The 243,793-nt window shown below is 37.8% G+C and overlaps 4 protein-coding genes across 5 annotated transcripts; all 4 read left to right on the top strand.

Annotated features, from left to right (window-relative positions):
- The first annotated feature begins 15,993 nt into the window (after positions 1-15,993).
- LOC131680737 (uncharacterized) lies at positions 15,994-16,494 on the top strand. The gene has a single exon (XM_058961445.1). The coding sequence runs from the start codon at positions 15,994-15,996 to the stop codon at positions 16,492-16,494; it is 501 nt and encodes a 166-aa protein (XP_058817428.1).
- A 21,257-nt stretch (positions 16,495-37,751) lies between these two features.
- On the top strand, positions 37,752-52,849 carry LOC131680739 (uncharacterized). Its single transcript, XM_058961447.1, has 2 exons — positions 37,752-38,248; positions 52,705-52,849. The coding sequence occupies exons 1-2, from the start codon at positions 37,752-37,754 to the stop codon at positions 52,847-52,849; spliced, it is 642 nt and encodes a 213-aa protein (XP_058817430.1).
- Positions 52,850-56,132: 3,283 nt separating this feature from the next.
- Positions 56,133-56,825, top strand: LOC131680740 (uncharacterized). The gene is made up of 2 exons (XM_058961448.1): positions 56,133-56,611; positions 56,675-56,825. The coding sequence occupies exons 1-2, from the start codon at positions 56,133-56,135 to the stop codon at positions 56,823-56,825; spliced, it is 630 nt and encodes a 209-aa protein (XP_058817431.1).
- Positions 56,826-96,167: 39,342 nt separating this feature from the next.
- Positions 96,168-243,350, top strand: LOC131684470 (glucose dehydrogenase [FAD, quinone]). 2 transcript variants are annotated; one of them, XM_058967381.1, is made up of 6 exons: positions 96,168-96,222; positions 96,477-96,812; positions 196,036-196,231; positions 196,315-196,441; positions 241,109-242,403; positions 242,463-243,350. In XM_058967381.1, the coding sequence occupies exons 3-6, from the start codon at positions 196,082-196,084 to the stop codon at positions 242,712-242,714; spliced, it is 1,824 nt and encodes a 607-aa protein (XP_058823364.1). In that variant the 5' UTR covers positions 96,168-96,222; positions 96,477-96,812; positions 196,036-196,081; the 3' UTR covers positions 242,715-243,350. The 2 variants fall into 2 exon arrangements, with proteins under 2 accessions (XP_058823364.1, XP_058823363.1); XM_058967380.1 differs by having other exon boundaries at positions 96,169-96,388.
- The last annotated feature ends 443 nt before the right edge of the window (positions 243,351-243,793 follow it).

A 243,793-nucleotide genomic window follows, 5' to 3' on the forward strand; every position in this document is an offset into this window, starting at 1 on the left:
GTGGACTGACCAATTCCTGGTCTAGTGATGGGATGGACCCATGATAAGTTACTCCAAAATTTCAACAAAATTGATACTATAGACCCTAGAGCAAGTGGGGTATACACTAATGGATCATTCCAAACGAGTTTCAATAGCATTTCCTTTCTATTCACCTTATTTTCGCCATCGAAATTGTATATCAATATCAAATCAATATAAACACGTCTTCCTTTCAAGACCGAAATTTAGTGCAGGAGTTTCACGTTTCATGTACTCCACGATTATATAAAAAAAACTCAATTATTCGTGATCTACTGCATATTCGACTGTCCGAAAAGAGCAAGCGCAACTCATCATTGCACTACTAGCGACGCCTGCAAACGAACACACAATCATTATTTCCCTACACTGATCCCAACCAGTTCTGAGAACTAATGTAGCAAATGTATTCTTCACTGGATAGAACCACAAATTAGATTACATTGCAAAAGTATTTTGGGATCAATTGATATCTTCATCAGACAACCTTTTCGATGATTTGCTACCATTATTATCAATATTCACTATAAATAATGATTTACTAAATTTCTCATATAAACCAGTACTATCGTGATACCTCATAGGTTAAAAATTGTAATGAAATGAATATCAAATTACTTCGATGCGCAGGCCTAGATCACTGATGGCGAATCAAAGATTTTTGGAATAAATTGTCCACTATCGACATTTCCGGAAATCCCGGGTTCCGGGAATATTCCAGAAATAAAGCCACTTCGGTGATGACTGAACCAATTTTCGCTAACCTAGCCCCAAATGGATAGGTTACTACGCCCTAATTAATCTTAGCACCCCTATTCATCCCATCCATTTGAACACATTAGTTAGAGCAGTGTCTGCTATCTCTATTCAACGCATTAGCTCAAATGGTAGGATGAAAAAGGGTGCGACTTTTCGCTTTGCTCTAACGCGAGTATTTTACATTTTCCAAGCCAGATTTTTTTATTGATCTGTTCCTTAAGAACGAACCAAAAATATTGATACCTATTTAAGCGCAATCCAAGAAGTGTAAGCCGAGTTATCAGCGATATAGAGTGACATCGTGACTAGTGAGATGAATAAGGGCTCGTAACCCTATAACATGAAGTTCGGTGTTGAATCCTCCGTCCGATTTTCCACCTCCTACCTCTCAACCCCCACCCTCTCTATCACCCTCACCCTCTCATACCAACCACCCACCTGCATTTCCTTCATTCATCCAGTATACTAAAATAAGTTAGATGATTCCTGACGTATCCTCCCCCTTCCACTAATTATATCCCTTCCCTTCTCCACCATAAAGTTAACCCTTTCATGCCCAACTTTTTTCTAGTGCGTGTAGGGTTTCAAAACTATTTTTTCTTGAAAACGATGGGGTCAAGAAATTCGAAAAACCTTTTTTCATAAAGATAGGTGCTTCCATGGCAGTGCTAGAAGCTGCTAAATTTTTACCTTCCAATGCTCTCTACAATTCTCCTAGAATATTTACAATAGTTCAACTCCGTGGAAAACGTAGCCAAAAATAGTCTAAATTGATAAGTTTTATCTGTTTTCACTAACATTGCAACATAACAAAGTTATATGAAAAATTCATTTTCCGTCGTCAACGTAAACTGTCCCTGGCAGCACTGCTCCATCGGAGTTCAATCCGACTAATTGCAATAACTTCAGCTCTAGAGCTGATCCTTGTAACTGTTAATACTCAAATGTAAGCCAATAGTCACATTTATTAGCCTTACTTGTTTTTGTGAGCAAGTCTTGCCTCAATCAAAAGTTATAGCTGTTTAAAAACGTTGTTGTCCACGAACAACATGGGCATGAATGGGTTAAAATGAAAGTAACATTGAACTCACGCTGCTTAAGCTATATAAATATTATATTTTTGTTTGTTTCAAGTGTGTCAGTGTCGACATGTTGCTTATCAGGTTCGTGGCAGTTGTGCACTTATATATGCTTATCAAGTGTAATAAGAAGGTAATAGACATTGTTATATTGAACGTAACCAGCTATTAAATTTAAATCAGTTTGGAAAAATGAGAAAGGCACAATTGCACCGCTAGGTGGATTAAAACAGGTTTTCTCCTTTGGGAAAACATTTATGTTGCATTACGGTTCGTCGCGGTGCGGATGTGGGCGGTAAATGGATTGTCCGCACCGCAACCGCAAAAAAATATCAAAACCGCACCGCTTACCGCAACCACACTTTATTTACCGCACCGCACCGCGCGGTAATGCGGTAAATTATTTATAGTTTTAAAAATTGTTTTGAAAAATTGTTACAAATACAAATACAAATACAAATAATAAAATGTTATTCTTATTTACACGAAATTTAACTTTAAGAGACTCCTCAGAATGTAATGTTTAAGAAAAAATCAACTTTTGCATTTTCTATTAATAAAACTCCGTACATTTAAAATGCAAGCATAATACATTCAAAAACATTGTACTGCAGTAATAGGAAAACTTTTATTTTAGCAACCCTTCAGTTAGTTGAAAAAATGTAATGAAAATATAATAAGAAATGAAGTATTTTTTTCTTTAAATTGTCATATTTTCAATGTGTTTGACATATGAAAATGAAATGGATGATTTTCGCATTTACGTAGTAAAAACCACCTTTCATTCTTAATGGAATTTCAACAAAAAAAAGTTAAAGTCGAAATACCAGTACTTATATATAGTAGCGCATATATTCCAATACAGTGAAATAAAAACATTGTATTTCATCAATAAGAACGACGCCATATTTGACGAAAAAAAATTGCTCTACATTACATCTAATCAGGAGTCCGGTCTCAACCGGTACAGAATTATTGAACATTAGAAAAACTGCTAAAAATGTATGATTTGTAACATACAGCAGAAATGTTATTAAAAATAGGGGGTTTTATGGACAAAATATCTTAAAACTCTAACTTCCGTATTTTTCAAGAAACATATGTACTCTCATTCAGAAACTAAGATTGCTCCCTTTAAAAATATATGAAGTGTAATTTTCTAAAGGCTAGTTCTAGAAAGTTCTAGCATTTAATGTATTTTCCTATAATATTTTCCCAAAGAGCCAATGGCAAAAATTTCAATTAAAGTGGACGGTAGTCAAACGATGTGGTATTTGGCAAAAATAGTTTCAAAAAAGCTACAAAATAGTCTTAACCCTCCAGCACACGCGCCGTTGTATTTTGTGAAACACCTTCCGAAACTCTAGCGAAATCTTCTTTCAGCAACAGCAGCTGCTCATTCGGGGAACCATTCGCGTGAGTGCTGGAGGGTTTACTGAAACATTTTAGGACTTAATTTGGTAGAAAACTATCGTAAATTTGAATGGAAGTACGCGAAAAAAGCTATGTAGCATACTTTTTGAGAAAGAGTCCAATAAAGTTGACTGCATTGACTCACATTGAATTTACACAGCAATCAAAGAAGATAGAAATACGATGTTGATGAACGAGTGATAGAATAATCATCCTAATTTGGACCTCTCCTTATTTTGGACGATTTAATACATTTGTATCCTTTACTGCCTGTACTGTGGTAAAAGTTCCTTCCCGCACCGCATCTGCGGGAAAAAATGTCTTACCGCACCGCAGATTTTGCGGTGCGGGTGCGGTAAATGCCATCCGATTGTACACATTGTAGGTATAGCTCTGATATTCAACTCATTTCGTTGTACAGCTATTCTAAAAATGCCTTTCCAAACTAATCGGTAGATTTCTGAACATAAGGCTCGCTAAATTCTTTGATGTGACATGGCATAGTCGATTATTATTATTATGCTGGCGTAGTTACCGAGATCAGTCCGAAAAAGCGTCGCTTCTATCTGCATTTCTATAAGTTCTTGATCAAGAAGCGGGTCGATTGAGCTGCTGTTGCCGGCAGTACAGATCAAGCTTGAGTGTCAGGAGCGAATCCAGAAAAAAATTTCGGAGGGGGTCCAAAATTTCGACTTTAAAATGTTCATTTTACAATACGTAATATGTAATACCCTCATTTAATTAAAATCAGTTTTGGTAATCGAATCTGGTTTGCAAAGATTTTGAACTGAATTTAAAAAAGAAACTTTAAAAATTTCAAAAAAAAAATAATATAAAAATTTTCGGGGGGAGGGGGGGTCCAGACTCCCAAGACCCTCCCCTGGATCCGCCACTGTTGAGTGTAATATACTCCAGTTGCTCTTCAAACATAATTTTTCTGGTAAAAGATTGTCAAAATCCTAACCAAATTTACTAGCTTGCAATGAATTGTATTGCAATTGTCTAACATGTTGTGTTTGTAATGGCTTGTGAGATTTCTGGAGAAAAGGCAAACAACTTAATCGTAATTTGGAGCCTGATCAAAAAGGACTAATTCGCTAATTTAGACCAGTTAAACATTTTTTCTAATTACATTATAATTTTTTTATAAAACGACCAGATCTACTTGGAATTCCGTATGAAACATGTCTTTCTTTTTTATAATCCAAGCTTTACGGAATTGATACCAAATTGCCTAAATGTATGTTCTAAAAGAAACGATTGAGGTAGAAAGTTGCAACCAACATACCACTCAGTTGTATACGATAAAGAAAGCTCATATATCCAGTGCTTCCAGATATACACAGATATTTCGGGAATGCCATTTTATAGATGTTTTCGGTCATAATGACTCATTTATAAACCGAAATTTTATGAAAAACTCCCTTTTATCTATTTCTATCGCCTCTTCACCACAATCATAACAACGAAATCCACAAGAGAATCATAGGGATTTCGTGAAGTGTAATTTCTAGATGAAGAAAAAAAGAAAGAATACATGATCAAGAAATGTGATGCACGATTTTTATCAATTCGAGACAAGCTAACTGCGAGCAATAAGGTGGACTCCATACAGGTGTAGTAATGCTATTGCTGTCTCGTTCGACAATTCCTGACCAAGGAAGCGAGCAACGCGGCAATATGAATAACAAATATATTGTCGTAATACATTATTGTTATGATAAAGTCCTTCGCAACATTATCTTTGCCACTTTATACGTGCAACAAAGATAATCTTGGTAAATATTTTATCACCAACAGAAATTTTGAGATACAACTATGTATTCCAGTGAGAAAGCGATACATAAGGCTATTTCAGTGAGAAAGCGATACATAAAGCAACATCGGTTATATATTAACAAATTATTAGCCTGTGCTGGTTGCCGAAGTCGACTGATAAGTCGACATAAATTAAAAATTACTGTGAGCCGTGTTTATCAACATTGCCATTAAGCTGTGAGGCAATGTTGGTAAACACAACTCACAGTAATTTTTATTTTATGTCGACACATCAGTCGACTTCGTCAGCGTGCACAGGCTAATTGTCGCTTCCCATCCCAGCGAGCGATATGTTCTCTCTCTATTTTCAATTCTCTACCATTTTCATTTTTCTAATTCAGAATTGACTTGACTGGTTTCATGTGTAGTTTACTTGTGCATTTCGAACCTTTGTGGCTAGCTAGAATGCACAATGATCAGAGTGCTTATTTATTTTCAATCTTTACAATATTTACTAAAATCATGATTTACAAAAACACAACTTTGAGCAGCAGCTTAATACGAAGATAAAACGATATATATAAAAAAATCTTGAAAGACATTCATCCGAAATGAGAAATCCTCATGTTACGGAGGTTTACTTTGTAACCCTTATTGAATAAACAAGTATACAGTTGTAAACATTAAATTACATAATTTAGATCTATCGGATCATTGGCCATATATTCAGAAATATTATGATGCGTTTTGCCATTCTACGAAGCATCTTTGAAATCATAACTACTGGAATGTTCGATTAGTGAATTTCACATCGAATTGTTAAAAGCTACTGGAACAGTAGCAGCACTTAAATCAATCCGCTTCCGAAAAATAATTTTAGGTTCCATGGATAAACGACAGAAAAAGCTTATTGCTAATAATGCTTATAGAGCCGCTTTGTACATGGACCCGCGGTTCATCTACAATGGATCGGAACTGTTCAAGCACGACGAGAAAGCGGTAATAGTGGTAAGTTTTTTTTCTATTGATCAGTTCGGCTTTTTGAAGTCGTTTTATTAAATTCGTATCTAGATAACAAGATTGCAGAAAATCAATAAAAGTTGAAGTTAGTTAAAAGTTTCATTGAAAATACGTAGCTCCAACCATAATTAATCCTAGAACGTTACACTTGCGGTGTCCATCCCAGAACGTTGCACTGGGGTACAAATGTACCCCACGCGTTTGATCACAATTTTCGCAGGTAAAAATGCAAACATACAAAAGAAATGTATAATACACCATCTTCGTTTTTTAATTGCGAAAACAGCTGTGTAAGTGAAAATACGGAATTTATTGAATCAATGATACATAAATTGTTTGAACAAAATAAAAAGCGAAAAAATGACGGTTTTAACTTTTTTCACAAAAATTACTATATTTTGCGAATTGTCAACCGATTTGAAAAAAAATCAATAGATTCTAAAAGTTGAAAGAATGACATTGATACGGTATAAAATGGAATTTCGATATTTTTTAAAAACTACAATTATTTTGAAGAGTGAAAATTCAAAAATCGGGTTTTGGAAAATACCACGAAATGGAGTGGAATTTGAAATGAAAAAAATATTTCTGACCAGTAATACATTGGTAACACGCAATGTTACTATTACAGCCGTTTTTGTGCACAAATTATACTAACTAACAATAAAACAACAAAAAGCAGAAAAAATGAGAACGATTTTTTGTTCCGCTTCAAAATTAAATTAAATTAATTAAATAAATGATTAAAAACGATTGTATAATACATACTAATTGTTACTACCGTAATGAAACAACCAGTATTTAAACTGGTATTGTCACGAATCACATTTCCACTGACAGCACGAAATCTGACGAAACACTAACGGCAACCGTAGGGGAATTGTGGGTAAAATGAACAGGGGGGGGGGGGTAAAAATGAACAGGGGGGGGGGGGGGTAAAATGAACAGGTAGCCAAATCAAGTCAATGTTCTATCGCATAGGCCTGCTAAGCCAAGACAAGTTTCGGCTTCACTTGTGTCTCATCGGCATAAACAGAACTTCTGCTCGAACGGGACATCACGTTTGATCAGTCGTTTGATTGAAACACATAGTGTGTTTTAGTTTTAAGGGATTTGCGTCAAGCCGGCGCTAATCTATTCCGACAATGTGTTAGTGTCGGTTTCTGATGAGGCGAAGCCGAAACGCAACATAGTATGAAGTCAATGTTATTTAAATTTAGAACAAACTTTACAGAAACGTGACCTACCAAGTATTCAAAGGATATTGAAATCATTTCTTTTGATAAAAAGCTGTCGAATGTGAAATAAATAAGATGAAAACCAAAATCGGCAGTCATGTTTGTCGCTGCTGTTAAATTCGGCATGTAGAATATAAGGTCTTTTGTAGTGAAATTTTAATTTTATTATGAAAATGGTGTTACATGACAGTAACTGAACCTCTTGCCGATATTTCACAGCAATAAGTAGGGATCAGGACAAATTGGCTCAATCGGAATGGCTGTTTGAAAATAAAACGTCTTAGGGGGTAAAATGAACAGGTTGTAGTGGGGGTAATATGAACCATCTTGCTGCTCCAAGTACCAAGCCTCAAAATTAATCGCTAAGTTGAAGTTGCTATATCTTCACTGTTCTTCAACAGATCCTTAAAGTTTAAACACCTATGAATAATCCGAAGTTTGTAGATGTGTTTCGATGTCACAGAATTGTAAATTGGTTAGTATTACATGAAAATTTAATTTTTCCGTGACAAGTTTTTTTGGCTACAAAATGCCCTGTGTGTATGCAATGCTCATGAGCCGCTGGGACATCAGCATTGCTCGGAAAATGATTTTCAACGTTGGCCTAAACGCAATGGCGACGGAAGCGGAACGGTAACGAAAAGCGGCTGTCAATTATAATTTTGAATACATGCAAGTCAATGCGGTTGTCCGCAATGATGGCGGAACGGTAAACGCGGCGTTGTACTAAAACAACAAAACCGCATTTTTTTTGAAAAAAATCAAAAATAGCGGCAGTCGAAAACGCGGTAAACAGACTGTTTTAATTCAAATTCACCGGATTCCATATTCAGTGGAATCTAACGTATTGTATTGCGGATATTTAGGTTGGGCAGATAGTGAACTGCTATTAAGCAGCTTTTTTGTTTCATTCGATTTTACAGGTTTTAACTTTAGGGTCATTCGTCTTTTTTGCGGTAGAAAAAGCTTTTTTCTAAAAATCTCCAACCATATGTGCGGGTTTGGGAATCGAACCCAAGTAAGCAATTTTCGCGTGCCGTACTAATGGACCAGATGAAATTCAAAGATGGCGGCATGAAAAACATGAACAAAATTCACTGTTGAAACTGTACGCATTAGAAAAGATCTCTATTACTTTTTGTTCTTTTAACGAACAGTTTTGTGAGATAGTGCATACAAAAGATAATAAAAAGCTGGGAAAGATAAGAAACGATTGTTTAACAAGAATAAAAGATAGTTTGTTCGTTCTAGCATATCTGGTACAACGTCAATACACTTTGGATTTTGCGTACTGTTGATTTATCGACGTCTACCACACGAACCATTATACAGATGCCACTAGTGTAACAAAGTATTTTAATTTAAACAATTAGGACAACTGGCGCATTATTTGTTCTCTTTGGCACGTCGGTTCATCGGTGGGCATAGTACGGACCCGTGGTTATTTTATCTACTAGACAGCTACGTTTCTTATTACTCTAGTTTTGCTCACAGTTTACGTTCTGACGAACGCGAAAAATCATTTGGATGCACAGACCAACTTCGTAAGCCACTTTGCAAGCAAGTGTACAAAGCAAGCGTTAGCCAGGATAAACCAATTGACTTTGATTGAAAAGGAGAAACCCGCTACCGGATACGGTACGTAAACCATTTATCTGCAGTATATCAAAGATACCGGTTCATGGTTGGGTCTTTGGTAGAAAGTTTTGAATATAATCAAACCTGCGATTCTAATGTTCTCATGATTCGGTTACAGGTTTGGTCAAATGATCTGAAGTCGGTGCGTTGGATCCTTTCGATTCGATGGCGTTCTTCATTGTTCGTTTCTTTATTGGCGTTCTTCATTATTTTAATCAGTTTAGTTTCGGATTCCCTAAACGCAGCAAAGAAGTTGTATGATCAGCTATTTTGAAAAATGCGATGTGAATGTCTATGTCCTTCGATAGCACCCACTTGGTAGAATTGACAACCGTTTTTCTTTAAAAAACATAGATGTCATGCGAATTGTTCTACCGAATTCCGACATGGCTATACTAATTTCTTGCCATGACCTGAATATTTGGCGTTACGCTATCCATAATTTATATTTTTATCCAAATCTACATTGCGACCCCGCAGCAGACGAAGCTATTGCAATCAATCAGCAGATATCTAATCTATTCCCTAATAAAAAATATTATACACAAACTTTAACCCATATAGTCCATCGATTCCACTTATTGTTTGGATGATACCCTGAACAGGTCGTTAGGTTCTTAAACCATACGATGTTTATTAGGTTTCCCCCTTCAGTGAAAGCATCAAGGACAGTCTAACAAAAATATTTCACATGATTAAACCAGGTTTATATTATTCGAGCATGCAATGATTAAACCAATTTTTGTATTAGAATCCGTGAACAAGATTGTCGCATTGTAGTTCGACTGGATAGTATCGGTAGTCCTGTGCCATTATTTACTACATCTTTGCTGTATTAATCAAGGAATCGAGTGGACCGACCACGATTGGTAAAGCAGACATTCACTGCGATGAGCTTTGTAAAAGAAAAGTCGCTTTGGTTTGGTCCAAATTTGTCAACAAAGAAATGTCAAGCGCTAACCGCGCTCTAACCGCTGATGTTCATTGCGTTTTGAATACGCGGCAATGGTCGCGGTTTTTTTTAGTACAAATCGCGACAATTCCGCGTACCGTTGCCGTTCCGCTTCCGTCGCCATTGCGTTTGGGCCTTAAGCATTGCATACATACAAAACATTTTGCAGGTCACTAGAAGGTGTTCATTTTACCACCAGCACATGTTCATTTTACCCACACGCTATAAACATGTCTATCTTTTGGACATGTTTTGAAATCAAGAATAATGTTTGAAAACTTGTGTTTATGTCGAAGTATTTTCACGAAATATGTACAAAACATGTTTAACAAGAAACGTATAAGGTGATTGTAGTATCTCAATCACTTATTAGTTAGAAAATAATGACTTTGCTTAACGTGTTCATTTTACCACCAGTTCCCCTACACTGGGGTACAAATGTACCCCACGCCAACTTTGACACCTGCTTCCACGAAGGCTATAAGCAACCTGGCTATACCGTCTTTTCCTACTCTTACTAGGAACTCTAAACTGAATTATGGTTAGGGTCCCAGGTCGGCAAATGCCGAATTCTCATCTTCACACGGCTCCATAGAAGGCGTGGGGTACATTAATACCCCAGTGCACCGTCTAGGGTTAAAAAAACAAGCTAGTACAATCACCTTGCGAAGCTATGATCTTGTATTTTATCAGACATGCGACTACTGAGAACTGACATACAAGTAAAGTTTTCAACTTGTGTAAGAAATATAACTGTCGCTTTGAAATGACAACAGCAAGTAGTAACTTGCCACTGGTCGACGCTTCGGTCGGCAAGCAATCGCTGTACAGGACTTGTGTGCAAACTTGGATACAATAGTTACTCACGTATGCGAACCAGTATGCGATGGTGATTTTTAACGTATTTTTATTTTAATGTTTACACAGGTTTTTCGGGAAAGTTTGTTCCAGCTTATATGTCTGTTCTCTGTGATGCAACCTATTTTGACTCGTTCATGAGAATTCTAGGATAAGTGCTACGAGCCTAGTGACACGTGATGGAATAGCGAAATCTTGAAAATTAGAATCTTAACCCTCCGGCACTCGCGCGAATGGCTCCCCGAATGACCAGCCGCTAGTGCTGAAAGAAAATTTCGCTAGATTTTCTGAAGAGGTTGCACAAAATGCAACGGCGCGAGTGCCGGAGGGTTAAGGCGTAATCCCAACATCTCATTAATTAAATCGTATCCACATTTTATTTTTCACATAATAATTTTTTATGTCATAGAATTTTTTTTGGGCATGTAGAGTAAAATAGATGTATATGAACAAGACTGCGAATATGATCGACACTACAACTGGAATGAATAGCTCATTAATGCCGACGAATACTTCACCCAACTATTTGGGCAAGGAAGTTCAACCCGCTCGTACGCTCCGAATTCGCTGAAAAACTTGAACAGATACAATGCGGTTAGAATCGGTTTTGTCACTGGAGCCGGAATACGAATTAGAACCAGCCAGAATTCCGGCTCATTTCCGGCTGTACTGTGGTGGGTAGTTTTATTACATTATTTTTAATTCACACATTTAACGGAAAATCAGACTACTGGGTAGGCTTATACACACTCTTATTCTTGTTTATGACGAATGCGAGATTCGTTCGAAAGCGATTCGAACGAACAGTAAGCCCATTTGCTTTTGCTATACAAGCCACTTTAGATCGAATTTTGTATTCGTCGCTCAATAATAATAACGGTGTTAATTGTTAATTGTTGTTCTCGGTGATTATATTTTACCGTTGCTACGCTGGAGCTTTGATGACGAAATAGGATGCTTTATCCCTAATAATGCATCCTCTGAGCACGAGCTGTTGTTTGTCGAAACTATGATCGCTTCTGGTTTACAACAAGTAAACTAGCTGACGAATGACAATGGAAGATTACTTGATTTAGCCTTTGTAAGTAGTGCCAGTTATTTTGAAATGCTAGAACCACCCGTACCGCTAATGAAATTGGATCGTCATCATCATCCGTTTGTTTTGACCATTGAGACTCTTTACGGTTCACCAGTGATTGACGATGTAGATGTGTGGTATGATTTTAATCAATGCGATTATGACAAGCTAAATGCGAGAATCTCAAACATCAATTGGATTGAAATATTATCACTGGGTACTCTCGACGAGGCTGTGGACAGGTTTTATCGTGAATTGGACTTAATTTTTCAACAACACGTGTCCCTGAGAAGGCGAAAACGCCGTTGCACAAATAAACGCCCCTGGTGGAACGATGAGCTGCGCAATCTGCGAAATCGGTTAGGGAAGGCTCGTAAACGGCAATTTCAATCATTCAATGCATCTTGCTTTCGATCATACGTTTCACGACTTGAGAGTAACATGAAGGACGAGCCGAAGCAATTTTGGGCTTATTTACACCAATCTACGTGGTGTTGACGGTTCAAAGGGACCAGGATCGGACGGAATACAACCATGTTTCATCAAGGAATGCTCTTCATTCTGTACCGATATCCATGCTTTTCAATCGCTCTCTCGGTGAAAGTATTTTTCCCGCCAAGTGGAAGGAGGCTTTAATAACACCAATTCATAAGGCCGGTAACGTCCATGACGTCATAAATTACAGGGGAATTTCAATCCTGAGCTGCCTCCCAAAAGTCTTTGAAAGTATGCTGTTAGATATTATCTACCCTGCAGTAAAACACATCATCACTACAGATCAGCATGGGTTTGTTAGAAAGCGCTCAACAACGACGAACTTAATGAGCTATGTGTCAACGAGGATTGATAAATTAGAGAATCGACAACAAATTGATGCAGTGTATGAAGATTTATCCAAAGCCTTCGATCGCCTTCCTCATCAGCTAGCTGTTGAAAAGTTGAGGCGAATCGGATTTCTGGACTGGCTGACCAATTGGATCTTCTCGTACCTTACAAACCGCAGTGCATCTGTGCGACTTGGAACTGTACTTTCAGAGCCTTTCGACATCACCTCGGGTGTACCTCAAGGGAGTCACCTTGGACCTCTTCTCTTCGTGCTCTTTGTGAATGACATTTGCAGCGAATTGACATCGTGTAAGGTAATGTACGCAGATTATCTGAAAATTTATCGCATCATAACAACTTTGGTAGATTGTTGTGCACTTCAGATGGACATAGATAGGATCATGAGTTGGTGTGATAGAAACGGAATGACTATAAACATTCAGAAATGCAACATAATCACATTCACACGAATACTCTCGCCAATTACGTTTGAGTATGCAGTGAGCGCTGCCCCAGTAAAACGAGTTTCATCAATCAGGGACCTTGGTGTTATACCTAACCGTAAGCTACGTTTCATCGAACACTTCAATGCAGTAACTGCTAAAGCCTATGCAGTACTAGGACTCATCAAACGAAACACCCAAGATTTCAACGGCATCTACTGCCTGAAGGCACTGTACATCAGTCTGGTACGCAGCATTCTAGAGTATGGAGTTATCGTTTGGGCCCCGTATCACACCGTACACATTAATCGCATAGAACGGGTGCAAAAGAGCTTCCTCCGGTATGCCCTTCGACGGCTTCCCTGGCGAAATCGATTTGAACTACCACCGTATGAGCATCGTTGTGCTCTTATCAACCTGCCTACGCTACGAAACAGGAGAGTTTTTCTGCAGCGACTTTTTGTGTTCGATCTTCTCGCTGACAACATTGACTGCCCTCTGCTTCTCGCTAAGCTGGACTTCAACGTTCCTGGTAGGTCTCTGCGGAGAATGGACTTCTTTCGGCGCTCTACTCATCGCACGCAGTACGGCCAGAATAACCCGGTAGATGTTTACTGTCAGCTCTTCAATTGCGTTTTTCATCATTTTGACTTTAACTTAAGTAGAGAAATGTTCAAATTGAAAAAAGGGTTTAAGTTAGTATAGTATTTCAGTCTGTACGAAAATTTATTAATTCGAAGACAATATATAATAATAATAATAATTGGGTCATGAAGCTATAAGCTGTTTTTAATTTTTTCCGATGCAGCTGACGTTAAAGATTCGTATTCGAACTTTTTTTCACTTCTTCGTACGCAAAATAACAAATAATTTTTTTTTTCAAAATTGAATTATCATGAAAGTTCATCTACCTTGATCCCTATCTTTTTGTTGGGAAACCTGTCAAAAATGCTAACCTATGTGGTTAAATTCACTGTCAAGGAAAATCGATAGTTTGAAAATCTTTCAAAAATCATTCTGATGTTTTAAAGGTTGAACATTGTCATATTTAGAAAGATGAGCTTTGTCGGTATAAGTCGGTATAGTCTGTTATAAAAGGAGAATTTTATTCTTCATTTAATAACCCTATTATGATTGGAAGAGAAGTAAAGTAACTTAGACTCAATACTAAGGATCCGAGTGCAAGTGCAATTTGTCTATATTTTGAAAGCTTTTTATTCAAGGCTATCTGACCATTGAATCATATAGAACAAACATTTATGTGTGACCAATTGAAGGAATAGCGCACCGGGTGTGGATATCTGATTTACTTATGAATACACCGTTATTGTTTACGCCCCTTTAACGCACGAGATGGATGTCACTTCTTTGTGATTGAATGGATAGTTAAACGAATTTGTGAAAGCTCATTATATAGCAAAATTTTTACTTACACCTGGAATTTGTTGCTTGTCCTTCAGTGCAAGGAGCTCCTTTCGTATACGAAGGGCATAATCCACGACGCATAATCGTGGGAAGATGCTTTTGCTAACTCAAGATTGTGGATTCTTTTTTCAACGATTTCGGTTGATTTTTCATATGAACATTCACTTCCTTTAACTTTCAATACTACACATGCCAGTAGTTCAATTGCTTTTCTTGGACAACTGTGGGTGCCAGATCATTAATAGCTGGAGTATCAGGTTCCTTCGAATTCTCATCCACATCATATTCAACAATGTATAGCTCCGTGCGATCGAAGTGGTTCACATCATTTAACGGAAGTTGTAGAGAGTACTGCCCTTCAAGGTCAACGCGATCTGAGTGGTATGCCTCATTTACCGCAGGTTCTGTGGTACACGGGACTTCCAGCTGAGCGCATTCTGCATCGTCCATCTCATTTATTGCAGGTTCTGCAGAGCACTGCACTTCAAGCTCTTTTGAATGGTTTTCCAAATATTCAGTGTCTTGCGAATCCATACACTATATTTGTTGATACGCCAGAACAGCCATTTTATCTTCTTCGCCCTCAGCTTCTATGAAATCGATTTCAACATCAACGTTTTCATTTTCCAGGTACTGGTTGTATTGATTCATTGGTTAGGCTCTTCATTGTCAACAGCTTCATTTAAGTTGGTTGAGATGGTGATGTATCCGCTTCATTGACGTTTGAGGGATCTGATACGAACGTCAATCCATGATGGGCTAATTTTTCACCTAGTAACTTCATCAACTGAAATCGAATATAAAATCTATCATTAAATATACAACAAATACAAAAGTTGGGACTTTTGTGGGTATAGATAGAGGAGCCGCCTGTCTAGTGTAGGTAAGATGCCTCCCATGCGGAATGAAACCGACGGAACACACTGGCTTAGGGTGTAAAGTAGTATGACAATGACAGCGATGGGGTCAGTCATAGTGACAGTAAATACTTGGATTCAAAATACAATAAAATAAAAAGAACAAAAGGTACACACACACTGTAGTCAGCAAATTTAGAAACTGATATCTCAGTAAAGTGAGATTTGTTAGCTGATTATCGGTGAAATATTTTCCGAGTATCAGCTATGAAACGTTACTTTTACTGAGATCTCAACCAAAAAATTGTTTACTGAAATATCAGCTGTTGAGATTTCGGCAAAATATGCGATAAACTGAAACTCGGTAGAAAAAATTAAGTGTGTAGTGATTTATTATTTTGTTCCTGTAATCTTGCAACGAAAGCAGTTATTGTGATCAATATTGTAATCCTCTTCATTCAAAATGATTTAAAAATTATAACCTGTCTTACATATAAACTCTTAAAGGGTTATATTTCACAGAGAAATCTCAAATAAACGCATTCATTCAAAAATCCCAGCAAAGTCTATAAAAGCCACTAACGCAAATAAAGTTTGGTCAAATAGAATCGAGCAATTTCGGAATCAAAATGACATCCAACAAATACCGGTATCACCGCTGTTTGCTGTTCATTTTAGTTGTTCTCGCGGTCAGCAGCCTCCGCGTCGATGCATGCAGTTCAAACGATACAGAACCGGGACAAGAAGTGCACCAACGGCAGAAACGTTTTCTCACATTCCTGCCGTGGGGTGGTGTTGTGAAGGCGGTATTTTCTTTTGTGGCGCCCGTCAAATTCCAGCATCGAGTGAAGCGAAGTGTGAATTTGGCGATTAATTGTCAGGCAAATTATCCAGTTCCTGCGAAGATAATTTACCCGATTCCGGAAAGTTATTTTAAAAATCGTGATTTTGGTGATAGTAATTTTATGGACAACAGTCGGGTTCAGCTGTATCAGCTGTTGGAAAAAATGATCGGTTCCTGGAGTCCGAATGGGCGTGCATGTTTGCTACGAACGATCTGCGAAGTGGCGGATACTCCACTGAAGCATAACGGACTGATCGGGGAACTGCTTGACATAATATTCACGTGAGTACCAGTTTGATAGCTTTCGTGCTTTCGTGTAGAATTGGCGCAAATCGTTAAAATTTGCCGAACAAGATTGCATGAAACAATTCTTGTCTAATTGGTAATTCAAATAAACTTTAAAAGTAACTTTGATCGTTTAACGACATGCCTTAAGGTACGATTACATTATACAGTTTATTCGCACAGTTTTGCCTTTTTTGATTGGCTGCTAGTGTAATCGATATACAGTAGGGTGGGACAAACATTAGATTTCTGCTCCGAGCAACTTTTCAGGTTCAATTTGGGTCCTAGAACAACTGTGCAAATTTTGAGCTCGATCCCTGAAACTATATTTTTGCGCCCACTGTTTAAAGTTTACATGGGATTTTGTATGGGAAAATATTAACTTTCACAAAATAATTCCTCCAGAAGTCGCCCATTGCCTCCTAAAAATAAATCGTTGTGTGGCTTTTAGAAGAAATTTAACAAAGAAACAAAGTCTCGAAGACCATGGAACGTTGTGAGGCTTGAGAAAAAAGTTATTAAGCAGAATCCGATTGATGCTCTGACGATTGATAGAATATTAATTTTTTCTAGCACCACTGCTGCTGGTTGTTTAACTATATGCACTTTTGTTTTGATATTCTCTTAATGCGTCTAAATCAATTTTTGGAACTACTTCACAAGAGTTTTGAGGGATAAATTGAGGCTTCTTTTGTACATAATAAAAGTAAGTTAAAATTTTTGTATAAAATTCTACCGTCAGCAGCAGTGATGCTATAAAAATTTAAATTTACATTAAGCTTCAGGGCATCAATCGATTTTTGCTTAATAACTTTTCACACAAGCCCCTGATCGTTGCGCGGTCTTCGAGACGTTGTTTCCTTGACAAATCTATCTATCTATCTATCTATCTATCTATCTATCTATCTATCTATCTATCTATCTATCTATCTATCTATCTATCTATCTATCTATCTATCTATCTATCTATCTATCTATCTATCTATCTATCTATCTATCTATCTATCTATCTATCTATCTATCTATCTATCTATCTATCTATCTATCTATCTATCTATCTATCTATCTATCTATCTATCTATCTATCTATCTATCTATCTATCTATCTATCTATCTATCTATCTATCTATCTATCTATCTATCTATCTATCTATCTATCTATCTATCTATCTATCTATCTATCTATCTATCTATCTATCTATCTATCTATCTATCTATCTATCTATCTATCTATCTATCTATCTATCTATCTATCTATCTATCTATCTATCTATCTATCTATCTATCTATCTATCTATCTATCTATCTATCTATCTATCTATCTATCTATCTATCTATCTATCTATCTATCTATCTATCTATCTATCTATCTATCTATCTATCTATCTATCTATCTATCTATCTATCTATCTATCTATCTATCTATCTATCTATCTATCTATCTATCTATCTATCTATCTATCTATCTATCTATCTATCTATCTATCTATCTATCTATCTATCTATCTATCTATCTATCTATCTATCTATCTATCTATCTATCTATCTATCTATCTATCTATCTATCTATCTATCTATCTATCTATCTATCTATCTATCTATCTATCTATCTATCTATCTATCTATCTATCTATCTATCTATCTATCTATCTATCTATCTATCTATCTATCTATCTATCTATCTATCTATCTATCTATCTATCTATCTATCTATCTATCTATCTATCTATCTATCTATCTATCTATCTATCTATCTATCTATCTATCTATCTATCTATCTATCTATCTATCTATCTATCTATCTATCTATCTATCTATCTATCTATCTATCTATCTATCTATCTATCTATCTATCTATCTATCTATCTATCTATCTATCTATCTATCTATCTATCTATCTATCTATCTATCTATCTATCTATCTATCTATCTATCTATCTATCTATCTATCTATCTATCTATCTATCTATCTATCTATCTATCTATCTATCTATCTATCTATCTATCTATCTATCTATCTATCTATCTATCTATCTATCTATCTATCTATCTATCTATCTATCTATCTATCTATCTATCTATCTATCTATCTATCTATCTATCTATCTATCTATCTATCTATCTATCTATCTATCTATCTATCTATCTATCTATCTATCTATCTATCTATCTATCTATCTATCTATCTATCTATCTATCTATCTATCTATCTATCTATCTATCTATCTATCTATCTATCTATCTATCTATCTATCTATCTATCTATCTATCTATCTATCTATCTATCTATCTATCTATCTATCTATCTATCTATCTATCTATCTATCTATCTATCTATCTATCTATCTATCTATCTATCTATCTATCTATCTATCTATCTATCTATCTATCTATCTATCTATCTATCTATCTATCTATCTATCTATCTATCTATCTATCTATCTATCTATCTATCTATCTATCTATCTATCTATCTATCTATCTATCTATCTATCTATCTATCTATCTATCTATCTATCTATCTATCTATCTATCTATCTATCTATCTATCTATCTATCTATCTATCTATCTATCTATCTATCTATCTATCTATCTATCTATCTATCTATCTATCTATCTATCTATCTATCTATCTATCTATCTATCTATCTATCTATCTATCTATCTATCTATCTATCTATCTATCTATCTATCTATCTATCTATCTATCTATCTATCTATCTATCTATCTATCTATCTATCTATCTATCTATCTATCTATCTATCTATCTATCTATCTATCTATCTATCTATCTATCTATCTATCTATCTATCTATCTATCTATCTATCTATCTATCTATCTATCTATCTATCTATCTATCTATCTATCTATCTATCTATCTATCTATCTATCTATCTATCTATCTATCTATCTATCTATCTATCTATATATATAAAAGTCAATGTTTGTATGTATATGATTTATAGACTCCCAAACGGCTTAACCGATTTCCGTAAAAATTTGCACACAGTAGGTATTTGGTATGGGGCGTGTTTGCGTGCTATTAGTTGGAGATTATTTGCCCGCCAGATGGCGCTTTGGAACAAATTGTGTTTTCCTCCTATTTCGCAGAGTGTCGCAGCAACGCGCGATGGGTATTAGCTAGTTTCCTATAAAAATCAGATATCTATTTATTTTTAGAAGGTACCGGGCGACTCTTCCATACGAAATCCCATGTTAACTTTAAACCATGGGCGCAGTGGCGGATCCAGGGGGAGGGTCCTGGGGGCCCGGACCCCCCCCGAACATTTTTAACGCCTTGAGAGATTTTAAAATTGTTTCTAATTTAAATTCGCTATAAACTGAAAACCAGATTCAACCACCAAAACTGATGTTAATTAAATGAGGGTATTACATATTTCGTATTGTACAATGAAAATTTCAAAATAGAACTTTCGGACCCTCTTCGAAATTTTTTTCTGGATCCGCTCCTGCGTGGGCGCAAAAACTGGAGCACCCATAACTCATAGTTCCCCACATGAGTCCGGTAAACGCTGCGACACCGTACCAGCAGGTATGGGAAAAATACATTCGAAATTCATTCATCTGTATTCATCTTCTGATACATCTCATGCTACCAACCGTTGTGTTTGTCTCACGAAGTAAACGCTAGGAAGTATACACTGAGCTTGTCGCAAAGCTCATTAGCGATAGCAGCTGTGCGGCACTCAATTGACTCCCGTTCGTTCTATGTCGGAGAGCCTCTCATTCTCTCAATATTTTCTAAGAATGTTGTTTGGATGTGAGTGAATCAGATTGGAATATTATTGTTTTGGTTCGCGAGTCACTCGATGAGTCTAATCTTGATTCAATCATCATATCCAATCATTGAATCGTTCAATCGGTTCTCTATCCTTTGTAGAGGTCAAAAAGTGCAGCCAATCGAGCATGAGGGTTTTTGTAGGGGAAGTGCAAGGGGAAGCCCATGCAAAGCTTATGGGAGCTTCCTTGCTGCCAGTTTACATCCATGGTTGCTAGTTTTACTGTTTTTCTCTCCGCTAGTTATATAAAGTGTCTGTATTGGAAACTGTCAGCAAGGTACATAAATCTTATTATAAATTTTACTGGAAGTCGTTGTTTTTTTGTTTTATTGTTGTGTGAAGTGTGTAATCGGTAAATCATTTGTGCTTTTTGCCCGAGAAATATAAATGAAAAGCATTTTGGCCAATAAAAGTAAATCACCAAGCCTAACAATTCGTGAACATATGACATCTTATTTCAAATTAATTAAGAACGTCAAGAATTCTAGAATTTCGTTTGGGAATATAAACGAAATATGTAGGATTTTGTACACAGTTAGCAACATTGGTTTTGGATATAATTTGTGCGCTTTTACCAGAATTCTGGCAGCAAACCGGTAGTGCCCGGTTTTAGCAAGAATACTGCCAGGAATAAACAATTATGTTCGACTCTTGCCAGAGTTTTGTTCGACTTTTTCAATAATTCTTTCCAAAAAATTTTGCGATGGTTTTGGTACTGATCCCTTCAGAATTCATTTCGCATATTACTCAGCTCCAGCCCGACAGAAAACTAATTGAACGGCGTCTACCGGAGGATTTCATGTTGGTTCGATCCCGAAGATTTTCGGAAATTTCAATATAAGTGGAAGTGGCTCGATTTTGAAAGCCATCTTCTTGTATTTCTGAAAATCGATTTATTTTTCTTGGATTTTGTAGATCAAAAATGGAATCTATGTTTCTGTTAAGGTATGGTCAGTTTCTAATTTGAAGAGCGAAATAAATTTGGTGATAGAAATGCCTAAATTGTTAATTTTTTACAGATATAGAAAATAATAGTTGGGGTGCGCCTTTTTTAAATTTTGTTCCATTCGAGTCGCCATGACATCACCAAATCACCACTAAGTTTGCTTAGGAGTTCATTATATGGGAGCTGTCAAGTTGTCCCCGGGCTGATGTTGAAGTACTTTTTACTATTTCAATAGGGGAACCGGGGGCAAGTCCGACACCCTAAGCGCAATCATTTTTCTAAAATACCACGAAGCTCCAAAAATTGTAAATTCTGTGCATAATCCTTGTTTAGATGGTTCTTAACAAGATATATTTTTTTCAGTGTTTCAAAAAATTGGATTCATTAAAAATTATTGGTTTCCAAAAGGAGAAAAATAACATTTTAAAAACGCTGCGGGTAAGACACCCCGAAGTGGCAAGAGCGACACCCTTGTTAGCTTTCTTTTTGTCCAATTTTTTCATTAAAAATGTGTTGTGTATGTGTGATAAAGTGTAATTATGTGTATATGAGTATGTGTGATGCAAATGCATGCTTTCTGGAATATCATCGCGTAGCAAGAGGAAAAGCATACGAATGTGTGGTGTGAATAAATAATGTTCAACACTTGGTTTTCCCCATTAATCTTTTCTAGCTTTATTACCGCTTGTGAAGCCATTCTAAGAAGTAAGATCTGTTCTGCAAGAAGAATATATCCCCTGTTACTAAGACTCATTCACTTAAAAGTAACATACCCTTTTGTAGTGAGCTATCCGGTTCGTGTTATGATTTTTCGGAACTCTGTTGATCAACAATTCGGCAGAATAGATTAGAATGTGCGGCAAAATACTGGTAATTCTCAAAGCTTTTGTGCTGTTAAAACCCTAAAATGTTTCAACTAAAAATAACATCCAAGTGCGCATCAACTTTGTTTTCGCATATTTTGTTTATTTTGTGACGTTGGATGAATCTATATGGCATATATGTGTCTCGAAATACTCAAAATAATCGTACTAATGATATCCTGTTATTATTGTATGATTTAAAATTTGATATCTGGGAAAAGTTATGGGGTGTAGGGCTTACCCACGGTGTCGGACTTGCCCCCGATTCATTATTCTGTCTATCTTTTGTGCAGTTAAAATATTATCGTTACAGTTGAAAACTGGAAAATCCTATCAGAAACAATTTTTTTCTCTTTTGTTCAATGCTAATTCACGACGTCGGGAGTAGTGTGTTCCATTGCTAAAAACAAAAGAAAATACGATTGTGTCTGGTTGGATTTTCCAGTTTTCAACTACAACCACAATATTAAACAATGGCTTTGGATATCATGACGCACATGACATTCAAGGTTATAAAGTTCAAAAATAGTGAACGAGGTGTTATAACGACCAAAGGGTAAATTTGAAAAAAATGCATCAAAACATCTAAAATGATCCCAACGGAATATACCAGTAAATACTAATCAATCCTAGTCAAACCAGCCACAATCAGTTTTAAATGAAGCAATGAGCCGCGATCGGTTGTTTTATTTGATTCGAAATTCTGACAGAAACCTCAAGCCAGCTTAAATTCTGAATGTGCTTTACTGGAACCAGCTTCTTCGGTAACTACCGATCGAGCCAACCCCATATAGTTTAAAAACTCTTTAATCGCGTATAAACACCCTTAATTGCTAAATTGGACAATATCTTTTGACAAACTGAGTTTTATTGGATTCTGAGATGATTATGACTTTCATTGGTTTAGTTTTCGATAAAAATACACTAAAAAATCAGTTTGGACAAGGAAAAGTTTGTTTCAAATAACTTTTTTTGCTTGAAAGTGCTCAACTAATGACTAATTTTGCGAAAATAGCTTCTAAATTTTTTGTAGGATTTATCATTGTTAGAAAGCTTGTCTAGATCATTTTTGGAAAAACAAAGTATGCTAAGTGGCTTTTTGTGACAAATTTCTCATGTACAGAAAGTTTCATTAAAATCTGAGAGGGTGCTGCCAACATTTGTTCGAGTTGGCGCGAAATTCGTCATATTATAAATGGATATGTCATAAAAGATGGATGAACTGACCTGACCATTAAAACGTTTCTGTTGGAAAAGCCTTTGCACTCCGTAACACAATTAAAACTACTCTTAGAAAAATACTAAAACAAGGTAGTCTAATTCTTAAGGCTAAATATCATCAATATCAAGTATATCATGTAGAGCTTTTTTCTCGGCTTGCCTTTTCCATTGTAGGACTTATCGACTCTCCAAAACAAGGTTATTGGATGCGTGGTACGCAGTTTTTGAACACACCCTTTTATTTTTACGAGCACTACATTCATTTGTTTTCACACATAAATAACGAGCATAATCAATAACAATAAATCAAGGAGTTAACATGATTTTGCGAAAAAAAAAAATTTGGCGTAAAGTAGCCCCCTTGTGGGGGTGACTTTACGCCAATTTTAGCTCTTTATATTTCACGTTCAATTTTGATTTTCCAAAAGTTCTTTTCAATGACTTTAGAGGTACTTGTGCCATATGTAAAACATCGAATTTAATTTACTATACTAAACAGCTGTGCGATTGCTACTACGAAGGGTGAGGAAATTACGCTCCTTAGCGGTATAACGAATTTGTTTATATAAACATCGCGTTAGCCTTTTAAAAGAATTAATTTTAAATTTAACAATTTCTATCGCTTTCCGAATGCGACGATACTATCTCAAATCATTCCCAAAAGCGACATCGAGTCCTTGCCTATGAAGCAATGATTATTATAGAAGTCATATGTCACAGACACAGTATTCAAACTGTGCTATATTTTCATGTAATTTCCCGGCTTATAATCACCAAAAGGCTTCCGAGCCGAACAAGAAGTTTAAAGAAAAATCTAATTCCTACAGCTCTACGTAAACGATATATACAGCACCTTATACTTATTATTGGAATTACATACAAGGAACCCTCTGAATGAGTCAACAAATGCATTCGATGAGTGAGCGAATTTTGATTCATCCAGAATTAAAGTCCTGCCTGTTTGCTGACGTTCGGTTCGTTTCAAGTATTTCTTTAACCACTCACTTACATAGTGCGTTCGCTGACCGTTCGGAGTGCACAAACATGGTGGTGGAGAGAGGATTCATCGCATTCTCTCATGGTTCGTTGCTCCATGCTCACTATGATGATTGTGTGCGGCTGAACCAAGGATGAGTGGCTATCAGATGCAATCAAACGAATGAGTGAATTTTCCCATGCCTGCGTACCAGTAGCCGATCCGAATGTTTCTGGTGTTCAACAAGCCGACCGCTCGATGCTGTCCGAAGGAAACGACGGTTATGACGATGTGTCAATCATACATGGCCCGAATGAACATGTGCCAAGTATTGTATCACGTGCTTCTCATGTTAAGATCACTCCGGACATGTTCGATGGAAGCAAACAGTGGTCCGACGCAACGCAGATTTTATTCCGGACTCTGAAAACGAACATATTTTAATCCCAGTGGTGGGAGAAAACGAAACATTGCAGTATATTTTCGACAAAACTGCTAGCATAGGACTAAATCAAATAAATCACGTAAAAAATCGACAGAATTGCTATCTTGATCTTTTATTTACAAACATTCAGGAAGACTTCTGTGTATCTGAATCCCTAACTCCTTTGTGGAAAAATGAAGCATTTCATACTGCTATTGAATTTTCCTTATTCATCCATGAAATTCAAAAACCCAGCGATTGTGACTTTGAGGAAGTCTTTGAATACCATAAAGCCAATTATAACAATATCAGGCGGAAGCTAAGTAGTGTCGACTGGCAAAATAGCCTTAGAAATGAAGGAAATATTGTAACCGCTGTGGACGTATTTTACAAAATTATTTTCAAGATAATTCATGAAGAGGTGCCTATTAAGAAAAAAAAGACGACACGGCAACTCGAAGCACCCCGTTTGGTATAATAGACAAATTAAGAGTTTGAAAAATAGGAAGCAAAAAGCCCATAAGCTATATAAGAAAAACCAAAATAATGAGCACTTGGAAAAATATTTCGACATTTGCGATAAACTGAATATGGCCATAGATTCTGCACTTGCGGATTGTAACTCAAAAACGGAACAGCAGATCAAATCTTGTCCAAAGAATTTTTTCAACTGCGTCAAAACTAAATTAAAATCAGACAATTTCCCATCAACAATGCACTTGGATGACAACGTACGTGATAGCTCGGAAGAAATCTGCAACCTATTTGCAACATTCTTCCAAGAAATATATACGACTTTTTCTGAACAAAACCGTGATCGCGATTACTTCGCTTTTCTTCCCGATTTTCCTTTGGATATTAGTGTCAATCATGTCATAGTGGAAGACATTTTCAATTCTCTAAAATATTTAGATGTATCAAAAGGTTCTGGCCCTGATGGAATCCCACCATTATTTATGAAAAACCTAGCAACCGAGTTAACTGCCCCATTGTTCTGGCTGTTTAATATGTCTTTGCAATCTGGACAGTTCCCTAAAATATGGAAAAAATCTTTTTTAGTGCCTATATATAAATCTGGCAAAAAATCTGACGTACGTAATTATCGTGGGATATCTATAATCTCCTGTATTCCGAAACTTTTCGAATCAATCATTAACGAAAAAATATTTCTTCAAATAAAAAACAGAATTTCCAACCTCCAGCATGGCTTCTTCAAAAGTCGTTCGACCTCAACAAACTTACTAGAATTTATTAATTATACACTGATTGCAATGGATAATGGAAACTACGTGGAGGCACTTTATACAGACTTTAGTAAAGCATTTGATCGCATTGACATCCCAATGTTACTTTATAAATTGACAAAGATCGGCATTGAGCCTGGGCTATTTACTTGGTTAGAATCATATCTCTCCGAACGTCAGCAAATAATTAAATTTAAAGGAAAGCAATCTAATCCAATTAAAGTCACCTCAGGAGTTCCACAAGGCTCTCATTTAGGCCCTCTATTGTTTATTTTATACGTGAACGATATCTCCTTCATTCTCAAAAAACTGAAAATACTAATTTATGCGGACGATATGAAACTTTATTTGGAGATAAGAAATGCCGAGGATATTAATACATTTCAAAACGAAATACAAATTTTCCACATGTGGTGTTAAAAAGCCTCTTACAACTGAACGTGAAAAAGTGTAATTCAATAACCTTTAGTCGAAAACGACAAACACCGAATGTTGAGATTACCTTAGGAAATCAGACTGTAGTAAAATGTGAAAGAATTAGGGATTTAGATGTTATATTAGATTCAAAGTTAAATTTTATTGATCATTATAACACAATTATACACAAAGCTAATAACACGCTCAGTTTTATAAAACGCTTTAGCTATCATTTTAAAGATCCTTATACAATAAAAATATTATATATTTCATATATTAGGTTGATATTGAAATATTGCAGTATTATTTGGTGCCCTTTTTCAAGCAGACATGAAGAACGAATAGAATCGGTACAAAAACAGTTTTTATTATTTGCCCTTCGTAAATTAGGATGGACAGCATTCCCTCTGCCATCTTATGAAGCACGCTGCTTGCTTATCAATATTCAAACATTAAAGGAGCGTCGCGAATTTGCAATGCTCTCATTCATTAATAATATCGTTTCGCATCGTATCGATTCAGCTGAAATTTTATCCAAATTGAACTTTTATGCACCTTCACGACAACTACGAAATCGAAGTATATTTTCAATAACTCCTTTTCGCACAAACTATGCAAAATATAGCCCCATAAATCGAATGATGTCTATTTATAATCACTATTGCGACTCAATTGATTTTACAATGTCTAAACTGAAACTAAAACAATATTTTATACACAAAAGAAATAGACCTTTCTCGTCAAACCCAACCCCCCTTTTTCTTATTTTTTATCGAAAGATTTCATATTTTTATAAACATTTCCGTTTGAATGAGACTTTTAGAGCGATTTCCGAATTTTTAATGATATTTCAAAAATTGCGAATTGCAAGAATGTTGAATATTTTTTTCACCAAAGCAAGAATGGTGAGACGCAAAATATGCGTTTCGGCAGCACTGTTTAGGATATTTTAATTTATTTTATCGGGAACACTGTAAATGAAGTGGTGAATCGCGATACTACATTCATTCATAACTGAGTGAACTTCACCCTGTCAAGTTTGGCTTTTTGTAAACAAAGTTATAGAACTTTGCACGAAAATGTTTAACCTCACTTTTCTGACAGTTCAGAAAGCTTGTTTACTTGGAGTTTTTGATTCCACTCATTAGAAAGAACTTGGTTCGAATAACTTAAATTCTAACACAATTTAAACAAGCTTGCTGAGCTGTAATTTTTTCGAGCATTGTTACTCATGTTTTTCATTAAAATATACCGGGGCAGTGGATTGCACTGGTTTTGCACTTTCTAGCAGAAGTGGGAATGAAACACGTCTAGTGGCCTACTCTTCTGCTAGAAAATGCAACACAAGTGCAATCCACTGCCCTCGAGTTTTTAAATGAAAAACCCCATCAGTTAAGCTCCTTCCGGAACCGGTTCGGATTTCTGAATGGAGTCAGTATGGTTTCCAACTCAAATGCAACAACCGCTTCCGACTCAACCGGTTTCAGAATCGGTTATTGCATTTGAGCTGGAATCCATACTGACTCCATTCAGGATTCCGAATCAAATTCCAAATGGTTTGACCGGGAAGGAGCGGTTATTTGGCGATGGTGCAATGGACCAATTTACGATGAATCCAAGAAACACAATGTTCGATGCAAAGTGGTAGATTGGCCGCAAATTATACAAATTCACCGTTGTCAACAATTGCAGCAAATCAAAGAACGTGGTCAAGTTTAGTTTTTTCACTGCCTATTTCAGGAAAGTTTTTAATTTTTCCTGCATTTCGCCACATACGGTCACTGGCACGGTCAACTATAAAAGCACAGAGAACAGACGTCCATCTTCGGCATTCAACTTGTGTAAAATCTCTAACAGTTTCGAAGGTAGTTGGGATATCCAAATCAGGTGCGCTACTGTCATGTTTTTTTTGTGGCTGAGTTCGACAGAACTGACAGTGGTTATTCCTCTAATCAGTCAAACTAGTCCGGAACCGGTTCGGGCTTCCAGCATCAATTCCAGCTCAAATGCATCAACCGATAGAGACGGAATCGGTTGTTTTCTTTGAGCAAGATTCCATACTGAATCAATTCAGGATTTCGAACCGGTTCCGGAATGGATTTGACGGATAGTTGGGATAGGTTAGTGTGGTGGCGCTAGTGTTTATCGTATAATAATTCAAATGTTTACACACGATTTTTAAATATTTTTGTTCGATCATGGATGTCTGTTCTCTGTGATAAAAGTATTTATTTTTCGATTATTGGGGTTTTAACCTTGAGGGCATTAGCCCGAGAGCGTGACACAAATGGGGTTTTTCATTGAATTGCATTAGTGTTGCATTTTCTAGCAGAAGCGCAGGCCACTAGACGTGCTTCATTCCAGAGATGCCAGATTTGCAGACAAGTCTGCAAATTCGCAAACTTTTAATTTAAGCTGCAGATTTTTTGGATGACGCAGATATTTGCAGATTTTCTAGTTTGGTTGCAGATATTTGCAGATTTTTATGTTTTGTTGCAGATATTTGCAGGTTTTTGAATATAAAGGCTTTTGGTTACACTAGCTTTCCTGACATTTTTTGTACTTCCCAGACTTTTAAAATTATTATTGCAGACATTTGAAAAAAGTACCTGGCATCTCTGCTTCATTCCCATTTCTGCTAGAAAGCGCAAAACCAGTGCAATCCACTGTCCCGGTGTTTTTCAATAAAAACGACATTAATGTAATTTATATATTATTATAAATTTACAATGTTTTTATAAAAATATCGCGCCATATAAAAATATAGACCCTTCGCTTCTTCGAAAAAAACTCGAACTTGACCTTAGTATGCCGGTAATTTATTATTTTTTTTCATTGTTGACATGGTTCAAAATGTACAGTTAAAATTTGTATGTTCCGTTTGGAATCTATTAAGATCTAGAAACAACTACATACAATTATAGTAGAGGAAAGAGCACACGGTCGGAATTAGAATTTTCACAGTGATTTTATCGTTTTCCGCTATGCCATGTACGAGACAGAGTAGGGCCGGACCGGAGCACGTCTGATGAGAATGATGTCTTAGAAAAATATTAAATAAATTGACACGCTGACGACTCCCGGCGTTATACATTCCCGTACAGGACATGTGTAGTGTAGTGTGTAGTGACAATAGTCGTACTGGCGCTTTACTGCCCATATACGCATAAGAGTCCCATATGGAATTTTATCGAAAATGAGATATCTGTTGGATTGTATTCTGTATCACCACTGAATCATAATACACAAATAAGATTACCAGGATTGTTCAGAAAATATCGAAAAAAATACCACAACATGGTTGTCCCATCCATAAGGCTCAATGAAAAATGTAAATCTTGAACAGCGTTTTTCTGGGCTTGCTGTTTTTCAATATGGGACTCTTATGCATATATGGGCAGTTTAGTCATGATATGTGCAACGAATGAATGCTTTAGTTGCTACCTGGGTCCCAGGTTGTTACCATCAGATGGCCCGTAGTCGCAATTCTCCAACTTTGTTTATCTCTTTAAAACTAATAAATAACCAAGCTACACGTTTTTCTGACTTTCCTGCCTCACTAGCTGTAATCAACAAGGTTTATATAAGGGGCAGCAATAGGAACCAGATTTTCTTTGGAGCTTCTCGAAAGAAAAATTTTCCACATCCTTCTGGAGGCCCTTTGCGAGCAAAGCAATAAATTTCAACGCATTATCTTAAGCTAAACGACATCTAAATTTCCATAGCATTCGGATCACAGTTCGAGAATAATTCATAGCTCAGGCGTGAATCATATTTTATTTGTTTTGAAGACACGGTATAACGAGATCGACATTTTACTTGGGTTTACTTACAAATCGTGACACGCTTAGGATCCATAAATAATCGCATTGCAAAACCGGGATACGGAAGTACAAAGCAAATTTTCGGCAGATCAATAGTAAAATCACAAGTGATTGTTAGAATATGATGATCAGTTTCCATACATATTATAATTATGTCCTCAATAGTCGCTAAACCAGAATAGATAGAATGGATGCTGTAAAATAAATGAATGATCTTGGCTCATGATTTTATGAAAAAAGGTAGCATGTTGAGATTTTTTACAGCTGGACATTTGTAATTATTTGATGATTTTGAAAATAATAAATGCTAAGTATTTGTTAAACATTATTTAAAAATAAACTCTGCGAAGGCGATCTTGATTTTTGAGCACGTATCACTTGTTCCGAAACCGACGTAGTCGAATATTTTGCACAGTTCATTCTGCAAATGCTCAATACAAAACAACTACGGAAGCGGTCTTATCGGCAGACTTGTGAAATATTTTTCTTTGGAGGTCAATTAAAACTGCGGACGATAGCCGGCTGGACATTATCTTGCCATGTCATTTACTTTCCCCTTTCATCGTGTTGATTTACGGCCTCCAGTGAACCTACATGTTCTTGTTACTACTAATTGACACGCAAACCATCCAAAACAGTTTCATTCACTACTCCGAACTACTGGACTACTGTCGAAGCTTCCATTATAGTAAAAATCCGGTAGATTGTAAATAGTCGAAAAAGGCTTTCATAAGACTATCTAGTAGTATTACTAACAGTAAGAATGATAGCGGTTTTTCATCCTATACTAATCTCAGCCATGATCAAGTTAACAGAGCCGCTCCGTTTTGGACTCAAAAGGGTACTTTTTCTAAAAGCGGTCGGTGTGCTGTAAACAATAAGTAATATTAGTGTAATGAATTATAACGAAAGATACTTCTTACCGGTAGCAATGTTACCGATGATGGTAAGTTTCACTGCCTTTTAATGAAAAGCTGTATTGCAATTCACAATATACATTGTATTGCAATTGTTTATCCGCTTCGATTTTCAGCGGATTTTCATGAGCCACGATTGGGAGCTAAAGACACTGTACATAGCAAAGAAACGACGATGGAATAGAAATTTCGATTCAAAAAGTGGAAATTCAATTCCAAACAGAACACGGCGTTTCAACGTTATTAAATCATGCGATAGCGAATCACTGGAATATGTGAAAGTAGAGATGTTCTTATTTTGATTTGATACGTGATGTGATGAACAACCACCAGATTAAAACGATTTTATTTTCGGTAAGATTGGCATTAAGTAGTTATAACGAGAAAATATAATCACGAATTTTCTTATGCTTAACATTCGTTGTCACTTTTTTGTTGCTGTATTACAAAATATCTGCAATCTGCAAAAAATCTGCAGTGTAATTAAAAAATCTGCAGATTTTCTGATAAATTTGGAGAGCTGGCATCATTTTTTTATTCACCACTTGAAATTCATCCAAATGGTGTAAAAAAATGGGGAAATGAGTCAAGATGGATTCTCAGAATATGGGGTGAAATGAGCAGTTCGCCGATTTTTTGAATTTTTTAATAGTTAGAGGCACTTAAAACTGGCGACAATATGAAATTTCGACTCAGGTATAAAAAGTGAAGCATTTTAGCAATTAAATTTTTTTTACAAGAAACGTCTATTCTAACGCGTAAGAGGATGATTCTGTAAAGGCCGAAATTGCTTCACTTATACTAAATTCACGAAATATACACATTAGTAATTAAGGAAATCTGTAGTCTACATCGATTGACGAAATAAATAAACAAATAAATAAAAAATTTACTACATTCTTTCTTTCCAAATTGCCGCTTGTATAAATGGGTGGAGTGAAGAGTTACGTGCGAAGTATTTATCCGCGATGCTGAGAGGCCCGGCATTAGAAGTGCTCCGCAATTTGAGTACCAGAAATCGTGCAAATTATGGTGCATTAAAAACTGCTACTAATCAACGTTTTGGCGATGAACTACGGAGAGGATTGCACCATGCGCAGCTCAGAACCAGACAACAACAGCGCAATGAGGATCTCGTTCACTTTTCCGACGATGTAAGGAAACTGGTGTTTACAATGCGTTATGTGTGCAGCTCGAAAGGGTCCTGGTCGCCGCTTGAGAGGAAATCTAGTACCGACATTTGTTAGCGAACCGTTCGAGAGAGTAGGAATTGACGTCTTAGGACCATTGCCGACCACTCCTCGAGGAAATAGGTGGATACTGGTAATTTGCGACTATTTCACGAAATGGTCCGAAGCTGTGGCACTCCCAACCCAAACAGCTGACGTTGTGGCAGAAGCTTTACTTTCAACGGTGGTTTCCAGATTCGGTGTGCCGCAACGAATTCATTCCGATCAAGGGAGAAACTTCGAATCAGAAGTATTCAAAGGATTACTTCACCTTCTTGGTGCAGACAAAACACGAACTACTCCATTACATCCTCAATCGGATGGACTTGTGGAGAGAATTAAGAACTTTGCTGGATTACTTAGCTAAATTTGTGGACAAAGATCAACAAAATTGGGACGCGTTGATGAGCTACAGGGTATCCGTTCATAACAGTACCAAATTCACTCCTGCATTACTCAATTTAGGAAGAGAGATTCGACTTCCTGTCGATCTATGGCTTTCACGAGCACCATAAGACCAAGATCTTCCGCTGCCTGCGTACTTGCAACAAAAACTTGAATTCATGTGCGTCGTACAGGAGGTAGCCAGAAGCAATCTTAACGTAACTGCTGAAAGCATGAAAGTGTGGTATGATGAGCGAGACAATCCAATAAGTTTGGCTGTCGGTCAACAGGTGTGGCTTTATAACCCTCAACGTAGAGTCGGGAAATCCCCGAAACTTCCATGTGATTGGGGTGGCCCGTACAACATCGAGCGAAAACTTAGTGAGTTGATCTACGAAGTCCGTCGTGATAACTGTCGCAGTAAAGTCGTTCACATCGATCGCCTGGCACCATACCAACCGCTGAACTTGGGACTTGTCGGGGCGATCAAGCCTTTAGAGGGGAGCTGTGTTACGGAATCTATGTCTGCGTAGCGACTAGAATATTTGACGGGTATCATCTAGATAAGATTGAAGCAGTGATGATAGGGGCTGTCAAAAAGTATGAGAAAGAAAAAGGCAATTATAAAAGTTAACCAGCTACGATAGCATGCGTTTTACCTCGTTCCGAAATTATCTACTCCTTAAACCAATTTCTGCTCGGGCAGGAATTTCGCGTTTTTCGTGGAACCGACGAATCGACTGTCGAGATAACAGTGTCTGTGCCAAAAACTGTAACAATATTTATGACCGTTCGAATGTGTGCGGATAAAGTTTGGCGGATAAGCTGTTGCAGTGTAATCATAGTGTAATCACATCTCGCAGATAAACTGTCAAGACTGTGCAGTAGGGTGACAAAAAATGACCCCTATCGGCCCACCTCTGCGTCGATTCCTAGTCCCACCAAGAGTACTTGCACCAAAATTGAAGCAAATCGGACAAGTCTAACTACCGGACCAACGGGCCTGAAATTTGTATGGGAATTTTCAACAATTTACATGGAGAAAACCCACCAGCACGCATTTTCGCCGCTAGTAAATTCGACTTTGTTAAAAGAAGTTATTAAACTTTTAACGAAGTGATGTCTGAGTCAGTTTTGCATGGGGCCTAATAGTGCATGGTTGTGTATCAGTACTCGATTCACACGAACTAAACATTTTTGTGAAATAATCGTTAGGTTTAGCTCAATGGTATGTTCAGCACAATTATAGTAAATAATACGTGTCATGCTTTGATTAGAAAATTTTAGTTCCACCTGTTACCGCATAAAGGGCGCCAACACTAACTTTTCAACGGAGAGCGATAGAAATTTGGTGTCTTCTACAAAGTTATAGAACAGGCGTTTTCCAGTATTTCTTCTGAACATCTTGATACTCTATCTCTCTAGGTGGGACTAGGAATCGACTCAGGGGTGAGCCGATTGAGTTTTCAAAAATTCATCATTTTTCTGGGTAGTCTACTGTGCAGTCAAATTAGACTGTTTCTGCAGCTGTACTACTGAACTCGACTGCCACGGATATTTTGTTGTTTTATGGACTTGTCACGTATGAGTAATACTCATTGAGTATAGCTAACCGTCCACACGAAATGTCAAACGGATCGAACGATTAAATAATTGTAATTTGTTTATTGGTGACTTTAACCAACTGGTAATTCGCCCAGAATGATTAAATCTTTTCGCGCGTTGTTCCGTGTTGATTGAAAAAGAATTCAATCGTGACGCCATTGAACTATTAGAACTAAGTAGTATCGGCCGAGTGATTTGTGAACAACTTCAACGGAGAACCTCGATGAAGTATCAGTCGGTAGCGATTCACCAAAAATATCCCGATGGATTCTGACTCAAAAATTTTCATCAGCTTAAAATAAAATGGCAAAACATGCGTTCAGAATTTAGAAAAGAATGCGCAAATATGAAGTATTCAAAATCTAGTCAAGTAGCCGATAGTCGAAAATCAGGCATGCAATATTTCGCATATTTGCGTTAACTTTCATTTCGGCGGCTGAAAACAGTTTGTGAAACGTCTCAATATCCAGCGCATCGGTATTAGTAACGGTAATGAGATCAATAATGTACTAACCACATCAATCTTATTTTATTCAATTACACAGGACAAATCACTAGATACTAACGATTCTGTACCAGTCATCCCCTCGTCCGTGGTTACTAAATCGGAAAATGTTCGCACTTTCCTGGACGTATCGAATGGTAGCGCTATCAGAAAAAACAGCAAGATAGGCTAACGTGTCAGTCTGGCAGAAAAGTTGGAACGTGTAGTTGATATTCTTATGGAACCGGACGATAAACTTCAGAACTTTGGTAACTATATGACAAATTTTCTGCGCAGTGTTCGCGATGTCAATGAAGCGCGTTGAATTTAGCTGAAGTTTACATCTGTTGCCTTTCAATGCATTTATGAGCTAGAAGCCGGACCATCTGAAAGGACGATAGGAGAAGATGGGGTAAAACGCACCCCCTAAGGAAAAATGATCATAACTAAGCTATAGAACTTCAATTGGGAGAATTTAATTAATGATATCGTTTAGCCAACATTTTCCTCTGTTTTCAAAATCATAACGCTTTCTAAAATATTCAAAAATATGAAAATAATTCAATTCTTCAAAATCATTAAAAATCACCTTTTGAAAAATAAGCGGGGCAAAACGCACCTGTGCGGGGGCAAAATGCACCACAACAACGGGGCAAAATGCTCGGCGAACAAGCAAGTAGTTTAGTTTTCTGACGAGATTTCACAAAAGTGTGCCATTAAATAGCCTTAGGTTATGCAATTGATAGGTTTTCAGAACGATTTTTCTATTTTCGTTTTAAAAGCAGCAAAATCAGAGAAGGCATTTTGCCCCCGATGGAGCAGAGATATTAATTTAGCAAAAAGTAAATTATTTAGTAGATTTTTCATATGTAGTGCGACAGAATAATGAACAACGGTACAAATAGAGCTGGAATGCTCTAATATAATAGTAAAACAGTATTTATAAGAGCGAAAAATCCTTGTTGCGCGAGCCACAATAATTACATGAGAAGAGCACGTTATTATCTTTTGTTTATTTCTCGAACTGCTATTGATGTACAGTTATCAAACTTTGACAGTGTATGTTTACTATGGCGCACTTCCGAATGGTGTTACAGTTTTCTAGAAATTTCCAGCTGTTTTCGATATAAGCAAAGGGTGCATTTTTCCCCGGGGGTGCGTTTTACCCCATCTTCCCCTACAGCAGACCATAGCTACACATTCAACTCCTGGAGCAGATACACGCTCGGCGGCTAATACTCACTCTGAACCAGAAGAGATAGCTGCTGCCTCGTTAATGGAATCACCATTTCAAGTTTCAATAAACGACAATGATCCGCAAGAAGGACAAAGTTCGCCAATCGCCCGATACAGAATACAAATTTGATTTTTTAACGAAGACTTATGCTTGGTCAAGATATTCAGAGGCGGGCTTATTTACAACATCGGTGTAGCAGCAGTTGTATCAAGGACAGGGGAGAGAAGGCGTATATGGTGACAGGGAAACAAGGGGACAAAACTTGCAACTTTCGGGCAAACGGGAGATCAGCGATAAAAATTAGCGCCTCAGTCTAGTAGGGGAAAGTCCGCTAATACGGACACGGTGGGTAAGATGGACACTTTGCGTTACTCACAAATAGCAAAATTAAACAAAAATGTAATGAAACAGTAACATACAGTCGAGCTCAAAGTTCAAACACGGTTAACATAGCGTCGTGGTACTAGTTGTCTCTTTCGCTCTACCCATCATCATCAGCGTTCACTCTTTTAGCTTTGTGCGTATCTTCCATTCGTGTACGGACATGTGTGTGAATTGAGTCCCACAGCTGTTTGATTCGAGCAGTGTACAACTGGACACCGTTCGCTTGGGTTCAATGTTTGAGGCGAATGTGTAGGAATATCTAATGTCCGGCATGTTTTTTTAAAGGGCCAATTAGCATGCTGTCAAAATTTACTTTGAGAGAAAAATCCGGACAAACCGTAACTCGCCGACAATGGATATTAAAATTTTATGAAACAGAAAAGTTTTTATCTTTCGTCTGTTACTGTGTTTTATAATGGGCGATCATTGGTTTATCCAGAAATTCCTTTCAAAATAATTTTGACGGCATGCGTATTGGCTCTTCTCAATAAACACGCGAGCTTTGTTAGCGGTTGCATGCGTAGCCTGCATGATAGCAATATGTGTATTCGTTGCACAAAGACGAAAACTTTCATAGCAATAAATTTACGCGAGTCCATGGAAAGCACAACGAAAGTTTATTATTTACGCTCGATCAATTCATTGATTTTACGTGATTGATTTCTACTCAGCCTATCCTACTTTGATTCTGCTAGTAGGTACATACTACAAAGCCTATTTATGAATGAATATACTGCCACTCAAAAAAACGTTGTAAAAACGCATCTATTATATTTGGTTTATTATTACTTTAAATGTACTAAGAAAACAAATATTTTACATTAAGCAATGCAGTCCTACGTCTACAGTTCGTTAGGTTGATTAAAAACTTTTTTTTTCGAAAAAGTTGAAAAATTTGGGTTGTGAATCTGCCGTGATATAACCCGCCTGCATAATGTTAATTTTTAACCCTCAATGGAATGAAAATAAGATCTTCGTAAATACTTGGGTTTCCTTTTTTGAGAAACCAGTTTCTGGATTTAGAAAATAAACAAAATAATGTGCACTCCAATAACTAAATAAAATAACTGTTTTACTATCGAACCCTCGATCAAAAATCTAACTGATAGTGAAGGTTTGATATAACCATTATTGCCTCCCACCCCCCTCCACTAATGAAAAAGGCTGTTCGCGAATATGGTTATATTTCACAGAGAAATCTCAACTAAACACATTAAAACAAAAAACCCAGAGAAGTCTATAAAAGCCACTGACGCAAATTAAATCGGCTCAAATAGTATCGAGCGATTTAGGAATGAAAATGACATCCAATAAATACCGGTACCACCGCTGTTTGCTGTTCGTTTTAGTCGCTCTCGTGGTCTGTAGCCTCCGCGTCGGTGCATGCAGTTCAAACGATACCGAACCGGGACAGGAAATGCACCAACGGCAGAAACGGTTTCTCACTTTCCTGCCGTGGGGCGGTCTGGTGAAGGCGATATTTTCCATTGCGACGCCCGTTAGATTCCAGCATCGAGTGAAGCGAAGTGTGAATATGGCGATTAATTGCCAGGCAAATTATCGGGTGCCGGCGAAAATAATTTACCCGATCCCGGAAAGTTACTTTAAAAATCGTGATTTTGGTGATAGTAATTTTGTGGACAACAGTCGGGTTCAGCTCTATCAGCTGTTGGAAAAAATGATCGGTTCCTGGAGTCCGAATGGGCGTGCTTGTTTGCTGCGAACGATCTGCGAAGTGGCGGATACTCCACTGAGGCACAACGGACTGATCGGGGAACTACTTGATATAATATTCACGTGAGTACTAGGAAAACTAGTGAATTGTTTGTGAAAATTCTTAGTTGCGTGTGGAATTTATAAGTGATATCTCTTCTCAAAAAACTTGACCTGTATATGGTCAAAAATTGTTAATATTGTTAATTTTTGATATTGAAACTGAAAAGGTTATTAGCTCACAAAAACTATGATCGATCAGTGTATCATCAACCTATACCGAAGAAACCGTAAGCTTCATAAGTATGTCGTAATGTGTTTGTAAGGTACCTATCAATAGAATTTTTGTTTTTTCCATTTCTGCTAAACCGTTGTAATGTGCAAAAGTGCATCATTGGTGTTAGTGCCGTCGTTGCACTATCCGCATAAGCCCAAAATTATAGTAGGCTAAGAGCTGTTGAGCCGGACGATACAGTTTTTGAAGAGTTTTTCAAAAGGCGACTGGTTACTTCTTTCTATGAGCTATTATATAGGACTAAATCTTCTGATAAGGCTATTCAATCATATTATCTTGTAACGTAATGACTTTACAAATCCGAACCGACCCAAATAATCAAGAGGAATATATCCCCTAAATGTATGCAATGTTTATCGAACCTGCGGGTGATCGTATGTCGAATACAAGATTGCATGAAACATTTCTCATCTAATAGGTAAGCCAAAGAAGCATGAAAAATAATGTCGATCATCAAATGAGCTTCATTGATTTGATCGATTCTAAAAATAATGCACTTTTAACAAAAGGCAAAACGTACTATTACTTCGATAACTATTTTCTTAATCAAAACGTAATACGATAACTAAATTCCGATCATCGAAGCTGATAGTGACTCACCAAAAGGTTCCATAGTCTGAATTCCACGCATTGTTTTTTGAAAGGTGTTAACTAATTACACATATCGAGATAGCGAGAGAAATGCCTAACGATTTGCTTTTCAACTGTTTTTAACGGAAGAGACAGAGACCCATTTGACACGCAGGAGTACATTCGTTGTATATTTAAATAATTTGTTTTGTTGCCAGAGTAAACATAAATTAATATGGAGAAATTAATGGGACATAAGTTCCATGTGATATTTGGCAGATATTCATTAACATGTGTCAGCTAAAAACTACTAAACAACTTTCGATTGTTAAACGTATTTCTATGGTCAAAATAAGTCAAGTTCATTGGTTTGACTAGCACATAGTTGCGGCGCTCACGAAAAATCCGCATGCATCACACTTTCCATTTCTATTATCGAATAAATACAAATTGGAGTTTCGGTTGAGTAGTTAAACTGTCTGTTAATTCTTGTTATATTTGCTGTATTGTATAACATTTAGTGTTTTTAACTTAAGTATGCACTTTACTCACTTCAGCCCATTTTGTTTTTTGATTTTTTCGAAATTTTATTCTACTCCCTTTATAGTCTCTACTTAATTTCTTCTTCGTGCTATCTTCACTAGCAGCTTTCTTTGCTATTCCAAACCGAAATTTAACCGATCCTATGGTCTTCTAGTAAGATGTGAGTCGCTTAGATTGTATCGAATGGTTACATATGGTGATGAAGAAAAGCGAAGCTCGGGCGTCATATTTGATCTAATTGAAAACCGTAATCCAACGAATATGGGATGTCAATGGAAATCCTGTGTTCCACATGTGACGTAATTGAGAAGCATCTGAAGCAAACTAGCTAGGCTAAAGGTAGAATTTTTCCAAATTTTTAAACTGGCTTTCAATAAATACATTCACTAATACTATATGATGTACTGACGAGAAATAAATAATTTAGAACAATAATGCAATAAATGCGTTTTCTGTTTATATGAGCATAACTACATTGGAAAAGGTACACTCTCCACGTTCAATTTACTTTCTTAACAATTTTTACTTTTTTCTCGTTTAAGAACCCTTACTCTTTTCACTATCTTTACTCCTCTCCTTTTACCTTCTTTACTACTCTTTGCTGCAAATAGCTGCAATAAAATTGATAAGCGAGCTTGTTCATATGGAGCGATGGGATTTTGCGTTACCGTTGCGATACCCATTTCTGCCACAGACGTTTGAAATAATGTGTAATGCTGTCGGTGCAGAGGGTTACATCTAACACCTCTTCCCATCCCGACTCTGCCAATGTTTGTGCAGATTTGTTTTGTGAGAATTCCCTCAATTCAATTCAGTTCAAATTGATATTTGAGTTTCCCCGAATTATGTTATGTGAATATTTCGTTTAGAAATCATCTGAAGGTGATTATTCAATCTGCGGAGTTTTAAATGACTTATTTAACCTATTGAACTTTAACCAGGAGGATTTTACTGAGTAGGGAAAAGACTTCAAGAGAAGCATGGAATAAATTAGAATATTGGAATGCTTTCATAGCTTTTTTATTGTATCAAAGCTTAACCCTCGAGCACTCGCGCTGTTGTACTGTCTACAACATTTAGGGATTTCTCGGTATCATTTTGTTGTAAAGACATTTATCAATGCCAAACCAATACGTATTCCTCCGATAACATGTTCTGGGCAAGATATAATAATTTTTGTGCACTGCCATTCCTCAAGTGCAACAATATATGTAATCCAAAATTGTTTGTTAAAACCAGGTCAATAGAATGCACGATATGGGAAGTTCGATAAAACAACTCGGGATCTCCACCATGTTGAGGTTAATTTAATTCGGCAAACTTGTTCAGATGATCAAGAGCTAGACTATGGAAGATTAAATAGTTTAAAATAAAATTCTGCCGCTGGGTTTCGCCAGTGAGCATGTTATTTTTTCAGTTTATTATATCTCAAGATCCAGATTCTTAGAAAGTGAGTGTCTTCGACGAAGTTGCTAAGCATAACGAATATTTGAGAGCATTGGTATTTGGGCGGCGATAGTGAGTATGTCAGTTGGTTGCGCTAATATATCTCAATTTCCTCATTTTTTAGCGGGCCAGTGCATTCAACAAAGTTGCTCACGCGATTGAAACCTTCGAGGTGGTATATCGAATAGTATAGGTTTCTTCCAAGGACGCCCTAATGAATTTGAACATGTCATTTTTTCGACCTACTTTGTATCTAATTCATGACACTTTGGAAGGTCATCTTTTTCTTCGAACTAAAACCAAAAACGGTACATGTCACTAAGGATAAGAATAAATCGACATGAATTATACTATTATACTGTGTATCGATTTTGTTGGCTATTTTCGGCAAATTTGAGACTAAGAGAAACGAAAGCAATGAAATTGAAAGAATTCTTCACATTTTCCTTTCGATCATGCCTATATGAGCCTGCCTAGTTCTAGTTTTCCGTTCTAAGTTTATAACTGATTCGCTCTAGAATACCTATCCGTCTTTCAATTTCATTGCTTTCGTTTCTCTTAGTCTCAAATTTGCCGAAAATAGCCAACAAAATCGATACAGTAGAACCTTGCGGCAATTAAAACATAGTAACATATAAACTATTGTACTGTGTAGAACAATTGACTGTAGCTATGTTTGGAATAGAATGAAAAAAATTACGTTTTATTCGTGCCTTTTACTTATTTGGATACTAATTACTTTTGAATAAAATGTTCAAAATATTTTCTCAAGACGTTTTGGATGCAGTCCTAGTAGGACTACGTAGTTAATGAAAATTGTCAAGAAAGGCACGGTTCGCGGTGACATTTTCTATTCCACATCGCATCATAACAGTTTTTGCAACCGGCCGAGACGGTTGTGCCTCCAGGTGGAAGGTTTTGTTCTGGAGAGAGTGACGGAGTGCGAGACGCTGTATGCGTTTTTGTGGAAGAGAGAGAGACCAGTTTGTTAAGTGTGAGTCGACAGTTGATACGTCGGAGGCGTGGTCAACGGCATCCTCGACAAGTGGTGTTTTGACAGCAAACCGCGGGTAGACGAATTTGCCTACCACGGTGGCAGAAATCGACAGTGATCGTGTCTGTACACACAGAAAAAATATTTTGTATTGGTGTCGTCGAGCAATTCTAATCGACGAGAGGGGAAGCGTCTGCTCTATTTGTCTACCGCAGAAGTGGTACGACGAATAAGGAAAACAAGTGGCACCGAAAAGTGCCGCATCGACAGTGGGATTTTCGCAGCAAGCCACAGGTAGTAACATTTGTCTACCGCGGTGGTGGAAACGGAGAGAGCGCGCTGGTGGTGGTGATACCGACGAGCAGCTTAACCGGAGAGAGTTTTGAAGTGTTGCAGGTAGGCCTATTTCTCTACTGAAGAAGCAACGCGACGAAGTAGGACAGCAAGTGTCACATTGTCAAACAACGGGCACCGAGTTTACAACGTAACACATGAGGTGTGTTCTACCGGTATAACAGGTATATTTTTCATTCCTTTTTGTGATAGTTTTTCTTGCTAGGTAAAATGGATGAAGAGATGGGAGAACGAGTAACAGACCCTCCCCCTAAGCCTTCTGCTGAAAATTTAAACCCGATTAGAATTAAAATTTACCCAGAGCCGTCAACGGGACCATGGATTGTATTTATTAGGCGTAAAGTAAAGGCGCTAAATATTATTCAAATTTCAAAAGATTTGACTTCGCGATTCTCGGATGTAAAAGAGATCGTCAAAGTCAATAAAGATAAAATACGCATTGTCGTTGGTAGTCTCAAACAAGCCAATGCAATTGCTTCTTGCGAGCTTTTTACGCGTGAGTATAGAGCGTATATTCCTTCAAAGGAAATTGAAATTGATGGGGTCATCACAGAATCGAGTTTGACTGTTGATGACATAATTAAGCATGGGGTTGGTCGTTTCAAAGACACCATACTTAAAGACGTAAAGATACTTGAATGCAAACAATTGCATTCAGTATCACACGAAGGAGATAAAAAAGTTTATCGACTGTCTGACTCGTTTCGAGTGACTTTCGCTGGGTCTGCGCTGCCCAACTATGTCATTATCGATAAGATTCGTCTCCCTGTTCGCCTTTTTATCCCTCGTGTAATGAATTGCCTTAATTGTAAACAGCTTGGCCACACAGCCACTTACTGTTCCAATAAGGCACGGTGTGGCAAATGTGGGGGTTCTCATCAAGAGGATACATGCAATGAAAAATCAGAAAAATGTTTAATGTGCGGAGAAAACTCGCATGAGCTCCCTGCATGCCCCATTTATAAATTGCGCGAGGATAAAATTAAACGATCCTTGAAGGAGAGGTCTAAGCGCTCCTATGCAGAAATGTTGAAAAATGCTACCCCTGAACCCATCTTCTTAGAAAACACTTACACATCTCTATTTTCGGAACAGTCTGACTCCGACGGAGCGTGCGAAGGTACATCCTTTGTTTTACCCGGAAATTCCAGAAAAAGAAAACAGTCTTCTTTTCCCAAGCTGCCAAGCAAGGGCCTTAAAATTTCTCCACCAATAGATAAACTGCGCCCAAAACCGAAAAATTCCGATTCAAAACCGAAATCAATTCCACCCGGTTTTGGGAACGTACAATCCAAACAGAACACCATTACTGGAAATAATAAAATTTCGACTTCCTCTGAGCCTCAGCCGGGGGTAGGATTATTGAAATTTTCTGAAATTGTTGATTGGATTTTTAAAGCATTCAATATTTCTGAACCACTAAAGAGTATACTTTCAGCTTTCCTCCCAACAATTAGAACATTTTTAGAGCAGCTGATTGCTCAATGGCCCATCCTTGCAGCAATTATATCCTTCAATGGTTAATTCAACTCCTAAGGTGAAAGACTCCATCACTGTTTTACAGTGGAATTGCAGAAGTATCATACCAAAAATTGATTCTTTAAAAGTTTTACTGCATAATTTAAAATGCGATGCTTTTGCTCTATGTGAAACATGGCTTACCTCAAACATTAATTTCAACTTAAATGATTTCAACATTATTCGCCTAGACCGAGACACCCCATATGGAGGAGTGCTTCTAGGAATTAAAAAGTGCTATTCTTTCTATAGAATTACCATCCCCATGATTGCTAGCATTGAGGCTGTAGCAGTCCAAACGAATATTAAAGGCAAAGACATGTCTATCGCTTCTATATATATACCTCCAAAAGTTCAAATTGGACAACGTCAAATTTTCGAGGTAGTGGAATCCATGGCTGCTCCGCGGCTGATACTGGGAGACTTCAACTCGCACGGAGTATTGTGGGGTTCCCTCTACAATGATAATCGATCCTCTTTGATATACAATGTTTGTGACGAATTTAATGACAGTTTTAAATACTGGCGAAACAACACGCATCCCCAGACCTCCTGCACGTCCAAGTGCATTAGATCTATCTCTGTGCTCGACATCACTTCGGTTAGATTGCACGTGGAAGGTTGTACCTGATCCTCACGGTTGCGATCATTTGCCAATCGTTGTTTCAATTAACAGTGAATTAGGCCTTACGAATTCAATCAATGTTCCTTATGACTTAACACGAAATATTGATTGGAAAACATACGAAACATTAATTTCCACTTCTCTTGCTTCGACAGAAGAGCTACCCCCTACCGAAGAATATGAATTTCTAGCGGGTTTAATTATTGAAGCAGCAGAACAAGCCCAAACGAAATGCAATCCTGGAATGACAATAAATAGACGGCCCCCTAATCCTTGGTGGGACAAAGAGTGCTCTGATGCATATGAAGCTAAACAAGTTGCCTACAAAGAAATTATGAAACAGAAAGGGGGTATACGTGAGAACTTTGAAAATTATTTCATTTTGCAAAACAAATTTGACAGTCTCCGTCGTGCCAAAAAGTCTAGTTATTGGAGACGCTTCGTTGATGGCTTGTCAAGAGAAACATCAATGAGTACTCTTTGGAACACAGCCAGAAGAATGAGGAATCGTAACGTGACTAATGAAAGCGAAGATTTTTCGAATCGTTGGATATTTAATTTTGCCAAGAAAATTTGTCCAGATTCTGCTCCTGCGCAGAAAATCATTCGCGATGCTCCCACAAGTAACGATTTCATAGATTCGCCTTTGACAATGATGGAATTTTCAATTGCACTCCTCTCATGCAACAATAATGCTCCGGGACTAGACAGAATTAAATTCAACTTGGTGAAGAATCTGCCTGACCTAGCAAAAAGACGCTTGTTGAATTTATTCAACAAGTTTATTGAGCAGAATATTGTCCCGCGTGACTGGAGACAAGTGAGAGTTATCGCCATTCCAAAACCGGGAAAACCAGCCTCCGATCATAACTCGTATCGACCAATTGCAATGCTATCCTGCATCAGGAAATTGTTGGAAAAAATTATCCTACGACGTCTCGACAATTGGGTTGAGGCGAACGGCTTGCTCTCAGATACCCAGTTTGGTTTTCGCAGAGGAAAGGGAACGAATGATTGCCTGGCGCTACTTTCGTCAGAAATCCAACTCGCTTACGCAAAAAAAGAACAAATGGCGTCTGTGTTCTTAGACATAAAAGGAGCATTCGACTCAGTCTCCATTGATGTTCTCTCGGAGAAGCTACATCAATGTGGTCTTTCACCGATATTAAATAATTATCTATACAATTTATTGTCAGAAAAGCACATGCATTTTTCATATGGCGATTTGGCGACACTCAGAATAAGTTACATGGGCCTCCCACAAGGCTCTTGTCTAAGCCCCCTTCTCTATAATTTTTACGTGAATGACATTGATAATTGTATTGTCAGCCCATGCACTCTAAGACAACTTGCAGATGATGGGGTGGTTTCTGCCACAGGACCAAAAGCTATAAATTTACAACAACCATTGCAAGATAGCTTGGATAATTTATCAATTTGGGCTTTAAAACTGGGCATCGATTTCACTACGGAGAAAACAGAGTTGGTCGTTTTCTCAAGGAAACGTGATCCGGCTCAGCTTCAGCTTCAGTTGGTTGGTAGAACGATAGCCCAAGTCCTGGCTTTTAAATACCTTGGAATTTGGTTCGATTCTAAAGGCACATGGGGAGGCCACATTAGATATCTAATAACGAAATGCCAACAAAGGATAAATTTTCTGCGAACAATAACTGGATCATGGTGGGGTTCTCATCCAAGTAACATGATAAGATTGTATCAAACAACAATACTTTCAGTAATGGAATATGGGTGCTTCTGTTTCCGTTCAGCTGCGAACACTCACATTATTAAACTGGAACGGATACAGTATCGTTGTTTACGAATTGCCTTAGGTTGCATGCAGTCGACCCATACGATGAGTCTTGAAGTACTAGCGGGAGTTCTTCCTTTAAAAGACCGATTCTGGGATCTCTCCTCTCGTTTACTTATTCGATGTGAGGTCATGAACCCACTGGTAATTGAAAATTTTGAAAGACTTGTTGAGCTTCAACCCCAAACCAGATTCATGACAGTGTATTTCAATCACATGTCACAAGAAATAACGCCTGCTAGGTATGTTCCCACATACGTCAATATACTAGATACTCCTGAATCCACTTTATTCTTCGACACGTCCATGCAAGCAGAGATTCGTGGAATTCCGGATCATCTACGCTCGCGGGAGATCCCTAAAATATTCACAAGTAAATATCAACACATAGACTGCCTTAAAATGTTTTACACTGATGGGTCACGAATCAGTGAGGCCACTGGTTTCGGTATTTTCAACAATAATTTTTCAATTTCTCTCAAACTTGCAGAACCCGCCTCTGTTTATATAGCGGAACTAGCAGCAGTTCACTATAGTTTGCAAATAATTAATACTTTACCCCCGAACCATTACTTTATCCTCACTGATAGTCTCAGCACAATTGCAGCTCTACGCTCAAAGAGGATTGATAATCAAGATCCATTCTTTTTGGGGAAGATACGAGAATCTCTGAGTAACCTAACAAGAAAATGTTATAAATTTACCCTAGTGTGGCTCCCCGCCCATTGCTCTATTGCGGGAAATGAGAAAGCTGATAATTTAGCCAAGATTGGTGCACTAGATGGTGAAATATATGAAAGACCCATCGCTTACAATGAATTTTATAGCGCTTCTCGACAGAGGACACTTGCTAGTTGGCAAACATCTTGGGACAATGGAGATATGGGACGATGGCTACACTCAATTATCCCTAAAGTATCAACGAAGGCATGGTTCAAAGGATTGGATGTAAGTCGGGACTTCATCCGTGTGATGTCAAGACTCATGTCCAATCATTATACTTTAGATGCGCATCTCCGTCGTATTGGGCTCGCTGAGTTGTTTGGTCCTGCACTGAATATCGTGAAGCCAGATCACAATTAGTAGATTCTTTACAAGTCCGAGGAAAACCAATCCATGTTCCTGTTAGAGACATCCTGGCGTATCGCGATCCTCTATACATGGAACTTATCTATCATTTTCTAAAAACAGCGTCTGTCAACATTTAATTAAATTCATCTCCTCATACCCTCATCCAAGCCTAATCATTCACCAATTAAAGTGTCCTAGAATATTCAGTTTTTAAATTTAGACAATAACAGAAAAAAAAAGTAAATAAATACAAAAAATACTAGATCATTATGAAATATAACAATGTAAGGAAAAAAGCAAACAATAAAGTGATTTCAGTGTTAGTTTTAGAAAAATTACTAGTATAGTTAAAATTAGTCTTAAGGATTTTTGTAACGTGCTATGTAAAAAAAGAAACTGGCGTAAAAAGCTTTTGCAAATGCCGTGTCAAATAAACGTATGGAAAAAAAAAATTCCACATCGCATGTCCTGTCATAGGTTTCACTTGTGCCAGAAAGGTAAATTCTTGAATTAACAACTCTGACAAAAACATTGAACTTCTAATTAGTCATAATATTGAGATTTAAATATTATAGTTGTGCATTAGAGTGGCTCGCGGTTCTACGGAAAAACTTTAAAATCATGGAAACTAGCGGGCACAGGACTTTTTGAGTTCCTTTTGTGATGTCAAATGCCTGCGTAAAATTTGGGAGCAGTTGATTGCTTCCCGGATTTGCGCATTGCGTTCGAAGTTTGTATGGGATTTGATAAGAGGAAATCAAGTATTTTGCATTTTCGTTAATAAAGATTGCTATTTCATTCAATATGAAGAACCATACTTATAAAACTATTCCTTGGTTAACAACTTTGTCGAAGACGGTAACTAGCTACGAGTTTTCAAAAAATAGTTATAACGATTTTAAAACTTATGGTTCAACCCAAATCCAGAAATTCATCATTTCTTCCAACACTGTCAGTACACCACCGACACCGATTCTTTAAACTAAAATAAATGAGTAGGGTTACTGCGCCATAATTCATCTTAGCACCTCTATTCATCCCACCCACTTAAACACATTAGTTAGAGCAGTGTCTGCTATCTCTTTTCAATGCATTAGCTCAAATGGTGAGATGAATAAGGGTGCGTTGTACTGGACTATTCGCTTCGCTCTAACGCGAGTATTTTGCCAGATTTTTTATTGATCTGCTTCTTAAGAACAAAGCAAAAATGTTGATACCTATTTAAGCGCAATCCAATCAGTGTAAGCTGAGTTATCAGCGAAATAGTGTGACATCGTGACTAATGAGATGAATATAACCCTATATAGTCATAGCAGGGACTTGATACCTTCGAATGGAATGTTCAGAATGAATTGTTGAATAACGTAGATGTAGTCAGAAAATGAAAAGCGGGAAAGCCCGCTCCCAAATAAATAAAAAAAATAATAAATAAATAAATAAATAAATAAATAAATAAATAAATAAATAAATAAATAAAAAATAAATAAATAAATAAATAAATAAATAAATAAATAAATAAATAAATAAATAAATAAATAAATAAATAAATAAATAAATAAATAAATAAATAAATAAATAAATAAATAAATAAATAAATAAATAAATAAATAAATAAATAAATAAATAAATAAATAAATAAATAAATAAATAAATAAATAAACAAAAAAATAAATAAATAAATAAATAGTTCACGATCTCGCAATTATGAAATCCTACCGATGATTAAGTCAACGTGTTAGCGCTTACAAATTTAAAAACGCGATTTCAAGCGCCAGCATACAAACGCTTGTTCTCACGAAATCGTCAATCGTACTTATCCGGGGGCTCCCACCCTAAAATATGGAACTTATATACACTAGATAAAAAGTTCCAGGGCGCCATAACTGGAGACTCCGGTGAGAACGGGGTGCTCACTTTCTTAGAACGACGACCAGTGCTAATATGCAAACAGCTACACGGTTATATAAACAAAATCAAACGGGTGACATTATGTACACGCTAAAATCGGCAGCACGAAAGCATCTACGCGATCAAATACGTTAACCTAAAACCGCTTGTGCCTTTCGCGATAACTCAAATCTATTCACGTATGCAAATATGCAATCGCGATCATCCGCACAAACATACGCCCGCAATATAGAATTTTTAAAAAGTTCCGGTGATCAAGTCAATATGTTAGCACATACGAAATCATTCGCGATCTGAAGTGATATGGAGAAACTCACTTCGTTCTATATCTGAACCATACACTAAAAATCGTGGATTTTGCAAATACTCAAACCCACGCGAATATACAAACACACGGTTATGCGAATGAATTTATACAAGCGTAGTTGCATACAGGCTACAAACCAACACATACATACACCCACACGATCAAACTCGTTAATATAGAAACTCTGGAGCTCTGCGCGATAATGCAATATTGGTTAAAAACGCGAGTTTGCAGTTGCGATCATCTACACGAACCAACACCCGTGATCTCGCAAACACCTACCTAGTTTCGATGCTAGCAGCCTAGGTACATGTGTGTTCGGTAGTACCATTCTAAACGAAATCACTCATGTACACTAGACAAAAGTTTCAGGGCGACATGACCTCTAGTGATATGAGCGAACTTACTCTCTTATAGTATCGGAGCCGTACACCGAAATTAAGCATCAAGTTCACGGTCCGCGCGAGTATTTTAGAACACACGCGAATATGCGAATGGCCATACGGTTTTAAAATCTAATTTATACACGGGAAGTTACATACACGCTAGCACACGTGACGTGAAAACACCCAGTAACATACAAACGCTCGAGCCCTTCGCGATAATTAACACAAAGACGAACGTGCAATTGCGATCATCCACGCACATCGTCGCCTAAGTTTTGGCAAACACAAAAATGCCCCAATGATTTGGTGAATACTGTAGCCTTTATAAGCGCATTACTCGATTTTAAATTTTTTGAGTGTTCTGGAAAGAAGAAGAAATGACATTTCTAACGGTATGCTATGTGATGTTCTTTTGTCAAAGATGCTTTGCGGCTGTTGGTCAACAATATGAAAACCAACCATTATTCAGCGATTTTTCCATGAAAAATATGAAAATTACTCAACATTCTTATAAAGAAGGGTCTTTGTTTTAATGAAATTTTAAAGAAACCATTAAATTTCGCATCCAACGACCTATTTATCATCAAAATCGGTTAAAAAATGGCAGAGTTATTTTCCAAATAAGAACTTGCTCGCATGAACTCTTAAGGGGTTAGTGAGGTATTATCTCCGACTATAAGATTATATCTTGCATTATTTTTGTTTTCACTATCAAGCTCAAACTTCACATACATACTTTTGAATGTATACGTAATCGAGACTGTCCCCTTAAAAGTCCATGAGAGCAAATTTCTTATTTGGAAAAAAAACTCTGCCATTTTCAACCGATTTTGATCATAAATAGGTCGTTGAATGCGAAATTGAATGTTCTCCCTAAATTTCTATTTATTTCATATTTTTAAAAGAAAAACTCGCAAAATAATGGGTTCCTACTTTCATATTGTTATCCAAAAACCGCATAGTGCTTTTAAGAAAAGTACATAACATAGCGTACCGTTGGAAAGGTAATTTCTTCTTCTTTCCAAAACAAAAATTTTAAATTTGTTGAAAAATGATAGCGTAGAAGATTTTTTCGTGATGAAAATCTTAAAAAATGGTTTTATTGCTCTAAATCAAGGTTTTGAGGGTATAATAAATTGATCAAACGTGATTTTGTTTTGTATTTGACGAGATCTACAACATTTAACGGACCACTTTAAAAGTACATTCATTTTTTTATTTTGTGGCACCGTTTAAATGCTCATTTCCATGCGATCGTGACGTCCCTACGCCCAAATCTGAACCTTATACTCATTATAACAATCAGATTTATAGCCCGCTGAGATTGGCCTTAAGTAGTGATTTTTTTTTATCTTAAGATTTATTTGAAATGGCCTAATGCGTTGGCACAACTGAGCCGTGGGTCTTTTAATTTTTTTACAATAAGTAAAAATTTAAAAAATGCATAGAATGTCGGACTGCCAGATCTTGTTGACGCAGTTTGCTGCTGCGTGTTGAGATCGTTTTCCTTGGCGGTAAAACCGCTTGGGGTCATTCAGTCTACCTTTTCTCGCGTTATCGTTCCCGCCCATGTCATCATCGGTACTGCTTTCTTGCTGTTCACGATCAGAGGTTCTTGTTTGTCGCTGTTCTAAATCCGTCTTCATCGGTATTTGCTTTTTTATTGGCGATGCTAGTTGTTTGTTTGGGAGCGGTTTTCGTGGTCGTTGTACCTGCATTATTTGTTAATTGGATCCTTTGTTTTTGGTTTATCTGAAGGAGATAAACCAAAAACAAAATTGGCTGTAGTATATGAGTTTTGACTAGTTACAGAACTGGCATGTTGGGGTCTGCTCGGGATATGTGATTAGTGTTGTTTGCTTATAGGTCACGCCTTCCTTCGGTGATTTGCATTCGATAGTCATGTAAGAAGGTATTGGTTTAGTCACTCGCATCCTCACAATACGAACGCCGTTGGGAATTCTGGTGAAAAAATTTCTCCAGGTGTCATTCGTAATAGATTCTACTTCTCCATATTGCGACATGATTCGTTTGATGTAATCTTCCCTAGTGCGCGGGCCAAATCATAGATACGCACATGTTGTTCTTTGCAATAAAGTTCTCTGCCTGTGCTAAACTTCTAAACGTGATCAAAGCACAGTTTTTAACGTGGTGCAGCTGAATGTATGTAATTTCAGCGAGATTAAGCTCCATTTTAATCTTAACTAACTTCTGAACTGTAGGTCTAACATGAGGTTTATTAAAGTCGGTCGATATTGTGTTTTCCCGTAGCACGGGCACTTTTGTTTCATTTGGCAAACTCATTTCACTCCGCAGCCGGGAGCAACGATACAATTTGTTTGTGCACTGATATAGAACAAAAGCTGGCTTGATTCACTGGTGCCTATAGCTCGCTATAGCGTAGCGATTGTTTTGCTTCTGCTTTGTGCGAGCTAAGAAGATAGACTGAAGTAGTGATTTCATAACATCCCGTCTCGTCTGCAATTGTAGTGAGTGATTCTGACAGGGAGCCTTTCCGAAAACCCAGATCTACAATTCCAATACGACAACTTAAAAAAAGAGACGAATATTATTTAGTTATCGTTTAGATATCCTTGATTTTATTTACTAAATTATTCAAAATAAAGTACATTATAATCCTACTAACATGAAACTTCTTCTGCGACGCACATGCAAACATCATATATAAAACTTCTTTTTATTACTTTTTCAGACCCTCGGAGACGGATGAAATGATTGAAGAGTACAAACTAGCAGCAACGTACGGCCGGAACGGACTGGATTGTGAACGACTATACGACAAATGTCCGATTGGGCATGGAATCCTCGAAAAAGTATCTTCAGTAATAAATGTTTGATCGAAAAAAACACAAGTTGAGAACATACTCCCAAGTCTTCGAAAATGTTTTGTTCTTGGTAGGCACACTGATTCATACTGGTTTCGGCGGTTGGAATCAATGGGAACACCTGCATGTATCTCAGGTTTGATAAACGCAATGCTTAGTAACCGTATACTTTGCTCGTCACTGCGACAGGCTGAGATACGGAAGTTGAGTATTTGCGGTTGTCCTCAAGGCGGCGCTCTGTCACCTTTGTTATGGAACTTAGTAGCTGACAGCTTGTTGAAGAAACTCAATGAGCTTGGATTTCCAACCTACGGGTTTGCTGACGATTACCAAATACTAATTACTGGATTTTGCATCGGAACAATCTTTGACTTAATGCAACAGGCATTAAGAGCTATCGAACAGTGGTGTGGACAAGTTAAACTATTAGTTAACCCAGGCAAAACTTCAATGGTTCAACTTTTCACGAAGAAGCGAATAACAACCGGGGTTCGTCCCTTGCAGTTCTTTAATTCTGAGCTACTGTGTGCAGATCAAGTCAAATACGTTGGAGTCATATTGGATTCCAAACTGAATTGGTCTGCTCACATTGAGCTCAGAGTCAAGAAAGCGTGCATGGCCTTCGGGCAGTGCAGACGAACTTTTGGAAAGACCTGGGGTCTCAAACCTAAATACATCTATTGGATTTACACGACAATTGTACGTCCAATACTGTCATACGGATGCCTTGTGTGGTGGCAGAGGGGAGAGGTGGTGACAGTACAGTCAAAGCTAAACCATCTGCAAAGAATGGCGCTCATGGCGTTGACTGGTGCTTTCACCACGACTCCGACTGTTGCTCTTGAGGCACTTCTAAATATCAAACCATTACACATACACCTCAAACAAGAAGCACTATCATGTGCATACAGACTGCAGGTTACTGGGCTTTGGAACAGTAATCATGTTGATCTTGCTACCAGTCATACACGATTGTGGTCACAAATGGTTACATGGGGTGAAGATATTCTTGCTCCCAGCGATATTACACTCACTTGTAGTTTTCCTTACAGGACATTCCATGTGAAGATTCCCTCTCGAGAGGTGTGGTTGTCTGGCTTTATGGAAAGACAACAACAAACGCAAGTGGTTTGTTACACTGACGGTTCTCTGATGGAGGGACGTGCTGGTGCTGGTGTCTACTGTCGTGAAATGAGATTGGAACTATCTCACTCACTAGGTAGATACTGTACTGTATTCCAAGCAGAAATCTTTGCAATTATGTGCGGGGTGCAATCGGCCCTTCAACAGAGCTTGTCCGGCAGAGTTATAAACTACTGCTCCGATAGTCAGGCTGCAATCAAGGCCCTTAGCTCAGACAAATCCCGGTCCAAGTTAGTGATCGCGTGCCGAACCCAAATCGAAGAACTAAGTATTGTCAACACTATCTTCCTACGGTACGGTCCTGGGCTTCGTCCGAGCACCGCAATTATTGGAGAAATCTACAAACGTGTCGCCAAACAAAGGCGTTTCTAGAACAACCATGCCCAGTGGTTTCGAAAAATCTCTTACATTTTTCGAAGCTCCACTGCGGCATACTGACCAGGGCTTTAACCGGCCACTGCAAACTCAATTATCACTTGGCAACTATTCAGCGCGCTGAGTCTTTTTCATGTGATCTTTGTGAATCCGACTTCGGAACCTCATATCATCTGATATGCAACTGTCCAGCGGTAGCGCAATTGCGATTTCGTGTCTTCAGCCGTCCTTATATAGACGAAACCATGTTTGGACGACTGAAACTCAGAGACATACTAAAGTTTCTTATCCAATGTGGTAAAGAGCTTTAGGCTTATTCGCAGGCGAGTTGAACTACTTGTGAGTTTAACTTACCTGTTGTTTATTTTTGTTTTGTGCTGTTATTTTTCCCACCCTTCCAATTCTACTTCCCCACACCGCCTTGTCCTTTCCTTCCGCTCAGGAAATGATGAAAACACACGGCAAGGCACAAATCCCCGACTATGTACGGGGAACGTGCCATTTGAGCCAATATATTCTGATTCCTGATACTCCCAAGTCTTCGAAAATGTTTTGTTCTTGGTAGGCACACTGATTCATACTGGTTTCGGCGGTTGGAATCAACGATCCCTAATGATCGTCATTCTTTTGAGAAAAAAAATCGAATGTCTTCTGGGGATAAAGTATTGAGTTTCTTTGTCTTTTCAAGAGATGCTAAACTTTTCGTGGATTAACAATATTCAGGATAGGTGTTGCAATACTTATGTAATCGACTCCATAACTACTTTTGATTGGGAGTGTATAATCCCTGCAATGGTTCCTTTAATATTTAAAACCAACCTTCGACCTTAGTTCGACCAATGATTTGTAATTTGCGAATGTTGAGAAGACATTTTTTATTTTGATTATAGAGGTTTTAATTTTAGAGTCATTTGCCTCCTTGTCGGGTTAGAGAAATCTCTTTAGAAAAATCTCTAACCCTATGTGCGGGGTTGGGAATTGAACCCAGGTGAGCTGCGTACAAGGCAATCTATTTACCACCAATTACGCTATCATCACGTCCGTGAGAAGACATAATTCCCCAACTGCTCTAATTCCTCAAAGACGAAAATACGCTCTCTGGTAATTCTTCTATGCAGGTTTCGAGCAAAAGTTTCTTGTCAACGAGGGCGTATGCAGACAAACAAATAAAGTTTTGTGAAAAATTTCTCGTGATTCGGAGAAGGTCGAACACGGTTTTTGATATTGTTTGCCCAATTTGGATGAAATTGCTCAAATAAACTCAATGTTTCCAAATTTATCATCTATACTATTTCAGTAAATGCCAGTTTCAAGCAAACTTTTCTTTCGCTAATATATCGGCTTTGAAAATAGCAATTATCTTATTGCTTGACTTACCTGCTGTACTTTGGAACAACGAATCAATTGATCCTCCATCAGTATCTGCAGTCAATGATACTAACGAACGTCAAATGTACACTACCGTTCGACACATAAACGTCCCACGTTCTACGAGATTTCCTATATAAATGGGTCAATTATGCGTCGAACAGCAGCCTACACACGGGGTAAATTCACTAGAACCATTGTGCGAATGAGTAAAGCACACAGAACTACAATTGAACGTTCGCCAGAGAAAGTGAGAAGCGATTGACCAGACACAGGTTGGTACGATTGAAAATTCAGATCAGATATCAAAAAGTAAACAACAGCTTCGTACTAGGTAGGTAGGGTCCGCAATCCATCCACAGAGGCCACTTGTCTACCAGCGTTTCGTTGAACCGTGACAATTCGTAAGATGGTCACCATCAGTTTTCGCAACTGGCTCATTTTCTTCATCGCTGCCGTAGTAATCGTGATTCCACAAGATTGTAACTGTAACTTCACGGAATCATCAAACGCATCACATTCTCGCGTGAAACGCTTCCTAAACTTTGTTATCAATGGTGGCGTAGCAAAAGTCGTAGTAGGCGGAGTGTTTCCGGTTCGATTTCATCACAAGCTGAAGCGCAGTTTGAACTGTGCTGTGAATGTTCAGGCCAACTACGTCATACCACCGACGATTATCTGGCCCGTCCCGGAGGATGTTTTCAAGGAGCGGCTAAACAACGACTTTGTAGATAACAGTAGACCCCAGTTGTATCAACTATTGGAGCATATGATTGACGGATGGGGGCGTAATGGGCGATCGTGCGTACTAAGAACGATTTGCGAGGTAGCCGACACACCGCTCAGTCATAATGGGATGTTTGGAGAAATTTTAGATGTGATATTTACGTGAGTAGTTAATTTCTGTTTCTTGGGTTCATTAAATAAGTATTGAACATAATTGCTTTTCAGACCTAGTGAGACAGACGTGATGGACAGTGAGTACAAACAGGCACGGCAGTACGGTTTGCATGGCGTTAGTTGTTCAAGAGCCTTCAGCGAATGTCCAGACGGGCACGGAATTCTCGACGTAATCTCTACCGTTAATCTTTTCAAGTTTTGACATGTCAAATAAATCCGGATTCCAGACTTTGGAGTGCTTCATTCTATACAGGGAATCAGCTTTAAGAAGAATTAGTTAATGGTGAACCATATACATTTTCGGATCCATATAAATTTTTCCTAGCACCAAGACGAATTGAGTTACGCGGAGTCCCGAGCCTCGAAATTATCTGGAATGCAAATTTCAATTTTTTTATTCAGTTTGTTTATTTAATAGGCACAAATTCGTTAGCATGGCGGTGCAAAATTCTTTTTTTTACATTTTGAATATCTTAAAACTAAGAGGTTACAATGTAGAAATATTTTTTAATGTTGAGGATCATTTTTTTACAACTATCCCAAAATTATAAATATCATTCGATATACAAGATTGGAAACAATATTTTTTTACGAAAAAGTTTACAGCTATCTTCAGAATAGGAATACAGTTTAATATACAAGAAGGAGAACAAACTTTTAAAACTGGGAAAATTTTTAAAACTGGGAATACAACTATTGTATTTGTATACCTACAAGATGGGGAAGAATTGTTTTTAATGACAAGATTCACCGCTATCTTAAAGCTAGGAATACATAATCCAAATTTGATTTTTTAATTGCCGCAGCAATTGTATCAGGGACAGGAAAGATTGCAACTTTCAAGCTAACGGGAGATCAGTGGCATGAGTTAGGGCCTCAGACTACCAAGATGTCAATGAACGGATTGACGGGTGGATTTCTTCGGATCCGCAGGGAATTCTTCAAAAACGATCAGCCCATCTACCTGTTCTCGCTTTAAATTCCTTTTAAGGACGGGTGGTATGGGCGACGGCAGTCACTTAGTAGCACTCTGGTGCTGGTCGGCTCCATAAGGCAGGACAGGGAACTTCTAAAAACGAGAAATAAAGAAGATGGTCTAGATTAGGATATTTATCATTAAAAAAATGTAAATGAGGGACGTAAAAATCGCGACTTACCAGGATATCTCGAATATTGGGTGGTCTACCTCGGGCCCGAAAGGAATCCTTCAACTGAAACCTGGCGTCACAATACCAGGCGCATACCCAGACAATGTGCTCGATGCCGTGATAGCTCTCGTCACAAGTGTTAAAATAAGCAGAGATGTTTACTCGGTTGGATTTTAATAGCGATTGAAAAATGATCTGAAGTTACAGTGTATTATATATAGCTATTTAAGAATATCTATGCCCACTGTCTCGCAATGCGGCCCATACACGATACGATCTGTCGTACAACGTGTTGTACGACCAGTCGGATAGACTGTTGAAACGACATGTCGTACGACCGATTCGCCACACACGGTTGTAACTGCAGTACGATAAGTCGTCCAACCAGTTTGACGTTTTTTTCTTTCTTTGTAAAAAAGTAATGCAATCACTATGAAAATCGACTTCTTAACCAAGGCCCAGCAGAACGAGTCTCATATACCATTCGATTCAGTTCGCCGAGTTCGGCTAATGTCTGTGTGTGCGTGTATTTGAGAGTGTATCCCAAGTAGCACTTGCAACATGTTCTAGAAAAAACAACCAAAGTTATTTATTGCATTACAATCACAACATAATTGCAAAAACGTGACTGTTGCATGTGTGAAACACAGCTGCTACACATTACATCGTAGTTATTTATTTGTATTGCTAATGTTTTCTGAAACAATATAATTTGACACATATTACGGGTTTGCAACGCCTGTGTGACTCTATTACACAGCTAAAACCATTTTGTTGCAAGCATCATCGCGAAAACTGGTGATGACATTAGTAGTCAAATTGTCAGCAAACTTTATTCCGGACATATTTCAATTTTTTATTGCTCTCGAAAAAACCATATTTGAACACAGTGCTTTGCGTATGATAAATAATTAACGAAATAAGTATAAAATTTATTGAGTTTATATCAACGATGTCTAAAGGCCGTTAAAAATATAAAAGTATTTTCAAAAATTACTCGATTCATTTTATTGGTTGTACATTTTTACACACATTAATATTGTCATATTTCAATGTGGACATAATATTTATGCTTTGTATAACAATTTCATGAAACACATTAAGTTTCATTTCATTTCCACACAGTTGTTTTCAAAGCATTCGCTAGCATTATTGCAACAATCTCTGTTGTTAGTATGATTCTTGGTACATTCGTAACAATTGAACATGTTGTCTATAAGCTCCACCTCTTGCGCTTTTTTAATTGCATAACAGTTGAATAACGCTTGCTGCACGAATATTTTCACAAATTAATGGTTGACATTGGTGTTGTAAAAACAGTTTATCAACATACCGTGTTGCTTGGTAGGTGTGCATGTATGACCAACAAGCTAACATCGCACTATGCGGTAACTAGGCCAAAAAGCTTGCTGGATTTTAACAGGGGAGTGACTAGGGCTGTACTGCAAGAGGTTCCCCCAAATATCATCTCCTATTATCCACTTAAACCGATACTCCATGCTACCCCCTCAGGCAGACTTCTCTCTCGCCTCTCATCACCTTCAACCACCAGACACACCAAAATAAACCGGGGGCAAATAGAGTTGTCCAAAACAACCTTCGTAAATTGAAATTTTAATTTCTTCAAAGATCTCGAAAGGCTAATCCAAAGATGATATACTCGCAAGGAACAGGTAAAATACGGAAATCTAAAAAACCTGTCATTCTATTAAAATAATGTTGAGCGTACACATTCAGTGTTCGGGCTCCTTCCTAAAATATTTTGAATATAACTCAAAAACGCTTTTAATCCACCTAACAGTGTGATGAGACATTTCACATAAATATTAGAACTCCCTCTTCGGATATTACATTGATCAAATTAGCATTGGACAATATCATTGCAAGAAATTTCGAAAATCAAATCAAATCAAAGGTAAAGTAAAAAAATGCCTATTAAAATAAGCGGACAATCAACTTATTACTATTACTTTATGAATAAAATGTTTATGTTCTTCATTCAATTCAATATAAATGGAAAACTCAATTCTCTTCAGGGACTATAGGGTAATTTGGGGAGAGATGCCGCACATTTCTTAAAATCGATCCTGCATCGAAGTTAATCATTCAATATTTGATAAAATCATTTTAATCAAATGCGAGTTTCGAAAATACTGTGAAATGGTTTTTTTCATGAAAAAAAATTTATCAAATTTCCATGAACATTTAAAAAAAAGTCATTGCGGGAGAGATGCCGCACCATGGTCACAAACTGAAAAATGGTGAACAAAAATATTTTTAGCTATCATTGATGTTTTTGTGATTAGGGGTCTTCAGCTGAGTTTCATGAAGTTTGATTACCCCTATAACTCGGCCAGCACCTTCATTTTTCTTAAGGGGGTAATACCATTTCTAGAAACATTTTTTATTCAACATTTTAAAAATATTTTATTTTTACAACTTTGTGTAACGGTTTAGTTGGAGTAACTTAATTAAGGGTACTGTTTATTTATATGTTTGTGCGAGCGATATATTGGTTCCTTAAAAGCAGTTTTTGCTTGTAATGTATTTAGATAACTTTGGTTTGTTCATGAAAGATTCATTTTAAAAAGCATCAATTCATCGAAATTTTCATTTTTATGCCAAGATTGACATCACTACAAATCAATTCCGTTTACTTAAATTAGTGCCTGAAACTTTAAAGAATAAACCGAAGTAACTAATACTTAGATACATATCGCCCGTTCAAATATATAAATAAATAGACTCATATTCCTATATGCCGCTGTTTTAGGTCCGTTAATTTGTGGATATACCTTATTAATAATCTATACCTGACGCAAATGATCATTTAATGACATTTCGAGGTGAAAAAAATACATTTTAGCTACGTATCCTCCGCCATCGAGTGCGGCATCTCACCCGTAATTTTGATGCGGCATCTCTCCCAATTGTATGGAAGAGATGCCGCACGACGACATTTTCCTCTGAAATTATGGATGACCGTGCTCATGATCAGAATGCCTTCTAAAAGGTACTCAACCGATACACGATTTACCAAAAAAAAATCGAAAAATTAAAAAAAAAGAAATTTTAATGTGGTAATGAAAAACTTTCGACACTCCGTGATGCAACTGGACGCACATAATCATTATTAAAAAAATTATAAGGTAATAATAAGGATTATTTTACATCTCCAGTGTTGTAATTCTTCAAAAGACAAATTCACAATAACATATTACCGTATAAAAGTGACCCTATATACGAGATATAGAAAGGCCGCACTTTCTATATGTCGTATATAGGGTCATGACGCGGCATCTCTCCCGAAATTACCCTATATATTGTGCTTGGGCAAAAAATCAAAAAAAAAAATATTGCGTATATTTGAAGTACATATCATTAATTGCGTTTATTCAAATGTTCATGCCGATCTGAGAAGTAGAACTAAAATTGCAGCTTTTGATAACACGCTACCTCAGCGCGATTATTTCGATATAGACTTTTTCTAAACGTGACCTAGCAGTGAGCAACATATTTCGGATACCGTTGGACTCACAATAGCTAGTGATTGAACAAAGGATTTTGATTTGCATCATTATTACTAATCCTAATTCCAAAAAACAATTTAGAAAGTTCTCTGGTAACAATTTTAGTTTTATGATAGTTTTATAGCCCCTCAAAAAACATACATTGCACTTGTAGCGTGCTATAAAACTTCAATTGTTACTTGGGTTATCAATAACGGATTTTTTAAGGAAAATCGCCACCATTACTGAGTGTAGCGAAAAATACAACTCGAATAAATGATTTTCTACCGTTCTGAAATATTCAGTGTGTTCCAAATGGCTTGTCAGTATCGCACGTAGGGGTTTTTTTGAGCAATTTTTTTATCGATTTTTATGACATTTTCTAAAAAAAAGGGTGCATTTTGTTGGAAAATATAAATGTCTAAAAAACCCTACGTACGTCGATTTCTATTGTTCTAAGGAATCGAAAAATTCTTTGTTTTTTACTCTAGATCAAAGATTACGGGAGACATATTTCCGGCCATGGACCAAAAGAACTCGCCTGTTGGAAAATACTATCCAACCGATGTTGAAAATAGTTGACAAATTCATTATTTGTACATCAGAACTTGTATTATAAATCGTAATTTACGGGTACTCGATTCCTCGTTACAATGCGTCAAGTGAAATTTCTGAAACATGCCTATTTTTTCGTGCCCTACACTGGTGTAACCCCTTATTAAAATTTTGCAATCTTGGTTAGAGAAAATAACAATTTTTCAGATAGCCTATTGAAGATTCCAACAAACAATATCACCAGAAAACCCGTTTTAACCATTTCTGTAGCACGCTAAAATAAAAAAAGTATACCGAAAACACATTTTTTTTAGAAAACCGCAGAAAAAAGTTACGGAAAATAAAATCTTTATTGTTTCATTAATTTCAACAAGAATTACGAACTGCACTTTTTCCGCCAATTAGGTATTACAGAAACTAAATAGTCTTTGACTTCGCCTTTTTGTGAAGATTTCCAAGGAAAATTTTTATTTTAGCGTTTCCAATGTGATTACAAAAAACACATACATTTTCAAATAACTAGAACTTTTCCTATCCAAAAATCACGAAAACATGTTTTTTTTGTCTGCTAAAGCAGTCCACCCCCTTAATTGTATCTATTAATTTAGGACACTTTTTAACACAAACTACCCAAACAAACGAACGAATGAGAGAAGAATGGTTAACAATCAAAGTGGTTTATGTATTGTCACCAATACAAAGACAAATAAAATTTGTGAGACAATGGTCCTCCAAATGTAACTATAGCCTCCAATCACTAGATTTTCATTTAAGTTAGATCTTAAAGAAATATTAGAAGAAAAACTTCACACTGTCAGGTGGGTTTTTTATGGAAAATGTGCTCAACATCAATTATTTAAGCTTCCAAAATATGTTCTGATCTCATCCTTTTACGTTTCCGAAATAAAATTCGGATGGTGTATTAAAACTATATTGAACAATAAAAAACATGCTGTAACTTTTAAAGCATACAAGACAGACACTTGGTGTCTTCAGTAAAGATGTTGGCAGAAAAGCTATAAATTTGCAGAAGACATCATCTCAATATAATCACAAAGGCATTTTTTTTAATATTTCGCTTATAGGGGGATTAATATGCAAAACACAATACCAAAAGAAAGACCATATTACATCCAACAAATTGTCCGAAGATGCCATTGACCTCAACTTAGCCAACTCCATTTTTACTCATTCAAACAATATCTTAGAAACTAAACATCAGAATCAAAAACAAATCAATAGCGTGCTGTCTGGGTGTTAGGCCTTTTAGTTGAAATTGGTTTGGATAAGATCGGTTCAGCCAATGCTAAGAAACACGAATGAGAGTTTGCCGCCTACTTACTCTTGCACATACACACATACACACAGTCCGAGTAGATGTGGATAAAACTGGGAGTTAAACGGCTCAAGAAAGCGGGTATCAGTGTCGGGAGAAATTCCTCCGTCGAAAAACTCAGTGAGGTAGGGTGAGTTCACCGCTGTGAACTATCCTAGAAGATCGTAATAACGCTGGCAGCTTATTGACAATCGGAAATCAGCAGCTAAACGGCTTACTGAGACAAGAGCAAAATGGTGACGTAATAGATGGAGAAGAAAAGCAAGAGAAGAGTCGAGAGCTAATTGGACTCAAAGGACGAGCCATTTCATGCATCAAGTGAGGTTCCGAGATAGCTGCGGAAAACTCGTGAGCAAAAGAAATAGGTGCGAAGAAAGCACAACGCCCTCTCTCCCACAAAATAATACCTTGATGCAGTTCTAAGGGGAAGAAGGGCGAACAAAGAGTAAGGAGTGTTGTAGTGGTAAGGTACGAAAGAGAGCCTCACACAGCACCAATACACTACAGGCCAAGCTTTTGAATCTTTTTAAACCTTACTATAATAAACACAGAGAGAGCGAAACATTGACCCAAATATTCGAGCTAAGTCGATTTGTATATAAGGAAAAAGTCTTGAAAGTTTGAGCGAGTTTTATGCATTTCTTTTGCCAAACAACATAAATAATAACATGAGGAACGTGCCAATCGAGCCTATATATTTTAATAATAGTAGGCTGGCTGACAAATTACAAGATTTTCTATGCCGAATATTATGATTAGTCAAAGTACAGATCTTCTCAACCGCAACTATTACCGACTTTTCTCTGTCATCGATTTGTTCTGAACTGTTTTACGATTGATGAATTATAATTATCAGCTCTTTAAAAATGTTTTTTCGATTTCTCATAAATTACATGTAGTACAGCAAATTAGCCATTTCATGTTGCTAGTGGTCTTTGAAAAACGTCCAAATAACACTCAAATGGAAACAGTTTTGCGCTTATATTTACACGTTTACACGTAACGATGAAAAATTGAGAACTAATTATAAAGTCTCACTTGTAGAGAAAAATAGATATTAATTATATAAAGCACTATATCAAATCTGTCTAAAATACTATCATCGGGATGTTTACATTGAATCTAGGTGCATCAAGGATCAATGTTATATATAATTTTGAGTATAACCTACCATGATTATAGTAAAAGAAATGCACAATTACATCACTAGGTGAATGAATCTGCACGACAAACGAAACAGATTCTCTGGCGAATTTGGCAGAAAAAACTACAAGGGGCAGCAATATGGGGTTGCACGAACTGTAGACGTAGGACTATACTACTTAATGTAAAATATTTATTTTCTTGGTACTTAGTGTGTGGGAAAAAAACACCCGGACCGGTGAAGAAAAATCAAATTTTAGACAATATAATCACATCTCATGTATAGAACAAGCTTTCTTGTTGCTCTCAAACAGATCCTAAAAGTTCAAACACCCATGGATAACCCAAAGTTTGTAGATGTGTTTCGATGCCACAGGATTGTAAAATGGTTAATATTACGACATGAAAATTCATTTCTTCCGAGATATTTTTTTTGACCTGCAAAATGCTCTGTGAGTATGCAAAGCTCATGATTTGTTGGGATATTAGTATTGATCGGAAAATGCTTTCCTACGCTGCGCATTGCATACATACAGGACATTTTGCAGGTCACCAGAAGCTGTTCATTTTACCACCGCCACATGTTCATTTTACCCACTCGCTATAAACATGTCTCATTTTACCCACTCGCTATAAACATGTCTCATTTTTTGGACATGTTTAGAAATCAAGAATCATGTTTGAAAAAATGTGTTTATGGCGAAGTATTTTTACCAGATATGTACAAAACATGTCTAACAAGAAACATAAGGTGATTGTAATATCTCATTCACTTATTAGTTAGAAAGTAATGACTTTGCTTAACGTGTTCATTTTACCGCCAGTTCCCCTACCTACCAACACATTCGCATACATACCTACCAAACATTGAACCCAAGCGTACAATGCAAAATGAGTCAACGCTGATGATGATGGGTAGAGCGAAAGAGACAACTAGTACCACCACGACACTATTAGCGCATTTCACCAAAATTCCACGCGGCCTTTCCCGATTGAAAGGAACGGCCGCGCTTAGCCCATCTGTCATAATATCGTAATTTTGCATAGCGAAGGGCTAAATGATAACACATTTTGTTCCAAAGCGTTATGCAACACTTTGTGCAGGTTGATTATACCAGTTGCAAGTGGGGCCAAATTCATCAAGTTCCATGAAATTCCTTTTAAATTACAGATTTGATAAAATTGCTTAGATGAGCTAAACTAATTAATCAAATCCTGTTTTAAAAACTGTCCTCGCGTTTAAACCAAAATGGGAAGCTTATTACTACCACTACATTACCTAATTTCAAGCGCAAATAGCAAAGGCATGTGCTAGTTAAACCAAAAATTTACTGGCAACATTACAGCGGCATTTAGGAAGCAGTTGGAGCGGTCGCCTGTTGAACGACACAGGGTAGCGTCCCTCCACAGCCAGTGTAACGGACTTCTAGCTCAGCTACACTGGCTGTAAAAAACACAGCGCAAAGATCTGCTTCGCCAGCCGTTCAACAGGGCACTGAGCGTGTCTGGCCAAGTCCGTTCTTTAAATAGTCGATGATGACATCATTCATAGAAGCGTTGCGTGCTAGGTACACCAATCTGCCGTACAGGGCTTGGGAAGCGCTATCTTCTGTGTGCTAATGCGCGATATTTTGACAAGGTTGTATATTATTTAATCTTTTAATGCTATGATATCAAAAATCTTTGGGTTTATCTATTGGAATCTATTCTTAGAAGTATTTCGGGGCGATTTGTGCAAAAATTTGAAAATTTATCGTAAGATGGCTGAATTATATGCGTTTAAAATTGGACCACTTTTCGTTACATACCATTTTTGTAGAATTTGCAGAGTGCACCCCCATATCGAAAACAAAGACGTAGTCCTACGTCAAAAACATATACTTACAAATTTTCACTCATACATACAACTGGTCGTACGACCAGTTTTTAAGCATGTCAAACTACCATACGACTCGACCGGGTTGTACGACAGAGGTGAAAATTGTTCAGACGGTCAAATCGTACGACCGGTCGTACGAACGGTCGTACGACCCGTCGTACGAACGGTCGTACGACCCGTCGTACGACCAATCGTATCGTGTATGGCCTGTTTAACTCAATCACGCTTCGGTGTGTTTCTCATCACCCCCTCTCAGGCCCAGCGTGTTTCTGTGCTTCTTGAATGAATCTGCTGGAAGACTCTTTGTGAACACATCTGCGACCTATTGGTTTGTCGAAATATATTCAACTTTCACCAGCTTATTTTGTATGCAGTCTTGGATAAAATTAAGCGTCTATAAGGTGCTTAAGCCGCTTCAGATTTCTTGGTTCTTCTGCTATCCGGATACAGGACTGGGTTATCCTCGTAGATGACCACCCAATCTGCATCGGCAAAGCCTTTTAACGGACTAGACTTGTGATCACGTTTGTATATCAGAGAAAAATTCTTCATTCTTTGGAGATAGCGAAGGATCCTCTTTAAACATTTCCAGTGATCTTCTGAAGGGCCACTTTGAAAGTGACTCAGGACGTTGACAACCACACAGATGTCGGAACGGGAGGAGAGCATCAAATATGTCAAGAAACCCGTTAGTTTACGGTACGGATGCTGGACTGGTTTCTGATCATCTCGAAGCTTCTTAAGTTTCACGTTTGGTTCCAGTGGTGTCGGCACGTGCTTACATCCGTCCATCTTAAACCGCTTCAATAGGTCGAGAATATATTTTGTCTGGTTAATTATCAACGTACCTTGCTTCCAGTCACGTTCGATGCGTAATCCCAGAAAGTCATGTAGCTCATTAAGATCCGTCATCGCGAATTCGGCTGATAATTTCATTTTGATGTCTTCCAGGATCTTCAATGAGCTTGAAGCTAGAAGTATGTCATCCACGTACAAGACAACGTAGACGTTTATCTTCTTTTTCTTCAAAATGTATAAGCAGCTATCATATTGGGAACGTTGGAATCGAAACTTCAAGATAAAATTGTTATACCAGTCATTCCAGCTTCGCGGGGCCTGCTTCAACCCATACAAGGATTTGTTTAGTTTGCAGACCTTCTACCCCCTCTCAAATCCTGGTGGTTGACACATGAAAATTTCCTCTGTTAGGACACCGTTTAGACACCGCGTTCCTAAACGGTGTCCTAACAGAGGAAATTCCGTTTGGTGTAGATGCATATCTTGCTTAACAGCCACGGCTAACAATATTCTTAAAATACTGATGCGAACTACGGGGGCATATGTTTCCTCCTAAGCCGCGCATAGTGTTTGGTACACTGACAGAATATATTCGTAAATCGCTAGAAATTAATTTCGTACAGAAAATTTTCATAAAATATACAAATTTTTCGTACATATAATGAATAGTTCGTAATTCTATTGAAGCAATTTTATTTTTTATTACGAGTTCTTCGTGTAAACCACGAAACGACTTTCGTTGGCTTATTACGAAATCGTCGCTGTTGTGCTATCTTATGACAAGCGCCATTTAGCACATTTCGAGAAAAACGATTTTTAAAGTTTGAGATTGAATATCTTGAAACTTATAAATGGTATAAACAATCCAAAGAAGACAATTGATGCTTCTATCTGTTCTGCATTAATCTCTCAAATATTACGAAGATCGGTTGACTATGTTGCGAGTTTTTACTATGAATGTAAACAAAAGTCGCACTCACACGTGTCATAGGCGTGTATTGATGACAAAATTTGTATGACGTGTCATAATCGTGCATGGAAAATTTTCCATAGAAAAAAATCATCACTTTTTAACTTTTATTCATATCTTTGGGTTCATATAATCTATAAACATTCGGTGAAATGCATTTTAAAGGAAATGAGTCAGGGAATCTAGAAAAAATTGTTATTCGCGATTACAGTGTTGCCAAATATATTTTATTTCCAGTTCAAAAGTAAAACTGTGTTTTTCTCACAACTCGTATAATTTTCTTTCGAAAATGTTTATGCCATTGTGTTCCTCAGACATTTTCACACATAAAACCGTCTAAAACTTCAATATAACTTGAGCCAATCCCTAGATATAGTGATTTGAAGCAAAAAACTCACAATTTCTTATCATGTTTCTAGCTATATCTAAGTAACCAAGCAGAATTTCAAAATTCTGAAAACGCCACTTTGTAGAGATTTTTCAAACAAGTAATGTGGCATATCTAACTCAGTTTACCCCAAAATGGCGTTTGTCATACGATAGCACAACAGCGACGAAATGGCTTCATTAGCCAAACGAATTATTCGCTGCTATATACGAAAGTCTTAATTATATTTACGAGCACCATTCGTCAAACCGTCGACGTCAAAAGACCTTCAATAAAGGTAGAATATGGAGTCATTGTTGCTATACGTCAGATAATTGTTCATCATCACGACGGTCTCGGTCTGACTATTTAGTAGCCGTATCCGTGTCCGCCGGTTTCAGGAAGATTTCATGAACCTCTTTCGTTTCCATTTGTTTCCGAATCCGCAGCAGTACGGATTCAGTTCAGCCTTCGCGAGCTGCTCGTTTGTTTTGTATGAATAAGTTTGAGTTTTTCTCTTCGGGAGTAATGTCAAAATAATATGCTATTAAATACGAAAAATTCTCTTAGATGAACGAAATGAATTCGTGCGATCAACGAGATTGTTCGTAATAAACACAAACGTTTATTAAAATAAACAAATCATTTCGTTTCATTCACGAAAAATAATGTCGTTTTCAATGACGACATTCGTGCAATGTACACTAAATAAATAAAATTTACTTTCGTCCATCAAGCGGCCCTTTCTTCATACCACAATAAAATCGATTTTGCCAGATCTGTTTCTTTAATAAAAAAATCGGTATTGTCAAACATCGATCCCAAAAGATGGAATGAAAAAATAAAGGGGATAATAAATACGAAAACTTTTCTAAGGTGAACGAAAAGAATTCGTGCGACCAACGAAATCGTTCGTAATATACATAAACGTTTATTAAAATAAACGAAACATTTCGTTTCATTCACGAAAAGTGATGTTGTTATCAACGATAACATTCGTGCAATGTACACTAAATATGTAAAATTTCCGAAAACTTTCATTCATCAAGCGGCCATTTCTTCGTACCACAATAAAATTAATTGGGCCACATCGATTTCTTTAAATTAAAAAAAAATCGATGTTATCAAATATCTATCCCAAAAGATCGACTGAAGACAACAGGTTAATAAATACGCAAACTTTTTTAAGATAAACGAAATGAATACGTGTGCGACCAACGAAAGCGTTCGTAAGATACACAAACGCTTATTAAAATAAACAAAACATTTCGTTTCATTCACGAAAAATAATGTCGTTATCAATGTTAACATTCGTGCAGTGTGAATTAAATGTGTAAAATTTACGAAAGCTTTCGTTCAGCAAGCGGCTATTCTTGTTCATGAAATGAACGAAACGTACTACAGGTAATCTTCGATACAACGTACCCTCGATATAATGTACCCTCGATATAGCGTCACTCGATATAACGCACATTTTTCCTCGATATAACGTACATATTTTTTAATTTATTTTTCAGGTCCAAATTTCTCTTCAATTACGCATGTATTCCATATTTTAGGAATTCAATACGTTACACACAATCTCAAAACGTACTAATTTGACTTCTAATGAGCATTTTAGGAATTGGCTACTTCATTGAAGGTTGCGAGAGCGATTTTTTCAATTTCATTTGCGTATGATCGTAATTTATTAAAACCAATCATTTATCTCAATAAATTATCCAAGATCCCGTCCTTATCCCTACATATTGCGGCTTGCGGCATGAAGCCTTTGCGGGATGCGTTGAGCTTCTGGTAGAACAACGCCACAGCAGTTCCATTTCCTCGCACTCCGCTTCATCCAGGCGGCGTTTTTTTTCTCCCGGAAGAGGCGTGTCGACCGCACAAAGAGAAACTTGAAAGCGAAAAAGAGTAAGATTTGTGCACCAAGAGCTGCACGATTTCGTTCAAAGAGTCACCTTGAAGAGCCACTTCCCCTCACTGGCAAACAGGTAGAAAGGCGAATCAAACTAAAATTCAGATAAAGTTTGATCGGAAGAACGTTTTTAAAATGTTTTTTTTTTGTTGCCGTCTCTGCTTCCGTGCGCGTGGAACCAAGATGCACACTAAAGAGCCTCTTTATTTCTGCTCTTTGTGGTGTGAAGCCCTGGAGTAGAATGCACGTATGGGAGCAAAACATATCGGAGTGAAGAGGTTTATTGTGAAAGAGAAGAGCGGTGGTTCGCATGAAAAGTTTTTTATTCTTCTATTTTTTTGCTCTGAGGTGCATTACATCCCTGCCACCAACCCCAGCTCTTCAAGGTACGCTTCCATCTTCGTTTCCGGATGACTTCCGTTTAAAATTCCGCTTTCGAACCACTTTTCTTATTTTCTCGAACAACTTCCGGATACAGGAAAGCATTACAATTGGCCAGTACGAGTTGTTGTCGGAGGCTGGTTTTCCTGGTTTTGAAATGGCGATGACCTTCACTTGCCTCCAGCCATAAGGGACAATATTACCCTCGAGGAACTTGTTAAATAAATTCAACAAGCGCATTTTCGCAGGATCAGGCAGATTCGTCAGCAAGTTGAATTCGACTTTGTCTGGCCTTGAGACTCTATTGTTACATGATAAGAAAGCAAATGAATCATCAGCAAGTGAATTCATCATCGAAAACGGTCTTTTGTTCGCGGTATCGTAAGGAGACGCGGCGCGTTAGATCTTGGCGAGATCAAATACCCAACGATTTTAATATTCCACACTCTCGTTTCGGTTTCGCATGCGCCAGGCCGTGCCCCAAAAAATGCGCATCAACGTTTCTTTCGATAGTCCGTCAACGAACTGGCGCCAATAACTACGTTTCTTGGTTTTCATCAGAATTTTCATTCGCGTTTCTACCGTCCCGTACCATCGATAGCTAGCGGGTAGCCCGTCGTCGCAGAAAGTCTTATACATGGCGGCCCTCTCCGCTTACATGTCTGAGCACCCTCTGTCCCACCACAGTTTGGGAGAAATTTTTTTAGCTTTTCATTAAAAATTTAAATAAAGAATCTACTTTCGGAATAACACTTCTGTGATTTCACTGTAGAACAGTGATTAAATCCGTGACCTCGTTCGATGACTTAGCCACCGAAGGATACAAAGGCTGAAAAGTGGGGCCATTCAGCAGTCAAATGCTTTAGCAATGTTCTTCCTGTGTGTAGACATGAAAACTATCAACAGACTTTAAACAGGATCAGCATTATTTAAAGTTTTTATTATCCAGTCCACTGTGTCCGAGAATTTGATAACTCCACTGCTGCAATCGCTTTCGAACTGAAACGAAGGAACACTTGGGTTTTTTTGTGTGCCGGGCAGTGCTGGAAGCTCCTTCTCTGATCTTAATCCTCCTAAACCAGAGGCTACTTGCTTCGGTTTAGTTGCAACGCTTCCCAGAGCTGTCATTTTCGGATCCTCGTCAAGGGGCACCTTCTGGCCTTCCCAAGGAAGTTTAGGAGAGGGAATGTTCCTCCTCTTCCTATAACCCCAGTAGATACTCATTTTGTGAGTCATCAATCTAGCACTCGTTAGGAGGCACGAGAGCATAAAGGATTTTGAGGATGGTCGTGTAACTTTCTTTAGCATTTCTGCGAAAGAATGTTCTGAACGTCCCGCAAGGGAACGTTCTAGTTTATCCCAGCATAGTTTTTACACAGGACATGCCGAAATATCATGCAGCCTCTCTGCACAGTTGGGACACTTTTCAGCATCCTTACTGCACGAGTCATCTAAATGATTCACGCCGAATTTTCCACAGCGAGCCTTATTGCTACAATGAATGGTTGTGTAACCCAATAGTTTACACTTTGTTCAATGTATGACAAATGTATGTTACAAATAAACGAAGAAGCTGACGGACCTTGCGTAAGAGGATGTAATTCGGTAAAACGGTACCAGCGAAGGTCAGCTAATAAGAGTTTGTTTGGGGGAATGTTTTTGAACAATCCCCCGCAACAACTAATGAGTGCAAACGCTTGCAGGAATCATTTTCGCCGGCTGAGGTAAGTAGTTTCTAAAACAGCCAATCCGTAGCAGATTCTCACTTGTCAAAGTCTCGTCGTTGACGACACCTTCGGTCTCTACCCGTAACACTGGAATATACACATTTTAATACCACGTAAAATGCATCCAACAAGCAATATCGTTTGCCTGCTTTGAGTTAGCTAGCAAAACTCTTACCTTGTCCGAGCGGACCTTTTAAATTTCGGTCACAGCCGAAACCGTTTTGTCAGGTTTTTAGAAATCTGAAGAAGATTCAGCGATTTAGTCTTGTGCCGAAAGAAGACTACAATTGGACCAGTTGAGAGTTCTGGGTAGCATTTGAACCAGCGGAGAGCCTTAGAAGTTGAACTTGATTTAACCTCCATTTGACCATCTGGAGAGGCAACCATCGTCAACGCTCGGGGTCAGTGCCCGTGTAGGCGGGCGAAAGTCTTTAATGTGTAGAGAAAGATAAAAACCATTTGTCTTTAAACTGGTGTCCAACGACGAACCGAACCAGCCTATATAGCTGGCTAAAGGGATCCTTAATTTGAAAAAAATGTTTCTGTTTTTCATATGTATTGATAGCAAGTGTCCTTACGAGTAAACTCATATTCTTTTTAAACCTCGATTAGTCTTTTTTGATTTTTAAATAAAAAAAAACAAATTAAATTCAGCAAACAAACTGACAGTTATCCTACTAAATGACGTATCAACATGCTCATTCGCCTTATTCTTAATCAGAACAGCACACACAACAATTTAAAAATGTATTTTCAATATTTTTGGTCCTGGAAATTGAAAAAAGAAGAAATATTGATTCACAGTAATAACCTGCATCAGAAAATGCCGTACCGCATACCCCTAAAGATCCCTATTGTTTAATCATCACGCGCGAACATAAAACTGATGAATGTGGCGTTGAGAACAAGACACACAGCAACACCAAGACAAGCGTCTAATCGCGCATCGCATACAAATAAAAGCACACCCGAACTGCCTGAGAGTCACGGTACGAATGATGATCACGGTACGAATAAGGCCCATTTGTAGTAACGTATAAATTCCATATATGTAAAAAAATAAAATCGATTTTTTCCAACCGCATAATCATCAGAAGACCGCATTAAGAGCATGTTCAGCAGTGTTTTATTTTATATAGGAGTTTCAAAATAGAACTGAAACTGCGACAATAAGATCCACAACAAAGCGTTTTGTTTTATAATTTCGAACAGTTTTGTTTTAAAACTGTTATACGACGCTGTTCTGTTTGTTACTTAATTTATAACACGTTTAAAACTGTGTTATAAATACATGAAGAATATTCAGCACAGAAACTTAGACCCGATAGACGGAGGAAAATTAATTTGAGTTCAAGAACGCTGAAGACATTGGAAGCGTCCTTAGTGTTGCACGAGAGTTTCTATTGGTATACCGCTCGACGACGCCTCACACATAACAGCCCCAAGGAATGATATCGGGACTAAAAGGGAATCACATTACCTTCTTCCAAAACTTCGGAACATTTAGCGCAAGCCATTTATGAGTTTTTTTTTACCATTGTGAGAAGATGCTCCATCCTGTTTGAAGACGAAATGATGGCCAGCAGCAATCTTCTGCACCCATGGTACAACATCCTGCATGGCCTTGAAGTGTACTTCAGGTGTTATTTTTAGTCCTTGATCAACGAAAAACGGGGATCTCTCGAGACTACGCTTAGAAACATTACATGGAACTTGATTGACATAACGATAGGAACATGACCCCAATCTGGTGTAAGTTATCTTCTGTCATGCCTTCGATGCACCTTTTGATTCTGGTAAAAGTTTTTTCATCAGACAAAAAGATTAAATATTCTTCTACTCAGGAGTTTTTGGGCTTTCTCTAATCGCGGCCGTTGCATGAGTATTCATGAATTGTCCCCTACGTAGCGCATATGGCTTATATCCAATATTGTGGGCCCTTACTCGTAGAATTATGAAATTGGAATTGATCTCATTGACCTTGTTGAATTTCTTTTCGATCCGTCTCCATTGAGTCGTATTAGAACGGTATTAGTATTTTTGCAGTGAAAGTGTGGGCAACACATTTTTGCAAACCATTTTGAATTATACACTGTTCTTTCCGATACACTTACCAGCCGAAGTTTCCCCTTTAGTTCATTTCGTTTACTTAACACTGTTTTTTTACATCTAACACCTGGCAGTTTGAACTATTCAGTGCTGCCAAACACATTTGAATCCGCAAACATGAGAAATCGCTATTTGGTTCTTACTACAAAAATTCGTGGTGATCTCTGCATTTTGTATGTGTATAGAAGAGGTTTATGCCCTTCCAGTGAATGAAAGCTCAGGAACAGGAGCCATGAGTGATCCCCATCTATTCACTGTCCATTGGAAGTGTTTAGGGGACAGATGCATTATTTTTTCTAGTTAGTATTCGCGGTTTAAACTAGTTGTGTTTATTATTTACCGTAATCAAGTTCCGGTAGCCAATCAAGAGATTGCGGTTGTTGACGTGTGCTATAATAAAAGAAAACATCATTTTAACGAGACGGTGATAAGAATTCATATTCAACGAAGCGAATCTTCATAAACTCTCGGGTTTTTTTAGCTTTTGATTCAAATTTGTAAAAAAAAATCTATCAATTAGAGGAATTTCTCAAGAAGAACTAGCGTGAGGGGAATTCCAAACATGACCTCACGGTATGACTTCTCCCATAGAGAAGTTTATTTTGCGTGATTGCAACGATCTCTTGCAAGACCCCCAAATGCAGCAAAAGAATTAGAACGAACAAAAAACTCACGAAGTGCGATCCCCGCAAAGCTCTTTTATTTATATGATCGGTATGCAGCAGACAATCCAATAATTCAATTCACCGACCCTCGGAAGGGTACCCGAAAGCATCGAGTTCGAGTGTCCCTGACAGGTTTTTGATTTTGGAGTGTGAAAAAATTGTTATTTTGAAGGTTCTAAGAAATGTAATTCAGCAAACTTCGCTCGCCGATCGGTTCAGCCTAAAGCAAAATCTCTGTAATTTTGTTCATTTGCACACATCTTCAATGCTGCATACCAGGCCAATTACAAGCAAAACGGCACTGATTCACAGAGGATCTTGCAGCATCGGCGCGCAGAGTCTATCTCGGAAGCCGCCAGCAGAACAAACGCGGCGCGCGATGCGATGCTGGTGAGCGCGTGCAAACTGCTTTGGGGCTCCACGATGAGAACACGGTCATGCGTCTGTTGTTTGTAAACTGGCGCGGCCTGGGTGCAATCTCGCTGTCGAGTAGCTCTATGTTGCAGTTCGTTCGGCTGATCCATTCTGTTTGGTGCCCTCATCGCAGCGCTAACCGACTGGCGATATGCGAAAGCGCGAAATCAGGCAACACACTCTAAGCTGATGGGAAGTCGGACGGAAGAAGCACACGAATGCTAATCTTACTGTTACTAGTCGTATAGCAATGAACGAGGTAAATAAACTGAGTGATAATAGAGTAATACACCTAGCATGTCAACTTTATTCAACAAATGGAAACACGAACCATCATACCGCGTTGGCAACTAGCGGTTTATCAACATTGCGAAAATGTATTTCACGGTTTGATACTTTCCTGACCGACGAAATGATGGCCGTTGAGTATAGCATGCGGGTGCGTCTTTGAAACTGCTAAGATATGCAAAGAAAATTGACGATTAAATTAATCTATTGTTTTTGCCCAATCAGTTTACGTTCCATGTAAACATGTAATGTAATGAACCGTTTCATGAACCACTTGTACTACTCCGCGAGTGAAACTGTTTAAACCACATCAATATATTCCTCAATTGTACTTCGGGACCATCCATAAATGACGTAGCATTATATGGGGGAGGGGGGAGTTTTGTATTTTGTGATGATGTGTGACGACAGGGGGGGGTAGGGGGTCATGTCATGCTACGTAGCTTTTTTAAAGGGGAATAGGGGTTGACCTGCTGTCACGACAATCTTACCCGTTTCATCTAACTAACATCGCTTTTGATTTTTTTTGAATTTTTTAAGGGGACAACGAGGGGGGTGAGGGTTACCGTCAAGCTACGTAATTATCAGGGGGGGTATATGGAATTTTGTGACGAAATGCTACGATGGGGGAGGGGGGTGTTAAAAATCACTCAAAAAATGCTACGTCATTTATGGATCATCCCTTCTGTACAATTACGATGCCATTAAGTGGAGTGCCTTAGAAATATTTTCAACACAATTTTGGAATGGCTTTACGTAAATTGCCATAATATAATTTGGGAGATTTTTTCTTTAACGAAGTGTCCACATATTATCAGACTAAAAATATTGATAGGATTGAAGTCGTTAGTTATTCGTATCAAAAGACTTTGTCGCATAAAATTTGTTCAATTTAGAAAACACCGCACACCGCTCTCTTATCAGGTACTATCATCATCCATTTCAATTTCTAGCTAAAATAAGAGTTAAATAACTTTTGTAAGTCGGGAGAGAGGTTTCAGTTTTGGTATTTCTTAGTGACGAAAAATGAAAAGTTTACGCCGTTAGCGATGATTTATAGACAAACTCTTCGTGTGGCAAAAGTCAGTGTGTTACATGTGTTCCTAAAATTACGTTTTCAGGAAAAAAACCAAAAATACATTAATACATCCAAAAACACCCATGATCGCATAGTTGTCTCGTTTTCTATGAGATTTACTATCTTTATGGGACTGATATGCGATCATAGGCAGTTAACAAGGATATGAAAATTCCTTAAATTGAATCTCCAAATAATTGGTTAGTATGTAACATGCCAATAAGTGTCATTGCATTAAATTTGGAAGTAACCACAGACAATGAATCAAACCCTGTTTTATTTAAATTAGACAAAAGAAGATGTTAAACCCTTGTGAAACAAATATATACAAAAAAGATGGGTGGATAATGTTAGAACCATAACCGAAATAAAGTAGAATACACTTAGGAAGTTAATTCGATTACTACTTTTTACTATCTCCTACATGGTTGTAGCTATTTCGGTATTTCTACACATACATTTGAATGGAAAATATTCAAGCAGCAATGGCCTTCTTCAAGATTATTGAATGAATCTACCATAAGTTACTTGCGACTATTGAGTATTACACACACATATAGTGGGACCAATATGTATTCGTCAAGCTGAATATTTTTAGAAATAGGCCACAGCATGGCATGCACAAATAGAGTAAACTAAGAATTAAATCGGATAACAATTTTTTTTGACTCACTGTAAGTTGAACTCACTGCACAGATAAAAGCCAGTAGATTGGATATTTGCGCGTGGAATGTCAGCATTAGAGCATTAAGACGAATGCCCTATAAATAATGATATATGCAAGTTTTAACCAAGTAGGCTTTTTAACGTGGAATATTCGCAATAACCCTGCAATTGTCACGTATAACAACCGACAACTGATGAAATACCTGGACACTACTTTTAATGGAGCTTTTCATTTTCATTCAACATTAAGTCATTTGGCCATTAATGCGGATGTATAAATCCTGTCATAAATGAACATGCTATACAATTGATCTGGTTCTACGGATCATTATAAAATTGTGTTCATAGCATGATATACGATGATATATAAAACGTTTTCAGTTTACCTCGAGGACCGAATATTTTAAGTTACCCCGGGTAGTGTAAGAATGCTAGTAACTCGTATCAAATCAGTAGCAAAAAGATGCAAAAGGTAATGTTAGAGACATAACCAAAGTGAAGTAGAAAACACTTAGGCTGTTAATTCGAATGCTGCAATTTTTGCTATCCTCTGCATTAAAATCAGCTTTTTTGATATTTGTTATGATGTATTGTGCCCCGTTGTTGTGATGCATTTTACCACCGCACAGGTCCGTTTTGCCCTGTCCATTTTTTAAAGAGCAATTTATGATTTTGAAAAATTGAATATTTTTCATGTCACTGAATATTTTGCAAAGCGATTGTGATTTCAGAGTAAAATGTTGGCTAAATGATATCATTAATTAAATTCTCCAAATTGATGGTCTATATTTAAGTTATGATTATATTATCTTAGGGGTTTATTTTACCTCATCTACCCCTCTACCCCTACATACGCTTGCATCACTTTCACATAAATCACTTGCGACGCGTTTATGCAAATGGAATCTTGGTCATACCTTGAAAACTTCAAACGTGCACCCATGACACATGCGTGGCAAAATGTTGTCAAATGTTAGGTTTGTTCCAATGTTTCAAGTGGGTAATTACCAACTCGATTATTTTCGAGTGGATAGTACTATCTTTACTACCCAGTGCCCACTGTCCCTGATTATTGAATATTTCATTACACATATGTATAGTGAGATCAAAATGAATTCGTCATGCTGAATATTTTTAGAAATAGGCCATTTTAAAATAAGGCATATAAAGTAAATTAAGGGCCAAATCGGATAACAAATAGTTTTTGGACTTACTAGCATTAGAGAGTTAAGGCGAATGCCCTATACATAATATGTTCAAACCTTCAGCAAGCAGGTTTCTTAGCGTGGAGTTTTCCCAATAACCCTGCCATTGCCACGTATGATAATAACCAATAACGAATGTAGTGCCAGGACAATACTTTTAATTGAGCATTTCACTAGTTGAACTGCGAAATAAGTAAAATCAATTGGCTGAACATATAATAAACCGGTCTTAATGTAAATGCACAAATCCCGTCATACATGCAGAAGCTGTGCAATTAAACTGTGTTTATAGTAGCATATACACAGATGATATGTAAAAAGTTGTCCCAGTTTGCTCCGAGTACCAAATCAAAGGCAGAAACATATTATATCAGTATCCAATAAGGTCCAAGTTACCCTTTTTTAGCATGTGTTAGAATAGAACGCTGGGTAGTATGGGTAGGAAAAATTGTGTTCAGCTTTGCCACCAGATTATCCATTTAAACCTTTTCAAATCTCTAAAAGTCGATTTATTAGATAATCACGATTCAATTCATGCAAAATACTTGCTGGAAAAACCATCGACTTAGCTAAATGGTGCTTTTGAAAAAGTGGCTGTGTTTTGCCTTTCTCAATAGAAAGGTATTGCAATTGCTCTGAAAACCGACTTTTTAACGGAGGCCCGGAGGGCCGAGTGACATATACCATTCGATTCAGTTCGTCAAGTTCGGCAAATGTCTGTGTGTGTGTATGTATGTATGTGTGTGTATGTGCGTATGTGTGTGTGTATGTGACCAAAAATGTCACTTATTTTTCTCAGAGATGGCTGAAACGATTTTGACAAACTTAGTCTCAAATGAAAGGTGCAACGTTCCCATAGGCTGCTATTGAATTTCTTATGGATCGGACTTCCGGTTCCGGAATTACAGGGTGATGAGTACGAACACGCAGAAAATGTCGATTTTAATAAATTCTGCAATGAATGTATAAAGGTGAAATTTTTTCCAAAATATGACCACAACTGCTTCGATTTGTAGTATTAGGTCACTAACATCCATTCAAAGTCTATTTGGCCACATTGGCCACCACCATCGGTTCCGGAAGCCCCGGCGGAAGTATCTAAATTCACAATAACAGTCACATCGGTTTCTCGGAGATGGCTAGACCGATTCGACTAAACTTGGCCTCAAATGAAAGGTATTGCGTCCCCGTAAATGGCTATATAATTTCATCCCGATCCGACTTCCGGTTCCGGAGTTACAGGCTGTGGCGTGCGATCACATAGCAAATTGTGATTCAAACCGATACTCCGATGAAAGCAAAAAAGGTAAAAATTTCGCTAAAATGACTCTCAAACAACTTCAATTTGCTGTTCTAGGTCACTGACGGTCAACCAAACTTTCGTTGACTACATTGACCACGATAGACGAATTGACGAACTCACATCAGTTTCCCGGAAATGGTTGGGTCGATTTTCACAAACTTAGTCCCAAATGATAGCTATAATATCCCCACAGATGTCTATAAAATTTCGTACGGATCGCTTATATGAGTCCGGAAATATAGACTAAACCGTCCGGTCACATATGAAATTCCCATACAAGCCGGAACTCAAATTTTTTTTTCAAAGGGAGGAGGACCCCATGAAATTTCAGAAATCTAATTCGTATTTTTGATGCCAAACATCTTTAAAATGCATGAAACGTCGAGATTTTATGTTATCTCGAAAAAAAATTTTTTATAAAAATCGACTTTTTGGGACTTTGCCGATTTCGCCCCTTTTTGCCTTTCTCATATAGAAAGGTTATGCAATCACTCTGAAAAACGTCAACCTAATCCCGGCCCGGAGGGCCGAGTGTCATATCCCATTCGACTCAGTTCGTCGAGATCGGAAAAAGTCTGTATGTGTGTGTGTGTATGTGTGTATGTATGTGTGTGTGTATGTGTGTGTGTATGTGTGTGTGTGTGTGTATGTATGTGCGTATGTGTCAAATAATGTCACTCATTTTTCTCAGAGATGGCTGGACCGATTTGCCCAAACTTAGTCTCAAATGAAAGGTGCAACCTTCCCATCGGCTGCTATTGAATTTTGGATCGATCGGAATTCTGGTTCCGGAATTACGGGTTTCAGAGTGCGGCCACACAGAAATTTCGCATAAAAACTATAGGAAAAATTAAAAATAGAATTTTTATTTTTGATGCTAAATGTATTCAAGGTGCATAAAACGTCGAGATTTGATGCAAACACGAAAAAAATTTGACGAAGATTCACGTTTTTGGATTTTGCACATTTTTGCCTTTCTCATATAGAAAGGTTATGCAATCACTCTGAAAAACGTCAACCTAATCCCGGCCCGGAGGGCCGAGTGTCATATCCCATTCGACTCAGTTCGTCGAGATCGGAAAAAGTCTGTATGTGTGTGTGTATGTATGTGTGTGTATGTGTGTGTATGTGTGTGTGTGTGTATGTATGTGCGTATGTGTCAAATAATGTCACTCATTTTTCTCAGAGATGGCTGGACCGATTTGCCCAAACTTAGTCTCAAATGAAAGGTGCAACCTTCCCATCGGCTGCTATTGAATTTTGGATCGATCGGAATTCTGGTTCCGGAATTACGGGTTTCAGAGTGCGGCCACACAGAAATTTCGCATAAAAACTATAGGAAAAATTAAAAATAGAATTTTTATTTTTGATGCTAAATGTATTCAAGGTGCATAAAACGTCGAGATTTGATGCAAACACGAAAAAAATTTGACGAAGATTCACGTTTTTGGAGTTTGCACATTTTTGCCTTTCTCATATAGAAAGGTTATGCAATCACTCTGAAAAACGTCAACCTAATCCCGGCCCGGAGGGCCGAGTGTCATATCCCATTCGACTCAGTTCGTCGAGATCGGAAAAAGTCTGTATGTGTGTGTGTATGTGTGTATGTATGTGTGTGTGTATGTGTGTGTGTATGTGTGTGTGTATGTATGTGCGTATGTGTCAAATAATGTCACTCATTTTTCTCAGAGATGGCTGGACCGATTTGCCCAAACTTAGTCTCAAATGAAAGGTGCAACCTTCCCATCGGCTGCTATTGAATTTTGGATCGATCGGAATTCTGGTTCCGGAATTACGGGTTTCAGAGTGCGGCCACACAGAAATTTCGCATAAAAACTATAGGAAAAATTAAAAATAGAATTTTTATTTTTGATGCTAAATGTATTCAAGGTGCATAAAACGTCGAGATTTGATGCAAACACGAAAAAAATTTGACGAAGATTCACGTTTTTGGATTTTGCACATTTTTGCCTTTCTCATATAGAAAGGTTATGCAATCACTCTGAAAAACGTCAACCTAATCCCGGCCCGGAGGGCCGAGTGTCATATCCCATTCGACTCAGTTCGTCGAGATCGGAAAAAGTCTGTATGTGTGTGTGTATGTGTGTATGTATGTGTGTGTGTATGTGTGTGTGTATGTGTGTGTGTATGTATGTGCGTATGTGTCAAATAATGTCACTCATTTTTCTCAGAGATGGCTGGACCGATTTGCCCAAACTTAGTCTCAAATGAAAGGTGCAACCTTCCCATCGGCTGCTATTGAATTTTGGATCGATCGGAATTCTGGTTCCGGAATTACGGGTTTCAGAGTGCGGCCACACAGAAATTTCGCATAAAAACTATAGGAAAAATTAAAAATAGAATTTTTATTTTTGATGCTAAATGTATTCAAGGTGCATAAAACGTCGAGATTTGATGCAAACACGAAAAAAATTTGACGAAGATTCACGTTTTTGGATTTTGCACATTTTTGCCTTTCTCATATAGAAAGGTTATGCAATCACTCTGAAAAACGTCAACCTAATCCCGGCCCGGAGGGCCGAGTGTCATATCCCATTCGACTCAGTTCGTCGAGATCGGAAAAAGTCTGTATGTGTGTGTGTATGTGTGTATGTATGTGTGTGTATGTGTGTGTATGTGTGTGTGTGTATGTATGTGCGTATGTGTCAAATAATGTCACTCATTTTTCTCAGAGATGGCTGGACCGATTTGCCCAAACTTAGTCTCAAATGAAAGGTGCAACCTTCCCATCGGCTGCTATTGAATTTTGGATCGATCGGAATTCTGGTTCCGGAATTACGGGTTTCAGAGTGCGGCCACACAGAAATTTCGCATAAAAACTATAGGAAAAATTAAAAATAGAATTTTTATTTTTGATGCTAAATGTATTCAAGGTGCATAAAACGTCGAGATTTGATGCAAACACGAAAAAAATTTGACGAAGATTCACGTTTTTGGATTTTGCACATTTTTGCCTTTCTCATATAGAAAGGTTATGCAATCACTCTGAAAAACGTCAACCTAATCCCGGCCCGGAGGGCCGAGTGTCATATCCCATTCGACTCAGTTCGTCGAGATCGGAAAAAGTCTGTATGTGTGTATGTATGTGTGTGTGTGTATGTATGTGCGTATGTGTCAAATAATGTCACTCATTTTTCTCAGAGATGGCTGGACCGATTTGCCCAAACTTAGTCTCAAATGAAAGGTGCAACCTTCCCATCGGCTGCTATTGAATTTTGGATCGATCGGAATTCTGGTTCCGGAATTACGGGTTTCAGAGTGCGGCCACACAGAAATTTCGCATAAAAACTATAGGAAAAATTAAAAATAGAATTTTTATTTTTGATGCTAAATGTATTCAAGGTGCATAAAACGTCGAGATTTGATGCAAACACGAAAAAAATTTGACGAAGATTCACGTTTTTGGATTTTGCACATTTTTGCCTTTCTCATATAGAAAGGTTATGCAATCACTCTGAAAAACGTCAACCTAATCCCGGCCAAATTTTTTTTTCAACTCGCATAAGGTTTCTGGATTTTAACAGGGGCGTAGTTGATGGTTTATGGAGAGGGGTTACACCCCCCCCCTCTACTGTTCACTCCCCTCCTTTAAAAATCTCCTTAAATCACCGCTCAGACCACCACCTCATACCCCTCCCTTTCAACCCCATCATCTTTAAACCACCACTATATTACAAAGCATACCAATTTAAGCTGGGGAGTCGTTCATTCATGGGACTTTCGCCCTCCTCACATACCCATCCCCGCATGACAAAATGAGTTAGCAAGCAGATAACATTGATCTAATGCTGATTAGGCTAATGGAGTATGATATTTTTTTGTTTCAAGTGTTTCACCGTCGACACGTAGCTCATCAAGTTCGTGGCTGGCATGCCATTGTGTATAAGTGCAAAGTGTACTAAGAATGTAATGGACATTTCCACGATTATGTTGAACATAAAAAGCCTCCGTGCCATAGTTTAGAGAAATGAGAAAGGCACAATTGCACCGCTAGGTGGATTAAAACAGGTTTTTCAGTTCAATATTACCGTGGCTGTTTTTTCTTTTTCAAAATTTTACAACTCGAATAATGATTTATTTTGCTGTATATAGTTATCATGTGATGTATAATAATAAAATGTAATATATGCATTTAAAAGCTTTTAATGAATATAAACAACGCACACATTCTCGTGATTCATGATTGAGAAAGGCACAATTGCACAGCTAGGTGGATTAAAATAGGTTTTTTGTCATACTACCACACCGGGCTGGGGTACGTAACACAACTGCGCAATGAAAAAACCACAGCCAATTTTTCAAAAGCACCATTCAGCTAAGCCGATGGTTTTTTTAGCAGGTATTTTGCATGAATTGAATCGTGATGATCTAATAAATCGACTGATATTCTTCTTTTAGAGTTTTGAAAAGGTTTAAATGGATAATCTGGTGGCAAAGCTAAACACAATTTTTCCTACCCATACTACCCAGCGTTCTATTCTATTCTAACACCATAAAAGGTAATTTGAGCCATAAGCCAACATCATTTCCTTCACACAACTCAACAACCAACGCTAATCAAATCGTCATTGTCAATCGATAAACTGTACAGACAACAACAAGAAGCCATCAACCTCAACAAGCTAGTTATGGAGTCGAATCACAAACTCACATCCACATTTAGCAACTTCAATGTCCGAGATGGATTTGAATGTATCGAAATGCTCTTAAACGAGTTGAAAGGCGAAATTAACACAACTGCAGCTAATCATAATAACGCGATTGCACACATAGCCAAAACCTCGGAGTTGTGGAATGAGCTGGCTGCTTCCAACAAAACTGGCAAAACTGATGTCGTTGCCACAAAAAATCACTTAACATCATTATTCGACATATCGATGAAAGCTACGAAAAACAACATCGCAGCCTATGTCAATGAACTGACCACCGATATGACACGCGAGTTGAAACAAATTTGTTCAGAAATTGAAAAGGTCAGCAGCGTGATAACTGACATGGCTAACAACTGTTCGGCTCAGAATATGAGTTATGTAAACCCAATATTCACGGATGATATTATCGATGAGTTAAAGCAAATTTCTAGTGCAGTAAACTCACTGGAACAAAAGACTGCTGCTTCACCCGCAACAGATTCCTCCCCTAGTTTAGAGGCTGAGATGTCCGTCGAGGCAGCCAGTAACTCAGGCTGGCGTTTCCTTGGAAACTCTAAGGTATGGAAGGCTGATTGGTCCGAATACGACGCACGTAAATTGCGTCGTCTCAATCAACAAAAAGCGGAGGAGAAAGCAAGAATAAAAAAGAAACGGAATAAACAGAGGCCCGCTAATGCACTTGACACCACCCGAAACAGTAATAATAATACTAAGCGTCGCAAGAATCACGGTTACAAGCACCACACAATTTTCGACAAAAATAACGGATGTAATTACAACCACAGCAGATTTGCGTACCACGATAACAAACGCCGTGACATCGACAATCTTCCGTTGGATAGAGAGCTACTGGCTGAGGCAAAGAAACGTTTTTCGAGGCCACCTTCAACTTCGTTCAGACCTACCATTGCATTCCATAGAGGTGATGTTTTAAACCCGTGCCCTACCGACCAACCTAGCACCTCACATCGAACAGCTGCTGCCACACCTATGTACCCCTCCGGAATTGGCGCCTGTCAGTGTTTTTGCCGCTATCGACGCGCTCATTAGAGCAAGATAATAATGAATTGACAAATAATATTGCGATTCAAGATTTAGAAGAGGTAGAGCTAGGTCTAATTAATTCCCATTCAACTAACACTTCTCCTAGAGAATCTCAGTCAAGAACAGAAATCTTGGTCTATTGCCAAAACTTTAACCGCATGAAAAGTGCAGCTAAGATGAATGTGATTCAAAACAAAATATTAGGTTGTCATTATTCCGTAATTTTAGCAACTGAGACTAGTTGGGACGAAACAGTGAGAAGTGAAGAAGTTTTCGGGAGCAATTACAATGTATTTAGGGATGACCGTGATTGTCATGTATCTGGTAAGAAGTCAGGAGGGGGCGCTTTGATTGCGATTTCAGCAAAACTAAATGCAGAAGTTATCAAAACTATAAAATCAAAAGAATTCGAGCATGTGTGGGTGAAAGTACATGTTAAAGACGAAACTCACGTTTTCGCTTCGGTGTATTTTCCTCCAAATTTTGCTCGAAAAACGACTTACGAAAAGTTTTATCATGCTGCTGAATGCATTATTAATAGTCTTTCCCCGCACGTAAAAGTTCACATATATGGCGATTTCAATCAACGCGGTATTGATTTCATACCAGATGCTGATAATGAGAGCATCCTACTTCCTGTTGTAGGGGAAAATGAAACTTTGCAGTTCATTTGCGATAAATCTGCCAGTTTAGGACTTAATCAAATAAATCACATAAGAAATCAGCGACATTGCTATTTAGATTTAATAATGACGAATATAGACGAAGACTTCTGTGTAACGGAATCACTTACTCCCTTATGGAAGAATGAAGCTTATCATACAGCCATTGAGTTTTCTATATTCTTGCATGTTAACGACAGACCTGGTGATAGTGAATTTGAGGAGGTATTTGATTACGAGTCCGCTAACTATGAAAGCTTGAGGCAAAAAATTAATGCAATAAACTGGCAAATGATTTTAAGAAATGAAGAAAATGTTGAAGCTGCCGTAGACATATTCTACAAAATATTATTTGAAGTCATTCACGAAGATATACCATTGAAAAGAAGAAGGCGTCACTATAACTCAAAACATCCCATCTGGTTTAATAGAGAAATCAAAAATTTAAAAAATCGTAAGCAGAAAGCACACAAAATCTACAAAAAATACAACAGCGAAGATAACTTAACAAATTATTTAAATCTATGCGATCAATTGAACCTTGCCATTGATATCGCGTTTGAAGAGTACAATGCAAGAACAGAACGCAATATAAAAACTTGCCCAAAAAACTTCTTTAATTACGTAAAAACTAAAATAAAATCGGATTATTTCCCAACAGAAATGCATCTTGATGGAAAGGTAGGCGATAACTCAGAGGAAATCTGCAATCTTTTTGCAACATTCTTCCAGGAAGTTTACACTACATTTTCAGAGAAGGATCGAGAGCGTGAATACTTTTCATTCCTCCCAGAACTCTCAAGAGATATTAACATTAAACAGATAAAAGTACATACAATCATGGATGCCTTAAAAAACTTGGATAGCTCTAAAAGCCCTGGACCTGATGGCGTTCCACCGGTGTTTTTAAAAACTTTGTCAATAGAACTAACCGCTCCTTTATTTTGGCTTTTTAACATGTCTCTAGAATCAGGTTGTTTTCCTAAAACATGGAAAAGCTCTTTCCTAGTTCCAATTTTTAAAAATGGTAAAAAATCCGATGTGCGTAACTATCGTGGAATAGCTATCATCTCGTGCATTCCCAAGATTTTCGAGGCGATTGTTAATGAAAATTTATTCCACCAAATCAAGAACAGAATTACCCATGTGCAACATGGTTTTTTCAAAGGGCGTTCTACAAGTACAAATCTACTCGAATTCATTAACTACACATTAACAGCAATGGATAACGGAAACCACGTTGAAGCTCTTTATACAGATTTTAGCAAAGCATTTGATCGCATCGACATACCCATGCTACTTTTTAAATTAGAAAAAATGGGGTTTGAGCCAGGACTTCTTACATGGGTACAATCATATCTTACAAATCGTGAACAAGCTGTTAGATTTAAAGGGATAAAATCAATCCCAATTCAAGTTACATCAGGAGTCCCTCAAGGGTCTCATTTGGGCCCGCTATTCTTTATTTTATTTGTTAACGACATTTCCTTCATTCTAAAAAATGTAAAAGTTCTTATATATGCTGATGATATGAAACTATTTCTAGAAATAAGAAATGGTGAAGACTTTCAGACATTTCAAAACGAAGTAAATATATTTTATACATGGTGTAATAAAAGCCTGCTGAAATTGAATGTAAAAAAATGTAATTCCATAACATTGAGTAGAAAGAATAATATACAGAACAATAGAATCTTATTGGGAAATCAACAAGTAGAAAAGTGTGACAGAATAAGAGATCTAGGAGTTATTATAGATTCCAAGATAACATTCATAGATCATTATAACACAATAATTAACAAAGCAAACAGCACACTAGGTTTTATTAAACGCTTCAGCTATAATTTCCAAGATCCCTACACAATAAAGACATTATATGTAGCCTATGTGCGTTCAACACTAGAATATTGTAGTATAGTTTGGTCGCCTTTTTCAGCAACGCATGCAAACCGGATAGAATCAGTACAAAAGCAGTTTTTGATGTTCGCTCTTCGTAAACTAGGTTGGACTGGACCACATTTGCCATCTTATGAAGCACGGTGCATGCTAATTGACATTCAAACCTTGAAAGATCGTCGTGAATTTTCTATGGTATCATTTGTAAACGACATTGTATCACATCGTATTGATTCAATCGAACTTTTATCGAAACTAAATTTTTATGCTCCTTCTCGACAACTACGTAACCGCAGCATCTTTTGTACAATTCGCCATCGCACTAATTATGCCAAGTTTGGCCTTTTAAACCAAATGATGAATATTTACAACAAACATTGCGAAAGCATTGACTTCACTATGTCGAAAACAAAACTTAAGCAGCAGTTTAAAGTAAACCAAAATTTCAACTAGTGTTAAGTTAGTTTAATAATTATTGTAAGAAACCGGTCTACATCTGATTGACGACTTGAAATAAATAAATAAATAAATAAATCGCACTACCGCTTGTCAAAAGAAAATTAACCAAATGATGAATTTATCTGAGCCCGCCACGCATAATTTAAAGAGCAAGAGAGCGGGGTCTCTCGCACTCAACCACCCCTTCGCAAGCGCACACTTGCAATCCGTTTATTGAACTCCGAAAAAAGAGCGTTCTGCTTTTTCTGCGATGTGTGCTGATCATTGTATGCATGAAACTGGCACGCCTGTGCATCATTGGATGGAAGGATGCCTGGCGACAGTTATTGGATATATTCCAACCGAAGAGTTTGAGCTGACACAAAACGTAACAGCTACTACGAGCTCAGAAAGCAAACTGACGATTTTTTTCTTATGTGACATCTTTATACCTGGCGAAGTTCATTGGATAACAAAGAGGCAGTCCTAGTAATGCTCGCTGCTTGGTTGAATTGTACGGATCAATCAGCGTAGATAATTACCACCTTTACATTATACATTGTTTTCGTTATCTATAATAGACGTACATTTTACGGAATCAAATACAATATCGGTGCACATATTTCCGATCAGATAGTGCAAAAATATTTGAATACTAGGAAAATATCTGAGCAGAAATTTTTGAAAAGGGACTCCCATATTGAAACGATAGAAGTATTCTACTTCAAAAATCATAAGGTCAGCATCCAATAAGCCAAGTGCTTATCAAATTGTTTATCGCACCCGCACTAGCGTTTTCACAAACAAAAAAACCAAAGAGCACACACCAGTGAACACTTTCATGTATACATACGCCGCAGTGCACTCTGGAATGCACGCCGTGGCGAATTTAGCTGAGTACACCTGACAGCACACATAATTTAAAGAGGAAGATAGAGAGGTTCTTTCGCATCAAACTACTCAATCGCCAGCGCACACTTGAAGTCCGTTAATTCAGGAAAAACATTGTGGTTTTTTTTCTGTGGAATCAGGAATCACGAATCAGAATATATTGGCTTAAATGGCACGTTCCTCGTATGTAGTCGGGGATTTGTGCCATGTCTTTTCATCTTATCCTGAGCGTAAGGAAAGGAGAAGGAGGAGGGAGGAAGTAGAATTGGAAGGGTGGGAAAAATAACAGAACAAAAACAAAAACAAACGGTAGGTAAGTTAAACTTACAAGTAGCTCAACGCGCCTGCAAGTAATCCTAAAGCTCTTTACCACATTGGATAAGAAACTTAATGGTGTCATCTGTGTAAGGACAGCCGAAAACTCAAAATCGCAATTGCGCTACTGCTGGGAAGTTGCATATCAGATGGTATGAGGTTCCGTAGTCGGATTCACAAAGATCACATGAAAAAACCTCAGCGCGCTGAAGAGTAGCTATGTGATAATTGAGTTTGCAGTGGCCGGTTAAAGCCCTGGTCCGCATGCCGCAGTGGAGCTTCGAAAAATGTAGGAGATTTTTCGAAATCGCTGGTCACGGTTGTTTTAGAAACGCCTTTGTTTGGCGACACGTTTATAGATTTCTCCAAAAATTTCGGTGCTCGGACGAAGCCGACGACCGACCGTATTTTTCCCCTTATCTAACTTATCGAAATTGGCCGGGCGGGCTCAGGACCAACGAAGTCAATCGCTGAACCTGCCCAGACTAATTCGTCATTCATTTTCAGTAATACTGGAATATCCAGGCACCCAGACAAGGTAGATTGTGTTGACAATGCTTAGTTCTTCGATTTGGGTTCGGCATGCGATCACTAGCTTGGACCGTGATTTGTCTGAGCTAAGGACCTTGATTGCTGCCTGACTATCGAAGCAGAAGTTTATAACTTTGCCGGACAAGCTCTGTTGAAGGGCCGATTGTACCTCGCACATAACCGCGAAGATTTCTGCTTCGAATACAGTACAATATCTACCTAGAAAGTGAGATTGTTCCAATCTCATTTCACGACAGTAGACACCAGCACGTCCCTCCGTCAGACAAGCGTCAGTGTAACAGACCACTTGTGTTTGTTGTTATCTTTCCATATAGCCAGACAACCACTCCTCTCGAGTGGGAATCTTCCCATGGAATGTCCTGTAAGGAAAACTACAAGTGAGTGTAATATCGCTGAGAGCAAGAATATCTTCACCCCATGTAACAATTTGTGACCAAAATCGTGTATGACTGGTAGTAAGATCAACATGGTTACTTTTCCAAAGCCCAGTAACCTGCAGTCTGTATGCAAATTATAGTGCTTCTTGTTTGAGGTGTATGTGTAATGGTTTGATATTTAGAAGTGCCTCAAAAGTAGCTGTCGGAGTCGTGGTCAAAGCACCAGTGAACGCCATAAGCACCATTCTTTAGCTTCGACTGGACCGTCACCACCGCTCCCCTCTGCCATCACACAAGGAATCCGTATGACAGTATTGGACGTACAATTGTCGTGTAAATCCAATAGATGTATTTAGGTTTGAGACCCCAGGTCTTTCCAAAAGTTCGTCTGCACTTCCCGAAGGCCATCACGCTTTCTTGACTCTGAACTCAATGTGAGCAGACCAATTCAGTTTCAAATCCAATATGACTCCAACGTATTTTACTTAATCTGCACATAGTAGCTCAGAATCAAAGAACTGCAAGGGACGAACCCCGGTTGTTATTCGCTTCTTCGTGAAAAGAACCATTGAAGTTTTGCTTGGGTTAACTGATAGTTTAACTTCTCGACACCACTGCTCGACAGCTCTTAATGCCTGTTGCATTAAGTCAAAAATTGTTCCGATGCAAAATCCAGTAATTAGTATTTGGTAATCGTTAGCAAACCCGTAGGTTGGAAATCCAAGCTCATTGAGTTTCTTCTATATCTAGGAATACACCCAAGCTAGATTGCTTGAGCGAGAAGGCTTTCTCAATGTTGTAAATAACATCGTGAAGCAGAGTAATCGTGGATTTCCCACACTGATATGCATGTTGCATTTTGTGCAGTGGATATTCAACTAAACTAACGTTCCTGATGTGATGGTCGATTATCCTTTCCAAAGCTTTCAGAAGAAAAGAACTTAAGCCGATAGGCCCAAAACACTTGGCTTCTTCATAGCTTGAGCGCCCTCCTTTGTGAATAAATCTAACAGTAGTTTCTCGCCATGCTTTCGGGATATACCCGGTAGCAAGACTGGAAAGCATAATTATTTTCAAGACATGTTTGAACATATCAAATCAAAACTCTTGGCTTCTTCATAGCTTGAGCGCCCTCCTTTGGGAATAAATCTAACAGTAGTTTCTCGCCATGCTTTCGGGATATACCCGGTAGCAAGACTGGAAAGCATAATTATTTTCAAGACATGTTTGAACATATCAAATCCCTTTTGCGGTAGCACGGGAAGTATTCCGTCTCTTCAGGTTGATTTGTATGGAGGAAAGCTGTCAACTACCCACTTGACCGATTTAGTGGTAACCAATGAGCGAGCTAACGCCCACGAGTCCGAATCACCAGAATGAGATCTGTGAACATTGTTCAGCTCCGGATCGATACAACCTGGAAAGTGTGCGTCGAAGAGACAATTAAGAACATCTTTTTCGTCCGTCACATAAACACCATCTCTGGTTTTTAAGGAGTTCATCTGCAAATCTTTCGATTTCGAAAGAATTTTATTTAACCTGCTAGTCTAGTTCAGACTAGAGACAGGCAGCCCGCTCTGCGGACTCGAGACATTTTTATATGCACTACGCGCTGACCTGATAGCACTGGAATCGTCACGCAGACGCCGGTTCCAAGCTCTTTTCATATGCTTCTTCATTCTTTCAAGCTCAGCCCTCCACCACGGGGTTCCCCTAGTCGATTGAACAGTACGAAGTGGACAAGCTTCTTCGTAGGATGCTACTATGAATGAGTTTGTCGTATCAACGATGTCATCTAAGTCCAGACGACTAATTGTTGGAAAATATCCATGAAATTTAATCACCAAGTATTCCAAAAAGAAATCCCAGTTTGTAGATTTAGGATTACGATATGTTATCACATTGAAGGTGACATCAAAATGATCGAAAAATATATATATTTATGATCGGATGGCGACGGTTCAGTTTCATTTGGAACCTGCCAATTTCCCAGCTCATGCGAAATTTTATCAGAGCAAAGCGTTATGTCTAACCTCTCTCCCAGACCTCGCAAAAGTTGGTCGGTTTCCAACATTCAGAATATGGAGATTTGTACTACTTATGTACTCCATCAGTTCAGAGCCTCTCAGATTGATGTCTGAGCTGCCCCAAATGATGTGATGAGAATTTGCGTCACTGCCGATAATGGTCGAAAGCACATTTCTGCTACAATATGATACAACGCTTTTGAAATCATCAGAAGCAGATGATTCGTTTTGTGGTAGATATACTGTACAATACAAATACTTTTTGTCTGCGTTACCGATAGTCAGTGTAACTGTGACTGCACAGTTGTGAGCTCCTATATGAGACACGCGTTAATAGCCGTATTTGCAAGAATGCAAGCACGAGGCATTTCACGTGGGTTGGTCATGCCTGTCTTGTTGTAAGGAATGAAGGCAGTGTTAAGTAACTTTCCAAAGTAGAAGTTTCCTTTATGGAAATACGGTTCTTGAATCAATGCTATGGAAGCTTTACCTTCCTGCATGAGTCGAGATAAATTCATAGTTGCTGTACGTTTGTGCTGGAGATTGATTTGTGCTATTCTAACCATTGTTGATTGGAGAACTGTACATTTCATTTCCAACATAAATTGCACAACAACTAGAGGACGAATCGGAAAAGACCCCATCTATTTCGACCTGGTTAGCTGGTAGGTACACTCTCTACTCCAGCGTAAAAGGCCCGTAGCCAGCAATATCATTTGCCTACTTCGCACTATTTACCACTTTGATCAGTTAAAAGAAATAGTTTCAGTAATCGCATAATGAATATTAAGATAAGGGTAGACGATCACACGCACTTCCTTGTCGATCCTGTCATTACTAAGTCAATGAGACAAATTACCAGGCAGTGCACATGTATGCACTTTCTGGTAATTTGTCTCGCTGACTTAGTAATGACAGGATCGACAAGGAAGTGCGTGTGATCGTCTGCACTAATGTTAATTTTCATTGTTTTGTTTATTTTATACATTTAGATGCTGGACACGGTTTGCATTGATGAAAGTCATTCCTTCCGAGTTCACTTTTAGTGTTGTTTCCGAAAATAAATCTTATTTTTATCTGCTTTACCGAAGGCAACAGATCGATTGAACGAACCTATTAAATTTTCATTGTTTTGCCTTTCTCATATAGAAAGGTTATGCAATCACTCTGAAAAACGTCAACCTAATCCGGGCCCGGAGGGCCGAGTGTCATATCCCATTCGACTCAGTTCGTCGAGATCGGAAAAAGTCTGTATGTGTGTGTGTATGTATGTATGTGTGTGTGTATGTGTGTGTATGTGTGTGTATGTGTGTGTGTATGTGTGTGTACGTGTGTGTATGTATGTGCGTATGTGTCAAATAATGTCACTCATTTTTCTCAGAGATGGCTGGACCGATTTGCCCAAACTTAGTCTCAAATGAAAGGTGCAACCTTCCCATCGGCTGCTATTGAATTTTGGATCGATCGGAATTCTGGTTCCGGAATTACGGGTTTCACAGTGCGGTCACACAGAAATTTCTCATATAAACTATAGGAAAAATTAAAAATAGAATTTTTATTTTTGATGCTAAATGTGTTCAAGGTGCATGAAACGTCGAGATTTGATGCAAACTCGAAAAAAAAATTTGACTACGATTCACTTTTTTGGATTTTGGCACATTTTTGCCTTTCTCATATAGAAAGGTTATGCAATCACTCTGAAAAACGTCAACCTAATCCCGGCCTAAATTTTTTTTTCGACTCGTTTAGGGTTTCTGGATTTTAACAGGGGCGTAGTTGATGGTTTACGGAGAGGGGTTACACCCCCCCTCTACTGTTCGCGCCCCTCCTTTAAAAATCTCCTTAAATCACCCCTCAGACCACCACCCCATCCAGCCCTCATACCCCTCCCTTTCAACCCCATCATCTTTAAACCACCACTGTATCACAAAGCATACCAATTTAAGCTGGGGAGTCGTTCGTTCATGGGACTTTCGCCCTCTTCACATACCCAGCCCCGCATGACAAAATGAGTTAGCAAGCAGATAACATTGATCTAATGCTGATTAGGCTAATGGAGTATGATATTTTTTTGTTTCAAGTGTTTCACAGTCGACACGTAGCTCATCAAGTTCGTGGCTGGCATGCCATTGTGTATAAGTGCAAAGTGTACTAAGAATGTAATGGACATTTCCACAATTATGTTGAACATGAAAAGCCTCCGTGCCATAGTTTAGAGAAATGAGAAAGGCACAATTGCACCGCTAGGTGGATTAAAACAGGTTTTTTAGATGATTTCGGGAGCCTCTTTTTTAATTAAGGCGGAAATCGAAACGATGAACTGATGCCGATTAATTAAATTATGTATTGGAATATGTTAAATTTCTACCCAATAGAAATTTTCAAAATATTGAAAAAAAATTGTCAGTCGCAGTGATACTATTCAATTTTAATTAACTGACGACGGACAACTTTGACCATGCTCGTTCGAAAGTATATCATCGTGCCATCATTTGTTCCAATTCACTTACGAAGGATAATAACGTCTCACCTCGTCAACACTTCGACCCGACTCCGTATTCAATAGAAGCCTCATTTTTCGGTCTCATAAACACCTCGTCAATTAAACGATTAACCCAAAGTGATCCATGCCCAATCACACGAAACCGAGAAAAACCATGTTCACAATTCCTTTCTCTTGGCGTCGCCTCAAACTGGGACATGACCATCATTTGAACCGAGTGTTGTGTTTACGCCGTGACAAAAGTTTCATATCAAAACGGTTTGTTTTGAGTCATACTCAGCAGAACGTTGAAGTGATCGCATAGGTCGTTGTCCTGTCCACAATTCTAACAACTCTGACCCATTGTGATATCGAATTAGAAGAACTGCATCAGTGTATTTTCCAAATGATTCGCATGTAGGTCAAACATTTCACCGAAACGGGGTGCTTGCATAAATTTGAATGTCATCGGCACACTGCAGACTGACATCTCACAAACTCTTCCTGCTCGGCATAACAATCGTAAACCGAACAGCAGCGCACGCCGCGCGGCGCAGCGTCGAGAAAAATAAAAGAGACACGAATCTCGGCACAGAACGTACGCCGCATCGCAAAAGCCACCAAAGTTCGCGCGAATGAGAGATGTAACGAGCCTCGAAACTGTTAAGAAACATAAAACTATCGCGCGGTAATGAGCCGCTTCTCAGTCTCTTTACCAAACTCATCTAAGCCACATCCGCGAAGCGCGGCCAAAGTTCGCGCGCCGCATTTCTTAAGCTCTCCGGCGTTTGTATTATTTTTTTTGCTACACTTTTGTTTACGCTTTTCTTAGGGGGATTTCCTTTCGCTTCGCAGCATTATTGTTCCGCTGGACCGACGGACGGACGGCGGCGTTGATCTCTCGTTGTTCTCAAAGTCGCGGACTCTTCTTACCGAGTGATCTTGACGCTAGGTAATTCTTGATCATTCGTTCACTGGATGTCCCGCGGATCGGTTCGGTTTTGACTAGGACGCTTCGTGATTTCGCTCGTTCATTCCAGGCGCTCGACCGGGCAGAATCAGTGGTGCACAGTAGCTTGTTCTCCGTCCAGGCGTTACTAATTAGATTCGCGGTGCAATAGAATAGGATCGGTGAAGTGGAAACAGATCGATAGACTGGAACCTGTAGGGGGGCGAAGTTGCCAGTGTTGGATCGGTCTACCAGTGAAACTCTGTGCGAGAAGGTGTAATTGAAATTCGGTGATCATAGTTGGCGTGTGAATTTATTGTGACATCGGCGGAGAAAAGAAAGGCATTTCCGAGTTTGACGGTGAAAGAGCTTCTTCGCCTGGAACCGAGACCTGCTGCACCGATCGACACGTAACTCACGGAAGAAGGTAAATCTTAGTTTCTCATTACAAAAGCATAGTGTTAATTAATGTTTCTGCTACGAAAAAAACTGTTTGTTATCGAAACCATCGGGCGCATTCGCAACAAGGGAAGCCCTCAACATCGACACGCACATAATCTTACGCCCCAAGTAACAGCTTGCCTTTCTATTATAATTTTAATTATGTATGCTGCCAAAGCTAAAAAAGGTATTCTGGTGACTAAAACCACTATAAAACAAAACTGAAAGACCGCGGGAAACCATGAATCCATTAGTTATAAAGATGCGGAATCATAAACCGTTTCAGGCTTTTCAAAAGATGACAATATTTCAAAGGCCCATCTAACATCCGATGCTGCTCAGCCCTGGGGTGACAAAATCGGAAAAAAAAATACGGAACGACACAGCTGATCGAAATGTTTATAATTTGTTTTCACTTTTCCACTTCATTTCACTTTCCGAGGGCTTTCAAACGTAAGAAGCTAGGAATTATGCAAAATAATTTAATTGGTGGCAGAGTCGAGATAGAAAGTCATTTTTTTGGGCTCGTGGGAGTTTTATCTGGTTTTGTTTTTCACAAAACGAACGAAGAAGGAAAGTGAAAAATGAATTAGCATTTTGCTAGCACGGTTCAGCAATCATCGAATCTTCGCCGGCTCTGTAGCATTATAGACATTAGGCACAGGCCTTCCTATTAATTCGATGGGATGAGAGTCATAATTTTGCTCCACCCCTGGTTCGTTGAAATCGTTTCCATCATTAATACCGCACCAATGTTTGGGGGCAAAGCCAGTTGCAAAGTTCGAATTTATGGCACGATTGAGACCAATTAGTTTCATGTCCTCAAATAAAATGATTATAAACGGTGAAGCGGTTGAAAATTCAACGTAACATAATACATTCAAAGCTAGACTCAGAGAAGAAACAAACTCGAAATCCTGAGTTAGATTAAGCCTAGCGGATGATTGATTAGTTTAAGTCCACTCATAGGTGAATATAAACATTGTGTCGATGTGTTGATTCGTTCGTCGGGATGTCAGCGTTCCACACAAACAAGAACGAATAGGATTGCATGGGTAACTTCATTTCGTAAGCCACCGATTCTATCTCGTCGCTATTGTGCTATCTTATGACAAGCGCCATTTAGCACATTTCGAGAAAAACGATTTTTAAAGTTTGAAATTAAATATCTTGTAACTTATAAATGGAAGAACTAATTCAGAGAAGACAATTGATACTTCTATCTATTCTGTATTAATCTCTCAAGTGTTACGAAGATCGGTGAACTAAATTGCAAGTTTTTACTAAAAATGTAAACAAAAGTCAGTGTTACCAAATATGCTACATTTCCAGTTTAAAACTTAACGGACCTTTTCAATATGAACTGTGGTAATACCGCACCTGTATTATTTGATTTTTTCCTCTGTTGTGGCAATCAGAATTGCGTCCAATTTTCTTCAATACCTAAAACAAAGTGTAACAAACATTTAAAAATACACGTCCAAACTAAATATTGTGTAGTTACGAAAATTTCCTGTCCGAAAAAATTGGAGTGCGGTGCAGATCGATCCATAATGGAGCTTTCTGACACTGCAGCTCCCTGGACAAGTTATCTACCTAACTACATCATAGAAAACACTCAACCTTGATACCTTCTTAATAAGTAGGGGAAACTTTTATAATTCACAGTTCGGTGAAAAATACCACTGGAACTGGAATTTCCTGTCTGGAAGATTTTTGTAAATGCATGTTTGTTTACATGCACTTCGGCAACACTATGGCATACGCAAAGATTTGTGTGCACTATGTGAAATTGGTTGAAATGTGGTCAAAATTGAATATCCAACATTTCGTAAGCCAAATATTACATTATAGTCAAGAGAGCATATGAGATAAATTATCGAGAGTAGGTTTTATTTTGGAAAAAACAATGCAGGTAAGAATTTTCCTCATTTCCATGAAATAGAAAAATGTACACATGCCAGTATAATTGACCATTTGTTTTCGATCGTTTCTTACAGTGTGAAAACATTTTGCACAAAATCAAATTCCATGGCCAGCTAGCTATAGATTCGCTTGTTTGTTGATAAGAATGACATGACTTCCCTTGGCGTCAAGCTCGATGTCTAGAAGGCAAGTTGAAAAGGGTTTATACCAACTTTAGAGAGTCGATGAGGTGGAAAATGAAATGTTGAAGTTGATTTTTTAAATTCAAACTGGTCAGCTTAGGTATGATCAGAGCTGCCATTTATACAGATTTATTTGTATTATATAGATTTTTAAGAACAGAAACAGACTTGATACAGAATATGGCCTGTGTTAAGCCAAAGAGGACCAAGCGCCATTTTGAGGTACTTTATCTAAAATCGCTTTAACATCCAATGTAACACCAGGAACTCTAATATCTATTATGTTTTGGGAGCTCAAATAGCAAACGAAAGCAAGCAAGTGTTCTTTGACTTTCTACGTAAATGGCAAGTTATCGAGAAATGAATTTTGGTACGAAAAATACACGAAAAAATTATGGCGCTTAGCTCGGTTTGGCTTAATGCAGGCCATATAGATTTCATACAGATTTTTCAATGCACAATACAGATTAACACAGATTTTAAGAATTTTCAATTGGCGGATCCTTTCTGAAATCATTTTCATTAACTTTGGCCGTTTCTTCAATAAATAATTGTCAAATGAACCATAACACTTTTGAAAAATTAAAAACTTGAGTTGGGAAATGTACAGATTACTTTAAAGTACACAATTTAAATTCCGGTTTAATGCTTGAATTTATAGTAGACAATACTTGAGGCTTATAAATGGGAATCAATCATCTAAATTCTTTTTCTTCATTCAATGCAGACAAAAACAGATTTTTTGTAACGAGGATACAGATTTTCAAAAAAATAATCCGGCAGCTCTGGGTATGATTAGGCTGACCAACTCTGACGAAAAACTCCATGCGAACTGTTTGTCTGAGCGAAGTGATGGTGTACGAATTTTTCCGTCAGAGTTGATCATCGCGTTCTAAAATCCAGGTGAAATTGTCATGGAGATTCATGTGGTTGCAAATATATACAATGACTCGTCAGCTGGAGAGATAAGGAAGAAAGCTTTCATCTTGAATTCATAAGCCACTTAGCAAGCTTCGATAATAATGCATTATTGTTTCTAAAATTCAATGCGGTACGAGAGCTTCTATTTTCATAGACTTCGATTCATCCCAAGCGTACAGCGATGTATGCTTATTGAATGAAAGAGAATCGAATAGAACAGGGGACCTGGAATTACCCAGACTTCTCAAGAGATTAGCAAATTAGTTCCAAATGAAATTCAATTTAGTTTCTTTATATGACGTTTGATGCAACTGGCCAATATTATTCCAGATGAATCTGTAGGTGTCAGATATACGATATTTTCATGCGACATGATGAAATATTCATGAATATGGCCCGCGAATAGTCCCAAAGGTACTTTCGCATAAATCAGGAACCAGTTCTCTAGCCGAACCAACAATGCTTATGGATCTTGAAATAAAAGCTAAATCACTTACAGGTTGTTTGGCAGAAATCAGCTGATAATTGAGAAAACTAGATAAAACATCATAATTGAAAAATATCTCGAGCGCGCAAAAGATATCATCAAGAAAATTTTTTATCAAAAACTGCCACAAAACCTAGACTAAGTTGATGAAGGACCACAATTTTCGAGCGGAAGATATTTTAGATGGTGTATGGTGGAGTTCATTGATGACGAAAGAAGGAGACGGTGTATGATCAACGAACTGCTTGGATAACATCCCCATCCGTCGCTGCAATGTGCTGGAAATGTCGAGTAAGAGCCAAGTAGAAAAAGTTCGCGAAATGGGCTCCACAGATAAAAGGTCCAGTGTCCAAGAAAGATTGACCATAATGAATGTGTTTTGCAATATTTTCAAGCTATTTGTGATTGAAGACGTACGCCCATGAGCCGAGTTGTTTAGAGACATCTTGTGACAGTAAAGGACATCAGCACTTCAGACTTTAGGTTTGTATGGCAAGCAACAATCGGCTACGAAGCAATTTAAAGGAGTAATTCTGGCATAGCACTGGTCCCATGAGCCAGTTGCCATAGCTTCGAGACGAAAATAGGTAGGATTATAAGAAGGAGGAGAATCATAGGACTTGTCCTGGAATTGTTCTGTATATTTGCATCACCTCCATACGATGTTGGATTTCTATATCTACCAACATTAGAAAATGTTAACTATGAAGTTTGTGTCCTAGCGTGTACATTTTCATTTTTGCTGAGCAGTCGGAAAATGAGCCGGAATTCTGGCTGGTTTTAGTTAGTATTCCGGATCCAGTGACACAACTGATTCTAATTAGGAACGGTTGTGTCTCTGGAACCGGAATACTAACTGGAACCAGCCAGAATTATATCTTATCTTCCGGCTGAAATCAAGGCTAGTAGGCTGAATTTTGCATGGATGTTGTGAATATGGGTTATTACAAAAGACATTTTCAAAAGAAACCCTTGATTTTGTACTCAACGTGTCTTGTCAAAATCCAACAGTGTTCCTAGAATACTTCCGCTGTCAGTGTATGTTTTTCATTGAAGTGGTCCCTTAAACTGTGTTTTTCTCGCAACTGGTATATTTTTTTTTCGAAAATTTTTATGCTATTGTGTTCCTCAGACATTTTTAATATAAAAACATCTCAAACTTCAATATAACTTGAGCAAATCCCAAGATACAGTGATTTGAAGCAAAAAACTCATAATTTCTCATCGTGTTTCTCTCTATATCTTAGTAACCGAGTAAAATTTCAAAATTCTGAAAATACCACTTTGTAGAGATTTTTCAGACAAGTAATGTAGCATACCTAACTCAACTTACATACAAACAACATAACTCAACTTGCCCTAAAATGGCGTTTATCATAAGATAGCATAACAGCGACGATCTGCCATCGATTTTGCACGATAAAATTTTTAGATCATAGACTGATGAACACTTTTGGATTATTGAATGTGGTATCATTGCAATATATTGAGAATTGGGCGAGTGACAGTTAATCTCCAGAGGCACATCGCAAAAATGCGGTGTACACATCATCCCCCAGGTAATTACTACTCCACATCATTCCCATGGTAATTACTAATAACCTTAAAAACCACAGCAAATCGTAGTGAGAATATCACAGGTATCTTCAATTTCCTGGAAGTACGGATGCTTCGATTCTCCGGTCTCGAGTGCCAAGATGACCGACAGGGAGTCGGAAAAAACACCGTTGGCATACCTTCGGATTTTCTGCGTATAGCGACGGCGATCGCGGCTACTTCTGCGGAGAATACCGAGCATTCTAGAGGCAGACGTAGAGCTAATCATTTACAGATACTGTTTACCCCTATTCCAACTTCTTCTTCCAGTTTTGATCCATCAGTGAATATTTTGTGGTGATTTTGGTATTTGCGGTTGATCATTTGCAGAAACTTTGCTTTCATTGCGCTGTGAGGGCCGTCTTTTTTTACGATAGTGTCAGTTTAGTGTCCAGGTTTGAGCAGTGTTTGTTCCAGGGACGATTCCTGACCCTGCGCATACTGGCAATTGCAGGGAGTTGAGTATTAGTGAATACTGAGTAGATTTGTTTTGCTATATCTGATCTGAGGTGTCTGATCATTGGGTATCCCACTTCGTCGGGGCCAGCCGATTTCCCGCGGGTCGTGCTTAGTGCAGTGGTGAGTTCCATTCCAAAAAAAGGTTGATTGTACGGCGCACTACAGTCGAGTCCGAAGCTCGTTGGGTGTGCTTCTTGCCGGCTTTCCACCTCCTAAAGGATGCCGGTAGAGATTCATCGGATGACAGCTCCTAAAAATATATCCCGATCTGGTTTGCTACTTCACTGGAGTCCACAGTAGTCGTTCTATGGACATTAAGGGAAAATCCAGTATGCCGGCGTTTACCGCTAAGTGCGTTGACCCTTTTCCACTGTTCCTTGGTGGAGGAAGTCGGATTAATGCCATCGAGGAACTCTCCCCAGCTTGCTGTTTTAGTTTCCTCAATCACCTTTCTTCCCTGGTTCCTAAGCCTTCTGTAGTTGGCTGCGTGTTCCCTAGTTGATGTTATTGTAGGGTTCTTCGAAAAAGTTTGAGGGCTTTTCTTCGGGCTTTCAGAATAGCTGCAACCTCGTCGTTCCACCAGTGGATTGCTCTTCGCGGGAGGGTTCCGCTAGTTCGGAGGATGCTTGTGGAGGCTATCAGGTCAGTATCGAGGGGTACAGTTTTCGATGTGATGTCCGCCCTAATCCCCAAACCGACTGTATGGAGTATACTTGTACCCAAATCATGGAGACGGGTCTGTGGTGCTTCTTATGTGTGTCTCTTGTATGGTGAGATATATGGGAGTTCTGTTTGCAATGTGGATTTGTAAATCTAAGTTTTCATTCAGGCCGTTAATATTCCACTGCATCGGTAGAACGCAACCTTCTCTTTCGACTGCCTGTGTATCTAAACGTTGCTCCTCACTTGGTTCGTATCCCTCTAAAGGCTGTATATTTTCTCCGATGGTTGACGTTTGTTCAGCTATGTTAATGCAAGGGTTCTGAGGGAGAGCAGAAAGCGAAAGATGGATATGATCGTGGATACGGGTTGGTGGAACTTACGCCGGCAACCGTCGAGGACTCTTCGGATGTTTCCGGTAATTCCCAAGTTGGTGGCGACGCGGGGAAAGAGGCTTTGCTCATGCAAGGGGAGCAGGTTTTGATGTTTTCTTCGGAGTGTCTAGTGTTTGGTGTTGATTCGGTTGATATGGTACCATAGGAACCTGTACGAGAGCAAAGTGTGGCAGATGGATACACCCAAAACGTACCTGGTAAGTTTCGCTTACATTAATGCAATAAATACGAGCAAAAATTGCTAGCGTTCTGGTAATGTGCGAAAATTGCAAGAAGCTTTCTTGCATGCAATGCAAGAAACAGAAAATGCGAATTTTGCCTATGTATTAGCGATGTATGTGTATTGGTGACCAATATGAGTTAGAAAAAAGACTGTTGGCATTGAAAAATGAACCCCGCACAAACAGATCGCTAAGCAATTCTTTATCCACCCAACCATACTATCAGATAGTAATAAGTGGATAAAAATCATATATAAACTATTGGATGATTTCACGATTAATGAAAAAAGTAAAACACGCAGCCAAATTTGAACTCACGTCCTTGCGCATCATAGCGCTAACTATAAGCAATGATATGTCCTTACACATGAGAACAGCATGTTAAAACTCGTACAATCGTCACATCCGCAATTTGATGTTGTCTCGTGTGTAATGAATAAACCACAAAACTGCTTTTGATGATGTTGGTGAGGAATGAATAAAAAGTAGACAGAAAATAAAAACTCGCCGTGCGTTGCTATACCAACCAGCATAGGCACGTGAATGTGGTGGTAATCCTTTGACAGTGCGTTGAAGAAACGTATGTACGTATAGAGAGAGATGAAGTGATTTTATATGCTTGCAACAATTGCAAGCGGCTTTAACTGCAAAATTGCAAGCGATGCTAACATTATTTGCAAGTGATTGTCGCTTGCAATTATTGCAAGAGATTTTTGTTTTGGGTGTACGATCGAGCTATGGGGTTAATGGAACTTACCCGGGAAACCCCCGGGTTCCCCGCGCCGGCAACCGTCGGGGACTCATCGAATGTTTCCGCTACTTCCCGAGTCGTGGGCGACGCGAAGAGGGAGGCTTTGTTGATGCACGGAGAGTAGGTTTTGTTGGTGATGTCTCGGTGTGATTGTGAGTGGGTAGCTGCCGCTATTATACTTGTGCAATAGGTGTATTGCAGCTCTACGCATGTTTGTCCCATGTTCTATGGGTTTTCCTATATACATGGGACAATTATGCATTGAACGGCATTGTATATGCTGCGTTCTTTGGTATTGGTGTCACTGTTCCTATGGTGGAACCGAACTGGATGCCAAGGGCAACCAGCGACGGGCGCGGGGCTGCGGAGCCGATGATTAGCGTCGCTATTGTCTCTGCGTCCCGGGGTCGATGTCATAGCACAACATTTGCTGTTTGTTTCTTCTACTTGCGTGGTTGACGGCGAGGTGACGTCTAGTAAGTATTGGTTGGAAGGACTTAAGGGCAGTCGGATGTTTTCTTTTATATTTTGTGTATGAGTGCTTGCCTGAGCAAAACACAAGCCCGCGCCAGGGGTGTATCGGAAGAACCCGAAACGTCTCCGATCGGGGTCGACGCGGGTGCGTTTTTTGTTTGGTTTCGGCTATTGAATGTTGTTGCTTTTGTTTTCGGCTGACGGCTGGGTTGAGCGTTTGTGTGTTGTGTTACTCTGAGATGACGTCCGAGTAGTCAACGGTTAGTTGAGGTTTTTGGCCTGACGTGTTGAGTGATGTTTTTGAACTGGATCGGGGCCAGGGCATGATGGTGTCAAGGTCGGGTGTAAGCAAGGTCAAATCGGTGGTTGTTTTGAAGTTGGGGCTTCTGAATTTATCGATCACTTTTTCCGGTATCCCTTACTTTTTGGCGACTGGACCTTCTAGGTTCTGGTTTGCTGAACGGGCCGGCAGGAGCTCCGGCAGCGAAAGTTGGTTCAACAAACTTACTCTTCTTAGCTTTTGTTCCCGTAAGGGTGTTTTCGTTGGTGGGAGTGTTCTCTCTAGGGTGGATAGACGACGAAGCTGTTTTGCAGCTTGGCACAATATTCATTCAGCTGTTTAATTTCCCGATCTTTACCGTCAACTGAACTTTGGACATTTCTTTCTTTCAGAGTCACTAGCTCATTCTGTAGCTGTGCTATGATTATGCCCCATTCGTCGTCTTTGGTGTTACCTGTGGCTACGCTGGTTACTGGAACCTTATTACCGTTTCGTTATCAAAGCTCTGGCCTCGGACAAGGTTAGCATTTTGGTTATCTGATCTTCCTCGATAAACTTGGAACACGTCCTACTACGGGTGGAGTGACCCTGTTCATAGTTGATGCAAATGCTTGGCTTGGTGCGTGGGTTGTCTTTGGATGTTTCATGTTGTTGACTGCAGTTCAAGCAAGCGCTACCATGCCCAAATTTACCGCACTTGAAGCACAGCATCGGTAGTGGGTAGTACGGGCGAATGCTGGTGCGGAGTAGGCCTATGAAAACGTGTTCCGGAAGTGTAGAACCAGAGAAGGAAAGGATGACCAGAGGTGTGTTGTATTTTTACCATTTTTTTGTTAACGACCTATTGAGTCGAATTGTCAACTATTGTTACGGCATATAATTAGCAAGGGACTGGAAGGTGAAGTACATTTTTCATATTAAGAGTCATAGTACTCAAGGGAGAGCAAGGAGTTGAAGGGAGAAAGTTTAAAAAAGCGTGAAAGGGTCATATGTGCAAGCTTAGAGTTTACCGGCGACTTAACCTTTTGTCTGCTACCGTAGGAGTCAAGATCTTTTGGCATTAGAAATGCGAATCATCTGAGTCTATGGCATGTCCGGACAAGTGTAAAGTAACTTGTTACCCCCGCCCACTTCTCTCTCTCTCTCATTCTCTATTTCTGTCTTCGTGTTCGTGGTAACTGTCACGCACGACTCACATCTGTCTTCTTATTGCTCCACCCATTTCTGAGATGTGTGTGTCATGCGATCTTTTACTTATCTGAAATATTTGTTTATGTCCAAACTAATGTGATGTGTGCGATGCAATTGTGTAGGTTTCAGAAGACAAAACTATTTTTGTCTGCTATTTCCCTATAAATAGTTTTTGCATTTCAGTGTCCCTTCAAAACGTTGCACTATGGGGCGGTACGCGACCAAAAATCTAAAACCACTTCAATTCCAATCTAATTCAATTCTATACCGAGTGTTTATGTACAGACACTATAGTTAAGGAATCCTAGGGTATCTCCGACAAATATTTAACTTAACTATACAATATGGACGCATAAAGATGAAAATTTTGAAAAGAGACATTCCACGTACATTTTTTGAACTGTTCGTATCTCTATTGAATTTTGAATAAAACATATGTCAAATATGTCATGTGAAAACTAATAACACCTTTTTTGTGATGATTTTATTGAAAATGCATATTTATTGAATTGGTATAAACTTTTAGAAAAAATAACTAATCAAAATTCACAAATTGGATCCGATCGAGGGGGGATGCAATAATTCTTCTAACTTATAGCGAAGGTTTCAGTTGCCCATATTTGTCCTTTGCTGAGAACGCTTCAATCGAGGTTTCTATCGCAGTCACAATTAGTAGAGAGGCGGTGGATAATTCAATACACGTTTCATTTGAGTTCTCCGTATTCTACAAGTAAATTAACGAGGATTACGATCTTTATGTGTCAAAAGCAATTTATGTGTCCAGAGACACTTTCAATGGCCACTTGCTTTTCTATGAATTGAAATACTTATTTTGATAGTTTAAACCATGTTTTCTTCGTGGAGTTAGGTTGTATAGGACTTATTAAACCATATCTCCGAAACGCGAATTCCCAACGAAACAATTCACTAGCTATAAAGAACTATAAGCTATAAACTGGTAAAAGACTGTATTGTATTCGACTGAATGTACGGCGCTTGTGCTATCAACAATAATATGATCCAGGGCGAATGCCCAATTAGGTTAAATTCCCAATAAGCAAACAACAACGATAATAAGATCACCAACATAGCCTAAATACATTCCCTTCTACTTACTTCAATGCAAATGAATACTTTAAATATCTACAGGTCTCGTTCACGAGTCGCATTCTTTCTCTGTCGCTCTCTGTTTAAGGAGCCAGAAAGCACATGTGACCTTTCATCAGTTTACTATTTCAAACTACACGTTAACCCTTATCAGTGGTGTAGTAGCGGGGGCCCCCACCGAAATGTTTTGAAGAAATTTGGAAAAATTGAACATTAACGGACCACTTCAAAATAAACTGTGAATATTTACTTACTGCATATAACGATTTTTTTCACCGTATATACGGCGCTGACGGCATTCAAATCACTTCAATACCTAAAATAGAGCATAGAAAATATTTTAAAATGAATACAAAATTAATTAATTCATTATTAGCAAAGATATCCTGTCCAGAAAACTAAAGGCCTAGTATAGATTGCAATGCCATATTATTACATGACGCCGCAATTTTCTGGGCAGTTTATCTAAGCCTCTACCAAATAAATAGTACTCAACTCACCTTGATCCCTTTGTGACACCCAATGAAAGCTCTTCAAGTCAGCAGAATCCATCAAAAAGGCCCTTGAATCGGAATTTCCTGTCCGAAAGTTCTATGAAAGTAACCTTTTGTTTACATTCATATCGGCAACACTATGGAATTTGTCAAAGTTAGCGCGCACTGTGTGCATTTTGTTGTAATGTGGTCAGAATTCAATATTGAATCCTTTGAGACATAAATTTCGAAACATTATTAACTTTATACATGGACCAATGCATCGACAGTACATTTTGTCATGAAAAAACAATTTTGAAGCGTATTTTTTCGATTTACGTTCAACTAATGAATGAAACATGCTGACATATTTGACCATTCATGGTTGTTCGTTTGTTACAGTGTGAAAACACGTTTCATAAAAATTATATCCCATGGCCATCTACCCATAGTTTCACTTATTTGTTGACACACTTTCATCGCTGTCAAACGGTTTATCTAGTGAGCTAATTGAAAAGGGATTATATCAAATTTATGGAACCGATGCGGCAAAACATGAACAAATGCATTTGCCGGTATTTCTGGTTCTAGTAAAACTCTATATTCAATGGTGAATAAAGATACCAAAAGTAGTATATAATCGAAACTTATGCATGAGGCAGACATCATTTGTCTCTAAAGAACATTTGCAATGTAGCCAATCGTTTTTTGGAGTGCCTAAATTTGTAATAGAATATTTTTTTACATTCAGTCTAATAACTGATTGCAACCGTCGTAAGGTAATAATGATCGCATCCGGCGATGGTATGTGAAAAATATATTACAGTCTTCGGTAGAAGTGTGATGAAGAGTTATGTTACTTATTGAAGAGAAAAAGCAAGTTATTCAACTACCAACGTATATACGCCAACGAACGACAAACCCGATGATATGAAAGGGAGTTCAACAAACGTGTAGACATGATGTACGAAGAGTACATAAAACATGGTGTGAAGCTAATCAGCGGGGTGGAAAATGCAAAGGTCGGTAGGGAAGAATTTTTTCGCCTAGTTATTGGTGATGAGAGTCTCCCCAGAACCACCGACGACAGCGTAAACGTCAATATTGCAGCAGGCAGAAAAATGGCTATGTGTAATACTTAGTACAACAAAATATTCGGAAACGCATTTGTAGACATCCAAATGGTGAAACGTGTTTTCAAAACAACCAGGTTTTGACAAATGGTTATTTCGTTGATGTCGTCGATGTTAGTATCTTCCAAAAATCGTCGATTCTAACCATGATGTGCTGGGAGAGAACTATTTACATGCTTAGTCAAACAGTGACTGTTGAATCAGGATGCTGCTAAAGAATATGTTGAAAAGCTCAACGAACGAATAATTGAGCTACTAATAAGAGATAAACTAAACACAGCAAGGTATCAGGTTCACGAGGCGGTCTACTACAGTCACAAAGTGTTAAAAATACAAAAGGGCATCTGTGGAACGGCTGGATCAACGTTGAATGACCAATAGCGACAAACGAGAAAATCCAGACTGTGAGTCGAATGCTTGCAGCGGCTACACAGGCAACTTACACATTCAAGTGAAAGCCGGTATAAAATTTTATCGATGTAAGAAGGGGTACTTCGAGAAAAAAATTTCGAAGTACGAGGTAAGCTTTTGCTGGAAAGATTTGCAAAAATTTTACGGGACTATTTTCAGCACAAAAAAGAAAAGTTCTGTGGGATCAGATAGGATCAGGATGAGAAATCTGTTATCAAATTAAACAAAGACAACTGCCAGCGGTTGTCATAGAATGGGCAATCAAATAGAGAATGAAAACACAGAAAAAGGATTGTTGATGAAAAACAGTTTATGAATCTACCCTCGCTAGAAGAAGTTGAAAATATTGCGATAACATGTTTGACAATAAAATGATATCAGTTTATAAGGTATCAAATGAGTAGAACGTAGAGATAAGCATTGCGTTACAAAAGAAACGAAATCACATCTGATCATAAGCCATTTTTCAACTAGATTGCTAGTTGAATAGTTTTACAAATATCTTTTATAACAATAAATGGTTACAATTTTTTTAAATTACTAGATATATGACGGTGAAAAAACGTTTATAAAAATTAGGTAGCCAAATGATAATTTGAATACAACAGAGGCTGTATAAAACTTACCTCCTCTCTACAGCAAAGAGTGTTTCATCAGAATATTTTTTACTGTACACTCGATGGCAAATTCTACAAAAAATCCTTATCGACGCACTAAATTCACCAGACCTTTTATTTTTTAGATATTTCCTCTTCTTCAAAAAAAACTTTGCTGTCGGTTGTAATATTCTAGTCAAAGCACTGACTGGACATTGTAAACTCAAATATCACAAGTTTCCTACTCAGCGTGCTGAGTATTATTTGTGTGACAGTGAATTCGATTACGGAACTTCAAATCTTTTGATATGTAATTGCTCTACAATAACGCAATTACGTAATCGGATTTTTGGTTCTATATACATACACAAACTTTTGTACAGGAAGCTAGTAAGGATATGCTATAGTTCCTAACCCAGTGTGGCAAAGAGCTATAGGCTTTGTCAGTAGGGTTAATTATTCCTCCGGGAATGAAGAATTCATGCTGTTTACTGTTTTGTGTTGATTGTATTGTGTTGTCATTTTCCATTCCCCTTCCTTTTGTCTCCTTTCCCTTCTTATTAGGAATCTTATAAGGGGACAAGGCTGGGCACAAATCTTCGAATAACATGGGGTGCGTACCAATCGAGTCAATATATACTGATTCCAATTTTACGATCAGTAATAAAATAAAGATTGTCTCATCCAAAAGGGCAGAGTTCAGCTGTTTCTTTGCGTGTACCTGTCATACCATCTATTCTGTGTACCGTTACCTTGCCTTGTATAAATCCGAAAAATCTAATATAAAACTAATGGCACTATCATAATAAATGAGCCACAAGATGTTTTTACCAGTTCCAGTTACGCAGTACTCAAATTATAGGATATAATCTTATTTTTGCACACCGATTTTGTTGTTGAGCATGTTGAGAACGTTAGTGAAAAACGACTTTTTCAAATGAAACGCTAGATTTTTGTTTGACTTGTCTTGTCAACGCAATCAAAGTAACCAACAGTGTTCCTGGAATATTTTCACTTTCAACACATTATTTTCCATTGAAGTGGTCCCTTAAATAGAGTTCTCAAAGTTTCATTTGCAAAAGTTATCTTGTGAGAATATTTCCTTGTAGTGAAAACTGACGACAGACCTCGACACCTACCGGTCGGCTCGTTGTGGAGGCTAGGTCTACCGCCGAAGACTACAACGAGTAGATCGCGGCGAATCGAGCAGCTAAATGACTTCTGGTATCCTGACAAAACTGGGAGCTTATTAGTTCACGAAACGGATATCGGTACCGAGAGAAATTCCGCCACATTCTGTAGTCCTTGACTGACGGCGAACATGGACTGGAGAGTGTTCGAGAAGTATCCCCATAGCGACCACCAGGCGAGTCGCTACCGCATCGGCCAATGGAACCTTGCTGCAGCACGGAGAAGGGCGACCGGCGAGCTAAAGTGGAATCAAGTACGTTGATGCGGTTGATCTAACAAGAAGGATTGTGACGGCTTGTGACTTGACAATGCCACGAAAACTGGAGCCATGCAGTAGACGGCGTGTAACTTACTGGTTAACCCATTCATGCCCATGTTGTTTGTGGATAACAACGTTTTTAGACAGATATAACTTTTGATTGAGGCGAGATTTGCTCACAAAAACAAGTAAGGCTAATTAATGTGATTATTGCCTTAAGTTTAATTATTAACAGTTACAAGGATCAGCTCTAGAACTGAAGTTATTGCAATTAGTCTGATTGGATTCCGATGGATCAGTGCTGCCAGGGACAGTTTACGTTGACGACAGAAAACGATTTTTTCATATATCTTCGTTATGGTGCAATATTATTGAAAACTGATAAAACTTATCAATTTAGACTATCGTTGGCTACGTTTTCCACTTAATTGGACTATTGTAATTATTCTAGGAGAATTGTATTGAGCATTAGAAGGTAAAAATTGACCAGCTTCTAGCACTGCCATGGAAGTACCTATCTTTATGAAAATAGGCTTTTCGTGTTTCTTGACCCAACAGTTTTCAAGGAAAAAAAGTTTTGAAACCCTACATGCACTAGAAAAAAGTTGGACATGAAAGGGTTAAATGAGTAGCTCGGTACACTACACGCTGCTTGCCATAGAGCCAGAAGGCGGGCTCAGAAAGCAAGATCGGAGAGTGAGAGAGGAGCGCAAGCGACGTTTTGAGAAGCTATGGACGCTTTAAAAAGTTTAACAAGCCAGTTTGCCATAAGTAGCTGTGCTGAAAAGTAGACGCCAATCCCTGGGGAACGCGTACTGAGTCGTCATGACGAAGATGAGGGCCTGTCTACACCTGCTGAAATATGCCCGGGTAAGCTAAAGATAACCATTGAGGTTCTCTTCCGGATCCAACTACCTGGTCACAGACACCGTACAACGAAGAAGAAGGAGCAAACACAGGAGTGGCAAGCGACTAACGACGAGCTCAAAAAATCGGATGGAATACCAAACGTGATGCTGAAAACTGCGATCCTGACGTATCCGGACATGTTCAAGATGCTACTGCAGAACTGCTTAGATGATGACAATTTCCCCGCAATGTGAAAGGTACAGAAGCGGATGTTGCTGCCAAAGTCAGGGAAGTCACCGGGCCATCCAGCCTCGTAGGCCAATGCCACAGTGCTGCAAAGAAGACTGAGCCAGATCCTGAAGAATTATATCCAGAGTGGAGTACTGTTGTACGAGACGAACGAAGGGTAGAAGTAAATGCGAGTCGCAGTGGGTGTTCCTCAGGGCTCCATTCACGGTCCAACTTTTTGGAACGGGATGTACGATGGGGTCTTAACACTGCGGCTGCCCGGGAAAGTGAAAATCGTGCATTTCGCAGACGACGTATCACTTACGGTGATGAGTGAGGCACTTGAATAAGTGGTGGTGTCGGTGACGGAGACAATAGACGCGATCGAGAGCTGGATGAACGGGGTCAAGCTGCAAATAGCTGACCACAAGACGGATGTGTTGTTGGTCAGCAACTGCAAAGCGATTCAGCGCATACAGATCAATGCCGAAGGGCACGTGATTGCATCGAAGCGTGCACTGAAGCAATTGGAAGCAATAATAATGACCTTTTTTTTATTCATTTCGTTTATTTGATAGGCACAAATTATAATGACCTTTGATTACACCTGCGGCGCTGAAAACCAAGCTGCCAAGAAAGCTGAATAGGACGTTCCAGCTGCTGGTCGAACGAGTTGCGATCGCGTACAGAATAATATCTTCGGAGGCAATATGCGTTATCGCCGAGATAATCCCTATCTGCATCACCCTGGTGGAGGATATCAAGTGCTACAATTAATGAAACGCAAGAAACGTGAGGAAAATGATAAGAATCGATTCGATGGTGACGTGGCAGCAGGAATGGGACAATACGAAGAAAGTAAAGTTGACCTACCAGATCATCCCAAACCTGCCGACCTGGGTCAATAGAAAGCACGGAGAGATGATTTTCCACCTGAAACAGCTCCTGTCGGGCCACGGTTGCTAAGGGAAGTATCTTCATCGGTTCGGGTACGCAACGTCACCATTGTACCCGGAGTGTGAAAACGTCGAGGAGACACCGGAGCATGTGGTCTTCGAATGTCCGAGGTTTGAAACGAGGTGCAAGGAGCTACTTAAAACGGGAGGACCGGACATCAACTCGGATAATGTAGCCTACAGAATGACAAGCGACATAAAGACATGTAACGTAGTCAACAGAGTTATGATGTAGATCATGACCGTCTTACAGCGGAAACGGCGTGATGAACATCGAGCAACGGTTTCGGGAGAGCAATCACCGCCAGAGAACTCTCACCAGGAATAAGCTAGTCGAGTTGACTGCAACAGAGCACCGGGTATGGGTCATCGAAACGCTAGCGAACCGGACGCCATGCTCCATCCGGAATCGCCAGACCGAGCACGCCTCCCCACCGGTTGTTCCGATAGAAATATAGCGAAAACCAAAGAAGAATCGGCATTGGGAGGCTTTCTTTCCCCAGGGAACTCTCCGTCAGCATAAACTAGACTCACCGCTGGGGACTAGACTGAGTAGACCGCGACGAGACACCACCAGTCGCGAGTCATCGGGGCACCAGTGAACCGGACGCTCTGCTTCACCGGAATCGCCGAACTGATCTCGGCAACTAGCTGATTGGCTCGGCTTCGGGAGAACTACTTTCTCTCTGGTGAACTCGCCATCGGAATAGGTCAGGTCCATCGTCGGGGACTACACCGAGTAATTCACGAACAAGTCGAGTAGCTGAATGGCTCATCAAGGAAGTAGTGCCATATGGCACAAGAAGGGAACTAAAGGGTTTAAAGATGTTGCGATGCTAAATGGCACCGGACAGGGAGCCAAAAGGTCCAAGAAGTTGTGGTACTGTAATCAAAGAATAATCGGTTTCGGGAGAACTTCTTTCGCCCGGGACCTCACCGTCAGCGTACAGTCAGATTCACCGCCGGGAACTAGACAAAGAGATCATGAATATGATCCGTTATCAATTTTACAACCTTCAAAACACCATAAAATAGTCTCGATAACTCATAGATACACCAAAATACGGTTTTTATGTGGGATCCACCGGACCATGGCGATTTTGTGTTCATGGGTTGATTCCATTACAAACACTATCACAATATCAAAATACCATGGGGGCGAATCATGATCATCGAGTATTATGGGCTTATCGTTTGCCCGGAATCGCCGAACTGACCTTGGCACCTGGCTTGTTGGCTCGCTTTCGATCTTCTCTCGCTGGGGAACTCTTCGTCGGAGTAGGCTAGATCCATCCTCGGGGACTAGACCTAGCAGTTCGCAAACAAGTCGGAAGCTCAACGAAGAAGTGGTACTAAATGGCACGAGCGAACCGAAGAGCTCAGTAAATTAGACAGTCTGAAGTTTGTTGCCCAGACTGTCCTCGTAGGGGAGGAGCACTAGTTCTCGATCCACAGCTAACTTTCCTACTACAATATAGAAATTGCCACGTTGTGTGGATGATCGAAAACTGGTAGCGTGTCGAGGATGGGTGCTGTAAGTCTGGAAGTCTGTTGATGTTGAAAAACTCTAGGTAAACCAGAAGCTATTAACCCAAGTAAGAATTGAAGCTTTATTTCATGTTACAAGTGCAATCTATGTTTTATTATAGGCTATAAAACTACAATAAAACCTCAATTGTTACTAGGGAAGTTTAATGACCGGATCGAACGTCGGTTCAATACGTACTGAAAACGAGAGACAAGTTCAACGCGACCGGAAAAAGGGTTCGCCAATTTACTATTACCACCAACAAGCCCCGTACTCCCCTAATGCGGTATAATCAACGATGCACGCGGGCTTTCTCTGTGAAACCGTATTTGTCAAATCAAACAAATCACTCAACATTTCCAAGCTTTAACTATTGGAAATAAACTTCCTTCGAAGCAAACGACCGCTGCACTGCTGCAGATATAATCAGTTAGGAATCTGTATGCAGACGTGTTGCTTCCTAACTTGTTGTACTTACCTATACCCGCAAATGGGTACGATTACAGGTTAATAGGGTGCCCGAGAATTTCAATCTGTAATTGTTTTCCTACTGTAGTTTTGAAGGATGACGATTTTTTATTCATCTAAATAAATAATGTACACACCAGATTCTCCGCTGAAATGACATGTATATTGATTACCATGGTCATTGGTCACCCTACACACTATTTGAATTGAAAAAAGATAAACGCACGGTCACTTTGAAATTGGATGCATATGCACATGGAAAAGGTATTGACAGCACAATTTAGTAGGTGCAGCAAGGCGAAGTGTACATCTAAACTCAACGCTCGGTAAAGTTTTATGTTTAGATTTTTATCGTAATCCATCATTGCCAATTGCAATTTCAGGGTTGAGTGTCCCTTCTTCATTTATCGATGCTGCCCATCTTCTGAAAAAAATTGCATATGCCTTTTCCAGTGACCTAGAACTCCGTAATGCCGTTTTCACTTGACGCTTATATGGTTTTATGCCTACTTTTAGCTTCAATTTACGACTTAACGAATTGATGAGTAACTTACATTATGATAGGTCGCTCACAACTGGAATGCGACCCAGTCAGAAAACAAAGGATTTTTTGAAGAAACTAACCTGGTTTCGCATTTTATGAGTTATTAAGCAAAAACGACATACGTAAAAATGGTCACAGATTGTTCAGAGTGTTACAACTACAACAATTTTCACGATCCCCTCGTAATATCACGAGATCAAACTTCGTTCTCCATTGGACTGTGGTCTGTGGACATTGGACAGTAGCTGTGCTATTCCAACTGGAGTACTGGCACAATAACAATTTCATTTGAAATTTCCAACTTTCATCTGACGATAAAATGCACACTTCTGAACACCCATTTTCAGTCGACAGCATAACCTGATTAGTCTTTAGGGCATTCAGGGTACGATTTACAAGTTTCCCGCAATCATCTGAGCAGTAGCTGATGCCGTGGTCTGGTATGCTTGTTCCATATTGCACTTACGGCCGTTGGCGTGGCAAGGGAGGAGGGCTCTATACATGCAGTGTTAATAACATAGCTATTTGTTATGTCATGTCGCACGTGTCAAAAAATATATTTTAACTCTGTTTCACTATCTGGGACTGGGTGGCACTCTAAAAATTTGGAAATTATTATTATTTTAATTGCTAAAAGAAGCCTCCACGAGGATAAAAAAATCTGCGAAAATATGTGTGAAATTTAAAAAAAAAAAATCCTTGCACATAAAAAATATTTACAAAAAGTGTAGAAATCTGTAAATTCTCATTAAAGTGCCAAAATATGTCATCTATGAAAGAGAAGCCAGGACAAACCTTCCATATTGCTACGCCCGTGTCATCTGTACTCTACACAGACTGACTCTACGGAGTATTCCCGAGCGGCATGTTACAGTGCAACTTCACTGATATGAGAAAACTTTCTGAACGAAGCGAACACCAGGATGATGCTAGCGCGTAGTACCAGTTGGTGTTTCGTACATGCATGGTTTGGAGCCGGATGATCCTGGTGGTGAGCATTTAGATAATTAAATGATGCTCTACATCGATACAAATATATGCAATGCAAAGCTGGTTCATCACTTTTCTGTATGTTCATATCAGTGTACATATGTATATCCTCGTATGAATTCAATTTAACTGTGAAAATATCATACCCGAGTAACGATGTTAATGCAAATCCGTTTCAGATTTATACGGGGTATGCGTTTCATTGTTCACAAAATTTGTTAGGGGGTTGAAAAATAATTGGTGGAAAAGAAGGACAAAATCCAATAGCAATAGGGGAATCAATATTATGGGAATAAACGGATCTTGATAATTTGTTACTATCTCACGAAGTTTGCGCCATTATTAATTTAAGCACAAATTGTGCGCAATGGTCGCTTCTGTAGTAATTAGGGATAACTTTCCAGGTAAATCCAGCCATAGCAACCCAAGTAGAGAGTTGATCAAACCAAAATCCATCACTAGTAATCCTGGGGCTTGGTAAGAGTGAAGGTATTGTGCTCAAACCCGTAGCATGCGGTTGGTCCCCACCAAGGACACCAACTTTAGGGGGGCGCTGAAATCTTAATTTTCTCTCTGAAATAAGTGAGGATAAGTGTTCCATTTCCATGTTCACACAAAATTATTATTCGAAACTGAAAAAGCCAATGTTCTGTTGACTTCACTAAAGACTCTAGAAGAGCACACTACGGCCCTGTCAGGCACAATATTCACAATAAACAGTGTTACTCTCATTGATGCTAATCGTCGACAGGTTTTCAGTGTTGATCTAACGTGACTTCTCTTTCGTCGGTACTCATGGTTAAGAGGGACACGTTTGTCTTTGCCAGGAGAAGACATGTTGGTAGACTTGAATAATTCGTTGTTATGCTGCCTAAGCTCGACCCATGCCAACAGAAGACAAAAGATTAGCCTGTGAGATTTTAAGCATGTTTCTAATGACCCTGTCATTTCTAGATTTCCGATATGTACATTTCACATCCTTGCTCTCACTTGAGTACTATGGCTCTAAATTTTCATAACTTTCATTAGACGAATTTCGCACCAAATCGTATTCAGAGTTGGCAGCACCCTCTCAGATTTTAATGAAACTTTCTGTACATGGAGACTTTGTCACAAAAAGCCACTTTGCATACTTTGTTTTCCAAAAATGATCTAGAGTGTCTTTTGAAAAGGGCCAAACTTTTTCTTTACCAATTTTTCTCAAATAGCTATAGTGTAAAGATGACAAATCCTACAAAAAAATGTTGTAGGAGTGGTTTTTACAAAATTGGTCAAATTTTCGAATAAAAATATTGAAAAAATTCTTCATTGACTCCTACACTGAAAAAAATCGATTTTAAAAATTTAAAGTCGATTTACAAAAAAAAGTATTTTTGATTTGGATGAAATTTCGTTCCAAGATAGATAATTATGTTCCCTACCTACCGTCAAAAACTCAAGTTGGGCATTTTTAAGGGAAAAAAGTTATTTGAAAAAAACTTTTCCTTGTCCAAACTGAATTTTTTTTCTTCAGTCTATTTCTATAGAAAACTAAACCAATGAAAGTCATAATCATCTCAGAATCCAATAAAACTCAGTTTGTGAGAAGATATTGTCTAATTAAGCAACCAAGCATATTTTTATTAAGGGGTTAATACTTTTCACTTTTCATAAAATCGAAATTTCTTTATTACTTTATCTGAAAGTACAACTCCTTGAGAATATATTCCCAAATTTTTATAGAGATCCGAGAAATAGATCGAAAGTTACAGCGCTTCCAAGTGCGCTTCGTAATTTGAAATTTTAAACTCGATTATCTCGAAATGTCGTCTTACTAAAAATGGTTTTTCCTTGATCACGATTGCCGAAAAACTACTCAATCAATTTTCTTAATTTTTTTTTTCAATTGATCGTAATTAATTTTTCTCGTACTTTAACGATTCCTTTTTTATTCATAAATTTTTGTTTCATGGATAAGAATTTTTTAATACAATTTTTAGAGCTTAAAACAGCGATTTTTACTAAAAACGTTCTCAAATGCAGGAAAAAAATATTATTTATTCAACTAATCGTTAAGATACGAGGAAAACTCATATACTAATGGAATTTTTTGAATTTTGGGATTTTAGATGATCTATTGGTCTTCAATCGGTCGGCTCTTAAAAAAACAGGGTTTCGGGGAAAAAGCCATAACTCCGCCATTTATCAATTTATTTTTCTAAGCATAAGTTTATTTCACTGAAAAATGTACTACCAAAATATTATAAGTTTCATGTAATGAAATCATTGCTTTATTCCTTTACTTAAATTCAAACTTTCTTGACATTTCTTTCATTTGAGTTTTACATAATTATTTATTTATTTTTATATATATAACATTTGTCTTAAAACTATCTTCATGCATGCCATTTTGTATTATTTGTATACAAGGAAAAAAATTTTGGTTCATCTTCTGAATTAGAATACCTTTTCGTCTCTACTTTGCCACCAGGAATAGGCACAAAACTGTGGAATTTTTGAGTTCCAGATATTGTTTTGGAGTTATTATACAGCTCTTCGAGTTCTTCTAAGATTTTGTTGTACTGTTGAGTGAATATGTAGCAGAAAATTAATTTTGTGATATTTTTATCAGTTTGTTCAACTGACCAGTTATATAACTTTTGAAGAGTTGTTATGGTATTTCTATAGTCGCGAGCACGACTGGCTCTTTTTGCCATTCGCTTGAGAGTTCCACTAATAGTATCACAGGGTCCTTTTTCATGGGATGCTGCAACAAAATGCCATCCTGCGCTTAACTCATACTTTGACTGGAATCTACACAAGCTTGCGAAGTTTTGCTTATTTTCGTATTGCGCTGCTGCTCCATCAGACATAAAATAAATTTTAGAAAAGTTTGTCAATTGTTTCATAAAATTTATCAGTTTTGAGAGGAACAAATGAACTGCAGTCTTCAAGTCTTCCAGTCTTTTAGTCTTCCAATCTTCCAGTCTTCCTGTCCAAGTTTGTTATGAATATATACCAACTTCGTTACTGATACTTTTTGCAAGTATCAGGAAACTATCAGCTGGGAAAATGGATCCTGAGATGATTATGACTTTCATTGGTTTAGTTTTCGATAAAAATATACTGAAAAAATTCAGTTTGGACAAGGAAAAGTTTTTCTCAAATAACTTTTTTTCTTTGAAAGTGGCCAACATGCATTTTTGACGGTAGGTAGGGAATATAATTACCTACCTTGGAACAAAATTTCATACAAATCAAAAATGGTTTTTTTTGTAAATCGACTTTAAATTTTCAAAATCGATTTTTTTCAGTGTAGGAGTCAATGACAAATGACATTGATAAATGGCACAAATCTCCGACTACATTCGGAGAACGTGCCAATTAAGCCAATATATTCTGATTCCTATGAAGAATTTTTTCAATATTTTAATTCGAAAATTTGACTAATTTTGTAAAAATCACCCCTACAACATTTTTTTTGTAGGACTTGTCATTTTTAGACTAGAGCCATTTGAAAAAATTGGTAAAAAAAAGTTTGGCCCTTATCAAAAGACAGGCTAGATCATTTTTGGAAAAACAAAGTATGCAAAGTGGCTTTTTGTAACAAAGTCTTCATGTACAGAAAGTTTCATTAAAATCTGAGAGGAAGCTGCCAACGTTTGTTTGAGTTGGCGCGAAATTCGTCATCACCCAGTAATATCTAACTAATTTATTGTCGTTAAAAATTTATTCTCAAATATAAAGTGGAAAATAGAATACATATCGAACGTGTTTGCAAAACTTCAACAATTATCTTTTCTCATTTCTTATATTGCTTACAACAATCAGCAAGTTAACAAGAACGTGATGAATGCATATTTTAATTGATTCACCGAACCTCTACAGTGCCATTGAACGACTATCAGCCTTATTTTCTCTTTTTTATAGTTGATAAATTCACAAACGGAACGTTACAAAACGCTCTATTAGCTAATTGCGAATAGTATGACATTCTTCTTCAAAGATATTTATGGTAAGTGATTTCATGTGAGTTGCCAGATTTGATGAAACGTTTTCATTACAAGTGACGAGACTCGTGACGTCTCGAAATATTCTCTCCAGCGCGTTAAAAAAAACAAATAAACAACTTCTGTTACATGCAATAGTGCTTCCCACCAAAATCTTTAAGTATAGTATACTTTGTAAATTGTTTTAAAATGGGGTCGTACTAATACATGGTGTAAAGCATGCCTCACAAACAGTATAGTTTTTCGGGACACCCATACTATTGGCTCGAATCAAAACTCGTCGACGATAGGTGACGATAGGTTCATACGGAGTGTTCATTTGTGTTTACATTTTGCTAGCGTTGCCAATTTTATTTTGTTTCCACCACCCAATGCGGCTACGTCACATCGCTTTTGCGAGCGCTGTCCGACATCGCTACCGCTCAGTCGGACTTAAACTGGGGATAACCCCTATGTTTGAGTAAGCCGGGCAAACGAGTTGATCACAGCACAGAGGAGTATTTGACCCAAAAAGCTGGCCAAAAGCAAAAACTTCAAACTCGTGCAATTGCTTCTAATCCAACATGACTGGTTTCCTGGATAGCTACTACAAAATTTGGAAGCCTTGTTTGATTTATTCATTTCATTTACAACCAGAATGAGCCGTCAGAGTTAGAATAAAATAAAAGCGATGAATTCTCGTCAAAACAGTCAAGATATTTACTTTCATTTATATAAGAAACAGTATTTTCTATTGGTTAGTCCTAAAGTATCTGCTAATTCCATTGGTTTGTATATTGGAAAATCGAAAAACACATATTTCAATGAATATGACAGTTATACTCGAGCTGAATATATCGTGCAATATTTCCCAAATATTGGCATTATAAAGTGATATTTTTTATGTTCTCACCATTTCTCACCTCAAATTTTAATATCATTAGAGAAATTAGTGTCTGAGTAAGTAAATCAAGAGTAAAATTGCGGCCACTTTCTGCCATTTTGTGTTGAATGGGCATTTTACAAAACGATATATTCTTCAGTTTCCTACCGTTTATTTACGCGATTTTAGGATTGACTGCTCTTACAATGTTTTTAAACAAGTAATCTACATTCAGAGAATATCTGTGCAAAATTTGAGCGGTTTATTCCAAATATTGTAAGAGATACGACGTTTTGAACGAAATAGATGGAACAGAAGCAGTAAAACGGTCTCCTTTGCTCGAAACGACGCTTTGGAATCATTCGAGCACTGTTACAGAAAGTTGGAACCGCACTTTAAGATGTATACAAATATAATTACGATATAATTTCATATGAAAACTACTTAGCCCATCTAATTACACTAGTTTCCATTAATTACAGGATCTTTTTATATTTATGCTTTTGACCAGCTTTTTGATACGAATACTCTTCTGTGCACGGGTTCGATTGCTTCCGACGGCGGGTCGATGACCACCACGCCCGGCGGATCCTCAGCGGCTTTGCGCCGCTTTGGTTCCTAGGCCTCAGTTATGCGTCTAAGCCGCATCGAAATGATACTCCTTAAACAGAGGTTCCTGAAGGGTATCGGATGGTTACCGGAAGCAAGTAAAGTTCAACCGTAAAAGAGCCGGAATTCTAGCTGGTTCTAATTCGTTTTCCGACACCAGTAACACAACCGATTCTAACTAGAATCGGTTGTGTCACTGGAACCGGAAAACGAAATAGAGCCAGCCAGCCATTCCGGCTGAGTTTAACCGGGAAGTTTCCTAATATTTAATCTGGGAAATAAAAAAAACTTATAAGATGATGAAGGAATTTCAGATATGAACTATGATAAAGAAAGCAACTTCAAGTTATCTTTAAATTGAAGAGCAGTTAGACGTTATTCAGACGTTGTCCTGCAATAAATTTATACTAAAATTTCAAGTAACAATTTCATTTTCCAACAAACAATGATTTAGTAAATTAGCATTAAATGTTAAATGCGTAGAGCAAAATGATTTGTTAAACAACATTAAAAAAATAAAAATCGACACATACCCAACCCTAGTTACTGTAAAAGTCTTGTTTTGGTATTATAGTATAACATTGGACTTCACTGCAAATGGTTATTATTGTTCTGTCACAGTGACATGGTTTTGTTACTATTCGAGTGTCAAGTTCATCTGATAAGAATCCGCTTAAAATAACCTGAGTCCTGCGTTGACTCAAATTCTTTGAATAAATTTAAACACGTTATTCATTGATTAAATAGCATTCAATAAATCAGATGAAGTAATGTTTGAAATGGTTTTCGCTGGGAGGTTCCGTTTGCCACGATAAAGTTGTTTAATTTTTCATTCAGTATGAATTTATTTTGTGATTTGATCAAAGTCACTCAAAGTTACAGCAAATATTCCGGTTTCCCGAAAAAAAAATAGTCTGTTTTCTACGCAGTGTTGCGCATTCCTCTGTACGGGACTCTATATTGTAAGCAGACTCTAGTAATGAGTAGTAAAGCAGGCCACCACTTGAAATGTCTTGGTAAGTAGCGTACCTCTTTTTTAGTATTTCTGCAAATGAGTGTCTTCTAAAGGAATGTTTCAGATTCTTCTGGCGCTGTTAAATCGTCGCTGTTGTGCTATCTTATGACAAGCGCCATTTAGCACATTTCGAGAAAAACTATTTTTAAAGTTTGAAATTGAATATCTTGAAACTTTCAAATGGTAGAAACAATTCAAAGAAGACAATAGATACTTCTATCTATTCTATGTTAATCTCTCAAATATTACGAAGGTCGGTTGACTATGTTGCGAGTTTTTATTATGAATGTAAACAAAAGTCACACTCACACGTGTAATAGGTTGTTTGTTTGCTTTTTTATTTACGTGACTTTAATAGTGGGTCACAGGTGTGTATTGATGACAAAATTTGTATGGCGTGTCATGACCGCGCGTGGAAAATTTTCCACGCAATTAATTATAATTCAATTAATTATTAACTTTTATGTATAAGGGTTTCGGCATGCAGTCTTTAAAATACTGTGGACAGACTTTTACCTTCTCTCCAGGAGAAGGTAAAAATCTGTCCACAGTATTTTAACCCATTCATGCCCATGTTGTTTGTGGACAACAACGTTTTTCAACAGCTATAACTTTTCATTGGGGCTAGATTTACTCACAAAAACAAGTAAGACTAATAAATGTGACTGTTGCCGTTCATTTGAGCATTAACAATTACCAGGATCAGCTCTAGAACCGAAGTTATTGCAATTAGTCTGATTGGGTTCCGATGGAGCAGTGCTGCCAGGGACAGTTTACGTTGATGATGGAAAATGAATTTTTCATATATCATCGGTATGGTGCAATATTACTGAAAACTGATAAAGCTTATCAATTTGGGCTGTCTTTGGCTATGTTTTTCACGCAATTGGACTATTGTGAATATTCTAGGAGAATTGTATTGAGCACTAAAAGGTAAAAATTGAGCAGCTTCTAGCACTGCAAGGACAGCACCTATCTTTATGAAAAAAGGCTTTTCGAATTTCTTTATCCCACCGTTTTCAAGGAAAAATAGTTTTAAAACCCTACATGCACTAGAAAAATGTTGGGCATGAAAGGGTTAAAGACTGCATGCCGAAAACCCTTATACATAAAAATCCGACAGTCGTATACACAACCAATATTAACTTTTATTTATATTTTTGGCTTCATTTGGTCTATGAACAAATGGGGACTTTCGCCTTTTTAGGCTGAGAAGTCGCCTTCTTGGATCGCCGCCCTACGGGATCCTTCGCACCCAGATCCGCACCTTCCAAACGACGTTTGGCCTTAGTGGTTGCACGTCGTTTGGCGTTGCCCCGCGCACCTTCACCTGGTGATTGCCTGGGCCGCTTCGTTGTTTTGCCTTCCATTAAGCGTTTTGTGGTCGATAAAGCGAAATCTATCGCCTCTTGTGCCATCGTCGCTCCACTGATGAAGGAGAAGACCTCGGTTTGGATACCCCTATCGGCCTTCTCTCTTCCCGCCACCCTCTTCATATAGGCTTCCTGTTCTTGTCTTGCGACTCGAACAGCCTGGCGGAGCACGAGCAGGTTCTGTTTTTGCTCCTTACTGATGTTTTACTTTCCGCTCGTAAACTCGATAATACTACCGCCTGCATCGCGGGTAGTGGTCCGCCAAGCAAGTTCCATATCAAATGATATGATGTTCCGTAATCGGATTCACAAAGATCACATGAATAATACTCAGCGCGCTGAAGAGTAGCCATATGATAGTTGAGTTTGCAATGTCCAGTCAGTGCCCTGACTAGAATACTGCAGTTATGCATGGAAAAATGCAACAAATTCTTTCACATTTTCGGACTCACATCCGGCAGAAAAGTTTTTGTTTGAACGCATGTTTGCAAGCTACGCCAATGGTTAGCATGTTCGGATGCAGCCCAAGAGCGAATCTTGTGGACCAACGAAGTCAGTCGCAGCGCCAGCTCTAGCAGGCACATAGCCAGAGGGGGGGCTAGGGGGCTAAAGCCCCTCCCGAAATTTTTCAAAAATGAATTTCAAAAACCGGCGATGTTTAACAAAATTTGTTGCTCATTTGGTTTGAACAAATCTTTGAGAAAAAGTTGAAGAAGGCTATTTCTAACCACCAAAGGCAATGGTCACGAAATTCAGTCACTTTATGCTTTTGCTCGAGCCAGTGCGACGCGAACGATAAAAATAGTAACTTTTATATTGTGTGTCTTGCCTAAAGAATAAAAGAAACTGTTACTATAATTGTTGCTGTAGTAATCTGTCGAGAAGCAAGAAGTGGTGCTCCAGCCAAATACGGTGATTATAAAATTATTGATGATTCGCTTAGGACCGAGTATTCATAATGTGGAACATTTCCTGAAGGTGTAAATGGAGGTTGGACTTTCGGAAGCGAGTTCTACCATGTCAGGCATTTAGCGCTCAACAAATTATCCCAGATGAAACCATTCATTTCGAACAACTTAAAACACATGGTTGAAAGTGACAATGCTATAATTAAGATTCTCCTATATATGGACGATGAGAACATCAATGTTCCGCTACAAGATCGGATATCGCTTACTCGCAGATTAATGTCATATTTGGGAGAAATGGAATCCATTCGGAAGGATAATTATTGAGAGCGAGAAGCAAGGAACAAATCAGACATTCGCAAACATAAAGTCAAAATTGACGAATTGACATAAAGTTTTGCAAAAGTTTCACAGGAAACGGATAATTTGCTGTGATTTGAAAACAGACAACTCTAAAAGAAAGCCTCTTTTGAAAATTAGATGTAAGTGCGATGTGTTCTCTTCCATGTGTCGGAAGCAAGTGATGCTGAAATTATTAAGCTCACTTGTGTTTATAGTTTCTAGTTATTTTGGTGGTGATATATTTACCTAATTTTACGTAAATTAGAAGCATTCATAATCAGTGCTAAGTAATTTTCTTTCGATTAGTGAACAAGTTCTGAGCAGTTTCGCTCAGTAGATTAAATTCTGGGTAGTTTTCATTAGTAGATTAAATCATTGAAATATATATTTTACATTGTCCATGGGTTTTTCCGAAATAATACCTTCAAATGTTCAAATATAATATTTACTTAATCTAGGTAATCTTCTCAAGTTCCAACGGTTTTGCAAAATTCTGAACGTCAATGAGCTAATGAACTTATTCTTGCATTGTAGTGGAATCAGTAGTTTTTTGCACTCACTTTACATTTTGACTTTTACTATAGTTTCAGGGATCTAGGAAAATCAGTCTACGATATTTTTAATTCGTAAGTCCAATGATATGAAAGTATCTAAAAAGAATCTACTTAAATAAATAAATAGATAGTTATTCTCAGTTGCCTGATAATATTGTCGAAGATAGCGTTTAACCCATTCCCCACGAGAGTCAAATGAAAAAACATGTGTTTTTCTCAGGATTATAATTACGCATACTTCGGATGAAGTCACAGAACTAGTAATAGTAGCCTGATCATGAAAATAGGAGTTGAAGTTCACTTTGTTCGGACATTCTTTGCAACGATAAACTTGGATTTCACACTGATATATTCCTATCCATGGAGACAACCTTGACGTAGGTTTCGTTCTCCTGTTTAGCAAATGCGTGTAAAGTTTCGTTAGGCGGGTTTTTGGATATTTTTGTACTCATTCCAATTTAGCGTCTTCTACACCTTGTAAACGTGTAGTCTAGAATGCGTAGCATTTTCAATCAGCCCTAAATACTTTGATCTCTTGATGAATCTTGAGAGAAATTTCTAACTTATAAACTAATAATAATCAAATTTAATTCGTCGATGCACTATAGCTTTTCTTGTAACAGACAACATATTTTTAGGGTTTTTAGTGTCTATTGTCTTAGTTATGGAATTGTTTTCACTAAGAACATTTCATAATTACATTCAGTTTACTGTGACTATCTCAAGTCATCAGAATTTATACATTTATGCAATAATTTTCAAGCCCCTCCCGAAACAAAATCCTGGCTACGGGCCTGAGCTCTAGCCAATTCAGCCTGGCTGTCAGAGCAAAAATAGATTCTTTTACCGCAAATTCCCCGTTGAAGTGCTGATTGCACGCCACACAGAATCGAAAAAGATTTCTGCTTGGAATACGGTACAGTATCTACCAAGCGAATGAGATTGGTTTAATCTGATTTCATGACACTAGATACCAGCACCGGCTCGGTCCTCCAACAAAAAACCGTCAGTATAACAAACTACGTATTCTTCAAGTTGTCGCTCCATCCAGCCAGACAGCCATTTCTTGCGAAGAGGAATTCTCACATTGAAAGTTTTAAAATGAAAACTATATGTGAGTGTAAGGTCAGTCATGGCCATCAAGGCCATCCTCTGAAGATGGTTTAACTTTGATTGGATTGTCATGACTTCTCCCTTCTGCCACCAAACAAGGCACCCGTATGCTAGTATTGGTCTAACAATCCACTGAATGTATTTGAGTTTAAGTCCCCAAGATTTGCCAAAAACCCGTCTGCATTGGCCGAAAGCCATGCAAGCTTTCTTGATCCTGAAATCGATGTGAGCTGTCCAAGTTTTGAGTCAAGAATTACCCCAACGTACTTAACTTGATCTGCGATAATAATTTTAGAGTCAAAGAACTGCAATGGACGAGCTCCGGTTGTAATCCTTCGTTGCGTGAAAAGCACCATTGATGTTTTATTTGGATTAACTGATAGTCCAAAATGACGACACCATTGCTCAACAACACATAAGGCTCGTTGCATCAAATCAAAAAGTGTGTTAATGCAAATACCGGTGATCATTATATGATAATTATTGGCGAAACCATACGTCGGAAACCCAAGCTCATTAAATTTCCTGAACAAGCCATCGGTGACAAGGTTCCATAGAAGTGGTGACAGCACACCACTTTGAGGACATCCGCAGACACTCAGTTTTCCTATCTCTACTTGTCTTAACGATGCGCACAGATGTTTGTTGCTAAGCATTGCATGTATCTAGTTCGTGATATATGAAGCACCTTCAATATCGAGAAAAACTCCTAAACTTGCTTACTTTTGTGAAAAGCCTTTTCAATGTTGTAGACAACATTCTGTAACAGGGTGTAGTAGATTTCCCTTGATGTTGTGCATGTTACATTGCATGCAGCGGGTGCTCGCCCAAGCTAACATACCGAGTGTAGTGGTCGATTAAACGTTACACTGGTTTGAGAAGGAAGGAGGTCAGACTGATCGGTGTAAAGCTCTTTGCCTCCTCATAAGTGATGCGGCCACCTTTGGGACTGAATTTTACAGTTATTTCTCGCCACGATAATGGAATTTATCGTGTTGTAAGACTACAAGTAAGAACCTTTTTCAAAATATGCTTGAAGTTTTCATATCCTTTTTGTAATGGAAATGGAATGATTCCATCCTTTCATAGAGACAGGAGCAAAGCTCAAAAAATTAACAAGATTTTTTCATTTTCGGAAGACTGTACTGTGTACTTGGAGACTAACTTAACAACTAGACCTTAATCCTTCTAAATCTCCAACTCCGCGACACTTATGGCCAGTGATGTACCGCTGGGAAAAATTCCATCTTCCCGGGTTTCTATTTTTGGGTTTTAACCGGGTTTTTTCCCAAATCGTTCTAACCCGACCGAAACATGGGTTTTTTCGTTTTATCGATTTCATGAAGTTCATTGAACGTTTTTAAAAATCTAGCATTTATATTCGAACGACCGAAAACAAAAGTCGCAAGGATGCTTTGCAAAACCTATTAAAAATATCTTAGAATGTAAAAATCGAATATAAAAATGAACGTCAAAATCGGACTTCAGCATAAGAAAAATTTCTTACCCGAAAAAGTAGGCAGGGATGTACCTCCAGTATAATTCTCTCGCAGAAAAATCCGCATAAAGACAAGATTAAAAGCCGAATAAAGAAAAGTGCTTTGTAAAAATCGGATAATTTTTTAGGGTTTTTATACTGAAGGTTTTTTTAATCGACTCTTATATCGAAGAGATCCTGTCCGATTTTTACGCTTGAAGTTTAAATCCTATTTTCACATTTTAATATATTTAAAACAGGTTTTACTAAGCATGTTCTGTTTTTGCGATTTTATTTTCGGTGTCTCATTTAGTCCGCAGCCAAATATTCCAGCTCGTTTTAATTAATATAGATACAAGATATTAATATAGATGACTAGTGAAATTCACAATAATGGTGTCCAAGCCGTTTTTATTTCACTTGTTTCTCATTTTAGGGGCTATTCCACTTTTACCGAAATTAGGAAGGTATTTACTCAAAATACCTACCCTCACAGTAAAAAACGCAGTGGACTTAGCTTGCAAGATGTTTAACAGCTAACATATCACTAATTTAACTACAAAATATGTGAATAAATGTGGGATCAGCGATTAGACAGCGATTAAATTGACTAAAACTTATCAGAATTTTCAGATTTAAGCAAAACTTAATGACAATAATGCTCATAAACAAAAACAAAATGTTTGGAAAACAATACATAAATGTTCAGTTATTCAAATATCACAAAAATGCAAAAAACCCATTTTTCCCACGAACAAACCGTTTTAACCGGAAAAAAAAACCTTGGGTTTTTCCCCGAAATTATAAAAATCCAATTTGGTGCATCACTGCTTGCTCTGATGAATCGTCGCCCTTCTGTTAAGTAGGTGAAGCATCAACCCTTCCCGTCTACCCTATCCTTTATCCTTCCACGTGAGCGATGGGGATAGAGGCGGCTGGCAATGGTTGCTATCATGCTGTTGAGGTTTTAATATTAGTCGGATTGGTAAGAATTCCCATCTATCATTTTCTAAGCAACTCTTATTAGATAATCAGTAGTGAAACATAATGTGAAACATAAGTCAGCGTGCAATCCACCGAAATCATCGTCACAACGCCAAACCGGCCTGCAAATGAAGCGCATGCATTTGACTAGACCATCAAACGGAAGTAGGTTACTCAAAAATAGCATTCTACATTTTTTGTAGCTCTGCAACATATTGTCTGATATAAGCTTTGTGGTTTTCTTTAATCTGTGAGTGTATTATATGTATTAGAAGAATTTATTGCATCATCTGACAAAGAAGCATTCTTTCAATTCAATTCCCGGAAAGAACGTCTTGAAATGATAAATGATTGAAACATTCCTGATTTATCATTACTCCTTTAAGTTTAGTGCAATGACAGAAAACTTTCAAAAAATGTAATTCCCCTTATTGCTTATCATGGACCTCTCACAAAAAATTATTAAGTTACAATGTGCCACCTATTAATTATTTGCCTGCTGAAGAGATTCACACCATGTCCATTCAGTTTAAAGGTACCATAAAACCAGAGCCGGTGTTACACTTTTAGCACGAGTAGGTAGTAAGCATAGGGTGAGGGTAATAGAATAGGGATTTGTCTCATTTTCGCAATACACACGCTTGCATTACATTTACATTAAATCACTTGCAGTGTGTTTGTGTAAAAGAAGTTGTTGTGCATCGATATTTTCAAATGTGTGTCCGAGATACATACGTGGCAGATTTCGAATTTATGAAAATGTCCAAAATTTCGAGTGGGTAGCACTACCCATAGTACCCACGCTATCCGCCGGCCCTGCATAAAACGCGAGCAAATATCAATTGAAGACCATTTTTACACTACACTCTTTCATCACTTCTTTCACGATTCTCAAAACAGCCTTGTGGTGTGATCGATGCAACCAGAGCGGCTTCTGAGGTAGCGGCATCAAATCGATTCGCGAGTATAAACCTACATAACCTACACTGAAAATCAAAGTTACCTATTTTTTGGGTTAAATTTGCTCACTGGAAAGTTTATACATGGGCAACCCAAAATTAGGTAGAAATTTGAACATGGCGATTACCCATAATTTGAGTTGCTCGCTGTGAACTTCGTGTTGGGTAGGAATTGAATAATGACGTCTACTCAAATTCAAGTTCATCGCTTTGTACTTATATTTTGGGTAGTCCATTTCAAACAAAGTAGTAGGTAATGTTTTTGACAGCCATTGTTATTGTTGTGAATCAAATTGCATGAAGTGGCTCTGGAAAAGAATGGTAATTATAATGCATAATGCAATAATTTCAATTAAAATTAATGATTAATTTATTTCAGCCTAGAAACTTAGGATAAAGCAATTAGCGCTGGATCTAAAACATGAGTCGGTGAGTACTGAAACGTTGTTTATTTTTTGCTTGTGGGTTCATGTTGAGTTGCTCATAGTACTTAAATAGCGGCCACCGCATCATTCCGAAACCCGATCGGACCTCGAAAGACACATTGAACTCATGATGGGACGTTGATGATTCATATTTTTTGGAAATGTCTGAAATGCATATCGCTAGAGTTAAAATAGAATATAACTACTAGAGGGTAAAGGCAGCGGCTAGCGGTGATTAAATATTTTCTCGTTCTTACATATGATGGGCCCATTAGATTGACATTTGTTGCCCTTGACACACGCAGGTTAAAGTAATGAGTAACAATAGCAGCTACAAAGCGATACAGTTTGGCAATTATATGCCAAATGTTCCAGGCTGCAACAATTCTAATTCGAGTCTATTGATCAAAAGCAGGCAAAAACCTCAAGCGGTGTGAATTTAGTAAACGGGGTAATTCTAAAAGATGCGACGAAATGTTGAATGATAAAAGGTCGAATATAGCAAATGATTGAAAATAACAAAGGTTCCAATGTTACTAAAGGTTTAATGAAACAAAAGTTTAAAATTTAAAAAACAGAATAATGTATTCTCACCGTTATGATGCGTCACCTCGCCTAGTTTGGTGAGGTGAGAGCGAAAAAGCGATCACCGCTGTCACTTAGGTGACTATAGTCACCCAAGGTGACAGAAGTCACCTGGCAGAGCGATTCCAATAATCATTTTGAGTGACGACGGTCACCGTAAGATGGGAAAAAGTGACTAAATGCACGAAAAAGAATTATCTATGTTTAATTCCACAAATTATTTCTTCACTTTTAATCAAGATAAAATTTTCATTTTAAATCAAGGAATTTATTAAACTAAAATGGATTTTTGGGTTGGATCAACCAAAATATCTATTACATTAATCTTACAGGTTTTGTTATCTGTGTTTTTCGAAGATCAACCAAATTATTGTTTATTTCAAATAAATCAGTGATTGAAGCATAAACATGCGTCTGATTGATTCCAAAAGTCTTCCTGTATTAGTTCGACAATCCTTGCTGGATTGAAACAAAGAGATAAAAGTTTGTTCTAACTAATAAGAACATTGTTTACACGTGCGACAAACAATCGAATTCTGAAGCGATCGAAAGTAATTTGTTTTTGATGCGTTACATCGAAAACAAAATCCTAAAGAAAATATACTCTCCAGCGATTTGTTGGATTCAATAGCAACAAAGGTCAAGTTGGCATTACTGCCGGATTCGTTGAGTCGTTCGAAGTCGATATCAAGCGAGCATTTGACCGAGGAACTAACTGAGCAAAAGCATCCCGCGGAAGTAATGGTCTTACGCGAGTAGGCCGTCGCTATGCCGAAGGTTCTAAACATAACAAAATTCTTCAGTGGTAAGTTACTTATCATTTAGTCTTGCGCAATGAGTTGAGAACAATTTATTCATTTGAAGGTACAACGAATGCTACGAAAAATCTGCTGTTGGATTTTTCGACGCGTCAAAGAATAGAACAGAGACGATCGCATCCATAGAGTCTTGCTTGCTTTCAACTTCATTTTATAGAATAACTCTGCAGAAGACACAGTTCTAGTAGTACGAGATATTCGTCAGGCTACAGCGACAGTGGCGATGTTTTTTCACGCTTAAATAGTCCTTATAGATGCTACTGAAATTGGCCCAGAATAAGTGAATTCTGCAGATGAACAGTAGACACTCGATAGTGTCACGGAAAATATACCGATTGTTACTACTGAAGTTGATGCGAATGTACCAGGTGAAGGAGCGATGGTTGAAATTATATACCCTGCAACAAATATAATTACATTTTGCAACAAAATTGGTGTTGACTCAACATTTCAAAACCATTATTTTGAACGTTTCTTATATTTAAAACAACGAAATGTACAATTTGAATTGATAAAATAGTTTTTTTTTCATTTCAATGTTTGATATGTATTGATACAAATATTTGTATTGTTTAAAGCAACCAAACGGACTTATTGAAACAACAAATTTGTATTTTTGTTTCGATTGTTGTTATGATGAGATCAATAAAACATTTTTTTGATTCAACTTTTTTTCATGTTTGAACCAATAAATTATTCAGAGTTATTTCAACAATTGTTTTATTTAAATTAACAAACATTTTTTATTGAACACTGAACAATTTGATTAATTTGTTGCTTTAACCCTCATTTTATTCGACTTTAATAATTATTTTTCTGCGTGTGCTCACCTAAAAAATGTAGGTGATTAGAACCAAAAAGTGTTGCGTTTACTTTCAGATTTTTCTTTTAATTTTCGGGTAACATTTCCTTTTGGATAATGGCAGTTGGGAAGTTTCTGAATGACGTAAATTGAAGATAGGCGTTTTTTGAAATTCAAGAAGGCGGCTTATGGTTACAACCAAACACTTAAAACCACCGCTAATATAGGTGCCATTTGAAAGGTAGTGTTTATTAGAAGGCAAAAAATGATGATTGGAGCCATTTAAAAATCCAAGATGGTGGATTCCGATTATCACAAAACACTGAAAACCACCATCAGCATGGGTGTCATTTGCAAGGTAGTAATTAGTAGATGGCAAAAATTGATAATAGGGATCTTTAGGGGTGTGCGGGTTAAGGCATTTTCTGATGCATATTAGTACCGTGAGTTAATATCTCAGTCCTTTTTCAATTTTAGGCCCAAAACTATTGAAAAAACATGTTTTAGTTTGTTTCCTTTTACGACAATAACACATCCAAACCCATGCGACTTGCACAGCTCTATAGGTTGCCTTATCAGATCTACCATAGTTTGCAGATGAAACTTGGGATGGCAGGCTGCTAGCTGATTGCAAAAGTACCAGATCATAGACTTTTCTACGGCTCATGTACGTAGACGTCACATGACACAAATACTACTTCACAAGCTGGTGGAAAATAGTAAACAAAGACGGCAAAAGTAAATGGGATTGTTTTCAACCAGTAAGCTGCCCTGGTGTTCGTGAGACTGGCCGACAAGAACTCAATGCCGTGTGGGGTGCTGACCCGGTTGACAATGAGGCGAACGAAATATTTGCAGATACGTCATTTAGTAGAACAACTGTCAGTTTGTTGGTTGAATTTAATTTGGTTTTTTTAAATTTAAAAATCAGAAAAGAATAATTAAGGTTTAAGAATGATATGAGTGTACTCGTGAGGACACCCGCTATCAGTACATATGAAACACTGACATAATTTTTCCAAATTAAAGATCCCGATTGGCGCCATTTTGAGTTCCATGATGGCGACTTCCGGTTACTACAAAATATTGAAAACCATCATCAATATGGGTGTCAATTAAAATGTAGTGTTTAGTAGAAGGCAAAAATTAATGATTGGTGCCATTCCGAAATCCAAGATGGCGGCTTCCGGTTGCCACAAAACACTGAAAATCACACCCAAAATGGTAGGTAGTTATTAGAAGAAGGCGAAAATTGATGATTGGTTCCATTTGGAAAACCAAGATGGCCGCTTTCGGTTATCACAAAACACCGTAAACCACCATCAATATGGGTGTCATTGGAAAGGTAGTAATTAGTAGAAGGCGAAAATTGACGATTGGAGCCATTTGAAATCCAAGATGGCGGCGTTCGGTTACCACAAAACATCAAAAACCATTATCAATATGGTTGTGATTTGAAAGGTATTGATTAGTAGAAGCCAAAAATCGACGATTGGCGCCATTTTGAAATCTAAGACGATTGACTTGGTTTGTTTGATAGAGCCCATCAAACAAATTTTCATGCAAGAGGTGACAGAATGGGGTCAATGCACTTAAAAAATCGGGGGTAGACTGAATCAGGCACAGACAATATCGGTGGCTGATAATATCGGATCTTCCCTATATTTCTAAGTACTTCGATAGTACCATTAAAAATAACTATGTTTCTAGAATCATCCATTTCGTAAACTAGCATTCGGTGAAATGGAAATCATCGTACTGACGCTCTTCCTTTTTTCAAATCATCTATCTATTGCTTTTAACCCTTTCATTCCCAAAGTTTTTCTTGTGCATGTAGGGTTTCAAAACTATTTTTTCTTGAAAACAGTGATGTTAAGAAACACGAATTCTTTTTTCATAAAGATAGGAGCTTCCCTCGCAGCACTAGAAGCTGCTCAATTTCTACCTTCTAATGGTCAATACAATTCCCCTAGAATATTCGATTTGAAACAGATTTTGCTTAGTGACCGCACCCCACAACCCATAACTCTGGAATCGGAAATCGGATCGAGATGAAATTTAATAGCCATTTAAGGGGATAAAACACCTTTCATTTGAGACCAAGTTTGGTCGAATCTCCGAAAAACCAATGAGACTGTAACTCTTAATTTGGATACTTCCGCCGGGGCTTCCGGAACCGACGATGGTGGCCAATGTGACCAAAGAGACTTTGAATGGCTGTTAGTGACCTAGTACTACAAATCTAAGTAGATGTGGCACCAGTTTGAAAAAGTTTTCACCTTTATACATTCATTACAGAATTTTTTAAAATCAACATTTTCTGCGTGATCGTACTCTTCACTCTGTAACTCCGGAACCGGAAGTCAGATCCATTATAAATTCAATAGCAGCCTACAGGATACACGTTTCATTTGAGACTAAGTTTATGAAAATCGGTTCAGCCATCTCTGAGAAAAGTGAGTGAGATTGTGGTCACATACACACAGAGAATTGACGGACTGAATCGAATGGTATATGTCACTCGAGCCTCCGGGTCTCCGTTGAAAAGACGGTTTTCAGAGCAGTTTTTCTATTGAGAAAGGCAAAACGTAAATCGTACGAACAAGTTATAGCAAATAGTGATACATTTAACACTTTTATAATGAGTGGCTCATGTCCCTTCAGATTTGACCGCACTTACCGCTTGATGACGTCCCAGTTTGATATTTCTTTTGAGTGGTTTGAGAAAACTGAGAAAACGAAAATCGTCAACGCAGGCCTGGATACGGTTAAAGAAATATAAACAAATTTTGGTAGCCTCGCATCGTTTTCCGGAGCAGTTGGATATGTAAGGATATTTATTATTTTAAATCTAGTCCTGTAATTTAATTCTATTAATCGAATCGTATATTTAAAGCATTGTCATCAATACCCCCAGGGTTGCAAAATTGATTCGGTTCTGTGACTCCGAATCTAAAGAATATGGCGTGCGACATCGAAGAATTTATTCCGTGCATTTTAGGTCGTCTTGTTTCAAACACCTATTAAATCTATCTAAAGGGAAAATGTTGCAAAATTACACAAACTAAAAATTAAAAATTGACGCGTTTCGTTTTGCAGATGATGATCGAGTTGCACTTTTTGTTGCCAACGAACGGAAAACAAATAAATAATTGAAGAAATTTTTCTCCTCAAAATATTTGGTAAGTAAATAAGAACAGTTTTGCATGTAATATAAGTTGTTATCAAGGGCGTGGAAACGACATTTATTCACTATTACTTGTGGTTATACTGGAAGATAAACTAATGGCGTTTTCGTTTTTGACTCTGCACTACACCAGTGTAGTCGGTGCTACACTCATTCAAACCTGAGTGTAATCAGTCTATCTCTTTTTTTGCACTACACCTGTGTAGCACCAAGAACAAACGAAAGCGCCATAAGACTAATTTAATTTCTACCACTTTTTATAGATTATTTCTGCTGCCTCTGCACTCCTTGCTGTCGTTCGATTCCGTTCACGTGGCTTCGACGTGCTGCCTCGAGGATCGGCAACTCGTTGGTAGCGAGCCGCGTGGCTTGTTTCGATATTCCACCTGTTGCTATGGGCCTTGGTTGCCTCTAGATGACCTCGCATCTGCGTGGTGACTTCAGGTATGGTTAAGATGATCGGTTGTGGTATAACGTATATATAATAACATTTTTTTTTCAGGAAACTATTCAGTCATGTCAAACTGAGGCTTCCAATAGTCAACACCGGTGAAACAACGTCATCTCGGTTATTGACTTCAGATACATCGAGCAATACGGAACATTTGAACAAGACTGTAGCTTACCCGAGCTCCGAGCCACTACAATTCCATTTGACTTCAGTCATACCGGCTGGAATATAATATAGAATTCTGGCTGTCTAAGAGACAAGTATTTTAATTGTGCATTCATTTTTATTTGTTTTTTGTTGATGATTAATTCATTTCAAATATATTTGTAGTTGGAACTGTGGCCACATTTGCAATTATGGTGCCACTGACATATGAGCAAGCGTATGGGGGATAGACCACTAGTGAATAATTGTTCTTAAACCTGAGGGGTAACCACCCATATTGATGGTGGTTTTAAGTGTTTTGTTACCAGCCACCATCTTGGATTTCAAAATGGCGCCAATCATCAATTTTCACTTTCTACTAATTACTACCTTTCAAATGACCCTCATATTGATGGTGGTTTTCAGTGTTTTGTGGTAACCGGAAGGCGCCATCTTGGATTTCAAAATGGCACCAATCATCGATTTTTATCTTCTACTAATTACTACCTTTCAAATGACACCCATATTGATGGTGATTTTTAGTGTTTTGTGGTAACCGGAAACCGCCATCTTGGATTTCAAAATGGCACCAATCATCAATCTTTGCCTCCTACTAATTACTAACTTTCAAACGACACCCATATTGATGACGGTTTTCAGAGTTTTATGGTAACAGGAAGCCGCCATCTTGTATTTCAAAATGGTGGCAATCATCAATTTTCGCCTTCTAACAATTACTACCTTTCAAGTGACCCTCATATTTATGGTGGTTTTCAGTATTTTGTGGTAACTGGAAGCCGCCATCTTGGATTTCAAAATGGCACCAATCATCGATTTTTATCTTCTACTAATTACTACTTTTCAAATGACCCTCATATTGATGGTGGTTTTCAGTGTTGTGGTAACCGGAAGGCGCCATCTTGGATTTCAAAATGGCACCAATCATCGATTTTCATCTTCTACTAATTACTACCTTTCAAATGACACCCATATTGACGGTGATTTTTAGTGTTTTGTGGTTACCGGAAACCGCCATCTTGGATTTCAAAATGGCACCAAACATCAATTTTTGCCTTCTACTAATTACTAACTTTCAAATGACACCCATATTTATGGTGGTTTTAAGTGTTTTGTGGTAACGGGAAGCCGCCATCTTGGATTTCAAAATGGCGCCAATCATCAATTTTCGCCTTCTACTAATTACTACCTTTCAAACGACACCCATATTGATGGTGATTTTCAGTGTTTTATGGTAACCGGAAGCCATCATCAATTTTCGTCTTCTAACAATTACTACCTTTCAAATGACCCCCATATTGATGGTGGTTTTCAGTGTTTTGTGGTAACCGGAAGCCGCCATTTTGGATTTCATAATGGCACCAATCATCAATGTTTGCCTTCAACTAATCAATACCTTTCAAATGACACCAATATTTATGGTAGTTTCAAGTGTTTTGTGATAACCGGAAGCCGCCATTTTGGATTTCAAAATGGCACCAATCATCAATTTTCGCCTTCAACTAATCAATACCTTTCAAATGACACCCATATTTATGGTAGTTTCAAGTGTTTTGTGGTAACCGAAAGCCGCCATCTTGAATTTCAAAATGGCGCCAATCATCAATTTACAGCTTCTACGAATGGCTACTTTTCAAATGATACCCATATTGATGGTTGTTCTTAGTGCGAATGCCAAGCATCCATATAATATATATTGGAAGCCTATATTTTGGGTTATCCGAACGTTACAGAAATTTTGGGTTATCCGCTCGTTATAAATTTTGGGTTATGCGCTCAGTACTCAAACTTTGGGTTATCCGCTCTTTACTCAAATTTTGGGTTATCCGCTCAGTACTCAAATTTTCGGTTATCCGCTCAGTACTCAAATTTTGGGTTATCCGCTCAGTACTCAAATGTTGGGTTATCCGCGCGTTACTCAAATGTTTGGTTATCCGCTCGTTACTCAAATTTTGGATTATTTCATCGTTACTTAAACTTTGGGTTACCCGCTCTGTACCCAACGCTTGGGTTATCTGTAACCCAAACTTTGGGTAGTCCTCACACTACCCAAAATTTAAGTTCAAAGCTTGTTACCCAAAAGTGAGGAGATGCACTTTAGTCCATTTTGGGTAGGATTCTACCCAAAATTAGGTAACGGCCGGTAAGCGTGTAGCGCCGCGGGTTTTGTCTGCCGAACTATAATCGACCCAAGCAAGATTTTCCCACTGATACATCTGCTTTCGTCGTCACTAGACCATTGATGACAGCGGCATTGTTATAGGTACGTCATAATGGTCTTGGCGATGAGATAGATTAGCAGGAAATGGTAGGCATAGCAAGGATGGAATTCATATCCGTTTACGCTAAATTGTGAAAAACGTTTTGAGGTGAAACAATAAAAGCTAATGAAGGACAGCGTCGTCGGCGGGTGGATCCAAATTGTTGCTTCGCATTTTGGAGGTCGTTGAATAAATTTTCCAATTTTGTTTGCCAGTTTTCCGGGTGGAATCTGTTTACGGTGAAGTATTTGGCTTGTCAACAATCATTTAACTGTCACCAGCAGGCATAAGCAATATGCCAAATTTTATCAACGATAAATGGTCATTATAAACTAAAAAACTATAAATCCGTTTCTATTACTAAACTAAGGATCCCACGCTTGTTCTGCTTGTGTCAATAATGAAACATTCGATTTCTCACAATAACATCTATTCATTTTGCACCAACAAAGATTACTCCCCTAAAAACACTCACACCTCCGCCATAATTGCTGCTGAAACCTTCAAACGTTCCACCGTGCCAAAAAAGTGCCAATTTTAATGAGTTACATAAAGCTTTGAGTTACTTTTGTTGATTGAGAACAGCTGCACCCGTCGGAAGTAATGAACTAAAAATAACTGTACCAAATTTTTCTACTCGGATAGCTATCTAAAGTTGTAGTGGCAGAGTTTTTCTCAGGCAATGCAGGTGATCTGTTCAGATAGATAAAAAATGAAACCATCGAAGCTGACGATGGTCTTGAGGCAAATTTTCATCTAGCGATTTTCACGGCTATCGTAAAAACGTTCTCGTAATTTAATGGTGTTTTTTGTGCCTGTTTTTCTTTATGTTTCAAACGATCAATAGACCTAGGTTAATTGCTGCTTGGCTATAAAAAACAAGCAATAATGAGTTTTGATAAATTTTTTCTATAATGTAAAAATAATTGAAAAAGTTACCTAATCACTAAACTAAGATTACACACATAATGTTTTTGCGCAGCCCATCTCTAATCCATATTGCATAAAAAGGAAACCAGTTATTGAGACCACATTGGTACTTGTTCACGTATAGTTAATACAATAAACCCAAATATAATTTAAAAGATTTAAAAATGCAATAATAGGATTTAAACGACAAAATGCAACACTATTAGTGAGGCAATAGCATAAAAACAAAACCTACAATCCATTGTGTGTGTTCCTAAATATATGCGAGATATCAAATAGTTTTTTGGTAAAAATTTCTCGAAATTAACGGACTTTTTTTTATTCAAATCGTTTATTTGATAAGGCACGTTGCGTTAGCTTAAAGGTGCCAATTTTGTTTTGTTTTACATTTTAAATTGCTTAAAACTAGGGGATTACATATTGATTTTTTAAAAATGAAACTAATGCGATTTTATAGCTATCTTATATATCTACACAAGGGGATAATATTGTTTTCGTAAGATTAGGGGGGTCATTTAGTTTTTGTGGCAATATGGTTTGACATTTTTATCAGTGAGATTATTGGAGCAAATAATGTTTAATTAAGGGGGACAATTTTTTACGACTAACTTAAAACTAGGAATAACTAGAGGGCATGATTGAATTTTGTAAAGATTCGTATTTATAGTTATTTTTGTGGGTAGTAGAGTTGGGCAATTTCAACGAGATTATATAATATAATAGTTAAAACTAGAAGAGACAAGAAGAGCTAAATGCTTCGTGATGATATTGGGGGGGGGGGGGGGGGGGTAGGGGTGTTACTTCTGGGTATAAGAGTCAGGGGAGGGAGGGTAGACAAAGATGGCAGGGAGAGAAAATTATTTCAGTTTCAGGCATCGTGAGATCACCGGATGGATCACAAACTCGGGTGGCCTTCATCAGGGGAATCATGTACTGGGACGCCGGGTGGTCCTCCTCAAGATGGCAGGGGTTTTTCCAGACGATTTCGTAGTACGGCTCAGATGTGGATCGGCTACATTTCGAGTTAAGCGTGTTATGTTCGTGCCGTAGGTCCCGTGTTTGTTGGCTCATTCGATACAGATGGTTTGATACAAGTGGAAGAGCGTTCTGAGAATGATAAGGAGATAACAAGGGGCAGTTAGACTTGTATATTGATGGTTTTCACAAAGGTGTATATAAGGGACATATAGAGAACATCGCGGCTTGCCAGCACATCTCGAACCGGGACGTTGGTTGGTCTTCCTCGGGCCCGCAGGGTATCCATTAGCCGAGACCTAGCGGAACTGTACTCGGTGCACGCCCAGACAATGTGCTCGATGTCGTGATAGCCGTCGCCACAAGCGCAGATACCACTATCCACGAGCCCAATACGCCGGAGATGTGCATCCAGCGTGTAATGGTTTGCCATGAGTCGGGACATCACACGAATGAAGTCACGACCCACATCCATCCCATTGAACCAAGGTTTCGTCGATACCTTAGGGATTATCGAATGTAGCCACCTTCCCAGCTCTCCACTGCTCCACGAAGTTTGCCAACTTTCGAGGGTTCTCTGATGAGTAATACTGAAAAATTCGCTGAAGCAAATTGGTCTTTCGTAAACGTCTCCTTCTAAGGCACCCACCTTAGCTAAGGAGTCTGCCTTCTCATTGCCCGGAATGGAGCAATGAGAAGGGACCCATACCAAGGTAATCTGGAAAGAGTTGTCAGATAAAGCACTCAGTAGCTCCCGTATTTTCCCCAAAAAATACGAGGAGTGCTTGCCTTGTTTCATCGAGCGAATAGCGTCAATGGAACTGAGGCTATCCGAAACGATGAAGTAATGGTCTGCGGGTAATGTTTCAATGACTCCAAGGGTATACTGAATGGCAGCTAGTTCTGCGGCGTAAACTGAAGCAGGGTCACTGAGTTTGTAGGAGGCGGTGAACTTTTGATTGAAAATACCGAAGCCAGTGGATCCTTCGAGGTTTGATCCGTCAGTATAAAACATCTTAGAACAGTCGACTTCTCGGAATTTATTATAAAAAATATTTGGAACCACTTGTGGGCGTATGTGGTCCGGAATTCCACTAATCTCGTCTTTCATGGATGTGTCGAAGAAAACAGTAGATTCAGAAGTATTTATGAAATGCACACGGTTGGGATTGTAAGAAGAAGGGTTAATATTCTGCGCCATGTAGTCAAAGTACAGGGACATAAAACGGGTCTGAGAATTGAGCTCAACAAGCCTTTCGAAATTTTCAATCACGACCGGGTTCAAGATATCGCATCGAATGAGCAATCGATATGAGAGTTCCCAAAATCGATTTTTCAACGGGAGAACGCCCGACAGCACTTCGAGACTCATCGTATGGGTCGACTGCATGCACCCTAAGGCGATACGCAAACAACGATACTGAATTCTTTCGAGTTTGATGAAATGTATGTTCGCGGCGGAGCGAAAGCAGAAGCATCCGTATTCCATTACCGACAGTATCGTTGTTTGATACAACCTAATTAGGTCTCCTGGGTGGGCACCCCACCATGTTCCGGTTATTGTACGAAGAAAGTTGATCCTTTGTTGGCATTTCTGTTTCAGATACCGAATATGGCATCCCCAAGTACCTTTCGAGTCGAACCAGACCCCTAGATATTTTACTATGAAGACCTGAGCGATAGTTTGACCCATTAATAGAAGCTGTAGTTGTGCTGGTTCACGCTTCCTTGAAAATACAACTAGCTCAGTTTTCTCCGTGGAGAATTCGATACCCAGCTTAATAGCCCAAGCAGACAAATTGTCCAGGGTATTCTGTAATGGTCCTTGTAGATCGACAGCTTTGGGTCCCGTAACAGACACCACGCCATCGTCTGCAAGTTGCCTTAACGTGCAGGAATTGTCAAGACATTCATCAATGTCGTTGACATAGAAATTGTATAAAAGGGGGCTTAGACATGAGCCCTGGGGAAGGCCCATGTAGCTAAATCGTGATGTCGATAAGTCACCATGCGAAAAATGCATGTGCTTTTCCGACAACAAGTTTAGTAAAAAGTTGTTTAAAGTCGCTGAAAGACCATGCTGGTGCAGCTTCTCTGAAAGAATGTTGATCGAAACTGAATCAAAAGCCCCCTTAATATCTAGGAACACTGATGCCATCTGCTCTTTGCTAGCATAGGCCATTTGAATTTCAGTTGAGAGCAACGCAAGACAATCGTTCGTCCCTTTGCCTTTGCGAAAGCCAAATTGTGTATCTGACAGTAAGCCATTTGCTTCGACCCAATTGTCGAGGCGGGATAGGATCATTTTCTCGAACAACTTCCGGATACAGGATAGCATTGCGATCGGACGGTACGAATTGTGGTCGGAGGCTGGTTTTCCTGGTTTTTGGATGGCGATGACCTTCACTTGTCTCCAATCGAGTGGGACAATGTTAGCCTCGAGAAACTTATTAAATAAGTTCAACAAGCGTCTCTTGGCAGAGTCAGGCAGATTCTTCAACAAGTTGAATTTGATTCTGTCTGGCCCCGGAGCTTTATTGTTACACGACAAGAGAGCAAGTGAGAACTCCACCATCGAAAAAGGTGTTTCGTTCGCGCTATCGTGAGGAGACGCGGCGCGGTAAATATTCTGTGCCGGGGCGGAATCCGGACAAACCTTCTTGGCGAAATCGAATATCCAACGGTTTGAATATTCCACGCTCTCATTAGTACTGTTTCGATTTCGCATACGTCGGGCTGTTCCCCAAAGAGTGCTCATCGATGTTTCTCTCGTTAATCCGTCGACGAACCGGCGCCAATAATCGCGTTTTTTGGCTTTCATCAAACTCTTCATTCGCTTGTCTAACGTCGCGTACTGTCGAAAACTGGTGGGTAACCCGTCGTTCCGGAAGGTCTTAAACGCGGCGGCCTTCTCTGCGTACACGTCTGAGCACTCTTTATCCCACCAGGGATTGGGAGAACGTTTTTGTATGTTCGCGCCGGGTACTGGCCTAGTCTGAGCTTGATTCGCGCTGTCGAGAATCAAGCCAGCCAAAAAGCTGTACTCTTCCTCCGGAGGAAGTTCTTGGGTAGATTCGATGTTGTCGGATATCGCGGCAGCATAGCTCTTCCAATCGATATTTCGTGTGAGGTCATACGAAATATTGATTGATTTCAATGGCCTTGAACCGTTATTGATTGAGACTACAATCGGCAGATGGTCGCTGCCGTGGGGATCAGGAATTACCTTCCACGTGCAATTTAACCGCAGCGATGTTGAGCAAAGGGACAAGTCTAAGGCGCTCGGGCGCGCTGGAGGAGCAAGAATCCGTGTCATTTCACCCGTGTTTAAAATTGTCAAATTGAAGTTATCGCAAAGATCCTGAATTAAGGAAGACCGGTTATCATCATAGAGGCAACCCCATGCTGTACCGTGAGAGTTAAAGTCTCCTAAAACTAGTCGCGGTGCTGGCAGGGATTCTAAGATGTCTTGTAGCCGTCGGTGCCCAACCGCGGTGTTGGGGGGAATATATATGGAAGCTATGCAAAGGCTTTTGCCTTTGGTTGTTACTTGACAAGCGACAACTTCAATACCTGTTATCGAGGGAAGGTTAATTCTGTAGAAGGAATAGCACTTTTTGATCCCCAAAAGCACTCCTCCATAGGGGGTGTCTCGATCCAGGCGAATAATATTAAAGTCGTGGAAGTTGAGTTCTATGTCGGAAGTTAACCAAGTTTCACATAATGCAAATGCATCGCAACTCAAATTATTTATTAAAATTTTGAAGGAATCGATTTTCGGGATGATACTTCTGCAATTCCACTGTAGAACAGTGATCAAATCCGTGACCTCGTTCGATGAGTTAGCCATCGAAGGATACAATCGCTGAGAGGAGGGGCCATTTAGCAGTCAACTGCTTCAAAAATGTTCTTACTGTAGGGAGAAAAGCTAACATAAGACTTTTAATAGGATCAGTAATATTGAAAGTTTTTATTATCCAGTCCACTATGTCCGAGAGTTTTATAATTCCAGTGCTGTGATTACTCTCGAACTGAAACAAAGGAACACTTGGGATTTTTGATGTTCCTGGAAGTGCTGGGAACTCCTTCTCTGAGCTTAATCCTCCGAGACCAGGAGCTAATTGCTTCGGTTTGGTTGCAACACTTCCAATAGATGTGACTTTCGGAGCCCCCTCAAGGGACACCTTCTGGCCTTTACAAGGAACTTTACGAGAGGAAGTGTTCCTCCTCTTCCTATAAATTCTAGGCACCCTAGTAGATGTTCCCTCTTGTGGGTTACCAGCCTCGCCCTCGTCAGGAGGCAAGTGAGTATAGATGTTTGCTGAGGATGGTGGCGTAGCATTCTTTAACATTTCTGCGAAAGAATGTTTGGATCGTCCCGCAAGGGAACGTTTCAGTTTATCCCCGCGTAGTTTGTACGCGGGACATGCCGAGATATCATGCAGACTCTCCGCACAGTAAGGACACTTTTCGGCTTGCCTACTGCACGAATCATCTAGATGATTCTCCCCGCATTTTCCACAGCGGGCCTTATTGCTACAATGGGTGGCTGTGTGACCCAGTTGTTTACACTTTGTGCAATTCATGACCCGCGGCACAAACAGACGCACAGGCAGACGAACCTTGTGCAAGAGGACGAAATTTGGCAAAGCGGTACCAGCGAAGGTCACCCGATAAGAGTTTGATTGGGGGTACGTTTTTGAACCATCCCCCGCAACTACTACTGAGTGCAAACGTTTGCACTCAAGTATTTTAACTGGCTGAAGTAAGCGGTCTCTGAATCGGCCAACCCCGTACTTCAGCAGATCCTCGCACGTCAAACTCTCATCGGTTACGACGCCTTCGGATTGTACTCTTACAGCCGGAATATACACGTTATAATCCCGCGTAAAGTGCTCACAGCAAGCAATATCGTTTGCCTGCTTTGAGTTGGCTAGCAACACCCTTATCTTGTCCGAGCGGACCTTTGAAATTTCGGTCACAGCCGAGAACCGTTCCGTCAGGTCTCTAGAAATCTGAAGAAGATTCAGTGATTTAGTCTTGGGCCGAAAGAAGACCACAAATGGACCAGTTGAGAGTTCTGGATAGCATTTGGGCCGGGGGGGAACCTTAGAAGTTGAACCCGATTCAACTTCCATTTGACCATCCGGAGAGGGAACCATAGAAAACGTCAACGCACGGGGTCAGCGCCCGCGCACACGGAAGAAAGCAATAAATGTGTTACAAAAGACAAAAACCACTTAGCTTTAAACTGGTGTCCAACGACGAACCGATCCAACTTATACAGCTGGCTATTGTTTAATCCTCACACGCGAACAAAAGACTGAGGACCGAGCCGAACTGGCAAAATAACCTTGAATGCGGATTAAAACTATTCTTTATCGCCTCACACAGCACTACGGACTAGAAAAAACAACCTCTGTCTCGATGGAGAGCTCGAAAACGAATGAAATTAACGGACTTATGCGTCAATCAGTGAATTGACTCGTCCCTGTAGTGACTGTTTGTCGAGAAAAATGCAGGTCGTAGTTCTTGTTCAAGATAAAAAATGAAAAAAGGCGCAATTCACATAAGTATATATTTTTATTATATGAATCTCAAGAGAAACTGGAGATTCGTGAAATCGTAAATTCTATTTGAGGATAAAATTTGATTATTTCTGGGATAAAATTTTGACATAAGCATGCTGTAAAAATATTTTAAAACTCCTTTAAATTAGAATCATGTAAATAGGAATTCAATATCAAAGCGAACAGTCCCTAGTTTGTTATCTATCACAATAATTCAGAAGATCCGATAGAAAAACTACCGACAATGCACAGTAGTCCAGTATACAAATTTAGCGGTAATCTTGAGGTTTTACTAAAAGTAAACCACTTAGCCCTATTATGTCTTTGGAAAAGGTTTCGTAGTTTGTGAACCCTTTTTTGTTAAAAGCAACAGATAGAAGGGGTTCTAATTTTATTAAAATCAAAAATTTAACTTTTGAATCCTTCCAGATGGACGATACCTTCAGTGAAGTTGTAGAACGACAAATTTTAGAAAAGTTTGCTGAAGACAACAGTATCTGCCACGCTTTCAATTTTAAAACAAATTTATTGTGTGTTATTGTGCCTTTCTCATTTTTCTAAACTATGTCTCGGTGGCTGGTTATGTTCAACATAATTGTGGAAATGTCTGTTACATTCTTAGTACACTTTGCACTTATATAAAATGGCTCGCCAGGCACGAACTTGATGAGCTATGTGTCGACGGTGAAACACTTAAAACAAAAAAAATATACTTACTCTGGCACTCGCGCGAGTGGCTCCCCGAATGAGAAGCCACTGGTGCTGGAAGAAGATTTCGCTAGAGTTTCGGAAGGTGTTGCACAAAATACAACGGCGTAAGTGCCGGATGGTTAATTAGCCTAATCAGCATTAGTTTAATGATATCTGCTTGCTAACTCATTTTATCATGCGGGGGTGGGTGTGTGAGGAGTGTGAAAATCCTACGAACGAACGACTCTCCAGCATAATTTTGTATGCTTTGTGATATAGTGGTGATTTAAAGATGATGGGGTTGAGAGGAGGGGAGGGGTATGAAAGTTTTATGGGGTGGTTGTCTGAGGGGTGATTCAAGGGCATTTTAAAGGAAGGGGAGTGAACAGTCCAAGGGGGTGGGGTAACTCTTCTCCGTATACCCTTAACTACGCCTCTGTTAAAATCGAGAAACCTTATGCCAGTCCAAAAAAAATTTGGCCGGGATTAAGTTGACGGTTTCCAGAGTTATTGCATAACCTTTCTATATGAGAAAGGCAAAAATGTGCCAAAATCCAAAAAAGTGAGTTCTCGTTCAATTTTTTTCGAGTTTGCATCAAATGTCGACGTTTCGTGCATCTTTAGGGACCACTTCAGTAGATAAAAACATATTGATAGCGAAAATATTCTAGGAACACTGTTGGTTACTTTGATTACTTTGACAAGACATGCTAAGCAAAAAACTAGTTAGTGAAATTTGGTTCAGTCGTCACCGAAGTGGCTTTAGATTAGGAATTTGCCCGGAACCCCGGGACTTCCGGAATTATCGATAGTGGACAATAATTTTTGACTCGCCATCAGTAATCTAGGCCTGCAACTTGAAGTAATTTGATGTTCATTTCAATAGATTTTAAACCTATGAGGTATTACGATTGTACCGGTTTACATGAGAAATTCCTTTGAGCAGTACCGTCTTTACGCATGGGCACACTTCGACTGTTTTACATGACTAGTAGAGAAATGAATTTTTTAACTCAAATTTTTATTCATTTATGTTTGGGTTTACATTTTGTATAATATTGCAATCTAAGTTAAAGCTATATGCATTTGCTTTTCATCTTTGATGAGCTTCGTTGGTAGATGATTGCATTTCTGTTTGTGGTTGATTATGAATTAACTCCTAATAGTTTTGGTAGTGAATTATTGAAATGAATTCTTGGGCCTTTTTTTTAAAAAAAATGACATATCTACAATGAGGGACTCTCATTGATTACTTTCTCTTCTGTTAATAATTCGATCGCTTTAACATTTATTCTTCAACTCTTTGCATACTATCCTAGTAAAAACCACCGTCTTGCAATCTGTACTGCAAAGTAAGTGAGACGTGCTATAGTGACGCCGTAAAAATCAAAAGAGAAAAGTAAACAAAAATACTCATTGTAGACATGACGTTTTGAATAAAAACTTTAGAATTGTGTTCTCATTTTAATAGGTTCGAGTAATTTCGACGTTTCGCTGTATTTATTTGATTACGTAACAATTAAGATATTTTGTACTTTCGAAAGGTGATAAGGCTAATTATTGTTATTATTTTTTTCCTTCGGTCTCTTTCTGTACAGAGTGCCTATCTTTCACACCAGAGAGGCGTCTCTACCATCAAAACCCTAGACATGCCACTTAACTACCGGCACCGTCTTTGAGATACTAATTCGATGAATATAAAAATATTAATATTACTTTAGTGAATTTTCGGCTTTTACGGTCTTTTCCACATTCCAAATTAATATTACTATTCATAAATTACGTTTAGGGGTGGAGGTTCGACAATTTGCGACATATTGTGACAAATGGGGGAGTGGGAGTAAGCTATAACGTTACGTAACATGTTTTTACTGAAGAAAAAAAAAATTTAAAAGAAATTTGTTACGTAATAGGGGAGAAGGGATAGATAAATTTGTGACAATTTGGTACATGGGGAGAAGGCGAGTCAATTTTGGGCAATTTTTGCGTTACGTAATTTATGAATGGTCTCTTATAATATATTTGTTTGATTTCTCCGCCTCTGCGAACCGTTCACTATGTAAGAAAGCACAAAGCTTCTGTCAGAATATATAACAAAAATCTACAACCACCAACAATTTGTGCATGAAGAGACACTATTTCAAGAAATAGTTCTATTCCTGCAGCGAAAAATGCGAAAATTTAAAATGAATGAACCTCGAATCGCTCACTTAAGTTCGACATAATATTGATTGATTTCAATGGCTGCAACATTCAATATTGTTCATTTGTAAATGTAGTTAAATTATGATTGAAAAAATGTGGCTTATTTTTAAGCTGGCAATTGACTTTTTCCAGTTGCATCATATCAGGAACAGTAAGAAATCGATAATAACATTATTGTACGAATTAATGTAACTTTTTTAAATCAAGTAGTCATCATTTATTAACATGTTGAATTTTATTGGCATATTGCTAAATATTTTTCCTAGATTGTCATAGTGTAATGACAATAATTGAATGAATCGTCGACATTGTAGTGTTGACGTTTAACCCGCCTTAATGCATCATTTCTCATTATTGACGGAGGCACTCTTCCGCCCCAAACAACGTCTTACTACCATGAAGGTCACATTATATCATATGGGAAGGGAATAGCGTAGCTGGTAAGTCCATTACACTGTACGCAGCTCATCTGAGTTCGAACTCCCACAATCGCATATATCAAAATAATCTCCCGTTTTCGATAGTACCTGGAAATCTAAATTTTTTTTCTCCATATATTTTGATTCCTAAAATATTTTTCAATACAATCACGTAGTTGAATAATTTGACTTAAAATGGAAAAAAAAAATCAAGGTTGCATATATGGCTTCCTAATGCTGGGGATCACTTTTTGATTATCCTACTCTACAGCAGTTGATACCTGTTCAATAAGAGGGGCCCCTCAGCTCAGTTGTGCCCATGGGCCCCGAGTGGTCTTAAGACGGCCCTGCCTTTGAGACCGCAATAACCAACCTGCATCTCCGGAACCAAAAGTCAGAACTGAATGAAATTCAATAGCAGTCAATGGGACTATTATATCTTTCATTTAAAATCAAGTTTGTAAACATCGGTTAAGGGTTTTCTGGAAAATAGGTGTAACATTAGCTCGGGAACTTGGCGAGTTCGCAGGGGGCATCAAGATTTGTCATAGATGACCAATATGGTCAAAATTACTTTAATGGTCATTAGTGATCTAGACCCGCAAATCCAAGTAATGTTAAACGTATTTGAATATGTATTACATCATTCGGACATCATAGGGTTACCAGTTTATATGGGAATTTGCTGTGTGACCACACTCTTCAACCCGTAGCTCCAGAACCGGAAATCCGATCAACTAAAAATTCAACAGTGTCTTATTGGAGCGTTCTTTTGAAACTGAGTTTGTGCAAATCGGTTCAGCCATCTCTGAGAAAATTGAGTGACATTATTTGACACACATATACATACACACAGACATTTTGCGATCTCGACGAACTGAATCGAATGAGATATGGCACTCGGCCCTCCGGGCCTCGGTTGCAAATTCGATTTTTGGAGTGATTGTATAGCCTTTCTTTATATGTGAAGGCAAAATTTTTTTAACGAAAACTGACTTTTTTGAAATTTGGCGCATTTTTGCCTGCCTTCTTTGGAATTCTAGATTTTAATAGGGGCGTAGCTAGGGGTGTACAAAGAGAGGTTAACCCCCAGTGATCACAAAACCCCACCTCCCACCCGCCCCCTTTAAGTGCCCCTCAGATACCCCATCGTTGTACCCCCCTCAGACCATCGCCCCAAGCATTCCCCATTCCACCGCTCTCTCAACCCGATCATCTTTATACCACAAATATCACTAGGCTTACCAAAATAAAAGTTTATAGTTTTTAATTCGTCACGTGGTTGTGGGTTATTCACCCACCTCACACAAAAATTTAGTTACCAACAATGAACTAATGTTAATTAAGCTAATTAAATATTATATTTTTTGTTTCAAGTGTTTCACCGTCAACACGTAGCTCATCAGGTTCGTGGCTAGCGAACCATTGTGTGAAGGTGCAAAGTGTGCTAATACATTTATTTATTTATTTATGTATTTTATCATTTTACTTCTAACCCGTGTTGGTCTACACGAAATTTGTTGTTGTTGTATGAGAAAAGCCCATTTCAAGGTTCACTTCAGAAGCAGACCTCGAATGCGCGTAAAAACCCATCATATTTTCGAACGTTTTTTCACTTGATTACAATTATCTCATATTACAAATTAACAAAATTACATACGTAGTATACAGCATTACAATAACATTACAGAAATGTTTTAACTTAAAATTTTAAACTTATAAATTAATTCTCCTAAGTCTACTCTTGAAAACATCTCTGGAAACATAAAAATCAAAATGGTCGTACATACTATTGAAAACATTACACATTGCCCTTATGGGTTCGTTCTGACCGTACTTGGTGCGCTGAAATTCGAGTCTTAAAAAGTTACGAGATCTAATGTTTCTGGGGGGTACATTGATGTTAATTTGTGAGAGAAAATCTGGGGCATCCAATTAGTCAGTCAATATTTTCCCTACAAATACCGCTCTAAACGTATTGCGCCTTTTTGCTAGAGTTTCCATATCGAGCAGACGACAGCGAGTATCTCTGTTGGGTTACGCCACGACAAAGTTCTAAGAGCAAAGCGGAGGAATCTTGCTTAGACGGCTTCAATTCTGTTAGTCCAAATGTTCGTATAAGGACACCAAATGGCTGCTGAAGCTTCCAGGACAAAACGAACAAGTGAGAAATCAGTAAACGCGTTAGCAATTCTTATTATGTAACCAAGGTTTCTATTTGACTGTACTTTAACGTGAGAATGATGGTTTCTGAATATCAGTTGCGAGTCCAGGAGTACACCAAGGTCTCTGATAACTGACACTCTCTCTAGCGATTGGCCGGTGATGTTGTAGCTCCAGAGAATTGGATTTTGTCTGCGTGTGAGAGATATTATAGAGCATTTGGACACAGAACTGAGAGCCATCAAGTTTCGATTACACCAGTTACAGAAAACATCTAGATGTCGCTGAAGCTCGATACAGTCCTTTATTGATCGCCCAATTAGAAAGTGTTTGAGATCATCAGCGTATATGAGTTTGCACCCTGGGGCTATAACACAGCAAACGTCATTGAAGGATAAAGAAAAAAGCAACGGTTCGAGATTGCTCGCTTGAAGTACACCCGACAAGTTGATGAAGTTAAAGGACACGTTACTTCCTAATTTCATAGACAGAGAACGATCTACGAGATATGATTTAAGCCACCCTGTAAAATTTGATGGAGCTGCTCGATCTTCGCCAGAAGAAGAGAGTGGTCTACACGATCGAAGACAGCTTTTTTAAGATCAGTGTATATAACGTCTACTTGTGATCCATATTCGATGTTTTTAATGCAGTACGACGTAAATTGGGCTAGATTGGTGGTTATTGATCTAGCCGCAAAAAAAGCCATGTTGGTATGTATCGATATGTATGAAAGAGCATATTTTCTACTAGGATCCCAAAAAAACTTTGATCCAGTGCAGAGTGAGGTTATGTCACGGTAGATCGCAACATTTTGCTTATCAGCTTTTTAAAAAACGGGAAACATTACTGATTTTTTCCAATACACTGGAAACACTGATAGTGACAATAATTGGTTGAAGATAAGTCGTAGAGATTTACACAATGCGCTTGCGTATCTTTTCAATATAATGAAAGTAATCGCATGAGGGATTCCATGAGAAATGACCATCGTCGATTCCAACGAAACTTTGAAGCTGTATTCGGTTTATGAACGATTTTCTCTGACAATTGCAATATTTTGATACAAGAGCAATTTTTCAATAGGGCGTAAACATTTCTACGCGCCTTAATTTAAATTTTTTTGTTCGATTACTTTATTTTATACAGCAAAACTTTCTGAGAACGAGTTTCAGGGAATAAATGTTTATGTGCGAAAAAAATATAAACTGAAAAAAATGCTGTGCCATTTTTCACAAAAACAAATTGAAAAAAAACCATTTTTTCTATTTTTTTGTATATTGTCAATGAAAACCTTAACAGAAAAGAAACATTTTGAATGTGATTGTATGATGGAGAACTTATCGGTAAAAAAGTTTTTCTAACAAAAACTTTATACATGTTTTTAAATTTCATACTAATTGACATAAAAAACTGTAATTTTATTACAGAATATAATTTTAAGTATCATTTTAAATTGAAATTCATTTAACAAAAATCTTCCAAAATGCGATAGTTTTAGATATATTTGCAATTTTGTTCCAACAAAAACAGTTAATTCATGTGATTATGCCCTTTGTAAAAGTTATTCGCGTTATCCCATCACAAAATGTCAAATATGAAATGTTTATCGTTTTAAAGACGTAAAAGAAACTTTTTCAGTATATTTGGGTCATGGAGAAACTTTCAATAAAAATGTTTTCTTAACAACAACTTTTGACATATTTTTATAATTCATACTGTTTGCAGTCAAAAATACCATTTTCTTTGTGAATAAGATTCTTAACGCTATTTTAAATCAAAATGCTCATAACAAAAATTTTCTGAAATGTAGTGGTTCACGAGATATTTTAAATTTTGTTTTAACAGCACAATTCTTTTGTTTAATTACGACCTTTTCAGAAGTTATTCGCATTTCTTCATCAACGACAATAGGTTTTTCAAAAGTCCCATAACATTTCCTGTAACTTCTCTTTTGATATCAAGCCGATATTATAACCCATTTGAAAATTACATGAGAATAACCAAAATATGATCGAACTATTTAGTTTAATCATAAGACCCTATGGTTGAATAGTATTTTGGTTCTTTGCGTATTGCTTTTAAATGGTTTACTATATCACCTTGATGCCAAAGAGAAAGTTACAGAAAATATTATGGGCCATATGAAAAACTTATTGTTGTTGATGGAGAAACGCGAATAACTTCTGAAAAGGTCGTAATAAAACAAAAGAATTGCGTTGCTAAAACAAAATTTAAGATATCTCGAGAACTACTACATTTCAGATTTTTTGGTTATGAGCATTTTGATATAAAATAGCGTTTAGAATCATATTCAAAAACAAAATTGTATTTTTGACCGCAAATAGTGTGAATTATAAAAATATATCATAAGTTGTTAGGAAACCTTTTTTATTGAAAGTTTCTCCATGATCCAAATATACTGAAAAAGTTTTTTTACGTTAGCTACTGGGCGGTGGTTATCTGAGACGGTGACGCTGCCTGGATGGAAGTGATATTGAGCTTGTAAAATAGGTCACTCTGGGAGAATAATCGATTGGGTTGCCTATTGGTAAATTGATGTTTGAGTGTATTCTATTTTACATCATATGCATCAATCGAAATGCAATACAATTTTATTCATCAAATGCTTTGATTTAATACGAACAACTGATCCCATACATACGTACATTTACCAAAATGTATTAATTGCCGGAAGTAACATTTTTTTGGTTTTGTCATTCAAAATGAAATGCTTCTATTATGACAACTCGAATAATTCGTGCATCCCGACGAACTTCGGCGGAAATCTCGAAAAGGATGAAATTCCTATTGCATTCTGCCTTGTGCGAAAAATTAAATCATTGGCGCCGGCTTGGCGATAGTATAACGGGAAAAACATCGGTGATTTTTCTATGGACCGCAGCAAATTAAATGCGACCATATAATTAATGAGTGAGCTGAACATTCAGAAGTTGGCAGAAGCAACCTCTCGACAGTCAGCTTGAGTTGAACTGTGTTAGATGGAAAGAACAAGCTGGAATGACCCCGTTTCTGTCGAATCTTCAATTCGTATATCTTCTAGTAATAAATCGGGACGCAATTTATTTATTCACAGAGGCTAAATAGGAGTTTTTCGACCGCTGGATTTTATTTTAAATAGGAAGAAATAATTATAACTGCATTTGTGATTCTTTGTTTGAGACCAATATTTCCTTTTTGGCTTTAAGTACTATATTTCCGAACCCATCCTTAGGCTGATTGGATTGACAGTGTTGCAAACATCTTCAAGCATTATTGTGTAATTAGTATCAGTTTGAATAAACCCAGTGTATTAATTAATACTAGCTAGCTTACAAATGCTCGAACGCTACGCGATAAAGCAACTCTGGTTACAAACGCGAAGATGTAATTGCGATCATTGACGCACACCCGTCCGAAATCTCGGTGTTTAGGCGAACGTTTCAGAACTCATAAATTTATAAATGCGATGTCAAGAACAAACATATAAACGCTCGTTCCCAAGCGATAATGAAATTTCCATTTTTCCATACCCAAACTGTACACTCAAGGGAAGGTTCTTTTTCTTTTGGCTGAAAATACGACGAGATGTGTTAATTTTTTATGGAAAGAACTTCCGGTTTTGATTTGTTTATTATTCACGACTTCGAAGAAATCAGTAATTGGGTGAAATATTTGCCTTCACGAAACATGGCCTGTAGTAAACTAAAATAAAAAAAATATTGTTATATCTTAAAGTTAATGAAATTGTGTACAACTTCTATCTCAAACTAGTATAACCAATTATTTATTTATAATTTCTGAACGTGATTCAAGTGTAAAAAGGTGACAGAAAACTTAATGTTATATTACGCAATCAATAAATTGTCAAAATTGACGCCAATTAGGTATAAGCCTTAAAAAATTAAAATAGCTTTTTATTTTAATTTATTGCAAGAGGCTGCAGACTCATAGTTTTCGCGTTCATCGGCAGACGGAAATGGCCATTTAGAAACCGCCAATGCTGCCGATGCGACCATTAGGAATACGTCAGACAACCACAATTGACCCCCTTCGGCACCAGTTTGGCCTTTAACAAGCCGTAACGCGGGTGGCGTCATGAAAACTGTCGAATAGGAGTTGTGCGCAGCTTGAAGCACCATATGATGTTACTTCAAATGTATAGGATCCAAGACAGATTTGGATCGTCCATCGAGCTTAGTTTTAATACCTTAGCTATTCTCCGCGGAAGTTATACATAATTTAAAAAAAATAATAAACACGTCAAAGTGAAAAAAGAGAACAGTGAGAAACGGAAATAAAAGTACATGAAATAAGGGTGAAAAAATATGCAAGCTTAAAAAGAACTAAATAAAGAAATTAGCAATAAGAAAAAATTAAAAACGAGAAATAATGAACTGGAAAAGATCAAAATCAAAGAAAAAATGGAGAAAACGCAAAGAAAAAAATCAATTCAAATAGATTAAGGGAAACTGTGAGCAAAACAGAAAATCGCTGAATGGAAAGGAAATTGCAAAATAGGAAAAACTAAAATTATGTAACAAATCCAAAGGCACAGAAAAAGAAAAATTCAGGATACAGGGCGTCGGATACAATAATTTTAAGAAAAGAAAACATCGAGAAAAAATAGGAATATGGAGGTATGGAAATGGGAACGATAGAGAAGAGAATGGAATAAAAATATAGTCAAAAACTTAAAAGCAATATAATGGCAGGAAAAGAAAAAGGTAAAATAGAAATGATAAAAATTAAGAGGTAAAAAGAAACACCTGGAAAAGAGAAATTCGTAAGAGATATTAAGCATAAAGTTTAAATCATAGACAAAATATTGGAAAAAAGAAAAGAATAAGTAACAACCAATGTAGAAAGAATTGAAAAACAAAAAGCGAAGAAGTTAACAAAAACGCAAGAGGAATAAGGAAAAATCTAAGAAAAACAAATGAAATGAGAAAGGCGAAAAAAATGGAAATGAAAAAAAGAGATCAAAAAAGAAGTGCAGTAAAATGTATAAATGAAAAAGAAAAAATGCAGTAATGAATCATGGATAATGTGTTAAATCCACCATCAGTGCAAGGACTACGCCACTACATTTGATTTTTGACATTTTATGATGGGGTAACGCGAATAACTTTTAAAAAGGGCATAATCACATGAATTAACTGTATTTGTTAGAACAAAATTACAAATATCTCGGAAACTATCGCATTTTGGAAGATTTTTGTTAAATGCATTTCGATTTAAAATGATACTTAGAATTATATTCTGTAATAAAATTACAGTTTTGTATGTCAATTAGTATGAAATTTAAGAACATGTATAAAATTATTTTTAGAAAAACTTTTTTACCGATAAGTTCTCCATCATTCAATCACATTCAAAATGTTTCTTTTCTTTTTAGGTTTTTGTTGATAAAATATAAAAAATAGAAAAAAAATGAATTTTTCTGCAATTTAAATTTTTAATACAAATTTTTGTTTTTGTAAAAAACGACATTTTTTTCAGCGTATATTTTTTTTCGTATATAAATATTTATTCCCTGAAACTTGTTCTCAGAGAGTTATGCTGTAAAAAATAGAGTAATCGAACAAAAAAATCGTAAAATGATGCACGTAGAAATGTTTACGCCCTTTTAAAAAATTACTTCTTACTGATAGTGGAAAATTTTTAGTCTTCCATGCCGGTGAAACGTGTAAAGTTGCATAGGAATCTAGGATGGTCGGTCACGATTTCAAATATTTTCGGACGGATCTTCGTGGAATTCCTCCCATCTGGCCCCACCGACTTTAACTTGCTTATAGTAGCTAGAATGTCTTCGTCAGTGAATTGAATGTTTCCAAAAGTGATTACATCGCGAAGGACATCTTGAAGGCAAGTTACATATACCGCTGGGAGTATTAGACGTTTCACTTGCAAGGAACATACCAAATCTTTTGCCTGTAGTGAGTTATGAAGTCTAGAGAAGTCAGTATTCGAAAAGTTAAACTCCCTGACATCCTCCATCTCGTCATAATGAACCAACTGCGGACAAATCTGCGTTACTAGAAGTGGAGGATGATGTGCGTCTACAGCAACTAACAGCTCAAGGGCTTCTGAAACGGTGCAGTTCATTGAAGCTTTTTCATTAATAAAGAGGAGGTCCAGGATTCGACTTCACCTATTATTCACTGTAGACATCTGTCGCATGTTCGGTACAGACATTCCGTCCAGTAAGATATTACTCGCCCTCGAAAAGGTTGATTCAGAAGGGTCGGGGAAGGCATACCCGGAGGGGGTGCGTTTTCCAAAGCAGTCAAGGTTGGTTATAATCACTAAATAGTAGGTGCGTCGTGTTGGGTTCAATGGTATTTGATCCACGCAATCGAAACGTTAACTTACAAACGCTCCAACCCTTCGCGATGATACACAAAGACGAACATGCAATTGCGATCATTAGCGCACAACTACGCCCACGATTTCGCCAACACAAAAATGATTTTTAAATAAATGCTATAATACTTATAATCTGAATAATGGGGTCTCAAGTGAGCACAAATAAGCGCTCTTTCCCACGCGATCGCAAAGTTCTCACGCCCGCACATCTGAATCGTAGACTCAATATCACAATTAGAAACACAGCCCACTGCAAATGGCCTTAACCTGTGTTTTAGTGGATGACATTTCCTGTCTCGTCTGCAATTGTAGTAAGTGATTCTGACGGGGAGCCCTTCCGAAAATCCAGTTCTATAGCTCTAGTAGGACAACTGTAAAAAAAAGATAATGCGACCAGAAACCGTTCCTGTTGTTCTTCTTCTTCTTCTCCTTTCTATTCGATTACGGAACAGGCTGAGAAGACAAGGTATGGCAAAAATCCTTAATTACATACGGAAACGTGCCATTTGAGCTTATTTGTTTTAATTCCTGAACTATCGGCCATCATTTTCCTAGCCCATACAAATATCCTCGAACTAACGGGAACAAAACACCTGAAGCATTCTAGCGAAATCAAACATCTTCAAGATTTGCATTACTTATTTTGAAAACCAGCCTGCTTCAGATATATCATTACGATTGACCCTGTTTAATAAAAAACCAAATCAAAAAGAAAAACAAATACTGCCAAAAACCAAATCACGCCCGTTTTACTCGCAATGGTGAAAGTCATAAATCATTGTCAACAATCCAGAACCTGCTTAAAAGTACAGTTATAACCTAGTTATGTCTCACCTATATGATCCCGGCGAATGATACCAGTCCGAACACTTGCCGTCTGTTGAGAACCCTCAAAATTTCTCCACCGTCATCATTTCAATCTCAGACATCGTTATAAAAACGACGTAAAGATGATAGCCCGAAAAAAACACTTATTCTGCTTGACTAGTTCACACCACCGCACCAGCCAGCCAGAGCGCGATATCATTCGTCATCACTATGAATGCCGATTGTTGCGTGCTTTGAAAGCAAGGAAAGCTGACCTATCGGACAGATTGAAGAAAGGCTTCTCAATCTGGGCCGGCCGCTGTCAGCTGGTAATGTGCGATGTGCGTGCGCGAACTACTGGGCAAGTCTTTCGGGGTCAAATATTAGACAGTGTTGACGTTCGGATAACTTATTCGTTTAACGTGTTATAATTCGAAAACAGTTAAAGTACGTCAAAAATAAAATACAGAGTACAAGCTTCGACAAAACTCGGTATGCTCCAATTGCAGTTAAATAAAAATACAATAAATCCCCGTAATTGATTGAGAATAATAATCGCAAGAGCACGAGTAAATACATAAAAATCGTGATTGTGGAATTTAGACTTTATAATGATTTATTCAAGACTAAAGTACCCACAAAATGTAAATGTAGATGCCATAGGTCGAGGCGAAGCAATCACAATCTGAACATTTAAATACATTGAAATTCGACTGAATGGATAATCTAAATCAATATTGAAATTGGATTTACCCATCAGGGAAGGAACTTACTGCATATATGTAGCCAGAAAGTTGTTTTGAATGCCGAATATCCCCAACATTCAAGTTGCCGCAATTCATCGAAAGAGATTGAATTGATAGTGTCACTGATTGGTCACGAAGGCAATGTCAAATATTTGTTTAAATATTCATCCCTCGATTTGCAGGCGATAAAAATCCTTTGCTACCGGTTTACACCATGCGCCGCACAGTGGCGGGTCTTCAAACAAAAGTCGGACAAAACCTCAAATGTTACCTAATTTGGCTGAAAATCACAATTTAAGCTAATTTTGAGGTGCTGAGCTCATTTTTGATGTCAAAAGTTGTAAAATATTAAATGCATTTTTCCATACAGTGTCTTTGAACCTTTCTAATAACTATGATCCCGTTTTCACGATAGATTTTTTGTTACTGTTCACCAATGTCAGCAATATCATAAAAAAAAGAAGAACACTACTTTAAATCCATTGTATAACGTGTTGGATTACTGTAGATTATCTAACTATTTTAAACAAAGTACCATGCGCCTCCATATCAGCAATAAAGCTTCAAAACCTCCTTAAAACTTTTTGCGCACCTAGGCGCAGAACGAGACCATGATATTCGAAAAGTAGAGGTTATTTCCCATAGAATGTATACTATGTGACCGTTCCGAAATGATTCCGAAATTTGTACAGAATACATTAGTGAAAATAGTATTTTTGATCTGACCACCTCAAACATATTTAAACTAAAAAGTCATAGTTCCAAGCAAATTCACCAAATGTATTTTATTCACTAACTAAGTTTCGTTTCTCTACACAATGCAACTAGTTGTGCTAAAATCGGACCAAAATCAAAAGAGCAACATGCCTTTGAAGTGAACAGAGCAATGGTGGTTTCAGAAATGAAAATCATTAAAAAGTCCTGACTTTGCTACGTTTAAACTCATGTTAAAAATCGTGCTCTTATCCAATGATCATAAAATTTTGAATATACATCATTCAATACAGAATAAATTTAGAAAAAATATAAAATATCAATATTTCAAAAAAAAAATTTTGAGGTTTTGGCCAGCCTCCAGCCACTGTGCGCCGTGTGCTCGTTTCCCCAGTAGCCAGTATGCGTCATAACGGAACATCTCGATCCAAAAGGGACCATTTCATTCCTTATAGCTGAAAATATACATATAAACCTGCTACATTGACTACTATGGAAATGATGGTTAATTGCAATCGGAAATCGAAAAGAAGGTTGCAGAGTGAGAAAAACAGGTCTGCCGGCCTTTGTCCACCGTAGCAACTGCATCTGCAACAGCCGACTTCTGGGCTCATATGGTGGTAAACCCACTCAGAACCTTGAACTTGAACGGCAACGACTCAAACCCGTTGGTCTGACTGACTGGACAAGCTGAACCGATGGGTAACCGGTTTACTGGAGAAAATAATAACACAAGCCTGAAGGCGAAGATCAAACAAGTCGGTATTTTTACTCGGCTTTTTTGCAGACACACAAATCCCCGCAACAGTTTGAATGCATCCAGTAATTTTTGCCAAGAAACAGATCAACATCTAAGATTAAATAATGTGCAAGAAGTCATACTGCCAAAGAGGTCCCAAATCCAATTGAGTCCCATATCCGTTGGTATATCTGTGTGATTCCAAGCAGTGATCGAAAGCGGTTTCAAATTACTTAGAAATCTTTAATCAAAGACTGCACGGAGCCAACGTTCGAGTCTAAAAGATTAATTACAAAACTTGAAACGACTTGGGTGTTTTGTGGGAAGTCCAGGAAATCCCCTAGTTTCTAATACGAAAATGCACCGCATTACCATAGTCACGAGCAAAGAATTGCCGTGAACATGATTGCTTTGCTATCATCCGGATCTGCGGCATATTCTCAAACTGACCATTTGACTGAACCCGTTTTATGGGGGATTCCGCACCCAGCGCTCGTCACAGCCCAGACTATTAACTTAATAGCAATACCGATGGCAAATAATGACAACGATGAGACAGCATAGATGACGGGCTTGCTAACCATGATAATTTGACAAGGTAACATGATGCCAGCCGGCCGTCGGTCGGTGTCGGTCCCTTCTATAGAAGCAAGCCGGTGCCTACTCGGTGTACACGCGGTACCTTGTCGTGTTTTGCCGTCCCTGCCCCTGTAACGATAACAATACATGGGCGTTATCGCCACGTCACAGCGAGTTACATGAACCCTCATCCAGTGAATGGTGGAATTAACCATCGCCACCGGCAATGCAAGAAGCTACCGTGAAGCAGGGTTCGGTTGATCGAATTGATGGCAGAGACTAGGCATAAGAGTGTATTATTGTAAAACGGGACATCTCTCATTAATCTTATGATATTTTATAAAAGAGAATTTTTTTCCTATCTATTTTTTACTCAAAAAAAGTCAATTCATATATTTTCTTTTCATTTCGTGCCTTTGGGAAGGGTCGGTGCATGAGCTTTACGGAGTCAAGTGTCTTCTTCATTTCTATTTACTATTTTATGTTTTTCTATTTGCAAGGGATAAATATTAAATATTCATATAATGTGATTTCATCGAGTTCTTTAATTGCAATAAGGTGGAGCCATTTCTGCAATACCTGAAAACGCACGAGGGTCATTCAGTCCATATCCTTGGTTGTCGCTTTTGTCCATACTATGACCACTGCTGCCAGGGCCGTCTGAAGACCACTCGGAGCCCCTGGGCACTACAGAGCTAAAGGGCCCCCATAGTTCAAATGATGATAAAAACGCTTTTAATGCACCTAACAATGTGATGATACATTTCTTATAACTCTTATCGTTTTCTTCGGGTATTATAACGATCGAGAACATTTAGAACTTGATGCTTCGCGATGTTTTTAATAACACATACTACATGGATAGTGGCAGGACTCAGAGAATCTCTCAAATTAGCATGGGACAATATCAGTGCAAGATATCTCAAAGGTTAAACCAATTTAATAGAAAAGCGGAAGAATAAATAGCTAATGCTCCGTTAATAACATACACAAATCTTCTATCAATGCATTGTGTAGGGAAAACTGAATTTTCCTAAAGGGTTTATATATGTTGTGCTGAGTCAAAAAATGCGAAAAACAAATTTTCGAATAGATTTGAAGTTCATATTCAGTAGCGTTTACTCAAATTCCTAACGCGGCTGAGACCTAAGCAGTGAAATTTTAGCTCTTGATATCTCGCTACCTCTGGAGTGCATCTGTGCATAGTTCAAACTTTACTTCGATATCGACTTTTTCTAAAAAATGACTTCCCAGTAGTATCATTGATCTGAATTATTATCCCTAATCCTAATGCCAAAGAACAAATAAAAAACTCTCGAAACCCGTTAGGGAAAATCATTATCATTACTGGAATTTTCTTTTTCACGAAACTTTTCGATAACCTTCCGTCACTTCTAATAAAAATTTTCAAATACTTTATAATTTACATAATCTTTTTTTTATTCAATTCGTTTAGCTTAAAGGTGCCAATTTTGTTTTGTTTTACATTTTAAATTACTTAAAACTAGGGGATTACATTTTGATTTTTGAAATTAAACTAAGGCTAATTTATAGCTATACATATACACAAGGGGGTAATATAATTTTCGTAAGATTAGGGGGGTCATTTAGTTTTTATGGTAATATGATTTGACATTTTTAGCAATGAGATTATTGGAGCAAATAATGTTTAACTAAGGGGGAAAATTTTTACGACTGTCTTAAAAGTAGAAATAACTAGAGGGCGTGATTAAATTTTGTAAAGATTCTTAATTAGAGTTGTAGAGAGTTAGGTAGTAGAGTTGGGCATTTTCAACGAGATCATATAATATAATTAAAACTAGAAAAGACAGGAAGAAGCATTAAGATATTTGGGGGGGAGGGGTGTTACTTCTGTGTATAAGAGTCAGGGGAAGTAGGGTGGACAAAGATGGCAGGGGGAGAACATTATTTCAGTTTCAGGCTTCGGGAGATCAACGGATGGATTACAGAATCAGGGCGGCCTTCATCAGGAAGAATCATGTACTGGGACGCCGGGTGGTCCTCCTCAAGATGGCAGGGGTTTCTCAAGACGATTTCGTAGTGCGGCTCAGATGTTGGTCGGCTACATTTCGAGTTGTGCGTGTGATGTTCGTGCTGTAGGTCCCGTGTTTGTTGGCTCATTCGACAGGGATGTTTTGTGTCGCCTTGGAGTCGCTTCAAACCATCGTGGCTGTATGGTACAGGTGGAAGAGAGGGCTTCTGAGAATGATAAGGAAAAAGGGGCAGTTAAAGTTGGATATTGATGGTTTTTACGAAGGTGTATATAAGGGACATCGAAGGTGTATATAAGGGACATCGGACATATATAAAGGATATCGCGGCTTGCCAACACATCTCGAACCGGGACGTTGGTTGGTCTTCCTCGGGCCCGCAGGGTATCCATTAGCCGAGACCTGGCGGAACTGTACTCGGTGTACGCCCAGACAATGTGCTCGATGTCGTGATAGCCGTCGCCACAAGCGCAGATACCACTATCCACGAGCCCAATACGCCGGAGATGTGCATCCAGCGTGTAATGGTTTGCCATGAGTCGCGACATCACACGAATGAAGTCACGACCCACATCCATCCCCTTGAACCAAGGTTTCGTCGATACCTTAGGGACTATCGAAGCCACCTTCCTAGCTCCCCATTACTCCACGAGGTTTGCCAACTTTCGAGGGTTCTCTGATGAGTAATACTGAAAAATTCGTGGAAGCAAAATGGTCTTTCAAAAACGTCACCTTCAAGGGCACCCACCTTAGCTATGAAGTCCGCTTTCTCATTGCCCGGAATGGAGCAATGAGAAGGGACCCACACCAAGGTAATCTGGAAAGATTTGTCAGATAAAGCACTCAGTAGCTCCCGCATTTTCCTCAACAAATACGAGGAATGCTTTCCATGTTTCATCGAGCGAATAGCGTCAATATAACTCACACTATCCGAAACGATGAAGTAATGGTCTGCGGGTAATGTGTCAATGACTCCAAGGAAATACTGAATAGCATAGTTCTGCGGCGTAAACTGAAGCGGGGTCACTGAGTTTGTAGGAGGCGGTGAGGTTTTGATTGAAAATACCGAAGCCAGTGGACCCTTCGAGGTTTGATCCGTCAGTATAAAACATCTTAGAACAGTCGACTTCTCGGAATTTATTATAAAAAATGTTTCGAACCACTTGAGGGCGTATGTGGTTCGAAATTCCACAGATCTCGTCTTTCATGGATGTGTCGAAGAAAACAGTAGATTCAGAGGTATTTATGAAATGCACACGAGTTGTATTGTAAGAAGAAGGATTAATATTCTGCGCTATGTAGTTAAAGTACATGAAACGGGTCTGAGAATTGAGCTCAACAAGCCTTTCGAATTTTTCAATCACAACCCGGTTCAAGATATCGCATCGAATGAGCAATCGATATGAGAGTTCCCAAAATCGATTTTTCAGCGGGAGAACGCCCGACAGGACTTCGAGACTCATCGTATGGGTCGACTGCATGCACCCTAAGGCGATTCGCAAACAAAGATACTGAATTCTTTCGAGTTTGATGAAATGTATGTTCGCGGCGGAGCGAAAGCAGAAGCATCCGTATTCCATTACCGTATTTACATAATCTTATTAGGAACAGTTGTTTAAGAAACTTTTGTAAAATTGTGTAAGGAAAGCTGAAAATTTATGAACTTTCTCTATCTGCAACATATAAACCCTTAAGTATACCAATTAATTTAGGATACCCTTTTAACATAAATTATCACACGAATGGGAATAGGTTCGCCGAATTTTAGAAGAAGTCGATAAAATAACCCCTTGAAAACTACCTAAAAATTGGTGTAGTTCGATGCAATTGAAAGAAAATATCCTCAGAAAATGGAATGTACCTATTACTGTGAATTATAAATACAGTAATGATCCGTTTTTATCATCTCCATGGTGTATTCTAGGCTGACAAAATGGGAATATTAACTAAAACTCGACATTTTTTGCTTCATAATAAACTGAAGCTGATAAAATATTCTTCCCTTCCCTTGATGTAGTCTAATAACTATTTAATACCTATAGTCTTCTAGCGCAAAAATTTTAAAAAAAGATTGATTTTTTTTGCATATTCGCATCTTTAAGGGACCACTTCAATGGAAAAAAATGCTTGGCCACGGAAAACATTTTAGGAACACTGTTGATTACTTTGATGGTTCTGACAAGACACACCAAGCAAAAATCTAGCAGTTTATTTGAAAAAGTTCCTTTTTGCTAATTTGTATACACTGAGAAAAAATGCAGAGTTTGCATATTTTCTGTTTCCGTCTCTTTTATTCTGCTGTGATTTTTATGCATTTTTAGCATGTGCTTCTAGGAAGCATACAATGTCAAAAAGAGCAATTTACAGCTGAAGAGGAAAGAGGCGGATAGAAATATTTACTATCGCTGACTAAATAAAGTTTCAGTATATTATGTATAGTAACGAACACACTAGTAAGTCCAGCCAGAATTCTTGTTGGTGACCGGTTAGTTTTCAATCTCCAGGGACACAACCGATTGTAATTAGTATTCGTTTTGTTACTGGCGTCGGAATAATTACCACAACCAGCCATAATGCCGGCGTATTTTCCAGCTGAGCTTTATTAGAATGGTTTGCAAAAAGAGATTACAACCTCTAGAGAGAATGTTGCTAAAGTTACGTTGCAAACACTGCACTGGTCGAAACCACACCTGCTCTAATTAGTTTGATAGTAATTTTTGAGGATACAAAGAAATCAGATATACTGCAGCGAGACAGATTGTTCAACCAGTGAATGCATAGATAAATGGCGTCTTGAGGTAATCTCTATTTGATAATAGAGACGGTGACGCATGATTCTAATTCTGCATTTTGCTACTGCATATAATTTTTTCACAAAACTAGGCAGAGATGGCGGATGCCCTAGGTAGTATGAGTAGTATTACCCACTCGAATATATCTGAGAGGGTAATTACCCACTTGAAATTTTAGGACCAATCTGAAATTTGAAATCAGACGAGCAGGTGTCTCGCACGCACAATACTACCGTCTGAAAGCCTCGATGTACCACAATGCCATGTGCTCCAAATGCACCGCGGGTAATTTTATCAGATTGTTATGCTAGTATTGCAAAAATGCGGTATTTATCTAGTCCCCCCACGCTTTTACCCTAACACCGGCCCTGAAACTAGTTCACTCCAAATATCATATTGTGTTGCACTCAAATATTTAGTAATATCACTGCGGTTGTGTGCCAAATATGTTTAGTTTTATCTTACAAATCTAGTTCATAATTTGAAGAAACACTGTTTCGACCAAAAGAGCAGAATATTGAACGATGTTCATGATGTCAAGAGGTTAGTCACGATTTTCGCAATTACTATGTACATTGTCGTTATACTAGTTGATGAGTTTTCTATCTGATTTTTCGGGCATAATAATGTCATTCACGTTTATAATTTGAGGAACTTAGTCACAAATTTAATATTCGTTTTGCGTTGTATATTATATGTACAATTTATAATTATTATATACTTATAATTATAATATTCCAAAATTTTGTAAAATCGTTCACGTAAAAATTTTCAGTCCTGGTGCAGAGTTGCATGAAAGTGCCAATGATATTTCACAAGCATGAAGCATGCACAAAATTGCACATTTCATGAACTATATCATTAAATTGGAAACGTATTTTGATTTTGTGAATTATTTTACGAATAAGAAGGGTTCATCGTGACTAACATACTCGGAATTAGTTTACGAGGCTTGAAGGGATCCATGAATATTATTTCGTGAAACTAAAGCAGTAGTTTTATTGCCTCGTTCACAACCAGAGTTAAAAATAATCGAAGCACTTTTTTGACGGCAGAAAATGTACCTGATGCGACTCGCGGTGAATAGAAAAAAAATTTCATTCAAATATCCATGTTATTCATTCAGTTGAATATCGTACATTATATTCATTTCAATAATTATCTAGGAAAATGTTTTCAAATGCCGGTAAAGTATATGAAACAACAATCATCATCGCTTATATTGTGTCAGGGCCCACTTTGATACGTTTGATTCGTTGCTGCACGGTCGCTTAGTGTAATAATCGGATACGAATGAAAATCTGCATGGATGAATGGGCGGTTTGTTCGTTTGAAGTTTTCAGCTGCGTCACTGAATATTGAAAATGAATGCGGCTGAATATGATCAATTTTCATTCAATGACTTTGAATATTTTTAACTCTGTTCACAACCACAAAAACCTTATCATGATCAAGATGTAATAAATCATAAATCAGTTCACGTCAAACCGTGAACAATGTTCTTGAATTTATGAATAAATTCACTAATCAACATTTGGTTTATGAAAAATGCTCATCAACTAGATCACAGACAGTAATAACGATTTGTCAATGACTAAGCGAAACCCGTGATCAAAGTTCATAAAAAATCAATAAATCTGGCGTTACGGAAAATTGTTTATAAAAACGTTTATAAAACACATGAATTTCTGTTAACGGTCCTGTGTCCGAACATAGAAACACGATTATTCCAGAATTCATGTCACTTTATTCCCGAATTGGGGAACATTTTTGTCGGTATTGCGATACAAATTGGTCGCCCTTGTAAGCATTTTTATTTTCATAATAGGCAGACACACATGTTGCTACCTAGTTTGCTCGGAGTCATCGAAGTCTTTCTATCAGAATTTGAATACAGCACGCTCTTATTACTCTTATTACCAATTATAATCAACTGCTGACAGTTGTATTTCTGACACTAATTTATCTTGAAAACAGCTCCATATTTTCATTATAATCTATCATTAGTGTTCATGCTCACTACTCAGTTTTGCTTTTTTGAAGAATGGAAAAGATCAACATATCAAGCATTTCGATATTTTTCGCAGTGTATATTTTCTAAAATTGATATAAACTCTTTTCAATTAGCATGCTAGATAAAGGTATTGATGTCAATGAAGTCATGTCATTTGAGTCAACAAACAAGCCAAATTGAAGCTAGATGGCCATGGAATATCATTATACGCTAAATGTTTTCACAATGTAACAAATGTTCGATTACGAATGGTCATTTATGCAACGATGTTTTCAGAACATTCTACATTATAAATTGGGAAAAATTTATGTCAATATTCATGATCAAAATGAAATAAGCTAGATACAGTGCTTATTTTATTGAGATATGTGATTATATGCTTATAAGCACATTGTACAATATTCGATATTTTCTTTTGACCATATATTATCCACATTTACGCTGTGCATGCAAACTATTGCAAACACCATAGTGTTGCCGATATGGATGTAAATAAACATCCCTTCACCCAAATCTTTCGGACAGGAAATTCCGATTTTTGAGTACTTTTTGTGGAAGCAGTGAATTAAAAACGTTTCCTTGGAATGTCACAAAGGGATCAAGGTAAGTTCAGTATTATCTTTTATTTATTTACGGAGATAACCTGACTAGAAAATTGAGCTACGAAAATGAGCTATGTTGATTGGATTTATACAGGACCAATAATTTTCTGGACAGGAAATCTTTGTAATAAATGCATATTTCGCTTTTCGGTAAATTCCTAAATATTGTTTCAACTTCATTTTAGGTAGTAAGAAGATTTCAACGAAATTGGAGCGATATATACGGAGAAACAATTTGTTTTGCGAAGGCGTCACATAACCACAGTTTTCATTGAAGTGGTCCGTTAAGGTTGTACAGAGAATAGGTAAAAATCGAAAACGAAAAAAACAGTTTTTTCCACACCGTGTGTTAGATCTTCATAAAAATTAATCAGCAGTACTGCAACAACATTCTACATAAGCTGATTGATTTTTATAAAGATATAACACATGGTGTGGAAAAAACTGCTTCTTTCGTTTTCGATTTTTGCCCATTCTCTGTACAACCTTAAGATAAGAAAAACATCGTCAAGAAAGGAGTTACTCAAGTACAGCCTTGTTTGTCTGCTAGAGCCCATCAAATATATTTTCATATGAGGCTAATAAAATTGGGGGCCGATCAAATCGGGTCTTCATTGTATTATAATAGATAGGCAGTATTCGAAGAAGTTTCTTGTGGACGAGTGTAGAACGACTTTGTTTCTGCTACTTGGCGTCAGCGGCTTAGTCAGAAATTCGGTTTGGTGGGGATTTAGTGAAAATCTAACTTACTGTCCAAATGGCATAATTACGAGACCGCCATCTTTGAAGTTTTAAAATTATGGAGAATCAGTTTTTCGAAAATTTGTAACAGAGTTTCTGTCTTTGGCATGAATACAACGTATATGGAGTATATTGAGTTATAAAATGATATTTACGAAGTGTTCCTTAATCTAGTTTTTTTTCTAAAATAACTTTATATTGCGAGCTTCACAAACTCAAGCTTTGGATAAATTGTAAATTTTATCGTTTATAAACAATAGAAGAGATTTATCATAAACAGTAAAATTATAATAATTTAATTTAAAATAAATAGAAATAGCCTAAAATGTGTTAATACCTTGAACACATGGAGCCTTCATGTCTTCAACAAAGTGGTTTGTAATAGCACTCCCCAAAATTTTGCTGAAAACATTAAGTCTGGAACTAAATTTTTTTAAGAGTAAATTCACCATAAATACTTCTTGGAGGATATAACGCCAAAATTATTTTATCAAATGATGTGCTGTTTAACGTTTGTAAAATTCATCGAAGATAATAAACCAGCGAAATTGGCGGAAAGGAAAACGCCATTTTTCATAAATTCCTCTTCTTTTGGAAGGAGGTTTTCTCGTTATTAATTCAATAACGTTTTCGTCTCAACTCGACGCATTCCCAAAATAAAAACATTTTCAGCTAATGTTGGAAGTTATGCAATTTTTCGGTGAGTAGTTCTTAGTTTCATAGACAATTCAAGCAATTCCAGTTTCGCTTCCTATTACAAAAAGACCCTAATCTATATTATAGTACACCCCTTCAAAACTGAGCTCAATATGATAGGAAATTATGATTATGATTGATTTCAGAACTCTGGCATGAGTTTCTATTGGAATGTTTTTAGGCAAGTATTTGATATTGACGTTATTAGACAACTGTGAGATCAAGACCCATAGATCAGGTACAGATCAGGATCACATTCCCACAATTTTTCAAAGGTCCTCATGATGTTTCAAACAATAGGTTATCAATGTACTGATCAGATAATTATCATTGTAATATTGAATTAAATTAGTCTGCATCAATAAATTTTTAACTTCAATCCAATTTTTTTGGTGAGGGGAGAAGGTTAAACTCCAAAGCATCCTCTTGGCTACATCACTGCTTAGAGTTATTCAGTTCGCTTTTCATTTTCTGAGATATGTTTCAGATCGATCCGATAGTTATAAGCCAGAAAGTTCGCGGAAATGAAAATTTTTGCACCGATAAAAGATCAAGTTTCATCTAGACAACTTGCAATTGTTCGGTGGTTATTTCAGCGGATGTTGATAGAAAAATTAAATACGAAATTCGTTTTATCGAAATAATATTTGACTCATTTAAATGGATTATCACTATATTGAATAATAAATAGGCGACAAAGGGTAATCCACAAACAACAAGCCATAACTTTTAAAGTATTCAAAATATATATTTGATGTCTTCAGTAAAGTTATTCACAAAAGTAAGAGCTACAAATTTGCTGAAACCATTATTTCAATACAATCACTTCCAAGAAAATCTATGAAAATATCTCTCACTCTTAGGGGGATTAAAATCACAATACCAAAAGAAAGAGCATATTGTATGCTTTAAATTCTTCAAAGTTACTATTGACCTATAATTATCCGTTTTGGCACATTGAATGTTTTTGGTCTTATTTCTGGCTATGGGAAATGATAAAAATCTTTCGTCCGCATTTAATGTTTAATATCTCTTTTGCTAATAGTCCGATTTCAACAATCTATAATTCGTTCGAAAGATATTTGTATCAGCTTCCTAAAAATATATAAATTATTTAGTTACGTCGTCAATTTTAGCAGCAAATTTCAAAAAACTGCAAAAACACGAATTTTGCGCTTTCAAATATTTATATCTTAGAAACTAAACATAAGAATCAAAAACCATTTGATAGAGTTCTGTCTGGATGATAGACCTTTCATTTAAAATTGGTTTGGATAAGATCGGTTCAGCCGTTGATGAGAAACACGAATGAGAGTTTGTCCGTTACATACACACACAAACACACACACAGACATTGTCCCAAATCGTCGAGCTGAGTCGATTGGTATATAAGACTCGGCCCTCCGGGTTTCGGAAAAAATCTTGAAAGTTTCAGCGAATTCTATACATTTCTTTCTAAGAAATGTAAAACATCCTTTTGACGCAGGACTACGTCTTTGTTTTCGATATGTGGGTGTACTTTGCAAAATCAACAAAAATGGTATGTAATGAAAAGTGGTCTGGTTTTAAACGCTTAGAATTTAGCCATTTCACGATAAATTTTTGGATTTTTTGCGCATATCGCTCAGAAATGCTTCTAAGAACAGATTCCAATGGATAAACCTATAGGTTTTTGATACCATGGCATTAAAAAATAAAATAATGTATAACATAGTCAAAATACCACGCATTTGCACACAGAAGGTAGCGCTTCCCAAGTCCGGCACAACATATTTATGTATCTAGCGCCTGCGCTTCTTTGAATGACGTCATCAACGACTATTTAAAGAACCGATTTGGTTGGACAGACTCAGTTGCCTGTTGTACTGCAGGCAGAGTACTTCTTTGCGTTCTTTCATATTGCTTGCTCCATCAAACACTATGTTTTTCCTTGTGCTGTGTTCGTCTCAAGCACACATTTTATGTACAATCTGGAACGCATTAATTCGTACAAAACACGTGCACAAAAACGCTTGCACAGTCTAGCTCCATATGCACAAAGTTGCCACTATTTTTTAAAGAAAATCTGACAGTTTCACCTCAAAGTCATCAACATTTGATATACATTTTTTCATAGAACGAGCGTCAATCGAATTTTGTAAAATTTGGGACATTACTACCCAAATTTCCAAAATGTGTGTGTAGCAGCTACTAAAACTTAAAAATCTGGCAGAGACAAAGGTTTATCTTTTTGTCTGGAGGCAGCCAAAAACAATGACTGTGCCAGATAATTCTGGCATAATGGCATCTCTGTAGCGTCATGGTATAAGTTGTCTCTTTCGCTCCACTCAGCATCACTAGGGTTGACTAATTTTTCTTGGTTCATGCGTGCCTTCCATTCGTGTACGGATACGATGCACTTACACAGCTGTTTGATTCAAACATTGTTCAACTGTACACCGTTCGGTTGGGTTAATGTTTGATGCAAATGTTTTGTTTGCGATTACATACGTCCACGATAACAATATGTGCTTTCGTTGCGCATAGATGAAAACTTACTTAGCAACAAATTTACGCGAATCGATGGAAAGCTCAACGAAAGTTTTTTATATGTGTTCATTGATACCAAGTGATTCATTTCCACTCTGCCTATCCTACTTTGATTCTACTAATACATACTAAAAAAACCTATTTATGAATAAGTACACTACCATTGAAAAAACCGCCGCAAAAAGGTATCTAAGACCATATACAATTTTTGTGTCATTATTGCTTAGATATATGAATAAGAATCCGCTACATACAAATGTCTACTTTAGGAAAATTGCAATATTGCTAGATTAAACTAGAAGCTTGTTCCATACATGAAATGTGACTATATGTCTAAAACTTGAATTTTCTTCACCGGTCCGGGTTTTTTCCGCACACAATAGAAAAGTTTTTACAACTTTTCAAGGTTGAGATTGTCCCATAATAGTGGCATAGCCAGGGGGGTAGTTTGGGGGTTAAACCCCCCCCCCCCCCCCCCCAAACCAAAATTAATTAAATTGAATACTTTACACTGCCGTCACAAATGAACTCAAGTGTTCATTTTTGACAGTTCGCTTGTACTGTTTACATGGACTTATATTTTTTTTTTTGCGAATTGCTTCGAGCGAATCCAGTCGCCCACAAATTTTTCTAAGTCCATGTAAACAGTACAAGTGAACTGTCAACAAAAGTGTGGTTAACTGTGTCCGTAAAGATCCTAATTGAAAAAAATCTTTTTTTTTTCAATTAGGTTCTTGACTAGTTTAATTTAAAAAATATTTAATATTTAACCCTTTATACGGCAGATATATTGGCACCTTTTCGTTTCGTTCATAACGCAGGAATATGAAGTGAGAAGTGGTCCAATCTTATGAAATCTACTTGTTAGGAGACTGGCAACTGTTCTTATTACTTTTTATTGAGATGCAGTGAAAAGTGTCAGATTTGTGAAGTTTTTTGAAAAAAATACGGCGATTTACTTTTGGACAATAAAATTAGCTCGATTTTGAAAAAATACTCTAGAACCTATAAGTTGGTGATGCAAATTTGCGGCTCCTAGCACTGCGAGGAAAGCACTTATGTTTATGAAAAAAGATTTTTCGGGTTTCTTGACCCCACCATCCTGCAAATTATTTTGGAACTCTACATACACAAGAAAAAAGTTTCGCATGAAAGGGTTCAACCTTTCCAGTACTCTTGAAACTGTTGAATTCTACATTTTCAGCCTTCGTTTTGAAGCATGATTTACTTCGATCTTGACTGCAACAAAATATACAACTACACAATTCACAGAACCTAATCAATAGACGCCAAACATACAAAATTTGGTAATGCCTGTCCAGGGGAAAAAACCTTATGGGAAATGGGGGTAAGATGGATTATATTATTATTATTTAGGCAATACTGAAATATAACATTATAAGAGTATGTTTTGTCAACATGTAATACTCTCTGCTGTAGCTCCTTTAGAAATATATAGTGTTCTGATTAATTGATTGATGAGGTCATTTTTGCCTTTCTCATATAAAGAAAGGCTATGCAATCACTGTAAAAATCGACTTTTTAACGGAGGCCCGGAGGGCCGAGTGTCATACACCATTCGATTCAGTTCGTCGAGATCGGCAAATGTCTGTGTGTGTATGTGTGTGTGTGTGTGTGTGTGTGTATGTGTGTGTGTCATTTAAACTCACACAATTTTCTCAGAGATGGCTGAACCGATTTTCGCAAACTTAGTTTCATATGAAAGGTATAACGCTCCCATAAGCTGCTATTGAATTTTTAGTTGATCCGACTTCCGGTTCCGGAGTTACGGGTTGAAGAGTGCGGTCACACAGCAAATTCCCATATAAACTGGTACCACCATGATGTTCAAATGATGTAAAACATATTAAAATTGATGTAACATTACTCTAGTTTGCGGGTCTGGATCACTAATGATCAATCAAAGCAGCTTCGACCACATTGGCCACCTATGACAGTTCATGACGCCCCCGGGGAACCCGCCAAGTTCCTAAGTTAATATCACACCCATTCCCCAACGAATTCTCTACCGATTTTTACAAACTTGATTTTAAATGAAAGATACAGTAATGCCATTGACTGCTGCTGAATTTCATTCGGTTCGGACTCTTGCTTCCGGAGTTACAGGGGTGTTAGTAAGGATACACTGGAATTTCCCATATAAATCGGTACAATCGTAATACCTCAGAGGCAAAAAACTAATGAAATGATCACCAAATTACTTCTAATCGCAGATCTAGATCACTGATTGCCAATCAAACATTCTTTGAATATATTGTCCACTATCGACGATTCCGGAAGTCCGGAATTCCGGGCATATTCCACAAATAAAGTCACATCGGTTCTTCGGTGATGACTGAACCGATTTTCTCAAACCAAGTCTCAAATGGAAGGCAAAATATGCAGCTGAGTATTGCATCAGAGCCCCTCCGCCCCCCCCCCCCTCCTTTCTCTTACATCTCCCTCCTTCATCACTACCGTCCCCTTGGACCACCCTCACGCCCGCATTTCCTTCATCCACCCCGTATACCAAAATAAGATGAAGGATTTCTGACGCATCCTCCGCTCCCACTCTACTAACTCCCCATTCCCTCCACTTTTAAACCTATTCCACCAACATTTCAAAATATAATCACATGAAGATAACATTGAACTCATGCTGATTAAGCTAATTAAATACTATTCTTTTGCCTTTCTCATATAGAAAGGTTAGGCAATTGCTCCAAAAACCGACTTTCTAACCGAGGCCCGGAGGGCCGAGTCTCATATAACATTCGACTCAGTTCGCCGAGATCGCAAAATATCTGTGTGTATGTATGTGTGTATGTGTGTATGTATGTATGTATGTATGTATGTATGTATGTATGTATGTATGTATGTATGTATGTATGTATGTATGTATGTATGTATGTATGTATGTATGTATGTATGTATGTATGTATGTATGTATGTATGTATGTATGTATGTATGTATGTATGTATGTATGTATGTATGTATGTATGTATGTATGTATGTATGTATGTATGTATGTATGTATGTATGTATGTATGTATGTATGTATGTATGTATGTATGTATGTATGTATGTATGTATGTATGTATGTGTGTATGTGCGGATTTGTTAACAAAATGTCCACATCGGTTTTTTGGAGATGGCTGAACCGATTTTACAAACTAAGATTCAAATGAAAGGTATACTATTCCCATAGGTTGCTATTGAATTTGATTTTCAACCGACATCTTGTCCCGGATTACGTGTTGAAGAGTATGGTTACAAAACAAAATTTGTTGATTTGTCCACATCGGTTTCTCGGAATTTTCTGAACCGATTTTGACAAACTTGATTTTGAATGGAAGGTCCATCAGCTGCTGTTGAATTTTGTGTGGATCCGAGTTCTGGTTCCTGAATTACAGGGTGATACGTACGATCACGCAGCAAATCTGGATTCTAACGAATTCTGCGATGAATGTAAAAAGGTGAAATTTTTGCCTTTCTCAATAGAAAGATATTGGAATTGCTCCGAAAACCGACTTTTTAACGGAGGGCCGAGTGACATATACCATTCGATTCAGTTCGTCGAGTTCGGCAAATGTCTGTGTGTGTATGTATGTGTGTATGTATGTATGTGTGTGTATGTGCGTATCTGTGTGTGTATGTTACCAAAAATGTCACTCATTTTTCTCAGAGATGGCTGAACCGATTTTGACAAACTTAGTCTCAGGTGAAAGGTGCAACGTTTCCATAGGCTGCTATTGAATTTGTAATGGATCCGACTTCCGGTTCCGGAATTACAGGGTGATGAGTACGAACACGCAGAAAATGTCGATTTTAATAAATTCTGCAATGAATGCATAAAGGTGAAATTTTTCCAAAATATGACCACAACTGCTTCGATTTGTAGTATTAGGTCACTAACATCCATTCAAAGTCTATTTGGCCACATTGGCCACCATCATCGGTTCCGGAAGCCCCGGCGGAAGTATCTAAATTCAGAATAACAGTCACATCGGTTTCTCGGAGAACCCTCAAATGAAAGGTATTGCGTCCCCGTAAATGGCTATTTAATTTCATCCCGATCCGACTTCCGGTTCCGGAGTTATAGGTTGTGGCGTGCGATCACATAGCAAATTGTGATTCAAACCGATACTCCGATGAAAGCAAAAAAGGTAAAAATTTCGCTAAAATGTCTCTCAAACAACTTAAATTTGCTGTTCTAGGTCACCGACGGCCAACCAAACTTTCGTTGACTACATTGACCACCATAGATGGTTCCGGAAGTGCCCGGGAAAAGCGGCCATCTTTCAAAATTTACAAACTCACATCAGTTTCCCGGAAATTGTTGGGCCGATTTTCACAAACTTAGTCCCAAATGATAACTATAATATCCCCACAGATGTTTATAAAATTTCGTACGGATCGCTTATATGGGGCCGGAAATATAGACTAAATCGTCCGGTCACATATGAAATTCCCATATAAGCCGGAGCTCAATTTTTTTTTTCAAAGGGGGGACCCCATGAAATTTCAGAAATCGAATTCGTATTTTTGATGCCAAACATCTTTAAAATGCATGAAACGTCGAGATTTTATGTTATCCCGAAAAATGTTAACCGATTTTCCATACTAATTTCCATACAAATTTTTAAATTTTTGGAGGGTCCGTAGACACAACCGATCGGTACCAAAATTTGCACAATTACTAGGGCCATAAAAGAAATCAGTAGAGCCTGGTGGAACTAAAAGTCAAAAATTGAACCAGTCTAACGTACACGTTTAACATGTACACGTTTAACAGTATTCGAGGCCTACTAATTGTTACATAATTCGCGGTTACCCATAATGATAGGGTACACATACAATACATTTGAAGTTTTAATGTTCTATCCCTAAAATAACCATGTGTCCGTCTTACCCCACCTGTCCGTCTTACCCACAGTTCCTCTACAGTCGGTTGTAAGTGTAAAATAATATAAATGTACATAGGTGACATTAGAAATATTCTAGACCAACGGTTTTTAACCAGGGGAAAACTAGACTATTGTAGAGGGTGTATTATGCGGGGAAAATTTAAGTTATCATCTTAACATTCACGTCGGATATTTGTCTTTATGTATTCCTTCAGTGCGTCAAGAATTGATATGCTTTTTGAGAGTGTTTAAGGACAGGGTTCTAATTGGAAAGGTATGATGCTCATTCAATCGCAAATTCTTCTGACAGGGTAATGATGGTAAGCGAAAGGGGTACATGATGAGAATCAATATTCCAAAAGGGGTACAGGGAACGAAAAAAACCACTGTTCTAGACCAACAAATTGACCAAAAGCACTTCCTTTCATTGTACGTACACATTTATTTACCCGAATCTAAAATTGTCAGAACACCGTATTACTTGACAGTAGATTGGATCTCTATCGACTTGCTCATTTGACTATCAGCAGCTTATTTTGCCCTAGCAGGTATCATGGATATGGGAGGCGCGGCGTGCGAAACTCGCGGGCTTTACGTGCAGCTAAATGGTTGTGCATTATCTAATTTATTTATTGCTTCCCCCTCCATTCGGGGGCGGTATTGTAATAACGATTGTTGCGGTATGCTCAAGTTCAGCTAATCCATCTAACCGTGATGTGATGACGATTTTAAACGCGGAAATATCACCTAGTGACATAATAAAATTACATGAACAAGGCGGGCGGCAATTAGAGTTATGTCTCGTGCGGCAGTACCGCCCCGACGAATGCCGATTCAAGGGTTTTTAGATATAGCAAATTACACATATAAAAACCGTAAAAATAGAGATTTGAAGTGGTGTGTACAGTTTATTGACGTTACTGATCTAAATTGGTTAATTTCTAGTTGTTATGACAGGGGTTAAAATAAGGGAACTCTGATGCAGGAAGTGACTTCTTTAAGATTTAAGGTAGAAAAAACATTTGTGATTTGTATTTATTAGTTTCAAGGCATCTAGCATAAACGAGCATAATAGGAAGGTTAATATGCATCTTGAAGCGTACGTGCTATGCTTATAAATGCAATCGGATGGAAAAATTAGCACCATTGCGTGCGATAGGGAGAAATACAAGCAAGAATTATGTGTTCATGAGCCATAATTAAGTTATGATCAGCGCTTAGTGCCTTTTCTTATTTGCCATTGTAATCCAATAGATTATTTTTAGTTACTGCTCGCGTCAATTCATCTCTAGCTGGAAACGACCACTCTTTCGTGGATTTTCATACTATATCAACAGTTAGTATTACTACGCTTCTGTCAGAGCGCCAGCTTTGAGCAGATGTGTTTGCTAGTTTGCTAATTTGCAACTGAACACGAACAAATACGGCGGCCCTTAGTACGCTTTCGTAGATAAACATGGATGGGAAAACAGCTCTGAGCTGTCTGCGAATATGTTGAGCTCTTTATTTTCCAGCTAGTGGTGTTTCTTTTGGCATGTGTGCTTATTTTTCGCCAGGAACACCGTTGCAATTTGTTCGCAATATGAATTCATTAACATTAGTACCACCGCATTATACGTAGTGCGTATAGTTTTACATATAAACACATAACAAAAACGGTAGTAAAAATTGCGATAAATATGACCATAAATATGACTATCTTCGTTATTTCCTACACCTTTTAGATTATCAAACATTTTTTATCAAATTGGGAAACTAATTTCTTATCTTTTTTTACTAATTCGTAATAAACATTTTTATTTCTCTTTCCCATAGTTAGAATAATGATAAATCACAAGCGCGTGAAATTGCTAGTACCATTTTTAATCGGATCCCTATCCCTAATGATCTCCCTCCTCCGGTGACACGTGTGGAGCTACTTATTCTACGACATAAGAAATTTAACCGAAGGCAAAAGCGTAGCTTTAAACTTGAAAGTTTTTTGGGGCGAATGACCCATCGAGGTTAAAGCCCCAACAATACAATTGAAAGATGCCGATTTGGTTTATCAAAATTGTGGCATTCCATTTCCAATGCAAATGAAACGAAGTGGATCCATTAATGAGCAGTTTCTTTTATTCTAATCGTAAAACTAAACTAAACAAATAAATAATGACTCTGACCAATTCGCCAAATGTAGCTTTAATAATGATTCCTTCGACTACTTTTGATTAGCACATCGAAAGTCTGTAAAATATGTAATTAATTCTATCAGAGTATGACCGACAAAGAAACATACCTACCCTATAGACCTACAGAGACGAATACAGAAAGCAAGTCTAGCTGCGGTAGAATCGTAAGAACATCCTTCGAAAAGACGCCGCATAGTGGATGGTCATGTGGATGTAGGGACTCGCCGTTTTATAGTTGATAAACTGTTTTCACGGACGACGGAAAAGGCAATGGAGCGAAATGGTGTGTTTTGCCTTTTCACAGTTGGTTGGCGGTCACTGGCAGCAGCATCCGCTGGAAAGATTTTGGAGAACGGGTGATGCCATGCTGTAATAAACTTGAACTATTTATGAGTCTGTCAACCGTATCATGCCGCCATCCTTGTCCCGTAAAGTTGGCGTTTTTAGTTACAGTGAGGGTGCCAGTCTGTGGTGTAAAATTTAGGGGAAGCAGAATAATTGCTTAATCCGAACCGTGAAATTTCCACTTTTAGTTTGTACATCATTCATTTTTTATAGTTTGAAGAATGGCGCATTTCCCAAAAAATAGACTAATACGATTTTGGGAAACTTTCACTTCAATGCGGTTGTAAGCTATTAATACTAATTAATATTTTTGCAATTTTGTTGCCGTAATTTGAAGTAAAAAATAACTTAATTCAGCTACTACTGATTTCATTGTGTTTTAATCCTAGAGATGACCTCATTCCGAAGTTCAATATAGGATAAAAAAACTAATTTAGGATCATCTTTGGTCTAATCTTGAAAAAATTTCTGCGCTTTCTGCAATCAATTGCAGTTAGGGTAAACAGGTCTAATACGCCCCCCTTAAGCAAAAATAGTTATATTTCACCATTCGACGCTATGATCTTCTCACTAACTACTCTAATTTATTGTTATATTAGTTAGAAATTAGTACCCGTTTCATTTTTTATTAAAAAACTTCCTGATACAAGTACAATTAAACATTTTTCAAAGATGCCTAAATTCTAGTTTTTTCTTTCACTCAGGGCAAAATGCCCCCGGTGAAAGTGTAATATGCCCCACAACAAGAGGACGGTATGCCCCACAGCAATCGGTGAGTATGCCCCACAACAATGGGTGGGGCGTTTTGGCCGGTGGTGAGCTGTTGTGAATACATGAATAATTCTACACACACATAGTTTTAAGCCAAGCTATAAACTAAGATAGTAACTATAACATTCTAGTAAGCTACTTGAAATAGTTCTATCGAATCCGAATATTTCTAATTAATTGTAATGCTATTGGAAAAAGTGGAAGCTTACATAAAAGTAGCTCTTTTGAAACTTTTGTGTATATCGTTGTTTTGCAACATATTAAAAATACCAAACTAACTTAGTACGTTGATTTCATGAAACGATACTGTTATCAGTCATTTTTACTTTTTAGATAATTCAGGAATCCTGGGAATCGAAGAGGGGCATTTAGCCCCGGTGGGGCGTATTATACCCTTTTACCCTAATCTAATTTGTTTGAATAATTTGAGTTTTAAGCCGTACAGTATTTAGAGGGAGCTAATCAAATTAAAAAAAAACTACCTTTATTAGCATACATTGCGAAAACTACAAAAATATAGAAAAAATGTCCGCATTTTAACAAGCTTGCACCATTTGGAAACTTTATAGTACAAAAATAGTTTAAAGAAAAAAAACATTTTCACTAACGTCGGTTGGCACTCTTTGTTTCAGTCCGCTTCCAACTACCAAAGACACGTGACGATCACGATACTCAGCCTACTTGATAGTTCAGCTCGAACCAGCGCGAAGTGAACGATACAATCCAGTACACGGTGTGTTTGGTAGAACAGGTTTATTCGAAAAAAAATCGGCATCCCTAAAACTTCAGTATGTGATAGAATGGATTTTTCTCTTTCATTTGCAACCAAAAGTAAAATAATCGGTCGGGGGTTCCAGAACATCTTTTATTTTAAAGATTTTTTGTTTGGGAACTTATTTTTTACAATAAAACTGTTTCACATTTTTGTCACTATACCCGAGCAGAAGAAAATAACTTAAGAATACCAAATGCAGGTATACTGTATGCAATAATTGAACATCACAATAAGGTATTGAGGAGCCTTGTATAAGAGATAAAATACCTGAAATAAAAACTGAAACATGTACTACGAATAACTAGTTGATAATAAAACAAGTTATTATAATACCTGAATAATAACAAAAACTTTTCAACCTTCCAATAACAAAATTCACTGTATGGAGGTATTCAATAAGGTATTAATTTGGTATTTGCAAAAATCACTGGAATACATAAATGATACTAAAATAAAATATTATACCTCATTGAGATATTAAACAGGTATTGAAAAATGTTTCTTCAGTACCTGCTTTATACCTCAATGAGGCATCATTAATTAATACCAGGTTTTGGTATGATACCAGAAAATAGTATGCTCGGGTTATTGGTCAGTTATTTTCTCCTGGTCTGGTAGACGTACAAATATTACTAAAAGTGAGAATCTGGTGGAAAATTTCATTGCCTACAACTATGTAGAAAACTACAAATCAATCCAAAATCGCCCGCGAAAGTTATTAAAATTTTATCAAAGTTTTAGATTTTCACGGGCCTACTATTTAATAAGCCGATTTCAAAAAATATTTTCATTTGTGAAAAATAGTTTGCTTTAATTGAACAGTGTATTTAGAGGAATCTGGGTGCTGAAAAATGCCCACCTTAAACCGAAAAAAAACATTCCAACTTCCAGATTCCACCGATTCTTGCGCACCAATGATATCTTATGACCAAGGAGATATAGAGAAGAGTAGATAAAATTTGTATGAATTTGGTACTCTTTTCAAAGGTGCTGGGTGATATAGTAAGTTTTTCTGTCAACAACATATCCGTTTCTTCTTTTTCATTTCTTCGCTCGCTCTGTATCATGCATAATATAATCTTGAATCAATCTCCTTTTCCACCAACATCTGGTAACGTACATTTGGCTTAAATTTGAACCTTTACATTTGAACAAACTCGATTAGATATTTATCCATTTGCGAGTCCTGATTGACAGTTTCAAAAGTAGTATAAAAATGATAGATAAAAAAAATAATTCTATGAGATTTCGGTTCAAGCTTCTCAATTTTAGTATTATTTGAATGTCTACAGTACCACCTAAAGCCAAAAATGTGAACTAATATCCTTTTAAAATCGAAGTTTTTAAACAAAAGTCATTAAAATGAAAAGTTATTCTAGACCCCCCGACCGATTATTTTGCGATCGGTTGCAAATGAAAGGGAAAAGTCCGATCTTTCGAATCCTGAAGTTTCGCGGACACCTATTTTTTTAAGTTGTTCGACAAAGATACCGTGAGTAACGTGAATCTATCGTGCATTGCCTAAGCCCAATGGAAATTGCTACATTTATACTCATCGTGATGATCCGCCGGGATGAGTAAATCTCAGAAGCAAAAAGTCGAGTTTCGGCTGAATATGATAGCCATCGAGTTTAACCTTTCCCAAATTACTATTTGCGATGTGTAACATTTTCTGAAGGAGCTTAAGCTCTCGGAAGTTATCGAATTCCATCATATAAACCACACGGTACTAACAACGTTCCCCAAATAGACCCAAACGAAACGTGTAATTTTGCATATCAGCTTAACACACGTGATTGAATGTGATTCGTATATGAACGATGGTGAAACCGAGATACGACTACACGACTGTTGAATCACGTACTTGTGATATAGTCATTGACAATTACAATTACTTTATATTATTATTGATATAACCTACCAAATCCAAAATGAAAATAAAATCATGCTAATAAAACAAATCTATTGATCTGCATGGAAAAATGTTTTTCTGTTTGACTCCAACAATTAACTAAACACCCTAAAATAAGCTTCTCAATGTGATTGTTAGCCGTTTTAGGTTTTGTCTGACTTTTATTCGAAGACCCTCACTGTGGCTGTGCCGACCGGTGCCCTGTCAACCCTCTAATATACCGTCCATTCAAAATCAAACTCGTTTCACTACTGAAAAAGTCGTCTGTAGCTCGTTTCCACCCTATTATCGAGAGCCCCATATAATTCCACCTGACGAACCCGTGGATTTATATTTTCCGGTCCTTTCGTTACATTCCCCATTACAATCACCGAGCGAATGATGATTGGATGAAAAATGAAGATGAAGTCAGCATTCCAATCGTTCACGGAACCCTCATTGTATTCAATTACCCCAGCTTTTCGTAAGCTTTGTCTGTGCCATCGTCGGAAATGGCATAAAAAGACGATCATAACTCCGCGATATTTCCATTCGAAGAAAACAAAAACAACCGCAAACCGAACTAACCGGTGTGCTCTTGGGAAATTGATCCGAGCTGAAATTTTCATGCATAATTTTCAACCGTCCAAACCCGCTTTGGCGGTTGCGGGTGAGTTCGGCACGGAACAAAACTTTGTCATCATCCAACGGCGCGTAGTTTTCTGATCCAACCTCAGCTGTTTGGCGAGATTTATGTGGCTTTCACTGGATTCACAACGAAGTAAGACTCGAAGAATAGGCTTTCACCGGTGGTTACCAGTTGGTCGCATAAACTGACCCCCCGCTGTGCTGGGATCTTCGTTGGACAATAGCAAGCGGTTTTGCTGCGCTATAGGTACCCTATAGATTGAAGATGTTCAGACCGGAATCGAACCACATCGTTTGGATGCGGGCGGGAGTCGCCATTTGTGCGACTGTGCGCTATGGGTTAAAGACGGTACAGCAACCAGGGATAAAGAAGAAAAAAATTTGATATAAAAGTTGTTTTCAAATGAAGGGTCTCGTGTGCCCATTGATTACATTCAGATACTTTGGCTTGTGATATTTAATTATAGTTTGATTTTGAATACTCAATAGAGTACTGTTGACTATATATCAGATTTTATCAAAGAGTTGGATGAATTGTATTCTGATTTATTAATACTTAAATGTGACGATAACTTTCCCCACCTGCGGGGTGAGCTGGCGGTATATAAGGAAAAAAGCAATCAAATAGGAATCAGCTTGCTCCCTGCATCCTGATAGGAAGTGTTCGATGTATTTTTTAAAATACCAAGTCAACCCCGGCCCAAGTCTCGGCATTTTGAATCCAACGCAAATCCCATACTCAAAAGCAACTTCAAATGGCGATATGTCAAGAACTACCCAGCTAATTGGAATAGTGTTGAAAAGAAGTGTAAAGAAGAATGGCTGTGCCATTACTATTCATTCAAGCTTTATGTTTCAAGCCATTTACGTTTGTTCTCCACGCTCCACGCTTCACGCTTAACTCCACAATTAATTACATTTAAGGTCCTTTAATTCGCGTGCCTCTTATTGCCTTTCTCATATAAAGAAAGAATCACTTAAAAATTGAATCCTTAACAGAGGCTCGGAGGGCCGAAGGTAATGCACCATTCGACTGAGTTCGTCGAGCTCGCAAAACTTATGTGTGTTTTTTTTATAGTAAGCTTTAAATAACTTCAATAGCCTGGCCAGTAATGTATTGGCACTGTGTGGGACTCACGTTCGTGCCTAACCACTAAAAACACTCTTTTTTCGCCCCTCTTTTCCACGGCACTACATCAAGATATTACTTCGTGGCGGAGGGCTCGTTGTGCTTTCGTTGCACCTCTTTCTTCTGCTCTATCTCGGAGCCTCACTTTGTTCATGGAATGGCTCGACCTTTGAGCTTTGATCTAACCCTCGACTCTTCTCTTGCTTCTTGTCTCCATCCTTTGCTTCACCATTTTAGCTCTCGTCCCCGTGAGCCGTTTAGGTGCTGGTTCCTTGAACCATTTGGCTTATGTTTCCGTGAGTCATGCAGCTCCCGGCCTTATCACGATCTAATTGGATAGTCCTCAACGGTGAACTCACCTCACTACTCCGACCGATAGTTCCCCGACGAAGGAATTTCCGATACCCGCTTCCTTGAGCAATTTAGCTCCCAGCTTTATCGAGATCAACTCGGATATTATCGTACTCCGACTGAGAGTTCCCCGGCAACGGTATTCCTCTCGGTACCGGTGTTTGTTTCGTGAGCCAATTAGCTCCCCATTTCGTCACGATTCTGTCGGGTAGTCCACGGCGGCGAATCTACCCTACCGTTATTTCCCCGGCAGTAGATTGCTCCCGATACCGATGTACCTTTCTGTGAGTCATTTAGCCTCCCGCTCCGTATACTCGGTCTAGTCCCCGGCGATGGACCTAGCCAACTCAACGGGCCAGCCAGTGGGTGTAGAAGTCCATCCAGCGATTCCGGGTGGAGCGTAGCTTCCGGTTCACTGGCGCCCAACGACCCACTGCTAGCTATTCGACGCGATCTAATCCCCGGTGGTGGATCTAGCCTACTCACGAGCTACCCGGTAGGGTGTCGAGGTCGGTCCAGCGATTCCGGTGGAGCCTGACGTCCGGTTTACTGGCGTCCCGACGACCCAAGCCCGCTGCTATGTCGCGTACTATTCAACTGGTCCCCGGCGATGGATCTAGTCTGCACCGTTCCCCGGCGTCTCCCGAAACCCGTTTGTGGTTTCCCGGCGGAGTTCTAGCCAGTGGCGCTACTTTGTTGATCCCTTTACCACTTCCTCTGGAACTCGGAGAGTATACTCGTAACCACTCTGTTGACAGCGTCCCAGATATGCTCGTCGTGGCACATCTCTTTGACGATATTGTCCACTGTCACACCAGGCATACTCCCACCAACTTCTTCGAACCTATGGCATTCAAATACCACGTGTTCAGGCGTTTCCTGCACGGTCCCACACTCCGGGCAAAAGGGTGACGAAGCATGTCCAAACCGATTCAGGTACTTGCGGAAGCATCCGTGCCCGGACAAAAACTGCGTCAAATGGAAGTTCACCTCTTCATGTTTCCTTTGAAACCAAGCAGATACATTTGGGATAAGTCGGTGGGTCAACTTTCCTTTCTCAGCGTTGTCCCACTCTTGCTGCGACTTAGCCAACGAGTCCGCTCGTACCAGTCTCCTTGCATTACGTGCGTTTCTCCGCTATGCTACGTCCTCAGACATAGTGATGCAGATGGGAATCATCCCAGCAATTACGCATACCGCCTCCGACGATATCGTTCTATACGCACTCGCGACACGAACAGCAATTAAGCGAAACGTGCTTGTCAGCTTCGTCCGGTTCCGCTTTGAGTTCAGTGCAGCAGCTCAGGCCGGTACGCCATACCTCAGTATTGAGGATAAGACATCCGCCAAGAGACGTCACGTGCTGCCTCTTGCTCCTCCGTGATTCGACATGATCCTTGCCAATGCGTTAGTTGTCCTCGCAGCCTTCTCACATACATAGTCGACATGGCTGCTGTAATTTAACCGATCGTCGACCATCACAGCCAGGTTATTCATGGCACGACATCCCATCGATGGATTATCCCCCGATGCCGATTACGACACGCTGGACCAGCACTACCTCGGTCTTGTTGTGAACCAGCTGCAGCTTGACGTTAGCCATCCAGGTTTGAACGATGTCTATTGTCTCTGTCGTCAACATCTCCAGCTCCTCAGGGGTCTCGCCGGTCATCGTCAGGACAATGTCATCTGCAAAGCCGATGATCTCAACTGCCCTAGGCAGTTCCATTGTTAACACTCCATTGAACATTATATTCCAGAGCGTTGGACCGAGTATGGACTCCCGTGGTACTCCCGCCGTGACCCTAATCGACCTCTGCCCCATGTTCGTTTCGTTGACCAGTACTCGGTTCTGGAAGTAACTTATCAGAACCTTACACAAATAGTCCGGAACTCGCATTCTGTGCAGCGCTACAGCGATAGCCCCCAGCTAGCACTGTTGAGCGCGTTCTTCGCGTCTTTCGTTACCACAGCGCACAGTGGCTGGAGGCTGGCCAAAACCTCAAAAATTCATTTTTGGAATATTGATATTTTATATTTTTTCTGAATTTCTCATGTATTGTATTATGTATTATGCGGCGCAGGAGCGATTACCCCTTCTCTTTTGCTTCGTTGCTTTCTCCGCGCTCGCTACGACTGTGTGGATAGCGTCCACCGTCGGTATTCCTTTCTGGTACCCGAACTGCTTATGCAATAATCCGTTCTCACTTTCAGTGTAGGTCGTCAGCCTGTTGAGAATGACTCTTTCCAGGAGCTTGCCGAGAGTATCCAGCAGGCATATAGGCGGATACGATGCTAGATCTCCAGGTGATTTCCTTGGTTTTGGCAGCAACACCAGCTTCTGGATCTTCCATCTATCCGGGAAGTAGCCTTCGTCCAGGCATATCTCTAGGACTATCCTGAACATGTCCGGAATCGTCAAGATCGCGGTCTTCAATGTCACGTTGGGGATACCATCTTGTCCGGGGGCTTTCTTCGCTTTCAGCCCTTTTGCCACTGCAATGAGCTCGTCGTTGGAGACTCGATTGTCACCAGAATTTGTGAAAATATGTGGAAATCAATTATGTGGCATTTACGTTAATAAAGATCGCTATTTCACTGTATATGAAAACCAGCTTTATAAAACTATAGTTCAAACCTTGGTTAACAACTTTGCCGAAGACCATAACTAGCTACGAGTTTCCAAAAAATAGTTATAACGATTTTAAAACTTATGGTAAAATCCAAATTCAGAAATTGATTTATTTTTTCCAACACTGCCGGTGCACCACCGACATCGACTTTATAAACTTTAATAAATGAGTATATATTCAGCGCAGAGACTTGGTACCTTTTAATGAAATGTTGAGAATGAATTGCTGAATAACATAGACGTAGTCAGAAAATGAACAGAAAGGGGGGGGGGGGGGGGCTTGTGTACTCCCCAGTTCCCTGTTTAGGTAGTTTAGTATAACATAAGGAACACATCGTCAACGCAGGTTTATACCGCCAAATTAAAAAATAATCTTACGTGTTTGAGTGCTACTATTTAAGGGCTCTACTGTTATGTCATTTAAAATGGTACAACTGTTTATAGTTTTACATATTTTAAAACCCTATTTCTTAGACATTCATAGTCAGAATTTTAAAAAATGCATATCCTTAGATTCCTTGTGTAACCATGAAGTGTTACAATTTACCAAAATTATTGCAAAAAAACAAAATAGCAATTTTCAACGCTTTGGTATGCGCGGGAGTAGGGATGAGGTTTTAGAACCCTATTTGCTCGCGGCGATGCAAACCAGTGGGAAGCAAAATTAAAAACCCCAACAGGTGGCTTTCGGGGAGTGAGATGATATGAGAGGAAAATTAGACGAGTAGACGGGATGCTGGTTGGGGAACAGGACTAAAAGGAGAGGATCGAAAGCCTAGTTGGAGCCAAGAAAACGAGACGTAGCTCTCTTGTATCTAGACCGTGGAAGTGAATGCATCGTTTTACCAACCGAGTCAAAGTTTTGCGCTAAGTGCATATTCAGGACGGCTAGATAGGCTGAATGCCCCGGTCACTTCACTGGTAATTGTGATGTTTAGCCAAGACCGGACAAAGAGACTTCTCGCCGTAATCGTGCCCTGTGCCAGAACGGCTAACAAGTAAAGGAGACCGTCGTCGCAGATCCCGGTGGCAAATTTCGCCAAAACTCCCATCCGCTAATCGCCAAGGACGAGGTGGTCTGCGGACCGCGCTAGATTGTGTCCCGGGAGTCGTCAACTTACCCGGTATTGGTGCCCCTGGAGGAACCCGTTCGCCTCGTGGTCGTGATTCGAAGCAACCATCCGCCACCCAGCGTAGGCTCTCACATTACACCGCCGCGTGCTACGGTGAAGGTAAACCGCCGTCTGTAACAAGTGGCCATCGCTACAAGGACCAAAGCTACTCACCCGCCAGCCGTCTGTAACCGTTCCGCTACGCATCCCGCTCCGCCGCCATCGACCCATTTCAACACCGTCACGGCCGCCGCCGTGCCCAACAATCAACCAATAAAGTCATCGTCATCTGGAGTTTGAGAGTGAGTAATAGAACGTTTAAAACTAACCCCCGAATCTCGTTATTAACAAAGTCCGAACGCCTCCCCACCACCTCTTTAACGACCCTGGGAATCGAGGACCCAAAAGAGGCCTTTCGCGCCCGCCCCGTCGGCTGCCGTTGGTCTGACCAGTAGCTTGGGGTTTAGATTGATTCCCCTTCCGGGTCTCGGAGAATAATCCTCGAGGGCTAAGAGAGCCGTACCAGATAACCGGTAACACTTGAAGTCTCGGAATTGTTTCTATTGACGTTTTCGTTTGAGAATCCAGGAACGAAACCAGGATAATTACCTCAAACAAGTGTTTTTTTTATGAAATTGAGTTAAGTTCACGCAAAATAGAGGTGATGTTGGCGAACCAGAAATATACTAAGAAAGTTTAGTCGTTGACATTTACAAGGACGTAATGACTCTGTCTTATACAAAACAATCTAGAAAGGGACTAGGGAGTACACAAGCCCCCCCCCCCCCTCTTAATTTCGTTTTCTAACTAAGTCTATGTTATTCAGCAATTCATTCTGAACATTTCATTCAAAGGTACCAAGTCTCTGCGATGAATATATTCTCATTTATTTAAGTTTTTAATGTCGATGTCGGTGGTGCACCGGCAGTCAGTGGCGGATCCAGGGGGAGGGTCTTGGGGGTCCGGACCCCACCCGAAATTTTTTAACTTCTTGAGAAATTTTAAAATAGTTTCTATTTTAAATTCGTTTTAAATTGAAGATTATTCCAAACTAGATTCGACCACCAAAACTTTTTTTAATAAAATGAGGGAATTGCAAATTTCGTATTGTACAATGAATATTTTAAAATTGAAATTTCGGACCCCCTCCGAAATTTTTTTCTGGTTCCGCTCCTGCCGGCAGTGTTGGAAAATTAATCAATTTCTGTATTTGGATTTTACCATAAGTTTTAAAATCGTTATAACTTTTTGAAAACTCGTAGCTAGTTACGGTCTTCGACAAAGTTGTCAACCAAGTTTTGAACTATAGTTTTATAATGCTGGTTTTTCATATACAGTAAAATAGCGATCTTTATTAACGTAAATGCAAAATGATTGATTTCCTCATATAAAATCCCATGCAAACTTTGAACGCAATGTGCAAACCCGGGAAGCAACCAACCGCTATCAAATTTTGCACAAGCATTTTGGACCACAAAAGGAACTCAAAAAGTGATGTGCCCGCTAGTTTAACAGTTATGTGTCCAACAAAAAAAACACCTTTAACAGGCCAACGAGGGTACCCGGGTACCCACAAATTGAAATGCACAAATTAACTATGGCTTCCTTTAACCGATTTGGACACTTTTAGATGTTTTGGATTCAGGAACAAGTCTACTTTTTTATTATGTACAGTAGAATCGGAATAATGTATCTGGTTTTTGGTAATCCGGATTTTCCGGAGTAATATTCCAGTACTAGGATATGATTTGTAAATTTTAATAATGTCCTAGCAATATGAGTATCAAAACTCTTCAAATTGTCTCGGAAGTCTGTTTTTTTATTTTCACGGGACCCTATGGCAATTTGAAAAATGGTATTGGAATGGAATGGCCACTCACGGCCCCACGGGAACGTGCTCCGGAATGTCCGTACCGGGGTCAAATCACCAAATAGTTCCAAAACCACGAGATACAGCCTACTGATGCAATTCCCAGAATTTTGATACCCATATTGCTAGTATTCCATTGAAGTTCGCAAATTGTACCCCAGCACTGGAACCTGATTCCGGAAACCCGGATTCCCGGGAACCGAATGAAGTAACCCAATTCATTTTTACCAAGTCCAAAAGTGGATGAGTGCCTGAATCCAAAACGGCCAAAAGAATCGAAATCGGTTGGATATTACCTTAGTTATGGGCATTTTAGTTTTGTGGGTACCCGGGTATCCACGTCGGCCTGTTACGTAGTAAAAAAATTCAGGAGCCCCTCCTCACTCCCGCCCTTAGGGACCATCCATAAATGACGTAGCATTATATGGGGGAGGGGGGAGTTTTGTATTTTGTGATGATGTGTGACGACAGGGGGGTAGGGGGTCTTGTCATGCTACGTAGCTTTTTTAAAGGGGAATAGGGGTTGACCTGATGTCACGACAATCTTACCCGTTTCATCTAACATCGTTTTTGATTTTTTTTTAATCTTTTACGGGGACAACGAGGGGGTGAGGGTTACCGTCAAGCTACATAATTATCAGGGGGGGTACATGGAATTTTGTGACGAAATGCTACGATGTTGGAGGGGGGTGTTAAAATCACTAAAAAAATGCTACGTCATTTATGGATCATCCCTTACTATATCAACAATATTATTAACCCAAAAACTTGACTTAGTGAAGTTCTAAGATGTCACAAAATTTCAATTTCCAGCTATGGATAAAACATAGGAATTTAATGATTTGAAACTTAAAAAGGTACCCGGGTACCGCGTCGGACACACAACGGTTAAATCATTTTGAAGTTCTCCCATACAACCACTCTACTAAACATGTCTAGGAAACAACCACAGTAACCCAACCTAACATTGCAATCTGACGCCATGTACATTTTTAAGCGAACTAGTTTTGGTCACGATTTTCGTAAATCGTTTAGATTTCGAAATTGTGAAAAATAAAAAAAAATATTGTTGGACAGCTTTCTTGTAGGTAGTGTAGCTCTATCTCAAACCAATAAAAAGTGAATTTTCAGAACATAAGTCGTTCAAAGAAGAACAACTTTCCCAAAAGTTTACAACTCACCAGGTATTATTTTGTCGGGAAACAAACCCGTGTTCACCATTCTCAGCCAGTTTCTTTGCCACAGTCAAGGCCAAAATGCCAGCCAAAACTAAAACCAGTTACCAAAATGTGACCTTTGAATGCACGAAATTCTTGACCTTTCATTCTCTCGTATTGTCGCACAAGTTTTCTCCTTGATCTTTAACCGAAACCGGACTGGACTGGACTGTGGATAGGAAAGGGATGGAACGGCGATAAAAATTGCCGCATTGCTATCATATTTGCGACAGTTGGAAACGCTTGGAACTCGAGACAGTTTTCTTTCGTTTGTCGATAAAGATACACCTCCGGGTGTATTCAGCTTGCCTTCAAAAGAGAGATTTATCCTTTATCTTGCCTTTTTCCAGTTGAACGATTCGAACGAATTCGAAGCAGAGTCGGTTACCGTTCAGGACCATCGGTTATAGATTCAACCCGTAAGGGTAGGGGGGATTCGATTGGAGAAGAGATAACAGAAATCGTTAACTAGATTGGGAAGAATATATTTTTCAATCTGTTCTTCGAAGGAGAAATTGCTCCGCTGCCAGAGGGGTGTGATTGGATTGTTGAAAAATTTCGTAACTTCGATCCAAGCATTACATTACAACTGTGGAAAAGGATTTCGCGTTTCGATGGTTATAAATCAATTTGGCAACAAATCAAATCCAGGTAAAAAGTCAGAAGCGATTCAATTTGAAAATGAAAAGTGGGTTTAAGGAACTTTAGAAATAAAGCAAATGCATTTCGCGAAGATCGGATTGATTATACAGGTTGTCACAGACAGTAACATTTTTACGTTGAACTTTTTTTTTTTTTTATTATTTCCATTATAGAGGTTTTAACCTTAAGGTCATTCGCCTCTTCGGGTTAGGAAAATCTCTTATGAAAAATTTCTAACCCTATGTGCGGGGTCGGGACTCGAACCCAGGTGCGCTGCGTACAAGGCAATCGATTTACCAACTACGCTACGCCCACCCCTACGTTGAACTTATACAACTACTTGAGAAACTAGTGTGATTATAATACAGTAGGTAAATAAATGTAGCTCTTGAAGACCCTTGGCTGCTGCCCTAGTAGGCTACTGAAAAGGGCTCATGGTGTAACAAACGCAATTGACTTTCAAATTGCTTCTCATAGACACCTGTTAATCATCTGTTGACACGAGTGAAGAAACTGATCTTAAATAAATTCACAGTGTTTAGGTTTGAATATTCAAAGCAATAAAGTTAGAATAATCCACAATGTCGTTGGTTTTTCATTCGGTATAGTTATTCGAAACGGCACGTGACATTACTTTGAGGTGTTGAGATTTTTTAATGGCGTTTTCGTTTTTTCTTGGCGCTACACCGGTGTAGTGCAAAGAAAGAGATAGACTGATTACACCCAAGTTTGAATGAGTGTAGCACCGACTACACCGGTGTAGTGCACTGTCAAAAACGAATATGCCATAAGTTTCAAATTAAATTTCAAAACGCTACAATGTAATAATGCTTTAAAGCTGTGTGCTGAAGTCATTAGTTTTTTTGGAGACTTAGGTAAACGAGTTAAAATTCTATGAAATGTTTGAAAGCTATTTTTTACTTTTTTCGTTAAACAAGGGAAATACTTTGCATTTAATTAAAGCTTAAAGTCAATTTAATTTCAAAACAATGGCCTTGTGTTGCAGAATTTTAATCACCATCTAATCCATTTTTATATGGGTCTGATTCGCCAAGTACCACAATTCGGTTCCAAAGACCATACTGTATCGTTACTCGTCTCGATGCAAGCCATGCTTGGCTCAACCTTGCACCAATTTCAGCTACAAGCTCGTTAGGCTTTTGGTGTTTCTCAAGAAGGTCAATATCGTTAAATCATTTTTTCCTCTTCGCCTCTGAGTGAAGATGCCCTGCACCATAGCCTGTAGCTTGCGTGGATATGTATAATTAAACTAATTTGTGTCTTGTTTCCGTTTTCCTTTCAGGGCTAGCTATCCGTAATCTGTGTACCGAGCAAGGTACAGACGCAGGATGTCGTCCTGCGCTTGTCCGATGGGCCCGCCGGTAGGGGCCACACTAGCTGCACTTTGCGGGGGATCACAGTACATGCTGTTCATGGGGTTGCTGGAGGTGTTTATTCGGTCCCAGTGCGATCTGGAGGACCCATGCGGACGGATGAAGGTAAAAGGACAATCAACGCGAAAGATGGTGATGAGTTAGCACTGAAGTGTGTGTCTTTTTGTTTTTTTGTTTTTCATATTCAGTCTAAAACATCCAGGAATACAGACTACGAGTATGATTTCATTGTTGTGGGTGGTGGTTCGGGAGGATCGGTGATGGCGTCGCGGTTATCGGAGATCAAAAACTGGAAGGTGTTACTGATAGAAGCGGGTGAGTGAAATTGTGTGAAACTGTGTTGGTAGCTGGTAACATTAGACGATGATGAGCACTACATGATATGACAATCAGTAGGGTTTAGTTCTTCGGGTTTGCATAACACATCATGATGAATAGGGAGAATTCCGTTTTTGGCAACAATATATTTTTTCAGTTGCCAAAACTGGAACCGCGCCAAAAATGTAACCTAACCTTAAAAGCTTTTATTTCCAATTAGTGACATCAAATGTTATAAGAACATTAATTATATAAGAATATGTGAAATGGAATGAAATAATAGAAAAAATCAACAAATTTAACTTTATTCGCTATGCCCGCCCCCATAAAATATAGTAAATAAGACTCCTATATTTAGAAAAAAAAAGTCAAGAGCGATATCCATTATTACAACAAAATGATTTTTGAGCATTTTTCAAAAGATTTACTATGAACAAAAATAATATTGCCAAAAACGGAACCCATTTGATGCCAAAAACGGTACACTGAAACCTCCATTTACGAACCAAACCGGGGGTTCGTAAACTGAATTAGTTCGTATAAAAAGTGTTCGTTATTTGGGATTTAGTTCGTAAAAAAAGTTTGCTTCACAATCTTATTAATATTCGTTGGTTGAGCAATATTCTGGATAACCCTAACAAAATGGGTATTTTTGGTACGGGCTTGATAAGTAGATGCTGAAATTGAACAATTGGAACCGTCTTGAAATCCAAAATGGCGACTTCCGGTTGAGCAATATTTTTGATAACGCTAACAATATGGGTATTTTTGGAATGGGCTTGCCAAGTAGATACTAAAAATGGACAATTGGACCGTTTTGAAATCCAAGATGGCGACTTCCGGTCTAGCAATATTCTCGATAACCCTAACAATATGGGTATTTTTGGAATGGGCTTGCCAAGTAGATGCTAAAAATGGACAATTGGAACCTTTTCCAAGTTCAATATGACGATTGCCGGTTGAGCAATATTCTTGATAACGAAACAATATGGGTTCTATTTCCGTCATGCACTCGTCAACCCTACCCCGAAAATATGCCTATTGTTGAGGTTATAGAAAATTTATCTAAACCGGAAGTCGGCATCTTGGATTCCAAAATGGCTCAAGACATCGATTGCCGTTATGCACTCGTCAACCCCATTCCGAAAATACCCAACTTATATTACTAACAATTAACTAAGAATACATAAGTATATAACTCCATGCTGTAATGTACGAACTCAAAATTTCCAAAAAGAGTTCGTTATTTCGAATTTAGTTCGTAAAAAAAGTTACGTAAATTGAATATTACGTAAAAAAAGAGTTCGTAAATGAAGGTTTCAGTGTACTTTTTTGTTGCCAAAAATGGAGCATGCCAAAAACGGAACGTGCCAAAAACGGAATCTTACTGTAGCCCAATTCGGTCTCAGGCGATGGCGATGCCGCGCAATGTACCTTTATCAATTTTCTATTTCGTATTTATAACACAAACTTAACGTTTCTTAGCCGTGAAGAGTATTTCCCAAGGACTCATATAGCTTTGGGGAGTTTTTTCGCGTAATTATCTACAGTAAATTTAGGTGCATTATTGTTTTTGATAACCTGTTGGATAATTTTCTTTCGCCTTTGGACGATAATTTTGACTGTTTTAAATGTGAAAATTGTGAAATATGCGTCGATTCAGTTTAAATCTTTTGATGTAGACATAAGCTAATCGCAATAAAAATCTGTGAAAACCCGTTTTAATCCACCTAGTGGTGCAATTGTGCCTTTCTCATTTATCCAAACTACGATTCCATGGCTGGTTATGTTTAATATAATGGTGGAACTGTCTATTAGATATTCAGTGCGATTTACACATACGTACAATGAATCGACGGCTACGAACTTGAGTTGCTATGTGTCGACACTGAAACACTTGAAACCAGCGGCGGATCCAGGAGGAAGGTTCGGGGGCTTGGACGCCGCCAAAAATTTTCAACTCGTTAAGAAATTTTAAATTAGTCTCTCAACTCAAAATCATTTCAAACCAAATTTTTCACTGTTTTTACAGACCCACTAGGAAAGTTTATTCTAGAGGAATTAGAAAATTTTATTCGCGTGGAGGGGTACTTGATGAGGGAAGGGCTGTTTAGGGAAGGGTGGTGAGTGATGTGGCGGGGGGGGAGGGGGGTTGCCCCTCACCGTATCCCCCTAACTACGACCCTGTTAAAATACAGAAAACCTATGTAAGTGAAAATTAGGTTGGGTTAACGATGTTCAGAGTGATTGCATAACCTTTCTATAGGAGAAAGGCTAAAATGTGAATTTGCTGTGTGTCCGCACTCTTAAACCCGTAGCTCCAGAACCGGAACTCAGAATTTAATGAAATTCCATAGCAGCCTATGGGAACGTAGTATCTTTTATTTGAGACTAAGTTTGATGAAATCGGTTCAGCCATCTCCGAGTAACCGATGTCCTTATTTTTGGTCACATACATGCATACATACATACACATACATACATACGCACACACACAGACATTTGCCGAATTCGACGAACTGAGTCGAACTGAAGTCGAGGCCGAGATTAGGTTGACGATGTTCAGAGTGATTGCATAACCTTTCTACAGGAGAAAGGCAAAAAAGTATGCAATTGGTCAAGCTTTCCAAAAATTATTATTTTCAGCAATGATGAACATAATTCAATTCAATAGCTTAGAACCCGCTCTTAAGATTTCATTTTATTTGAGAATAAGTTTGTGAAAATAGGCCACCCATCTCAGAGAAACTGATGTGTGTCGTTTTATTTTGAAAGATGGTGATTTTTGCGGGCACTGTCTATGGTTGTCAATGTGGGCAACAAGATTTCGATGGGGCGTCAGTAACCTCGAATTGCAAACGCAAGACGTTTGGCTCCTATTTTAGCAAAAGAAATCCTTTTTGCATTCATCACGGTATCGGCTTGAATAGGAGTTTTCTCTGTGACCGCACTCCACAATCCGTAACTCCACAACCGGAAGTAGGATCGAAAAAGTTATTAACAGTTTTTGGGGATGCAACACCGGTCACTTGAGACTAAGTTTGGCCAAATCGATCCAGTCATCACTGAGAAATCGATGTAACATTTATTCTTGGATACTTCCGCCCGGGCTTCCGCTACCGTCGATGGTGGCTAATGTGGCCAAGGAAATTTTGATTGACCGTTAGTTACCTAGAACTAAATATAAAAAGTTGTGGTCACGTGCTGGAAAAAAATCACCTTTTTATATTCATTGCCGTGTACGGTGATGTGGGGATTTGCTGCGTGTTCACACTCATCACCCTGCAATTAAAAAATTAATAACAACCAATAAGAACATTTCATTTGAGACCAAGATTGTAAAAATTGGTAAAAAAAATCACTGAGAAACAGTTAGGACATTAGCTTAAGACTCGACAAGTTCCCCGGGGGCATCATGAACCGTCATAGGTGGCAAATCTAGCCAAAGCGATGGATCATTTATGATCTAGGCACGCAAATCCAAGTAATGTTGCACATATTTTAACATGTATAGCATCATTTGTCGTACATCATGATAGTACCAGTTTTTACGGAAATTTTCTAGGTGATCGTACTCTTTAACCCGTAACTCCGAAACTCGATGTCGGGTCAATAGAAAAATCAATAGCGAATCGCTATAGTACTCACTAATCTAAAGCTTATATGCTCCTCCTTCATCTAAACATAAATTTGAAATGTTTTAGAAGTTTGAATCAGCAAGGACAAACTGTCAGAGAAACGGACTTGTAAAGTTGATGTAATTATTCGAAGACTCCATTTAGCCAGTTTCGTGTTAGTAATTAGGGGTCTTGAAATTCTCAAAATAAAACTTCAATTTTTTGTTCTTCGAAATATATTTTTGCTCAGGGTTCCTACGAAACTATTGTTACATCAAAAATTCATCATTGATTTATGGATTTCTCGAACAGTTTTAGCTCGATTTGATTTGTTTTGGTTTGTAGTTTCCTTGAAAATTATGAATTTAAACACGATCTCAAGACTCTTCCTTTAAAAACCCATAAGAACAGTGGTCCATATTTTAACACACAATTAGATTACCTGCAAAATCCTATCACGCAGTCTATTTTTAGGGGGTAAGAAAATGTTTAAATTTGTTTAAATATTTAGACAACTTGATAGATGCGAAAAATTAAAACTTTTTCTATATAGTAGTCTTTCCAAGGTAAAATATAACAATATCTTAGAGAATTGATCGCAAATCCAAAGAGAAAATATTTAAAATTTCAACCAATTTCGGAAGGTTAATTCACAAACGCAATATTATCTCACTTACCATTTAAGTAGGAAGCAGATATTAATAAGTAGGAATCAGATATTAGGCCAATCTTCTTATAACATATGTATTAATAAGCACTGTAATCATTGAAAGCGGTTCATATAAAAATAACTTCTTGATCAAAGCGATGCTCGTTTTTGAAAAAAAAATGCTCTAAATTGAAATATTAAACAATACATACAAATAACTAATTGAATTCAAATAACACAAATTATCAAACAAACAAATCATTAACTACGAATTTATTTTCTGATACCAAAAATGAGATAATGATTGCACTGGATAAAGAATTTCGTCAGTTACATCCGACTTCTGCCAGATTTGAAATATGTAACAATAAACAAGAGTTATGGCAAAAACTAACTTCCAATCATAATGTAAAGGATACTGCGATTCAAACTTTGAACTCGTTTTTCTCGAAATCAATATTTTGTCACTTAGTCCGCTCTGACTTAACACCGACCAATTATTCATCAATTTTCATAAAAGAAGTTATTTTCTTGGATTGACGTATAAACGAGTAATGAAGTGTCCATATGTATTTAACCTTGATATTTATTTTTCCGAAATAAAAATGTTCAAGACCCTTAGGAAGAACGATTCAAATCTTGTCTCATTCAAAAGAGAAGCAAGTTTCCGAATGGTGAGGACATCAGGGATATTGATTTGTTTGTGGTAATATTGTTCTAAATTAATGTGAAATTGGCTAAATGTCGGTCATTGGTGTTTTCGGAGGTATTTATTAACGGAACAAGCTCCTCTTTCTGATACTGTATGTCTAAAGATTCATCCTCCTAAAAGTGAGATATCTTCTGAAAGCTATTCATTAAAACGCAATCTTCAAAAATAATCATCAAAATGCTGAAAAAAAAAATTTGTTCTAGACCCCCTCCCACCGATAGAACATTTCAAATTTAGTCTCAGATGAAAGAGGAGTATCTAGACATTCGAATAGTGAGTACTTCAGCGATACGGATTTTTTGGTTTAAATATATTTATTTCAGCCGAAAGTATGATTGCGCGAAAAATAAAAAGTCAGTACTTCATACCATCTACATTTTTCATCCGACTTTTGTGACCATTGGATTAAAATTTATGCAAAAAGATTATTTATCTCATTTGATTCTAAAAGAATTTTTTTCTGTCCTTGATTTATTATAAAAAAAATTTACTAGAAATATCATTTTTTTTAAAAGGTCGAACGTTAGACTTTTTTTTACTTTAGTCGATTGTAATCATAATAAATGTACATTTCTCGACAAACATACGATTACAGCTTGAAAGCCAACTGTCAAAATTCTCTTTGAAAGGAAATTCCGGACAAACCGCTACTGGCTAAACGCAGTTCATAGCAGTTAATGCAAGAGAAAACTTTATTCTTTTGTTTACTATAAACATCTGTGATTGCCCGAGCAGAGTCTGATAACAAATTGAGAACTAAACTTGATGTTGTGATGTAGTAGGGAATGATTGCTCAGGTTGTTATCATTTTGGTCGTTTTAACGGTTAAAAGATCAAAATCGAAAGCAGAAAAATTGCACTATGACATCAAATAGAAAACTATTTATGCTAGCAGTGAAAGCAAATTAAAAACTTATTGAGATGGTGAAATATTTCATTGATAACAAAATAAGGAATCAATTTGATGTTTGTCAAAGAAATAGAAACAAAATTTTTTTTTCTAAAAATGTAAGCACATCAAAATGAGATCAAAATATGATGTCATATCTGAAAAAGTTTAAGCTGATATCAAAATAATATTTCAATTTGATGCTTGATATCAAAATATGTTGTCTATTTGCTGTAATTTTGATGTTGGACTTTGCTCGGGTGGCGGGTAACAGTTTGTCTGAAATTTCCTTTCAAAGAGAATTTTGACAGTTGGCTTTTAAGCCGTAATCATATGTTTGTCGAGATTTGATCTACACATATTATACTTTTTCGGAAAGGGCACATCAATACCTTTCGAACTGTTTCGATCGGATCCTATTTGAACAAGATATTGACAAATAACTAAAATAGTGCCCAAAACCATATTTTTCAAAGAAATGTTGAAAATGCTTCTTTGAAAAAAAATGGACTTGGTTTTCGTATTCAGCGATCCAAAATTAACCGAGGAAACACATTTCTTCTTAGCTTATCGCGATTACCTTAAAATTGTTAAAATCTGTCACATTAGATTCTGAAAATATGAAAAATTATTTTTCTGTAATAAAAAATAGCAAAAAAGCGGAAGCAAAAGAAAAACGTTTTTTTTTAACTCGAACTTCTTTGAAGGAGAAATAGAGTATTATTTTCGTATTTAGCGACCCAAAATCAATCTAGAAAACACTTTTTCTCGTAACTTCATTTTTCTTGTAAACTAGTGTTTACTTAGGAAACTAGTAAATTAAGACCAAAAGAGATATGTGAAAAACAGAGCAATTTTCTCTCGGTGCCTAATAACATCACCAGTTTTTGTCGGATTTTCGTGATCTTAGGCTTAAAATTCACGTGAGAAGTTTGCCTGTCACATAAGATTTTAAAAGATTCTTTTTGCTGATTTATTTTTTTATGAAAAATCAACAAAAAATTAGTAATTTTACCAAGCACTACTTTTTTTGATTTTGGTTGCTCTTAAGCCTAAATTTTTTATATATTATCCTAACAAGTTATACATTTTGGGAATGGGCACATCAATACCATTCGAATGGTTTGTGTTAATCGGAAGATTTGTCCTGAAATATTGACCAAAAACTGCAAAAAGTGCTCAAAAACACCTTGTTTGAAAAATCACAAAAACGTTCTTTGAAAAAGAAAATGGATATGATTTTCGTGCTCAGCGACCCAAAATTGACTTAGAAAACACCTTTTTTCTTAACTTCATGCAATTAACCCAAAATTTGTAAACTAGTGTTATTGACTTGCTATGATCGAACTAAAAAATTTAACTTTTTATACTGACGAGGTACAAAGTTGGTGTTTTCGACAAAGTTTTAGAAAAGTTCGCAATAAAGAATTTTATTGAAGAACGTGAACTTGTAAGGATTATCGATTTATAAAACGATTTCTCTGTCAAATCCCTTAATTAAAGTTTTTTAGTATAACTTTTTACAGAGTATCTTTTTCTGCAAATGATGTTCCAAAGAAATGTAGCAGTATTAAAACCCATGACATTGTTAAAGAGTGTATGTAAAAATACTCATTCGTTTGAAAGTCATTGAAGATGCTTACTAGGGTGGGACAAAAATTACATTCCAGCTCCGATCAACTTTTTACGTACCATTTGGGTCCTAGAACAATTGAGCAAATTCTTAGCTTGATCCTTGAAACTATATTTTTGCGCCCACTGTTTAAAGTTTACATGGGATTTTTATGGGAAAATTAACTTTTACAAAATAATTCCTCCAAAAGTCGCCCATTACTTCCTAAAAATAAACCGTCATGTGGCTTTTATATGAAAATTAGCAATGAAACAAAGTCTCGAAAACCACGAAACGATCGGACGCTTGAGAAAAAAGTTATTAGGCTGAAACCGATTGATGCTCTGACGATTGATAAAATATACATTTTTTCTAGCACCACTGCTATTGGTTGTCTAATTATACGCAATTTTGTTTTAATCTTCTCTTAACGTTTCTAAATCATTTATCTATACTGTTCGGCCACTTCGCAAGAGTTTTGAGGGATAAATTGAGGCTTTTTTTGTTCATAATAAGAGAAAGTTAAAGATTTTGTATCTAATTCAACCGTCAGCAACATAGCAGCACTTCATAGCATCACGAAAAGTGAAATTTTCATCAATCATCAGGGCATCAATCGGTTTTTGTTCATCAGATTTTGGGGAATATTCATACGAACGATTCCTCCAAAGTCATCCTGTGAATATATTCTATGGTTTGGCCTCTAGTGAACAAGGATCGCTACATACTCGCGATCCTGGCATTTAGCAAAACAGTGAAACCAATTCTATTTGAAATTCTTCGATCCTATGAATTAGAAAATAGTGAAAAAACGGAGTCGCTGTTGTGTAAATAGCACTATGGATAGCAATCAAAACTGAAACAGCTTCCGCTAGTCCAAAGAATTGAGTACTTGAAATCAACCACCTAATCCCAAAGACAGTTACTGAGCTCTCCAAGTAAGTAAATGTCAAATGATTTGAAATCATTCACACCCAAAATCAATCATTTCAAATAGCACAATATTTACACACAAACTGTTTGTGTGCAGTGCTTTCTAAAAACTGCCCACTTCTCGCCACAACAATCCGCAACGACTTCCATCGATGCACTTGCATGGTTGAAGGTCGCTCACCTTCAACCGGTGCTCATTTGCTTCTTGGATGCAGTTGAAAACTGAACACATCTATTCCCCAGTGAAGAAGAAGGTAAGGCAAGTAAATAGCGAAACAATATGAATTCCCACCGGCTATATTCCAACAAGCGAAAACGGCAATTCCCAATTCATCAGATTGGTAGACGGTAGACAGTACTCATTACGAGAACAAGTACAGAATACACTTTGGGGCATAAAGTTATAATCCAATCGTTATTTTCCAGTGTGATGCACCAAACTAAGGTAAAATCGATCTGGGATTTATTTCCTAGTACATCACCTAAAGAACCTCCCATGCGAGCAAAAACTGTTCCGATGAGGGATTACAGGAAAAACCAGTGCAAGCACCACCTACACATTTCGATCCTATGCAGGTGTCCAAACCAGAATTGGGTGAACGTGTTTTCGAGAAAAAGGGTTATCGGCTTAATTCAGATCGAACAGAGGCAACTTGATCGGCTAGTTCCTCAGAGGGCTGCAGAAGGTAATGAAAGGGCAGCAAAAAACGTGACTGAGAACGTGGTGGAATTGGCTAAGCTGGAGCTAGCCAGTCCCTGGCAGTCAGTCATTCATAGCGATTCATTGGCCCTCGTTGAGCGAAAAAAAACGTACGGAGCTAGAAAGTTAAAACTAGCCCAACGCTTGGTGAAGCCGAATTGTATTTTATCCCTCGAATGTACATTAGAGTATGGGAACCCGAATTTAACTACCACTATGTCACAATCAACGGGTTAAGGGTCAAGCAGAATGCTGCGTCACTAACAAAGCATCAAAGTCCGCATTAAAAAGTTGGCCAAACCACGGGTTGCTTTCTGTAGCGAGTAAGCCGCGATGTTGGAGATTCATAAACCGAACACAACTGCAAAGTTTCGCTCGAATCGGCGATGGTCATATTTGGCGGTCGGCTGGTTTCTCATGGAATCCCTCAGTTGGAGTATTTCATATTCTAAAATTTTCAGCAAGGATTGTAGTTCCATTCCAAATCTAATTTGGTGAGATATAACGATCAAACGTGATACCTGAAAGCTTATTGATTGTTCTTATATTAAAATTTAAATTTTAAAAGATTTTGTCGTATCACTCAAAAGAAAACTATGATATACTGAAACCAATGCAATTTATTGTCTGAGCCTATCCAGTTTCCAGCACTAAAAACTGTTAATACCAACAATGTCAACTAGGACAGTCTAGGTCAATACTAAATCTGAAGCATATCGAATGTTTAGATCAGCATCAGAGCACGCATTTTAGCACGTGTTGTTCACATAGTCTACATATACAATGCCACGATGCCAGTGGTCATCACAAGAAACATTGCATTAAAGAGAATGGGATCCCTTCGTTTTTAGTCGTGCAAGTAAAGGTTGCAACATAGTAGGGGAGCTATAAATAACACGAATAGCATCGCTCAATATAACTTACATAGGGTAACGTGCCTGTTTCCACCATACTAAGGAGGGTGCCTCACTAATTCATTAATTACTTGGCCTACAATTAATGGAATGCGCACAAATTAGCATCAACAGCTTTGCTTCGTTGTTAAGAACTGTGATAAAAACACAAATGCACTGAAAACGGTGAAATTCTCGTGTTTGAGCGTAACGAATACTCAAATCGAGTGCCCCCACAGACACTGCTCTAACCAACGGCTTCAAATGGGTAGGGCGCTAATAGAAACATGGCAATAATAGGCTAATAATATTTTCAAATCCCATGGTCTGTTGTGGGCATCCTGATGTAACTGTTGACAGAAAGCAGACTTGACCATTCTGGCAAATATTATTTGTATGTTATATTAGTACGTTCTTTTTGTATCGATTACCGAAGCAAATAACCAAAATATTTTTTGAACGAGTGAAAATCTACTCAAGTTTTTTTTTATCATTTGTTTAGTGCTACAAAATAAAGTAAATCGTTCGAAAAAGTAGGCGCATTGAATATCTTTGAAGCAAATTCATTCGATTTTTTTATTCAACATTGAATGCCACTGAAATGGATGCAACAATTTCATTTTTTTTTCAGTTTTCAAAATGGCTAATAAAATCCATATGGGTATTTTCGGTATGGTTTTTATGAGTGAGGCAAAAAATCGATATCTGACGCAATTTTGAAATCCAAGATTATTTGTTGCTCGTTGACCATTTCTAACAATAGCGAAAAAGCTGGTTTTTGGTGAGTTTCAATGTTCACCCTTCTATAAAATTTATTCTACACCATTTTCACATAGATTTGTTCCAATATTTTCTGGGCCATCCACATACAGTGAAGACCCGATTTCGTCAGCGTTTTGGTCCGATTTTGTCAGCCTCATATTAAAATTTGTTTGATTGGCTCCTGCAGACGAATCATGTCAAATTCGAGTAAATCCTTTCTTGGGCTTATTTTTCTTATCTCAGAGATGCAAAATATGCAAGAAGAAAAATATTTTTTTTTTAAATTTCGCACTGTAAGGCCCCTAAGGAAAATAAATCAGAATCAAAAAGAGTTATGAGGCTGTGTCTAGGGACTAAAGAAGAATATTTTAACAGCTTCGGTTTATTAGAAAAAAGGAAAAAAGTATGTCCCGATTGTGTCAATGTCCCCGTTTCGTTAACTTTAAATTCACCAACGGGCTGATGAAACGGATCTTTACTATATATACAAAACTGTCGCTGAGATACACGCTTGTTTAAGATTATTCGAATTTTTGTCGTATACACACATAAAAAAAAATCTTGGTAAAAGTAAGAGTGATCCGCTCTTAGCAAAAAACAACCAACATAGTAGGCGTTGGTTGTTTTTTGCTAAGAGCGGATCACTCTTACTTTTAGGTTGAAAATAAAACATTTAAATTAATCAAGAATAATAATCAAAATAAAAGTTTTCCTTTTAAGCTAATGATGAACAGTAATTAAAATAAAAGTTTTATTGTCAAACTAAGAGTATGCGTTGGTTGTTTTTTGCTAAGAGTGAAAAACTCTTATTTTTACCAATATTTTTTTGCTGTGTACGTTTGCAAATTTAAGTTTTATGATTTGTGACCATCTTTAATGTTTTTTTGCGGAAAAAATTTGGGAGGTTTCCTTTTAGCTATCCATTAATATGCTTAACTCCCTATATTGTACAATTGGAGAAATGTTTTGAGCCAAAAACAAAAAGGTGCCGACAACTGATTACATTCCCCTACTTATATAGTTAACCCTCTCTTGTTTAATAATGCAATGTAATTTCGAAACATAAGAACTAACATCAATTCGGAAAGTTTTTAAACTAAATTCATGCGTTTATTCTACTGCGTAAAACAAACACAAAAATGTCAACTAATGCCCCTGCTACACTTACACTACAATTAAAAAAAATACAATTAAAATGCGCACAAACTGGGTTTACGTAAATCTGTCGTTAACCTGTTTGGACGACCCAGTACAAAATAAATTCTATGTTCAAAAACAAGCCAAAGCACAGTGGTTCAGAATATAAATTTAGCAGGAAATTTAACTTTTTGCTAAAACCAAATAACTTAATATTACAATATGTTTTTCGTTTAAATAAAAGCTAGAGTGGTTCCAACTTGAGCAAAATTTAAATTTAAATCTTTTTAACGGTTCGAGATAGAGTTTCACTGTCTTCGATAAAGTTGTAGAACAACACATTTTAGACAAATTTGCTGAAGATATGTAGCTCTATTTTTTGTATCTTCTATTGCACAAGAAATCCAAATGTAAGCTCAAGGGATTCCTTTAAAAACGGTTTAATGTCTATAACTTTGGAGTTTTTATTTTATACCAAAGTAACCTTTAGACAACTTGAAGATTATTTTAGAGCGCATAATTTATTCTTATAGACTAACTATTAAACTTTTTTTCCTTTCAAACTTATGATAACTTTTTCATAATCAATATAACTTTCAAATGGCATTACCTTTGATTAAGGCACTTAACAGTAAATACTGTTATATAAAATAGCATGCTTTGTAGTATAGATCACCAAAAAATAGAATTTTTTTACATCTTGCAATATTTACCTACAATTATTTTATTTTTAATAAAAGGTATATATATATATATATATATATATATATATATATATATATATATATATATATATATATATATATATATATATATATATATATATATATATATATATATATATATATATATATATATATATATATATATATATATATATATATATATATATATATATATATATATATATATATATATATATATATTTCTAACGGAAGAAGCCAAAGGTTCAGTATATTGAGACGAACTGTTCTCCTGCAAAATAGCTTAAAGTATTTTTAAACCCATCTTAACGAAAAAACATAGCCGTAAAATTTATTGACTAGTAGTCAAAAGGTTAAGTTCACCCTACAATGTTAATGTAATATTCAAAAATCTATGGTTTTCTACATTTATTGTTATTCATTATTATTATTTATAATTATTTTTCGATCCATTTCTCTATGATATGTAGTTTTTTTGCACTTTTCAATAATGAGATGATAATATTCGAATTAGGTCAATTTGAATAGATATTTTTTCGACAGTTACGATTTCCAATATAAAATTTTTTCAACTTGCCTTCTAATAAGGAGAAATATAAAAAACAATTTAGAATATCATTTTTGAAGTGACGCATTAGAAGAATACAACCTGTCATAACAAGATTGTTTGTGATCTGCGCGCAGGCCCGATGAGAGGGGGAGGCAACCAGGGCAATTGCCCTGGGGCCCGGGTCGTATTTGAGGGCCCGCGATTTTACCCGTAAGATCGACGAACACGTCCGATATTTATAGAAGAGCAAAAAAAAGCAATAGTAATTTCTTTGTAATAATTCGCCTTATTAAATTGCTAAATGATGAAAGCGTCAAAAATGAAAACTATATTTGATAGTTGACATTTGTTAAAATCAGTCTGCTTCCTCATCTTGTACAGATCAGACGCCAAATGCGCACCGCTTGCGAACAGCGCACAAACAAAAAATACTATCCGCGCCGCGCCGTTCTAACGTGTACGTGTAACATATAGACACAGGAAAGTTCCGTTGCACCTAACTTCGAGTGAAATGAGTGAACAACAAAATAAATTTCGCCCATTACGGGAGAACACAATCGCGATTGATTTTTCGCAAACCCGTCTTAGACCTTTAGTGCGCGAGGTGGAACAGTTGGTCAAGGTGAAAATGGAACTTGATCTTACAGAGGTGTCACACGTCCAGCTTCACCACACCAGGAATGTAGTACTAATAACGTTCAACTCCTTAGCCGAGGCAGAAAGCTTCGTAGCAAAGAACAACATGCAACATGACGTCGAATATGAAAACGTCAAAACCAAGATCCCCGTGTATATGGATCTCGATCTAACTGAAATAAAACTCCATGATCTGGCACCTCGTACTGGCACGGAATATATTAAAAGATTCATGTCGAAGTATGGAGAAGTGGAATCGGTCTCCAACGACACATGGAGTAACTTTTTCCCTGGCATTCCCAACGGTGTTCGGGTTGTGCGAATGCGATTGAACCAACCTATACCGTCTTATTTAACTTTCGAGGCCAGATCATCGCAACGTGTTAACTACATACAAAGAACCCTTTGCACATACCCTGGACAGACGCCCACGTGCCAGTTTTGTAACAAAACGGCACACTACGGAAAGACATGTGCCAAAACAACTAAAGAAAATTCATCTACTACAACCCACACCACCAAACAGCCTTGGACATCTACTGATACACAACAGACAGCCGGTCAAAAAATGCATGCCGGACAAACAATATTCCACGGTATCCCAAGGCCAATAGTTAACGTACGCAAGGAAGAAATAAACAAGAAGGAAGACAGCTATACCAGAGTCACACGAAAACACAAAGAGCACCAAGAATCTAACAGCGACGAACAAAGCTCCAACGATGAAGACATGGACGTAAACACGAGCGAGGGCAGACTGACTGAGCAGCAAACGACAGTAGGTAAACCTGACCATTGCTCACCACCAAGAAAAAAAATAAACACGAGAAGCGGAAAGCAGTGCGCCCAGAAAGGCAGCAATAATATTTGATTATTTTTTACTATTATTTTATGGATTGTCATCTATTATCTTTGAATTGTATACGAAATCAAAAAGGCGAATTACCCTTGGGGTTAAAACCTTAATAAACAAACAAACAACAAAACATTTGTTAAAAAAACGTTCTTAAGAGAGTTGTCTACATTGTGTACATGTTTACAAAACGAGTTCTTTTGTATGAATCGACAGAATACACTACAAAATATTGAGAAGCCAATTTGAAATATTTTCGAAGAAAGCAATAGAAGGTCAAACAGAAATGCGAGCGCAGAAACAAACGCATCCGGCCTCTTCTACGTTCGCTTCTTTGCTGGTGGTGCCGGTTGTTGGCATGGAGATACTGGGTGTGATTGTTGTTGAGTGAGTATTTGTTCCTGTCAGATCCGTACATATTGGTTTTGTAGCTAAACATGGCTAATGTTTATACCCTACAATTTCACCATTTTGGACATAGCGTGCTGATTATGTTCCAGACTATCAATCAAGCAGAAGTGTTTGTTTCGCGAAACGAAATATATTCGCTCATTGTTAAAATAAAAATTCTAATTTCCTCCGGGGGCCGGACGTATTATTCCTGCTATTGTAACACCTGCAGATCGTTCAGCATTCTTCCGGGGGTGCAGAATGCGCTGTTTTAATTGTTTTGTGTCGTTACCCAGGTAACCATAAGCACTCATTTAAAACTCTAGATAAGCTATAAGTTAGCATTTCCATTGCAAACTAGCCTAAACAAGTATTGTAAATGCTTCAATGCACCTAAAATGTAAAGCATTAAATCTAGCACTATATCGACATACAGAACATAGATAACGCGCTAAAAAGCTTTTGAAGATAAATGCTATGAAGATTTAAAAAAAACTCTAAGTGCTATTATAGAATCTTGTTATAGTGCTTTAAGACACCGAACAATAACAATTATACGTATGCGTTCCAATAGTCACCTAAACTTGTAAAATCAAAATGCAAAGACTGCACGATTTTTTGAAAAAAATACGAGTGCCAATATAATCCACAATAGACGTTTGCGTAATTTAAACCAAACATCTAGTTAGAAATTGGATTAAACCAAGTATACCTGCAAATTTTTCCATCCCATTTATATAGGCACTAAATCATCAATTTAAACAGTCGGCATGTCAAAAAAAAGAAGAGAGGAAGGGTGAGTACGTTATCGAAAGTAATTTTTTTCATTTGCTGCGTCGATAAAGAAGGGAAGAGTTATTTTCAAAAAACACGGCTCTATGTTAACACTCGGAATACCAAGGGGGTAAAAAGTTACGCGGACTACCAAGGGGGTCTAAAAAAATGGGAACGCTTACTTTGACCGGTCATATCTCAGCTGTTACATAATCGATTTTAAATCTGTCTTCACCAATGGAAAGATATGTCTTTTGTGAATACGTCGAATTCAATTAAAATAGAAGAATAGAGTTGTCTACCGTAAGTTACAGTAAAAAGAGTATAACAAAGTCAGTGAGAAAAAAAATGGCAACGCTTCTTTGACTTGCCATATCTTAGCTGTTTGCTCACCAATTTTAATTCTTTCTTCACCATTGGATAGGTATATCTTTTATAAAAACAGTGAATAAAGAATAATGGAAATCAAATTTGTATATCTGAAGTAATTGTAAAAACAGTAATTGAGAGTCAGTACAGACGAAATGAGTTTTTCTGTTCAAACAATCGTATCACGACCGTTTGTCAACCAATTTCAATTTTCCTTACACCAATGCTATCCTTAGAGCTTCTAGACTTGTAATATATGCAATAAATAGTAGATTTTCAAAAATTGCTATACTTTTTTGAGTTTTTAGGAGATAGGATTTTTACAATGTACGTGGCATAGGTTGATTGAAATTCTTTGCGACTTGTTAGTTTTACGGTTTGAAAATTACCTGCTTACTCAATATTTCTACATATTATACATGGATATTATTATATCAAAATATTTGCACGAACGTGGAGAAACACATTATTGTATGTAAGTTACTAAATAATAGAATGTGTTAGGACGATTCAGTAAATACGAAGAAGTTCAGAATTTTAAAATATTCGTCATATAACTTTAAATTTGAAGCGATGACCTATACTTTTTAATACACCAGTCGATTGTAATTGATGGCGGCTACAATTTCTGAAAAAACACATTTTTATATTTTCTCAAAAAATAGCCAAAAGTACGCAGAAGTACAGAAATTTCATTTAGTTGGCAAATAACGTCGAATTCAAAGTGATGGCCTATATCTTTTTATATACCAATCGATTATAATTGATTTTGGTTACAATTTCTGGAAGAACGCTTTTTATATTTTCTCAAAAATAGACAAAAGTACGTAGAACTACAGTAATTTCATTTAGTTGACAAATAACTTGAAGTATTCAAAGCTATCACCTATGCAATTTATACACCAATCGATTGTAATTGATTTTGGCTACAATTTCTGAAAGAACATATTTTTATATTTTCTAAAAAAAATAGCCAAAAATACGTATAAGCACAGAAATTTCATTTAGTGGGTAAATAACGTCGAATTTTAAGGGATGATTTATACTTTTCTATACACCAATCGATTGTAATTGATGGCGGCTACAATTTCTGAAAGAACACATTTTTATATTTTCTCAAAAAATAGACAAAATACGTAGAAGTACGGAAATTTGATTTAGTTGGCAAATAAGGTCAAATTCAAAGTGATGACTACACCTTTATGTATATACCAATCGATTGTAATTGATTTCGGCTACAATTGTTGCAAGATAAACTCTTTATATTTTCTTAAAAAACGACAAAAATACGTAGAAGTACAGAAATTTCGTTTGATTGGCAAATAACTGCAAATTAAAAGGGATGACCTACACTATTTATACACCAATCTATTGTACTTGATGGCGGCTACAATTTCTGATAGAACAATTGTTTATATTTTCTCAAAAATTAGCCAAAAATACGCAGAAGTACGGAAATTTGTAGTTATGTGCCAATCAGACGAAATTTCTGTACTTCTACGTATTTTTGTCGTTTTTTTGGGAAAATATGAAAAGTTTATCTTGCAACAATTGTAGCCGAAATCAATTACAATCGATTGGTGAATAAAAAAGTATAAATCATCCCTTAGAATTCGACGTTATGTACCCACTAAATTAAATTTCTGTAGTTGTACGTATTTTATGCTTTTTTTTTGAGAAAATATAAAAATTTGTTTTTTCAGAAATTATAGCCAAAATCAATTACAATCGATTGGTGTATAAATTGCATAGGTGATAGCTTTGAATACTTGAAGCTATTTGTCAACTGAATGAAATTACTGTAGTTCTACGTACTTTTGTTTATTTTTTGAGAAAATATAAAGATTGTTCTTCCAGAAATTGTAACCAAAATCAATTATAATCGATTGGTATATAAAAAGGTATAGGCTATTGCTTTGAATTCGACGTTTTTTGCCAACTAAATGAAATTTCTGTACTTCTACGTACTTTTGACTATTTTTTGAGAAAATATAAAAATGTGTTTTTTCAGAAATTGTAGCCGCCATCAATTACAATCGACTGGTGTATTGAAATGTATAGGTCATCGCTTCAAATTTAAAGTTATATGACGAATATTTTAAAATTCTGAACTTCTTCATATTTACTGAATCGTCCTAACACATTCTATTATTTAGTAACTTACATACAATAATGTGTTTCTCCACGTTCGTGCAAATATTTTGAAATAGTAATATCCATGTATAATATGTAGAAATATTGAGTAAACAGGTAATTTTCAAACCGCAAAACTAACAATTTCAATCAACCTATGCCGCGTACATTGTAAAAATCCTATCTCCTAAAAACTCGAAAAAGTATAGTAATTTTTGAAAATCTACTATTTATTGCATATATTACAAGTCTAGAGGCTCTAAGGATAGCATTGATGTAAGGAAAATTGAAATTGGTTGACAAACGGTCGTGATACGATTGTTTGAACAGAAAAACTCATTTCGTCTGTACTGACTCTCAATTACTGTTTTTACAATTACTTCAAATACACAAATTTGTTTTCCATCATTCTTTATTCACTCTTTTTATAAAATATTTACCTATCCAATGGTGAAGAAGGAATTGAAATTGGTGAGCAAACAGCTAAAATATGGCAAGTCAAAGAAGCGGTCCCATTTTTTTTCACTGACTTTGTTAGACTCTTTTTACTGTAACTTACAGTAGACAACTCTATTCTTCTTTTTTTTTTAATTCGACGTGTTCACAAAAGACATACCTTTATATTGGTGAAGACAGATTTAAAATCGATTATGTAACAGCTGAGATATGACCGGTCAAAGTAAGCGTTCCCATTTTTTTTACCCCCTTGGTATTCCGAGTGTTGCTGACAGCCATTAAGGTGCTTCTGAACTAGTTCTATTCTGGCACACTATTTCGCCTTTTCTGACACTAAGGGCCCATTTCTTCACCTTCGCTTAGCGCCTAAGCCAGGCTTAAACATACTGGTGAACCTGGTTTAAAAGTTAAACGAGGGTGAAGAAATTAGGCCTAAGTGCGCTTTAATGATCTCTATAGAACTATGAAGCCGTAAATATAGAACATATCTAAAGCCATTAAATAATGCTTCGTGGTCTCTTGGGTATATTCATTACTCCCAACCTCCACTTCCCCAATCCTTCCCATCAGGGAAATCATGAAAAGACTATTCTTAGCATGGCATAAATCTCCGATTAACATGGGGAACATGCCATGCTGATGCTACAGATCCATGATTCCCGAGTACCCGCAAATTGAAAAACTCGTAGCTATGGCAATTTTACCCGATTTGGATACAACGGAATAAGAAGCTGTCGAACTTCTCCTGGCTGGCACGCTATCTATGGATGTGGCAATATGAGTCAACCGGAGACTAATAGAAACCACGGTTTCACGAGTTTTCCATGGCTGAAGAGATACTAACTCATACTGAACTAGAGGGCTTCAGTTTAAAAGGGCCCGGCATTAATACAAGCCTTGGGGCCCGACGCGGCTCTCGATGGCCCTGTCTGTGCGCCACTCAAAGGCGTCAAAACCCCTCCTACACTCTGACCATTAGCGTGTAGCAACATAATATAGTGAAGTCACACGTGCTTGACAAAGTCTACTGAGAAACCCACTCAATTATGTAAAATTCAAATAAAAGCAAGTCAACTTAAACTTTTGACTGATAGTGTAAATATAACCATTTTTAAGAAAAACCCGAATTTTTTGTAAAATAAAAAGAAATAGAATTCCAGTGTTTTGGTAAAGTTTTTTAAAACGTGATTTTTTCAATGCAAGACTGTGAATTTCTATCTTGGAATATTAAAAGGCAAATTTTTTTATTAGACCAAATTTAGAACTACTCCACCTACCGTAAACCGGGTTGACTTTGATCGTCGGGGAGACTTTGATCGTCGGGGTGACTTTGATCGTCGGGGCGACTGATCACTAGAAACTTTTTTCGCGAATTGCTTATTTATCCAGAACATTCTACCGAATCATTTAAATTTGAAATGAGTTTTACTCTAAACTTAAAACATATTGATTTGATATTCTTTTTGAGTATATTGTTCGATTCTTGACTACAAAAACCACAAAGGAAAACAAAAATTATAGTTTACCTTATCTTTCCAAAAGTTAGGAAAGTGCCAATTTTATATATAACAAACAAATCTTAGCTATTAGGAAGAGTAATAAATTCCAAGCAAGTTTTTATTACTCTTTAAAGTCGGATGTGCCAAATTGACTTTTAAGAGCTTGCTTATTCAATGTGCATTTTTTATGGAATTGGTTCGCTATTATTTCAAGCATAAATTCGTAATATTGTTCATATTCAATACGCTACCGCAATAAAATGAATCAAACTCTTTTATAATTGATAAACCACACAAATCAAACAAATTTAACCGTTAAAAATGTTTCCAGTTTCTTTTATTTTAGCTGGACACGAATTATACGAATTTAGGTCACTCATATTCCACAGTATATGAAAATAGTTTGTACAATATCAATTAGGTGCTATTCAACAATGAGTATCTTTTCAAAATTCCTTCAAACGAACATTTCAATGAAAAACATTGACATCAAGAACACAATGTGGATGAACATGCAGATTATCAATGTTACCCCAGAATACAAAAACGTACTTCAAATTGAAATCATTTTTAAAAAATAACAGTAAGCGGACAATTTCAGATAAAACCATACAGTTCTTCATTCACCAGTACATAGTTTGAAACTATTCATCAGTTCATAGTTTAAAACTAACTTCAAAAAATAGTTTTGCGTATAAAAATATGTGATGATTACTTCGAAAAGTCACCCCAGTTTACGGTACTATTTTCAGTAATAGAAAAATCTTGTAAAGTGCAAAATTTTGTCATGAAAACGAAACTATATTTTTTATATTATCCAACGTGAAAGTAATTTAAACAACCAAAAACCAAGTTTCGAATATATCTTTTGCAGTTTCAATTTTTTCTAACAGGATATGTTACGTATACGTAAAAAACAATAAAACTCGAAAAAATATCAATTTGCTGCATTACACTACTCCATAACCACTTAGCGAAACGAAAATTCATCATTTTGGATGATGTATCATCTTTTACATTTTCCCACCATGATTTAAGTGGTAACGAGAGCTATTGCACTGACAACATTTGAATCAAACCAGACAATTTTAAATATGCCAGCAAATTAAAACTCCAGCCAAAGATGTTAGTGTGGGCAGCCAATTATGATAAGTATGTTTCAGTGCCACGGAACCATCTAAACAAAGGTTAAGCGGTCGATGCTGATGTTTAAATCAGTAAATGCTTGAAGCAATTCATCGACAAATATTACACTGATGATAAAATCATGTTTTGGCTGGATGGTGTAAGCTGTCATTATGCGAAAAACCGATCAGTGGATTACTGAATGGATAGAAAATTCTATTTTTGCAGAAAAAGAATATTCGTCCAAACTTACCACAAGTTGTGGACAAATACCACAAATCTAACATTCGTGGTCTGTTCTCAAGCTCATGTTGTAAAAATTAAGCGAATGTTAAAAGAGGTGGACATCATCACCGTCCAAAACATAATTCGAGATGTTCTTTCTACACTGTGTAAAATTAAGTAAATTGAAAATGTATTTTACGACAGATTGAAACCAAAATGAAATCCAATTAAGATAAATTTTCAATTCGAAGTTTTGTTTTCAAAATTAAGACCAAAAAGGGGACGGGCATAGCGTAGTTGGTAAATCGATTGCCTTGTACGCAGCTCACCTGGATTCGATTCCCAACCCCGCATATAGGGTTAAAGGTTTTCCCAAAGAGATTTCTCTAACCCGAAGCGAATGACCCTAAGGTTAAAACCTCTACAATAAAAAAGTGCAAAAAGACACAGAGTACTTTTGAAATTCAAATGCAAATTAATAATTACATGTTCAGCATTACCATGGCTTTACCTACAGTTTACCTAGATCAGTATCAATTAGCTAGTTTTTTACAACAACGAAAAATACAGATACCCTCTTGAACCAATGCATTGTGTCCTCTCCTGCTGTATGATATCTTTCAATAATTTGTTTGTCGACCTTTTTTTCAACGAGAACATTCGAGATCCCTAGCACCTAGTCCACATATCCGTTTAGGAGACCGCCGCTGCTGGTGAGACGAACATATTCCGGAATGAAAACCAGTTGATCTTTCACGAAGGACCAGCGAAGGTTAGGCTGCGAACCCGTCCAATGGATGACATTTACCAAACTAAGTAGCCTCACGTGCTGGTGCAGACCGCATACTGCGATGATATTAACCAGCATGCGATCGTTCGCGCTCCAGTTTCGCACTTTCAATTCTAGCCACAATAATTAAATCGAACTGGCAATCAGCGGGGAAATAATTTGTCGAAGCACCAAGCGTAGCTATTAGTTGGTAATAGATTAGCCAGGTTTTCAGGTAAATGTGACAGTCCTGTTTAGTCATTGAAATGATAACTGGTGAACAATTAGCACACGCTATGACGCTAGCCAATGACATGTATTGAAAGCATATCAAATCGGGCTGGAACCATTCGACGGTGCAGCATTTGCATAGCAATGTTTGATGATTTCAACTACATGGTAATTCCGACGTCGAATTTCCGAACTCAGATTTGCGACATTGAATTTTAACTTTGGACTTTTGAGGCTTTTTCGTAAATGTTAGCGCAAAGTCAATTTGATTTATTAACCGTTAACAGCTTATTAACGTTCAACGTCGGAATTTCGACCTCGGAAACTTGACATCGAAATTCCGACGTCGAATTTCCGACCTCGAACTTGCGACATCGAATTTTAATTTTGAACTTTTGAGACCTTTTCACAAATGTTTACACAAATTCGAATTGATTTATGAACCACTTATTGCTTATCATTCCCTCATCCTGTCGAATTTCCGACATCGGAATTCCGACGTCGAAACTCCGACGTAGAAATTCCGACGACGAAATTCCGACGTCGAAATTCCGACCTTGAATTCCAACTTTAGACTTTTGAGACTTTTTTGCAAATGTTTGAACAAATTCAAACAGATATTTAAAACACATACTGCTTATAACTCCCTCAATGAAGACAAACGAAGTCGAAATGCAAATTCCGTAACTAAATTGGTTACAGGTTTTTTGTTCTTCACGCGCAAAGATGGTTTTATACAAATTTCTTCTCGATTGAAAAAAAATAGTTTTTACCCTAAATAGTTCGTCACTATGGAGAAATAGAGCATAGTGATTATTGTACTAAGCATTATGAAATAGCTCACGAATACATTTATGATTTCGTGACCGAATAGTAGGTCATGATAATTATACCAGGAATCATGTTCCAGTTCACTAAAACTTAAATAATATTTAATCATTTTGTGAACTATTTCACTAGCACAGATATTGAATTGTCGCTAATATATTAGGAATCATGATTCAATTCATGAGGATTGAATGGATTTATGGATAAAATTTCGAGTTTTGTTAAATTGTTTACTAGAAAATATCCATACTGCTCTGGATTGGTGAACTAATGTCCCAATTCTATGCATAACCTTTGGTTTTATTAATAATGTTTATAAAGTTGTGAACTGTTTACGTACGGAAAATCGATTCGGTGATAACATTGCCGAAACAGTGACTGAAGTTCATCAAACAAAAACAAATATTTTCACTAATAAAACCGTTACGCGGGCGTTACTGGAAAGAAATCGAAAATAATTATAAAACACATGATTTTTGGTAATGGTCCTGTTTTCGTAATGTAAAAACATGATGGTTCCGGAATTCATGATACTTTATGCACAATTTTGGCAACACTTTTTTCGTGTAGTAAGTTAAGGAAATTGCGTTTCAGTTTGGTCTTATCGGTATCGTGACAGAATGACTTGGCATTCATCAGTACGCTTAATCAAAGATTGAAAAACATTACTTGTAGAGGTATACCTCGATAGTACGTACCCTCGTCAGTATGTACATTTTGCCTCGATAGTACGCACACCTACCATCAAATATTTTGTTCGCTTGATTTTATAAATTGCAACAAAATAGGACAAAGTTTGTGGAATTTCTATGGGTTTCTGCATACTTTAGAGAAGTTATGTGCTACTCAGAGTAGTTCTGTACAATCCAGCAAAGTATTTCAAACTACCGTGATAAACTCATTCACTCATTCTCTGGTGGTTTAATTTATTCGGAAAAATAACACGTATTCATCCGGAGAAGTTGTGTTAGTACCAATAACTTTTCATGTGAAAATGTGAGTTTTTATTGTCGCAGTAGCAAATTATCCGGACGCATTTACTCATATGAGCGATAAATGCAATACCTGGTCGTATGGAATTTAGGAAATATTTTAAACTTTCTATACTAATAATTTCTACAGAAAGCAGTGTTCACGATTTTCGCACATATTTTACCAACGTCGGGAAATTCTCCGAACTGAATATTTAGAAATATGGTGAAGACCCGATTTTATCAGCCCCCGATTTTGTCTACCCCCGATTTTATCAGCTTTTTAACCCGATTCTGTCAGCCTCATATGAAAATTGAAAGTTAGAAGTTTGATGGGCTATAGCAGACGAACCAAGTTGAATTCGAGTAAATCTTTTCTTGAGCATATTTTTCATATCTTAGAGATTATGAATGAAGAAGAATTTTAATTTATTTTAAATTTTTCAATTTTTTTTTAATTTAATGGAAAATTAAACCAACTAATCAGAAAGAGTTATGAGGCTATATATAGGGACTAAAGTAGAATAATTTAAGAGTTTATGTTTATTAAAAGAAAAGAAAAGTATGTGTCCCGATTTTGTCAATGGCCCCGTTTTATCAGCCTAAAATTCACCAAGAGGCTGATAGAAAAGGGTCTTCACTGTATTATTACAGTTTCAGTAGATTTTGTCAACGGCTATCGGTGCATTGTGGTTTTTTCGATTATAGAGGTTTTAACCTTAAGGTCATTCGCCTCTTCGGGTTAGAAAAATCTCTTTATAACCCTGTGTGCGGGGTCGGGACTAGAGATGGTCGGGTTCGGGTCTTTGGACCCGAAACCCGGACCCGACCCGAACCCGACGGGTTTCGGGTCGGGTTCGGGTTCTATAAATTTAAGCTTCTCGGGTTCGGGTCGGGTTCCGGGTTTTCAAATTTGGAAATCTCGGGTTCGGGTCGGGTCCGGGTTTTTGCAATTTTGAACTTTCGGGCTCGGGTCGGGTTCGGGTTTTTCAAATTAGAAATGATCGGGGTCGGGTCAGGTTCGGGTTTTAAACAAAACAACCCAACCATTTCTTGATGCAGTTGGCGTCTGTACACAAAACCCAGTCTCTTTTTGTAGTAGTGTATTATACTTCTTGATACGAATGGATGACACATATAACCGTACTAAATGTTAGCACATTTGAATCGCTAGAATTCGTCGTTGTTTTCTGATGCTCAAATATTGTATTTTTTCATTCTTGTATAAAATTCCCTCTCTTCAGATTCGCAAGCTACTCGAATTATTTTATTTTTTAATCGAACATTCATTTTAGAGTATTCAACAATACGTTTCAAATCTAAAATGTTTTTGCAATTTATTTTTCATGATAATTAGTAACAAACCAAGTCCACAGAAATTTCTCGGAAAATATAGGTTCAACTGTCTATTATAAATTTCGATAGGTACTTTAAAACTGATACTTAGGCCGCGGTTAGAGTAAACGCGTGAAACTCGGCTAAAGCCTACAGCAAATCGTATCTGCAGCAAAGCGAGTGAAAATCTACGGGAAGTAGAGACAATGAAAAACTATCTATTGATCCGGTCCTGATTGGTCGTTTTGACAGTCGCGAGAAATCGAAAAGTGGGTGTCGCGAGTATACTGAATAGTAGTACTTTTTGCTACATATTGAATTATAATTGTTTTAACTATGTATATTATTTCAAGGCAGCACGATTTGTATATTCTTGGCATAGTTGCGATCCACGAGATGCTTTTCAACCATTGACTACAAAGACAAATTCCCATATATTGAACTCACAGATTGTCAGATTGTCCCCGGACTGGGCCGTTGCATGATCCGGATTTCTTCATGAAAATATATGAATTTCCACGCTCTTGAGGAATTAATCGCAAATTGTGTGTTCTGTTGAAGCCATTGACGGATTTTTTAAAGTTTGGAGTCGTTCCGAAAGCTCCGTTGGAGACGTCGAAGCATCTCTACTACGCGCTTACCGTATAATCTGAAGCATAATATAATTTAGATACCCCATCATAGATAGTCCTAACGCTAATAATATGACATAAAAACGCGTCAGAGAATCTTGATTGACACCCTTCGACACAAGTTTGACCGTACCAATCAGTAATAAATTATACAAATCTGCCTTTTCAAGAATGGTTTTTGATAAAGAATTAGAAATTTTGGTTAAGTGCGACGGGCAAGGTTGTTTGAAACTGTCACCATTAAGCTTTTTGTTTCCCCTTGAGTCACCGATTTATCCTGATTTCCGATTAAGATATCGACGATTTATAAGTTTCTCAGAACATTACAAATTCGATGTTCAATAGTAGTCAATATAAATGCGAATTCTACACGCCAGTGATTTGTTTTGCAATAGACAGATATAACTCAATGCGTATGGTGATTCGAATGATTCTACTACTCTTAGATGAGCCTTGAGTCCAGCTCGGGTGCCTAAAATTAGAAATCTTCGAGATCTTTGGTTGATTCTCCGTACTAGCAAGTTGGGTTCGGATCGGGTTTCTCAAATTTTAAATTTTCGGGTCGGGTTCGGGTTTTCAAACTTTAAAATTCTCCGGGTCGGGTCGGGTTTTACAAAATTTTCATTCTCGGGTACGGGTCGGGTATGGGTTTTTCAATTTTAAAATTTTCGGGCTCGGGTCGGGTTCGGGTTTTTTCAAATTTTATAATTTCGGGCTCGGGTCGGGTTCGGGGTTTTCAATTTTCAAGCTCTCGGGTTCAGGTCGGGTTCGGGTTCGAAAAAATTGAAACCCGACCATCTCTAGTCGGGACTCGAACGCAGATGCGTTGCGTACAAGACAATCGATTTAGAAGAAGCTCTGTTTACTAATTAGAAACATAGTCAAAGTGTAGCACATGGTTACATTTCCCTCTAAGGAGAAAATTAGATTCAACCATTTTGTACATGAAGGGAACAATACCTAGTACGCCAAAGATACATATGAAAATTACCTTCCGCAGATCAGATGGGGTCATATGCGACTCTATTTTCTATTGGTTGTAGGCTAGCGCATGTGTGCGGAGGGGAACGACTTTTCGTTTAGATAACCTTGAAGGAGGTAAATTTTACAGGTGTACAGTTGTACAATGCTGGAGTACATCGTGTACGTACACGAATGGAAGATATGAACCAAGCAACGCTAGCAATGTTGGGTGGAGCGAAAGAGACAACTAGTGCCACGACGCTATGTGAACCAGATACGCACATGGAGCTCGCTTGTACAGGCGAACGTGTGCACGTTTCAACGTTGCCAGATGTACCGTTTTATCGGTATTTATACTGATTTGTCTACTCTGTACCGATATACCGAAGAAAAATCTACAAACACCAATTTTTTAGTTTTTATACCGATAAATACTGATTTTAAAATAATAAACCTTTTCAATATTGCGAATGGAGCACATATTATTATTGTGTATCTCTTAGAAAAGTTTATCCATCTTTCCCAATTAAATCATACAGAAATTGATTTAGAAATCTGTCTTGGCTCTTTTCGAATTGTGTCTTAAGGAACAACCAGTTCTTTTGAGTTCAGCTATTATTAAATAATAACTATAATTTACCAACAACATGTAATCTCTGATTCGTATCAATAAATTTCGTACCGATAAATACCAATTTTTTATCAAAGTTATACCGATATTTTATAAAAAACATCTGACAACTCTGGCACGTGTTGTACATAAAATGTGCGCTTGAAACGATCATAGAACAAGGAAGTGCATGGTGTTTGTTGTACGATGGTTTGGACAAGCTCAGTTGCCTGTTGAACGGCAAGCGTTGTGTATCTCCACAGTTAACATACTTAGAACTCATCACAAGCCTTCCGTGATCAAGGATAAGTCTACTCAATGGCTACCGAAGCGCTCTGCTTGCCGTTCAGTAAGCGACTGAGCTTGTCCGACCAAATCAGGGTTGTTAATGCGATACATTTTTCACGATAATTTATCGACGTTACTCGTTAACGATAATGTATCGTCATCGGAAACTCCGTTAACGATAATGTATCGTCGCCTTCATCGTCATCGTCGATAATTGTATCGTCGCTTTCATCGTCATCGTCGGTTCATCGGTTATCGCGATACATTTTGCGTTACTTTCCAGTTTATTGGAGTTGAAGTTGATGCGGTTAACTTTCAATTGTTTAGAAATAAATACCTATTGAAGGACATGTTGTTGGCAGTTGAAAATGAATAGTTTTGGACATTTTCTATGCACAGCGGGGTCTGACGATGCGTCAAAATGAAATTATTTCAACTTTTCGGGAAAATGTATTATGTTGAAGGGAAAGTTGCTGGCAATTGAAAATCAATAATTTTGGACATTTCAATACGCAGAAGGGTCCGATGATGAGTCGAAATTGAATTTTTTCAACTTTTCGAGTAAGTTGGTGCACAGAAGAGTCCCAGGTGCACAGTGTTTCCAAGCGGCAAAAAGGTGATCAAATTGTTTTGACCATGAAGAAAACAAATTTTGAGCTATTGTGCGATTAGTAATTTTTAGCACGCAAAATCATATATTGAAAAAACTACTAAACCACTATTATTAGACCATTCACAAATTACACTACACATTTAAGTCGTGTGGTGATTAACAGAATTTATTATAATTTTGATTTAAACCAGAAGATTTCGGATTTTGAAAAGGAGAATATACATATTTCCAATGTTTGATTTCCTTTTCTAGTTAGAAAGCTTTTAGCCCCCTCCTCCGTTTCTTCGCTCCACTATGTAACAAGATGCTTCATGCTTCCTTATTTTACCCTTAAATATGTAGTGTAATTTATGTACGGCCTCATAATAGAGTTTTATTCGTTTTTTGAATACAGTGAAAACCCGTTTTTATCAGCCGCTTGGCGAACTATAGGGTGATAAAACGATGGCATTGACGAAATCGGCATATATTTTTGCTGGTTCTGAAGAGACGAAGTCGAAACGCAAACACCTGGACTAACATATTTTTTTCTTTCTTTTTAATAAACCGGAGCGGTTAAAATATTCTTCTGTAGTTCCTCGAGTACAGTATTATTATTTTTGTATATTTTGCATCTCTAAGATAAGAAAAATATGCTAAAGAAGGAATTTACTCGAATTTGACTTGAACGTAAGCTAGAGCCCACCAAACGATTTTGATAGTGTTTGTTTTACAGATTCGTATTGGTATTCGTCTGCGGAAATTTGCGGCTTCCATACCAAAATATTGCTTTTTGGGCACTAAAACATTCGATAACTTCTAAGTTGTAAGAGATACAAATAAACTTACATTATAAAAATTCTGTATTTTCTTATGCTGAACAACATCTTGGAACATTTTGAAATTCTGCAAAATTATCAGGAAAAGTATTTTGAAAAAAGCAATTTTCAGGGGTATATCGAAAAAATCTCCACAAATGTAAATTAAAATCGACAGATAGACACATAGTCTCTTCAGCGATATTCTCAACAACTTTGCCAAAGAAAGTTTTTTTTTATTTTCATAAACATAGGCAAAAACTTTCTTCTCAGCTTTAGAGGAATTAATCACCCAACTAATACTTTTTAAATGAAAAAAAATATAAATAAACTTTGCTGAAGACACTATAACTAAAAATGTTTTTCGTGGTTCAAAGAATTTCTTTCACCTTTTTGCCTTTCACCTTTGGATCCTCGTGTGAATTGAAAATGTCCAAAACTATCGATTGCCCTTGAATATAAAAAGTTCACGAAAAGTTGAAAAAAAAATCTATTTTTATGCACCGACGGTACATTGAAAATGCCCAAAACTATTGATTTTCACTTACCAATAACTTCTTCAATATAACAAACTTTCCTCAATAGTTGAAAAAATCCATGTTGACACATCGTCGAACCCCCTGTGTATTGAAAATATCCAAAACTATTGATTATCAACTGCCAATAACTTTCCCTTCAATATAAAACTCTCCCGAAAAGTTGACAAAAAACTCCATTTTGACACATCGTCGGACCCCCCCCCCCCCTGTGCATAGAAAATGTCCAAAACTATTGATTTTCAACTGCCAACAACATGTCCTTCAATAGTTATTTAATTCTAAACCATTGAAAGTTAACCGCATCAACTTCAACCCCAATAAACGGGAAAGTAACGCAAAATGTATCGCGATAACCGATGAACCGACGATGACGATGAAAACGACGATACAATTATCGACGATGACGATGAAGGCGACGATACATTATCGTTAACGGAGTTTCCGATGACGTTGACGGGTGGTTAACGTTATCGACGATGACGATTAATTATCGATTAACAACCCTGGACCAAATCTGCTTCTTAAGGGAGTGGTAAGGGTTTCAGCAAGAAAAAAATACTTTCTTTGCGATTTTTTTTTTACAAATTCGGGTGAAGCGAATTAATCAAAATTTTTGTGTATTATAATACATCATTTCAATAACATTCTGTGATTTTTTCATGCAAAAATATCGACGAGCGACTCGGTGACGAAGCTTTTTTGTATAAAATCTCTGAAAAAACACGATTTGCGGTGTTGACTGCCATTCAAAAACTACTTAACCGATTCTTTTCAAATTTTGCACACACATTGTATGTAAAAAATACCAAACCTTTACGTTGAATTTTTGTGAAAATTTTCCAATTAAAGATGCTTTTTACTCATTTGAAATAAAAATTGCTAACTTTCACGAAAAATTCCGCCATTTTATGAGTAAAATACCCCCTTAATCGAAAAATTTTTACAAAAACTCAACATATGGGTTAAGTATTTTTTTACATACAATGTGTATGCCAAATTTGAAAAGAATCGGTTCACTAGTTTTTGAATGGCAGTTAACACCACAAATCATGTTTTTTAGAGATGTTCTAGAAAATGCTTCGTCACCGAGTCGCTCGTCGTTATTTTTGCATGAAAAAATCACAGAATGTTATTGAAATGATGCATTATAATTCAGAAAAGTATTGATTAATTCGCTTCACCCGAATTTGTAAAAAAAAGCGCAAAAAAATTTTTTTCCTTGCTGAAACCCTTAACCAAAAGCAAAGCAAAAAGCAAACCAAAAGCAAAAAAATGGCCCATAAAATAGACATACCAACGAATTATTGTTAATGCTCTGTTTATAAAATATCTGAATTGTGGTGGGAAAACTGAATTTTCCTAAAGGGGTTATATATTGTACTGAGCCAAAAAAATTGAAATTTTTTTTTTGAATCGATTTGAAGTTTATACTTTACTCAAATTTCCAACGCGACTGAGAACTAAGAAATCAACGCTTTTTCTTAAAAAGGGCGATACTTGCAGTGATACCATTCAAAGAAAATCAACAGTGAACATTTCCAGGCTTGGTTGTATTTACTATTTAAGAACTATTGAGTTTTTTACATCCTAGATTGCATGATTCAGTGATCGAAACCCAAAACTTCATAAAGTATTTGAAATTATTAAATTAAAATTTGTTTTTGCTATTGAAATTGACAAAATGATAGTATCGCCCCTTTGGCGATTGTTTACTTTTTCGGTCCCACCTATCAGCATTGAAGTATCGCCCTTACGTTTATTTACAATAACTACCGTTTTACACCACCGATTTCGTCCGGGTGTTTTCAATAGCGATCATTGTTACTATTTACAGCTGGTATCAGCTTGATAATCCTAAAAAAAATACGAAAATAACAGTTTCGCCTCTAAACTGCTAGCAAAAAAGTATCGCCCTGTTTGTTTGCGTGGAGCGTGAAGGGCGAAACTTTAAATAAACAAACAAAAATACAGTTTCACCCGTTGTATTTTTTGCTGTAGTTTAAGAAAGCAATATCGTAGAATCCAAATTTTTAGGTTAATTTGTTGCGTTTCAAAGCCCTCATTCGCATGTATGAAAAAAGCCCTATGTTTACATTTGTAAGTATCGCCCTTTTCACAAAAAAGCGTTGAAATGAAATCGCAGCTCCTGATATCACGCTATCTCTGAAGTGCATGCGTGCATAGTTTCAAATTTTACTTCGACATCGACTTTTTCTAAAGGTGACTTCCCAGTAGTATCCTTGATTTGAATTATTATCGCTAATCCTAATGCCAAAGAACAAATAAAAACCTCACGAAAACGAACAGTTTGGGAAAATCATCATCATTACTGGAATTTTCATTTTCACGAAACTTTTCAATAACCTTCCGTCACTTGCGTTAATGCACTGTGTGCACAGTGCTCTGAAAATCTAGCGAAATCGTCTTAGGGCAACAGCGGGTCTAATTCAGAGCTATCTGGACGGCGAGTCAAATCTGTAAAGAACACTAAAAATTAATTTCTGTTCCATAATTTTCAGTTCAGCAATTCGAGAGATCGTGCTCACCGAAAGCCATGAAAAATAGACTACGTTGTGAAGCGATGGTCACTATTTATTAAAAAATCACGGTTAAATAAAAAATTAAGCTATTAGAAAATTTCAAATAGTTTATAATTTTCATTAACTTATTAGGAAAATTTGTTCGATAAGCTTTCGTAATATTGTGTAGGAAAAAAGCTGAAAATTTCAGTATTTTCTTTATCTGCAACAAATAAACCCTTAAGTATACCAATTAATTGGTACACGAATTGGAATAGGTTCGCCAAATTTTGGAAGAAGTCTTTAAAATAACCCCTTGAAAACTACCTAAAAATTGTTGTAGTTCGATGCAATAAAAATCCCCAAAAATGAAATGTACCTATTACTGTGAAACACAGTGAATAATACATACAATAAAGACCCATTTTTATCAGTCTCATGGTGTATTTTAGGTTGACATAATGGGGACATTGACTAAATCTAAAATATTTCGCATATCTTCATGATAAGAAAAACATGCTCAAGAAAGGATTTACTCGAATTCAGTCTTGTTCGTCTGCTAGAGCCCATCAAACATATGTTCATATTTGGCTGATAAAATCGGGGTTTCAATGTGTTATAATAGATATTCAGCATTCGAAGAAGTTTCTTGTGAACGAGTGTAGAACGACTTTGTTTCTACTTACTTGAAATCAGCGGCGTAGCCAGAAATTCGGTTTGGTGAAAATCGATCATACTGTCCAAACGGCATAATTCCGAAACCGTAATTTTTGAAGTTTTAAAATTATGCAGAATTAATCTTTCAGAAAATAGTAACAGAGTTCATGTCTTTAGTGAATATGTTGAGACTTTATTGTAGTCATGAATATTAACCTGAGAAAATTCACCATAAATACTTCTTGGACGATATACCGTCAAAATTATTTTATCAAATGATGCGCTGTTTAACGTTTGTAAAACTCATCGAAGATAGTAACCCTCCGAAGTTGGCTGTTTCAAAATGATGCTATCTGGACCTTAAATTACTGTTTTTAAACATTTGACCTATACATATAATTGGTCATACAACAAAAATCAAATTCTCATCAAAATCGATCAGAACCTGCTAGAATCGAATGGAAATCGTCATTTTTCATAAATTTCTCTCTACATTCGGAAAGTGTTATCCTCGTTATTAATCATATTACGTTTTCGTCTCAACTCGACGCATTCCCAAAATAAAAACCTGTTTTAATCCACCTAGTGGTGCAATTGTGCTTGTCTCATTTGTCCAGACTACGATTCCATGGCTGGTTATGTTCAATACAATGGTGGAAATGAATATTACATGTTCAGTACGATTTGCACATACATACAGCGGATCGACAGCCACGATCTTGAGATACTATGTGATACTGAAACATCGCTTGAAACCAGCGACGGATCATGGAGAAAGATCCAGGAGATCCGGGTCCTGCCGAAAATTTTCAACTTGTTAAGAAATTTTAAACTAGTTTTAATTTTAAAGTAGCAACCCGTCACTGCATACCCCCCTCGGGCCGGTATGATTGACGATTTTTAGAGTGATTGCATAACCTTTCTATATGAGAAAGTCAAAAATGTACCAAAGTCCAAAGAAGTCAATTTTTGTCAAACATCTCAATGTTTCATGCATTTTAAAGTCATTTGGCATCAAAAATACAAATTTGATTTTGAAAATTTTTCATTTCAGTTTATATGGGAATTTGCTGTGTGATTGCACTCTTCAACTCGTAACTCCGGAACCGGAAGTCCAATCAATAAAAAATTCAATAGCAGCCGATGGGAAGGTTGTACCTTTCATTTGAGACTTTTTAAAGTTATCTAGTTCCGTCAAAATCGGAAAAAACATGACAAACGAATAATCTTATGATTAAAGCCAGTAATGAAAAACGTAAAAATATGACCTACTAATTGATTTTTGGTCAAATATGACTTATCCACTTCTTTACTTATATACTCCACCATTCCCATCCTTCACAACTCTCAGAGTGAAGTTTTACTCTCTCTCTCAGATACATTAACAGCTTCAATAGGCGCTATAGGCGATGTTCGCTAGAGGGGTCTCTTAATTACTTGAGAGCAAGCTGCACGAATCGAACAGCGAGCAAGCGGGGTTTGTTCTACTTTAAAGCTCAATTGTTTTGCGGAGTCAAAGCATTTCAATGGCTTTTGCAAAATTCGAAAGCAATTATAACGTTATGTAAATGCGCTTCTCCGGTATCGTTTTTTTTCCGTTCGTATAGTTAAGCAGTCTGTAGTCTAGCTTTTCTTGCATCGCCAACTTTTTTGAACCATTCGGCGCCAAGATCCGGCCGAGGTTCGGATAGACCTACAATTCACTAAGATGCATTTGGATCGCGCGTTTTTTTTCTCTGCTCGCTAAGCAGCTCAGTACGTTCTCCCCCGAAAGATCCGCACAACACGATGGCCTCTGGATTGGATGGCCATGCGGCGAACGGCGGACTAAGACCTTAGCCTGCGCTGCGCTGGTGATCAATGATCGGTGAAGTGGTTTGTGCAATTGTACACAGTGCGCTGGTATGATGGCTAGTACGGGTTACGTTGCAAATACCGGCGATAATCGAAGTATTAGCAGATAATAGAGCTGAGATTGCTACGCTCTCGTCTTTGGCAGACATTTCGTAGTTGAATCTGGGTTGGTTTCATTGTTGGCAGCTTTGCTGGGATATGCGGTGAAGATGGCCATCAATTGCGGCTCATCGTGAGTGGGGGGAGGGCGTAACTGATAGTAAAACAAAGTGGATTCGATGCTTGAGAATAATGAAATTATGCTGCTGAATTGATTGATGATTATGCTTGCGGCTGGGTTGTGCTTTCGGGAAGGATTCTGGTTTCGTAATTGAGAGAGGTCTTACTAGTAACAGCATGATTTTCGATGTGGTATCAAACTGATGACCAATGTAGTCCGTTGGAATATTGATTTTGCGTTGAATTTAGAATGCCAGCTATAGACAAAATCAATTGATTGATATTGCTTCCGGTAGCTTTTCAACTAGAGTGGCAAATGTTTCGTTATTATTGGAAATACCTAATCGAGCTAATGAAAATTCTCCAGCCGAGAAAACCAACCGATTGTGAAATACATAAATTACAAAACGCTTTCAAAAGACAACATATTCTTGCAACAGCACTCCACTTCAACCAACGCGCCTAGCTTCCTCCAAGTACACGGATGAAAATCTCGTTACAGATTAGCCCATCAAGTAACACCGATTAGTTCAGCATGGTTCACCGAGCACCGAGGTATTCCATTGAAGCATATCTCAGCATTGACGGCATTTCCTTCCCATCATACATTCTTGCACACACACTCACATTTGACCAGCAGCAACTCCCACACCCCACACCCATGTTGAGAGTGAGCTTTGATAGATGCGTTGCGCCTTTCGAGATCGCAATCACAGACGATGCGAGCTTTTGTTGGCTGGCGATTATCATGCCTCTGTCGGATTTCCATATCACCCACCATCATCATGACGGTGCCAACTTATCCGCGCTACCTACGCAAACCGGAGGGCAAAAAATCTTTTCCCTAAGCATAACATTAAATCACGCGTATTTTCCGCTATTTTGTTGTTTTGTTGCTGGTTGGTAGCATTTTTTTTTGTTATCTTACCGTGGAATGTGGCAATCTCTGAGTGAATCACTGATTAAAATCACGATTTGCTGTCAGGTTCACCGCACCTTATGAGAAACTGTTATGAGGAAGTATGGTATCAGCTTGTAGTGTTTCTTTAGTTTTAGTTAATTACAATTGTCAAAAACCGAAACATTATTACTTGAAACTAATTGAATTTTAGATTACTTTCAGTGATTGAATCCGAAAGCAGATATATTGAAAGCGCGAGCTCACAATCATTGTGAGATCGAGAACTCCGAATAGTTATGAACAGCCCGAGCGATTTACCGTCACATCCGCATCAACCTTATTAAGCTATGCGTGCACTGTACGGTAATAATGTCTATGAAAAAACTTGCCTACAAACCTTCAAGCGGAAAAACGGTCATGAATGATCCCTAGCTTTTTAGCCGTCTAGGGTCCACTAGTAGGTTTATAACAGCCCGATCAGAAACACCCAACAAAAAAAAATTAAAGCTATATCTCACATTGTTGCTTATTATACAAATTAAGTAACAATGTGTTACAAATTATAACATTTTCTGTTATTTTAACTACTAACGAGACCAAATTTATAACACAATCTGATACGAAAATTGTATTCTGTTATAATCTTGTTATTTCATTTTGATCGGGAGTCTGAATGGCTGGCAGGACTAAAATAAGCCAGTTGCGCACGGAGTGTCGTGGTTCTTACCCTTATTGTGTTAAGCGAATCTCTGAAACAGTGGACGTTTGCTTCTCAAATCATGGTATTCAAATTGAGGACATTTCCCTAATACCCACTTCGGGGTTCGCAATAGGCGATTATAAGCCAACGTGTTTGGTATCTTCTAGTTGCTGCACAACAACTGCTGATGATGAAATGTATAGTGCTGTAATCGAGTATGGTTAGGTTAGAGTAGCACAAATTAATCTTAAGCATGAACGTACAGCAACTATGAATCTATCCCGCCTTGTGCAGGAAAGAAAAGCTTCTATAGCGTTGGTTCAATAACTGTATTTCCATGAAGGAAACTTCTATGTTGGAAATTAGCTTTCAACACAAATGGGATCACAAATCCACGTGAACTACCTCGCGCTTGAGTTCTTGCGAGTAGTGCTATTGACGTATATCTTATATTCGACATCACAACTCGCAATATTTGTGCTGTCTCGGTCAATATGACTGTAGGTAGCATAAACAAGGAATACGTCTATTTGTCGACATATTTGCCACATAATGAACCTTCACCTTCTGATGATTTCAAAAGGGTTGTATCATACTGTAACTGAAATGGGATTCCATTCATAATCGGCGGTGATGCAAATGCCCAGCACATAGTTTGGGGCAGCTCAGATATCAATATATTCAATGTAGGAAATAACACAACATTTGCACGAGCTGGCAGAAACGAGATGTTAGATGTAACTCTCTGTTCTGATGCATGAGTTTGCAAACTGGCTCGTACCGAACGAGCTCGAACCGTCGTTATTTGATCAAAAGTGCATTTGACGATTTAAACGTCTCGCTACATAATGTCACATATCGTAATCCCAAATCTACGAAATTCTACAAAGAGGGCTTGGTGGCTAGGTTTCATGAGTATCTTCCAACGATTGACGTGGATGAGGTCGTGGATAAAACAAACTCACTCATAACAGTAGCATACGAAGAGGCTTGCCCACTTCGCGTTATGCGTGCTTCTAGAGGAATACCTTGGTGGAATACCGAAAGGACGGTTCGGAGGCCTTTCCGTTGGCTCGCAAAGTATACAGAAATGCCCTTCGACCCTCTGAGCGAAGTTGTTGGAAAAGCCTCTGCACAAATGTCTCAGGTCTCAACGAGACTAGCAGATTAACTAAGTTACTTTCGAAATTGAAAGTTTTTCATGTCGGTTCGATTAGATCTGCTAGTGGTGAATACTGATCTGAAGAAGATGTAGTACTCAATTGCCTTTTTGACACAGGTCGTACGGATCGACGACTGCCCCTGAGTTATTTGCAGGTAGTTCTGATTCTTAGACATTTGCTCGTAGAATTGTGACAACTGAATCGATCAAATGGGCGATTAACAGTTTTGCTCCTTATAAATCTCCGAGAAAAGATGGAGTCATTCCAGTTCTACTACAAAAAGGATATGAACACTTCAAGCATATTCTGAAAAAAGATTTTACTTATAGTTTTGCAACAGGATACATTCTATTAGTATGGCGGAAACAACTGTCCCATTCATTCCCAAAGGTGGCCGCGTCACATATGAGAAGGCAAAGTCAGTCTGACCTCCTTCCTTCTCAAGTCTACTACCACTCTGTTACACAATGTTGTCTACAACATTGAAAAAGCTTTTTCACAGAATCAATCAAGTTTATGAGTTTTTCTCGATATTGAAGGTGCTTTTGATAACATTTCTTTCGAATCCATTTTGGAAGCAACACGAGATCATGGAGTCCCTTCATATATCACGAACTGGATACACGCAATGCTTAGCAACCGACATCTGTGCTCATCGTTAAGACCAGTAGAGATAAGGAAACTGAGTGTCTGCGGATGTCCTTAAGGTGGTGTGCTGTCACCACTTCTATGGAACCTTGTCGCCGATGGATTCTTGAGGAAACCTAATGATCTTGGGGTTCCGACGTATGGTTTCGTCGATGATTATCATATAATGATCACCGGTATTTGCATTAACACAATTTTTGATTTGATGCAACAAGCCTTATGTGTTGTTGAGCAATGGTGTCTTCATGTTGGACTATCAGTTAATCCAAATAAAACATCAATGGTGCTTTTCACGCAACGAAGAATTACAACCGGAGTTCGTCCATTTCCGTTCTTTGACTCTGAATTATTATCGCAGATCAAGTTAAGTACGTTGGGATAATTCTTGACTCAAAACATAATTGGGAAGCTCACATCAATTTCAGGATTAGGAAAGCTTGCATGGCCTTCGGCCAATGTACACGGACTTTCGACAAATCTTGGAGACTCAAACTCTGGAACATTCAGTAGATCTACACAACAATTGTTAGACCAATACTGGCATACGGGTGCCTTGTTTGGTGGCAGAAGGGAGAAGACATGACAATCCAATCAAAGTTAAACCATCTTCAGAGGATGGTCTTGATGGCGATGACTGGTGCGTTCTCGACAACACCTATTGCTGCTCTAGAGGCACTCTTTAACATAAAACCAGTACATGTGTTTCTGAAACAAGAAACATTTTCTTGTGCATACCGTCTTAAGATTACTAGGCTCTGGAACAGTAATCCAATAAATCGCGCAACTAGCCACCCAAATGGTTACTTGGGATGAGTATACACTTGCTCCCAGTGACCTTACGCTCACTTGTATTTTTTCTTTTAGCACTTTCAATGTGAGAATTCCTCTTCGCGAGGAATGGTTGTCTGGCTGGATGGAGCGACAACTTGAAGAATACGTAGTTTGTTATACTGACAGTTGTTTGTTGGAGGGCCGAGCCGGTGAATTAGCTAGAGCTGGCGCTGCGACTGACTTCGTTGGTCTAGAACTAGTTTTACCACTGTCGATAAGTTGGATAAAGCACAAGATTCGCTCTTGGGCTGCATCCGAACATGCCAACCATTGGCGTAGCTTGCAAACTTGCGTTCAAACAAATACTTTTCTACCGGATATGAGTCCGAAAATGTCAAAGAATTTGTTGCATTTTTCCAAGCACAACTACAGTATATTAGTCAGGGCACTGACCGGACATTGCAAACTCAATTATCGCATGGCTACTATTCAGCGCGATGAGTATTATTCATGTGATCTTTGTGAATCCGATTACGGAACATCATATCATTTGATACGCAACTGCCCTGTAGTAATGCAATTACATATCCGAATTTTTGGTTCTCCATACATAGATGAAACTTTGTACAGAGAGCTGAAACTGAAGAATATGCTATTGTTCCTAACCCAGTGTGGTAATGAGCTATAGTTTTAGGCGTATTTGAATGACAATATTTCTTCGGGGTTGTTGTCGTTCTGTTATCTCAATATCCCCTCGGAGGTGCTGATATATCTGCTCATTGCTTAAATAAAAATTATAAATCCCTCGGGGGGTTGGAAGCTTAATTCCTGCTATTGTAGCACCTACAGATCGTTCAGCACCCACCGGGGGTGCAGAATGCTTTGATTTAATTGTTCTGTGTTGTTATTTTCCTTACCCTAACCTTACCACTTCCCTAATCCTTCTCATCAGGAAATGATGAAAAGAGGATTCTTGGCAAGGCGCAAATCTCCGATCGACATGGAGAACGTGCCATTTGAGCCAGACACTACTAATTCTTGATTCCTGAACACCCAAGATGGTTCTAATTATTATTGTATACTTTGGATAAGAAAAATGTGCTCATGATCAGGAATGGATTTACTCGAATTTGAGTTGATATGTCTGCTAGACCCCATCGAGCAGATTTTCATACGAAACTCTAAATCGAATCAAAAAGCTGACAAAATCAGGGGGAAATAATAAAATCGGGTGTTTATTGTATTATAAAGATGAATAAGATGTCCACTAAACTAGAATTCTTGGATTAAAACATAACTTCTGAAATTAACATCCGGTATCCATTTATCAAAGCTATTCCAAAAATTGTTTAGGTGATTGAAAATTTTACTAGGCCGAAGTGGTCATCTTGGCTTTCGAAAAGGCCTCAGATATCGATGTTTGGAAACTTCTCGTCAATCCCATTCTAAATTTACCCATATTGATTAGATTTTAGAGAATTCAAATATACCGGAAGTTTCCATCTTGGTTTTCAAAATGGCCCCAGACATCGATATCTGGTGTCTACTGGTCAAGCCCGTCCAAAAAATACCCAAACTGACTGGGTTTTAGAAAATTCCATTGAACCGGAAGTCGCCATCTTGGTTTTCGAAATGGTCATAAACTTCGATATTTGGCATGTTTTAGGAAATTCCACTGATATCTGACGTTTACTCTTCAATCCCGTTCCAAAAATACCCTTGTGAATGGGGTTTTAGAGAATTCCATTAAACCGGAACTCGTCATCTTGATTTTCAAAATGGCCTTAGACAAATATATTTGGCGTCTACTCGTTAATATTGTTCCAAAAGCAACCAGTTTGTGCGGGCCAGAAGGAATCTTCAATATCAGCCTTTTCCCCTTTTACAAATAATCTTTAAAATTCTTTGCATTCAAAAGCTCTTGGAATAAAGGCAGAAACCGTGTTAATTTCAAAACCCGTGCAAAATGAAACTTGATTGAAAATCATCTAAGTCTTTTGCCTTCAAAAGGACTTTTTGCGAAAAACCATGTTAATTGCGAAATCCGTGTAAAAAGCCATGTAAAACCGTTCCAAACAAAACCGTGTAAAAAAAGCCATTGTGCGCTGAAAAAATATTTTTTACCACAAAATGTTGTTTTTGTGAAGGATGCCACAATTCTTTTTTTTAGTGTAAATACAAAAAAACAATTTTTTAAAATTTTTATCTTTTGTCAATAAAGAACTTAACAAAAAAATTTAAATGTAATTGCATTATGGAGAAACTGCCAGCAAAAAAAGTTTTTATAACGATAACTTTAACATGTTCTTAAATTGTCATTTTGTCATTATGTCATTTCAAATCAAAATGCCCTCTACAAAATCTTCCAAAATGTCAAAGTTTTCAAAACATTTGGAATTTTGTTTCAACAAAAACAATTAATTCATAAAAATAAGCCTTTTTATAAGCAAATCGCGTTTCTTCGCGTATGAACAATCAAATGTTTATCGCTTTTAATTTTTCTAGTTTATTTGGATTATAGAGAAGCTTTTAATAAGAAAGTTTTCCTGACAACAAATTTCAACATATTTTCTTATTGACTATGATTCCAAACAGTATTTCAAATAAAAATACTCATAACACGAAATTTAAAATATGCGGTAGTTTTCGAAATATTTTTAATTTTGTTTTAACAAAAACAAAACTTTTGTTTTTACGATCTTTGCATAAGTCTCCCGCGTTTCTGCATCAAGAACAATAAGTTTTTTTTTTCAAAATTCGCGTAAAATTTCCTGCAACTTTGCTTTCGACATCAAGACGGTATTGGAAACTATTTAAAAGCTACAAGAAAACAGTAAATACGCGCGAGGAATGCATGATATACGTTAGACATAAAGGACATTAAGCATAATGGACAATTGGCATAATGGACCTTAGGCATAACTTACACTAGTTTACAGCATTTCTGAACTCAGTAAGCTGGTGGTCATTTTTAAAGTCCGAAAATGAAATCCAAAAAAATTGCAGTGGAACAGTTTTCGAGCTAGACTAAAAAAAATGAATTTGACCTCTAAAATAAAATGTACGTTTATGTACGTTTTATGTTTTGTCAAGATTTTGAGCAAGATATAGCAATTCTAAAAATCATATTTTAGTGGAACTTAAAGCATGCTGAAATCTAATGGAAATAAGCCCTTAATAATTTAAATCCGATGAAAATTGTGAAAGTTATTTATTTTTTTGTGAAATGGAAAATTTTCAGTTCTTCGGGGTTAAATTATTAAACCGTCCCGATCCCAATTTTCTAGGGTTGATTCATAATATATATGGGATTCTCTGATAGAACTCTGTAAAATAAATAAAATGAAGAATTTTGAGAGAATTTAATCTGGGGTAATATTCGACCTCGTTTATCCAAATGATTTATGTTTTCAGGTTCAGTAAAGTGATACGTTACACTAGTTTACAGCATTTCTAAATTCAATAAACTGATGGTCATTTTCAAGGTAAAATCGGGTACTAAATACGAAACAAAATCCAAATATCTTCGGTTGTAGTGCAGCTACAAAATGAAAATTATTGTGTTGTAATAAAGATAATTGAATGCACTTTCGGTCGTTTGAACATTTTGTTTTAGTGCTGACGGTTTACTGGTTTTACTGGTTCTGACGTTATTTATGAGTTTATTGAACTTTTTCTTAATTTTTCTTCATTTAAAAAAAATAAACGCTTGGTTAAGATTTTGAGCAAAATCAAGCAATCCTAAAAAAATATTTTTATGGAAAATTATAGTCTGCTAATAACCAAAAAAAAAAGCTATTATTAGTTTAATTTTGATGGAAATTATGAAAGTTCTTTTTTTTTTGTAGAATGAGAATTTTTGAGTTTCTCCCAGTCAACTTATTGAACCGTCTAGATCCATTTTTTTCTTGCGCTTGCTTCACAATTGTGAGAGATTCTCGGTTGGAACTCTGTTAATCAATGACGAATTTTGAGAGAATTTAATCTGGGATAATATACGACCTCGTTTGGTAAAATAATTCTCGGCCACTGATAACAATAATTTCAGGCTCAATAAAGTTATAAATAATTGTTATGCAATACCGCGTGTAATATTTACAAGTGTGTTACATAAAAAACACTCTTATGATACACTGAATCCTCACACACCATAAAATTCGTATTTCGAACGCTAGCTGCTCAACTGTGTTTTGTACAATGTTAATACAAACTATACGAACCCGTATAGTTATATGTGTAATTACATACGTAGATATATGTGTAACTACATACGTCAAGTATTATAAAATTATTTTCCTTCCTACAACATCTAACAGATTGTGTTTGAAACTATATAGGACATTGAACAAGACTGCCATGAAAATGATATATAAGCTTTTCATAATATTACCATAGCTAAGAAACAGCTCGGTGCAGCGAATTGACCAGCGGTCCGAATTAGGCCACTTCCCCCTATATTTTAAAAATGAAATAAAATAACTTTTTTTAGTACCAAAAACTGGACAAAAAATCATTTTTCTGGATAATGAGAACTACATTAATGTCAAGTATTTAATGTCGTTTTTGTTTGAAGCGAAACTGAGTCAGGTTCTAACCTCAACTGCTGTCAAAATGTATGAACTCACAGCGGTTGATGTTAGAACCTGACTCAGTTTCGGGTTAATCAAAAACGCCATACGTTAGAATCTAACAGTTAGATTGACCAGCCCCATGAAGTAGGCTATGCGAGCCTATGATGAAGTATACACATACAGTTATTCGTAGTTTGAACTGCATGAACTCATCCATCAATGTTTATTTACCAATATCTATCCTATTACCATGAGCTGATAAGGTTGTAGAAAGTAGAACATTTTTTTGACTCAAATATACCCCCTCGTGTTCATTTGTACTTACATATAGTATGAATAGATTGGCGGTCGAATTTGTATCACCGTTCTGTTCAGATGACGCAGCATGAACACAATTAGCGATAAAATTAACTTACCAATCACATCATCGTTAATCATTAGCGCTTTATTTCCGCTCTCCTTTTCAGGTCCAGACGAACCGACGGGGGCTCAAATCCCGTCCATGTTTCTCAACTATATCGGCAGCGATATCGATTGGAAGTTCAACACTGAGCCCGAACAGCACGCTTGTTTAGGATCTCCCGAACAACGATGCTACTGGCCTAGGGGTAAGGTCCTGGGTGGAACGTCAGTAATGAACGGTATGATGTATATTCGTGGAAATCCGGTGGACTACGATGACTGGGAAGCAATGGGCAATCCTGGCTGGAAGTGGAAGGACGTTCTGCCATACTTCCTCAAGTCGGAGGATAACCAACAAATTAACGAAGTCGATAGCAAGTTCCACACAACAGGAGGTCTACTGCCAGTTTCCAAATTCCCTTACAATCCACCATTCTCGTATGCTGTGCTTAAAGGAGGCGAAGAATTAGGTTATACGGTGCAGGATCTTAACGGAGCAAACACGACTGGATTTATGATTGCTCAAACTACCAGTAAAAACGGTATTCGACACAGTGCCGCGAGAGCTTTCCTACGCCCAGCCGTCGACCGACAAAATTTACATATTTTGCTAAACACAACTGTCACTAAAGTGCTGGTACATCCAACCTCCAAAACTGCCCACGGAGTCGAAATTATCGACGATGATGGTCACATGAGAAAGATTCTGGTAAAGAAGGAAGTCATCGTTTGCGGAGGTACAGTAAACTCTCCACAAATTCTTATGCTCAGTGGAATCGGACCTAAGGCTCATCTGGAAAAAGTTGGCGTCCGACCAATTCACGATTTGCCCGGTGTAGGTCAAAATCTCCACAATCACGTTGCTTATTTCATCAACTTCTACATCAATGATTCGAACACGGCGCCCCTGAACTGGGCCACCGCCATGGAGTATTTACTGTTCCGAGATGGACTCATGTCCGGAACGGGAGTTTCGGCCGTCACGGCTAAAATCAGCACCAAATACTGCGAACGACCGGATGATCCGGATGTACAATTCTACTTCGGAGGTTTCCTGGCCGATTGTGCCAAATCCGGGCAGGTCGGTGAACTGCTCAGTAACGATTCACGCTCAATTCAAGTATTCCCGGCGATTTTACATCCAAAGAGCCGTGGATATATCGAGTTGAATTCAACGGATCCTCTGGATCATCCCAAGATAGTCGTCAATTATCTGCAGGAAGATCATGATGTGAAGGTTCTAGTTGAGGGAATCAAATTCGCTATTCGTTTGTCCGAAACTGAAGCTCTGCAAGCCTACGGAATGCAGCTCGACCGGACGCATGTGACAGCTTGCAAGGATCACGAATTTGGAATTCAGGTAAATTGTTGAAATTTTCCAATAAATGTTACCACGGCTAAAACGTTTATTATTTTTAGGAATACTGGGAGTGCGCCGTCAGACAAAACACAGGAGCGGAGAACCATCAAGCTGGTTCGTGCAAAATGGGACCGCTGCGCGATCCGATGGCAGTTGTAGATCACGAACTGCGGGTGCACGGTGTACGGAATCTTCGAGTGGTGGACGCCTCGGTAATGCCGAAGGTGACCTCCGGGAACACCAATGCTCCGGTCATCATGATTGCCGAGAAAGGCGTACATTTGGTTCGTAGAGCGTGGGGAGCTCGCTAGGAGCTTCTCTTCGGTCGCTATCGTTGCGATACTTTTACTAGCATTTAGGGCACGGAACTAGCCTTCACAATTAAACTGATTGCAAATCTTTTGTTTAAAATTCGAAAAAAAAAACTCATTCTCATTTCCGTTTTTTACTCTATCGCTGTAATCATTGCTGTATCGTGAACTTTCATTGACATACGTCAAACTTGAAATGGAGACAAACTAGAACTGGGATATTGCAGATTCAAGGTGCTTTAACGTGTTATCAAGTCATTAAAAGAAGGAAGCAAATCGTAGTTCGCTGATTCATTGTCCTTTGAATGCGATATTTAGGTCAAACCAGTTATTGTTATTGTTGTTATAGCATAAATGTTTGGCGTAACTGAAATCTAGCACTAAAGTATCTGTTTTGTTAAAGTGCAAAAACTCCTTATCTATTCTCAAGCAAGCCAATTATTTTAATCCACTAATTTCGTAGCATTCAGTTCAAAATAATTCATTAGAAGGACCAGTGTTTATAATGTAAGGTATTATTATGAATACCTTTTCAAATAGATATTAACTATGAACTTCACCCGTAATTTTCAATATTAAATTCATTAGTTGAATGTATTGATTCAGTATGCGTAAATTGACATTTAAATTATAATAAAATATGTGTAAACTGATTTGCAATATTCTTATTAATTTGACAATAGATTGAAACTTTCCCAGTTTCACAATGCACACACTTGGTTTGCAACAGTGCGTACTGTTGTTGGTTAACTTGATCGATGCTCAAAATGAATGAAACATTAATTTATTTTAATTGGAAATAAACAGTTGTAAAATGTGCGAAACAAGTCAAAATTGAGAATCGATTGTGTTAGTTAAGTCCACTAGATCGGCTGTATGTCTCCATGAGATCTCCATGTATGTAGTCTGAAGCGAAACTGTTCCGGTTGATTTCAAGCACTGTAGAGTCCGGCACTTGCTTTGTGACGTTTAAAGAATTTTGAAAGATAAATATGTATCATCGATATTCAGTTCAAACATATCCGAAATAAGATACTAAAATGATGCACGAGTACAGTCTTGATTGAGAAATGAGCGAG

Source organism: Topomyia yanbarensis, chromosome 2, assembly GCF_030247195.1.
Source record: "Topomyia yanbarensis strain Yona2022 chromosome 2, ASM3024719v1, whole genome shotgun sequence".
Taxonomy (NCBI): Eukaryota; Metazoa; Arthropoda; class Insecta; order Diptera; family Culicidae; genus Topomyia; species Topomyia yanbarensis.

Bases quoted from the DNA above. Each gene is read 5' to 3' on its own strand.
- LOC131680740 (XM_058961448.1), top strand. From the start codon at position 56,133: ATGGTCACCATCAGTTTTCGCAACTGGCTCATTTTCTTCATCGCTGCC. The intron at 56,612-56,674 runs GTGAGTAGTTAA...ATTGCTTTTCAG, and splicing joins ATTTTAGATGTGATATTTAC to ACCTAGTGAGACAGACGTGA.
- LOC131684470 (XM_058967381.1), top strand. From the start codon at position 196,082: ATGTCGTCCTGCGCTTGTCCGATGGGCCCGCCGGTAGGGGCCACACTA. The intron at 196,232-196,314 runs GTAAAAGGACAA...TTTCATATTCAG, and splicing joins ACCCATGCGGACGGATGAAG to TCTAAAACATCCAGGAATAC. The intron at 196,442-241,108 runs GTGAGTGAAATT...TCTCCTTTTCAG, and splicing joins GGTGTTACTGATAGAAGCGG to GTCCAGACGAACCGACGGGG.
- LOC131680737 (XM_058961445.1), top strand. From the start codon at position 15,994: ATGACATCCAACAAATACCGGTATCACCGCTGTTTGCTGTTCATTTTA.
- LOC131680739 (XM_058961447.1), top strand. From the start codon at position 37,752: ATGACATCCAATAAATACCGGTACCACCGCTGTTTGCTGTTCGTTTTA. The intron at 38,249-52,704 runs GTGAGTACTAGG...TTACTTTTTCAG, and splicing joins CTACTTGATATAATATTCAC to ACCCTCGGAGACGGATGAAA.